This window comes from Hippopotamus amphibius, chromosome 15 (assembly GCF_030028045.1).
Source record: "Hippopotamus amphibius kiboko isolate mHipAmp2 chromosome 15, mHipAmp2.hap2, whole genome shotgun sequence".
Lineage (NCBI taxonomy): Eukaryota > Metazoa > Chordata > Mammalia > Artiodactyla > Hippopotamidae > Hippopotamus > Hippopotamus amphibius.
The window spans coordinates 21077139-21364558 of NC_080200.1; the positions used below are offsets into that span (position 1 = coordinate 21077139).

The 287420-nt window shown below is 43.5% G+C and overlaps 6 protein-coding genes, 2 long non-coding RNA genes, 11 other non-coding genes and 4 pseudogenes across 28 annotated transcripts; 9 read left to right on the forward strand and 14 right to left on the reverse strand.

The window, feature by feature from the left end:
- Positions 1-7969: 7969 nt before the first annotated feature.
- On the forward strand, positions 7970-15175 carry LOC130836341 (EP300-interacting inhibitor of differentiation 1-like; annotated as a pseudogene).
- A 2047-nt stretch (positions 15176-17222) lies between these two features.
- TRNAL-AAG (transfer RNA leucine (anticodon AAG)) lies at positions 17223-17304 on the forward strand. The gene has a single exon. It is a non-coding gene; the product is annotated as a tRNA-Leu (tRNA).
- Positions 17305-17664: 360 nt separating this feature from the next.
- On the reverse strand, positions 17665-17737 carry TRNAV-AAC (transfer RNA valine (anticodon AAC)). The gene has a single exon. It is a non-coding gene; the product is annotated as a tRNA-Val (tRNA).
- Positions 17738-18036: 299 nt separating this feature from the next.
- On the reverse strand, positions 18037-18108 carry TRNAP-UGG (transfer RNA proline (anticodon UGG)). Its single transcript has one exon. It is a non-coding gene; the product is annotated as a tRNA-Pro (tRNA).
- A 2454-nt stretch (positions 18109-20562) lies between these two features.
- Positions 20563-20635, reverse strand: TRNAT-UGU (transfer RNA threonine (anticodon UGU)). Its single transcript has one exon. It is a non-coding gene; the product is annotated as a tRNA-Thr (tRNA).
- Positions 20636-22826: 2191 nt separating this feature from the next.
- On the reverse strand, positions 22827-33437 carry TRIM7 (tripartite motif containing 7). 2 transcript variants are annotated; one of them, XM_057709083.1, is made up of 7 exons: positions 32553-33432; positions 31581-31676; positions 27798-28028; positions 26943-26965; positions 26541-26656; positions 26022-26057; positions 22827-24458 (listed from the first exon to the last, which is right to left on the reverse strand). In XM_057709083.1, the coding sequence occupies exons 1-7, from the start codon at positions 33057-33059 to the stop codon at positions 23947-23949; spliced, it is 1521 nt and encodes a 506-aa protein (XP_057565066.1). In that variant the 5' UTR covers positions 33060-33432; the 3' UTR covers positions 22827-23946. The 2 variants fall into 2 exon arrangements, with proteins under 2 accessions (XP_057565066.1, XP_057565067.1); XM_057709084.1 differs by having other exon boundaries at positions 24088-24396; positions 32553-33437.
- Positions 33438-35634: 2197 nt separating this feature from the next.
- Positions 35635-35706, forward strand: TRNAA-UGC (transfer RNA alanine (anticodon UGC)). Its single transcript has one exon. It is a non-coding gene; the product is annotated as a tRNA-Ala (tRNA).
- Positions 35707-36176: 470 nt separating this feature from the next.
- TRNAK-CUU (transfer RNA lysine (anticodon CUU)) lies at positions 36177-36249 on the forward strand. Its single transcript has one exon. It is a non-coding gene; the product is annotated as a tRNA-Lys (tRNA).
- Positions 36250-44562: 8313 nt separating this feature from the next.
- Positions 44563-44635, reverse strand: TRNAV-AAC (transfer RNA valine (anticodon AAC)). Its single transcript has one exon. It is a non-coding gene; the product is annotated as a tRNA-Val (tRNA).
- Positions 44636-47632: 2997 nt separating this feature from the next.
- On the reverse strand, positions 47633-47705 carry TRNAK-CUU (transfer RNA lysine (anticodon CUU)). Its single transcript has one exon. It is a non-coding gene; the product is annotated as a tRNA-Lys (tRNA).
- Positions 47706-48104: 399 nt separating this feature from the next.
- On the reverse strand, positions 48105-48177 carry TRNAV-CAC (transfer RNA valine (anticodon CAC)). Its single transcript has one exon. It is a non-coding gene; the product is annotated as a tRNA-Val (tRNA).
- A 1667-nt stretch (positions 48178-49844) lies between these two features.
- Positions 49845-59838, forward strand: TRIM41 (tripartite motif containing 41). 4 transcript variants are annotated; one of them, XM_057709072.1, is made up of 6 exons: positions 49845-51081; positions 54853-54948; positions 56685-56948; positions 57508-57530; positions 57626-57855; positions 58253-59838. In XM_057709072.1, exons 1-6 carry the CDS (start codon positions 50272-50274, stop codon positions 58855-58857), a joined length of 2028 nt encoding a protein of 675 aa, XP_057565055.1. In that variant the 5' UTR covers positions 49845-50271; the 3' UTR covers positions 58858-59838. The 4 variants fall into 4 exon arrangements, with proteins under 4 accessions (XP_057565055.1, XP_057565057.1, XP_057565056.1 ...); XM_057709074.1 differs by having other exon boundaries at positions 57728-57855; XM_057709073.1 differs by having other exon boundaries at positions 56718-56948.
- A 629-nt stretch (positions 59839-60467) lies between these two features.
- On the reverse strand, positions 60468-64891 carry RACK1 (receptor for activated C kinase 1). The gene is made up of 8 exons (XM_057709102.1): positions 64737-64891; positions 63599-63770; positions 62922-63069; positions 62588-62683; positions 62187-62297; positions 61614-61754; positions 60982-61092; positions 60468-60585 (listed from the first exon to the last, which is right to left on the reverse strand). Exons 1-8 carry the CDS (start codon positions 64843-64845, stop codon positions 60520-60522), a joined length of 954 nt encoding a protein of 317 aa, XP_057565085.1. The 5' UTR covers positions 64846-64891; the 3' UTR covers positions 60468-60519.
- Positions 63232-63310, reverse strand: LOC130837608 (small nucleolar RNA SNORD96 family). Its single transcript, XR_009049374.1, has one exon. It is a non-coding gene; the product is annotated as a small nucleolar RNA SNORD96 family (small nucleolar RNA).
- Positions 64433-64500, reverse strand: LOC130837612 (small nucleolar RNA SNORD95). The gene has a single exon (XR_009049377.1). It is a non-coding gene; the product is annotated as a small nucleolar RNA SNORD95 (small nucleolar RNA).
- A 354-nt stretch (positions 64892-65245) lies between the features above and the next one.
- On the forward strand, positions 65246-145336 carry LOC130836685 (uncharacterized). Its single transcript, XR_009049211.1, has 4 exons — positions 65246-65339; positions 84267-84412; positions 89317-89496; positions 144279-145336. It is a non-coding gene; the product is annotated as an uncharacterized LOC130836685 (long non-coding RNA).
- On the reverse strand, positions 65325-78381 carry TRIM52 (tripartite motif containing 52). Of its 2 annotated transcripts, none has more exons than XM_057709107.1 (2): positions 77132-77927; positions 65325-72555 (listed from the first exon to the last, which is right to left on the reverse strand). In XM_057709107.1, exons 1-2 carry the CDS (start codon positions 77813-77815, stop codon positions 72322-72324), a joined length of 918 nt encoding a protein of 305 aa, XP_057565090.1. In that variant the 5' UTR covers positions 77816-77927; the 3' UTR covers positions 65325-72321. The 2 variants fall into 2 exon arrangements, with proteins under 2 accessions (XP_057565090.1, XP_057565091.1); XM_057709108.1 differs by lacking the exon at positions 65325-72555 and adding an exon at positions 72575-74315 and having other exon boundaries at positions 77132-78381.
- Positions 85395-101752, reverse strand: LOC130836672 (H-2 class I histocompatibility antigen, Q10 alpha chain-like). 4 transcript variants are annotated; one of them, XM_057709096.1, is made up of 8 exons: positions 101534-101752; positions 97627-97734; positions 91779-92039; positions 90643-90918; positions 88210-88485; positions 87998-88096; positions 87646-87678; positions 85395-87399 (listed from the first exon to the last, which is right to left on the reverse strand). In XM_057709096.1, exons 1-8 carry the CDS (start codon positions 101712-101714, stop codon positions 87335-87337), a joined length of 1299 nt encoding a protein of 432 aa, XP_057565079.1. In that variant the 5' UTR covers positions 101715-101752; the 3' UTR covers positions 85395-87334. The 4 variants fall into 4 exon arrangements, with proteins under 4 accessions (XP_057565079.1, XP_057565081.1, XP_057565080.1 ...); XM_057709098.1 differs by lacking the exon at positions 97627-97734; XM_057709097.1 differs by lacking the exon at positions 87998-88096.
- A 20159-nt stretch (positions 145337-165495) lies between the features above and the next one.
- LOC130836674 (interferon-gamma-inducible GTPase 10-like) lies at positions 165496-191318 on the forward strand (annotated as a pseudogene).
- Positions 191319-226343: 35025 nt separating this feature from the next.
- LOC130836342 (H-2 class I histocompatibility antigen, Q8 alpha chain-like) lies at positions 226344-240498 on the forward strand (annotated as a pseudogene).
- A 31-nt stretch (positions 240499-240529) lies between these two features.
- Positions 240530-242865, forward strand: LOC130836686 (uncharacterized). 2 transcript variants are annotated; one of them, XR_009049213.1, is made up of 2 exons: positions 240530-240706; positions 240858-242865. It is a non-coding gene; the product is annotated as an uncharacterized LOC130836686 (long non-coding RNA). The 2 variants fall into 2 exon arrangements; XR_009049212.1 differs by having other exon boundaries at positions 240577-240611.
- A 16398-nt stretch (positions 242866-259263) lies between these two features.
- On the reverse strand, positions 259264-260202 carry LOC130836343 (putative vomeronasal receptor-like protein 4). Its single transcript, XM_057708395.1, has one exon. It carries the CDS (start codon positions 260200-260202, stop codon positions 259264-259266), a length of 939 nt encoding a protein of 312 aa, XP_057564378.1.
- Positions 260203-282286: 22084 nt separating this feature from the next.
- Positions 282287-283312, reverse strand: LOC130836344 (olfactory receptor 2L8-like; annotated as a pseudogene).
- Positions 283313-287420: the final 4108 nt, after the last annotated feature.

The following is a 287420-nucleotide window of genomic DNA, read 5'->3' on the forward strand; positions in this document are numbered from 1 at the left end:
GACTTTTCCTGTTTTGGTTAATTTTATGTGTCAACTTGACCAAGCCATTGGGTGCCCAGATATTTGGTCAAACACTAGTCTGTTTGTGTTTCCACAAAGGTCTTTTTGGTTGAAATTAGCATTTCGATTGGTAAACAGATTGCCCTTCACCATGTGGGTGAGCCTCATCTAATCAGTTGAGCGTGAATAGAACAAAAAGACTGACCTTCCCCCAAGTAAGAGAGAAAGCTCTAGCAGACAGCCTTCAGACTTCATCTGCAACACCAACTCTTCCTGGCTGAAGGCCTTTGAATAAGAACATCAGATTTCCCTGAGCCTCCAGCCTGTTGGCCTACCCTGCAAATTGGTTCTGTTTCTCTGGAGAACCCTAACTAATACAGGCAAACTGCCCAGGGTATCTAAGCAGAGGAATCCAAGAGGCAGAAAGGAGGGGTTTTCCAGGTACTGAGAACCGCAAACAAAGAGATCTGGATGAAGGAAAGACTTTGCCTTGTTTTAGGAGGTGCAGGCCTCTACCCTGAAAGCTGGAGTAGAGAGTAAGAGGTGGTATCAGAGTGCAGGCAGGGGCTTGAAGACCATAGTTCAACCTCCTTCCTGAGTAGAAGATGGAATCATTAAAGGATTTACAACAGAAGGCACCAGGACTCATACACGTTCTAAAAAGATCACTTCATGGAGATGTAGAACACAAATTGTAGGAAACACTTATGGACAAACAGCCAGGTTTCTATGATAAACTGCCAGAAAAGAAAGAGAAAAAGAGAAAGAGAGGGGAAAATAAAACTACATGAAGATACAGGAGACAAATTAACCAACTGCAATGTATCTTTTCATTCCTGATTAACAAAAAAAAATTTTAACAAATGGGATAATGTTCCCATGTGACTGTTGATATTAAGAAATAATTCTTAGGGGCTCCCTAGGTGGCACAATGGTTAAGAATCCATCTGCCAATGCAGGGGACATGGGTTCGATCTCTGCTCCAGGAAGATCCCACATGTCGCGGAGCAACTAAGCCCATGCGCCACAACTATTGAGGCTGCGCTCTGGAGCCTGTGAGCCACAACTATTGAGCCCATGTGCTGCAACTACTGAAGCCCACGCGCCTAAAGCCCATGCTCCACAACAAGAGAAGCCATGGCAATGAGGAGCCCGCGCACCATAATGAAGAGTAGCCCCCACTCACCACAACCAAAGAAAGCCCACGCACAGCAAAAAAAGACCCAACACAGACAATTAAATAAATAAATAAATAAATAAATTCTTGGTATTCTTTGTAGGGAACTCCCACAGGCTTGTTGATGGATGGACAGAGTGTGGAGGCAGAAGGAAAGAAAGACACCAATGCTGACCCATAGATGATGCCAAATACTGACAAGGTTAGACTGCCAAGGTCAAGAATAAGTTTAGGGTATGAAAGGCATGATTGAGAGCCCTCTGGGATATCCAAGTGGAAATGTTCAGCAGACAGTTATTCTATAGATGATCGGTAGATATGGGAGTCTAGAACCCAAAAGGGCCCAACCAGGAAAATCAATTGGACTTAACAGTAGATGTATGGTACTTAACAGCCACTGCAATTGAAAAGAGCCTGTGGACTGAAATAAAAAACAAAATACACAATGTAAGGACAGTGAGTTTCAGTATCATTCGGGGACTTTATTGAGGACTATAGCTCAGAAGACTGCTTCTCAGATAGCGCTGAGGAACTGCTCCGAAGCGGCAGAGGAGGAGCCAGGATATATATAAACTTTTTTCTGGGAAATACAAGTGGTCAAGCATACATCTTGATATAAGATTACTGCTAATCACACACACACACACACAAAACATATCTCAAGTTGATGATTTTAGTGCGTATCAATGTATGGGAAGATGCAAGAAACTGGGATCACTGAAATTCTTCCTTAGACCTGCATCTTAACTCTCTAGGGGCCTGTATATTCAAAACTCAGAATGCTTCATCCTGTTTTTCATCCTGAATTCGTTTCAAGGTGTGCTGAAGGTCAATGACTGCAATGGCTGACTTGATCCTTGTAGAACTGGACAACGTGCTTTGTTTTATAAGTCCAAGGAAGGTGTGTAGCAGACCAAGCCCTGAAGTATGTCAGCATTCCAAGCAGACTGAGAATCAGAGGGGAATAAAGACTGCAGAAAAATCAAGAGGAAGCCAAACTAGAGAGCTTCATGGGTCAGCGGTCAGCTGTGCAAAATGCTGCCAAGAGGCCAAGAAAGGTGAAATCTGAGAAGTGCCCACAAACCTAGCAACCTGGAACTGTTAACAACTTTGACAAGAGCAATTTTGATGGAGCAACAGAGACACAAGCTAGACCAGAATGATAAGGAGACGGAGATATGTGTTCCTTCCCCCCCGAGGTAGAAAAAAGGTGACTACCCAAAGCATGTAAGGCTCAAGTGAGATAGAAAATCCTGAATATGATTGTATGTGATGAGAATGGGGTTCTGAAAAGGGAGAATGGTGCAGGAGGGAGGCACCCAGCATCCTCTGGGAAGCCTGATTATCACCCTAGACCAAGCCAGGCCCCTCACACAGAATCAGAGAACCTTATATTTTGGCCTTCTTACCACTCTCATAACTCAGTAATTGCTTAGAAGCCCAGGAGCAAGTTTGACTTGTTCCCAACTCTATGCTGAACATCTGGCATGGAGCCTGGACCATCACATATATTCCACTAATATCTGCTATATGAATAAACCAAAGAGGTAAAACTTTGTTGGGGCGGGGGGCGGGGGGGGTGGGTGGCCGGTCTTCCCTGGTAGCACAGTGGTTAAGAATCCGCCTGCCAATGCAGGGGACACGGGTTCAATCCCTGGTCTGGGAAAATGTGCCACAACTACAGATCCTGCACTCTAGAGCCTGCAAGCCACAACTAATGAGCCCACGCGCCACAACTACTGAAGCCCATGTGCCTAGAGTTGGTGCTCCACAACAAGAGAAGCTACTGCAACAAGAAGCCTGTGCGCCTCAAGGAAGATTAGCCCCCACTCTCTGCAACTACAGAAAGCCTATGCGCAGCAACGAAGACCCAACACAGTCAATAAATAAAAATAAATAAATAGATAAATAAATAATGACTAATAAAACAAACAAAGCTTTGTTGTGGGGGAACCTGGGAATCAGGGCAAAATCAACTAAAGTCATGATGTCAACAGCCCAAAGTCTGGAAAGTCTGGATTTCAACAGCCACTTTCTGGACTTTATTTCTGCAGCCCGCCCACCTGTAGGTCCTGAACTTGAGATTCTACTTCTGACACTCCTGCCCCCTTCCAACTGCACCTCTGGAAAGGCCTCGGCCAAGGAGGCTCAGTTTTATTGAGCCTTTATCCCAAGCAAACTTGGTCCCCCATCTTGGATGAATACCAGCATCCTTGCCTAGCTTTCCCACCTAGGCAGGTCGAGACTTTTGCCAGGTTCAGGCCCAGGTCCAGGCTGGTGCTCAGGGTCCTGGCCCCACATCCAGGACCTTCTGCCCACTGATGGCCACCACGGAGGAAAGGTGGCCAACACATTCCTGGCTCCTTGGGACACAGAAGAAATGCAGGCCTAGCAGCTGGGCTTCCACCTTGGAACCTCCCACATGGCACCCACTCCTCAGGCCCCAACACCAGGGCCCCCAAATCTCAGGCACTTGCAAGCTTGGATGCCACCTCTGGGTGGGGTGCATCCTTTTGGGGCACCAGCTCACTGGCCCCAGCTGGGAGGTGAAGGAGCAGAGTGCCATGCAGAAGCAGAGGACCCATTCTGACAAGGTCTGCCTCTGGCAGAGGTGGTAGAGGCAGTTCTTTCTGGGACTGACATTTAGCAGTAAACAAATGACTGACATGCACTCGGGCCTCACACTGCCAGGGCCCACACACCCCAGTGAACTTCTACTGAAGCTTGGATAATTAGGGCCAGTGATGGCGGAATTATCGTGCCTCCAGGTGATCCGCCCTGGATTTCTTTTATCTCACTCAGGCAACACATCTTGATTGCATCTGGGTGCTGAGCAACAACAGGACCCACGCTGCTCCCACCAGGAGTGTGGGGATGGGGGTCACCACTGTCCATCTCCAAGTGCTGCATGATTGATGTGGGCAGCCCTCCCCTCCTGGCCCAGGAAGATCAGAGGTCAAGGTCAAGGGAATGCTGCAAGAGTGAGGTCAGGATAGCCCTCTCTGCACCTTGTTCCCCGTCCCCAGGAACAGATGAAAATATCCAAGGAATTGACCTTGGGCTTTCTCACTTTGCCTTTCTCTTTTTTCCCAATGATTCAGGGCTGTTTCAGATTCCAGACTTTTTTAGAGAGTAGCTGGGGGCAGCTCAACTTACTGAAGACGATGAGGTGGTCTCAGACACAAGGAAGTCCCAGTGTCACACCTGGGCTCTGCACTGCCACGGCCCAGGAGCCACTGATCTGCCTCTGCCCAGAGGCCAGATTCAGTGACCCAGATGAGCAGGGACTTGGTGGAAGAAAGTGAGCAGGAAGGAGAGAACAAGGAATGGCAACCACTGGTGCAAGGCCAGTTGTTGCTTGGAGAAGAATGGTGCCAATAGTTAATCCAAAGCGTGTCAGGTGAGGCAGCAAGGAGACAGCAGGAGGCCAGCAGGATGTGAATCCTGTGTGTACTTGGAGAGATGAGCAGGGAGCCTTGAATTTAGGAACATGCATTGCCTGAATGGAAACTGGGAGTGGATGGGGGAGGGAGGACAGCATCCTGGTGAGAGCTTGGGCAGCTCCAACAAAGAGATGTGTCCCTGGAGAAGGAAGGGAGCTTGGAGGTGGGCTCCATAGATCTGGTGAGAACAGGGGGACCATAACAAGCAACTCTGAAATTAAAAAAAAAAAAAAAAAGACATAGGAGAGTATTCACACCTTGGTGGAAAAAATAATGCATTTAATCCTGCCTTACACTTTCCCACCACTCTACAGACAACTTGTTAACAGGTAGAAGTGCCCAGCCCTGGATATCCACAGAAGATCAGTAAAAACTACTGAGAGATTGTGGGATGCCGCCAAAGCAATGCTTAGAGGGAAATTTATACCATTGAATGCATATATTAGGAAAGAAACTCTAAAAATCAATAATCCAAGTTTACACCTTAGGGAAATAGAAACAGAAGAGCAGATGAAATCCAAAGCAAGAAGAAAATAAATAATACAAATTAGAGGGAAAATCGATGAATTTTAAAACAGGAAACTAATAGAGAAAACCAACAAAACCAAGAGCTGGTTCTTAGAAAAGATCAGTAAAATTGATAAGCCTCTAACCAGGCTAACTAAGAAAAAAGATTGAGAGGAAACAAATTACTAACATTGGAAATGAAAGAGGGGCCATCACTACAGATTCCATGAAAATTTAAAGGATAATAAAGGAATATTATGAACAATTATATGCCCACAAATATGATAGCCTATATGAAAAGGACCAATTTTTTGAAACACACAGTTTGCCAAAACTCACATAAGAAGATACAGACAATATGAGCTGGACTATATCTATTAAAGAAATGGAATCAATAAGTTATAACCTTCTAAAACAGGACAAGGCCCTGATAAGCTCACTGGTGAATTCTAGCAAATATTTAAGGAAGAAATAATACCAATTCTCTAATCTTTAAGAGGATAGAAGCAGAATCCTAACTCATTTTGTGAGGATAGCATTACCCTAATACCAAAACCAAAGACATTACAAGAAAAGAAAACTACAGATCAATATTACATAGATGTGAAAATGCTCACCAAAATATTAGCGTGATATTGTGATTCATAATCAGAAATATATATTCGGTCTTCGTTACATTCCTGGCACAGAGCGCCTCAAACCCTTGGAATTTGTAGTGAGGTTAATGGGCCCAGAGTCTGTCCTTCAGAGTGAAGTAAGCCAGAAAGAGAAAAACAAATACCATATGCTAACGCATATATATGGAATCTAAAAAGAAAACGGTACTGATGAACCCAGTGGCAGGGCAAGGATAAAGACACAGAATTGAGGACATGGGGTGGGAGGGGGGTGGGAAGGGGAAGCTGGGATGAAGTGAGAGAGTAGCACTGACATATATACACTACCAAATGTAAAATAGATGGTTAGTGGGAAGCTGCTGCATAGCACAGGGAGATCAACTCAATGATGGGTGATGACTTAGAGGGCTGGGATAGGGAAGGTGGGAAGGAGTCACGAGAGGGAGGGGATATGGGGATATATGTATAAATACAGCTGATTCACTTTGTTGTACAGCAGAAACTGGCACAGAATTGTAAAGCAATTATACTCCAATAAAGAGGTAGAAAAAAAAAGAAAGAAAGAAAAAATAAATACATATTTGGTCTTCGTCGCATTCCTGGCACAGAGCTCCTAAAACCCTTGAAATTTCCTAAGCGGTGACAGCAGTAAAGGTGTCTTTTGTTATGTTAATGAGGTGACTTTTGGAAATCATGTAAGGATGGGGCCTGGTTTCCAGGAGGATCAACTATGTGATTGGAGGGTTGGAACTTTCCATCCCACCTTCCCACCTCGGAGAGGGGAGAGAGGTTGGAGATTGAGTTCAATCATCAATGGTAAGTGATTTAATCAATCGTGCCTGTGAAATGAAGCCTCCATAAAAAACTGAAAGGACTGGGTTCAGAGAGCTTCTGGGTTGATGAACAGGTGAAGATTTGGGGAGGGTGGCGTGCTCAAAGAGGGCATGGAAGCTCCATATCCTTTCCCCATATTTTGCCCTGTGCACCTCTTTCACCTGGCTGATTCATATGCTTTGACATCTCTTGTACTAAACCATTTATCTAGAGTGTAAACTGGGACTTCCCTGGTGGCACAGTGGTTAAGAATCCACTTGCCAGTGCAGGGGACACGGGTTTGATCCCTGATCTGGGAAGATAAGTCTGTGTGCCACAACTACTGAAGCCCGTGCATCTAAAGCCCGTGCTCCACAACAAGAGAAGCCACAGCACTGAGAAGCCCGGGCACCACAATGAAGACCCAACGTAGCCAAAAATAAAAAACAAATTAATTAAAAAAAAAAACAGTCATTCAGAAGTATAAGTAACAACTTGAACTTTCGATTGATATCTGAAGTAGGGATGCTCTTTTGGGACTGAGCCCATAACCTGTGGTATGTGATGCTGTTTCCAGGTAAACAGTGTCAAGATTGAGTTGAATTGCACGGCACGCAGCCAGCGTTGGAGAATTGCTTGGTGTGGAGAAAAAACTTCATTCCTTCAACAACATTGGAATTGGTGCCAAAATATTACCATTGCATCGGGAATTAGGATTTCAACACATGAATTTATGTATTTGGGGGACACAAACATTCAGCCCATAGCAGCCATGCAGCCTAGCACTGCCCCTCTTCCCCAGTGCCAGAGATGACTCAGGATCACCCATAAGGCCCTTCAAGGCCACAGTTAGAGGGTGGCTTGGTTTAAGGCTGTGCTGTCTTGAGATTCTTTTTTTTGTATATAAATTTAGTTATTTGTTTATTGGCTGTGTTGGGTCTTCATTGCTGCACACGGGCTTTCTCTAGTTGCGGCGAGCAGGGGCTATTCTTTGTTATGGTGTGCGGACTCCTCATTGCAGAGGCTTCTCTTGTTGCAGAGCACAGGCTCTAGGCGCGTGGGCTTCAGTAGTTGCAGCACATGGGCTCAACAGTTGTGGCTCACAGGCTCTAAAGCACAGGCTCAATAGTTGTGGAGCACAGGCTTAGTTGCTCTGCGGCATGTGGGATCTTCCTGGAGCAGGGATCGAACCCGTGTCCTTAACCACTGCGCCACCTAGGAAGCCCGGCAGGCAGATTCTTAAACACTATGCCTCCTCAGAAGTCCTGTCTTGAGATCCTTTATGATTTGATCTTTGAAGTCCGGTGGGAAAATGAAGCACTCCTGTGAACAGAGAAGACCTGTGCTTTATGTGTCCCCTATTCCTTGCCACCCATTTGTACAGCATCGGCAATGCCCTGTGGGTCCACGATATGTGGGAACTCAGCAAGACTCAAAGTGAGTACAAGGTAAGCTGTTACCTTGGGACTGAGTAACAGGGGCAAGGAAAGGGAAAGATAGGGAGACCCATTGTTACTTTTCCCTTCAGTCCTTTTTCACTTGTCAGTAAGCAGAAGGTAGAGCATGTCAGTAGAATGTATATCATGCACATATTTTTATTTCAAGAAGTGAAATATCAATGAAAACAGTTGAGTCAAAAAAAAAAACAATTTGAGTTAGTTTTCTGCAGCATTTCCACTATTATAGTAGGAATGAAGTACCTATGCATATATGAGCTACAAAATGAGAATTGTGGGATTTGGGTGATTCCGTACTTTTGAGCAAAATGCTCTTACATCTGCATTTAAAACTGGCATTGCACAACACAAAGATGAATAGAAAACTCATGCTAATAACTTAGATTATTTTTATTTTCCTTCAATTAGAATAGTATTGAAATGCAAAAAAAAAAAAATGACAAGTCATGATAAAGACCACAGAAGAGAGGAAAAGCTTTGTATTTATACCTTTAGCTTTAGTGTTTTAACTTTCCTGCTGTTTTGAACAAGGGTCCCTACATTTTTATTTTGCTCTGGGCCCTGCAAATCATGTAGCAGGCCCTATCCTTGAACATGTAACCTTCACTTCCCCATTCTTCTCAGAACATGCACCTCCAGCAAACCACCACCCCCCTCCCTGGTCTTCCTGCCACAGGACAGCTCAGGGATAGGAATGCACCTGGGTGCAGAGTCCTAAGTGCTGCTCCTGCTGCACTCTGACTTTCCCATGTTCCTGGAAACTTGTCCTTCTCCCTTTGAAGCTTTCTATTTTTCCCCCTCCATTTAAGGAATATTCACTTGTCTCTCAGTCTTAAAGTGTGTCTTCCCCAGGAGTCCCTGAGTTCCCTGAAGCCAGCAATCTTTGTACCCCTAAGATGTAGAGCAGGGCCTGGGACAGAAGCAGGTCACAAAAATGTACGAATGAATTGAGTAAATGAATGAATGAAAGTAAATGTGTGGGTTGTAATAATCCTCATTCCTTCAACAAGCAAACCCTGACCAGCCCACATGCTTGACTGGGAACACTTCTTGCAAAAATAGACCAAATTCTGGCCCTAACCAATCCCAGATAGCCATCCAGTTTCCACCAGCCTCTCCCCAGCAGTGCCCTAGGGGAGGCCACCAGCACCTCTTTCATACCTCACAAGTGTGAGGTTCTCCCTGACCACTCTGGTTTCCGGGCCCTCCTGGTTCTCTGAAAGTCATTGTTCTTTTATCAAAGGGGGCCTTGGTCCCACCTCTCTTGCACTATTTCCAAGAGTCTCAACCCTTTTGGGGCCATGAATCCCTTGGGAAGTCAGGTGAACATTATGGACCTTTTCTCAGAATATTGTTTTCATATGTACAAAATACATGACATTTCAAAAGAACCTAATTCTACTGAAGTAGTTACCAAATATATTTTTAAATCAATTTGCAATATAGAAATATATGTGCTGCTTTATAAACACACTTAATAACAAGATCCAGAAACATTTTTAATAATTACCATAATTTTTAAATATTTAGGCACATAAATGATAATTTAAATTATTAACAACTATGATATGATATGAAAACATTTGTCTTTTCTATTGGCAATGAAGTCACAAGTCCTGTTAATCCTACTGGGATCTGTTGCCTGCCTTAAGAAGGGAAGAAAAGGGGCTTCCTAGGTGGTGCAGTGGTTAAGAATCTGCCTGCCAGTGCAGGGGACACAGGTTCAGATCCCTGCCCCAGGAAGATACCACAGGCCACGGAGCAACTAAGCCCATGCGCCACAAATACTGAGCCCGAGCCCGTGAGCCACAACTATTGAGCCTGTTTCCTGCAACTATTGAAGCCCGCGCACCTAGAGCCTGTGCTCCACAACAGGAGAAGCCACCATAATTAGGAGCCAGCGCACCATAATGAAGACTAGCCCCCACTTGCCAGTGTGCAGCAACAAAGACAACGCAGCCAATAAATAAAATAAATCAGAAGAAAATGGGAAGGAAAGACTCTATTTCAGATAGTGATTTAAAAAAATACGGATTTTGTTATTTTTTCCCATCCAGGTTCACAGATCGCCCCCTCGACTGTTATTAACGGCCCCTAAGGTAAGAGAACTCCCTGCCTGTTACCTGGGTGAATCCTTCACTTCCAAAGTTGCAACCATAGCCTGTCGGCAGTAGAGGGCGCCAACAGCAAAGCGCTCCTTCTGCCTGTGGGGAATAGAATCAGGTAGAACCGGCAGAATTAGGTTAGTCTGCAAGCTTTGACTGAAGAGTTTCTATGATTGTAAATGTTATTACCAGTAAAACTAAGAATGCTTTTATCCAAACGATTGGCTGTATTTTACGAAATATGTGCACTGAGATAGGAAATTACCCACAAAGTTTGGAAGGAATCTGTCCATACATCTACCCCATCTCTGTCCATGCAAGAGGGTTTGTCATGCCAGGTCACTGCTCACCTATTACTTTCTGGTTTCCTCTTGTTGCCTAGCACCCATCACGAGTGTCAACTGTGGTTTTGTTTTTTGTTTGTTTGTTTTTTGGTTTTGTTTTTATTTCTCATTGCAAATTCTGGGCTTTGTCCACACATCCCTTGGAGCTTGGTTAATGGAGTAAGCACAGAAGAAATGGACCTTTCTGACATTACAGCAAGAGGGGTTATGTGGGTCCTGAGAGAGAGATGGTGGCGGCAGTAGTGTCATGTGGAGCTGCCCTGTGGGCATGTGGGTTGAAGAGCCAGGAGCACGCTGGCACCGTTTCCTGAGAGGGGAGACGTGCAGATGTACCTGGTTGGGGAAATGAAGAGGTGGAGCTGGAGTTTGTGCACCTGAGAGACTGAGTGGAAATTAAAGCAGAAGCCAGGAGAGAGATCTGGGTTGAAGATAAAATCAAGAGGTATTGACCGTATTTGCAACCATGACAGTGGATGAAGTCACTTAGGGAAAGAGTGGACTGAGAAGAGCAGAGGGCCCATGTCCTGAAGAATTTCAACATTTGCAATAGATGGAGGAAGAGGACGAAAGTCAGACACTGAGGCTCAGGTGGTGGGAGGAAACGAGATGCAGCATCATATTTCAAGTCAAGTTCAAGTTTTGATTCTTCAGCAAACTGAGAAAGACGGCAACTGAAAACTGCTCATGGGGAATTCCCTGGCAGTGCAGTGGTTAGGACTCGGAGCTTTCACTGCCAGCCCAAGTTCAATCATTGGCAGTCAGTATCTGCATTTCCTTCCCCCAAGTAACAGGATTTCTAACTTCTATCATCATGGACTAGTTTTGCCCATGCTTGAATGTCATACATATGGAATCAATAAAATACAAATTCTTTTACTTCTGGCTTATTTTGTTCAGTATTAAGGTCAGTGAAATCCATTCATGTTGTTGTTTGTAGCTGTAAGCCTGTCTTAGTCTGTTCAGGCTGCTGTAACAAAATACCACAGACTGGGTGGCTTATAAACAGCAGAAATTTATTTCTCACAGTTCTGGAGGCTGGAAGTCTGAGATCAGAGTGTTAGTATAGTCGGGTTCTGGTGAGGGCCCTCTTTCAGACTGCAGACTGACAAATTCTCTGTGTTTTCACAAGGTGGAAGGGGCAAGGGAGCTTTCTTGAGCCTCTTTCATAAGGGGACTAATCCCATTCATGGCCATCACATTGAGTGTTAGGATTCCAATGTGTGAATTTTAGGGGGGCACAAAATTCAGACCATATCATCATCATTGTTGTAATTATTCCATATATGACTATGTAAGATTTTATTTCTCTAGTATAAAGATGGTGGACATTTGAACATTTTCCAGATCTGAGTTATAAGTAAAGATGCTAAGAACATTTCTGCACATAACTGTTGTCATTTCTGCACTTCTGTCTGTGGAATTGCTCTGTGACAGGGCAAGGTATACTTTTAGTAAGTCTAAGACTTGGTGCACCTGACATCTGTCTTGCCCTTATATAAACATGAGTGTGGAGAATGGAAATGGGGGTGGGGGAGGAGTAGAGGGAAGCAGTTTGAGACATTCTTTAGCAGATTTTAAGCTCTGACACACAAATAGATAGGAGGTTCTTTAAGGTATCTGGTAGGCCAGGTCGAAGATTCCTGTTTTTGCAAAACTCTCCATGATTATCAAGGTGTTTTGTCTTTACTTCAAATTCTTTTCATCCCCTTAACAGAGTCTTTCACAGAGAAGTTTTTAATTGGCTGAGGTCCAACTTATCAATTCTTCTTCTTCTTTTTTTTTTTTTTGTTTTGGTTTCAAACCTAAGAACTCTTCACCTAGCTCTAGGTTTTAAAGATTTCTTCTATTTTTTTCTAAAAGTTCTATAGTTTCACATTTTACATTTGTCTGTGATCTCTTTTGAATTAATGTTTGTATGAACCAGGAGGTTTGGGTTGAGGTTCATCCTTTTGCCTAGGAACATACATCGTTTTGCCTAGGATGCTCCAGCAACATTTTTTGAAAAGGCTATCCTTTCTCAGAGAAATTGAATTGCTTTAGCCCCTTTGTCAATGTAGTGTATAAAGAAGTAGATATATAATATTGTACATGAAACATATAATGTTATAAACCAATGTTACCTCAAAAAAAAAAAAAGGCTGACAAGCTAGAACATTTGGACCTGTAGACTTGATCACAGAGTGGATTTGGGGACGCTCTTCTGCCCTTGTTTTTTTTTTTAAAAAAAAAAAAAGGCAAGCAACAAAAAGGATAGCAACAACAACAACAAAAATTAGTTGGGGAGAAAATATTTGCAAATGACACATTCAACAAAGGAGGAAGCTGGACTAAATAAAGAACTATCAAAACAATATTTTTTAAAATTGCCCCCATTAACAGAATTAAGGGGGGAAAATCACATGATCATCTCAATTGATGCAGCAAAAGTATTTGACAAAATTTAGTACCCTTTCATGATAAAAACATTCAACAAACTAGGATTAAAAGTAAACAGGTGGTACAGTGTTTAAGAATCTGCCTAGAAATAGAGACACAGATGTAGAGAAAAAACATATGGACACCACGTGGGGAAAGCGAGGAAGGTTGGTGGGGGGAATGAATTGGGAGATTGGGATACCAAATTGTACACTCTAGATATATGCAGTTTATTGTAAAAAATAAAAAAATAAAAAATTTAAAAAAAAAAAAGAAAAAAAGAATCTGCCTGTCACATGCTGAGGAGCTAAGTCCATGTGCCACAACTACTGAGCCTGTGCTCTAGAGCCCACGAGCCACAACTGCTGAAGCCTGTGCGCCTAGAGCCCATGCTCCACAACAAGAGAAGCCACCGCAATGAGAGGCCTGTGCACCGCAAGGAAGAGTAGCCCCCAATTGCCACAACTAGAGAAAGCCCAAAGGCAGCAGTGAAGACCCAATGCAGCCAAAAAAAAAAGAACGGTAAACAGGTGAACAGTTAAGCAAACTGTGGTACATTTATACCATCAATACTACTCAGCAATTTAAAAAAATGAACTATTGACACAAACGGAATGGATCCCAAGGGAATTATGTAGCATAAAAAAGCCAGTCTCTAGAGGCTACATACTGTCTTATTCCATTTATATAGCATTCTTGAAGTAATAAAATTAGAGACAGAGAATAGATTAGTGGTTGCCAGGGGTTAGGGATGAGAAACAGGAGAAATTAGAGGGGGTGTATGTGGCTATAAAAGGGTAGCCCAAGGGAGCCTTGTGGTGATGGAACAGTTCTGTATCTTGACCGTGACACTCATATGAAAGCTATTCATGTGATAAAATTGCTATATAGAGAACTGGAGAAATCTGAATAAACTCTATGGGTTGTACCAATATCAATTTCCAGTTTTGTTCCTGTACTATACTTATGCAAGATGTCATCACTGGGGAGAGCAGGCAAAGGCTACATGAGACCTCCCTGTACCTTTCTTTGCAACTTTATGTGAATCTATAATTATTTCAAAATGTTTTCTTTATTTTTCTCTCTCTCTTTCTTTTTTTCTTTCTTTTTTATTTTCTTAGAGCCCAGATTCCATATTGACATTCTAAGAAGTTAATGTTCTAATGTGTAAGAGCCCTGCTAATGTCAGAGGCTATGGTCAGTTCATGATTCTGTGTGGTTTTACAGACACATTTTCTAAGCCACACTGAGGACTTCACTGTGGAGCAGTGGAAGGCCCTGTTATTAAGATGACGGAGTGAAAAAGGAAGGTCCTGTTATTAAAACACGAAATACTCAGCTGAGGCCATCTCTGCAGGCCCATGAGGCCTGAAAGACACACATATTGGTTGAAAAGCAGACAGCTATACACAGTTATAAAAATCACGCTACAATCTTTACATTAAGATTTAACATAAGCACCCGGAGTAAAGCCACCTAATGCGATGGTAATCCCAGTGTATTCCACTCTAGTATTGGTTACCCTGCTCTCTTCAAAGCTCCCAGTCAAAGTCAGGGCCCTAGGGACAGAAATCAGGCTACTTACGTCTTCTAGAATTTGAGCCAACCATTCAAATGAGGTTTTGGAAGATTCAATGGCATAAAATTCTAAGTTTCAAAAAACATGATTCAAGCCGTAGCTCCGATCTTTCTAAAAACGCCTTTTGGAAGGTTGAGCCTCTTGCACAGTGTTGAAAATGTACGAGTCGTCCCAGCTCTGCAAATAGAGCAAGAACGCGCGGATGGACCTGATGCCTGGCAAGAGTGACCTTCCACAGATGGAGGTAGGCAGGAGCCATCCCCTAACCGCACACCGGAGCCCCCCACAGCTCAACCAGGCAGGCCCAATGCAGGGAGGAGGAGGCCCAACCAATGGCGGAGCCACAGGGAAACAGAGGCCTTGCTAACCAGCCCAGCTCTGGGGCAGTAGCCAGGCCAGATCGCCAGCCCTTGGCTTCGAGAAGACGGTGGGGGAGAGAGGGGACTACGAGGAAGGCTAGGAATTTGATGACTGAGAAGATCGACTACGACGATCTGGAAGAGGAGCTGCTGAGTGGTGCAGGCTACAGAGTTTCATCAGCCTTTCAAAAAGCCAACAAGACGTTTCTGAGAACCTCCAGAGCAGAGAAGCAGCTCTGGATGGCAGGTTTCAGATGCATTATGAGATGACCTCGTTTCATCAGATGGCTTTTATCGAAGAGCTTTTTTCACTTATGGTTGTCAATCGTTTGACCGAGGAACTCGGCTGTGATTCGTAAAGAGCAGTTAAATGATGCTGTTAAGAGGAGGAAACTACTTGGGAGAGATCCAGCATTCCACCGTCTCTCGGGTTCATTCCAAATAGTTCCGTGCCAATGAAAAACTTGACGTTAAAAAAAAATTTATGTATTTATTTATTTTTGCAGAGTAGAATAGGGCAGGGACAGCACAGTTATGAAAAAGGAAGAAAATTGTTAAAGAAAAAGGGTCTTAGTACTGTTGAATCCTGTTTTCAAGAAGGTCCTAAAACACCTGTGGCTTTGACTTTGTTATTGATCCAGATTGTTTTGGATTCTTGCATTGGGGAAAATATCTTTCATATGCAAGGGATGGTTTTGCAAGAATAAGTCGTGACCAAGACAGACTACCAGCCAAGAGCCCACTGTATTAGTTGTAGGACAAAGAGTAATTTGTGCACCCAGTTAAAGACACAAGATTTTTTGAGTTATTTCGACTGAAAGTTTTTTTGTTTGTTTGTGTTTTTGGTTTTTTTTTTTCCCTACCACCAGGCTTGCGGTATCTTTTTTCCCACCAGGGATTGAACCCAGGCCTTCAGCAGTGATACGGCAGAGTCCTAACCACTGGACTGCCAGGGAACTCCCTGGTCTGAAAGTATATAGAGAAAACTGAATATTCCATTTTGTGATTTATCCAAGCTGTGGTTATCAAAGGCTAAATTTTTAATGTAAGATAAATGACTATTCTTCAGTATCCCCAAAAGGATAATCAAGCCCCAAAAGAAATATGTATCCTGTGCACTATATCTTAAAATGTGTTTCCAGGAGCATCTGAGATTTTGCTTGTACCTGTATCTTAATTATTTAGAAAGCTACTGTGATCTATAATTCAAGAAAATACCCTGTCTTGACCATTTTAAAAGTCAAATTTAAGACTTCCTTAATGAATTTCAAATTTTAGACATTAAAATGTACGTGAAAGCACAAGAAAACTATTTCTAACATCCTTATACGCTAGAGAAATTGTTTTACTAGATTTCTGTTTTTCACTGAACTTTACAGGTAAAAGACTGTTTCAACTTCATAATGTAAGAAATGTTAAGTGAAAATTGTCAAGTAAAAAGAAAGCCCTACATCTAAAAGAGACTTAATAAACATTCGTGTCCATCAACCCTTAAAGGTTTTACGCCTGCCCAGAAATCCACCTCAGTATCTGAAGTTTCCCTCTGTCTCCACTAATTAAGCTTGTTATTGGTTATGCACCGGCATTCAAGATTTTTTTTTTTAAGCACAGTTCGAGTCTGTATCTATAGCAAGCTCACAAGTAAAGATATAGACTCACTGATGCAGGTAAAAAATCAACAGAAAACCAAACTGGAGATTAGTTCACCAAATATTGATGGTTATCTCTGAGTTTGGGACTTGCGGGTGAATTTTTTTCTATATATTTTCCTTGGATTTGCCATTTTTTAAGAAGTGGGTTCTTATAGTGGAGGTGGGTGTCCCGTTCAGTTTGCGATCAAGCGTGTTTTGTCAAGACCCCACACCTCCAGCTGAAACATTTGTTTCAAGGGTGGAAACATCAGGCAACAGAATTGCATGGGTGGAGGCTTCTGAGATCCTGCCAAGGCGGTCACTAATGAGCCACTTCTGAATGTGTCTGTGTCAATGCAAAAAAAAAAAAGGTTATGAGCTAAACAAAAAAGAATTGGGAGGAAGTAGTGCAGGGTTTCCCCCTCCGTTTTTTAATTTGTAAAAAAAAAATAAGCTCACAGTTAAACAAAACAAAACAATTGATAGTGTAGAAGGCTTCCCCTGCGTCCACTCCCACTCCCCAAAAGTGAACTGCCGGAGTGACTTCTTAAGTGTCCTTCCCAAAACTATTCTGTGCGTCTGTGCTTCGCGAAACCTTTGTCAGAGCGCTCGCAGAGCTCAGATTCCACGTCGGTGGCTCTGGCCGATCTAATTCTGCTAGTTGGAGCGTGGTTCTGCGCTGACCTGTAGAGTCACCCAAACACTAGATTTTCCGCAGAACCCTGCTGATGTCATCTAAATTGAAAAATAGCACCTAAAACGCTGCAGCCGGCCGGGTAGCGTGGCCGAGCGGTCTAAGGCGCTGGATTAAGGCTCCAGTCTCTTCGGGGGCGTGGGTTCGAATCCCACCGCTGCCAACAGGCGTTGTGTTTTTCTTTCCCACCTCATTTTTCACAAAAAGGATTATGCAAACTGGACGCTCAACCACGGCCCTGCCTTTACTCGGAGCATGCAACTGAGTTTACCAGCCTGCTGCGAGATATCCCAGCTCGGTGGGCGCCGAAGTACCAGACTGCAAGTGGGGTGGGTTAAGGTCACTACAGGGGGCCCAAGAATGAGTGGAGGAACCCAGCGTTGTAGATGCTGGTTCTGTCTTCCCTGGAAAACCGCACGTCTCTGCAACCAGGTAGAGGTGATGATGGGATGTCCTGAGCTGCAACCAAATTTTACCCCAAAGTAATAAAATCCAAAAAGTGGGAATCAAAAACAGCCCTTTTTGTTTCCGCCCGGTTTCGAACCAGGGACTTTTCGCGTGTTAGGCGAACGTGATAACCACTACACTACGGAAACCTCCGAGAAACCCTTCTTCGTAGTACTATTGATTGTTAGGGAAACGGCTCAATAGGCATCGTATATATACAATTCTATGGTGGTGAAAAAATGATCTCACGATCCAGATCGTTGGAAACACTCGCTAGAGACTCAGCACGCAACCTCTCACTGGCAACCTCCGGTTTGAGGCTGCTCACCTCACTCTTCTACCTAAACTTCTTTCCCATTTCGGAACTTTTCGTGATACCCACTGCCCTTTCAGGACCAAAACTGTCTACATAACAAGAAATTTTCAGAAGGTCGATGAAAAAAAACTCGGGCTCGTCCGGGATTTGAACCCGGGACCTCTCGCACCCAAAGCGAGAATCATACCCCTAGACCAACGAGCCGCCGCATGTAAAGCGGGCTCGATCAATCCTTGATATGATACTATACGGTGTCGTTTACTCGCTGAGAAATTCAACTTTTATTTTTGGCCTAATGGCAGCATTCTCCGGATCTCTGAGTCTCTCACGCACAACCTATCCCTATTCGACCGTCTCCGCGCCCGCTGTTAACTCTCAGCGGCAGATAGTTCGCTTAGCATAAATGCTCGGTATCCCGTGGCCCCTCTGAGAGCTCTTGGAATCCGATTGAGCGCCTCATTGCCAAGGCTACTCGGGCAGCAGGAAGGGGGCATCCTTCCACTCTAGGGACTCCTCCTCTACCAGAGGAGCCCAAATAAGGCGCCAAGTCCGGAGGCCCAGGGGCAGGGCCCAGAAGCCGGGAGAGCCGGAGGGCTCCTGGAGAGAACTGGGAGCCGGGCTTGGAGGGGACGCGGAATGGCCTTGCTCCTTGAAACTTGGGCAAGTCCCTTCCTAAGGAGTGCCCGGTGAGGGGGCGGGAGCTTTTCTTTATCGTTTTATGAACATGTTAAAAACAGCACATACTTATTTGCAAAATATTGAGAAATTGTCGGGATGTGAGAAAAAAGTATCAATGAGATGACCAGGAACCCCGCTCCGCACAGGGTGACCCACCAAGCTAGCTGTTGCGCAGCCCCCGAGGCCGGCATCAGTGCGCACACGCGGCGCCTGGGCCGCGCGTGGCCTGGCTATCTGTCCTACCTGCTTTCTCCCGGGATCGCCCCAGAACAGGCACCGGCCCAGTGAACCAGAGGCCCGGGCTGTGCGGGCACTTTCCTCCTCCAATTCCACGGGGTAATTTAATAGTAAAAAGCAGTGATTCTGATCTGCCTTAAAAATTCACGAAAATCCACCCAGGGTTGATTCAAAAGTTTATTTTTGTGCCACCAGCAGAGAAATTACCTACACAGATGGCTGTTACAAAACAGCGTGGGAGACGCATGGTTGTTAACCTATTGCGAGGGGAGAAAGTACTATTTTTTCCATTGCCACTCTCCGAGATCTCGCTCAGCCCTCTGAGCTGACCTCTCCACTCGCTGCTCCTCCTCTCGGCCTCTTCCTTGCACACCATGATGCTAACGCACCCCACCCCCACCTGCTTTTCTTTCCCTCCTCCCGTGCGCACTCAGCGTTAGGTGGGCTGTCTGCTTACGGCGGCGGTGTGCCCTTGGCCTCCCGGTCACTACCGCCTCCGTGTTGTAAGCATTCGCTTCTCTTCTCTATGGAATTATATAAAGAAAGGTGCTAACAAATGTACACATTCGTGACACCTGGACCTAACGACTATAACTTTGTCACATTCGCTTCCAATTTTTTTAAACAACTATTTAGTTTTCCTTTTAACAAACAAGCAGTAATACATGCTGACCTTCTGTCTGACTTATTTATGCTGTTAACGGAAATCAAGTGTACAAAATGAGCCTAAATCCTCAGTGAACAAGGGGGCCCTGCCCAATGGGCAGAACGAGGCCCGCTGCAGATCTCGGGCGCCCGCCCTCCGTGGCCTTCGCGGGGATAACCCATCCGGGGGGCCTTGGCAGCAGCAGAGGCGTGACTATGCCCCCCGCGCCATCTGAGACCGCTGGAGCCCTCTCTCCAGCAGATGGGGACCCTCAGAAAAGCCCTGAGAGAGTCTCCATCCCACGTGAGGCCTAGCTCGGATCAGGGTTCGATAATAGATCTCTGGCCGGGGACACAAGAGGAGAGAAAACTGCTCGCGGGAACCTGGGTAGACGCCCAAGAGGGGTGAATGAGGTGGGTGGGGTGCGTGGCAGAGGAGGGACCCGCTTCCCTCCCTCGCACAAGCCAGCTCCCATCCAAAGAGCCAGGCTTCGCATCAAAACCCGAACAGACTCGCCCCACACGGGCACGCTGCGGCACTTGCGCATCCCGGACTTCCGGGATTCTTCAGCCCCTATGTGACTGCCCTACTGGAAGGCCACCTCATTAAAGAAGCCAGATTGCGGGGACCAATGGCAGGCTACGCGGGGTGTTAAACATAGCCCCACTCTCGACTAAAATAGTAGATTCCCAGGGGACGGAAGCGGGGGCGGGGGCATTCACAGGTGATGCCCCACGCAACGAAGAAGAAAGAATTAGACACCAGGGCAAGCCCCTGGCCCGAGTGGAGCGACTGAAGGGGAATGGAAAGAGCCGCCGTGAACGCGCGAAGAGGGTGTGCGGAAGGAAGCGAGAGAGGGGTCGCGGGGGAGAAGGCGCGCGGGGCCAGCGGAACCTGTGATCGCAAGGCTACGGACGCAGAGGGTCTGGATCTTCGAGAGAGAAGGAGACGAGAGGGAGGGACCGACAGGTGGCAGGCACTTACGGGGCAAAAAGACACAGCTCCGCTAAGTGTCTGGCCTTTTGGAATGGCGGAAATTCGTGTTGGGGTGTGCATTTTCAGCTCTTCAGAGTAGAGGGGTGGAAAAAAAGTGAGAAAGGCCCCAGCGAGATTTGAACTCGCGACCCCTGGTTTACAAGACCAGTGCTCTAACCCCTGAGCTATGGAGCCAACTGCGAAGCTACACTCTGCGCACGAGCAGTTGACACCACTTTGGTCTCCGCGCAGCCGCACACACCCACCAGCAGGAGTTAAGTGATGAAAGGAGGGGCCCACGTCCGCTCCGCCAATGAGCGCCCAACTCGGCTGCCGCCGCCTCAGCTGCAACAACAGTGTCGGTAAAGCGAGCAGAGCTGCAAACCCCGGGAGAGAGCCCGGGGGAGAGAGGGCGGCAGTGCACACTCTGGGGAGCGGAAGCTGTGAGGGAGCTGGTGAGGGCGGGGCGCGCTGCGGGAGGGGCGGGGCCACAGTGGACGGAATCCGAGGGGTGCCGCGCGGGTCTTCCGCCTGGCTTGGGGGTCTGGGGGCGGTGACTTGTTGAGCAGAGAGGTCAGCTGCTTATTGTGTATGAGGTCGGGGCTCTGAGAGGAGGGCTAGAGGAAGGGTGTCAGCATGCCTGTCCTGAGAGAAATCCAAGTGTGGGCTGAGTGGGTAATCAGGAGGGAGAGGCTGGTAGAGAAAGTTGGGAAAATCAGGTCTGTGTGTGATGGACTGGATCGGGACAGAAGTCCCTAGCCCCTACCGCAACTTAAGGCAAATTAGGAAAAGTCAACCCTTAGGGGCCCGTCTTGGATTCTGGGGGAGCTGGTTCCATCAGGGCCCTCAAAAGGTCCCACGGGGCAAAGGGAAGATGTTGAGAGCCCAGGTGAGGGACGGGAACCCTAGCCCGGAAATGGTCAGAAAGTGCCGCTGTAGCTGGTGGAACATGGGCTGATGGCCCAACCTGCCCTGTGGTCCCTGCAAGGCCAAATGACTTAGGTCACTGGGTGGCCAGGCCAGAGGAAGTTCCTTAGGTGTCCTCCTGTCTGGATGCTGAGGAGTGAGTGGTATGAGGGTCTGGTTTCAACGATGTGGGTTTTCATGTCTCAGCAGTTTACAAGGATCTAACACCAATGAATTGGTGGAGTCAAAAGGAACCCCAGTTAGGCCAGGCATTGCTCGCAGAGGCCCAGACATCTCAGAGATCTTATGATCGTCAAAGGATGGGAGAGGAAAATGCACACACAGGCATACTCTCACACCAGCATTTTGACATCCTAAGTCACTGCACCCACCTAGTGACCAAGAGAGAACATCTCTTGCATAGTCCACGTGTAATTTTTTATGTAACTGTTGTTACATCTTTTCAGATATGTATATATCTACATTTACTGCAAACTCTGATAGACACACAATCACATTCACAAACACAAAAGCTGAAAATATAAACACAGACAGACACTCCTGCAGTGCCCAGACCTGAACCAACAGGCATCTTCACCAGTCACCCTACCTGCTGTGACCTGTAATGTGTTGCAATACTTCAGCACAATTGCTAGATGATATAAAGGGTAATTGTGATACTCAATCCAAAAGCCATACAAACCCTGATAACATTAGGGCTTGATGATAACATTAGGCAATTTAATTAATAAGTGAATGTTAGAAATGGATTTTCCTTGTGGAAATCAGTTGCGTTCAAATACATTGATTAGCTATAGTGTTCTAGAGCTACTATCCATGTATGAACATAACATAGGATTCACCCTCTGGGATGCTGCTATAGGCTGGACTCTTAAATGGTCCTGTCCCCAGCCCACAGGACACTGGATTCTGATTGCCTAATGCTGTGTCTCTAGATTGCCTCTTGAAAAGTGTCATGCTCGCCCGACAAGGATGTCTCTCTTACCGTCCCTTGTATGTAAAGTGTACTTAAAGCATCTTAGGACAGAGCATGGAAACTTCAAGATGCTTGCAGATCAGAATGTTTGTCACTGTCCCTGCATGCTAACATGCCTATCTAAACAATGTGCGCAGGACAGAATTAGGTCTGAGACTGGCTTTCCTCTAGCTGGGTAGGTAGGTAGTGGGGGAAGGAAACCTTTGGCCTTCACCTAAATATGGGATGGCTAATATTTTACAACTGCAAATAATAGGGTGTGGCCATGATGACCTTTGTCTGTTTGCACCTAAACCCTATACATATGCTCATAAATGCCCTCTCCAAAGTCCACATGGCCCCAGCCCCCCATTCCTGAGATCTGAGATATAAACACACATGCAAACATTCCTCACACACATAAACACACATGCTCACCCTGTCTTGCAGAAACCTTTGCTCATAATTGTGCTCTTGCATTCAAACTGGAGGAGTTAAGAATGAACCAAGCCACTCTAGAAATGAGCTCACAGTCTGTATTTCCATCTCCCCATCCCCCATTCCTGGAGCAGACTAAGCAGGGAACAGCCCACTTCCACTCTCCCAGAAGCCCAGCCATACAGAAGCTGGGGAACAACTAGCCAAGGGAATAACAACCGCCAGGGTACAGGCTGAGCAGTCCTTGGCATCAGGGTCTTCTCCTATTGGCATACATTTTGGAAGCTCCAGGAAGTGTCTGTCTGGAGCATGCCTGTGCTCTGTGCATTTCCATGCTGGTGTTGGTTGCTTCTGCAAAATTATAATTGCTGCCTTGCGTTTCAAAATTCCAGAATCTTTGGTCTTCTTACCCAAGGGAGATTGTACTTTGGCACTTGAAACGGCTTTAGGCAAATGTGAGAACATGGGGCTGTCAAGGATGCATTGTACATATACTCTGTCATCAGGCTAAGCCATTGGAATGTAGCAATGCCTATATACTGTTATCCTGAGCTTTCCCCTCATGTATAGATCAAGGGTCTCCTTCCAGTTCTGGCCCAGACTCTCCTCTGAGCTGGGAGTACAGTGCTCCTCCCTGAGTAGATGACTTCATCAGGCCAGCTAGATCCAGGTCTCTGAAGGCAGAGCTGGCAGCTGACAAGGCAAAGCAGAAGGGATCATGAACTTGATTGGCCTGGCAGGAACCTGCCCCCTTGCAACTGAGGATGGCACAGGACCAGAGCTTGATATTGTTCCACAGAACCAGAGGCCCTGCTGAGTTGGGGCAGTGATAGGAAGCACTTCTGATGGAGCTGGGCTCCTTTCCTCACCCACCTCCACATCCTCACAGCTCAGGCCAAATCCACACGCAGACAACAGGGAGGAGACAGGCCAGGAAGGTCCAAAGCATCTCTTCCCGTGCTCAACTGACCTCAGAGCCCTTTTCCCCAATAGCCCATTCTCATGTCTTTGATGTTGTAGTCTGCAGAAGCCCCTCTAAGGCAGCCTGGAGCAGGAGTCTGGAGGGCATACCCAAAGTGACCAGAAGGCTCCATCCGAGGGCAACATCCCTTCCCATGGGCAACCAGGACTAGAAAGAGTTCACCCTTGACTGATTCACCCCCTATGGGAGGCCGGGCAGTGCCCTTCAAGGCCAGATTCGCAAGTAGGTGCCCGTGGAGCAGACAGAGAAAAGGGGGAACACGCGTTCTTGGAAGTTGACACGGAAGGTGTAGATGTGGCGCATGTCCTCTGTAGCATAGAAGGACACGGCCCCCACCTCCAGGTCCAGGGCGACCCGCACGCGGGACAGGTGCCCACAGCTGAGGGGCGTCCGTTCAGGGCTGGTCACCGCCCAGTACTGCCCGCTGTTGAGCTGCAGCGCCCAGACGCCCTCCTCGGGGATGAAGGGCGTGAGGCCCTTGCGGCGCACGCTCTCACGGGCCACGCCGAAGGCCCAGCCGTCCTTGGAGCCCACTTCCACCTCCCAGTGGTGCCTTCCGGAGGAGAAACCGCAGGACGCCAGAACTCGCGTGTTGGTGTCGAAACGGCGCGGGTGGCTGGGCAGGTCCTGGGCCCGCTGTCCAAGGCGCACACTCTTAAGATCCAGAGAGAGGATGAGACGGGGGTTGGCTGTGTCGGGGTCCAAGGTCAGCTCCACTGCGGGGTTTGGGGAGGGGGGGAAACAGGGAGAGACGTCCCATGCCGGGTCCTTGCGCGTCTCCCCTCGCCCCACCGCCCCCTCATTAAGTACGTGTTGAAATCACACAAATGCAATTTATGGACTTGATTTGGATCTCAGTTCAAACAGATCGACAAATCCAATTTAAAAGACAATTGGGGCTGTAGCGCAGAGATTGGCGTAACACTGTAAATCAGTTATACTTCAATAAAAAAATAAAAAATAAAAAAATGCAATTGGGGGATTCTGGACACTAGACAGTGGAAAGAATCATTAATTTTTTAGTTATGATGATGGTTTTGTGTTTATGTTTTTTTAAGAGTCTATCTCTTTAGAGACAACATACTGAGATACTTATGGAAATGAGAGTTATCTGTAATTTGCTTCAAAATAATCCAGTGGGAAGAAGTGTGTAGGGGTGTTTATGAAAAATACTAGCTAGCCATGAGTTGATAATCGCTGAAGGTGTATGATGAGTACATAATACTCATTATGCTTTTCTCTCTACTTTAGTGTATGTTTGAAATTTTCCATAATAAAAAGTTAAAATATGCACACTTTTTGTAAGTACTACTATGTTTCAGGTCTGTTCTAGGCCCTGAGAATCCCACAGTGGAGTATCCCTGCCCTCCAGCAGCTTCCTTTCTATGAGGAGAAAAAGGAGAGACAATAAATGATAGAGGGGTCAGGAGAGCAGGCTGTAATTTCAACTAGAGGGGCAAGGAAAGGCCTTACTGAAAAGGTGCATTTGAGCACAGACATCAAGGAGATGAGGAAGTCAGATATGCAGCTGTCTGGCAGAAGGGTATTCCAGGTCCTGGCATGGCCAGTGCAGTGCAAAGGCCCTGAGGTAGCTGTGTGCTTGGTGCTTTCCAGGAGCAGCAAGGACAGTGTGTGGTTGCATGGAGTGAAGCAGGGGAAGAGTGTACAGTGAGGCCAGATCCTGTGGGGCCTTGAAGACCACTGCAAAGACTCCAGCCCTTAGTGAGTGACAGGGGCAGGGCTGTCACAGGGTTCTGAGCAGAGGAGGACATAGTCTGACTCAGTTGGTTCAGGTTCTTCCCAAGTAAGATCTGATTTAGGTCAGTCATCAGCATCAGGAATATGTGCCCTCCCCTCCCCACTTCCCTTCCCCTTGGGGTTAGATTCCACCCATCCCAGAGCCCTGCAGGAGTGATAACCACCTCCCTTCCTGTCTTCGGTCTCCTCCTGCTTCCCCTGACCCCTGCACACATCCCCTGTCCCCAGGAGAGGTCTCCATCTGTCTGAGAGTGGGGACAGGGAGGAAAGGCTTGTCCTGGTGACTGACAAGCATGCCCTGATCTATGTATCTCAAGGTGCAGGGCACTCCTGCTCTAGAACAACCCATAGCCTATAGGCCTGCAGGCCCCACTGTGGCCTGAAGAAGAAAGGACAGCAGGTGGCAAAGTTGCTGAGGTGGATGGGCAGAAGGAATCAACGATGTACAGAGCCCAGAGAGACAGTCACTGGATCTCTACATGGCCAAATGACGGTACTCACTGTCACAACCACCATCATACCTTTTTCCTCTTTCTCCAGCTCTCCCCGAAGATCCTCTGACAAGGAGAAACAAAGCATATTGTGCATGAATGACAAGGAGGATTTCCATTTGGCAATGACAGTGACACCACCTCTTGACATTTATAGCCCCACTGGTTCAGTCACTCCCTAGATACCCTAGAGTTGATGGGCAAGTGCAAGGCCAAGTATGGGGGTGGGGAGGGGGCTGTATTCTGGCTCTACCTCTCCCACTTCCCCCTTTTTTGTCTGGCGCCATCCTGAGCTGAACTCTCCCTCCTCATCCTTCTTTCTGCCCCCAGTGCCCATCTACTCCATCTGTCCCCAGGGGAAGCTTCAAGGGAGGTGGGGGTTCTGAATAAAGTAGCCACGTCTGCCTCCCTGCACCAATCTGGCCTTGACACACCCTAGTTCCTGTTTTCTCACACAGCTTCTAGAAAGGCATATCCTCAGGACCCCAAACCACCAGAAACCCACCACCACCACCACCACAAGGCCCAGCCCCACACACAGGCCCTTACCTTTGAACTTCTTGAGCAGCCCCTTTAAGACAAAGGTCTTGAGAGAAACATTCCAGACTTTATTCTTCATTTCAGAAGAGACTGTGGTTGGCTTGGGGGCAGGCACATTGCTGCACCTGCAGGACAAGGACCCTGAAGAAGGCCCACAAAGACTGTCCCACTCCCACTGGGCTTGACAATTAGGATGGTGAGGGCCTCTGGGTGCGGAGAGGTGAAAAGGAGAGCCTCGCCCTGTGCCAAATACCCATGGCCAAGCAGAGGATGTTTGCCTCAGCAGCTACCCAGGTAAGGCAGTGGGAGAATCGGGAGGTGACAGGTCAGGGGTGGAGAATGAAGAGAGGAAGGTAAGTGGAGAAGAAGAGCCAGCTTAAAGAGATCCAAGATATTGTTAAGTCCACTCACCTGCTTAGTGTGTTTTTGAATTCCTGGAAAGAAAGATGAAAGAAAACCAAATCAGCATTCACCTTTGAGAAAATAAAACTGGCCCCTTGCCCTCCTTCCAGAGGAGTAAGCAACGAGCAGGTGTATCATCCCCTACTGCCTGCATGGACCCCAGGTGGCAACAGCTCCCCAATGCTCCCATTCATTACAGAATCGTCACTGGAGCCAAGTGCTAGGACCCAACGTTGCCCTGGCTTTCAACATCAGCCAAGACAAGTGACCCCTTATGCAACAACTGGTCACTCAGACCAGTGCCTTTTAAAATAACCATTCTTTTTTTTTTTTTTTTTTTGGCGTCATGGCTTATGTTATCTTAGCTCCCCAACCATGGATGGAACACAGGCCCCCGGCAGTGGAAGCACAGAATCCTAACCACTGGACCACCAGGGAATTCCCTTAAATGACCATTCCTGATCCATTTGTGACTTGTGAAGTTTATTTAGTGGATTGAGACTATTTATTTTAGAAGGAAATAAGGCAGAATACAAAATGTCAAAGTCCATCACATGTAGTACACGTGTTATTTTCTGAGACTTTTGTCACAATGTATATAATAGAATACATTGTAAGATATATAACTGTGGATCATGGTCAGGAAAGTTTTTATCACATCCCGCTGGAGCTCTAACCCCAGGAAAATCAGTGCTCCTCTCTCTAGTCCCCTTTGGCTCCAGACTGTATGATTCTACTGAACACACAGGATCTGATTCTGTTCGTGCTGCCATTCTCGTTTCCTCATTTGAAAAGTGGGAGGGATAAACTCATGCCTCCTGCCTTAGGATAAATGATTCATACCCCTGACCAAGCCAGACTTACCTGGAGAAAATCAAGATCAGGCTTGCAAGCTGTCTCCTGGATCTGGCTGCTGAGCTTGGAGAGATGGGCAATCTCACCCCCAAGCTGGGCCAGGTTCTCATTCTGTTTCTGTGTCACCTCCCGGGACAGCTCCTCTAGGCGGCCCAGGAGCCGGCCCTCCTGCTCCACCAGGAAGGCCCGCAGAGCCTGGAACTCCGCGCCTACCTTCTCTCGCTCGGCTGCCATCTGCTTCTGTCCCAGGAGAGGAGAAATTGAAGAGGGGAGGGGATCTGGGTGTATCGAAACATGGCATTTGGACTGCAGCCTCTGAGCCATCCCACAGGATGCAGTTTCATCCCTCTCACTGCTCAGGGGTCAGGGACTCATGCACACATGCCCACTGTGCACACGCTTTAGTTTAAATATCCCAATTCTGAGTACACAGCAGCCTCAACACGTGCTTTCCCTTCCCCTGTCACAGTTGTGCCCATGTGTCTCTTTAGACCTGGGCTCTCCCACCAACCTAGGGTAACTTCAAACTTACCCTAGAACCACCCAGGGCAGCAGTTTCCTCATTCAAAAAGGGGGAGGGATAAATTAGTGCCTCCTGCCATCACTGTAAGGGTACAACTGAGGCCCGCAAACGCATTTATTTTGTGTTAAAAACAAGACAACAGGTCCCAAATGGAGTCGCTTATGCTAAGCCCCACATCACCAAACCAAAACCTAATTAAAATTTGGCCTTCCTGTAAATGTTATCTTAAACCAGCCTATGAGGAACGGCCTGGTCAGTATTTGTTCAGTAACCTGCCTGATAAACCCCGGCCATCCCCTACAGGGAAAGCAACTATGCAATAGCCAACCCACTTTTCTGTGTGTGTGAGCAAGTTTATGATCTTTATTCTGCTGAAATTAGAGCATCTAAACACATTACGGTTTCAAGTTATTGTAGAGTTGGAAAACATCTTTGATAGCACACAGTGAGATCTTAAACATAAAGCCATATAACTCTTCTCACTTCTGTTTAGTTCAACATTTTCAGCCATAATTTAAAATATAATTTACAAGGCAATTTTAAGGTGTGGCTTTGAAGCAAAACCTCTGTGGGGTGGTGGGGGGGTGCTGGTGAAAATTCATCTTAAGACATAGAAACTTAAAGTAAATCAACGATGTCACTGGCTGTCAGACAAACAAGCCAACAAAGTGTCCTAATTCATTGTTAGGCTGCAAGGGTGAGGCAAGTATCTATATGCAGAGATGATGGCAGGCCTCACATTTAAAGAAGCATATTCACAGCATTAAAAACATGTACTAATAGGATATCAAAACTGCAAGATTAGAAGTAAATTTAAAACACTTCTACTTTTACAGCACTTCTGATGTTTAAATTCTCTCTTTAATCAGAGACCCAAACCACTTTGGGATCATAAATCATGCTGATGGAGCAAACAGTCTAAAGCCCTTAGTAATGCTGGCTTGGGCTCTGCAGGCAGAAAAGACAACTCCTACTCGGAATATGTGTCAGTTCCAGCCAAGAAAAATGCTGTCCTATCCAGGGTGGAAGAGGTCCAGTGCAATCCATCTACTACCAAGTAACTGGTTTCCTTCAAGGGTGATGTTGTTATCAGGCCTCTGCATTGGTTCTGTTGCTGCCAGACTGAACATCAGGCAGCAGCAGTTGCTAGATCATTCTTGGTGAGTGGGAACCCCTGCTGTTGCGCCGATGAAAAGGGTTCCTAACTATCAAAACAACTCTTATACTCATAAGCCAACCCACTTTTTTTGGGTGGTACAACTTCCTTGTTCCTGCTTCCTCTGCCTACAAAATCTCTTGCCCTTTATAGCTCTTCAGAACTTCTGTCTTTCTATAAGATGGGATGCTGGCCAATTTATGAATCATTGAATAAAGCCAATAAGAGCTTTAAATTTTATTCATTTGAATTTTCTTCTTTAACACTTGTCACCCCTCCAACTTTCACTTTTCACTTTACTTCTTTTTAAAGAGCACCTTTTCTGTTTAGCAATTGTAAAGGCAACACATGCTCTTAATACAAAACCTGGAAATGCAGAAAAAGTAGAGAGAAGGAAGGGAAATCAATGCCAGTGATCAGAGGTAACAGTACACCCACAACAACCTAAGTGAGAATATGCTGTGTGCGAGATTTATATTCTATTCTTTCCTTTACCACTACCCACAGGATTTTCACCTCTGTGTTTTCAGATACAGGCTCTTGCTCCTGATCCTCTTGATACTTTATGTGAACACAGGGGGAGGGACTCGGCATGATATAACAAGTGAGGCCTCTCGTGGCCAGTGAGAAGGATTCCATCCCTCCAGGACAAGCTCAAATGTCAAAGTTCCTCTTCCCTGAAAACGCTAGGGGAGGAAGGGGTGGCTGGAAGAGGAGACTGTAAGTGGGTTTGAAGTCAGGAGACCTGGGTTCAGGTCATTGCTCCCCAATATTCAGGATGTTGGACAAGCAGGCAGCAGCAGCACAGGGCACTTTACAGGCATTAACTCCCTCAATGCCAACAACCACCCAGTGATATGGGTACACTCTCATCCCGATTTACAAATGAGGGGACCGAGACAGAGAGGTGCATTTCCACTTCTCTGTGGTAAGTGGGAAGTCAGGATTCTAATCCAGGGAGTCTGATCCCAGAGTCCAAGCTTCTTGCAATTATAGCATATGGTCTCCCAAGGAAATAACACAAGTGGGACAATATTTGCCAAAATACTCTAAATCAGGGTTTCCAACTTCAGCGCTATTGACATTTGGGGCAAATAATTATTTGTTGCAGAGGGCGCCCCTGCCCCAGTGTTGACAAACAAAAATATCTCCAGACATTGCCAGAAAAGAAGGCCTAAGATGTGCACAGGATACAGTTATACCAGATGCAGTTCAGGATCAGGAAAGGACCCTGAGGCGTCTGTACACAGTGTCCTCCCCTTCACCCCACCCTTCCTTCCCTTAAGAATAGGGAGGTCCTCAGGTCCCTCTCCCTCTATTTTCCAACTCCAGAACTAAAGCGCCCTGCCCTAACAGGCCCTGGTGGATCCTTTCATTTCTCTTAACACCTAGTTTTTGAGCTAGGAACTGAATTTTCAAGATAGAAAATGACAGTGACCCACATTTACCCACCTTAACCAAATGAAGCCCATTTCACTTTCCTGTTCCACTTCAAGGAAGACAAAATGTCACCCCAAGCACTGGACAGGGGGACGCTCGCACAATCAGCTGCTGAAAACCCATGTCCCCAAACATCCTGGCCTCTGCTGGGTGAGCAGCAGCTTTGCCATCCCCTCCCCCACCCCCAACCCCAACCCCTCACCTCAAGCCTCGATTTCAAAATCTGAAAAACTCTAAAAATGAAAAAAAGTTTTTTTTCAAAACTCCTTTGGTGGTAAAATGAGCCCTAGACTGACAGAAAGCTCCCACTTAGTATGAATATTCATGTTTCTCTACAGAAATATTAATGTGTTCAACAGCAAGATGCTCCACAGACCCTAATTAGGGTGTTACGTAATATTAGGGGGAGTATACATCCTGATTCACTGGGACAGTTCCAGTTTAAGCCAGCTGTTGGAAAATAATTATTTTAGCCCTCCCTCTCACTCTCAAAAGTTCTGGTGATATAATAAATTACGTGGGCACTCTATATAATATGCATCCCATTATATTTCTAAAATCCACCTCTGCTGTTCCACAGGCATGCACTCCAAAGCCATACACACCCAGCCAGGGTGGGGGTTGGCCCTCTGCTGTCACCCAGGGGAGCCAACCTGGGGGTTGCCATGCTCACCAGGAGCTCCTTGCTCTCCTTCTCTTCAGTGGAACGAAATGCCTCGTAGTCCTCCAGATCCTTCTTCAAGATCTTCAGCCTAGACTCCAGGAGTTCCTGCAGGAGGGTGAGAAGGAAGACATTGTGGCGAGAGGATTCTGGAAAGCCCCACATGTGCCTTCTTGAAGCCACCCAGGAGAAAGGGAAGGCCCTGTTCATTGAGGAGGAAGAGGAGGTGAGGTTGAAGCCATCTCTGGACGTGGGGATGGATACAGCCCGCACAGGCTGCACATAAGGGTCCAGGGCCACTGCAGGGTGACTCCAAAGCCCCAGGGTCTCCCGTCCTCAAGACCATTTGTGCACAGTCCCGGCTGAAATGCAAGTCCCTCAGCAGCCCAACCTGCCTAGTCCTCTCCTCTGCTCTCATCACCACCATCAGAAAGCCCTCTGGGTGGGATAGCTGAAGCACAGCAAGGGCAAAAGACTGGGGACTGTGCGGAGGCCTCCGAGCACACCCTAGCAAATTGGCAGGAAAGGGAGGTGCGCAGAAGGCTCTTGGCGCTCTACTCAACCCTGGAGCCACCCACCCCCTTACCCCGACCTCTTGGGAAGGTCGTCCCACTAGGCCACAGGAGGTGAGAACATCGAACAGAGCTACGCCCAGGGAAAGGGCTGAGAGTGGAGGTAGCGAATGTGTGGGTGTGACGGAGACACCCCTAGAAGCCAGGGACCGACAGAAAGAAAATCTCCAGATCTGTGGGGATCTTGCAGGCGGTCCAGTAGGGGCCCAAGGAGAAACGCGAGAGGGTTGGGAGGGTGGTATTGGTGGTGTGGGGGTGACGGAAGGAGAGCTGTGGTCAGTCCCGAAGTCAATGCCGGGCAGCATGGGATAAGGGAAAAGAAACGGGCGCAGCTGGGCTTTCCTGCGTGCGCGGCAGTGCCGAACGGGGACTGGGGGTCCCGGGGCCCCGCGGGGGTGGGGACGATGCTCACCTTGGCCTCCTGCACTGCCTCGTCCAGCGGCAACACGGCGTGGGCGCGGTGCTCGCGCGCGCGGTCGCACACCACGCAAATGGCACGTCCATCGTCCTGGCAGTAGAGCTTGAGCGGTTCGCCATGCTGCGCGCACCCGGCCACCACAGGCTCTGGAGGCCCGCGCTCCCCCGGCGCACCCGCCGGCAGGCTGAAGCGCCGCAGCAGCGTGGCTACCGCGGCCAGCTGCCGGTTGGGCCGCAGGTGGCCCGGGCGCGCGGGCTCGCGACACTGCGGGCAGGGCAGCGAGCAGGGCAGCGTGTGGGTCGCGGCGGTGGCCCCGGCGCCGGGGCGCTCCCAGCAGCGCGCGATGCAGGCGCGGCAGAAGCTGTGGCCGCACTCGACGGACACGGGCTCGCGGAAGAGCTCCAGGCAGATGGAGCAGGTCGCCTCGCCCTGCAGCTCTGCGGCCAGCGCCAGCGCCTCGGCCCCGGCGCCCGGGCCAGCCCGCGGCCCCACCGCCGCCATGAGCACCCTCAGCGCGCCCAAGTCGGGCGGCGCAGGGGAGGCCACCGGACCCTACAGTCCGCGGCTCCCAGCGCAGCGGCCGGGGCGCGTCTCCGAGCGCGCACTGAAGGAAGAAGGGCGGGGCTGACGCCGGCTGGCAGGGACTTGAGCTGCGGGTACGCCAGGCCGGGAAACACGAGAGGAGGGGGGGCGTTGATAGCTGACCCGGCAGCACAGGGCGAGGGGATCTAAGTGCCGGCCAGTGCCCTGCGATCCCGCTCTGGCCCCTTCAATAACCCGCCTTGGCCCGCGGCCTCCTGGGATCCGCGGCGCCCTCGCTCCGCCCTCTTCCTCCTCTCAGCCCCGACGCGATCCTATCGAGGCCGCCCCAGCCTGACCCAGTCGGCCATGGGAAACGGGCCGGGACAGGTGGAAGCACACGCCCACCTGGGCGCCACTCCCAGTGGCCTCCAGAGACCCACCCGGCGCAGCCGGAGGGCCTGGCGCCCGACCACGGTGTCAGGTTCCCAGAGCACAGGTTCGTCCCCGCCCTGCGCTGAGCTAAATTTAGAGTCTGGAACCTGGCTCTTGCCCCCCACCCCCAAGCGTGGCCTTGTATCCACTTTTGTAGCTACCTTTCCCGCGATACCGCCCGTTTATTCTTTTTTTTTTTTTTTTTTCTTCCAAGAAAGTAATACAATCAGTTCCCCCACTTTATTCGGTGTTATCCCTTCCAACAAACAAACAAACAAACCCCCCCCCCCAATCCTCCATTGTCTCTCTAGCTCATTTCTACACCCCCTCAACCCCACCTCATCCAGAGCTGCCAATATTATTTGCTCACACCTCCTCTCTTCTCACTCCCTCTGGAGGGCACCTGGGGCAGATTTTCTTCCTCAACCTCCTGAGAAACCGCTCTTGTCAAGGTCACCAGTGACCACAGCTATCCTAACGCAAAGCTGAAAGCAGGCCGCATCTCAGGCCTTACCTCGCCTCTCCTCTGATGCTTCCTCCTTCCCGACACCCTTTCTCAGCGCTTTCTAGGATACTGTACTCTCTGGCTCTCCTCCCACCTCCATGGTCTCCTACCCACTTCTTGGCCACCACGGTGGTTTCCTCCTCGCCTCCCTGCCCTTGCTCAGTCCTTGGTCTTCTGTCTATACTCACTTCCTTGTGATCTCTTCCACTTTCTTGCTTGAAAGACCTTCTCCCTGCTCCGCAGTACAAATCCCCAGCCCACCTCTTCTAGGATGCCTGGCTCCCGCATCCAACTCGCTGGACAACAACTCCACACACAGGGTTCTAAGGGAGAGTCACACACTCACCGTGTCCACAACGCACTTCTGCTCTGCTCCTCCACCTACTCCTCTCATAGCCTTCCCCATCCCATCTCATTTAACAGCAATTCCATCCCTGCAGGTGCTCAGGCCCAAACAGGTGAGTCCTCTGAGTCTCCCCAAGACAGGGGAAATGCGCAGGCCCCACCCCCAGTCCTCAGCATCTTCTCACTCACCCCCTCCACACATCATCTCCTATAATTTGATGATCACAAGAGTTTTCTCCCCTTCTGTCCTGCTCTTGCCCTGCCTTCATCCAGCTGTGAAAACAGAAAGGGCTCTCCTTTGCTCAAATCCTCCCATGGCTCCCATCTCTCAGAGTAAAAGTCGACGTCTTCACAATCGTCTAAAGGCCCTACACATTCTTCTTCTTCATCCCCTGCGCACAACTTCTCCACCCTCATCTCCTATCACCCTCCCCTGCCACTTGGACCTCCTTACTATTCCTGCAATAACATGTCAGAAAGATCCTACCTCAGGGCCTTTAAACTGGCTGCTACCTTTACTTGAACATCTCTTTTCCCAAATACCTGTATGGTTCACGTCCCGTGTCCTTCAAGCCTTTTTTTCAAATGCCACTTCCTCAGAATCACACATTACTACATTCTCTCCCTCAGCCCTGGCTCTGTGTTCTCTGTAGCACTCTACCTCCTCTGGAATACGAGCTGAAGATGTAATGGACTATGTCAGTTTTGTTCACGGCTGAACCTCCAGTTTTCTAGTGCAGTCCTCGGTACACAGTAGAGCTCGCTAAATTTTCTTGGGTTGAATTTATTTAAATGTGGCTCAAATTCAGATATACGGAGCGGTTAACAGTGAAAAATCTGCCCATCGGCTACGCCCCAGTCCCCTTCCAATCCCAAGCAATCGATTTTGCAATTCTGAATTACTTTATACAAACTTTACATATTTTACCACACTCCCTCCTCTTTTTGTTTAACAAACGTAGCATCCCGCACCCAGTCTTACTTTTCTTTTTTTCGGCTCACAGTTCATTTTCTGGGCATCGTGCCTGATGACTTTCCCTTCTTTTTCCACCGCTGCCTCCAAGTGTTTATCCCGGTCCTGTGCTCCCCCCGGGAGTCCCTCGATCGAGGTCCGCTCGCCCAGAGTCAGTAGAGGAAGGTGAAACAGCTCCCGGCGCTGGCCGCCAAGCTTTGCAGCCTTTGGATTGTCGCGACTGGAGAATACCATCCATTCATCCTCGCCCTTCGCCAATACACCACTAAAGGAACGTGGAGAAAAGAGGGCAGAGGGATGGGGATGTAGCTCAGTGGTAGAGCGCATGCTTTGCATGTATGAGGCCCCGGGTTCGATCCCCGGCATCTCCATCGCAGAGCCCGTGTGATTCTTTTGCTTTCATTCAACTTTCGAAATGCAGGGTGTTGGCAGAACCCTAGGAAAAACCGCAAAGCGTAGAGTTTGCACAGGTTGCAGGAGTCAGCGGCGGCCCTCACCCACTTCAAACCCAAGTCCCGAGCTCTGTATTTCAATTTCAGACTGAAAAATCGCAGGATGAGCTCGTCGAAGGTATGAGGATGCGCACTTTCTCTCTCCTATGCGCCTTGCGTTTCTCAGGAATGGAAAAGGGCTAGGTCGCTGGCAGAAAAGGGCAAACAGAAAACGGACGGAAGTGGGAGGGACGGTCAGTCAAGCACGATGTAGAGTTTGAGTTTCTAGGGCTGCCAAGAATCTTGTCTTTAGTGGCTCGATCTTGTCCCAACTAAATCCAATTTAAAACCTGGACCCAGAATATAAATCCTACCTTGAAGTAAGAGTTGTTGAAACGTGAAGGGGACACGCCCGGCTAGCTCAGTCGGTAGAGCATGAGACTCTTAATCTCAGGGTCGTGGGTTCGAGCCCCACGTTGGGCGGAAGGTGCATTTTGTCCTCCCTAAGGACTTTGCCGGCCCGCTTTCGATAAAGATAAGGAAATCCGTTGTATAATAATCTAAGGGGCACCTTTTTTTTTTTTTTAATAGGTCAAATTTTGTTTTAATCATTTTTCCCAGTGCTCATTTGCATTTTTTTTTGCAATTCTAATCAGTGAAGTGGTTTTTTTTTTAATTTTATTTATTTATTTATTATTTTTGAGGGGGTACACAAGTTCAATCATCTGTCTACGGGGCATTTTGTTGTAAGCTGTTGCTCATTGTTTAATCTCTCCTTTACCTACTAAGAAAGTGGGTTTAAAAAAAAATTTTTAAGACATATATAATGAAATTTACCATTTTCACCATTTAAAAAAATTGAAGTATACTTGATATACAATGTTGTATTAGTTTCTAGTGTACAGCAGAAATTTATAGTCTTTCCATTATGGTTTATTACAAGATACTGAATATAGTTCCCTGTGCTACACGGTAGGAACTTGTTGTTCATTTCCACCATTTTAAAGTGCACACCTCTGTGGCTTTAAACACATTCGCATTGTTGGGTAACCATCACCAGCATTCCTCTCCAGAAATTTTTCATATTCCCCAACTGCAACTCTGTACCCAGTGAACATTAACTCCCTCTCTATCTTTCTCCCAGCCTCTGGCAATCACCATTGTACTCTCTATCTCTATGAATTTGACTACTCCAGGGACCTCATATAAGATGAATCATTCAATATTTGTCCTTTTTTGATTGCCTTATTTCACTTAGCATAACGTCTTCAAGGTTCTTCCATGTTGTAGCATGTGTCCCAATCCTTTCCTTTTAAGGCTAAATAATATTCCATTGTATGTATATATCACATTTTGTTTATCCATTTCTCTCTCCATAGACACTTGGCTCCCTTCCACATTTTGGCAATTGTGAATAATGCTGCTATGAAGATGGGTGTACTAATAGTACATCTGGTCGAATTCCTGCTTTCATTTCTTTTGGGTATATATCTAGAAGTGGATTTGCTGATCATATGGTTTTTCTATGTTTAATTTTTTGTGGAACCGCCATACCATTTTCCACAGAGGCTGCGCCACAAAATGAGTTTTTAAAACATCTTTTGAGTAGGTAATAAACTGTACAGTTCAAAAATTGGACAATCTATACAAATATGCAGTGAAAAGAATCTAACATCCAACCTCCCTTCTGAGGTAACAAGTTTTGTATCTATGTACATTTTCTTCCAGAGTTTTTAATGCAAATATATTTTTATTTTCCCCTATTTTACACAAAAATATAATTACAGCTCTATTATATTTTAATGATCTTTCCATCTCAAGAAATAGAAATTCTCCTCAGTCTTTTTGCAGCTGCGTAATATTCCACTGTAGATGAATCCTACTTTAACAGATCAGCTATTGATGGATATTTATAGTTTCCAATCTCTTGCTATTACAATCAATGCTGCAGTTAATAAGCATGTAGTGTTGTCATTTTGCACTTTTGAACTTACATCTGCAAGGCAAATTCCCAGAAGTTAGATTCCTGGGTCAAGGTATATATGAAATTGTAATTTTACAGAAATAGACAAATCACCAGCCTATGGATCCTAGAGGATAATATTACCTCCCACTAGTCATGAATAAGATTGACTGTTGCTCCGCTGCCTTGGTGGCATTGGGCACATTTAACAACAAACCTAACATGTGATTGTCCCTACTCCCTTAAAATTGCCAGAGTCCCTCACTGCCTGTTCTGTAAGATAATAACCATTGTAGAGCCTGCAGAGTACCACCTAGCAGGGAGAGAGACCTTCCTTTTGCCTCTCACAGGTGCATACTTGGACAAAAGATTTTGAAGATCACATTGTCACTCTAACTTATGATTCCTAATCCAATTCTATAGGACAACATTATTTTTTCTCTTTTCAGGCCTGTTTCTGTGAGAGGCCATCATGTTTTCTTCACTCGCAAAGCCATGACATCACTGGAAAGGTCTGCTCAGTTACTTTTACCCGGCAAATTTTCTCCCTTGCACAGGAAGACTCCAACCAGATATAAGAAATTAAATTTGTATATGATTTTCTATAAGGTCTTGGTGTCATATGGGGCATATATAAATTATTAGACCATGAGTGTAGTTAGTGAAGTGGTCAAAAATAATGCTTATATATAATTTACATGTAAATTATTAATCAACAATCCACTTGAATATTCTTATCTAAAAATCTCATTTGAAACAAAAGATTATCTCCAGGTTTAATATATTCATGGCTATATTGTAACTAGTCTAGAAATACTCCTGTATCATCTTTTTCTTTAACAGCCACTGGTTTCCCTTTACTAAACTTGAGAAAATCATTCTTCTATGATCTGGGTAGCATCAGGAGAGACAGTTCAATCATTATCAAATGCTCACCCCATTATTTCATTGCTGTTTATGTCACATCACATTGGTTTAAGGGTGAAAGTCCCCCCAGGAAAAAGGCAGTTCTCAGTCACATGCTGGTGTCATGGGGAACGTGAATTTGGGGGTAAGGAGGAAGACAAAATGTCAACCAGAGCAAGCTAATTCTGGAGGACTACCTGCAAAAGGAAGAGGGGCCAAAAAAGATGACCCAGAATGACCTGCTCCTTTATTCTGTGTCAGGACCAACTGAATTAAAATCACTGGCTATTTTGGGAAACTCTCTCTGCTGTCATTTGAGATATTCAGTGTCTAAGGGCAAGGGGGAGGCTTTTGAACAGGGAAAATAATACACACATCTTTTGTGATTAATATTCAGTGTATTACAGTTGCAAGTATTAAAGTCTAGTTTTTCTCAAGGTTTTAAATTCAGTTTACAAATATTGTTGTTTTTCTTGTAAAGCTAGAAATTTTTGAAACAACCAGAACAATCCCTTTCAGTGGTTCTTTCATGAGTTAAGGCTACCAAAAGGCATCCTGAGCATCTAAGCCACTGTTGATATCTCTTAGATGTTTTAAATGACAATTACAGACTTTATCTGAACCTTCAATTCATGGTGAGGTGAGGAGGGTACCGATTAGGTCACACAGATGGAATCTAGAGCTGGTATTTATTGTTTATTTGACATTTTCTGGATGAACCTATGCCTTCATTCATTTGTTCTTAAAATCTTTCATTTTGTTAAAACCTCTGCTATGTTCTTCATTTGCCTGGGGTCCTCAGAGACATAAGATCCCGTATCCTCCACTCATTTTTCTAACCACCTGCAAACTAAACTGGCAAATGGTATGGATGGGGTCATCAGAATGAAGAGCCAAGGAGGTATAGATGCAGTTCTTTAGCCTCCAAGCCCCTGATCTTTGTCCTTGAATCCACCAAGTTTACTCCTACTTCAGGGTCTTTAAACTCTCTGCTCCCTCTCCGGAAGGCCTCTTCTCCAAGATATTTGGAAGCCTGGTTCTTTCTTATCTTCCTGACTCAGTTCATTGTCACCTCTTCTGATGCACCTTTCCTGTCCCATCTCTCTAATACTGTCCTCTGCCTGCCACTCTATCAGATCACCCTCATTAATTTTCTCACAGCTCTTATCACTCTCCGAGATTATTTTCCTATCTTTTATTTGTTTTTTTAATTGACTATCAGAAGGTAAACATCAGGAGGGCAGGGACCTGGCCTGTCTTTTTCATTGCAATGTAAATTAATAAGTGAATGAAGTTTCCTTTCAATAGTGGTACACTATGGGCTTCCTAGGTGGTGCAGTGGATTAAGAATCCACCTGCCAACGCAGAGGACACGGGTTTGATTCCCTGCTCTAGAAAGATCCCACATGCCGTGGAGCAACTAAGCCCATGCGCCAAAAAAAAAAAACATAGTGGCACACCATAGCCTTGTTGCAAGGGTGCAAAGGAGTCAATGTATGTCCAGCACCTAGAACAGTTTCTAGTCCATGGTAAGGACCCAATGCATGGGATTTGTAGCTGTTAATATTATTTCCTAACCCTGAAGTTTTACACAGTAACAGAACAACAAGAGGGAAAGGGAGATGATCAATAGAGTGATTATTGAAGGCGATTCCATGAGATCTATGAGGATTGTGAAGAAAAGAGCCAATGGGGTGGAAAGTGGTAGATGTAGAAATAAAACAAATGGTGGAAGAGAGAAAAGTGTTGAAGCTGACTAATGAGTACTTGGGGTTTCCTAATACCATTCTGTCTACTTTAAATTTTCTAATAGAAGTTTAAAATATAAAAGCAAAAAGTAGTACAGTTACTTTTTGAGTGAGAGATGTAGATAAATAGATAAATAATTCTGTAATGTTGATTTTTTTTTTTTGTAAATTTATTTATTTATTGGCTGCATTGGGTCTTCGTTGCTGCACACAGGCTTTCCCTAGTTGCAAGGGGCGGGGGTCACTCTTCATTGTGGTGAGAGGGATCCTCACTACGGTGGCCTCTCCGTGTTGCGGACCACAGGTACCACAGACTCTAGGTGCATGGGCTTCAGTAGTTGCGGCCACATGGGCTCAATAGCTGTGGCACATGGGCCTAGTTGCTCCGCCTGGCATGTGGGATCTTGGGATCTTCCTGGAGCAGGGATCAAACCCTTGTGCCCTGCATTGGCAGGTGGATTCTTAACCACTGAGCCAGCTAGGGAGTCCTGATGTTGACATTTATTTGACCAAAAAAATAAAAATAAATAAAGATCTAGCAAAGCTATAATTAAATAGAGCTTTCAGTGTAAGCTTAGATCCTTTAAAGAATTTCCCTAGGGCACCTCAGAAGTGGGGGAGCCAGGGATCTTTGACCCCATGCACTGTCCTGGCACCCAGATTTGGTTCTTTTACTCTTCACTTAAAAAAGAAAAAAAGGGCTTCCTAGGTGGCGCAGTGGTTAAGAATCCGCCTGCCAATGCAGAGGTCACGGGTTCGATCCCAGCTCCAGGAAGATCCCACATGCCACGGAGCAACTAAGCCCGTATGCCAAAAAAAAAAAAAAAAATCAAGCTCCCTGAACATTATCCTGCATCCAGGAAAAACTATAGATAGGTCTGAAGTGTGAGTTTCTACCAGGAAACAAGGATGCCTTCAAATTGTCAGGGCACATAAATCACAGCAAGATCTTTTTTGATCCACCTGCTAGAGTAATGGAAATAAAAACAAAAATAAACAAATAGGACCTAATGAAACTTCAAAGCTTCTGCACAGCAAAGGAAAGTATAAGCAAGACGAAAAGACAACCCTCAGAATGGGAGAAAATATTTGCAAATGAATCAACAAACAAAGGATTAATCTCCAAAATATATAAACAGTTCATCCAGTTCAATATCAAAAAAAAACAAACAACTAAATCAAAAAGTGGGTAGGAGACCTAAATAGGCATTTCTCCAAAGAAGACATATGGATGGCCAAGAGGCACATGAAAAGCTGCTCAACATCACTAATTATTAGAGACATGCAAATCAAAACTACAGTGAAGTATCACCTCACACCCGTTAGAAAGGGAATCATCAGAAAATCTACAAACAGTGAATGCTGGAGAGGGTGTGGAGAAAAGGGAACGCTCTTGCACTGTTGCTGGGAATGTAAATTGATACAGACACTATGGAGAACAGTATGGAGGTTCCTTGCAAAACTAAAAATAGAACTACCATATGACCCAGCAATCCCACTACTGGGCATATACCCAGAGAACACCATAATTCTAAAAGACACATGCACTCCGATGTTCATTGCAGCACTATTTACAATAGCCAGGACATGGAAGCAACCTAAATGTCCATCAACAGATGAATGGATAAAGAGGATGTGGTACATATATACAATGGAATATTACTCAGCTGTAAAAAGGAATGAAACTGGGACATTTGTAGAGACGTGGATGGACCTAGAGACTGTCATACAGAGTGAAGTGAGTCAGAAAGAGAAAAACAAATATCGTATATTAACACATATATGCAGAATATAGAAAAATGGTACAAATCAACCAGTTTGCAAGGCAGAAATAAAGACACAGATGTAGAGAACAAACATATGGACACCAAGCGGTGAAAGGGGTGGGGTGGGGAGAATTAACTGGGCAATTGGGATTGCCATATATACATTATTAATAAGAAAAAAAGTCAAATTGTACACTTTAAAAAAAATTGTCAGGGCAATGGAGAAAGGACAAAGGGGCCATTTGAAAGGGGCTTCTACAGACAAGCAGCTACAATTTAAGTATCAAAAAGAGAATAATTTTAGCATTAATTGAAACAAGATGAATCTAGGAAAGCTGTCAAGCCCTATTGATTCACGTGAGACAGCTTCTTGTGGCACTTATTGCCCAGCCCAGCTGTTTCTTTGGTGTTAATTGTGTTGCACTGGATTTGTTTACTGTCTTCCCAAGGAAGTCAGATGACAACTCTTATGTTAGCTGAGGCATAAACCAAAATCCCACCCCACTGGCTCTTTTCTTCATAATCCTCATAGATTTCATGGACTAGCCTTCTATAGTCACTCTATTGATCATCTCCCTTTCCCTCTGGTTATTCTGTTATTGTGTAAAACTTCACAGTTAGGAAATAACATTAATAGCTACAAATCTCATGAATTGAGAAGAGTGATAGGACTGATTGATGGTCCTGGCCTCCCAGAGTCCTGGGTGGGCTTGGAGGGGGTGCAAGAGATGCTCTGTCAGTCCAGAGCCTGGGATGCAGGGACTGCATTGACTCATTTCAAATCAGTCAGTAAAACATGAGGGAAAAAAAGAGAAATTGGGTCAGCAAGGGAAGCTCTGGGAGAATTTTTTTCAACTGGAGTCCAACATTCTTCACTCTTCTAGGGCTCTGAGTTGCATGGCTGGGCCCTGGCCTTCTTGGTTGGTTTACATCTGTAAACCCAGGTAAGGCATACCGATAAGTATCAAAGAGCAATGATAAAGAGATGAGCCCTATATTGATTGTGTGTGTGTGTGGGTGGGTGGGTGTGTAAGTTATGTGAATGCAAGTGGCCAAACGAGAATGCTTTGTCTGCATTTAAGATGTGTGAAACTTTAGGGAATTCCCTAGCAGTCCAATGGTTAGGACTCTGTGCTTTCACTGCCAGGGCCAGGATTGGATTCCTGGTCTGGGAACAAAGATCCCACAAGCTGCGCGAAGCGGCCGAATAAATAAAAATTAACAAAAATTAAAAAAAAGATGTGTGAAACTTTAAAGAGAATTTGATTTACCACTTTTATGTTTTCTCTACTTGACTTTCAAGTTTGACAGAAGTCCTGGGAAAGAAGTTGCTTCTTGCAAGTGTAAGTTGGTGTACCGTCGGGTTGTATGAAAGTGTGAACCCCATTTTCCTGGCGTAGAAGCAGGCTGCACTGCAAAAGTCCACACAGTGCGCTTCTCTACTGGCATCCCTCCGGCCGAGAACTCTGGATAGGGGACTCCAAGCACCGCTGGTCTGCTTCTCTGAAGCCTTTGCTACCTTTTCCCCTTCATCTCTGGAGCCCGTTTCCCAACACACCTTCGCACAGGCCCGAAGCAGATGCGCAGCAAATGAGGATCAGTGAAGAAGGCTGCTGACCGAGACACTTCTGGAGGGACTGATGGCTCTTTTTACTGTTCTGCACTGCCGCTGAGGACGGGTTGATGGGGAGGTGCAGGCTGGGAGCGAAACCAGTCAGGGTAGAAAAACTCGGACTCGCTCACGGCGGTGTCTGTAAGGTGGAGGTTGTCGCGACAGCCATCAGCCGAGTGGGAGCCAGTCACCAGAAGATCACTGGCAGAAACAGGTGTTTTTCCGGCTGTGCTAACGTGAATTTCTCTCGGTGCCCTGTCTCTTTCCCTCTTCTCAGTCCTTTAGTTCCGTCTACTATTTCCTCTACCCCACATTTCCTCACCTTATGTGATGTGTCTGTGCCTCAGTGGCCTCACCTACAGTAGAGGGAGACACCTACAACAGGACCAGACACAGTCAACAGGATGTGATAGATGATGTGGTTATCACTACTATCTTTCCTGTGCACACTTCACTGCCTTTCACTATACGTTTCCAACGCACTCCTTCTTGTACTTTCATATTTCATTTGTCTTTGAGAGGCATTTCTGCCTTTTGCCACCTTTAAATATTCTAGGATTTTAATTTCTGTGAAGGCTGACTCTAATGACATAGATCATCTTGTTTTGCACTACAGACCTAGAGATCTGGAATACACTAGCTTGAAGGTAATAGATTGGAAAAGATAAGGAGCATGGCTAAAACTGTAAAAGGTACGTGTAATTTTATGCACATACCTTCTGCGACAAATGACAGAAGTTGACAAATTAACCGGAAGAATCTATTTTAGCCATAGCTGAGGAATCGAAAAAAAACCAACTGTGTTTCCGCCCGGTTTCGAACCGGGGACCTTTCGCGTGTTAGGCGAACGTGATAACCACTACACTACGGAAACCCACAGTAAACGGTCTCTCTGCACATCTTATAAGACTTATGGTCGTGGTCACCACTCTGGCCCCACCCCCTCGCCCCGCCTCTCCCGCCCTCCCCCACCCCCCCGCTGGCTCAGAGGCCCCGGAACGATTCCGCCCTAGAATATGCGTCTCTTGGTGGCCTCCGGTAACAGTGTTTGTCAGATTGTGGAGAGCAACCCATTAGTGGGTTGTGAAATCGGTCCAGTGCAGCAATTTAAAAAAAAAAGTGTGAATGAAAGCAGCTGGCCTCGCTGGAGGGAAAGTAAAATGTGGCTTGAGACTGACTGGATAATCCTCTCCGTTATCTCTCTGTCTTCTAGGGAGACAGCTGCTGGGTTTAAATTTTCACACAATTTGTGCTCTATTGACAATTACGAGCTAGGGAATTCAAATATAATCAAAATATATGAGATTAGAATATATTTCCGTCAAAATGTAAATTAAATACGAACAAGCAACAATGAAATTAATCTTACATATGCTTTCAAAATAATTATATATTTCTTAGACATTATACAAAATTAGTAAGAATAAAGGGGAGATTGAAATTAGTGAATATCAAATTTTAAGTCCGTGTTATTTACATAAAGCTGAAAAAATTTATTAAAATTTGAAAACAGTGCTATCCTTTAAGTATTTTATAAAAATAAAACTCACCAATCCTAGCATTCAATGTCCAGAATTGGGATGAGGTTTCACATATGTTATATGTAGATCTCCATGTATGCAAATTTAAGAGTAGTATCGATGGTTTAATATTGCAAAGTGTTTTTCTGTTGCCGACGCTTGTTCCCAAAGACCTAGGTAACCAGAAATTGGAACAGAGGCTGAGTCCTATTGAGTAGGGATCCTTAATGTGTCTGTGACGGAAGCCCCTCTCCCCCAGAGAACAGGGCAGGAGGCCCTCTTGTCCGAGTCTAGTTCAAGGTTACCAACGGGCCTGCAAGTGACCCAATCCATGGACGCTTTACCATTTGCCCTTCCTAGACTATAATTTGATTCTACCCACTTGTCCTCCCTTTTTGCACATCTCGACTCCCTTGGCTTCAATGGAAGCTTCGCTGCTGGCTTTCCTCCTATTCTGACTCCTCCTCCATGTACCTGAGGCCATCTCCCTGAAGTCAGATCCCAGGTCACAGCTTGACCCACCCTCTAACCCTGCATCTGTGACTCCAGCTAAGAGCACTCTCCCCAAGCTTCAGTTCCACCTGTCTTGAACACGTCCTTTTCGACGTCTCCCAACTTGTCCAAGACTGAACTCATTACTCCTCTCTCCTCTCTTCCCCACTACCCACAATCTTCAGTATCCGATCTCGGTTATTAAACCATCTAAAGCGTAAATCCAGGAGACCCCTCTCCTGCCCTGAGTACAAAGCATACACTCAGCTCCTTCAACTGCTTCTCCGGCTGGCTGCTGCCCTGCCCCTGGCGCCAGCAGCCTCTTTTCTGGACCATGGCTGTGTCTTTCTAGCCCCTCTCCCTGAAGCAGTCTCGCTCTCCTCACACCTCCTGCTCATCATTCCTGAAAGAATCCAAGACGTAAATCAGAGCGAGTCCTTCTGCCTCTGCAGCCTTTATCACCACTCGAGAAAAAAACCAGAGATCCTATCATGCGTTTGCCCAACATCTGAACTGTTGAAAGCCAAGAGCAAGGTGGGTCACTCACCAGCAGAGGGATTCCAAACCAGACCTGGCCCGAAGTACAGCGATGGAATGGGAGGAGAGGAGAGAAAAGCAGGAATTGTAGCAAAAAGCTCAGGCGGGAGTGCCCATGGCTTGTTGGGAGACGGAGAAGAAAATTGTTCATTTCGGCTTTCTCTTAATGAAAAAGCCAGAATTTTAGGAATGTTTTCCAGTCCCAGTGAAGGTGGTGAAAAAGAACCTTGAAACCACTTTGCAAACGAATCCGCAAGCATCTGTGTAAGACGAAATGCCAAAGTTCAAACTGTTCGAACACGGGCTTGTTTAGACCCGTAGGTTGCAAGGAGAGACTATAATAAAAGTGACTCCCGAGGGACGCGTGAGGTAGGACTGTACTGGCAACTCTGCCTGTTTTACCAACTCTGCCCAATTCCTGTCCACACTGCCCTCAGAGGGTATCATGCTAAACCCTCCCTAACTCTCTCTTTTGATACACCTCTGAGACTGAAGGTGGTACTACCCTTCGCTTAGCAAGTTTAATAAACCAGCTTTATATAATCAACAGACGTGTCTCGTGGTCTGGTATGTATGTGGGGAGACTTCTACGCACGGAAAATAGACAATGGGCTGAATTTGCGGGACTAAGGAACAATAAATGGAAAAGAATGAATTCAAGTGAAGTTAAGGAAGAATTTCGTGACAAGAACCGGTGAACTGAAGATGTTTATGTTAGGGTGTTCCGAAAAAGGACATTTTAACATCCCTTTATGTGTGGGGGGAATGTGGAGGCTGGAATGTGTGGGGCAACATATCACAAAAGATCGACTCAATACCGGGCATAAAGAGAACATGCTGAACCTAAGGGTCTCGGACACCGAAACAGGTCGAAGGCAGTGAGAGCTCGGAATGCTAACCTCTAAATCACCTGGTAAGGTGGTCGCTAATCAGTGGGCCTTGGGGGTCCTACCGCAGCTTCCGGAGGCCACTCTGTACCCTCCCTCCCAGCGCAGCTTGCCCAGGACACCCCGGCGGGTCGTCTCGTAAATAGAGGGCGCCCTATACGTGTTGACCGTTCGTAGCTGGATTTCAGCAAGCGGAGCAGTGGTCTGAGGAGCAGGCCCTGAGGAATTTGTCTGCTGGATTTGTCTGCTGGCACTCACCATTCACTCTCGCCTTCAGTAAGCGATTGGCCTTAGGGCTGGGAGCAGTCCATCTTTCGCCAGCTACGGGCTATCACCTTCGGTGATACCGACGCTGAATGCGTCTTGGTCTGGAGAATATCTTGCTGCCCTTGCATCAAAACCACTTTTATTATGCTGGTGGCCAAAAAGACGGGACGCCCAACGTGGGGCTCGAACCCACGACCCTGAGATTAAGAGTCTCATGCTCTACCGACTGAGCTAGCCGGGCAACAAGTAATGAGATATTTGCTTTCCCAGGAGACCAAGATCTGTAAGCAAGGATGCGGGCCTACTGCCATGCAACCGCAAAAGTATTATGGAACGCCTACTGTGCGCCTGGCTCGGCCCTAGTCCCTAGGGCCCAGGGATCCGAACTCTACGCGCCCTCGACATGGGAGAGGTGGCCGTGCAGGTTTCCGAGGGGAAGAGCAAAGAGATTAGATGAGGTACCGAAACCTGAATTTACACTGGAGCACTTATGGAGAGTCCAGCATGTTATGGTACTGCTTCACTGTCTGTTTCCGAGAAACATAAATACAGTAAACACACACAGGTACTTCATGTGATAGCCTCCACTCCAGGACGCGGGATAGGCTGTGACTAGAGCTGAAAAGCACACCAAAAGTCTTGTTTCCGCCCGGTTTCGAACCGGGGACCTTTCGCGTGTGAGGCGAACGTGATAACCACTACACTACGGAAACACCCACAATACAAACTTTACTGATTATAACCCTGAAGCTAGACGTGGCCGCGACTGGTAGGGCTGAGGACTACAATTCCAGGCAGACAAGGAGCTCCCTTCAGGGAGAGCTGAACTGTGTTCACGTCTTGTGGCCCCACTCTTCTGCCACAGTAGCGCTCGCAGCCCCCGCCATCACCTAGTACAGTTCATGCACTGGGATTCGTGGTTTTGGCGCGGTCGGACCACCACTTTAGAAAGCATGCGTCCATTTGGAGTTTCCTGAAGAGGCGGGAAGCTTCTCGAGATCAGGGTCAATTCTGCGTTCCCAGCCCTGGCATCCTGCAGCGTCCGGCATTCATTGGGGATTCTGTACATGGATAACGGTCCTATAAATTTCCCCGCAGGTTTTTTTTTTTTAACTTTTAATTAAGAGAGATATCTTTTAAAAAAAGCATCAAGTATTATTTCTATTGCACAAATAATCTATTTGGCAGAGACGCTCTGGATACCACAGCAGCATCTTTACTGATACCGTTCCACATCCCGGCTAGGATTCTCTCAAGTAAAATCAATACCGCAAACCCAGTTCGAGTCCCTGCTCTTAGACTGCGACTCCATGAAGACAGACCTCCAGGTACTTTGGGTGGGGCACGCGTGATGCACAGCTCAAAAAGTGTTGAATGCACATAGCACTTGGGAAAAAAACTTTTTTTTTCCTGTAAGGCATTACATTGACTTGGTACAAAATTGGAAAGATACAGAACAACATTTACGGAAAAGTGTCCTTTCTATCCTGGATCCTCAGCCTTCCCAGAGAAACTAGCATTCTTCCAGAGACAGACGACGATGATAACAATGGGTAGCTAAACCTTACCATGTGCTAAGTAACATTCTAATAGCTTCGCACATTAATTTCACTAAACCCTGAAATAGGAACTACAGCCCTTACTTTAGGAGTAAACACAGGACTATAAAGCTATTATATACATTTAACATCTCATCCCCCCCATTTTTTTTTTACATATATTCTCTTTTCACTTAAGAATACTGTACGTTTTGAAGAGGGTTCCCTTTTTATATCTGAAGTGTTTCACTGTGTGAATGCGCATGTGATGATTTGCAACCGTTCCTTTTCTGATGGCAGTTGGGAAAGTTCATCTTAAACGATGTGATAGTGGCCGATGGCAGTTTCCAAAGTGGGTGTGGAAAGGCCAACTACAGACGGGAGGAGGGGAGGGTCTCCGGTGCCACCTTCACCACACTTCTACAGGCCCCGCCCCCTAGTCCGTCTCCGAGGGACGCTCAGAATCCTCAAACAACAAAGTCCTCTGCCTAGAAGGGCCGGAAGTACTTCAGGGCGCTCACCGACACCCGCCCCTCCGCTTCCGGCGTCGGCGGTGGGGAGTCCCTGTTGCGGTTCTCCGTGTCCGGTCGGTAGGATGGCGCCGCGCCGATGCGGTCATAGCACCGAGACCAGACGGGCGCCAAGCCCTTCCACAGTCCCCCGAAGCTTATCCCCAGTGGCGGGCGATGGGGGAGGCCGGGCTTTCTGTTTCGTCTGCGTTCCCCGCTCCCTCGCATCAGAGAGGCGTGCGCCTCCGTCCTTCTAGGTCTCCCGCCCTGTTCCCGAGTGTCTGCTAGAGCGTTCCCTCACCGTTTCCTGTCACCCAGGGGACCGGGGCGGGGAGGGGTGGTGGAGGGAGGGAAAGGGCCGTTGCGTGACCGTGGAGGGAACTCGCGAGCTTGGGTGGCTCCCAGGACCGGAAGTGTTGGGGGAAGGCCGGAAGTGAGGGGGCGGAGCCAGGAAGTGAGGAGGGGCGGGGGTTTATGAGGAGGCCAAGGGAGCGTTGGGGCAGATTTGCACTCAGGGCCACCTGAGGTACTTGGCGGTAACGCTGAGCTGTGTCCCCTCCCCTCTCAGGGACACGGTTGTCGTCTGGGAGAAAGGAACTCTGTGTGGAGGGGTGGGTTGTCCGGAGGACGTTTCTCTGGCTGCGCTTGAGGCAAGGTGTGGAGAGGCAGGGCTGGGGGTGGGGCCGGGTCGTCAGGGAGTCTGAGAGGGAAGACCCCCCGCCCCCCACAGCCCATCTACCCCGGCTGACTGGACACTAAGATGGCTGCCGTTGCTATGGCACCCAACCCTGTGCAGACCCTTCAGGAGGAGGCGGTGTGCGCCATCTGCCTCGATTACTTCACGGACCCCGTGTCCATCGGCTGCGGGCACAACTTCTGCCGAGTGTGTGTAACCCAGTTGTGGGGAGGGGAGGATGAAGAGGACAGGGACGAGTTAGACCGGGAGGAAGAGGAGGAGGACGGAGAGGAGGAGGAAGTGGAGGCTGTGGGGGCCGGTGGGGGGTGGGACACCCCCATGCGGGATGAAGACTATGAGGGCGACATGGAGGAGGAGGTCGAGGAGGAAGAGGAGGGTGTGTTCTGGACCAGTGGCATGGGCGGGTCCAACTGGGACAACATGGACTACGTGTGGGAGGAGGAGGATGAGGAGGAAGACCTGGACTACTACTTGGGGGACATGGAGGAGGACCTGAGAGAGGAGGATGAGGAGGACGAGGAGGAAGTGCTGGAGGAGGACGAGGAAGAGGAGCTAGATCCCGTCACCCCCCTGCCCCCTCCTCCAGTCCCTCGGAGGTGCTTCACTTGCCCCCAGTGCCGCAAAAGCTTTCCCAGGCGGAGCTTCCGCCCCAACCTGCAGCTGGCCAACATGGTCCAGGTGATTCGCCAAATGCACCCAACCCCTGGTCGAGGGAGCCGTGGGCACGAGCAGGGCATTTGTCCCAAACACCAAGAAGCCCTGAAGCTCTTCTGCGAGGTGGATGAAGAGGCCATCTGTGTGGTGTGCCGAGAATCCAGGAGCCACAAACAGCACAGCGTGGTGCCATTGGAGGAGGTGGTGCAGGAGTACAAGGTGAGAGAAGTAGAAGATGGGAGTTTAGTGGGGTTGGAGAGGAAGTAAGAGGAGCTGGGAAAAGGAAACATGTCTTCCCCCCTCAAAGAACCTCATGTACTGTTGAGCTGATTCTCCTTACTTAAGCAGTTACTGGCACCAAGATGGGTTAGAGTGAGAAGGATCCTCGACACCGACAAAGTAGACACAGTGAAGAAGACCAGGGAAGACTGGCTTCTTCAAAGGAAATCTGGCAAAACTGGTGATGCCATATTACTGGGCTTTGTCTCCTGGGGAAAGCCACTGCTGTTTTAGACTTCCACTGTCCCTAAATTATAAGAATGCAAGTGACAAGCCCCTGGGGCTTTACCACCAGTCTCATTTAATTCTGGGTGACTCTTAAATCTATCCTGGACTAAAACCCTAGAAATGGAAAGAACTTGGGCCTCAAATAAGAAAGGGCTCTGAGGAGTAGAAGTGTTGTATTGACTGCTACTATCAGACCCATATGTTTGCACTTTCTTTCTAATGGGTTCCCCACCCACTCCAAGATATGGCTTGGTTCTCTCTTTGGGGAGTTTTGTTGATCTGCATCATTCTGGTGTACTGGCCAGGACTTCTTACCTTTCTTAGGAATTCAGAAAAAATGGAGAGGCTTTTAAGTCAGAAGACCTGGCTCTTAGTCTCTAAATGTCTTTGAACTTTAATTTCTCCAGGATTAAAAGTTAATATTTACTGAACACTTACTATGTACCCCGGCACTGTACTAAGCACTTTTCATGGACTGTCTCATTTAAAGCTCAAAACAACCCTGCAAGTTTGATATGGTTTGCATTCCTGTTTTACAGATTGGAAAACAGAATCAGAGAGATTTAAGGAATATACACAGGGCCACACAGCTACTAGTAACTGATGGACTTGGTTATGACACTGACCCCCTCCCCAGCCTATAGTGTTAACAACGTCACCACCGTTTGGATGTCTGTTGTTTGTTTGACTTTCCTGCCATGTGACTTTTCTTGGAGTCTGATTCTAGTTTAGTTAATATCTTGCTTCCTATTTCTGATCCTGAATGTTTTTGAACACAGGTAAAGGAGATTTGTGTGTGAGACAGCTAGTAGACATAACATTATTTAGTGAAGGCCCAGATAGGTTTGTAGTAGTGGAACCAGGAGAAGAGAATAGCTGCTTCTATGTAGTCTGCACAGAGCTTTTTTGTTTTATGACTTGTGTTTTCACACCTTCTCCTGATTCCTACAGTCACCTCATTTAGGTATTATTACCATTACCCCAGTTTTAGAGTAAGATGTCTAGAGCTTCTTAGCTATGAGTGGTTACATACAGCTAAGACAAACCTACACCCTCAATGACAAGTAACTATTCCTTCCACACAACGATTGTCAGACCTGGCTGATTGTCCCAATTATTAGTGGAAGTACAGTGGGCCTTTCTATTAGAGATTCTGAATCAGTGACAGGGTGAATATCTTTAGAAAGCCCAAGCTAGTATGGGAATCACTAAACTGGTAATACCTCCTGCCTTTTAGGCCCTGCATTATTAGGGGAGATTGTGAGCTCCTTTTGTCCTTCCTTTTTTGTGTCTCCTCAGTTTCTAGTTAACTGTACTCATCATACAATGTGCAGTCACTTTGTTAACTGGATCCCTAGGTAGACTATCTATGGGCATTCCACCGCTTCTCCACCCTCCCCTTGTAGGACTCTTCTGAAGAGCTTCTGAAACTAGATTTTAATTTGTGTTAGCCATAGCTATTGAAGGTCAGCCCAGCAGAGCTGTGCAATTTGGAGAGGCTACATAGACACAAGTACATTAATCTGATCAGGAAATGTAAATACATAAGTTTTATTATGTTGAACTAATTTGGGTGATTCCCTTTTTAACTTACAGGGTATTTTACAGGCAAGTAGTTTCTTTTCAGATATGTACACTAACTAGCACTAGCTTGGCACAGTGTTGTTTTGTAGAAATATTTCTTTATTGAATAGGTAATAATGCACAAATGATGTATAAATAAAGCTTCAAAGAAGTTAAAGTTTCTTGAAACTGTGTCTTAAATGGTACTCTATTTGAATTTTTTGTCAACAGTTTAGGAAAAATATTAAATGAGAAATTTAAGCATCATAAATTCTGAATGAAGAGAGTTGAAATTATTGACCCTACTGAAGAAAAGTAGAAAGTAATAGCAAAAGGCAAAATTTTGTATAGTTCATGCTATCTTTATGTTATGGATTGATTGTAATTTTATTATGATTTTTTTCTTCAACTGCTTAGCCTGTGCAACAACTACTTTTTGTGCTCTGGGTCAATAATCTCTTTAGATCAAGGGTCATTATCAGGCTGTTATTGGCAGCTTAGGCCTGGGTAGGGAATTCTAGATAACATTTAGTACTGATCTTTTGCTCCATGCCAGACACTGTGCTAAGCATAGTGTCCGTGAGATAGATTCCGTTACTCCCAGTTCCTTTTTTAAGATGAGGAAACTGGAAGCATGGCTTGCCTCAGGTCACCTGGCTGCATTCAGGTTCAGATTGGAGGCTAGGCTTGAGCTCTTCTATGCTGTATTACCCTTCAAGGAGAAGGAGGGAGAAAGGCAGAAGAAGTAGAAGGCATGAAAAAGGAAAGAGCACAAAAGTCGGGCTTATCTCATCCATTCTAGTCTGACAGTCCATTAAAGCAAAAGATTCTGCAAATGATTAGAACACAGAGCTCAAGTGCATATTTGCTGCGAGAGTTAAAACTTCAGGAAGACAGGGTGTTTGTTTTCCATTCAGCAAGTAACTGAGTGGGAGAGAAAGCTGATGGACAGAGAGGAGCATAGAAATTACAATAAGTAAAGTGGGGTGCCTGCTCCCATAAGCCTGTGTGTCCTGGGGGCAGCACACTTGTAAATGATTACAGTGCAGGGAAGTGTTGTAAAGGTGTATTCGTGTTCCTTGGAATCATCGAGGAAGTTGGGGGTGGGGAGCATCAGGGACATGGTCAAGTAGTTGGGCTAAGTGTGGAAGGGCAGTCCCAGGCAAAGGGAACAGCGTGGATACAGGTATGGAATTATGCTCAGGAAAAGACAAGGAGTTTTATGTGACTAAAACTAAGAGTCTGTGTTGAGGGGTGTAGGAGGGGAAGTGTAGGAGGAGAGGCTAGAAATGAAGGAGCAATGAGAGCCTCATATTTTGCAAGTCATGAAGAACTGTTGAAAGATTTTTAGCACTGCCATAAAATCATAAAAGTATTTAGAGATGAAAATTATGAGGAAAATTGTTTATGAGGGGGAAGGGACCACAGGTAGGAACAGGAACATTCACATGGAAAGACTTTTGTGTGGTGAGGGCCTCAAGCCAGATTCACTCCAACGCTGAGTGTGGGGCTGTGTAGTCATCAGGACCCCACCTTTATTTTTAATTTTTATTTTATTTTTTTACTTTTCGGCTGCACTGCGTGGTATGCGGGATCTTAGTTCCCCAACCAGGGATCGAACCCATGCCCCCTGCAGTGGAAGCCTGGAGTCTTAACTGCTGGACTGCCAGGGAAGTCCCAGGATCCTACCTTCAGAGCACACCCAGGGCTTTGTACATGAGTGCAGGTGGAGGGTTGGAGGCCTTTGTCATCATCTGAAGAGAAGAAAGGGGATGAAGGGAGTGTGATGTTCATTTGATACCTGTGATGAGGCATCAGGCTTTGAGCCCCAACCCAAAATGGGAGAATGGGGGATGTGGGCCCTGAGGGCAGGTGCCTCTCCCATCCCAGGCTGCTGATCTTTTTTTCTTGTTTCTTTAGGCCAAACTGCAGGGGCATGTGGAACCGCTGAGGAAGCACTTGGAGGCTGTGCAGAAGATGAAGGCCAAGGAGGAGAGGCGGGTGACAGAGTTGAAGGTGAGTGAATGTCCTTGACAGGGCTGACTGGCTCTGTAGTCAGAGTAGGGAAGATGGGCTCTTGCAAGGGGTGACTAGATCCTCAGAAGAAGGGCAGCTGAGGCCTGGGGAAGAGGTAGACACCTTTCCATGGTTGTGAGGAGAGAGGGGCCTTAGTGGATCAAGAGGCTTGTTTATTCCTAGGTTCCAAAATGGAGTGAAACAGGTTTAGCTTGGAGAGGGTTGGTGTCTGGCCCAAGGCTGCAGAGCAGGTTTACCACCCCAGACACCTAACCCTAGAGCTGCTGCCCTGTACTGTTGTGCTCACCCTGCCAGATAGCACAGAGGGCAGGAGAGGACAAGGCAGAATTCACATACGAGCTATCAGAGAAGCTCCAGGTTCCAGGATAGATGGCAGGTGGTGGGCAAAGCAGCTGCGAACATAACGGGGAGGAATGTTAGCATTGCAGAGACCTAATATCTTCTAGTGCAGTGTTTCTCACTCAGCCTTTTTTCATTATTGCTCACCCCTTCCCAAGGATCCTACCTCTTTTAGATACTTTACCCCTAATTCCCACCCTTTACCCCTGCCTCTTTTTGTAAGGCCGGTAGGCACTGGAATGGCTTAGCACTGAGCTTTAGAGAGCAAGCTAGGGCATCCCTCCTGTCTGACCTCTTCCCCCATCCCTCCAATGTCTGCCACCCAGGTAGGGTGGCGGAGCCTTGCCACTTCTCAGACCCTATGCTCAATCATTGCCACCTACACATTAGGGACTCTGTTGCCGGCAACTGCTAGGCACTGAGTGGTGGAACCTGAGTCTGGGAGTTGGGGAGTTATCTTGCTTCTAGCCAGCTGCCCAAGTTGAGACTTTGGGGCTCCTGGAGTGCAGAGGTGTCAGGATCTGAGTTTCACTGGGACAGAGAGTGAAACTATTTCCTTTATCCACTTGGCCAGCCAGGAATTCCCTCCCCACTCTGGCCTGTTACTCTTTTTCCTAAGAATGTCTCCAGCTTATATCTGGGCAAAAAGTATGCCCATCATCCATGATTGCCAGCCCAGGCAAATGGGGTGGGAATGGGTAGAGGTTTTCTCTTATTATATGTCAAAGTTATCTACATAATAATATCCTTGATTTTGACTCTTGGCCCATAAAGGGTAAAATATTATCTGACCCTTTACAGAAAAAGTTTGCTGACTCCTGATCTAGAAGGATTGGGTGACTTTCCCAGGGTCATTAGTGGTATAGCCAGGATCCTAATTTCATATCTTGATTCCTGAATTTTTTATTCATTTCAAAAACCTCTTACCAAGCACCTACTCTGTGGTTGGCACTGTGCCAGGGCCTGAGGACCCTGTGGCAACAGAACTTACGGAGCAGTGGGTGAAGAGAATGTTAAGAAATACGCCAATGTAAATATAATATTTCAAATTGACGTATATGCCACAAGGAGATGCAGTGATACTTATGGGGGCGGTCCTGATTTAGATCTGGAAGAGAGATATGACTCCTCTCAGGAATATTTAAGCTTAGACCTGAAGAACGAGTCAAGTTAGGTAGCCAAGGTGGAGATAAGTGTTGCAGGTAGTGGTTGGTGAGTTTGGGAGCAGTGTGTCAGGAGCATGGAAGTGGTGCCTGCTAAAGCCAGGAGATGGGTAAGGGGACAGGGGCCTTTTTCCATCAGATTGTAGGGCTCCTTTGCCTTGGATTGAGGGGCAACAGTTGCAAAATTGGAGGTTTATGTTTCTGTGTGTTGAGGTGGTATCCACCATCCCCTTTGCATCATCCCAGAGCCAGATGAAGTCAGAACTGGCAGCTGTGGCCTCAGAATTTGGGCGGCTGACACGGTTTCTGGCCGAAGAGCAGGCAGGGCTAGAGCGGCGCCTCCGAGAGATGCACGAAGCTCAGCTGGGGCGCGCGGGAGCAGTGGCCAGCCGCCTCTCCGAGCAGGCTGCCCAGCTGAGCCGCCTGCTGTCTGAGGCCCAAGAGCGGAGCCAGCAGGGGGGCCTGCGGCTGCTCCAGGTGAGCAATGGCCCCTTCCCTGTCCACACCCCAGAACCCTGTGTCTGCTCTGTCAGGCAGTGCTTACCAAACACCTGTCCAGAGCTGCCTCTCTTCTCATTGGGAGGAACCCACAATGATTTAGCCCAAAGACCAAAAGGTTTTTTGAGGCTGGAGACAGAGTATTTGATGTTGAATGTGGTATGTGTGTGATGATTATACCTAGTAAAAAGAAGGAAGATTCAGTTGTAGAAGGAGGGTTTTAAGAGTTGAGGAAAGAATTTTTGACAGTGACATCCTGAAAAATATGACCAAGTCATACTGTGAAAATTCTTTTGCTGGGTTGAAAATTCTGTTGGGCTCACAGCAGGATGAGTTAAATTAGGCATACTGAGGAATGGGGTGATTGAGATGGATGCATGTTTATTGAGGGCCTTGTGTGTGCTTCTTCTCATTCCCTATTCAAGTTCAGTTCTTTCTCTGGCTGGAATCACATGGGGAGAAGGGAGCCATCCCCGTGCAGCTGACTCTCTCTTTGTCTCTTTCTCCCTCTCCCTCTTTTTGTTTCTGTTATTCCCAGGACATCAAGGAGACTTTCAATAGGTGTGTTCCCACCCTTTATCCTTTGTGACCCAGTGGCATCTGGTTCCCCATCCCTGCCTCTCTTGGATATCCCGCTCCTCTCCTTCCTTCCCCAGGACCCGAGCTTCTGCCTCCTGGACCCTCTCCTTCCCCTCAGCTTCTGCTTTTCCCTCTGGGAATATTATGGTCCCACCCCCTGCCCGGTCCCCTTCCTCCAGGTGTGAAGAGGTACAGCTGCAACCCCCAGAGGTCTGGTCCCCTGACCCGTGTCAACCCCATAGCCATGACTTCCTGACAGATGCCATCGTGAGGAAAATGAGCCGGATGTTCTGTCAGGCTGCCCGAGGTAGGGAGGTCACCTGTTCGACCTTCCTTTGCCTTTTCCTTCACAGGCCTGAGATTGGGTTCTGAGGGAAATTGGGCCTTGGGGGAATAGTGGGTGCTGAGATGGGGCAGGATACAGACAGGCCAACTGGGGCTTCAAGAGTAGCTTTAGTCCTAGCCCAGGTAGGTGTTGGGGAATAAGAGCCAGGGCCAGGGGGAGAACCTGTCTAGTGTCTTGAAAATAGATTGGGGAAAGAAGTGGAGCCCCTAGGAACTTGAGCCTGGACTCTAGGTTGGGGTTGGGAGCTAAGGACAGCTGGATGGTGGGGAGGGCAGCAGGAAAGGCCAGACCTTGGAGTTAGCTGCTGATGGGGAACAGTCGTTCCAGCCCTGGCGTATTTGTCCTCCCTCCTCCCAAGTGGACCTGACGCTGGACCCTGACACGGCTCACCCGGCCCTGATGCTGTCCCCCGACCGCCGGGGGGTCCGCCTGGCAGAGCGGCGGCAGGAGGTTGCTGACCATTCCAAGCGCTTCTCGGCAGACTGCTGTGTGCTGGGGGCCCAGGGCTTCCGCTCTGGCCGGCACTACTGGGAGGTAGAGGTGGGCGGGCGGCGGGGCTGGGCGGTGGGCGCTGCCCGTGAATCGACCCATCATAAGGAGAAGGTGGGCTCTGGGGGGTCCACTGTGGGCAGCGGGGATGCCAGCTCCTCCTCTCGCCATCACCATCGCCGCCGCCGGCTCCACCTGCCCCAGCAGCCCCTGCTCCAGCGGGAAGTGTGGTGTGTGGGCACCAATGGCAAACGCTACCAGGCACAGAGCTCAACGGAGCAGACACTGCTGAGCCCAAGTGAGAAACCGCGGCGCTTTGGCGTGTACCTGGACTATGAGGCTGGGCGCCTGGGCTTCTACAATGCGGAGACTCTGGCTCACGTGCACACCTTTTCAGCTGCTTTCCTGGGCGAGCGTGTCTTCCCTTTCTTCCGGGTGCTCTCCAAGGGCACCCGCATCAAGCTCTGCCCTTGACTAGCCTGCCACCCGCAGGGGCCCCTCTGGTTAGCACTGGGGGGGCGGGTGGTGGTGGATGGTGGCCCATAAGTTTGGGGGCTCAGAGGCTCCTCTATTTGTTACTGCGTTGCTTCGTGCTCCTCCTTGACCCCAGGCCCCTGCTTCTCCCTCTAGGAGCCTAATGAGCTCTCCTAGCCTCCAGCCTCAGCCTTCTCTCACCTACTGTCCAGCAGGTCTGCATGGGTCCCTGATGAAAACAGCTGCCTGGTCTTCCCACCCTCTGTCTGCCCAGGGATCTGAGTTTTTGAGTAGGGGATGAGGGGAGACTGTAATCTCATTACTAAACTTCCCTTTCCCCAAACCTGTTCAACTTTCATTTCAGTTCTGAGGCTGGAAGATTTGGGCAAGACAGCCCTTATTCCAATTCCAATTTTCTGATGCAAATTTTAGCTAAGGGATTTGGAAGCTTTTGGGGGGAGGCAGGCTGGGAAATGGGTAGAGCTGGATAATGAAGTCTACTCTCTGGGGGAAGTAGGAAGGAGTATAATTTTCCTTCCATCCCCAATTTCTACCTCCATAGACTGGCCAGAAGTTAGAGATATGGAGTGGACATGATTGAAACTACATACATCACCCAATAAATTATTCTCTCCCTCTTCCTTTTATCAGCACTTAATCTAGGAGCCAAGCTCCCACCCCACCCCACTGGTCTTTTCACTGCCAGGTTCCTTTCCCTTTTGTCAGTTTCCAGCCTCTTTTCATGTGCGTAGTTCCCTCCATTTGGTTGAGCCCTGGCGGGAGCCTGGGGACAGGGATTTAAATCCCTGCAAGGAGAGCCTTGGGCAGAATCTATTTTTCTAGTAACCCTTTGCCTTCTGTCACTTGTCAACTTTTGTCCTCTGCTTTAGTGGCTGAGGTCAATTTATGCTCCTGGGGGAAAGAGAAAACAGACTGTGTTGTGGAAATAAAGTCTATTTGCTGCTTTTGTGGAGTCCACTCCTTTAGAAAAGTATAAAGTAGATGCCACAGAATGGCTAATTGCACCTTCCCTATTTGTTTCTGCAGACCAAGGTATAAATCCTTACCCTCCTGCATTTGAATACCCTGCCTAATTTGTTATTGGCAGGCCCCCCCAGAAGACCTACTTGAAGAACATCTGCCACTTCTTTTCCATCACTGCTCTGAGACTTTATGCCACATCATGGCTCTCAAGCCTGATTCAGGCATACTACATTTCCAAAGTTTTTATGTCATTATATCTAGTTAAAGTCCCAATAAGTTGATGTTAAAAGTCAAAAGTCTCATTGCCATTGTGAGCTGGAGGGTTTGTTACATAGGAGACCTCAATATGCTGCATATTTGTCATTTAGCTGCCACTTGAGGGAAAGCCATCTCTAGGATTATATTTATGAACACCTCCAGACCATCCAACACTATTTTAAATCTTCAATTATGGAAGGAGTGAAAAGGAGTCACTACGCATCAGCTATTTTGGTTTAGAGTTGCCTTGCCTTAAAGGATTAAAACAAAAATACAAAACCTTATTAAGCGAGGCCCCAATCCAGTGTAGGCTGCAAAAACCTGATGAGTTTCAGGAAGTTTTAAGAGAAAGACACTCACACTATAAAAGTCAGAAAACCAGTTTTTTTTTTTTAAATTTTTTAAAGCTCTGTCATGTTTCTAGCGGGTGCCTATGGTCACCTGCCACACTCGCACCAGGTTGTCCGTGTAGCCAGCAAACAGTGTCTGCAAGGGAGAAATGACAGGTAAGTCAGAGCCATGGAATTCTAGTCTCACTAGTATAACAAAGATGGCCCTTCTAAGATCCCCACTCTAACTACCATTCAACAGTGACTATATTCCTAGAGGAAGCAACAGCTGGCAGTAAGGAGTCATAGGTTTGTAAACTGGTCAAGTTAATCAAGGTCTTAACTGAAGACAGATAACCACTGCCACTTGTATCACAATCTTCCTACTGACACATGAAAATGTGTGTGTGTTCACTGGCACAGCTAACCAGGTCCTGTCAATCAACCTGGCAATTATTTTACTTATGCCAAAGACATTGGTTTTGTACCTGGCTGATAAGTAGAAAGCGAGAAAAGTTTAAAAGCTGAATCACCTGAGGACAGACCCACTTACCTGGCCATCAGCAGACCAGGCCAGAGAGGTACACTGGGGCGGCTCTGCCTTGCTGCTGGTACTGATAACTTCTTGCTTCAGCTCATCTACAATGATTTTGCCCTCCAAGTCCTGGGGAAGGGGGAAAACAAGGGTAAGGACACTATTAGCACTTTAATGCCACTGATGGTTTAAAAAAAAAAAACGGGAGAGGTCCCCTCTCAAAAGCCTCTTTAATCTGTAAGTCTCAACAGAATGATTTCTTGCCCCCTTGGGAACACTCGGCAATGCCTAGAGGCATTTTTGTTTGCCGCAGGTATCTTGTGGGGCGTAGCGGCCTGGGATGCTGTTAAACATCCTAAAATGCACAAGCCTGCCTCTTCCAACAATGGATTACCTGGACCAAAGTGTCGACTGCGCTGAGGTTGAATAAACTGCTACAATTGGTCTTTTCTGTTTTTAGTAGGCCAAGATCTCCCACCACCACAAATCCCAGTCCCAAGTTTTAACTCATTGTTCTCAGGTATCCACTGACAGTGTGATGGTTCAGGAGTAAGTTCAAATCCCAGCAGTGAGACGACATATTGGGAAATCACAGCACTGCCAGGGTTTGCAGAGCAAGGTATTGGGCCTTGATTGTAGCCCACACTCACCCAGATCTTGATGCTAGGGCCTGTGGCAGCACAGAGCCAGTAGCGGTTGGGACTAAAGCACAGGGCATTGATGATGTCCCCACCATCCAGCGTGTAAAGGTGCTTGCCTTCATTGAGGTCCCACAACATGGCCTGACCATCCTGGGCAGACACGGAACATAAGTCAGGGCAAAGTGAGTTCTTCCAGATGTTAATCCCACCCATCCTAAGATTCTGCCTTAATTCTTAATGGCCTATCACAGTACCACAACTTCCCAAAAGCTAATTTCTCAATTACCAACACTTATCTCTGTATGCTTTTCCTTTAATAATACTTGACACCTCAACAAACCTATCAAGTCTGACAACTTCAAAATGCATCACGATAAGCTCCAAAAACACAGGATTGTAATCTCATCAACAGCTTTAAGAAACCAGCCTCACAGAAGACAATCTCTTTTAAAGAACATGCCTTATCTATGTCATTTTCAGAATGCCCTTAAGAAACATTTATTCTTGGATTCCTATCTCATTCTCTTAAGTATTCTAAGACACTGTCCCCCTTTGAGCAGGAGACCCTTGGCCTCTGAATACCTTGCCTCCAGAAGCACAGAGGGATCCATCTGGAGAGACGGTCACAGTGTTCAGGTAGCCTGTGTGGCCGATGTGATTAGTCTTCAGCTTACAATTTGCCAAGTTCCATACCTAAAATTGTGGGTCACAGGTGAAGAATCTGGATCCACCAGGGTCAAGTGAGCTCAGGTCAAATAAAAGGCATGGCACCACACTTTGTCACCACCTTACAATGGACTCTGAGTTCTCAATTAGCTACTTCATACCAAATATCAAAAATTAATGGCCTGTACTGAGAAAATATCAAGAGGAAAATGGTCAACTGAGGGACAAAGTTTTCAAAATTAAAGTTATGACCAACTAGGAGGCACTGAGAACACATTCTGGTTGGTAAAGGCCTTACACCCTGGCTGAAAACTCACCTTGACCAGCTTGTCCCAGCCACAGGAAACAATAATGGGATTGCTGCTGTTGGGCGAGAAGCGGACGCAAGACACCCACTCTGAGTGGCTCTCATCCTGCAAAGGATGGAAAGGAAATAAGGGAGAAACTGCCTTGTCCCATGAAACTCTAGACCCCCACCCCTCCCCTCAGTTATGTGGCATATATGCTAACAGCCTTGTATTCACACCTCCAGAACCCAAACCTTTAAGACTGACAGAAGCCTTTTAGGTTTCAGATGAGGCTTGAAATCACCATATAAAGGAACCATTAAGAAAAGTGGGAGAAAATGTTCAACATGTCCCTTCACTTTACCTGGACAGTATATTTGCAAACACCCAGAGTATTCCATAGCTTGATGGTTTTATCCCGTGAGCCAGAGACAATCTGCCGGTTGTCAGAAGAGAAGGCCACACTCAACACATCCTTGGTATGGCCTACAAATCGGCGTGTGGTGGTGCCCCTGAAAGAGAAGACTTGGTTACTCTCTACACAGATTTTGCAAACATTCTCCCCAGTCAGACTGTTTCCCTGCCTGGTTCATCTCCCAATGGAGCTGCATCACTCAAACAATCCTGGACATGGTTTTGTTAACAGCAGGCCCTTGACTGAGAATATGCCAGAGAATCCCTTCAGAATTGCAGGACATGTCCTCACTCCCATGTGGGGATTGGCCGACAATGTCATCTGTCATCACCAGGATCCTCAGTTATGCCCAATAATCCAAAGACTGAGCTCCCAACATAAAGCATGTTCAAACTGTTGCCTATTCCCAAGTGCAATATCTGATAAAACTGCTCAACCAGACCACTCCTCAGCAATTCTGTGTAACTAATTAAAAGCAACAAGGAGGGAGGCCAAACAACCACAACTATCTTCTCCAGGTACGCTATCCTCACAATAAACCCAATCATCCCTGGGAAACCACTTCCAGATAGTATCTACGTCATTTCTACCCAGCTTTCCCCCAGTGCCCCAGAGCAGCTACTTGCGTGGTGAGATCCCAGAGGCGAAGGGTTCCATCCCAGGAGCCTGAGAGGGCAAACTGGCCATCTGAGGAGATGACCACGTCGCTAACAAAGTGGGAGTGACCCCGGAGAGCACGCTGTGGGATACCGTAGTTGGTCTCATCTCTGGTCAGCTTCCACATAATGATGGTCTTGTCTAAGGACAGGTAAAACAGAACAGGAAACCCAGTGAGCAATCTCACAGCCCCACCATCTGACCTACTGGATAATGCCTCAAGGTGACTGGTGGGCTCACAAGATAAATTAAGGACTTCTAAGGGATAGGGGAACTACAGGCCATGAGAGCAGTTACTAGCCAAGTCCAGGTGTCTCAAGAGTAAAGCAGAGCTAAGTGGTACCCTGATAATTTAACTCAGGTGTGCCGAACTTTACCAGGTTATGGATGCCCCTTTCGGAGATCCAGACCAATTTATTTGTCTGAGATCTAATGCATGAACACAGCACACTAGGTGTGGGAAGACTAGCTGTGGGCCTCCAGAGCCTACTGCTGAGAGTTGCAAGAAGTGTTGGAATTAGAAGTCACTTCATGCACTACAGGATTGGATGCTATCGCTGAAACGTGTTCCACTCAACAAGCTTTCCTAGTAAGTGCCAGACAGGATACTAGCCTCAGATAACCTATTTTTAAATAGCGTGGGCGCAAACGCAAGGCACGATAAGTTTCCAAACGCAGCCAGGTACACAGTGAATAAGAAAAACCGAGAGCAGAATGGGCAGACTCAGGCTAGCCATCAGTCTGGAGTCACGAGGTTTTCTTTGGAGTCCCCCCCACTTCCCACCGAGCAGAGAGCAGGGCGGCAGCTCAGAAACAGCCTCTGGATTTCAGCATGGCCACTCAGATGGCATGTTGCGATCATCACCGCGCCGCCCGACCCGTAGGCTCCTGGGCACACAGCCACACACGCGGGTTGATGGGCCATATATTAAAAAAGCCCCCAACCGTGCAACCCTCCCGGCAGCAATCTGTGTTTCGGAGTCTGCAAAGTGGGAAAACCTAGGCACGGGTCAACTCGCATCCCACCTCACGACCCACGGGCCCAGCCATGCGACGCGCGCAACGTCCCCTACCCCTCAATCCTCTACCCCGCACCCCTGCCTGTACCTCGAGAAGCGGACAGTATCATGTCCGGGAACTGGGGAGTGGTAGCGATCTGGGTCACCCAGCCGTTGTGGCCCTTGAGGGTGCCACGAAGGGTCATCTGTTCGGTCATGGTGGCGGCGGGTGCGGGTGTCGCCGCAGCGACGAGGATGGAACTGGATAGCTCAAAGAGACGACTCACACACCCGCTCCCGCCGCTGCCCTGAGGAGGAAAAGGACAAGCGCCCCCACGCCGGAACCGGAAATACCCGCCCTCTCGAGCAAAATGGCACCCTCCCACAATTCACTTCTGCTTAATTTGGCCGCGCCGTGCAGTGCGCAGGAGGAGGTAAAATAATAAGACCTCATGGTCACCTCCGTCGTGCAACATAATTTGGCAGCACCGTACAAATACATTCCGAAACCAACACGCCCGAATATTTAAAAAAGGATCCTCATGGTTGGGGCATGATATGTAACAAGCGGAAGAGAGGAAGTGCCCGCCCCATACCCGTAAGGATCGCCTAGCATCTTCATTGCCCGTACGTGGCACGGCGCAAAGCCCGCCTTTTCCGCTTCGTAGCTTGGAGGGCAACGCAGAGGGAGCGTAATTTTGTGGGCGCAACTGTGAGTAACGGTGGGCAATGTGAAAAATACGGTATTAAATTTTAAAGATAAACTGTGCTAAGGTGAACTAGTAAACCCTAACAGATTTCCATGCGCGGGGGACAACCCTTCTCTCAAGAGGTTTAAGCTCTGGTGGTTGTTGAGGAAGTCCATGCCCGGAAAGACTTAGTCCACCCAGAACTAAGGCTGGCATAGGTTAGGGAGCGGAAAACCGGGGATGAAGGAAAAATCAGTCTGTGAGCTGCTGGACAGTTACCCCGCTCCCGCCTGGGCAGGAGCGCGGAGAGCTCTGGCAGAAACTGAAAGGCCCCAAGAGGAAGGACCTACGGGGTTCTGACTTTTCGGGGCTCGGGCCAAATCAGTTAACAGAAAGGTCCGTGGGTCTGGGGCTCCAGGCGTGCCCAAGTATTTCTTTTTTTGTTTCTAACATGTATTAAGTTTATTTTCTCATCTGTGAAATGAGATTGGGAATAATAATTCCTACCTCACATGGTGTGGAGAGTAAATGATTTAAGATAGGTAAAACGCCCAGAAAAATGTCTGGCAGAGTAAATGCACGCAACTTAGTGAGCACCTCTTCGGTACCAGACCCTATTTTAGGTCTTGGGGAGACAGCTATGAACAGGATAAAACGTATCAGTTTGTTTTTGTTTTTTGAGTTTACATCCGATGCAAATTGGAATGGGGAGAAGCGAGCTCGAGGGGGAGATTTTAACAAAGGCAGGACTGTAGGAGAGAGCCCTATGGATTTGTGGGGGGGATAATGTTCCAATCGGAGGGAAGAGTCAGTGCAAAAGTCCTGAGCTGGAGCGTTGGAGACCCTGGGGACCAAAAAATGAGATGGAGTTCGGGGCAGTTGACAGAGGGCCTCGCAGCCTGGGGGAAGAACGTTGGAAAGCCATGCTAGGCCTTCTAGCAGGCCTTCTACAAGGAAGGAAGGCGATGGACAATGGCAAAGCTGCTGTGGGCTATGGCCTCTCAGGTGTGCGAAGAAGGCCAGAATCTGTTCCTTGAGAGCAGCTACTCTCCTGGTGCCTTGCAGACCCCTGCCTTCCTCCACAGCCACGTTGGGCTCTTCAGGCACAGTGTTGGCTGTGCTCCTCTTAGCTTAACTACTATCCTCCAAGGATCCCAGGTTTGTACATCACCTGGCTCCCTGGCGCCCCCAGCTGGCTGTCCTGTCTCTTTTCCAACACTGACCTCTACCCCCCACCCCCACCCAAGTGTTTTGTTTCTCCTGTGGTTGTTTGTGGGAGACCCTTGCATATACCCACCCCAGTATCCAGTTCGCTGCCCACGACTTGGACCATGCCTGCGCCTCCTGGGCACTCAGCACAGTGGAGAGATGAGTGATTCTCCGGTCACCTTGGTGTGGAATGTGAGATGTGTTGCACAAAATCTCTCTGTCCTCAAGAACACTGGCTCCTCCTTCTCCTACCTCCACTCTCCAAAGACACCATCACTCAATCACATTATTTTACATTTTTTTCTCCTGGGGAAACCTCACTCAGCTCTCTGTTTCTTGAACTTTGCCCAGGGTGCCCCTGTGGAACCCACATCCCTGACGTAGGGTGCCAGGAGACCAGGTTAAAAGGAGACTGCCAAGTCCCTCATGCTGGCTCAAAGATGCGACCTTTCTGTACACTAGGCTCTTCTCCAGAAGCCTCCCAGATAAGCCCTGCCTTCCTGGGTTCCCAAGCTCACCTCTGCCTGCCTCCGGGCCAAGACCCATAAAGGTAACTTTCCCAACCCACAGGCTTATCCCCACATTTGTCTCTGCTCTTGAGATTCTGACAGTGCCTCTCCTATGGGGCCAAGGTGGGGATTTGGGTTTTGCCTGGAACCCACCAGGACTAAGCTGGCGATGCCAGTGGAGGAGAGAGAGAAATGGGATGTAGTGGACTTCTCCATCGATCAGAGATCCTGCAGGATTCAGGTTTTCCACTTCCTCCAACCACCACCCAGCCTCTCCTCTCTTGGAGGGTAGACTGGCAGGCCACAATGCCACTGAAGGACAGTCTTGAGCCGAAGGCCTTACCCCAACCCTGGGGATGCTGGGGACCTCTTCACTGGTAGCTCTGGTAGGGGTGGGGGTGGAGTGGTGTTTCCCACCCAGCCCCAGCAGCAGTTGAGCCCCATCCATGTCCTCTTCCCTCAAGGGTGCTCTGTGGCTCCCTGCTAGGCATATGAGCCCTCACTTGGCCACAGTTAGGGGTCCACCTGGACTCCTCACTCCTCTCGAGTAGGAATCTGTAGGTTAACTGTTGGTTAGCAGAGAACCTGGCCCCTTCCAGCAGAGTGATGTCCCTCAACTGGTGGATAGTTTGAGAATCAGCTGCATCTTTCACAGCAAAGCCTAACTACCGCAGCCAGATTGGGCCGGCCTCCAGGCCTCTTTCTTCTCACCCAGGGCATCTTTTCTCCAACCTCAGGGAGGTGGAAGCCTGCTAGAGGCTCTCACCTGACCTTTGGAGAAGACTCAGCTCTCCTCCAAGCCATCTTCCCACTTCTCCAGGCCACCCACGCCCTGGAGGCAGAACTGGTCCTGGTCCCAAGTTTAGTGTTGTCTCACCCACTTATTGTCTGAGTCCCTGGGCTGCCCCATCTTTCCCCTGTCTCTGCGGACACTACCTCCATTCCACACAAGGTAACAATCCCACACAAGAAATTGGAGAGGCTCTTCTAAGGAAGTCTGTCTCACCATTCCTTTTCTGAAGGGAGCCCCCAGGACCCACACAGCTAGAAAGAGCCCCTCAGGCTTCTTGCCAGAGGCCCATGACCTCTAGAAGCAGAGGCCTCCATTCCCCTCCTGCCAGCATTCAAGAGGTGAGCGAGGTCTTCCCTTGAATGCTGAGGTGAGGGCTTTTGTATGTGGTGGGTGAGGGACAGAGGGGAAAGTGTGTGGCCAGGACCAGAGGGCCTGCTGACTGTCAGCCCTGGGCAGTTGGCTTCCCTTTGTTTTCCTGTCCTTCTGCAGATTCAGTGTGGTTGGCTCTGGCACGCCCCATACTCTGATGCCGTGACTGCATTGGCCCTGCTTTGCTCCTCCAACTCATCAGTTCTCTCCCACACAGAACACACATTGTTCTTCTGCCTGGAAGGCCCACCATGTCACCTCCTTTTCTTAGTTAAATCTAAGCTTCCTTCAGGTGTCAGCTCTGGTTGCCACATCTGGGAAGCCCTCTGTGACCCTCAGATGTAGGTCAGGCTCCTTTATTTTATGATGTCATGGTGGTGCAGTGTGTGGGTCTCATTTCAATTCCACCAGCCTCTCCTGTGAGTACCCTAAGGACATGAACTAGGCTGTTTCTGCTTACATGTTGCATTCCCAGCGCCTTGTAGAAGGTTTGACATGTGGAAGATTCTAATCTTGGTGGCTAGTCTCATAGGCTGAGTAGTTAGAGGGAAGTAGGAGGGTGTTCCAGGCATAGGGGCCAGTTTAGGGGAGAAGGTGTGCAAGTGGTTTGCAGGCGCAAGTTTGGGAGTGATGGTTTCAAGAGGGAAGGTATAATGAAGCTCAAGGTGGGCAGGGAACCCTAGTGATTTTGTCCTGAAGCCCAGGACAGTCTCTTTAGGATTATCTCATCCCTCTCCTGCCTAGCCTTGATTTTACTGAAAGGCATTTGTTGTCAAAGTGAAGGCTAGGTTGGAGGAGTAAGACTAGAAACAAGTAGAGTTCAGAAGCTGGACAGGAGGGTCTCCTACAGGATCATGAGAGTCTTACAAAGGAAGGAACAGAGGACTTACCAAAGGCCATAATATCAGTGAGGGGTTGAACATCTCTTCCGATCCATCTCTACCCTGCTTCATTCACTCCAGGGTTTAGAGTCGGGTTCTGTATGCAGAAGCTATTTAATGATTGAGGCCTAAAGATTTAAAGTTCAAAAAGGCTGGAGACAAGGAAACGTGAGACTATAATGATAGGTTCTGTTCCATTCTTCCTAGTGAGAGGTGGAGATGTGGCATTAAATCAATGCTGGGAACAGATCTTAGAAATCATATGCCATTTTCTAATGTCTCTTGGAAAAGATTCCTTGTCCATCTTAGGCAGAAATCTGAGGTCTAACAGTCGCCCAGAAAGCTGCTAAGGCATTTTATTAGGTCTTCCCTGAGAGATGGACTGTGGGATTCCCCAGGCCCTGGGTGCTTTAGCAGATGTGCAGAGTCAGAGGCTGTGAAAATGGGCATGATCTGGCAGGTGGCTGTATTCCAGGTAGGACTATAAGAAATGCCAACAGAAGGCAAGCTTCTTGCCTTGTTAAAGGATTTAAAGGAGCTGTAGGTGGTAGGGAGAAACAAAAGGTGACCCAGGGTGCCTGCTGTCAGCTTTTTACCAGGAAGAGGATTTCATGTGAACCAGGGTTAAGAGATTATGTTGAAATGGAACGTTGAGGCTAGCTAGCTTACTACAAGATATGAGGGCTGAGGAGACAGCCCTCAGCCCTCATAACACTTTCCTGCTCACACTTGGGTTAAAGAGCCAGAGCCTGCTTAGAAATTCCATCTTTGCTATAGAGGGAGAGCAGGGATTTTAGGAAATGGCAGACAAAAAGGGGGTGTGACCTTCAGGAATCCTCTTGCAGGCCACCTGGATCCCCCTTATCTTTGCAGGGACCCTGCCTGATGCCAGGTGGAATTGTCTACCAGAAGGCTCTGACCAACTCTAGATCTGAATCCTTTAGGATGCGGAAAAAGCAAGGAAGGCCTAAGCATGAACCTCAGCTAGTGAGATATGGAGGAATGAGCCTCCCTGTTGTTTAGGCTGTTTCTAATTCAAATCCCTGAGGTATCCATTTTCTCCCTTCTTTGGAAAGGGGGAGAGTTGGGGAGAAGAGTAGCAGGTCTCCTGGTAACAGAAGCCTTGTGGCATTTCCTCCTATACTTCCCTCATGCGCAGATGAGCCCAAGATTCTCATACTGTACCTCTGAGGATTCTGTTTTGTGGGCAAACACTATCATTAAGAGTTAAATTTATTACTACCTTTAGCTCTCACAATCTCCTCTTCAGCCCTGTTATTCTTAGAACCTCTCACTTTGTCTTCTTTTATGAACACTGCCTGCACAAACTGCTTTCCCTTCCAGGACTCCAAGACTGCCTCACCACCTTCTGTCACAATTTAGTGTGAAACGAGAAAGGGAAGAACCTACTTATCTGTTTTAATACTAGGTTCTGCCCCTCATCCCATTTTCAAAAAGTCAGGGCACCAAATAAAACCTTATTTATACTTATACCCCTCCTGTTTTGAGGTTCTAGCCCCAGCTCTTTTTGGAAAGGGGGGTAATAGTTTGTTTTTCACCTACTTTTCATTAGAGTTCTCCCCTGTCACATCTCCCACATGTGATCCACATGGATCACAAGTATAACTGGCTTAAGGCCATTTTGGTCAGATTTAAAAAAACAAAAACAAAGAAAAGGAAGTTGTCTTACTTCTCCTTTTCATCTTCCCTGTGGACTTTACTACTCCTGAGGGTCCTTGGGAGGACCAGAATTCAACCTGCCTTTTTTGTGCAGAACTGTATAGTTCAACATGATTTGATAGCCATTAGCCATATATAAGTATTTAAAATTAAAACTAAATACAATGGAAAATACAGTTCCTGAGTTGCACTAGCCACATTTCAAGAGCTCAAAAGTCCTATGTCGCCAGGGGTAACTGTACTATATTGCATAGCACAGATTTAGAACACTTCCATCATTGCACAAAGTCCTTTTAGAGCTGGTATAGAGGGCTAGTGTCCCTGTCTCCCCCTTTTTGTATTCCCATTTTATCAGTCAATAAATATTTGTGATCACTTCACTGTTACAGCATAGCTTTCAAAGGCAGTAAGGGATTAGGGGTGGCAAACAGCATAGAATCTATAGGTCTTATAAAGCAAGGGTCCCTGAGCCCCGGCCCTCGGCCTATTAGGAAGTGGGCTGTCCGGCAGGAGGTGAGAAGTGGGCGAATGTGCGAAGCTTCATCTGCTGCTCCCCATCGATCTTATTACCGCCTGAACCATATTCCCCACGCCACCCCCTGTGGAAAAACTGTCTTTTCATGAAACCGGTCCCTGGTGCTAAAAAGGTTGGGGACCACTGCTATAAAGGTTTCAGGAGGCATGGCATAGGGGCCAGAGGTTGATGGTCAATGGCAGAGGAGCCTTAGGTTTTAAGAAGGTGCTTTAAGGGCTGATGCTATATAAATATATCAGTCTAAGGTCACTCCCACTCTGACAGGAACAGAGAGGCTCTGGTCTTATGTGTAAGTTGTGGATAATACTTAAAAAAACAAAACAAACAACTGTTGTGTGGCCCTGTTGAAACTAAGGAATAGCTGAAATGATTGCCTTTTCTTACTCATTATTTCTAGATCTTAATTTCATATACTGCTTTATCTTAGTCTTTGATGGCAGTGATATAGGCAGCTCTAATGTTTAAAAAAGGCCTCTTGACCCTGCCACCTGTATGCCAAGACCTGGGAGAAGCAGGGGGTCATATCAATTAATCCACTGATGCTAAGGCGACATTTAATAAAATTCCAGCTAGGTGAGGCTATTCTTCCACTGAAGACTTTTGAACACCTGTGCCAGGCACTGGCTATAGGGCCTAAGTGAGGCTAGTAACGGCATGTCTGTAGATATGACCACTTTTCCCTGAAACTAGGCAAGAGATTCTCAACCAGGGATGCTTTTGCACCCCCGCCCAAGACATTTGGCAAGATCTGGAGACATTTGGGGTTGTCAAAACTGGTGGGGAGTGCTACATACTTCTAGTGGGTAGAGTCCATGGATGCTACTAAGCATCCTTGAATGCACAGGACATCCCCCATCCCCCAGAGCAAAGAATTATCTCACTCAAAATGTCAAGAGTGCTGAGGTTGAGAAACCCTGGTCTAGACCACAACTTGGATCAGTTCTTTGTGCCAAGACTAATCATGAGCTCCAGGGTCAGAAGGGTAGTAAGTGAGGCTAGCAAGTATCTATAAGTTGGGAAAGAAAAAAATTAGGAATCAGTGGAACAGTGGCTTCCATAAAGATGAAGGGCAGGTATTACTGGAGTGTGTTTAACTGCTCTAGAATGTTTAACTGCACTAGCTAAGGTCACGGCGCAATTGGAGTTGAGGGTTTCAGATACGTAGCACGTCTGTGTGTGGATGAGGTCCAGGGTATAGCCACAGGAGTAGAGAGGAGCAAGTTTAAACAGTCTGACTTGTGATACAGCAGCCAACAGCTGAACCTAGTAGGGAAGACATTCAATAAACAGATGAGCATATGGTAGATATGGATATATATATCAGTTTTTCTCAATGTTTTTGTAACCCACACCTTTACTTTGCATATACCTTAACATCTCAAATTCTCCCTCCTTCAGTGTTATTTAAAATATCAAAATTTAAAGTTTCATAACTAAAATTAATCAAAACAATGGTAATTTTAGGAGGCAAAAATTTATTCAGATGATGTAATAACCATGTCACTGTTTAGCCTTAACTTTTCTTTCCTGGATGGGGTAGAAGATAAAATAAAACACAAGCTGCTTTGACAACGCTCTTGTAGTGTTTTCTCCCACAGTTATACCAAAAAAAAAAAAGCTTTTGATATAAAGAGAAAATGGTATAACAAATGGATTAACGTCTGAAAGTTTCTAGTCAAAACAATCAGACTTTGAGTTCCACAAACTCCTGAAGTTCTTCCAGTGAAGACTGAACATCAGTGTGAAACATTCTTCCCAAAAGCTACTGCAGGTAGATTTCAAGAGCAAGGTCAAGAACACATCACCCAAAATAGTTTTAGATTTTCTTTCTTTTTTTTCCCTGGAAATAACATTCATGTGTCTGGTTCTCAAAAGATTGGTCAAGAAAATTAAGACCATTTTTTTTTAGCATGAGTTTGCTATCTGTAGCTAGATTTTTGGCAAGTGCTTAAGGTATTTCATAAGGAGCAGTGATGTTGGTGTTTGCCCCTTGACATTTCAGGGTCAACGTATTTTAAGCTTCAGTGTGTTAAATTCTGCTTGAAGTTTTAATTTGTGAAGTTTTAAAGTACAGATTCTTTATCATTGGTGTCCCCAAATCATTTGTTCTGTCCGTAAATTCAGCTGAACTAAGTTCTTTGACAACCAAGGAACCTCAGTATGTGACCGAAAACACTCTGAACAGCATTCAGATCTTTGAAAACTAAGGCAAACTGGGTTCAAATGTACTATTTTTCACAACAGTTATGCTGACAGCCAGGCTTAAGATTTCCAGTAGATTATGGGCAGACTGATGGAAGTCGATGCTTGTGATTGCTGCAGTACATCTTGAATGCCAGTTTTCTTCTATTTTTGACAAAGACCCAGATCTAAAACATGCCATTGCTATAGCACCACCAACATATACTCCTATAATTTTTTTCTTCCAACTAAGTTCATTTCATACAACTTCAAAAATATTGTCTTTAGTGCTAGGCTTAGTGAAAAAAGCACATCCACAGTTTTTAAAGCCTTATTCTGAACAGAAGCAAAGCACAATTTTCTTCTTCAGTAGATTAATCTCAATGAATAGGAAAGAAGGATGAGCTGTTTATTTTTTTTTAAAAACCTGACGTTTGATATGCTTAGTCACTGAATTCAGAGTTCAGATGCAGAAGTCGATGAAGAAATTCCGGAATTCCTCAATTTCCTCTCAAAGTTGTGGCAGCACTCGGAGTGCAAGGTTTCACAAGTTTCTCCATTTTTTTCTCCTTTGCAGTTAAAAGGGCTATTTAATATTAACTTTCATGGCCTTTGAAGATTCCTTTTAATATTGTAATACTGTCCAATCTTAAAACGGCAGAGAATTGTGCTTTGCAGAATACTCCACTGTTTTCAGTGGCATAACTTTAATAGTGTTTGGCCTGTGTCACTGCCCAACACTTTCAGATAACTCAACTGAAGAAGCTGACCCTATCTTCTGCATCATACATGAATATGTACTTGATAAAAGCCTCAAAAAATTTTCTGGCTGCCATCTTTAGCTACCTCAAAGGAGAAAACAGAAAAACAAGGAGTACTGATGATGGAAGCATCTGGTCCCTCTTGCAGAGTGATGAATGATTTTATCAACGGTGGATGGGTAGCAGGGCAATACAGGCATCCAGTTATGGCTGGGCCTCAACAAGTGAAATTTCTGTTCATTTTCTTTTTATACACCTGTCTGTCGCCTAAAACTTGACCCCATTTAATGGTGCCTTTGGTTAATCTAAATGATATTACTTTCATAATCCTCTGATTCTAGCTTTAAGAGTCAAGATGAACTCTAACTCATGGGATGGACAAAATGGAAGATTAAATAAGTAAGCTTTTCAGAGCTAAAACGTATTTTCTTATACAAAATTAAACTTTAAGGAATAGCAGTTTAAATGGGACCATATCCACAACAAACATCTCTGGGTTTCCAATTAGTTATACACCTCATTGATTATAGGCCTTACTCTGAATGCTCTTGCTCGTCTTTGTATTCCCACCAGCCAAGGAGTTCTTTCCAACTTATTTCTTATATTATGAAAAATTAAGTATTTTTTCTTTTTAACATTACAATACTGTGATTTTATAAATGATAACTCTCCCCATACCCTGCAATGCTGATATAATGTGTGAAGGGAGGGGGAGAGAATGCCTTTCTTTCCTATTCCTGAACATCACTGACCTATTCCTTGAGTCTATGAGTAACAACTCCCTGCTTATAACCCCTAAAACTAAAAAAGCTTGATCACCTGCAAAGTAGATTAAAATTTTGTTGAATTAGTAGCTAAGAGAGAATTTAATGTAACCAGAACTGTGTGGTAGCTAATATATAGCATATTAAATAAACCATTATACAAAAATAGTAACTATTATTGTGAGAGTTTTGTATAGTAAAATTCTAAATCATGCTATAAACTCTAAAGAATGAAAAAATATGTCAGTTACTATCACTTTACACACAGCCTACACAATTTTTATGTCTTCAATGTAGTTCCTATGTTTGGTAACACCATCAACTTAAGTTCTGGTGTATGTTTGAAAATAAAATAAAATTTTATTTTATTTTCAATATAATATTTTGAAAAGGATTATCTCCAATTTGTTTAACTTGGTTTTGCTGTTTATACTTACTAATGTGCTTTATAAGTAACTTCTGAGGTTTCAAATGAGCATTAGCTGGCCTCCCCTGAAGAGATGACCTCTTTTCTCTTGTCTAAATTGTCTTTCAATTAAAATTTTGGTTTCAAAAATCCTTTGGTTTCAAAATCCTTTTTAGAAAATCCTAGCAGAAGAATGAAAGGTTATCTCCTTTCGTCAGCTTCAATATACTAAAATCAAAAAATACAGGACATAGTTTCTTCTATAGGCAAACTTAATTAACTGGGAGGAAAGCATGGTACTAGGGTTTATCCTTAAATCATATTAATATGATGGAATTAGCAGGGGTTTGTAGTGAAGATCTGTGTCTTAACTGTGCACTTAACAGTAGTTACTGTGAAACGGGGGTAGTGATAATACCTAATAATATAATGCCTGTAGAGCAGTGTTCTGTTTGTGTTTTGACTGCAACCCAGAGTAAGCAATCCATTTTGAGATGAAGTGTACACCTATGTGCATATAATTTAAAAGTTTCATAAAACAGTACTTACCCTTACTATGTTCCCATGCACTCTGATATTTTCTCCTCTGTTTCATTTAAAAATAATGCTGGGCATGACCCATTTATTTTAAGACCCACTAACTGGTCAAAACCCACGGTTTGAAAATCACTGCTGTAGGGTAATATGAGGAAATACATTTTATAAACTGTAAAGCACTACTGAAACGTGAGCAGCTGCTATTGATTATAAGACTTTTATGAACCTGAAGACAATCAATTCCTTCCTTGGGTACTGCTAGGCTTTTAAACAGTATCCATGCTGTCACTGAGACAATTCTCTAATACTTAGATCAGGCCTAGAAAGCAAGGTATTAACCAAATCAGAACCCAAAGAAATTAAAGGAAACTAGAGGAAAGTCAAATTAAAGAAACATCTGCTCAGTGCTTTATAGCTTATAAAATAGTTTCACATATATGATCTCTGTTAATCCTAACAAGCCTAGGGGAAAAGTAAAGCTAAGAGGCTGAGATTTGCCCAAGATTAGACAGTAAGTTGCAGAGCCAGGTCATCTGATTCTAAATCCTTAACTTCTTCCACTGTGATAAAATACCAGGTAAGGAAAGTGATCAGGACATGAGGTATATTCTGATCCATCAAAGATGTTTATGTTCTCTGCCTTTCTCTACAGGAAAAATGGGCCCTACTGAAGGTGGGGAAGCAACCCCAGACTTTGGTGTGTCCAGTTGATCTTATTAGTCCAGGAATCACACCTGGCCTTTTGGTCTAACCAATATTAGTCCTCCGTTTTGACACTGCTTGTGCTGATGTCCTAAATGTCTATTATCTACAAGTACTGTGGCTTTCCATTCCTATGTATTAAGGGTCCTGGAGTCTTGGTCAGGTATAGATTCAGGACTCACATCAGAGGGAAATTTAAGTACTGGGGGTGGGGGAGGTGTTCTGTCACTTATACCCCCTTATACTTGGGTAGACTGAAAGGGAGTAACAACAGTGGTCAGCTCCCAGTTACTCTCTTTGTCTTTACTCAGTTTGCTCTGCGGAAGCCAGTCAGCCTCAGCCAGTGTCTCCTTCGGCCACATATGCCCATCTCCCTCCACCCTGTGCCCCATCCCTCACAAAAAAGAGAGGCTCAACTATCAAGTATCCAGCTCCCCTGATTTTTCCTCCGCTCCCTTAAAATCCCCACATTCCCTCCTGCTGCTCACCTTGTACTCATGTACCGCTTCATCCAATGGCACCACACTGTGCAGTTTGTGGCTCCTGGATTCTCGACATACCACACAGATGGCCTCTTTGTCCACCTCACAGAAGAGTTTCAGAGCCTTTTGATGTTTGGAGCAGATCCCCTGATCATTCCCCCGACTCCCTCGATTAGGAGTGGGGCACATCTGGCTGATTATCTGGACCATGTTGGCCAGCTGCAAGTTGGGACGAAAGCTGCGACGCGTAAAGCTCTTTCGGCATTGGGGGCAGGTGAACTGCTGAGGAGGAGGCAGGTGAGTGTCAGGATACAGCTCATCGTCGTCCTCATCGTATTCTTCCACTATCTCTTCTTCCGGGTAGACGTCAATTCTCAGGTCGTGTCTCAAGCCTCCCAGGTAATAGTCCGTATCTTCCTCCTCTTCCTCCTCCTGGTCCCACACATAATCCATGTTGTCCCAATCCCTTACGTCACCGTCCCAGATTTCATCATCCTCTTGGTCCTGGAAAAACAACTCGTCAGCATTCCCCTGATATAAAACCTCTCGAATGGAATTGTCCCGTCCACCGATGGCCCCCACTGCCTCGTCGTCCTCCTGCCATTCATCTTCCTCTTCTTCCCCGTCTTCCTCATCTTTGCCCCACAGCTGCGTCACACACCCTCGGCAGAAATTATGCCCGCAACTCATGGACACGGGATCCTTGAAGTAATCAAGGCAGATGGGACACACCGCTTCCTCCTGAAGTGTCTGCAAGGGGTTGAGAGTAGTGGCAGGGCCAGCCCTCTTAACGCGATGCCAGATGGTGTGGATGTGTCCCCTCAGAGCTGAGGAGCGGGGGACGCACCTGCAGGCCTGCCGCCAAGCTACGCTGGTGTCCTCCACCCTGCTCTCCCTCCTGGGGCCCTCAGAGAAGACTTGCTCCCCTCTCTCATACTCTCCCCAGCTTTAGCCGCGAGAGCCCCAAGCCCGAACTCACAGCCGCCCTCGGAAGGCAGTGGGGGCAGAACCAGGCTGCGGCCCCCACTCCCCTCCCAGACCCAGCGTGCAAACTCAGGTCCCTCCGGTTTGCCTGACGCGGCGGCGCCCTCCTAAGCAGCCAGCACTCTCCTCCCTGCCCCTCAGCGACCTAAAAGGATGTAGGCGCGCTAACCCACACTCGGGAGAGGGCGGGCTAGGCGGGCGGAGGGCCACGTCTCTATGGTGCCCCCGGAAACACTTTCCCTGCCGCCCATCCAGCCGCCCCAGATTAAAAAAAAAAACGACCTAGTCAGAACCGACGGAGGAGGCGAGAGAATCGACTTAAGCCACCGAGCGCTCCAACCATCAGACCCAGAGGGTCCAGCAGCCGCTCAGGAAAGCCGTCCCGATCAACCCAAAAAGATCGGGAGCGCAGGGGCTGACCTCTGGTGCTCTCGTGAACTTCCGGCCCTTCTACCCATTGGCCTTTGTGGTAGGGAGGACTCCGCCTAACGGGCTGTAGCGCTGGGGGGCGTGGCCTGTAGGAACCAGGCGAGACTGAGCTGCTGTGCAGTTGGGTGGCTGTGAGATCAAAGAATTTCTCGTGAAGACTTGGGTGCTTCCAACTTTCCTCCTGTGAAGGATAATTGGCACTTGCCATTGGCATTTGCCATCCATCTCTATAAAGATTAAATCATGTGCTGCTGAAGCTGATTTTTAACAGGCACTGAATGGTGTTCAGGGTGGAGAGCTGAAACAGGCACTCTGTCCTCTGCGAAAAACTGGCAGGACAAGTCCTTAGGTAGTCAGATATTTTCAGGAGCCAACTTTATGAGTCCAATTCTTATACCTCATCATATCTAGAAGAACAGTAAAATCCTTCGTGGTGACAACTGTTCCTCATGACTAGCAGTAACCAGCACCAGACTAGCAGAAACCTTCTGTAAACAATACGTGCCTGATTGCATGTTTTTCCCTTTTGCCAAAACCATGTCTGTACTGATCTTCCCCCCTACCTCTTTGGAATGGTTTCTCAGAGCTATCTGGGATGCTGTCTCCCGGGCTGCAGTCCTCATTTTGCCCCAAATAAAACTTGAAACTCTCACGTTGTGCATTTTCTTTAAGTCAACACTCCTCAGATTGTTTCGCCTGTGTCTTGCTGCCTGCCCTCAGGCGCCTCAGACTCAGCATGCCCTACACTGACTTTGTGAGTCTTTTCACCTCCATCTATAATACTTCCATTCATCATCCACTCACCATGCATTTATGCATCCACGCACCCAAGTAACCATTCATTTTTCATCCATCCCTCTATCTCTTCATCCATCTATCATATGCATGCATAACCCATCCATCCACTTTCATCTATCCATGTTATAGGAACAACAACAACAAAATGAGTTAGGCATGATCGTTCCTTCAAAGGGTTTAGAGTTATAGACGTGGTTATTTTTCACCCAAGGTTTACAAGGTTTGCTTTTTCTTTTTTAACTTGACCTTCAATAGGAAGCACATTGCACATATCGATCCAATACAGACTTGCATATGACAGAAAATTGGGGGAAATTGTTCTTTCCCTTAAGGCATTCAAATCACTCTGATATGTTCTGTTTTACTTCAATAAGCTGTTCAAGACCCACTGGAGTCACTGCACCCATCAATAATTGGTCACTTTGGAGAGTAGCGTAGACATATATACAATACCAACTGTAAAAGAGATAGCTAGTGGGAAGTTGCTGTATAACAAAGGGAGATCAACTCAATGATGGGTGATGCCTTAGAGGGCCAGGACAGGGAGGGAGGGAGGGAGTCACAGGAAGGAGGGGATATAGGGATATATGTATAAATACAGATGATTCACTTTGGTGTACCTCAAAAACTGGTACAAGAGTGTAAAGCAATTATATTGCAATAAAGAGCTTAAAAAAAAAACCTAAAAAAATAAAAATAAAAAAATTGGTCACTTCAGTTTGAGGCACTCCACCTGCCTGAATGGAAACATCAATGAACCCTGGATCCCTTCCTTTCCCTCTCTGGGCCCGAGCTTGAACTGTAAGTCCCACAGAACAAGAATGTTCTATTCAACATTGTATACACAGCTCCTCAATCATAGTGTTGAACATACAGTAAGTACTCCCTACATATCTGCTGAGTAAATAAATGAAACAAGAAATTGCTACCGTCAAGTTCTGCTGATAATTTTATCTCCTCAAATCAAGGACTTCTCCATCTCTGTTCCTTCCAGCCTACATCTGACCCCAACAACTTCCAAATGGACAAAAATTTTCCTGAATGGTCACTTGCCCTCATTTCAGTTCATCTTTCAGCCACCAGTACCATTCACCTGAAATGAAAGTCTGACACATGCCAAGCTTTTGCCTCTATGTTTGGGGCATGTTGTTTACTCACCCAGAAGGCTTTCATCTCACCGCTTCACCTGGATATAATTGCTAATTAACCTTCAGGTTTCTGCCCAAGCATAATCTCCTGAAGGAGATATCTTCTCCTGAGGCTGGCACCAGGCTGTGTTCAGACCCCAACTTTGTCACGGACGGTCTGTATGACTTTGGATTAGTTTCTTAACATCCCTATGCTGCAGTTTCCCCATCTGCAACATAAACAGGATAGTAGCACACATGTCATGGGTTGTTGTGAAGTTGGATTAGTTGTAAAATGGTTGGAACAGTGCCCACTGGAGTTATCTTTGTATCCCCATCACCTGCCACTATATTCCTTTCCTGTAGTAGATAAGCCTTAGAAGAAACTCTCCCTTATCTCCTATTCTCTCCCACTCTGAGTAGGGTCAAGTGATTGGAACCCTGAGGGGAAAAATAATCTACCAAGTGTCATCCTAGTTTGCTTTTCTTCCCCTCTTGGCCACAGCGCTCAGGATCTTAGTTCCCTGAACAGGGATCAAACCCATGCCCCCTGCAGTAGAGGGGCAGAGTCCTAACCACTGGACTGCCAGGAAATTCCCTGTCATGCTGGTGGTTCTGAGAGCCTTTTGTCTGGAGAGGGAGGGAGTTGAAACCCAGGTCTGACCTGCCTAAGGTGGGACACTATGGGTGGTGTTTATTTGTTAGAAAACAAATAACTAAACACCCATATACAATCCAGAACCCATCTTGGGGGTCATGACTGACCCCAAGAAGCCACAGGGGAAAATGTGAGTAACAAGCACTGGAACTGAGCTTCAGGGCTTGAATACTTCCCCATCTCTGAATTCAGGTCCCCCCCTGCATATGGAAGGGAGTGGGCAAAGAGCTGGGGAGCAGACCAAGGGAAGAGAGGGCTGCTTATAAAAGCAAGTTCCCAATTGCCCCAGGGAGCAGAGCCCAGGTGGGAGGGGGAGCTGGAGAAAGAGCAAGGGGGAATGAGTGGAAGAAGATGGTGAGAGAAGGCTAGGGGGATCATCCTGAAGGAACTGTTGAGACTTAAAAGGGACATATAGTGGATACCCACTCTCAAGACTATCTCGCTGAATGAAGACCGGTAAAGTTCAATACCTATTTTATCTTCCTTTTCCTCTAAATCACCTCTCCTCGAATCCAAGTGGCATCTGGGAGAGGAGCTTTGTTTAGATTCCCTCACGTTGTTGTGAAACTTAGCTGATATTTTCCAGGGTATACAGGAGGCTTGGTTTTAAGCCCTCTTGCAACCTTCACACACCAGCAACTAGGCACACTGTCCTATTCACAGAAGACTGCTAGCCTTCTCCTGAACTCAGCTGGGAGCTGTGGGTTGCTGGAGGAGACCATTTGGCACACACAGGGCCTCAGGTGTCGTCCTCCCAGGGGCACTGGGAGAACAGCAACTGTGGAGGACACTCAGGCACCAGGGCTCAGCAATGGCGGGGTTGCCGGTGCATTTTTTTCAGGACCCTGATTTCAGAAAATTTACCCATGGAAACTCACATCAGCTTTTTTAGGCTGAACACCCCACACAGCTGCAGGTGATGAAATTCCAGTTTATGATGAGGAGGCAAGCACTTGTCACACAGACACTGGGGACCACGTATCAGAGGCACCAGAGAGGCCGTCTAGCGTGGGCTTGGTCACGCTGGGGTTGGCAGATTTGGCCCTGGGTTTCCTTTTGTAAGGCTCAAGAGTGAAGAACAATTTTTAAATTTTAAAGGGGTTGTAAAAAAAAAAAAAAAAAAGAAAACAAAGGTGAATATTCGTACAGTGACTGTATGTGGCCAGAAAAGTCCAAAATATTTACTATCTGACACTTTACAGGAAACGTTTACTGACCGCTGGGCTAGGAGGCTGGAATGGAGGACCTCCAGAATGCCTTCTGATGTTACAATTCTGGCTTGTTTCTCCCCTCTGGGTTCAAGACTCAGGCTCATCCCCCACACCGTAGCACTCTCTCCTCCTCCCAGTCAGATTCCAGAGGTCCTGGCTGGACAGAGTATGACCAGTGGATCAGCCTTGCTTTTCCTTAACTCAGGTCCAGTTTCTTCTCTGCCCCCGCTGCAGTGCAGATAGCTCTGGCTTCCTGGGCCTCTTCCCTGTCCTGGCTCTGACACTATGGAGCAAAGGGGCCTGGAGGGGCCTGGCTGAGGGTCAGGCCTCTGGCATAGACAGGTGCCAGGCTGACTCCCTGCTCCCTGGCTGTTTGCCTTGAGGTGAGGTTGTGTGGTTCCATTTGTACTGTGCGGCAGTACAGGGCAAGGAGAGGCTAGAGAGACACAGGTGAGATAGCCTATGCCCTCAGTTATTCCTTTTCTTCCACTCTGGTCTGTGAACTTTTCCAGGAAGTTAGAGGAGGAAAAAAGGACCAGCTGAGGGCTGGGTCTTCCTGTTGGTAAATCCCCATCTGGCCAGGCCCTGGCTGCCTGGATACGCCCTGCATTATTCATCATGGTACCCAGGGCAGGGATGTCCAGGTCTCTGAGATTCTGGAAGGCCTCGGGGGAGGGCAGCCGTGGCGGGAACGGTGAGGGTAACTGGCGGAGTGAGGCTGCATTGAGAATGGCTTGTACGAAAGCCTTGCCACTGGTGAACGTGGATTCTAATGTTATTCCTTGAACACCCGTGATTCATTATTACTCACCACTGGATTCCTTCATTCATTTGACACGTCATCACAAAGCACCAGGCCACGCTGAGCAGGCAGAGAATTCTGCTCTGAAGGTAGTGGAGCCCCAGAAGCTGTGGTTTGGGACAGGACTCCTGAGTGAGTGGTTAGCATGTGAGATTTGTGCAAATGGGGGTGGAGGATATCAGGGTGGCCTGAGGACTAGAGGTCTGGACTCAACCCACAGCGTGAGCGAGGGGTGGGTCTGCAGGTAGAGACCCCACACTTCTGAGCCACAGCCAGCCCGGTCTGGCTGACAGAGGGAAGCAGTTCCCAGGAGAGGTCTGCGGCAGTGCCCTCAGGACCCTGCTGGGTAGGAAGGCTGTGCCCGCAGGTCTATGATTTGACCTTGCAAAGCTGCCATCCTACCACTGCCAGATTCGCATGCCCTTCTTCTGCTTCCAAGGGCACTCAGAGCCCTCCTTACTTGCTTGCCTTCCTGTCTCTGTCCTCTCCTGAGGTTGCGGTGGCTGCTGGGGGCACGGAGGGGAACACTTAGATGAACTCTCTCTGCGTTTGCCTCCTGTCCCCTCACAAGTGTCTCTCCTGGCAGGGGTGCCTGCGGAAGGAACCCAGGAGAGAGGCAGGCATCTGGGCTGGTCCAGTTGGGCCCAGAGCCCCGGACTTTCATTGAAACCACTGACCGGCTGCTACTAAGCAGGGAAACAAAAATGGGGGTGGAGCAAAGCCTGGGCTAGGGGAAACTGCCAGGCTTTCTGGCCTGTTCATCCCTCTGTGGAATCAGACTCAGGACCCCCAGGGTTCACCTCCTACCTGGTTGTGGGGTACTAGTGGAATTATGTTCCTTTGCTTCAGTTTCTGCAGGTGCACCAGACTTAGACCAATATGTGTTGGGGTGGGGGGTGGGAGGTGAGAGAGTGATGCTCACAGCCTGGACAGGAAGGACTCTAACGTGAGAGGCCTCAAGACCTCAGCAGAGGGAAGCAGCATGATGGGGGTGGGGGTGGTTAGTGAGAGTGTGGAATTATCAGGGGTTCATAGAGATGTTTGAGGATCCCTTTAGGTCTAAAATGTATTGTTGTATTTTATATATATATATATATTTTTCCCCCCTAAAATGTTTTTTATGGTTCTATAGGCAAAACACTGAACTAGCCTCTAAGGGAAATATGACTAAAACAAAATAAAGTTGAAGCCGCCCAGTTGCCAAGGATCTCGTAATCCAGCTATGGAGCAGACGCTTCTGAACGTCAGGACGGGGTGCCGTTGGCAGCATAGAGGCTGGTAGGTTCTGCCTGGGGTGTGAAGTTGAGGAGGGGGCTGCTCCAGCAAGGAAGGGTTACCAGGACTCAGGAAAGGGGAGGAAGGCCCCCCAGGCCAGGGTAGGCAGTGTAATGGCTGTCTCCCCACCTCAGGCATTTCTATCTACCAGCCCTCCGGTCCCAGAGCTCCAGGTTTTCGTGCAGATGTTATATTCTTCTGAGAAGTTGGGAGGCTGACTGCACAGAAGGTGGGGAAAGCCATCAGGAAAAGGCAGTTTGCTGATGGATATCCAGGACAGACGTAGACATAAATCGGTCCAGAAGTTTCTAAACCAAGTAGCCAATGAGGCTAATGGAAGAGCAGACTGTAGCCTTTGGGTGGCAGTGCCTGGGGCCCTGCTGCTGTCCTGTAGGGGCTGTTATGGGACCGTGCCTATCCATGGCTTCTCTGGCCCTCTTCCTCATCTGGAGAGATGGTCCTATAATCCCACTGCCCTAGAGGTATTCAGGGTCTTGGACACAGAGAAACACAGAGCTGGACAGGAACTTCCAGCCAATTCCACCCAGGGTTCATACTTATAGAAGCTAGACCCTCTATCCAATGCTCCCTGAATATACAACCCCCTTGCATCAAAGGAGCCATGCAGATTGCCAGTCTAAGGTCTACACGTGGCTGGACAGGACCAAAGCTGGGGGTGGAGTGGGTCTGGGGAGGAGCCTGAAGCCTTGGGGGTATGTGTGGGGTACAGAAAGGTGACACAGCTGTACCAATTCAGAGAGAATGACTGGCTAGAAGCCTTCTCCAATCTGCTTCTCCCCAAACACACTCTGCTTCCACCCCTTCCCCAGGGATGGAGAATATTCCCCTTCTGCTCAGGAGGCCCTAAGTGCCTCCAGGGCTGAGGGAGCCTTGACGGTCCACCTGGGCACTTGTGCCTCCCATCGGTCGGGGCCAGACCCACCCTGTGCCCTAACTTGTCTCACCATATAGTCAGACAACTCAAAATATAAAACATGTTTATTTCCACAAAACCTTATTAATACAGGTCCACAATCCCTTACCCGAAACCCTTAGAGCCAGATGTATTTCAGAATTTTGAATTCTTTGGGCTTTAGAAAGGTACCAAGGTGTGGAGGCTGAATATTACGTAGCACTACTGAAGGGGTCTGGGATGACACCCCATAATCCCCCACATCAGCATTTCTGTGGAAAATTGCGAAAAGGCACACTACGGGAAGTAAACAAAGAGTATGAATAACCTCACTTCACTCTGGGGCTGATTTTGTTTGTTTGTTTTTTGCTTTTCTCCTGCCCCTCTCCCACGACAGGCTTTCATGACAGTTAGGAAGCAACTTCTGGCTTTTAGAGTTGGTTTTTTTTTTTTGGATTTCAGAATTGCAGATAAGGGATTGCAGACCTGTACTTACTCGCCCATTTACAGAACAGCATGAGTTATGGAGGCTTTTGGTGCAGTGGTGAGGTGCCCAGGCTGCAGCCAGACTGCCTGGCCTCACATCCCAGCCCTGCCATGAACCAGCTGTGGGACCTTGAGCCTCAGTTTCCTCACCTGTAGCACAGGAGTATGAATTTCCCTGCACAGGTGTGCTTTGAAGATTAAACAGCTTATACAGTAAAGTGCTTAGAACCATGCTTAGGATGTGGTTCGCACAGCATATACAGAACATGAGAACATCACTGAGAAAGACAGACATTTAAGACACGTGTTCAGTACAGTCTGATAATTACGAGCTCACGGCTGAGGTCTTGCAGGTCACCGGGGCAGGCTGAATCTTTTTCTAGTATCACAATTGTTCACATCCTTGGGCTCAGAGCCTCCCAGGGCTGCAGACACGGAGGTTTCAAAAGTCTGCACAGGAAGCTCTGTCACACCTTGGGGTCAGCTGAAGGGGAGGCAGAGGGTGCCCTGGGAGGGGTCTGGCCCCGTGTTCTTTATGACGGTGGAGCGCTCCCTCTCTCTGCCAGGGCTCTGGAGTCCCAGCCCCTAGCACATCAAATGGCTCCACTGAAAATGCAAAGGTGAGGTTGGGCCTTCTCCAGACATATCCTTCACAAGCATTTCCACAGGACACAGTGAAAAGGGGTCTTTCCCTTATTGTAAAGGTAACACGTGCTTATTGTAAAAATTCAAACCATTCAAAAGGACAGGAAATAATGGAAAATGAGGCCTGTGTTGTTTCTCATCCTCCAGCTGCCCGGGACCAACGAACAGGGCCCCAGGCACCTGTCTCTCTCAGCTTCTCCTCATATACACAAGGTACCCACACACCACCATACACTCACCCTCACACACATCCCGTATATCCTCTCACCCTCACACTTACACACCCACACACCCTCACCCTCACATACACACGCACCCACCCTTACCACCTCCCCTACGCCCTCACAGCCCCGACACGCTAATCTTTACAAAAGGGGGTTATACACACATAGAAGGACACACTTGTAAGGAGGCAGGCATCCAGCCATCTCTTCCCGATGCTGGCGGACGCACGCAGGACGCTGCCCCTGTAACTCTGCCTGTTGTTCTGCCTCTTCCCTGCCTGCCCAGACCCTTGGTCTTCACGTCGGGGACGTGGGAATGAGAACAACATCGCCAAACTCACAGGGCGCCTGAGAGGCTCCGGTGGGATTTACACTTAACATGAAATCGTTTTGCAAACTGCCAAGTGTAAAAGGAGTTGAGGAATTACTACTGCCCTCCTCCCCACCCCCAAAACAGGAAATAATTACACCTTTAAAAGCACTTCAGGAAGATGGCAAAGCCATCTTAGTGGCACAGACTGCTTATAACAAGGCTGATGGGGGTGAGGAGGGCTCAGTTTGGGGGCAGGGTGGGCCCTGCACAGTCAGATTTCATACCAGCCAGCCAGTGCAAACACCTCACAAAACATCTCCTTGATCTGTGATGGTGAACTTCTGTCAGCAGATGGACTGAGCAGGCCCTGCTCTTGCTGCGCTCTGGGAATCATGGGGGTCCTCTCCACCTGCAGGGAGAAAGAAGGGAGGTGACCCCAGCCGGGTCCCCAGCCCTCCCCCAAACCTGGGTGGTGGCTCCCTGCGGTGCTCCCTACCCCCTCCGCCCGGCTGCAGGGTGGTGGGATGGGGCAGGAGGCTGAGGCCGGGGAAAGCACCCACCCCATGTCCCGCCCCCATCCTGAGTCTAAGGCATCTCGGCCATGCTTAGGAACACCTGGGGCTTCCTCTCCCCATCCGGTCCATCCCACAATTACCTGGGGCTTGCGTGTAAGATTTCTTTTTCCTGGCTGTGGAGAAAAAGAACATAAGAGATGAGGTGGGTGGTGGGTCCCCACATTCCCCCTCCCCCTCTGGGCCCTTTCCAAAGTCAGGCCCAGTGTTCTCCCCTGACTGTGGGATGCACAGGGTCCTCAGGATGGTGTGCAGCTGTGGGGTGGGTGCGCCTGGGCTTTTCCATGGCGGGGAGGACAGGGGCAGGACCTCAGCAGTACCTGCTGCTCCCCAGGAGGGAACAGCTCTAGCCACAGGGATAGGAACACAGCATTCTTCCCTAGAGGACTGGACCAGCCAGAGGGCCTCTCACTCCTTTGTTTCTTTCCCACCTACCTTGAAGGTACTTGGTTAAGATCACAGCACCACCAACCACCAGCAAAACCAGGATGGGAGAGAGAACCTTGGCAATAAGTCCATGATAAGAGGGCGATTCTAAGAAAGATGGAAAAAAGGGGGCCCCCCCCAGACCATGAGAATGTTTCCAGGTCCCCTGAGACCCTCTCCTGCCCCTCCACACCCCCTCCCAGCCAAGCCCAGCTCCTCACCCCAGGACACGATGAGCGTGTGGTTCAGGCTGGAGTGCTGCACATGGCAGGTGTACTGGGTCTCCTCCCCAGCTGGCACCTGCACGGCCATCCACGTCTGATAGGTGCCGTCCCCACTGGGGCGTGTCTCCACATACAGAGGCTTTCGAGTCAGCTTCTTCTCGCCCAGCCACCAGCTCAGTGAGATGTCTTGTGGGTAGAAGCCCAGGGCCCAGCACCTCAGGGTGGTGCCCCCGTCCTCGGCCGAGTGCTTTGTCACCCGCACTGTGGGGGGCTCTGCAGGGAGAGGTGGAGGGAGGAAGGCTGGTGAGTGGCTGCTCTCTTCCCATCCCTCACGCTTAATCCTGGGCCCCTCCAGCATCTTCCAGGCTGGAGGACAAGGAAATGGGGACAGGGTCTCTCTCCAGGGGAGGCACCCAATTCCTGCTGTAGGCAGGGACGACCCATTGCCAACCATTCCAAAGGGGTACTGTCCTGGCTATTGCCATGAGGGGGAGATGAATTCCTGCCCCCAACCTCCAAGGAGGGTCCTGGGCCGGTCTGTTGGGTCCTAGACTGACACTCCCCCTTCTTCCTGCAGAGACCCTAGGGCTCTCTCAGAGACTTTACATACATCCTCCACGACCTCCTGCATACAGCAGGTGCCTAACAAGAGGTTGTTAAAGGAGGGCAAGAAGGATGACCCTTCTGTCACCCTGTAATGAGACTGGTTAGGAGTGTGGGCTCTGCAGCTGGGCCGCCTGGAAGCCCAGCCTGACTCCTGCCCACAGCCCCCTGCCGGCGCTTAGGGCCCGCCTTCACCATTCCTTCCTCTCAGAGCTGCGGTTCCAAATGACAGAATTCAGGGGTGACGGTTCATTTTCTGTATCGACTTCACTGGGCCACGGGATGCCCAAGCGTTCGGGCAAACGTCTCTCTGGGTGTGTGAGGGTGTTTCTGGGTGGGACACACATTTGAAGCAGTGGACTCAGTACAGCAGACTGCCTTCTGCCACGTGGGTGGGCCCATTCCCTGAGCTGAAGATGTGAACAGGACAAGGAGGCTGAGTAACGGGGAGCTCCTCCAGCCTGACTGCTGAGCTGGACACTGGTCTTTTCCTGCCCTCAGACTCAAATGGAAACAATGACTATTCTTGGGTCTCGAACCTTCCAGCATTCAGACTGGACTACACCACTGGTTCTCCCGGGTCTCAGGCCTTTGGTCTCAGACTGGAAGTGCAACATCGGCTCTCCTGGGTCTCCAGCTTGCCGACTGCAGATCTTGGAACTTCTCAGCCTCCACAGTCACGTGAGCCAATTCCTTAGAACACATCTCTCTCTTTCTCTCCCTGTGCATCCTGTTGGTTCTGTTTCTGTGGAGACTCCTGACAAATCTACCAGGTGAAGGACATAGGACGACACCTGGTGCTGAAGAGTAGTTCCACACTACTTATTTAATGCACACCACTATGGTGCTTTGGGGAGGGAGCAGCTATTATTACCATCCTCATTATAGTGATGAGGAAACTGAGGCACAGAGAGGGCAAGTAACTTGCCCAAGGTCACACAGCCAGCAAATCCTGGAGCTGGGATGCATATCTAGAGGCTAGGCTCCAGTGCCTGAGCTCTGAACCACCACGCTCTGATCTTATAATCACACCTTCTGCTTCTTGTGTTATCTGTCCTGTCCTCCCTTTGAGGATTAGCCTCCCCATTACCCCAGCTGATCCACATAGCACCATTCAGTTGCCAGACACCCATGATGTGCTGGGTTCTATGATTAGTCCCACCCCCTGGCAGCCTCCCTGACCACCACAGCCCATGAGGCTTTCACCCTTGGCATCCCAAGCGCCCACCTTCCCCCAGTGTCTATCCCAGCCCTTGTGTCTCCAGCCCTGCTGACTGGGGTCAGGAGAAGTTTGCGATGCACCTGGAGTCTGGGGAACAGGTTTAGCATGAGGGGTGTGAGGGAGGAGAGGGGCAAAGGGCTTCAGCTTCGCTGGCAGTCCCCAGTGGTCCAGGGAATGCTGAGGGATGCCATCCCCTGGGGCCTGGGGTCTGTTTCTCAAGGAGCAGAGCCACAGGATGTTAAACCCCAAAAGGACTTTATAAGCATCTAGTTTAACCCACTCGCTCTGTAGATGAAGAAAATGAGGCCTAGAGTAAGGGGGTTTATTCCCCAAGACCACACTGGGACAGGGGAGACTCCAGAACTCCCCACTCCACCTCACTTGGGGTGAAGGCCTGAGGTCTGGGCTTTCTTCTTTTTCTGTAGGAAAAAGCTGTTGGCTACCTGACCATCTTTCTGGGTCCCAGTGGGCTTGTCTGAGCCAGGGGGACACAGCCTGGGGACAGAGCCTGCTTCCTCACCCCCCAAAGGCTTCTCTGTCACCTAGGATGGTTCTTGAGAATGGGAGCATGGGGCCAATCTTCAATGCCACAGGCTGGGCCTTACCTCTCTGGCTGAATCTCTGGCCTCCCAGCTCCAGGTATCTGTGCAGGGAGCTGAGGCAGAGGCCTTCCAGGTAGGCCTTGTCGTACTCAGCGTAGCAGCGCTCTGTCTCCCACCAGCGCTTGGTCCGCACGGCCACGGGCTCAGCGGACACCCAGCTCAGAGTTTCCAGGTCGAGGGACAGGTGGTCCTGCCCGTCGAAGCCAAACTGCCAAAAGCCGTTGGAGCGGCCGTCTTCCCGGACCTCACAGCCGAACATGCGCTGTGCACTGTGCACACCTGTGTGTGTAGGTGAGAAGGTGGCCGTTAGTGGGGGCTGAAGGGCTGAGTCCCTGAGAGCCATGGAGAAGCCCACCACCCGCAGGCACCTCCAAAGAGTGGGGAGACAGAATGTCAGCATTTTGAAAAGTTCTCCCAAGTCATTTTCATACACAGCCTGGGCTGAGTAACCTGCTGGGCCTCTCATGTGGGACAGACACTCGAGTTCATAATTAGACACCCCCTTATTTCGTATCCCACACTACTTATGTGTGTAAAATGTCCTCAATGGTAAGACTACAAAACACCATACCTCTCCTGGGGGCCCTGGCCTGATGCACAGCCCTTCCCAGTCTCAGTCTTTTATATCTACTGAGCTCTCTGGGGACCTGAGGCTTTTAGTCTGGTCACTTGGGTGTCCGGCACAGAGCATGGGGGTGTCATGTGAACACACTGTGCTCCATAAGCACTTTATTCAGAATTTGCAGCAGCCTTGGTGGTGGGTGTGAGCTCGCTGTTGCTGAGACAGGGAAGCTGAGATGGCATCTGAGGACCTGGGGTGGGGGGCGTGATTTGAGGGTGGTGGGTGAGGCAAGGAAAAGACTCTCCCAGTCCGCTGCAGTCCAGGACCCTGGGGAACCGAGGGGAAGGCATCATGGGCCCTCAGCTCCTGTGGATGCTTTGCTGCACTGGCCTGCGGGCTGGCTGCCGAAGCCACGACTGGTTCTGAGGCCCTGAGGCCCCTGCTCGGCTGTGGGGGAAGGAGACTGAGAAGAGCCAAGTATCAGAAGCTTGCCGCACACCCCCTGACAGGCACGGCTGCCTGGAGGGTCAGTGTGCAGAGTATGAAGGAAGGAGAACGGGGAGTCTGCCCAACGCACCGCCGCTGTGGTTGTGGTAGCCCATCACTGTCCACAGCTCCACCTCCTGCACCGCCGCCCAGAACCTCTGCTTCTCGGTCTCCACCTCCCAGTACTGGGCATCCAGTGGCGTCATCCACGGGGCCTGGGGCTCGGCCCTGTCCACACGTGAGTCGTATCGGATGAAGGGCTGGTCGTCCACGTAGCCAACAGCCAGAAACCTAGGGAGGCTCGGGCCTGGCTCTGATAGGGCCAGGTAGTAGTAGTGGAGAGAGTGCGTCCCTGTGGAAACACAAACTGGTCTCAGGCTCACGTGGGACGCCAGGGTCTGCACCCGGGGTCAGCGTGCTGGGTGGGGTCTGCAGTGGAAACGAACCCAGAGAATTTGTTATCAGCAAGAGCAAGAACTGGGAATTTCAGTGGAAAAAATAAGGGCATCCAAAGGGTTTAAATATAGATAGAATCGGTCAAACACTGAGACCAAAGTTCACGCACTAAGGCTTACAGACTTTATTCCCAGAAAGCGTCTCAGCTCCTCACTCAGGGCCTACTTGCTCATACTCATCTCTAATGTGTGATTGTCTGGTTTCCCCCTTCGCAATGAAAAAGGGTGTGATTTTTTAAGGGTTGGTTGTTTGGAAGCTTAATTTATGTGGAATTATTCATTGCCCAGACATGCCCGAGAAAGGCTGGCCATCATTCTTAGTTTGAGCCATTGCTGCCAAGTGGGTGGCATCTTGACTCTGTTCCTCACTCCCTCCTGCTCCCACAGCAGAATTACTAGTCTATCTCTTTTCACTTTGAGTCCAAATGCTGCCTCTCTACTATGTCTCCAAAAGCATCAACTCGTCAATTTAACTTGGTGCCAGAGATGAAACCTACTTAGCAGCCAGTCCTGACTCCACCTATTAAAACAGATGCTGTATCTTAAAAAACTCAGTCCACATTTCTCAGGGATATCCCTGGCATACTCTCTTACCTAATTTTTAAAAAAACTTTTTGCTCAGAAGCCTGATGTCCCTCAGAGGGGTCTCAATAGTGTCCTGTGATCCCTGTGAAACTGTGGACACCATGAGGGTGGGCAAGACATCTGACTGTGTCACTGCTGTTTCCCTGGGACCTAGCAGCACAGCTGGCACACAGTGAGCACTTACTTCTGGCATTTGTTTAATTGGACAAAAAACAAGAACATGAATGGCGGGATTTCCCTGGCGGCGCAGTGATTAAGAATCCGCCTGCCAACGTGCAGGACATGGGTTTGATCCCTGGTCAGGGAAGATCCCAGGGACCGCAGAGCAACTAAGCCTGTGTGTCACAACTTCTGAGCCCACATGTTGCAACTACTGAAGCCCGTGTGCCTGGGGAGAAGCCACTGCAATGAGAAACCCGCACACTGCAATGAAGAGTAGCCCCCACTTGTCACAACTAGAGAAAGCCTGCGTGCAGCAAATACCCCACGCAGCACCCCCCCAAAAAAAGGAAAAAGAACATGAATGGCAGTGATAATAATCACAGCTGCCATTCATTTTTGCAGTGACCACTGTGTGCCTGCACTGATTTAACTGTTCCTCATTCACTGTCTCAGTTGATCCTTACAATAAACGTAAGATGTCAGTGTGATTGGCCCCATTTTACAGATAAGCGAACCAAGGCCTGGGGACTGCAGTGGGGTGGGGGTGGGGGAGGCAAGTGTAGCACTCGAAGGCATGCCTTAAAAAGAGGGCAGTGCAATTCTCTCCCCAGGGCTTGCTGCTTTTCTCTAAGCTGAGGAAAGAGGTGTTTTCTTCTCACAGCTGGAGAAACTTCCTCATGGGAGGAAAGAGGGGTCAATGTTAAGACTGTTTGATGAAGGGTTAACATTGGGTCTGGGCTGGTGTGGGCCTCTAGGGAAATGACTGGAGTCTCTCTCACGGTGCTGCTTCCTTGCACACCATTGAGTTAAGATCAGTGTGGGGTACTCCTGGGCTGGCAGCTGTGAACGGGCACAAAGGCGCTGGGGAGAACAGAGGCTACGGTTTCTCTGTGTCAAGGTGACCCACCCCTCCTTGGCTCTGATCTGCAGCAGCTCTACCTGCCCTGGAAGTGAGGGAGGGCAAAGATCCTGTGTGTTTGGGTAGCTGCTGGCCTCCAGGGTGGTGAGGAAGCCATGCAAGCTGGGCTTCCTGTCCTGCCTCCCTCTCCACAGCTCAGGAAGCATAGTGTGGTAGCCTGGGTAATGGCCCCCAAAGATATCCCTGGAACTTTGAATGTTACCTTACATGGTAACAGTTTTGCAAATTAAATTAAGGATCTTAGATGGAGAGATTATCCTGGCTTGTCTAGGCAGGACCTAACTGTGTCCTTAGAAAAGGGAGGCAGAGGGAGAGTCCATGACTGTCCTAGGAGAAGGTTATGTAAAGATGGAGCAGAGGAAGACGCAGGAAGGCATCATGTGCCAAACAAAACAGCTCTAGAAGCTGGAAAAGGCAAGAAAACAGATTCTGCCTTACAGCCTCTTAAGGGAGCTGGCCCTGCCAACACCTTGATTTCAGCCCAGTGAAACCCAGTTTGGACTTCTGACTTCCAGAACTGTAAGAGAATAAATGTGTAGCCTTAAGCCACCAAGTTGTGGTCATCTGTTACAGCAGCTACAGGAAACAAATACACATAGTATCAGACTAAAGCCCATTAGGTCCTGTGAGTTTGGTGGCCAGTTAAAACCTGAAGGACATAGCTGCTGTTGCCCTGAGACAGAGAGAGAGCGAGAGGGAGTGAGGGAGGGAGTGCACGCATGCAAGTGAGTGTGCACAGTTTGGGAGCAAGGACATCCCCTGAAAGCTGTGCTGAGGCTCAGGGGACACAGAAGTGGGGGCCCAGGGACCCTGGTGTACCCACCACCTAAGCAAAGAGGCCGCAAAAGGGCTGATGTTCTCTTCCCCAGGTTGGAAAATGTGGGAAAAAGCAAGTGATTCTGAGGTCAGGCCTAGTGCAACACACCAGGGAAAGGGAGCAACATACACCTGGTTGTTCTGTTAGGACAGATGCACGATCCTGCTTCCTATGTAATGTTACTATTTATTAATGTCAGCTGCTTTAGTGGCCAGTTATTTTTGGTTTAAATGAAGGGAAGTCTTCCCTGGTGGTGCAGTGGTTAAGAATCCTCCTGCCAGCACAGGGGACACGGGTTTGATCCCTGGTCCAGGAAGGTCCCAAGTGCCACAACTACTGAGCCCGCATGCTGCAACTACTGAAGCCTGCACACCTAGAGCCCATGCTCCACAATAGAAGCCACTTCAATGAGAAGCCCACACACCGCAATGAAGACTTGCCCCTGCTCACTGCAATTAGAGAAAGCCTGCGTGCAGCAACACAGACCCCAAGCAGCCAAAACAATAAATAAATTTCTTTAAATGTATATAGTTCTCATTCCCTAAGGATGCTTCAGTTATTTCAACTGATTCCTCTGTCTTCATAAAGTTCTACAGATGTAAAAACTAAAAATAAAAGCCTCCTGATTATTCATAGCACTGACACTACAGCCCAGCCCACTCTAAGGCACACAACGTCTTCCAGGGGGAAAATATGAAACTATCAGAAACAAGTCAGAATATCACAAACACTTTCAGTCATCTGTATAAATTGTAAAACATGTTATTATTTTACTTATTCCCTGTTTCAAATTTTCATAGATAGAAAATTAAAGCCTTTTACTACCATAGCCAAAAAAAAAAAAAAATGAAGGGAAGTCTACCTATCTATCTATTTAAATTTACAAAACACTTTTAAAGCACTTAGGTCACCCTCATAATAACTTATCAGGCAGGTACTATTGTACCTATCCATGACAGATGGGGAAACTGAGCCACAGAGAGGCAAAGCCACCTGCAAAGCTCTCACCAGTAGTGAAAAACAGGGCCAGACTGCACACCCTGATTCTCAAGGTGACCCTTGGCTTGCATCCATCCTTTAGTGAACACACTTCTGGGTGACATTGCGTGGCTGGGGACACATGAGAAGGCCCCTCCCCATGGCATCTGTCCACTCTCTGCCCTCCCAAGACACCATCCTGGCAGCGATTTAAGATGGCTCAGCTCTGCTCATCCTGGTCATACGGCCCAGCAGGGCCTACTCTGCTGCCCACTTAGTGAGTACTTTCTGAGCACCTACCATTTGGCTCTGTCCGAGGCCTTGGGGATGCTGGGATAACCCAAAGAGCCCCAAGTGCCTGCTCTCAGGAAGCTTACATGAATGTATGGTAGGCTGGATAGTGATAGGTGTGGAGGGAAAAAAATAAAGCAGAGATAATACAAAATGTTAGGGGAGGAGTTGAAAATTTTAGATAGAATGGGCAGGGAAGGCCTCCCCCAAAAGGAAATTCTTAAAGACTTTAGGGAACCAGCCATGTAAAGATCTGGGAGATAGCCTTCCAGGTCTGCGGAAGGGAAAGTCAGTACAAAGGTCCTGAGGCAGGAGTGTGCTTGGGGTGTTCTGAGGCTGCTGCAAGAATGCAGGGGAAAAATAAAATGGTGGTGTGATTCAGTGTAGTAGATGTAGGGGTGAAAGAAGGGGCTGAATTCCGAATCCTTCCCAGGCTTGTCCAGATGGTGTCTGGAATGGCCTGGATATAGCCCTCTGGCCTAGCCCTCCCTGCCGTGAGGGCTCTGGTTCCTGGCATCTGTTCTGCCCTGGACTGCTTCACCATGGCCTACATCCTGGCATCTGGTACCCATCCTGGGAGTCGGGGACCTGTTTTTAGGGCAAGTTCATGACTGTGGCCCCCTCGGCTGACTTCCAGGTACTGCCTCCCATGTACCCAGGGAGAGACCTCTCATCCCTTCCTCCCTGAAAATCCCACTGCTCTCTGCTCTGCCTCCCAGATGGTCTTGAGAGCCCAGCCTGCTCTCTGCAGGGACTCACAGCCTGCCTGTTCAGTCTCAGCTGGGAGTAGACTCCCACTTGCTACCTGGACCCAGGAGGGATAATCATGCCTTGGGCTGCAGCCCCGATGGAGGCCAAGGAAGTGGAAGAGGCCATCTCCTGGCTTTGGAGGTGATACCACCTGCCACGCTGGGGTGAGTGCCAGGCACTACGGGACCATGGTGAAAGGAAGTGGGGCCCACATGGCAGGCGACCAGGGGGATCTGCTCCTGCTGCGACATGGCCACAGGAAGTTGCCACTTGCCCACTGTTGCTTCAGGGCCTGTCTGTATCACCAGCTTCTCACCCCCTGGCCCCCTCCACTGCCACTTCCTAGTCACGGGGCCAGGTGGCCAGCCTCCAACAAGGAGCAGTCCTGCCTCCCTTTAAGCCCAGTGTCCTTCTTCCTCTGACTGTGCTGGTGGAGGGAGGAGCCCAGCCCCTTCCCCACCCTGCCCAGGAGACTTTTTTGCATCTGCCCTACCCCCTCTATAATCCATGTAGCACTGCCAGTCCCTAGCTGCGTGGCCTTGAGGAAGTTATCTCACAGCTCCAGGCCTTGGTTTCCTCATCTGTAAGTGGGCACAATGAACTGACCTGCTCCCCAGTGCTAGAGCATTCAGTGAGATAACAAACATAAGGAAGGTGTACAGGCAAGGAGACATCATCTCAGTCTTCATCCTTTCCTATTCTAAAAGGGGAGAGGGCATGGCAAGGAGAGAGCTGGAGTCAGGGGTGGGGGTTGGGCTGTGGGGAAAGATGCCTGAGTGAGGGGCCAGCTCTGTGGAGGCCAGGCCTCAGCCCCTGCGACACCCTCCAGAGGCTCTGGCCTCTGGGTCCCCTACCCTGGCAGCGTCCCCCCACCCCAAGACAGTCTACCACATTTCCAGACTGCGGACATGGCCTCCTGCAGGCTGGGGGCTCCCGGCCTCCACCATCCCACCCCTTGTTCAGCAGGCAGACAGGGTCTTACCTCTAGGCCATGGCGTCTCCTCCAACTTCAGGTGTGCCAGTTCTGCCATCACCTCCTTTGCCCTGGCAGCCGGGCCATCAGCCACCAAGGGCAGCCCCCAGGGACTCTCTGCAAGGGGGGAATGGAAAAGGGAAGTATGGATCTCAAGGCATAAACATCTACACATCCTCGTGTTCACTGGGAGAGATGCTATGGAATGACAGTGAGAGGCACGTTGGAAGGGAAGAGCGCTGTGGGCCTTGCCCCGGGTGTGACTGGAAACTACCCCAGCGTGCAGGCACAAAGGCAACAGGGCTGATTTCTTGGTCTCGGTGCCAGGCGTGGTTCCCGAGCTTTACAAGTATTGATTCGTGGTGTTTTCACTGCATTCCTGTGAGGCAGGTCTTGATTGTTCCCGCTTAGAGAGGAGGGAAACCAGGACTTTGCGAGAGGGTCTCCATCTGGCTGCCCAACACCGCCCAGCAGCTTTGACCATCCTGCCATTGACATGGATGTAGTTGGTTTGGGGGTAAAGGAGGGCTGGACACTGGCAGGCATTGAAGCCTCCCAGGTGTTGCTCATGTGCTGCCAGGAGAGCCCATCCATTCCTGGCTCTGCCCTGCCCACCTGCTCAGCTGTGTCAGCCCTGACCTCTCCCCTTCAATATCACTCATTTCACAAACATCTGTTGGGCACCTACTACAAGCCAGGCACTGCGCCAGGTGGGGGGGGGGGGTGTGGGGACAGAGAGACAGGCAGAGCCCCAGGGAGCCCAGGTCTGGCAGGGTGGGGGACAATAGAGCAATTAAACAAGCAGGTCCAGTAAGGCCAGTGGGGGCTGACAAGCATTTGGGTGCAAGAGGTACCAGGTGTCAGGAACATCCTGGGGCAGGAGGGTGTTGAAGTCTGGGGTCTTATAGGCGAAAACTTGGAGGAGACCTCACCAGCTGTGAGTTACCAGGCAGTACGTGGTGAGGAGGGAAGAAAATTCTGGGCTAGTGCGTCTAATGTAGTTCCAGAACCTGCTGCATCAGCCTCACCTGGATGGGGAAATGCACATTCTTGGTCTCCAGCCCAGCCCTACTGAGTCTGAAGCTCTGGGGGTGGGGCCGAGCTTTCTGTAGTTCAACAAGCCCTCTGAGTGATTCTAAAGTTTGAGAAGTGCTCTAGGCAAAAGCACTAGCACATGGGAATGCGTGGAGTGAAAAAGTGTGGTGTGTTCAGGAAAACCAAGGTCAAGAGATGAGTCTGGGGAGGAAAGAAAGAGCTAGATTGCCTCTTTGTGCCTCAGTTTCCCCTTGAGGCCAAACTGCTGCAGGTCCAAAGGGCTAAGTTCAAGGGCAAGGTCTGGGCCAGAGAAAGGGTGTGGCTGTGGTCAGCATGGAGGGGACCCTGAACCCCTGGCTTAGATGAACCTGCGATGGAGTGCAGGAAAGGGGAGGCAGAGTAACAAGGGCCTGCAGAGTCACTGTCAGAGGAGGCCAGAAAGGGGGAGAGGGAGACCAGAAGCAGTCTCAGTGGTCATGACCCTTGAAGTTCTACAGGACTGGCCTCTGCAGTCCCTCCCTTAGCCTGTCCTTGATGCTGTTCCTGTCTCAGTACCAGCCAGGTGCCTGGGCCAGATACCCAAGAGTACATCCCTTATGCTGCTCTCACCCTCACCCCCTCAGGCCCTAATGCCAGCTTTGCTGTAGTAACCAGCTTTGTAATCATTTACGCTATTTAATCTGTCTCTCACAGTCTTGATCCCAAGGGTCACTGATTAATTCTGCCTTCTCCTCTCACCTGGCCGGGACTCCCTGCCTCAGCTTTTGCCTGAGGCAGCATGGGCTCCAGAGCCAGCCTGCTGGAATCCAAATCCTAACCAGCCATCAGACTCTGTGAGATCCTGGGTAGCCATTTAACCTCTCTGAGCCTCAGTTTCCCTATCTTTACCACGGGGATAATAACTGAATCCTAGTCATAGGGTGCTGTGAGGCGTAGAACTCCCTGCTGCATGACTCATGATATCTGCCCCTTGAAAGCCACTTCCTCATTCCTCACCTCCTGCAGGGAAAGCTTGGCATCCAGGAGTGTTTGTGAGGGGCCTGCCTGAGATGCCTGGCTACCTCCCCTCCATGTGCACACACCCAGGGTCACCCTGCATTCCTTCCCTCCTCTTTGGCTTGCGGACCTGTCCCCCTGGGCCAGCCTTGACCATTCCCCTCTCAAGGCTACAGGGTCTATGCACACACACCCATGACCATCCCTGCCATGCAGAACTGGAATCGCCTATGTGCCCCTGTTTCACCCCGGGGGAGAGCTGTAAACAGAAGGGTCCTCAGGGGCTGTATGAACCTGAGAACCAGCACTGGTTACAGTCTTGGTCCAGAGACACAGTGTAACCAGTCTCCGTTTTCAGGTTCAGAGCCCCACTCCCTGGGGTCCCTGTTCCAGGGACACTGGCCAAACTCTTTCCCGTCCCTGGCTCCATTCTCTCCACTGATCTCCTGCCCAGACATCCAAGCTGACTCTCTTTCAAGTGTTTCCCATGGGGAGCTGTGGGCTGAATCCTCCTGTAGGTACATCCTATTGTGTTCAGGAGCCTCAACTTGGAGGGAAAAAATAACCTCTTTATTTCACTAACCTCTAGGTGAAGTTTGGCCTTTCTCCATGCTGAATGGAAGCAGCAAAGCTCAGCAGGATTAGCAGAACCTGCGCTTTGACCCCGATAAAAGCCCCAGATGTTTTCGAATCACTAGACAGTTGTTGCAGACACCTGGAAATATGCTTTATCCTCACTTCTTCCAAATTCTGGGAATTGTTGCTTTTGCTTTCTTTAATGTGTTAACTTAGAAGCACATATATTACATAGCACAAATTTATATTTCTAGTTAAAAATTTTAATAGCTTTATAAAAACATAATTGGGTTCCTTTGGAATCCTATGTATTTCATTTCACGCATTAAAAACATTCTGAGACAGGGTCCAAGCACAAAAAAGGTTCACTACGATTCTGGATCCTAGTGCTGCCACCTAGCGTCATCTCTGAGCCCTATTTTAAATCTGTAAATTGTAAATTTCAGATAGTCTGAGAGCCGGAATGGCTTCTTGTACCTGAAGTCCTTAGTACAGAGCCTGGAATAAAGGACAGCAGCTATTATCACTGCCATAATGGGGGACTCTCCCCACCTGTGCTAATAAACTTCCAGGCATCTGTGCAGTCAGGGTGGGCGGTGCCCCGTGGGGGCGGTCGGGAATCCAGGGGGAGGTCCGGCCCTGCCTTTCTGCATGCAGAACGATAATTGGGAAAGGATGGAAATTCCCCGCCAGTTCAGAAAAATCCTGTTGCCCCGCCATCACCCGCCACCTCAACAAGGGGCTGCCCGGGCAACCCGAGAGAACCGCGCCAAGGAGCCAGGGAGACTATAGCGATGGGCCGGTGCCTCGCGGAGCTGCCAGGCAGAGACTGTGCAGGCCGCGCTCAGATTCCTGCCGGCACCGAGCGTCCCTAGGGCCTTCCTGGAGGACCCAGCCCTGGGAGCCGAGTGCGAGCGGCATCCTCCAGAGGGGCCCAGGGACCCCCAGGAAGCTGTGGCGTCGGCTCGGTCCCGGGCGAGGGAGGGTTTACCGCCAGCCCCCGCGCCCCGCCAGCCCCCGCGGGGTCCCCACCCTCCCGGGCTCATTCCGATCAGCGGGCTGCAACGGGAAGCGGCGAACAGGGGTCCGGCCTAGCCCGGGGCTCAGTGACCCCCGCGATCCTGGGTCAGCTCTGCAATTCACTATCCGTCCCCGCACCCTCAAAGCCGGAATGGCCTCCGCATTTTTGGTGGACCTCTCTCTAGCCTCCCCACAGGCGCTCGGCTGCGGGACGATTGGGGTTCTGCGCCTGCTCTCCCTCCTTGACTCCCCACCCCCCCAGCCCCACTCCCAGCCTCCGCCTGGATACCTGCCGCGCTCTCCGGCACCAGTCCCAACAGAAGCAGCAGCAGCAGCAGTGGTGATGGCGGCGGCGACCGCCAGTCCCGCACACTCCCGGGCCTCTGCGGCTGCCTGGTCGCCGGTCTCACGCGCCGCCCCAGGGCGCGGGTCCCCGGGGCGTCCATCTCCAGCTGTGGGGCCAGCGGCATGGTGCCGACGCCGGACGCCGGCCGAGCGCAGGACGCGTCCCTCGCCGGGTCCCAGGCGGACGAGCGCTCCGCGCCCCCGGGGCCGCCACAGCTGCGACCCCGCCGTAGCTGCGACCCCGCCCGGGCTCAGGTTCAGGCTCTGGCCCGGCTCCGGCTGCGGCTCCACCGCACGCACCCCTGGGGCCCTCCCGCAGCTCCTCGATGGCCCCCTCTGCTGGACCTTGGATGGAAAACAGGAAAGAAAACCCATCCTTTGCTAATTGTGCGATACAGCATCTGTGCTGCTTTACTGCTTCACGACACGGCACCAGGCGGTGAAGCTCACGTTACAGCCGTTTGGAAAGGCGGGCGGTGTCTGAGACAACTGTCATCTGATTCGAAAATACCTGTGGTTTGTGTTGAAGACCGAGGCTCCGGTCCTGCTAACTCCGCTGAGCTTTGCTCCCTCCTCTCATCACGGGAAGAATGGCTAAATTTCAGCGAGAAGTTAGTGAAAGTAAAAGTTATTTTCCCCATCGGGGTTCACTGACCCTCCGTAAATTCTGACCAGGGACTCCCATGTTCAGGATAACAGTTTTCAGCTGGACCTTTTCTGATATTTGAAAATTCGGAGGAAGGGCTTTGGTGATCCTGACTGGGGTGAGTGAGGGGAGGAATTGACATTTCAGAGGGCGGGGCCAGAAGGGCAGCCCTGTCCTGTCTGGTGACCACCACACTCATGGTGTCCTGCCAGGCGACCAGGAGAGGAGAAGGCAGGTTGTAATGAGTCTAGAACACAACGTTTGTTGAGTTTTAATATCGTCAAAAGGGCACATGGAGTGGAAAGAATAGAGGAAGATGGGCATCAGAAAATCTAGTTAATCAAATAAAAATAAGTATTTAAAGAAAAAAGCCTACAAAATTAATGTCTACATTATGATATGATTTTTTTTCCCACACGTGTTTTTGAACAGTGGAAGGGCGGAATCCCAACCACTGAACCGGGGGAATTCCCAATGATATTATATTCACACAGGTTGTGACATATGTGCAGATATTAGCATTGCAAAAATCAAGGAGAAAGTTATTTTTCTAGGTAAGCCAGGTTTATGTGGGGGGCCAAATCAAATAAAGCAACACAGTTAGTTTTGGTTTGTTTCAAGGTGTAAAGCAGGGCAAACAACTGGCCCTGGTTTTAGTACTGAGGGTTCTGCACCTCAGAAACTCCCTCAGTCCTGTGCAAACCAAGACAGTTGGCTATGGGACATTATGGGCCGACTCATGAGGAAGCAGGCAAGTGTCATTTTTGCTTCCATAGTACATACCGAATCTTTCAGGAAGGTAGCTGTGCTGCAGATGGAAGGGAGGTGGTACTTTGTGTTGTGGGGTACTTTACTGAGAGAGGCTCACTTTCCATATTGCTGTGTCACCCCCAGGGATGCACCAGATTGCCCACACTGCAAACTCATTCCGTCTGCATTTGTAGCTTTGATATTTACAGAAATTTTTCTGTTATGTGCCTATTTCATCATTATGGTTTTTTTTTTTGCCTCACGGTGTGGTTTGTGGGATCTTAGTTCCCTGACAACCAGGGATTGAGCCCACACTAAAAGCACAGAGTACTAACCTCTGGACTGCCAGGGAATTCCCGCATCATTATGTTTTGTAGATAGTCAAGCTAAACATTTAAATATTGAAAAACATGCTATTATTTTACATATTATAATTTAATTATTAATACTTTTTTGTTACAATTAGGGCATTATATTGATTCAATTTTTAATTCTATGGGTATATAGATTAAATCATCTTTGCATTTCTCTTCAGAAAGAAAAGCCTGTAACAAAATCTTTGTAATAAGGAGGCCTCTTCTGATGGGGCTCTGATATACACAAACACCCACCAGAGGTAAAACTCTCACAAGGCCATCCTCACCCAGCACCCCCATGGGAAGGGCTTTCTGAGAGGTCTGGGGACCCATCCAGGGACCCTGCTGTTGTCCTCGCTGCTTGCCCTGGGACAGGCAGTGTCTCTAGAGCTGCTCCTGAACCACTTCTACTTGCCTGGTTACATGGTCTTGGCCCAGACACACACTGGCCCATTCCCCTGGTGTCCCTGTTCCAGGGACCTTGGCCAAACTCTTCCCTGTCCCTGGCTCTATTCTCTCCACTGATCTCCTGCCCAGACATCCAGGGTGATTCCCCTTCAAATGCTTCCCATGGGGAGCTGAGGACTGAATCCTCCTGTAGGTGCCTCTGAGATGCTTGTAATCCCTGATCCCTTCCTCTGGGACAGCTCACCTTTCAGGGCTGAGGGCCAAGCAATGGAGCAAAATTCCAGGTACACTCCTAGAAGGATGGGAGGCTCACCATCAAAGTCAAGTTGTTAAAATCAGTTACCTTCTAGCTCAAGCAGTAAGCTGAAGACAAGTCAGTTAATAAGATAATCAACAACTCTGAAATCAGCAGTGTTAGCATGGACAACATTCATTACTTCCATGGAGTGAGACTGGGCCAGGATTTCTATGGCCAGGACTTCCACAGGCTTTTGCAGTATATATTGGCCCCTGCAGAGAGAACCCAGGAAACCTGGATCTCAGAGGACCTCATTTGATTGTATCAAACCCTTGTTGAAGGAATAAAGGACCACTTAAAAGCTGAGATGGAAAGCTGAATTTATTATGCGCTTACACATGGAGAGCTTATGAGTCTTTCTAAGCAAAGCTGAAGTGACTTCATGTAGGTTTGGGGGAAGCACAGTGCTCAGAGTTTGGGGGTTTTAAGAGCTGAGAGTGTTACTTTCATCTTGAGTGCTGGCTGATGTGCATCTGTGGCTGATTAGCTGACTTTCAGAACTGGGGTCACAGGGGCGAATTGTTACTGATCCAGTGATGACATAGGTTGAAAACAGGTTCTGATGCTTTCCTGTTACAATGGCTACATGGTAAGAGCCATGTGAGAGCTTTAAAATTCTCACCCTTCACAACCTTTGGGTAAGCTTCATCTACCAATAAGAGGCTGCCTGACCAAGGTCTTTACTGCTCTGGCCTGAGAGCTTTGAGGGGAGGAGGAAGGAAGGAAGATGATACACAGCTCTCCTCCCCTGGGGGAGTGCTGGCTACCATCATTTAAGAGCAGGGAGGAACCACAAAGTGCTCTCAACTAGAGCCCTTGCCCTCTCTCACACATCCCCCACCTTCCAAGGTCTGTTTAGCTCACCTTTAGAGAGAGATGAGGCAAGAGAAGAAATACTAAATGTTGGGCAGGTCTACAGTCTGAAGGGACACTGGAGTATGTGTGGGGGTAGAAGGAGAGAGGAGTGGAAGTGGATGAGGGCTCCCAGCCAGTGAGGATGTGAAGCTAAAGTGACTGTGGTCCTGGCAACCTTATCCTGAGAAACCTGCTTTATGACAGCAAACCCATGAAGGGGGTGCTAATGGAGGGGAAGAGGGCTGCAGGTGGGATGTGGGGTGCTGGAGCTTCCTGCCAGAGGGTCTTTCCATCCACACCTTGGACCAGGAGGCGCCGCATGGGGTACCAAGCTTTGATTAGGTCTTTGATCCCTTCCAGGAAGAGAGGGGGGCATTCCCTGTCCCTGTGCCCCTCCTGGTTTCTGGGGGCAAACCCCGAGCAGGGGATGTTTGCACCCCAGGGCTTCTGCTGTGGGAACCCAGAGCACCTGGGTTTTCACACTCACCAGCACCCTCGCCTTGGAGCCCCAGACTTCTCTCTCTATGAGGTGAGGACCCCCACACACACCTGCTTGAACTCGGTGTGTTGTACTGCTGGTAAAATGACTCTTGTGTACATCTGATCTTTGAAGTTCTGGAAATTCACTAACCACAGAAGTAAACTGTAATCTACCAAGAGTTTAGCCAAGAGTTTTGCTTAGAAAATGTTACAAAAGACAAGGAAATGAAGGAAGGCTGATTGGCTGAGATGACTCACATTTGAGAGTGCAGGGTGCACAGCAGGCGTTCCATCGTTTGGAGTTTTTTCTTTTATTGGATTATAGCTGCTTTACAATGTTGTGTTAGCTTCTGTTGTACAACAAAGTGAATCAGCTATATGTATACATACATCCCCTCCCTCTTGGACCGCCCTCCCACCCCCCCTTACAAGTCCCAGGAGAAGACCTGAGTTAAGGCTGCTCTCTACTACCTGCCTCTGGCAACAGGATGGGAAATGCCGGAGGGTCTGGGACTCACATTGGAGGAGGCAGGTTGAAAGAGGCAGCATAGAGCCCAGCTGGGTTGGCAAAGTGTCCCATGTTTCTCTTCTTCCAGTCAAGGAGGTGTTTTGTAAACAAAAACATCTAGTTCATAAGTGAGACAAGGAGGTGCATTTGCACCTCCAGGGCAGGTCCTGGCAGCACCTCTCAGCTTGCTCTCCAGTCCACTGAGTTCTAGTCATCCAGAGACACAGCGTCATTTTGAAAGGAGACACAAGAAAAGTTCCTCACAGCCCCTCTTGAACACGCACACTGGCATTCAGGTAAACTCACATGTGTGCCCATACACCCAAGGGGGCAGGAGGTGCCCCAGAGAGCCCCTGTGTTCTGCTACGTCCGTTGACAACAATGATGTCACTCTACCAGTGAACAGTGTTTCACATCTTACTGAAGACTTTCAAAATTTCATGTGGTTTTTGTACCAGTGTGGAGGTGCATGCAATTTACCCCCGTCTTCCAAACGAAGAGATACAGATGTAGACAAGTGCCACCAGCTGTGGAATTAAGACTCGAGTGCCATATGCTCTTGCTCAAAGTTAACTTTTTCAAAATTAATTAATTTTCAGCCCTTCCTGTAGGAGGACAGCCTCTGCCCTAGGAGATGGTAAGGCCCTGGGGTGGGCACTGGGATGTCCTCAGCCTTGTATCCCCACGTGGAAGTGCTTCCACATTTGCTGAATGAGCTTTTGATATTATGGATGCATAGTCTCTAACCACTGGAGAAGCAGTGGGCCACACAGCTCGGCCATTGGCTCTACTGGGTGCTGCTTAAACACTGATGGCCACAACCCTGCTGTGATACCGGGTGGGACCATGGTCACGGTGAGCTGCTGGGATGAGAGGCCGGAGGGACAGGTACCTGAATGACCCACAGGCTTGCTCTGGTCCTTTAAGGACCTCTTCAGGAGGTAGACACACTTGTGCTCTGGCTCAGACTTTGCTTTTCAATGGCCACATTGCCTCCCTGGTGCACTCAGTGATGAGGGCGACATGATGGCAGCCATCAGTTTCTAAGTGATGTAGTTCTCCACACCAGAGCAAACTGGCAAATCCCATGGATGCTGCCATCAGCCGGGACCTTGAATCTGGCCATGAGCTGGAGCATGTGGACCCCTGGAAGGCCCCAGCCTCATCAAGGGTGCTCTGGGGTGGGAGGTAGGGTGGGGTGTGAGAACCCAGGGGCCAGGCAGGCTGCCTCACACAACTGGTTTTCTGCTCAAAGCCTGAGGACCCTTTCAGGTACAAATGAACTCGTTTACAAAACAGAAGTAGAGGCACAATGTAGAAAATAAACTTGTGGTTACGAGGGGATATGGGGCAGGGGAGGGATAAATTGGGAGATTAGGACTGACACGTACACACTACTATATATAAAATAGATAACTAATAAGGACCTGCTGCATAGCACAGGGAATTCCACTCAATACTCTGTAATGGCCTATATGGGAAAATAATCTAATAAAAAAAAAGAGTGAATATATGTATATGTATAACTAATTCACTTTGCTGTACACCTGAAACTAATGATGGGAAAAGATTTGAAGTTTATAACTTTATGCTAGCTCTGTTTCTCTAAAGACTGCTTGCTGTGCCCCGATAAGAACAAGATGACCTAGTTATCAACTGTAACCTTAAGATGTTCTGATAAGTATGGAATGCCCTCCTCCTGCTCATGCAAGTTTCTGTTTGGAAACCCCCTCCCCCCTTCTTGTGTGTAACCCATAGCAACTCCAGCTCTCTGTAACTGCCCTAATCCATAGTAATTATGTAACCAATCAGTTTGTGCCAAACTCAACTAGAGCCTTGTTTAAACCAACCAAACAGTCTGTGCCAATTATAGCTATATGCCTTAACCTATATGAGGAAAAGATTTCCCTGAAACTGGGCCCCAGAATTTTGGAGCGTGAGCTCATCTGGGTCCGCTGGCTCAATAAACCCGAGTTCTCCAACCCTCTGAGTGTGGTACTTGGTCTCTCATGAGATCAGTTTTCTGCAACACTAACACAACATTGTAAATCAACTATACTCCAATAAAAATTAAAAAACCAAAACACAAAACCCCAAAATAATGATGCATATTCAAACGCATTGTTACTATTAAAATTTAATTATTAATGAGAATATTTACTGTGTGAAAAGATTTTATGTATATTTAATATATAAAATGTTAAAATGTGAAAAAAAAAGGCCTGAGGATCCTTTCAAAACATGCGGTTTGTATTTGTGATTTTCAGTGACTTTGAATGTGTATACCTGGAAGCCCTCTTGTAAGAGGGAAAAGCTAAATTGGACTCCATGTTGGATCTGTTTATTTTACATTAACCTTTGTATTCTATTGCTTTTGCTACAAGTTTAGAATGTTCCTTTATGGCCTGAAATGTACAGGATAGCCCATTCTCAAGCCTCTGACCTTTAAAAGAATAACACTTTTCCATTCATTAAAGTTGCAGAACAAAGAATAGCATTTGCCTTGCTGGAGTTTTACAGGAACATCCTGACCTGACCTACATGGACAGTTGTAAGAACAAAGGATTCTGGCTCAAAGAAGTTTGCAATAAGCAACAACACCCCCTTCTCTTTTCAGTATAAAAGAAGCCTGAATTCTAACTCAGGAAAGATATTTTTTTTTTCCCCAATTAGAAGAAAAGTTTGAAATTTATTTACAAATTATTTCCAGGGTAATTTTTCTTTTTTTTTTTTTTAAGTTCTTTATTGGAATATAATTGCTTTACACTGTTGTGCCAGTTTTTGCTGTACACCAAAGTGAATCAGCTGTATTTATATATATATCCCCATATCCTCTCCCTCCCGAGACTCCCTCCCACCCTCCCTATCCCTGCCCTCTAAGTCATCACCCATCACCGAGCTGATCTCCCTATGTTACGCAGCAACTTCTCACCAGCTATCTATTTTACTTTTGGTAGTGTATATACGTCAATGCTACTCTCTCACTTTGTCCCAGCTTCCCCTTGCCCCACCCCCCCAACCCTGTGTCCTCAAGTCCGTTTTCTACATCTGCATCTTTATTCTTGCCCTGTCACTGGGTTCATCAGTACCGTTTTTTTAGATTCCGTATATATGAGTTAGCATACGGTATTTGTTTTTCTCTTTCTGGCTTACTTTGCTCTGTGTGATAGACTCTAGGTCCATCCACCTCACTACAAATAACTCAATTTCATTCCTTTTTATGGCTAATATTCCATTGCATATATGTGCCACATCTTCTTTATCCATTCATCTGTTGATGGGCATTTAGGTTGCTTCCATGTTCTGGCTATTGTAAATAGTGCTGCAATGAACATTGTGGTGCATATTTCTTTTTGGATTATGGTTTTCTTTGGGTGTATACCCAGTAGTGGGATTGCTGGGTCATATGGTAGTTACATTTTTAGTCTTTTAAGGAACCTCCAAACTGTTTTCCATAGTGGCTGTACCAATTTACATTCCCACCAACAGTGCAGGAGGGTTCCCTTTCTCTGCATTTATTGTTTCTAGATTTTTTGATGATGGCCAATTTGACTGGTGTGAGGTGATAACTCATTGTGGCTTTGACTTGCATTTCTCTGATGATTAGTGATGTTGAGCATCTTTTCATGTGTTTGTTGGCCATCTGTATGTCTTCTTTGGAGAAATGTCTATTTAGGTCTTCCGTCCATTTGTGGATTGGGTTATTTGCTTTTTTGGTATTAAGCTGCATGAGCTGCTTGTATATTTTGGAGATTAATCCTTTGTCAGTTGGTTTGCTGGCAAATATTTTCTCCCATTCTGCAGGTTGTCTTCTTGTCTTGTTTATGGTTTCTTTTGCTGTGCAAAAGATTTTAAGTTTTTAAGTTTTAAGTTTCATTAGGTCCCATTTGTTTATTCTTGATTTTATTTCCATTATTCTAGGAGGTGGATCAAAAAGGATCTTGCTTTGATGTATGTCATAGAGTGATCTGCCTCTGTTTTCCTCTAGGAGTTTTATAGTGTCTGGCCTTACATTTAGGTCTTTAATCCATTTTGAGTTTATTTTTGTGTATGATATTAGGAAGTGTTCTAATTGCATTCTTTTACATGTTGCTGTCCAATTTTCCCAGCACCACTTATTGAAGAGGCTGTCTTTTTTCCATTGTATATTTGTGCCTCCTTTGTCAAAGATAAGGTGCCCATATGTGCATGGGTTTATCTCTGGGTTCTCTATTCTGTTCCATTGATGTATATTTCTGTTTTTGTGCCAGTACCATACTGTCTTGATCACTGTGGCCTTGTAGAATAGTTTGAAGTCAGGAAGCCTGATTCCACCAACTCCGTCTTTCCTTCTCAAGATTGCTTTGGCTATTTGGGGTGTTTTGCATTTCCATACAAGTTATAAGATTTCTTGCTCTAGTTCTGTGAAAAATGCCATTGGTAATTTGTTAGGGATTGTGTTAAATCTGTAAATTGCTTTGGGTCGGATAGTCATTTTCACAATGTTGATTCTTCCAATCCAAGAACATGGTATGTCTCTCCATCTGTTTGTATCATCTTTAATTAAGATTTTTTTTGACCGACACTAGTCTGCCATCTTCTCGGCCTGCCAGCTTTCCAAATAAAGTCATATTCATTTCCTCATCACCTCATCTCTAACTCATTGGCTTGTCATGCAGCGAGCAGAGCGAGCTTGGACTCAGTAACAGTCTGAGTCTATTTTATGATTCTCCCCTCTGCATAGAGCTTTTATGTGAATTGCCCATTTTTCAGGGCTGCTTCCCCTACCCCAGACTTGACAGCTTATGCCTCCCCAGGGTACTGTTGCTGTAATAATGGCTACTCTATGCACCAAGGCCGAATAGAAATACAGAGACAGAGATTTTGGAGGAAGAGAGAGATGGCTTTATTTTTCTGCCAAGCAGAAGGGCAGACACAGCAGGCTAGCGCCTCAAGAACTGTGCCCTACCTCTTCCCCACCCCTGCTCCTTGGGAGTTGGGGGAAGATTTTTTATGTGGGGCTTGTAGGGCTTGCAGTCTGGGTAAATGATAAGGATCCAGATGGTGACAGTCTTACATTCTTTTTTCAAAACAGTCATAGCTGGCATCAGTCCCCCCCCACCCCCCCATGGTAATTGGGGTCTGGCAGTCTGATTGTCTGTTTGCCTCCAGTTTATTGGCTGGAGACCTTCTTTCTGAAATTCAAAGAAAAAAACAAAAACCTACAGAGATGATTTGTATGGAATGCAGGTGCCGGGACATAATAAAGTTAGGGAGTGAGAGGCAGGATGTAACTCACACAGAGTTAAAGGTGATAGGTGCTAATTTACATAGTATCAGGGAGTGATGTTAGCCTTGTGAAGTACAAGTCTAGTTACTACAGATCAGTGACAGTTAAACAAGGAATGATCAACTTTTTCAGGCCAGGTTATGTTTCTCCTCTAGCCTGTTCGCTGTTTTCTTTGTTATCCTTGCCCTCAGGAGAAAAAAGAATGATCCCTTGTATTTGCATTGCAACAGTACTGGCATTGGCCAGCCAAGTAGGGGCTGCCTTGCTCTCCCCTGACCTGCTGGATGAGGTGAGAGGCCCTGGACCTCAGTCCTGGGGCCTCTGTAGGGGGATGCTGTGCTGCCTCCTGAATCACTCACCTTGGCTCTCACTGAGGTAGCCCATCATGGTGTGCAGGTACTCTTAAAACCAGTGCTGCCAGCCCTGCATCCAGGTCACTTTTACTTCTATAAGGCTCCCTCCTGTCTTGGAGCCATGGCATCAAGGACTCCACTTTCTGAAGCTCACTGTCAGATTAAGTGACTATTTGGTCCTCCAGGCACGTGAAGGTTATGTATCCAGGGATGTTGGGCTGAGTCTCTGATACCATATGTGCAAGAACAACAGAGAGTGGGACCCTGGGAAGGGCAGAAGGTCCCATCTCTAGGTCATGAGTGATCTGAATTGTCCTGACCTCATTCGTTCGAGCCCTTTGCGTGATCCCCACTTTAGAGTTGAGGCCACAGAGGCACAGAGAGGTTAGGCTTCTGCTCATGATCACAGAGCTGGGAAGCAGTAGAGCTGGGTTGGAAGCCAGGCCATGAAGGTTCCAGAGCACATAGAGGGCCCCTGCAAATCTGAAGGGAAACCAGTGATTTTGCCACCACACTCCCTCAGGGGCTCCGAAGCCCTGGGATCCAGCCCTGAGTTGTAACAGCCCTGGCTAGCTGTGTCACTTGGACAATGGTCTCTGCAATGGAAGTGCCAAATCTCTTCTTTTTGAGGCAGGTGGGTGGGCAGTGGCTTGGGTGAAGAGCTGCCTGGGGACTGGAAGAGGTGGGTATACCCAGGGCTGCACAAGGGGATACGTGTCACCAGCAGCAGAACTGGGCCCTGGGGCTTCCCTAGGAACTAGGAGTCCTGGGGAATCACACGGGGCTCCTTATCCCTCTATATCTTGCTGTGCCTAAAATCTGGTAAGAAGGAAAGGAGACAGGGAGGGGAACAGACGCCACACCAGGAGGGTTTGGACAAAGGGAAGCAGAGGACAGGGGCCTATCCAGGTTCCTTCCTCTAGAGATGGCCCCGTCTCTGAGGCCACCATCTAGTTTTGAGCTAATTTCAGCTGCTCAATCCTCCATCCCCCAGTGTGGGCAGTGCGGTCAACCCTCAGGGGATGATGAAATAGAGGCAGCCCAAGAAACCTAACTGGTGTGAGTTATACCTGGGAGGAGAAGGAGGGTCAGGGTATAGCCAGGCTCCTTTAGGAATGGCATTCTAGGGGCAGATCTGTTGCAGGAAGGAGGATCTCTTCGAGAACCCAAGAGTGGGCTCTTATCTAAAACTTGGAAATGAATTGTCTGAGGAGACACATGCACAGACAAAGCAAAAGACTTTATTGGGACGGGGCACCTAGGTGGAGAACAGCAGGGTAAGGGAACCCAGGAGAACTGCTCTGCCACGTGGCTCACAGTCTTGGGTTTTATGGTAATGGGGTTAGTTTTTGGGTTGTCTCTGGACAATCAACTTGCTTGGCCCATATTTGGTTTGACTCGGGGTCCTTCCTGATGGCACCCATCTCTCAGCCAAGATGGATTCTGGTGGGAAGGATTCTGGGAGGTTGGTAGGACATATGGACTGGTGTCTTCTCTCTTCTTTTGGCCCCTCCCAAATTCCCCCATTTAGTTTTCAGTGGTAGCCCGGTGTTCCTTACAGGGACGTCTTGTTGCGAGACAACTCATGCAAGTGGTTCTCATTGTGCCTGGCCAAGGTGGGAGGTTTCAGTCAACAGTTCCTTAAAAGACCCTTCATCACTAGGAAAGAGCCTTTTCCCCACAGGGGTGTCCTTGAGACCTAGGAACAGGTGTTGTTAGAGTGGTGGCATTTTGGAGAGACCCCCAGAGACTAGCTCTGGCCAGAGGAGCCTGGAGTCCAGGATGGAGTAGGGGAGGTACAATTCTGGTTCACAAAAGACCTCTTTTCTCCGCTGGGCCTTCCTGGATCTTCTGTCATGTCTTCCAGGTGGTGTAAATGAGAGAAAAGCAGGAAAAGCAGCACCCTCCTTGCTTCTGTTGTTAAGAGTCTGCTTCTAGCTGGTCTCTGCTTTGAGCTGTAGGTGCAACAGGGGTAGCAGCTGCTATAGGGACTGCAGCAAGTATGTAAGCAAGAGCTTTCTAACTGTTAGAGCAGGCAGATAGCTAGATATGAGCAGAGAAAGGCGGGTCATGGACCAGGTGGCAGGAAGCCATACCTCTTGTGAATAACGGGGGTTCTTGGGAAGACAAAGGAAAGCAGAAACTTCTGAACAGATAGGAAACCATACACCTTGTGGTGACAGGGGTCCTAGAGGCAGACAAAGAAAAGCAGCAAAAGGTGGGAATCTCTGGAGTCAGAACAGAACCTTCTGCTCGTTATGCCCTTATTAAAATAAAATTAGCTTTGCAGGTAAGAAGTTCCCATCATGCACTGACACATGACACTTCCGATCAAGACCAAATAAGAACAAAAATCCCTCCTCCCCTTGGGAATGTGGAGTTGGGATGAAAATCAGGAAATATCAGTACAACCCCAATCCCCTCCCTCCTCAATGAATATTCCACCCAAACATTTTTACACCCCATAGAACCAGTTTGCTAAAGGAACTCAGGGCAGCTACTCACATGAGCCTGCCTGCTCTCCCTTCTGAGAGTGTACCATCACTTAATAAATCCTCACATTGCTTTCTTGGCCTCTGTATCTCGTCTCTGAATTCTTTCTCCGATGAGACAAGAACCTACTCTCTGGTAATATAAGTGGCACGATGTTACATACACAAACACAAGGTTGGATTTACCATCCTCTAGTTCAGCCTTATTGCTACTGATAGAAGGGACGCTGTGGAATGTGGGTGACTGCAATAATAACAGTACGAACAACTGCCTGAGATGACCAATGTGACTGCAAGGACTATTTTGCTACATTAATACACTGTGTATGGAAATTGCTCTAGCTAATGAGGAGAGAGACTGAGACTGAGATACTTCCCAGAGAGCTGGGCAGACCACATGCCCACCTGATCCCACTGCACCAGACCATCACTGACCCACAGGTTCCATTGTAGTATTAATGGACAAAATGCTGGGTCATCTGAGAGGAAACTGGGCCACCCTCACTTCTCAACCCTGTGCTGAGGCCAGGCCCGGGGCCTGCCCTACTGGGTGCAGGGCCCCCGGGGGCTGCGGAACAAATTCAAAGCTGGTGGGGCAGAGGATGCAGACACCACTTTCTTAAGAGGGTTGACTGCATCCTTTGAGCAGCGGAAGCACTGGAGGCAGAAGAATAATGACTTACTACAACTTGAAATCGAAATCACTTGTGTAGTTGTGTTACCGAGCCCAAGCTTGTTCTGCTTGCTGCATGGCCAATAAATCAGGAGAAGAGTTGTTGGAACAAGGAATAACAATTTTAATTGGAAAGCTAGCAGACCAAGAAGAAGGCAGGCTAGCATCTCAAAAACCATCTTACCTTAGTCCAAATTCAGGCTCCGTTTATATGTAAGAAGGGAAGGAGGAGGGGCCCACAGTGGCACCAACCAATGGCTGAGAAGGGCCACTAACGTCCCTGGTTGACAGCTGCTCACTAAGGTCACTTGCTTGGGGGAGGGGCCCACTGCGGTGCCAACCAATGGCTGAGCAGGGCTGCTATAACTCCTGCCTGCCTCGCAGCTATTACATCCCGAGTAGAAGTGTGCGACACCAGAAAGCGGCCAGGTCTGAAGACGTACTGGGCTACTCCAGCAGCATTGTCCTCCAGCTCTCCTGGAGCGAGGTGAGCAAGTGATGGAGACTGCGGTGGCCATGTGGAGGCGGTTGATGTGCCCGTTACTAGAATCACTGTCTGAAGCCAGTGGCAGGCACTGTGGGCTCAGCCTGCTGCTGGCTTCATCAGTCAGTTCATGACCAATGAGGTGGCCCGAGAGCTGGTGTCCCTGGAGAGGAGCTCCCGCCTGCCCACTTGTGCAGTGGGCAGAGGCAGGCATGGGGCCAGTGTGGTGGGCTAGGCCCAGCCTGCACATGGAGAGGAGTGGCAGAGCGGCCCCTGGCCCAATCGCAGGTGGGCTGGCACCAGAGAGGGAGGAAGGAAAGGCCCACTGCGCTTTGAGTTTGGGCTGGGGAGGCTGCTATTACAGTTGACCTAGGCCTGCCTTCCTAAAAACGACACTTGCTTGTCAAAAGCATTTGCATTTAGAAGCATTTCCAGAACACATTAAAGTAGAAAGAAGAATATAATGACCTCTCCTTACACCCATCATCACCCAGGTTGCATAACTACCACATTTGCTTCATCTTGATGCTAAAACCTCAACCTCTGTGCACCAGTGCCAAATCAAATCTCTGAGACAGAGTTTTGGGTGAAGTAGAAAAGAATAGCTTTATTGCTTTGCCAGGCAAAGGGGGACACAGCAGGCTCGTGACCCTTAAAACTGTGTGTTCCAACCCAGGAGGATTTGGTGAGGAGTTCTTATAGCAATAGCTCAAGAGCAGGGTTGCTGATAAGATTAGGGTGTGTGCAGACCTGCACTCCTCTAAACAAGCTTCTGTGGTTCTTGAGTTTATCAAACTGTGACCTTCTCTCTGGAGTGAAGAATGCTTCATCAAGTAGTTAACATCTGCCAGTTGGTGGGGGTTTTAGGTTGGCAGCAGAGTGTAAAGATATTGTTATGTATATCCCTGGAAGAGAAGCAGGACCCTGTCCCAAGGCTGCACTGTTGTTCCTTGACTGCTCCTCTGTTATCTCCACATCCCCTCCCTTCTCTTGATTAGCAACTGTTTGAACCTGCCCTTGAAACTCAGGGAAGGTCGTGGAGGCTGAATGGAGCCTATTTCCTACAAACAAAAAACGGGGAACACAGAAAGGCTTTTGTGTCCAGGAGCTCCTCAGGTTCCTGCTTGCTTTCAGGACTTTGTCACATTCAACAAAATTAACAGTTGTCCTTCACATTGCTTAATGCCAGTTGCGTAATTAAATTTCCATAATGGACATAAATATGTCTTTTTTTGTTGTTAAAACATTTATTTATAAATTTATTTTTTAAAATTTATACAATTTTCAAAGGTTACACTCCATGTACAGTTACTACAAAATACTGGCTATATTCCCTGTGGTGTATGATACATCCTTGCAGCCCATCTTATACCCAGTATTTTGTATCTCCCATAAAGATGTCTTTTAGAGCTAGTTTTTCGAATCAGGATATAAATAAGGCCCACTCAGACCATTTCTGTCTGTACCCCCATACTGAAACCAAGCAGGGTCCTGTGGGGCCCTCCTGGGCACAAAAGCCTTTCCTGGTCCCCCATTTCTTATTTGCAGAATAAAGACTTCAGACTCCTAGACCTTTCCTGAGTTCCAAAGGGCAGATTCAAACAGATACGAATCAAGGAAATAAGGAATGCCTGAACAAAGGAGGAACCGTCAAGAAACTATAGGGTAGCTATTAAAGCAGGATCCTGGTTCCTCCTCATGGAATATGTACATAACAGTATCTGAGTTCTTCTGTAGGAACTAAGGCCCCCACCCAGGTGGAGGATGGTAACTTCAGGCTGAGCAGAAGATTCCTGGAGCACCACCCTGTTACCTCACCACCAACCAATCAGAAGAAACACACCCTGCAGCCCTCACCCCAAATTTTACCTATAAAAACTTCTCCCCTGAAACCGTTAGGGAGTTCAGGGATTTTTAGAGCACGCGCCAACTATTCTCCTTGCATGGCCATGCAATAAACCTTTCTCTGCTCCAAATTCTGATTTCAATTTGTTCTCACTGTGCATTGGGCACATGAACTTGTGTTTGGTAACAGTACAGGGATTCCTTCTCATGGTATTTTCTGTGAGAAATAAGCCCACTTGTCTGATCACCAAAGAAAGGACATGGAAGCCTGGAGTACAGCAAAGTGAGACTTTAACATCAGTCTTGCAAGAGTGGGTGTCTAACAGGCACACCCCAGGTGATTATAGCAGGCATTTTATCCCCTAGTTTGCAAATCTCTCCCCTGGTTCCTTACTGGCTGGGTACTATAGGGTTCACATGCTTTCCCTTACGTTGCCTACCAATGAGGTTTCAGTATGTACTTTGCTACTATTTGATTGGAGGGCTTAGACGTCCTCCAAGACGATGTGACTGTGACGACGTGACTGTTACCACCCCTCCCTTTGTTCTGTTACTTTTGGTGCAAACTTTTTGCCTGTTACTTTCTGGTATGAGTCTTTGGTCATGTTCGCAAACTTTACTTCATTTTTTTGGAAATGAATCAACAGACATCTGCTATATCTCACATTTTCTTCTCTTGGAAATGAGCTCTAGAGTCTACTTTTGCTTTCTGTTTCCTAATAATCATTGTAATTGAAAGGGAGTGCATTTGCTTGCTATTTACTCAGTTGCTGTTTACAACTTACACGGGACAACATTCTTGTCCCTGGAAATGCTGAGGATAGAACTTGGGATGTCTCCCTTGTTGACTGTGTTGACTGAAAAAATACACACAACTTAAAAGTTGAGAGTTATATTTTATCTGGCAGAAATTTTTAGGACTTAAGCTCAGGAGACAGCATCTCAAGTAACCCTGAGAGAACTGCTCCGAGGAGATGGGGGGGGGGGGTGGAGCCAGGTTATATAGAAGTTTTGCAACAAAGGGCAGGTAGTCTGAATGTCAAAAGATTATTATAAATTAAAGGAAACCAGATATCCCAAGTGAAGGCATTTGGCACTTTTCTGTGTATTCTTTTCTATGTATGTATGGGAAGATGCAAGATTCTGGGCTCAATGAAATCATTCCTTTGACATATGTGTCAGCTATCTGGGGCCAATATCCTGTGTTTTCACATCCTGAGCTTCCTTGGGTCTCACCATGGGGAGTGGCTGCAGTGTGATGGCAGCTAGATGGCTGGTATTCTTCCCTTCCTGAATTCCCTGAGGGCTCACCATCTGTGGTGACTGCATTTGCTGATGTCTGTGACAGCCTTTGTTTACTGATATGGCAGGAAATATTCTGTTTCTCAGATCCTCCTTTTGGTTAGGAATTCAACCAATATTTGGGAGAGATTTCATGACCAATTTTTGTCCTATGGTGCTAAGAGGCTCATCCCAGATCAGGAGAAATGTCCTGTTGATATGTCACTCCAGGTGCTAATTTTTGGATTAGGCCCTATGGAAAATTAAAGATTCTCTGGATCCTCTGTCTAACCTATTACGATTCAAGAGATATTTCCCTTGTTGTATCTTCCCATTCCTAGAATCACACTATTACAATTATTCTGTTATAAATATGATCTACTTCTTCAAGATATTTAGCCATCATTAATTTGGCAAGGGGTCTGGTTACATATTGCATAATATAAGAGACAACAATCTATGAAATAGACAACTTACAAGTAACACAGCTAGTAACGTTAATAAAGTTACAAGTAGGATTTTAAGCCATGAGCTTCCAGAGCCAAACTATCTTCCCAAAAGATCACTAAGGCTAGGAAGTGGGTCATCTAACGCAGCAATGTGATTTTTCACGTGAGTTATTAACTGTGTTACATTGGAGGATTCATCTGGTATGCAAACACAACATTTAGTTTGAATTATAGTACAGGTGCCTCCTTGAGATGCTGTAAGGATATCAAGGGCCATATGATTTTGTAACACAGCCTTCCTCATCATAGAGACCTCAGAATTTAGTAGGCTAATAGCCTGGTTACTATTGTTTAAGGCCTTTGGAGTGAATTCTGTTACATGTGGGATGTTACATCTTCCAATCTTACGGAAGGCATGAAAATAGCTGCTAAGTGATCATACCAGTGAAGTACACTCTTGGTCCATCGGGCTCGTATTGATGGTAAACTTGCTGGAGTTGCATCTAAATTTGTACGTAAGTGGTCTTGAGCCCAAGGGAATCCTAAAGTACACCTTCCTAGCCATCCGGTGCCGAGACCAGCTCGGCGACTCGAGGCGAGTGACGGGTGCCGCAAGCTTGAAGAAGACACAGACACAGACTGAAGAGAAAAGTGGGACCGGGGGGCTCAAGACCTCTCGGATCAAGAGCCTCGTTGATTAATCCCACGTTGCTTTTATTGAGTTTTCGGCATAGTCTAAGGGTCTGACACTCCCAGGTTAATCCCATAAACAATCAAAGGCCTCACATGACTGGGGGCAATGATCTTTGTTTGCCTCCTGGGTCCTGATTTGAGCTGGGTGTGGAGAGCAAAGCAGCCCTGGGGGAAGGAGACCTCTCTCAGAAGGATTAAGGGTCTGTGCCCCACCCGTGTTGGCCCCTCTGTGACTGTGCCTGTCTTAGGTTGTTCCTCCCTTGAGGAATCTTACCCGTCTTTGGCTAACCAGTCATCCTCCAGGGCCAAACACGGTGATATTAGGAAGGCTCTATGCATCACCCCTGTTGGCCCCTCTGCGGCTGTGCCTGTCTTAGGTTGTTCCTCCTCTGAGGAATCTTACCCGTCTTTGGCTAACCAGCCATCCCTCAGGACCAAACAGGGTGATATTAGTCTCCATGCCCTGCACCCTCAGCTCCTCCACTGCTCAAGCAGGACATTCTGAATCCCATCGCTCGGGCCACATACTTCAACATTTTCAATGTTTCAAAAAGGTTCCAGAATGTCTTCCCACAATCCGGGCAGAAGCCAGGGCCATAGATTGGGCCCACAAAGCCACTGAGTCCCATTAGGTGCCACCCAGTGTATTTCTGGTCGCTTGACCCAAGTTGGTTCATACCAACCACTGTCTTTAAGGGAAATGATACACTGGCATTTTTCATAAGACACCCAGCCTAATTTTCTAGTGTTATGAGACTGATTATCTTTAGTATAATTTAATTGTTCCCAGCATAGGTGGGCCTTTAAATTTAGATGATGATAGCCTGGTGTTAGCCATATAAATCCACTCCATGACTGGGGAAGGGTCCCTCCTAATAGTCAAGAGTTTACATTTTTTGATTGAAATTTGACTTGTTCTGATTGAGCTTGAGTAACCTCAAAGGAAAATTCATATTTATGGCCAGGGTTGGAATAAGTATGTTTGATTGACCAAGTGAAGGGGTCTCATCTAGTAATATCAGTAGTGGCTCAGACAGAACTATAATTTATTTCTTCTAAAATAAACTTTCTAAGGGGCATCCAGTTAGACCCTTGGAAGGGAGAAACCCACCATGGTAAACCAGAAGTACCAGATGCAGGCAATTGATTGCAAACCCAACAATTGGATTGATATCTAAAATTTGCAAAAGATTGTGCCCATGATAGAAAAACATTTGCTTTGCATGCAAGAGTCCAAGAAACCAAGAAAACATTATGAATAATCATACACGCCAGGTCCAGCATCTTGGGAGAGCTGTCTACTTCTGATGTTGTCTTCTTCTTGTCCTGGTGTTGGTGTTTTTTTCTTATTAGGGTGTCGCTTTAAGGTGAGTTTGAGGTCAGCAGATCTCTCTATAGACCAGTCTGGTGCAGGGGCCCTTTTTAGGTGGGAAATATGAATCCAAGAGTCAATTCCCTTCAGTTTTGCTGCACGTGAGCTAGTTAAAAGAACGTGATAAGGGCCCTTCCATCTAGATTGGAGGGAGTCTTTTAAATGATGTCTCTTTCAGTATACATAATCTCCTGGTTGTAAGTCATGGGGCATCTGGTCTTCATTTGAGGATAGATTACTGTGATAAGCCTCAGAAACAAGCTTAGAAGGTCCTGCTAATAATTTAATTATACCTTTGCAATAATGCAATATAGCTCCCTTTAGTAAATATAGGTTCATATAATCCTTCATCCAATCTCATTGGTCTCCCCGTAATAATCTTGAAGGGAGACAAATGATGTTTGCCAAGAGGAGTGGATCTGAGGTCGAGTAGAACCAATGGAAGGGCCTTAGGCCAGGGTATGGAATAAGCATCTGTAATTTTAGCCAATTGAGTTTTAATTGTTCCATTTGTTCTTTCTACTAACCCAGAAGACTGGGGATGAGGCGCACAACGGAAATGTTGCATAATCAGCCAAAATTTACAAATTTCCTTTACAACGTGTCCAGTAAAATGAGTTCCTCTTTCACTATGTAGTTCTGAGGGGATTCCCCAGATGGGACTCACTCTCTATAAACGCAACATCCCTACTGATTGTGCTGTGCCCCTTCTGCATGGGGATGCCTCAACCCAGTATGAAAACATACAGATCATAACAAGAGCATATTGATAACCTCGAGATGGAGGCATCTGTATAAAATCAATCTGCCATATTTTACAAGGACTTGCAGGTGATGGAAAACTTTGCTGACCACTATGTAATGGCTTTCCTGGGTTATATTTTGGACACGTATTGCATCCTGCATAGACCTTCTGAGCTATGATAAAGGAAGGTTTCCCCAAATATTGTTTACCCCACAGCACCATCTTATCTGGGTTCCAATGAGTTAGCCATGAATATATTGTAAAACAGGATATTGAGCTCCAAACAGAAGAATAGGCTTCCCGTTTGGGGCTATCCACAGCTCTCTGTTGGAGGTGAATCTTTTTCTTTGGTGCTGTTCTCTCAAACCTTAACAACATGTAAGTAAGGTTACTGGGAGGTTGAAAGGGAGAGACAGTAGTTAGTTGGTCGCTGATAATTTGCGAGCCTGCTGCCTTGGCCAGGTGATCAGCTAAAGAGTTTTCTTTTGTCTCTGTATTGTCAGCCTTTGAATGACCTGACACCTTAATAACAGCAATTGCACTTGGTAGCAGAATTGTATCTAATAGCTCAGCTACTTATTTTCTGTTTTTGATAGGCTGTCCTGAGGATGTTAGAAATGATCTTTGTTTCCAGAGCATACCAAAATCTTGTGTCACTCCAAAAGCATAGCTGCTGTCTGTGTAAATAACAGCAGATTTTCCTTTTGCCAACTGACAGACTCTTGTTAGTGCTGTTAATTCAACCTGTTGGGTGGAAGAGACATTAGGCAAGGGACCATTTTCAAGGAGAGACACTGGAGAAACAACAGCATAACCAGCCTGGTACTTTTCATGAGGTAAATATGAACCATCAGTGAATGATATAAAATCAGGATTATCCATTGGGCTTTCTTGAAGGTCAATCTTAGGAGATAAAAGATTGTCACTTAAAACAAATACAATTGTGCTTTTCATTATCTGATTTTTCTGGGAGCAAGTTTGTTATGACTGTGGGGACTTATGTTTGGTGAGAGCAAGACAATCGCCTAAAAGTTAATCAACTTGTACAACAATGCTGTGTGTGATGAGAGTTTAGTAAGGCTTCCACAGAGTGAAGAACAAAGACAGTGAGAGGGTGACAAACAACTATCTCCTCTGTGGTTTGACATATCATAGCTGTTTCAGTGATAGCTGGGAGACAAGGAGGAAGGCCCTTGACTACGTATCTAGCTGCTGGCTGTAATATCCTAGCTGCCGTGCTATTGGGTTAATACACCTAGTGCAGTAGGTGTATTCATGGACAAAGAGGAAAAAGGGTAAATCATAATTTGTTTTCTTTTTAACATAAATTTATTTATTCATTTATGGCTGTATTGGGCCTTTGTTGCTCTGCATGGCCCTTCTCTAGTTGCTGCGAGCGCGGGCTACTCTTCATTGGGGTGTATGGGCTTCTCAGTGCAGTGGCTTCTCTTGTTGTGGAGCACAGGTTCCAGGTGCGCAGCCTTCAGTAGTTGTGGCACATGGGCTCAATAGTTGTGGCTTGCAGGCTCTAGAGCACAGACTCAGTAGTTGTGGTGCATGGACTTAGTTGCTCCATGACATGTGGGATCTTCCCGGGCCAGGGATGGAACCCATGTCTCCTGCATTGGCTGGTGGATTCTTAACCACTGCACCATCAGAGAAGTCCTGAGTAAATCATAATTTGGATGCCCTAAGGCTAGGGCCTTTGGCAGGAGGCCCTTTAGGGTCTCCATGGCTTTAGAATGCTCTGTTTCCCAGCAAAGATGTTCAGTTTGGTCTTGTTTAAATAAATCATATAATGGTTGAACTACTAAAGAAAAATTCAGAATCCAGTTCCTGCAGTAGCCTGCAAGGCCTAAAAATCCTCTTAGTTGCCTTTTTTGTTCTTGGGGTAAAGAAGACCAAAATGCCCTTTACTCTGTCTAGATCAATTAAAAGCCCATCCTTGGATATCATATGTCCTAAATACTTTACATTAGCTTTACAAAATTGTGATTTATCTTTGGACACTTAATGTCCTTTTGAAGCTAAATTCTCAAGCAAGTATATGGTGTCTTGCTGCCCATTTATTAAGGAATTTGAACACAATAGCAAGTCATCTGCATATGTATCAAGACTATGAGGAAAAAGTAGATCATCTAAATCTGCTTTTAATATCTGAGAAAAGTAAGTGGGGCTTTCAGTGTAGCCCTGTGGCATCACAGTCCATGTATATTGTCATTCATTCCAAGTGAAGGCAAAAAGATACTGATCATCAGGGTGTGTAGGGATACTAAAGAATGCACTGCAGAGATCTATCCCAGAAAAGAAGTCACTAATTTTAGGGATATGGGACAGTAAAGTGTGGGGGTTAGGTACCACAGAATGACAAGGAATAATAATAGCACTGATAGATCTCAAATCTTGTATGAATCTCCAACCTTTGCCATTAGGTCTTCTCACTGGCCGAATGGGAGTGTTCCAAGGGCTAGTGCAAGGCACGGTGAGCCTTTTCTTAATGTAGGCTGATAGTGACCTCCGAGAGACAGCAGTGAGCCGTCCTGAAGAGAGATCTTAGTGCCCTGCCCAGGAATTGGACCTGGGTAGCCTGGATGAAAACAAGGAATCCTAGCCACAAGACCACCAAGGGCCAGAGGCTAGAAGCAAAGTGGCCCTAGCTTTTTCCCCCATTTGAAATAAAAAATTTTTCAAGGAGGCAAAAACTGTAAAAACAGGTAAAACGTTTATTATTAGAGACACAGCACAACGTATGGGACAGCACAAAGAGAAGCAGTTTGTTTATTTATGTCAGAAGCAGGGCAGAAATACACACCCAGAGAGGAGTGCAGACGTCCTGAATGAGGAGCACAGCAAAGAGGTGATTTAAATCATTTATATAGGACAGTCCTTCTGGGTCTTTGTTTACCTTTGACCAATTATCTTGTTTCTTTTTTCACTCCTGACTGGTCCCAGGACCCTCCCTAAGACGCGTGTACGACTTTTTGCTATGATGGGTCCCACTGTAGAGGCCTGTGGGTGCATGTCCACACTTATTATGGGGTGGGGGGCCCCTCTCTTTTTGACCCCCAAGGAGCCTTTCTGCACATGTGCAGACAGGGAAGTTTCCCTTGACCTCAGGACTGGGCACCTTATCTCTTTACTTCAGCAGAGCTCAGCTTCTGCCACTAGCTTTGTCCTTGCAGTGTCTGGGTGAGAACAAAGCTTCAATTTTACTCCACTTGACAAATACTGGCTGTCCAGCCCAGGAGTCCATCTCTCTCCTACCTAATAGCAAGGGTTTTATTCTCTCTATAGCTTCCTGCCTCAATGGATATTGACGAATATTGGGTGAGTGTTTATTTGGGTCTATGGTTAATTTGATAGGTGACGCAGAATGTATTCTCCCTATGTCAGTAGGATCAAGTGCCCATAGCTCTTTAGCCTAGCAATTTTTCCTGTTCTGCATCACCTTTATCATGGGCCACAAACATTATATAATGAAAGAAATCTGATTGATCTTTTAGGACTAAAATCTTTTCTCCCTTAGGAGTAAAAGAAATCTGGGCTTCATAAGTTTTTAACAAATCTCTACCTATCAGGTGAATTAGGGGCACTTTCTCCTAGGAGATAGGAATGTCTTCCTTTAAGTTCTCCTAAGTAAAATTCTAAAGGTAATGATTTAAAAGCCTTAGCAGGCGCATTGGAAATCCCCACCATTTGTACTGAAGTATTACTGTGAGGGAGGGAGCCTTTGATTTTGATAGGGTTTAAAACTGAAAAGATGGCTCCTGTATCTACTAGGGCTTTAATTGTTTCTCCTTGTGTATTCATTTCCATTTCCCCAAGGGCGCTAGAAAGGAGAAGGGGGAAGTCTCCCCATGTTCCCTTGGAGAAGCCCTATTCTTGTTTAACTTGAAATTCTGGTCTGAAATCTAGTCTGTTCTCGGCAAATTTTTTTCCCAATCTTTTCGGGTGACCCAGTTGATTACAGTAAAAGCAAATACTAGATTTCTTTGTCAGTCATGGATTGAACCGAGGCATGTTAACTACTGACTGACCTTGATTATTTAATTGGCACAATTGAAGGTTCATAATTTTTGTACAGGTCACTTTTTCTTTCTCTTTAATGGTTTTGAAAAGCTGGTCAGCCGACATGACAAGGGCATTTGTACATAATGCAGACCAACCTAAATCATGTCTTTTAATTAGAGTAGCCAATTCCTCATCCAAACCTTCTAAAACGGCAGAGTTGAGTAAAGGATCATTTTGGTGGTTAGAGAATGATTCAGGTGTCATGACTGAATATTGTTTAAAAGTTTTCTTGAACCTCTCATAGTAATCTGGAATTGATTCAACTGGTCTTTGTTTACACTGCTGAATCTTTGACCAACCTACTTCTTGTGGGAAAAGCTCTGGAATAAACTTGAGCTAATTCCTTGTAATTATCTTGATCCTGCTGGCTATGTAAATCAAAATACATTAAAGGGTCTTTCCATCCTGCTTTCTCTATCCATTACTTTGCTTTACTTTCAGAAACTAATAGCTGTATTAATTGATATAGATCTGAAAACCTAGGCTCATAAGTTTGAATTGTTAGCTCAAATTCCTTAGCAAATCCCAGTGGATCTTAACCAGAGCTTGGGAAATTCCTTAGCTAGAGCTCTAAGTTCTGTTTGGGTCCAGGGTGTATATGTAAGCACTGAGGATGGTTCATCTCTTCCTGTAATAGGTTTCTCCTTGAAGGGAGCTATGATTACTTCTGATTATTTTGACTTCATTTACTGGAGGAGGGTAAGCAACAGGAGGTAGGATTGATGGAAGAGAGAGAGAGAGATAGCCTCTGGGTTAGGCAGCTCAGATAAAGGAGGATATAAAGGAGGAGCAGAGGGAGAGACAGGGTTAATGCTAGTGGCCTTTTAAAATTCTGATATAATTTCAAGTAACCTTTTGTTGGTTTCCTGCAAAGAAGTTACTTTATCACTTCCTCTTTAGAAGTTTCTAAATACCAATTCAAATACACATTCCATTCAGTCTGTTTGATCTTATGGCTGGCTTTTTCTAGCTTGTTATGCAAAAAATATCAGTTTTGGAATGTCAGAAGAACCTCAATTTAGCCATTTTAGGTTGAGATCTCCTTTAGCATAATTTACCCAATCAAGTAGGTATTTGCAAGTATAATCTCCATATGTATTGTACGTGAATCTGGCTGGGCTGCTAGTTGGAGGCTGGCAATCTGTCATTCCTTTTTCTTTTGTTTTGAAAGTTTTGTTTCACATTCTGAGATCAGTTTGTTGAAATAAAATTATTAGTGATGATCGTGTGGTGGGCCACGGTGCTGCTTGAGAGCTTAACTCCTCTAGGTTTTGCCCCAGGGCTGCTTTAGCCCCCTCTTACGTGTCTTGGGTTCTCTCAGTGGCTTATAAGACCACAGGTGCTCAGAGGGCGGAACAGTCAGTTCTTATGTATGTCCCCAGTTGAGCAGGTTGTTAATTAAATGAGTGGGTTTCCCTGTAGGGACAGCTGCACAGCATGAGATCTTGCTTCCACCACTCCTGCAAGTTTCTCAGTCACTTGAGAAAGCCATTGCTGGCCAGGAGGAAAGAGTCCCTTCTTCAGAGCTCAGAAGCTCTCATAACATTTTGGTTTTTCATTTTGACAAACTCTATTAAGTTAGCCAATTCAAGGATAAAGGACAGGCCGGTCTTCCCCTAATAACTCAGTCTCACCTGACTCAGTGTTTAGCTGAGCAAAGTTATGCCAGTCTTTAAACTGAGGATAACCACTCAGTATCCCAAGTGAGTCTTCCCAGTGCCTTTTACACCGAGGATAGCCCACTCAAGCAAAATCTTCTCAGTGCCTTTCACTGATGATAACTCACTCATTGCCTAAACTGAGCAAAATCTTCCCAGCCCTTCAACTGAGGATAACCCAGGTGGCTCTTCTTGAAACTAAGTTTTAAGCATAACCTATTCCCCAGCCAAATAAAACTTAGGATTATCAACCAATAACAGGAGATCCTAAAATCAGGAGAATCTTGCCCAAATTTGTCTGGACTCACAAGGAGGCAGATGGGTGCAAGAGTCCTCTACTCTTACTAAGCCTCTGGATGCTTGTAGAGTTCAGGGAAAGGAGAGGAATCTGCTCTGGTCCCTTCATGGTCACCAAAACTTTCCACTGAAAAAATACACACAACCTAAAAGTGTAAAGTTGTGTTTTATTTGGTGGAAATTTTTAGGACTTAAGCCCAGGAGGCAGCATCTCAAGTAACCCCGAGAGAACTGATCCGAATAGGTCAGGGGGGTGGGGGGGTGGGGGGAGCCAGGTTATATAGAAGTTTTGCAACAAAGAGCAGGTAGTCTGAACATCAAAAGATTATTATAAATTAAAGAAAACCAGATATCCCAAGTTAAGGAATTTAGCACTTTTCTAGGTAAGGGAAGATGCAAGAGTCTGGGCTCACTGAAATCGTTCCTTTGCTATGCACTTCAGCTATCTGGGGCCAGTATTCTCTGCTTTCTCTTCCTGAGTCTCCTCAGGGCTCACCATGTGGAGTGATAGCTGCAGCGTGATAGCTGCTAGATGGCAGGTATTCTTCCCTTCCTGAGTTCCCTCAGGGTTCCCCAACTCACCATCTGTGGTGGCTGCATTTGTTGATGATTGTGACATCCTTTATTTATTGATATGGTAGGAAATACTCTATTTCTCAACTGAAAGAAATTGCACAGTCTAAAAGTTGAGAATTACATTTTAATTAGTGGCCTTATTGAGGATAATAGCCTGGAAACAGCCTCTCAGGTATCTCTGAGGGAGAAACTGTTCCAAAGTGGTAAGGGAGGAGTCAGGATAAATAGGGATTTTTTGCAGGAAGAAAAATGTGTAATCATACATCAAAAGATTACTGCTAATCACAAAAAACCCCAGACATTTCAAGTTAGTGATTTTAGTGCTTTCCTATTGTCCACTAAAAAAAAAAGCACAATGTGAGAATTGTGAGTTAAGTTTTATTTGGGGCAAAATGAGGAGTATAGCCCAGGAGACAGTCTCTCAGATAGCTCTGAGAAACTGCTCAAAAGTATTATATATGATTTATTTATTATTAATTTTATTTATTTATTTATTTTTTTTTGGGGGGTACACCATGTTCAATCATCTGTTTTTATACACATATCCCTGTATTCCCTCCCTCCCTCGACTCCCCCCCACCCTCCCTCAAGTCCCCCCCACCCTCCCCGTCCCAGTCCTCTAGGGCATCTTGCATCCTCGAGTTGAACTCCCTTTGTTATACAACAACTTTATATACGATTTTAGTGAAGGGGGTATGTACAGGCAAGCACACATTTTGGCAGAGGCTTGCTTCTAGTCATGAGGAGCAGATGTCACCATTAATGATCTTAGTACTTTTCTAGACATGAGGAGATGCAATAACTGGGCTCATAAAATGTTCTCCTGGGAATTCCCTGGTTGGGGAACTAAGATCCCCCAAGCCATGTGGCATGGCTAAAAAGAGGAAAAAATAAAAATAAAAAAGGAAAAAAATCTTCTCCTGATAATACTATCTATAGGCCTGTTCTGCCAGTTTTTCCCAGAACACAGAGTGCCTCACTCCTGAACTCCTTTCAGGGTGTGTTGAAGGTCAGTAGCTGCAGAGGCTAGTGACTTAATCTTGTAGAGGCAGATGGCAAGTGCCAATTTTTATTTGGCACTATGTACTGGAAGGAGATGATGCAAGAGTTTGGGCATTACTTTGATATGCATCTTAATTATCTACAACCAGTATCCTGTTTTTCTCCATCCTGAATTCCACTCAGGGTGTAGCTGCAGTGGCTGATGGCTTTAAGGCCCCAACATCCTTTGTTTACTGAAATCGCAGGTGGCACTCTTTGTCCACACCCTCATATATGAAGAAGAGGGTATTGATTCAGACCAGGTCTCCCAAGTTCGGTGGCTCCAGCACATTTAGGAACCCTCTGAGATTGTGTGAAATGTTGAGTGTGTGTTTCTTTGGGTTGATGGTAGCTGTGGGCTGGGAATGTTGCTTAAAGATTTTAAAAAATTCTTTAATAAAGTCCATTTGACCAAGGAAAGGTAAGTGACAAGGGGCTTAGAAGGGCACTCACCGAAATCCTTTCAAATGAAACAATTCTGAGATTCCACTGCCAAAGGAGAGAAGAAAAAAGAGAGGACAAAAGTGGGAGAAGAAGCAGGTAAGGACAGAGAGACAAAGACTGAGCAGAGAGAGAAAGAGAGTTATGGGGAAGGCAGGTTCTGTGACAGAGCCCCTCAAGATGGGCAGAGGTGAAAACCCATTCTTAATATCAAGCCCCTTGCACCCTGCCTACGTTTTCAGTCCAAACCCAAGTGGAGACCTCAGTGGGTAAAAACCAGCCCCAGGACCGAGGTCTGGGCACGATCATTCAGGATTGGCCCAGTTGGAACCACACTGTCCAAAGAAGACAAAAGCCAAACTGATCATGCATCATCAGTTACCAGGCAGATTACTCCTATTAACTTTGCATTAGTGAAGTGTAAACACCTCACCAGTTTTCGTATTGGGTGGGTCCTAACAGTTTGGAAAAAAGACAGTGTAATTCAGGTTTGTTAATTTACTTATTTACATGAATACTCATTAGGTCAGCGGGCCAGTTTGTCTGCCAAGTAAGTGAGCAAGAAATTAACTATTACATATTTAAAGCCATTACACATTTTTGCTCTGATACAACAGTCTGACACCTCAGCTGTCACAGAACTTAGCTTCTACTCCTGACATACACTTGATTCTGGAGTATTTGTTTTTATTCTTTATGTGAGAAAAAAATACCTATAATACTGGAAATGGAATAGGAATGGAGAAATGGGGGGCAGTTATCCAGACATACAGGGAAGCACAGGGAAGCATGGATTCTCCCCAATCCATCTTCACCTCTTCACTCCTTCTGTCATTTCTTCCTCTACCCACAGCTCTGATCATTTCTGGTTTGAGAAGGACAGCAGCACAGTGCCAGGAACAGCCTAGACAGGAGGTTGGGTGGTGGTTCTGGAGAGGGGAGGGACAGTGAGCCTGGTCTCTCCAGGTGCTTGCCTGCCCTGTGCTGCAACCCCAGATGCCCCCCTCTTCTGCTTTCTTCTCTTGCCCTTCCTCTCACTCTCCACCCCAGGCTGTAGAGAGGCTTCCACAGGCCTGGTATGTCACCAGGCAGGGATATCTCAGCTCCTTCCCAGGGATGGCCTCCACTGATGTTCACTTCTGTGAGTCTCATGTCTGGAGGCTCCTCCTAGGCCATGTCCCAGTGTGCTCTGCATCTTGGGTCAACTCTTCCCTGTCCAGTAGTCATCCAAGCACTGATTTCCTGAGGAAAACTTGGGCAAAGAATGTCACCTGCCATTTCAGTAAACAAAGAATGTTGCAGCTGCCAAGTCATCAGCCTCTGCAGCCAATCTGGATGGTGCACACAGAGGGGAACGAAGGATGAAGATAAACAGGATACTGGGCCTAGATGGCTAAGGTATATATCAAAGGATTAATTTAGTCAGTCCAGACCCTTGCATCTTCCCATACTTAGAAAAGAGCTAAATTCGTTAACCTGAGATATCTGATTTTCCTTAATTAGCAGTAATCTTTTCATGTTCAGACTGCCTGTTTTGTTCCCCCACCCCACCCCAAACTTCTATATATATCCTGGCTCCTTCCTTACCTCTTCAGAATAGTCCCTCAGAAATAAGAGGCTGTATCCCAGGCTGAAAACCTCAGTAATGCCCCAAATAAAATATAATTCTCAACTTAGGTTGTGCATATTTTTTTTAGTTGACAGAAGTAGGTGAGAGCTCAGCACCTGAAAATGGTTTCTTTTGCACCTCAGTGAGAGTGCATGTGTATGTGGGGGTGGTCACCTGTGCTGATAAGGAACTGGATCTGGCTCAGTGGAAATGGGGTTAGGGTGAGGCAGAGACTGAAGGGGCTGTACCCCGGAGCCCTATCCACACTCCCATGAGCTGGAAAATTAGGGGCTTGATTAGGAGAAACCTCTTCTAGAGACAGACTCTGTTTTCTGATTTCTGGCCCCAATTAAGCTGGGGCCATACACACCAGGTTAAAGGAAGAGCAGGGAATCAGGGCTGGCTGCTCAAATATACCTGTGCATTTGCAATGTGGTACACATCCAACATCATTCATTGCAGCTTCACCGTAGATGAAACATATGCAAAGTCCATCCATGGTGACTGGCTATGTATGTGATGATACATCCATATATGTAGAATATTATGCAGCGTGAAGGAATGAGAATGCTCTCTATGTACTGATATGGAAAGATCTGTACAAAAGATTGTTTAGTGAAAATGGATGTCTATTATTGCTACTTCTTCCAGAGGAAAGTAAGAATTCACATTATTTCCTTGTATATGCATAAGGAAACTATAGAAATTATATCTACAAGAAATTAAGATGACATGTAAAGAAGACATGTAAAATATAAATAAATAAGTAAATAAATAAATACAAATTTAAAAAAGATGTGAAAGACTTACATAAAGAAGATATTCACAGGTCAGACCTTCACTATTGTAGCTGTTAGTTCTTCTCAATCATTCTGTGGGTTCAATTCAATCTCAATCAAAGCCCCAGAAGGATGGATGGGTGGATGGATGGATAGATTTATTTATTATTTAAAATTTATAAATAGAGGTGAAATTCACATAGCTTAAAAATTGCCATGTTTAATGACTGATCTGGTGGCATTCAGTACATTCACAGTGTTGTACAATCTGTGTGTAATTCCAAATATTTTATGGGCAATGAAAATTTTAAAATTTTCCAAAACATTTTCAGCACCTGTAAACGAAACCCTGTACTCATTAAGCAGTCGCTCCTAATTCCTGCCCCCCACCCCCCCTCCCCGACACTGGTCACCACCTATGTTGGCTTCCTATGGCTTCTGTAACAGAGTACCACAACTTGGTCAGCTTATAAAAGCAGAAATTGATCCTCTCACAGTCCTGAAGTCCAAGAGTCTAAAATCAATGTGTTGGCAGGGCCCTGATCCTTCTAAGGCTCTAGGGGAGAATTGTTTTGTCAACAGAAGAAAAATGCACGAACTAAAAGTTGAGAGTTATGTTTTATTCAGCGAACAAAACTGAGGGCTTATTCTTCCTTTGACATGCACCTCAGCTATCTGGGGCCAGTATCCTGTGCTTTCTCATCTGGAGTCTCCTCAAGATGCATCCCTGGGGGTGGCTGCAGTGTGATGGCAGGTTTCTAGCTAAACCGAAATTCAATAGTCCTATGTTATCAAACTTTAGGGTTTAATTTTTCATGCCTTCAAAAGCTTGTATGAGGTATTCAACAAGCCCAGATTTTGCTCTGGGTGCACAAGTTAAACCCAGAGCAAAATCACTACTATTATTTTTATTAGCCCCTGAATATTAGTTCCCAGTTTTTACCTTATTGTGTGGCTCACGTAACCCTATTTGTTTCTTTAGTATGTTTAGTTAATATTTCCTGAGGGGCATATCTATATGCTTTGTCTTATAATACCACGCATGGGAAGTATTTCCCAGTAAAACATGTCTACTCCACAATATAATTAAGCAAAAGAGTTGTAACCATCTTATATAAAGCCCATTTAAATATACCAATTTTTATACAATTTCATTTCAATTCTATCAACTTTAATACCTGTAAATTTAGTTTCCATTAGAACTCAATCAACACGTCTTGTTCTTAGAAGGAGTCCTAGAAGCTTTTCTTATTTTCATGTTAGTCAACCTAATTAACGTTAATTACTTTAAGACCCATCGAGGTGAAGTGGAAACCATTATAAGGCTTCCCAAACTGGTTTTTCTTGTTTGATTTAAATTAAGGGAGTTCTGGGGCTTCCCTGGGAGCACAATGGTTAAGACTCTGCCTGCCAATGCAGGGAACACAGGTGCGATCCCGGGTCTGGGAAGATCCTGCATGCCATGGAGCAGCTAAGCTCGTGAGCCACAACTAATGAACCTGTCCTCCACAACTACTGAAGCCCATGCGCCTAGAGCCCAAGCTCCACAACAAGAGAAGCCACAGCAATAAGAAGCCCGAGCAACACAACAAAGAGTAGCCCCTGCTCTCCGCAACTAGAGAAAGCCCACACGCAGCAATGAAGACCCAACAAAGCCAATAAATTAATTAAAAAATAAATTAAGGGAGTTCTTAGATTAACCATTATGTATATATTTAATACATCATATATATTATTACATTTATATTTTCTACCTTTTAATTTGATTTTTTAGAGGTATGAATAAAGCTGTTTATAATGAGAGTTCTCTAAAAATTTACCAATGTTCTCCAATACAGAGTTGCTCCAATTCAAAGAATTCATCATCTGGCCATTAATGAGAAATATATATTCATAGTGATTCAAATCAATAAGATGCAAGAGACTTTTCCATAAGACAGTGGAGAGGATGCAACCTAAATAAAATCCAGAAAGTTTACTCCCCCAAATAGTATGGCAGAGGTCAAGTTTTCAAAACACACATATATACAAATAGACACATGCACATGCAGAATGCATTAAGAAGATGTGGTAGGACATTCACATTTCAAAGACACAAGAAGTTACATGCAAGTTCCCCCTAGCAGGCCACTGTTAAAAGTCAGAATTTTGAAAATATGTTTTGATTAAGCTGGTTTTTTTTAACTTAATTGAATACACAATAAGAGTCTCCTTGTTTTCAGGATGAGATTTCCTTTAATTTTCCTTTAATTTTCAATTAAGTAGATACTTGGAAATATGAACTCCCAATGTACATGAATCTGGCTGGAGTGTTAATTGGAGGTTGGTTTTCTGATGCCCCTCGTTTTTGTTTGAGAGAATCTATTTCCCATTTTAAAGTTGAATTTGTTGGGGATAAAATGTACTAGTGCACTTTAATCCTGACAAATTCTTGCTATGGTAGCCAATTTGAGGAATGATGTCAGGTGAACCTCTTACCTAACCATTCAGCCCAGACCACTCAGTATCCTTTTAACTGAGCAACTCCCAGTGTTTTGTCAACTGTGCTCCTCTAATATATTTTGACTGGGGGGGTCACTCCCAATATCTTTCAACTGGGAAGCCAAGTACCTGTTAGACAGACGCTGCCAAATAAAACTCAGGATCATCAATCAGGAGAGACTCACCCAGATTTGTCTGGATTCTCCAAGGAGGTGGATGGGCACAAGAGGTCTCTGCTGGTACCAAGGCTCTGGTTCCTCATAGAGTTCATGCAAAGGAGAGAAGTCTGCTCTGGGTCCCTTCATATGGTCCCCAAATGTGTTAACTTGGAAAAAAATGCACAACCTAAAAGTCGACAGTTATGCTTTATTTACCAGACAAAACTGAGGACATAAGTCTGAGAAGCAGCCTTTCAGGTATTTCTAAGGGATTGCTCTGAAGAGGTAAGGGAGGAGCCAGGATATACATGCATTTTTGCAACAAAGACCAGGTAGTTGGAACATCAAGAGATTACTGTTAAAGTAAACTAGCTGTCCCAAGTAAATGAATTTAGTGCCTTTGTAGATGGGAAGATGCAAGAGTCTGGGCTCACTGAAATCATTCCTTTGATATGCACCTCACTTATCTGGGGCAAAGTATCCTTTGCTTTCTCATCCTGAGTCTCCTCATAATGCATCATTGCAGGTGGCTGCAGTGTGATGGCTTGATGGCTGCAACATCCTTTGTTTAGTTACGTGGCAGGCAACATTTTTTCATTGACATTTTCTTGCCTCTTCCAGCTTCTGGTAGCCACAGGCATTCCTTGATTTGTGATAGCCCCACTTTCTTCTTTTTTTTCTTTCTATTTTCATTTTAGCCTCACTCCCATCTCTGCATACCTCCTTCCTCAGGTGGCTTCCTTCCCTTTGTGTCTCTTCTTCACTTCTTCTTCTTTTGTATTGTAATTTCTAGAGGAACAAACCTCTGATATGTATTTTCTTTTTTAAAAAATATTTATTTATTTATTTATTTGGCTGCACTGGGTCTTAGTTGTATCACATGCAATCTTCGTTGCGGTGTGCGGGGTTATCATTGAAGTGTGCAGGATCTTTAGTTGTGGCATGTGGGATCTTTAGTTGAGGCATGTGGGCTTTTAGTTGTGGCATGTGGGATGTAGTTCCCTGACCAGGGATTGAACCCAGGCCCTGTGCAATGGGAGCAAGGAGTCTAAACCACTGGACCACCAGGGAAGTTCCTCTTCTTCCTTTCTTTCTTTCTTTTTTTTTTTTAGTATTTGTAAAAAATTTATTTATTTATTTATTTATTTATTGGCTGCGTTAGTCTTCGTTGCTGCACATGGGCTTTCTCTACTTGTGGTGAGTGGGGTCTACTTTTCATTGTGGTGCGCAGGCTCCTCATTGTGGTGGCTTCTCTTGTTGCAGAGCACAGGCTCTAGGTGTGCAGGCTTCAGTAGTTGCAACACACGGGCTCAATAGTTGTGGCACACAGGCTTAGTTGCTCCGCGGCATGTGGGATCTTCCTGGGGCAGGGATTGAACTGTGTCCCCTGCATTGGCAGGTGGATTCTTAACCACTGTGCCACCTAGGAAGTCCCCTCTTCTTCTCTTCTTAAGGACACTAGTCATTGAATTAGAGCCTACCTGAATTCAGTACATCTGCAAAGACTGTATCTCCACATAAGGTCATATTCATGGACATTGGAGGTTAGAATTTCAGCATATCTTTTTGGGGATGCAATTCAACCCATAATGCCACCAATCTGCATTCTGTCTCTGTAGATTGACCTGTTCTGAATGTGAGATTTGGTTTTTCAGTGCAGGTTGCCATGCTAATAAAATTCACATGGATGTGCAAAAAGCCCAGAATAGGCAGGACAATTCTTGGGTTTCCAAGCCTGGGTTCTCTGTCTACCTTCTAGGAATCAAGAACCCACTCCATTTTGCCAGCTGCATATGGGTGAAGAAGAGGACCTGGGAGAGGAGAAGTGCAAGGAGGTCAAAGCCCATGGAACCTCTCCAAGGGCCAGGGAGGGTGCCTTCCTGTGTAGGTAGGTTGCAGACCTGGAGGACAGGATGGCAACTGAGATTATGGGAAGAGCTGCAGAGGTGTGACTGAAAACAGATTCTAGGGCTATGGAATGGGAGGAGACACAGCCAGTCTGCTGCTGTTCATTGTGCTGTTTGTCATCCTGGGGTCCCTATTTCCAGAGCCAGGAGGCCCTTATTATATGGCAGGATGATTCTGCCAGGTCTGCCTCTTCCCTCTCCCTCCTGCCCCTCCTCCTTCTGCAAAGCAGTCACCTAGATTGCAGGGATTGGGGGCCAGCTGGGAGAGGCCTGTATGGAGAGATTTGGAGCAATTACTTGTTGACTTCCTTACTGAACAAATTCACAGTCAGGGTGGCGGGGCCCGCACTCTAAAGGAGCCTGACTTGCTTCTCATGATCCAGTTTCCCACGGAGCTGAGAGACTGTCCAAAGTCCTGTGAATCGAGGATCTACATCTATCAGACCAGATCCCTGGGCAGACCTGCAGTAACAGTGTTTCCTTTTTATTGTTCACATACTTTAAATGCATGTTATTTTGTGTTTTGACTTAAAGAAGTTTTCAAACAAATAGAAGCATAAATACCTTGTACACAGTAAGTGCTTTTAAAAAACTCAGCTATGCTTATGGACTTTTCTCCCTGAGGGTAGATATGGGCAAACAACTGTAATAGAGAGTTCCTTCACTTTCCCCTGGCTTCTGCTTGCTGGACTTGTGTCAACCCGGTTTCCGAAGAAAACAGAGCCTGAGGCAACCATTTGCTGGCACTTTGACATAAACCTTCAGTGAGGGCTTCCACCTTTTTATCTTCTATCAGCAGATGACTAGAAACACCCCTTGAGTATTTCACCCCTACAAGGGTGGTTCTCAAACTTGGGTTTGTAGAGGAACCCCACAGAGGGCAAGGGCTCCTCAACACTGTTTGCTGGGCCCACCCCCACATCTCTGATTCAGGAGGTCTGCAGTGGGACCTAAAATTTGCATTTCTAACAAGTCCTCAGGGGATGGACACTGATGCTGCTGGTTGGGGACAATGCTCTGAGAATCACTGTAGCACCCTCCCACCCATCCTACATTCGACCACAGCAAACTGTCACCTGCTCTGCAAAGCTTTGGGCCCCTCCAGCTTCGAGGCCCCAGCACCTTGATAAAGTCTTATCTGTGATTCCCTCCTGCCAGCGACGTGAATAAATGCAGCGTTTCCTTTCTCTGGTTGGTAGTTTTACTTTGGAAACTAAAATGTGGAGAGTCCAAGTCAAAATCTTGTGCAGTGATTGGGCCTGTGAGCAGCTGGCCACCTCGGTGCAGAGCTGTTTATGAGGAAATGCAAATGTTTCTGTTTTGTGTCTTTTAGAAGCTTGTGGGCACAAGCGAGGAGTAGGTCTCATGCTTCCTAGGAGTGGGAAGGAGAGGGGGACTTTGGTGTGGTGGCTGGATATAATGCAAGCCTCTCACAGCCCCTGTCTCCTCCTGTCCTGCTGACTCCCAGCACTTGGGGGACGGGGTGAGTTGGTGACCACGGGGGAAAGACAAGTGATCCTGCCCAAGGCCCCTTCTTCTGGGTTTTGGACCGTTGGCACAAAGGCCACCGCTGCTGGTCTCCTGTGTGATCCTCCTTCCTTTCCTCTTCCTCTTGGTCCTGTGGGGCCTCATGCTCTCCATGTTCCCAACCTCCCACTTAGCCAGAGCACAGACTTTCTCAGGGGGTTCTTGTTGCTCCAAAAAGGATGCCGACCATCCAAGGGTGCAGAGGCCACATGCAGTTAGTGCCTCGGTGGGGACCAGAACTGCAGTTCTTGTCTCCTTGTCACATTCCTGACCCTTTGTTTCCCTCCACAGGGGCTCCTCCCTCAACACCCACTTATCCCATATGTTAACCCTGGGAAATCTCCAGGGAGGAAACTGTGAGTAAGAGATAAAGGACGAATCAAGGAGAGGAAGAGCTGAGGATGTGGGAGATGTGAGATCAGAGGAGCACTTTATAGTCCAAATCTGCCCTTGCCTTGGAAGGGGCCTAGGGTAACAGAGTGGGTGGTCAGTGGGAATGTCCATTCTGAGAATGCTGAAGGAAAGGCCATGTGCCCAGGCTCTTGGTTTCAAGTCTGTTCTGCACGGAAGTTGACAATCCCACTGGCCACCTCACAGAGAAGTCTTCCCAGCTCATAGTAGGGGTTTGGATGCAGCCATCACTAGGCTTCACAGCCCCAGAGAACCTTCTTCCTTTTCAACTTTTAAGCTGATCTTTTTTCTCCCTTTTACGACTGTTACTGAATTAGGACATATGGGCCAACCCCTGCCCTCCTTCACTTGGGCCATAGACCAGCTGAGGCCTCCCGTCTCAGCAGTGAATGTACTTTTTCCATTTGAGTTTGCACAGCCAAAAGCAAAACCAAAGCTGAGATTGAAGTAGCACAAGATTTATTTAATAACCAGAGAATGGAACATTGGGAAGTTAGCTCACAAATCAGCTTCTCGCCTTAGTGGCAAAGGGGGGATTTGCTCTTAAGGAGTAGGGCCAATGAGGGGAGGGGTGAGACTAATGATAGAGAAGCATAGGAATTGGTTTTCTGGCAAAAAGGCAGGGCTTTCCTGGAAATGGAGTGCTACCCCTTTTCTGTTCTTTTTTTAGTCTGTGACTTGGAGGTCAGATTTATCATCATATTGGTTTCAGCTGGTTCTATCTGGTTTTCTTTCTCTCTTCCTATAGCTTGTTTGTGTCCAGACACTATGACTTAAAGATATATGTTCCTTCTTGTTCAACAGAGGTATTGGTGGGTTTTTAGCAAGGATCTGTGGCAACTCTGGTAACAAAATCAATTAACTTTTTTTGGGCTGAATTGGCACTGCTGTCCAGATCATGGGAAAGCATTTGTTTTGCGCACAGCACACCCGTTGTTTTTAAAACTAGCTCACTAGTGAATCAAGTCCCATTCCCGTCCCATCCCTTCATTCTGCCCCTCTCCCACACAATGGCACTTGTCTCCTTTGATACAAATTGTTCAATTCATTTGTATCTTTGAAAATTGTGTGCTGTGTTTTTATTTTAAATTTACACAACTAGTGCTATTCTTTGGAGCAGTTTCTTTCTTACTTTTTCCTCACAGCAGTGTGTCCAATTTGCCATGTGGACAGACAACTACATGATAACCCACTGCAGGTTCTTGTTGCTTCCTACGCACATCTCATCCCTCACCCATCACCTGGGCTGCCTCCCAGTCTCTGCTACCAACTCAGCAGCAATGCACATCTTGGGCCATGTTCCTGCCTGTGCCTGTTTGAGAATTTTTGGCACTGACGACTTTGCCTGATTGCTTTCTGGAAAGGCTGTCCCACCTGCCCATGGGCCAGCAGAATGAAGTTCTTGCTTTTCTCTATCTCCCCCCAACACTTGACCCTCCTCTGCGTTCTCATCTTTGACAGGCATGGACGGGTGTCCCACTTTTCCCTTAGTTTTCATTCTTGCTAAGAACACTTGATTTTGAGCCTCCTTTCACTTATCTGTGTGCTGTTCCAGTTTCTCTTTCTATGAATTGCCTTTTCACAGTCTTCATTTTTCCCTAGTGCTCCCTGTCCATTTCTTCTCAGGTTGTAGAAGTTGTCAATGATATATTCTGGCCATTGACAGTCGTTGTAAATGTATTGTTCTATCTGTCCTTTTCTGTTGTGTATGTGGTGGCCACCACTGAAGAGAAAACTTCAGTTTTGATGTCATCAAAGCTAACAATTTGCTTCTTAGGTTTTGCTTTAGGATTTTTTTGGATAAAATCCATCTATTCTTTTATAAGACTTTTTATTTTGAGATACTTGTAGATTCACATACATTTTTTATTTATTGTAGTAAAATATGTGTAACGTCATATGGACCATCTTTTTAAAAATTGAGGTATAATTGACTGACAATATTATATTACTTTCAGGTGTACAACAAAACGATTCAGTATTTTTATACATTGTAAAATTCTTACCATGATAAGTCTATTTACCTTCTTTCATCATACAAAGTTATTACGACTGAATATATTCCCTATGCTTTACGTTACACCCCTGTGACTTATTTATTTTAAAGGTGAAAGTTGTATCTCTTAATTTCCCTCACCCATTTCACTTGTTCCTCTAACCCCCTCACTCTTGCAACTATGAGTCTGTTCTCTGTATCTATGTGGCTGTTTTTCTTTTGTTATGTGTATTCATTTGTTTTGTTTTTTAGATTCCACATATAAGTGGAATCATATGGTATTTGGTTTCTCTCTCTAACTTATTTTCACTTTGCATAATATCCTTTAGTCCATTCATGTTGTCACAAATGGCAAGATTTCACTACATTTTTTATATCACATATTTTTTTATCCGTTCACCTATCAGTGGATACTTAGTGTGCTTCCATATTTTGGTGAATGTAAATAATGCTGCAATAAACATAGCAGTGCATATATCTTTTCAAATTACTGTTTTCATTTTCTTTGGAAAAATACCCAGAAGTAGAATTGCTGGATGTGGTAGTTCTATATTTAATATTTTGAGGAACTTCCAAACTGTTTTGCATAGTGGCTGCACCAATTTGCATTTTGACCCACAGTATACAAGGGTTCCCTTTTCTCCACATCCTCACCAGTACTTTTTATTTGTCGTGTTTTAGATAAGAGCCATTCTGACAGGTATGACGTACTATCTCATTGTGGTTTTGATTGGCATTTCCCTGATGACTACTGATGTGGAGTATGTTTTCATTGGCCATTTGTATGTCTTCTTTGGAAAATGTCTATTTAGGTCCTCTGCCCATTTTTAATTGGATTGTTTGTTTTTTTTGATGTTGAGGTGCATATTTTGGATATTAACCTTTTATCAGATATCTGGTTTGCTAATATTTTATCCCATTCAGTAGGCTGCCTTTTTGTTTGGTTGATAGTTTCCTTCACTGTGCCACAGCATTTTAGTTTGATGTAGTCCCATTTGTTAATTTTTTTCTTTTGTTTCCCTTCTGTGAAAAAACATATCCCCCTCAAATTTCTGTGATCAATGCCAAAGAGCTTACTGCCTATGTTTTCTTCTAGAATTTTTATGGTTTCAGGTCTTACATTTAAATCTTTAATACATTTTGAGTTTATTTCTGTATGTGATGTGAGAAAGTAGTTCAGTCTGATTCTTTTGTGTATAGTTGTCCAGATTTCCAAACATCATTGATTGAAGAGACTTTTCCCCATTGTACATTCTTGCCTCCTTTGTCATAGATTAATTGATGATATAAACATAGGTTCATTTCTGGGCTTTGTATTCTTTTCCATTGATCTATGTATCTGTTGTGACAGTACACTGCTGTTTTGATTACTGTAGCTGTATAGTATAGTTTGAAATCAAAGAATGTGATATCTCCAGGTTTGTTCTTTTCTCTCAAAGGTGTTTTGTCTATTTTGGGTCTTTGTGCTTCCATATGAATTTTAGAATTATTGGTCCTAGTTCTGTGAGAAATGACATAGGTATTTTGATAGGGATTGCTTTGAATCTGCAGATTACCTTGAGGAGTATAGTTATTTTAACAATAATTGTTTGGCCAATCCATGAGCATGGTGTATCTTCCCATTTGTTTGTGTTGTCTTCAATTTCTTTCATCAATGTCTTAAAGTTTTCCAAGTATATGTCTTTTACCACCTTGGCTTTATTTATTCCTAGCAGATATAAATGGGATTGTTTTCTTAATTTCTCATTTGGATAGTTTGTTGTTAGTGTATAGGACAGAACAGATTTCTGAATATTAATTTTGTATCCTGCTACTTGATTGAATTCATTTATAAGTTCTTATAGATTTTTGGTGATGTCTTTGGGATTTTCTGTATATAATATCATGTCATCTCAAAACACTGACAGTTTTACTTCTTCCTTTCCAATTTGTATTCCTTTTTGTTTGATTACTGTAGCTAGGACTTCCAATACTAAGCTACATAAAAGTGACAATTGTGGGTATCTTTGTTTTGCTTCTGATCTTAGAGGAATTGCTTTCAGCTTTTCCCCATTGAGTATGATATTGGCTGTAGGTTCATCATATGCAGCTTTTATTATGTTGTAGTGTGTTCCATCCATATTCTCTTTGTTGAGAATTTTTATCATAAATGGATGTTGACTTCTGTCAAAAGTTTTTTCTGCATTTATTGAGAACATGTGATATTTACTCTTCAGTTTGATAGTGATGGGTTGATTTTCAGATAATGAACCATGCTTGCATTTCTGGGATAAATCCCAATTTATTATCGTGTATGATTCTTTTAACATATTATTGAATTCAGTGTGCTAATATTTTGTTGAGGATTTTTGCATCTATGTTCATCAGTTATTTTGGCCTGTACCTTTCTTTTTTCGCAGAGTCTTTGTCTCATTTTGGTATTAGGGTCACGCTGGTCTCGTAGAATAAGTTTGGAAGCATTCCTTCATGTTCAATTTTTTTGGGAACAGTTTGAGAAGGGTAGGTATTAACTCTTCTTTAAATGTTTGGTAGAATTCACACATGAAGCTGCATGGTTCTGGACTTTTGTTTGTTGGGAGTTTTTTGATTACTGATTCAGTTTCAATACTATTAATCAATCTGTTTATATTTTCTATTTCTCCTGATACATTTTTGGGAGATTGCACATTTCTAGGGTTTTATCCATTGCTTCTGGGTTGTTCATTTTATTGGTGTATAATTGTTCATAGTAATAGCTGATTCTTTGTATCTCTGTGATGTCCTTTTCTTATTGTGTGGGCCCATCCCCGTCCAGAAGTTGATTGATAATTTCCCCCTGCCATTCACTGCCTGTTGCACATCCGTCTGGATGAAGTGATTAGGAAGAGCTCTCTGCTGACCCCTGGGGCTTCCCATATTCTCTGATTACTGGTTTTCCACTGAATGTGGGCAGGAGGGAAAGAGGAGAGATTTTGGGGGGGGGGGGTGATAGGAAGAAGAATTTCTATTATATAGTGTACTATACATTAATGGAGTAACTTATGCATGCTTTCTTATTGGGTTGTAAGACTCTTTGGAGGCTGTACTGTGATTACTCCTTTCCCAGATAGAACACCAGTCTCTGAGGGGCCTGTCAGTGTTGGAGCTGGGTACCACGGTTGTGAGATGATAAAAAATATATATTGTTCTCCTGGCACAGAACTCCTGAAATCCTTGTAACTTCCTAAGTGATAAGAACACTAGGAGCAACCCTTGTTCTAATATTTGTCTTCGACCCCAATCCTGACACAGAACTCCTGTATACTTTGGAATTTTCTGGGTGATAGCAGTGTGTTTTCTTCCATTTAGGCCACTCTGGGTGGGCTCCTTGATGTCTGGATGGGGGCTGGTCACCAGAAAGACAAAACCATGATTAGAAGATTGGAATGTTCAGACCCATCCCCCAGAGAGGGGAGAGGGGTTGGAAATAGACTTAATATTGATTATGCCCACATTATGAAACCTTCATAAAAATCCCCAAATTATATGGTTCAGAGAGCTTTCAGGTCAGTAAACACATCCAAACTGTAGAGCTCCTGCTAGGAATCTGCACATCATCTCGACCCTACAACACCAGCCTTCTCCCTGCCTTGGCCACCTGCAGCTGTGGGTGATGGCAGCTGAAGAGCTTCCAGGGTTCTAATGTGGAAACCTCCCAGGCTACGTTCCTGCCAAGGACACTCTTCTCTCATGTTACCCTAGTTGCTCTGTTTCCTCTTTCAACTTCTCTGACCTCATGTCCTGTTCATGTTTACGTTACAGAGGCTTGCAGAATAACATAAGCTTGGAAGGCAACCAGAAGAAACATCAGATGGGCACGACATGAGGGACCATCTGGAATGACCTCTATTGACTGTGGATATGTGCAGACATCAAACATTTATGGAGCACCTACTGTGTGCCAGACATTGAGCACAGCAAATTGCCACTATGGTAACTGCAGTGAGATCAGCCCTGGACAGAGTATAGCTGTGCCATAGAGAGATGGTCTCACTTCTTAGCATAGAATTCCAGATCCCCTTTCATTATTTTCCCTAGGGAGATTTTAAGTGAGTCTTTATGATTGATCCCACATTTTCTCAAATGAAAGTCACTGAGGTTAAGGTTGAGGTTGTCCAGGGCTAGGAGTATGGAAATATCTGGGGTCCTTGCTTTGGGCAGGTGGGTCAGGACTGCTTACAGCAACTCCACCATCAGGCCAGCTGCCAAGGCCATCTTTTCTGTGAAAAACGTCTTTCTCAATGACAGCTTTACTGTAACTTACCATAGTATCAAGAAGTAATTTTGCAAACAGGAGATTTTTCTAAATAAAGGCCGATAGGAAGGCATCCCCCAGTGACTGAGCCAAGACTCTTAATATATTTCAACAGTTTTCCCACTAAGAACTCATCATCCTTCTCAACAATGTTTGCCTTGGATTTCTCCACTGACATAATGTTTGCCTTGAATTTCTCCACTGACACTTGGAAACCAATGGCCGTGATTTCCAGGGATGTGTCATCTAGCCCAAAGTAAGTCCCATAGAGGGTTAAGTCTCTTTCAGTGTCTCCACATTATTTTCACTGGTCAAGCTCACAAAAGGGATGGTGGCCAATGCTTCAGTGTTCAGGGCCTCCAGCCAGATCTTCTGCTTCAGAGAATCCCTCTTTTTGTCAGTGGGAGCTTCAGTAATACGGGGTAGGCATTGCATGAAGATGTGCTGCATGTTGGCTGGGAGCTCCCATGGTAGAGTGGTCTCCAGATTTGGGAAATTATAGTCAGACATATGAATAATGAAGACTAAGAAGGCCTGAGGGTCCCTCACACCGGCCTCCAGAAGTTTTTCCAGAGAGTTTTCTCAAATCTTTTATAGGATTCTCCCCTTATCAAAGGTTTACACTTCTGTTCACTGTCTAAATTGTTATCAACATTGTTTCAAACAAAATAGAAATTCTTCCTCATTTTTTTGTAATTACTGTGGCCAGTTGTGTGTCATTTTCCTTGAAGTGTGTAGCAGAGGTGATAATAAAGTCTCTGTCATACCCCTCAACCTCTCTGTGTGGCCCTGGTCATGCTCTGTATCGTCCAGGATCTGTGAGTAATAAATTTTGTTTTCTTAAATGTCCCTGATGCTTGTTGCTTAGGTGCATCTTGAAATCATAATAAAAACCCCAAGGGCCAGTCCAGCCACAGCATTAACTCTGATTGGGGAACTGTCTGTAGGGGCTCACCACAAGTAGTAAGAGCTCAGGTGAATGCCCCAGGCATTCCTAGCTGATAACAGGACTGTAGCTAGGCTGAGACCAACACAAAGGAATAGGTTCAAGTCCCAGGAAGTATTGCCTCACCTCCTGTTGGATGCTTGGTATAAAAATACATTTTCAGGTCTTGGCACTTACAATAAACAATTTCACTAGACTTCTTGCCTGATGACCTGGGTACCCAGCAAGTATTTGACACATTTCTATTTCAGGAATAAAGCACAATATATTTTTTGTACATCCATAACTTACTGGTGACAGATAAATTAACTTTACGTCCTAAAATCTGTCACCTGAAGTGCTAAACACAGGTCATTCACACTTGTGTGGAAAGAGAGTAGGGGCTGGGGCAGAATATGACTGCTCTAGGGGGTGTGCTGGAGATCAACACAACTCTACATTTTTTCAGACTATTTCTGTGAGCACGTCTGACCCAACCATGGACTTTGCACCTGCCTTCCAAGGGCAGACTCTCCTGTGCACCCCACCTTGGTTTGTAGAAAAGCTTTAGCCTCCACACTCCCTTGTTTATAGACCCTACTCATGTTATAGCTTTGGTTTACCCTCTCTGAACAGAGGTCAAGTGTCCTTGAGAAAGGAGAGTAGGCCTTTATTGAGGGAGTCCAGGGAGCAAGTTCAACTAAAGAGGACAGTTGTGCTTGAAGAAGAACCAGACCCTGTGGGTGGAACTTCTAAGGTCTTCTGAATGAGACCAGCAGTAAAAGATACATTTCACATAGGAACCAAGGACATGCTCAACACACATCTACATATACACTCACGACTGAGTTCTCACGGCATGATTTATCTTTTTTTTTTTTTTTTAATTCTTTTTTTTTTTTTTTTTTTTTTGGCACACGGGCTTAGTTGCTCCGCGGCATGTGGGATCTTCCTGGAGCTGGGATCGAACCTGTGACCTCTGCATTGGCAGGCGGATTCTTAACCACTGCGCCACCTAGGAAGCCCACGGCATGATTTATCTTTGCTCCACTCTCATCTGTTCTATTATAATTGGCTAACTTTTCAAAATTAATTTTTATTGGAGTATAGCTGCTTTACAATGTTGTGTTAGTTTCTGCTGTACAGCAAAATGAATCAACTATATGTATACATATATCCCCTCTTTTTTGGATTTCCTTCCCATTTAGGTCACCACAGAGCGTTGAGTAGCATTCCTAGTGCTCTAGAGTAGGTTCTCATTAGTTATCTATTTTATATATATTATCAATAGTGTATATATGTCAATCCCAGTCTCCCAATTCATTCCACCCCCACTTTCCCCTTGGTAGCCATACTTTTGTTCTCTATATCTGTGTCTCTATTTCTGCATTGCAAATAAGATCAACTATACAATTTTTCTAGATTCCACATATATGTGTTAATATATGATATTCGTTTTTCTCTTTCTGACTTACATCACTCTGTATGACAGTCTCTATGTCCATCCACATCTCTGCAAATGTTCCTTTTTATGGCTGATTAATTTTCCATTGTGTATATGTACCACATCTTTATCTATTTCTCTGTTGATGGACATTTAGGTTGCTTCCATGTCCTGGCTATTATAAATAGTGCTGCAATGAACACTGGGGTGCATGTATCTTTTTGAATTATGGTTTTTTTCAGGATATATGCCCAGTATTGGGATTGCTGGGTCACATGGTAGTTCTACTTTTAGTTTTTTAAGGAACCTCCATACTATTCTCCACAGTGGCTCTATCAATATACATTCCTACCAACAGTGCAAGAGGGTTCCCTTTTCTCAAAACCCTCTCCAGCATTTATTGTTTGTAGATTTCTTGATATTGGCCATTCTGACCAGTGTGAGGTGATACCTCATTGTAGTTTTGATTTACATATTTTTAATAATTAGTGATGTTGAGCATCTTTTCATGTGCCTCTTGGCCATTCATATGTCTTCTCTGGAGAAAAGACTATTTAAATCTTAAGCCCATTTATGGATTGTGTGGTTTTTTTGATGTTGAGCTGCATGAGCTGCTTGTATATTTTGGAGATTAATCCTTTGTCAGTTGTTTTGTTGGTAAATATTTTCTCCCATTCTGAGGTTGACTTCTTGTATTGTTTATGTTTTGTTTGTTTGTTTGTTTTTCTGTGCAAAAACTTTTGTTTCATTAGGTCCCATTTGTTTATTTTTTATTGTATTTCCATTATTCTAGGAGGTGGGTCAAAAAGGATCTTGCTTTGATTTATGTCATAGAGTGTTCTGCCTATGTTTTTCTCTAAGAGTTTTATAGTGACCGGCCTTAGATTTAGATCTTTAATCCATTTTGAGTTTATTTTTGTGTATGGTGTTAGGAAGTGTTCTAATTTCATTCTTTTACATGTAGCTCTCCAATTTTCCCAGCACCACTTATTAAAGAGGCTATCTTTTCTCCATTGTATATTCTTGCCTCCTTTGTCAAAGATAAGGTGCACATATGTGCGTGGATTTATCTCTGAGCTCTCAATTGTGTTCCATTGATCTATATTTCTGTTTTTGTGCCAGTACCATACTGTCTTGATCAATGTAGACTTGTAGTATAGTCTGAAGTCAGGGCATCTGATTCCTCCAGCTGTGTCTTTCCTTCTCAAGATTGCTTTGGCTATTCGAGGTCTTTTATGTTTTCATACAAATTATAAAATATCTTGTTCTAGTTCTGTGGAAAATGCTGTTGGTAATTTGATAGGGATTGCATTGAATCTGTAGATTGCTTTGGGTAGTATAGTCATTTTCACAATGTTGATTCTTCCTATGCAAGAACATGGTATGTCCCTCCATCTGTTTGTATCATCTTTGAATTCTTTCTTCAGTGTCCTATAGTTTTCCGCATACAAGTGTTTTGACTCCTTAGGTAGGTTTATTCCTAGGTATTTTATTCTATTTATTGCAACGGTTAAATGGGAGTGTTTCCTTAATTTCTCTTTCTGCTCTTTCATTGTTAGTGTATAGGAATGCAAGAGATTTCTGTGCATTAATTTTGTATCCTGCTACTTCTCTAAATTCATCGATTAGTGCTAGTAGTTTTCTGGTAGCATCTTTAGGATTTTCTATGTATAATATTTTGTAATCTACAATTAATGACAATTTTACTTCTTCTTTTGCAATTTGGTTCCTTTTATTTCTTTTTCTTCTCTGATTGCCATGGCTAAAATTCCAAAACTATGTTGAATAATTGAGAGTGGGCACCCTTGTCTTTTTCTTATGCTTAGAGGGAATGCTTTCATTTTTTTCACCATTGAGAATGATGTTAGCTGTTGGTTTCTCATATATGGCTTTTATTATGTTGAGGTAACTTCCTTCTATGCCCACTTTCTGGAGAGTTTTTATCATAAATGGATGTTGAACTTTGTCAAAGGCTTTTTCTGCATCTATTGAGATGATCATATGGTTTTTATCCTTTGATTTGTTAATATGATGTATCACATTGATTTATTTGTGTATATTGAAGAATCCTTGCATTCCAGGGATAAATGCCATTTGATCATGGTGTATGATCTTTTTAATGTGCTGTTGGATTCTGTTTGCTAGTATTTTGTTGAGGATTTTTGCATCTATGTTCATCAGTGATATTGACTTATAACTTTCTTTTTTTTGTGACATCTTTGCCTGATTTTTGTATCAGGGTGATGGTGGCCTCATAGAATGAGTTTGGGAGTATTACTCCTTCTGCTATATTTTGGAAGAGTTTGAGAAGGATAGGTGTCAGCTCTTCTCTAAATGTTTGATAGAATTTGCCCATGAAGCCATGTGGCCCTGGGCTTTTGTTTGTTGGGAGATTTTTAATCACAGTCTCAATTTCAGTGCTTGTGATTGGTCTGTTCATATTTTCTATTTCTTTCTGGTTCAGTCTTGGAAGATTGTACTTTTCTAAGAATTTTTCCATTTCTTTCAGGTTATCCAATTTATTGGCATATAACTATGTTGTAGTAGTCTCTCATGATCTTTTGCATTTCTGCTGTGTCAGTTGTTACTTCTTTTTCATTTCTAATTCTGTTGATTTGTGTCTTCTCGCCTTTTTTCCTGATGTGTCTGGCTAATGGTTTATCATTTTGTTTATCTTCTCAAAGAACCAGCTTTTAGTTTCATTGATCTTTGCTATTGTTTCTTTCATTTCTTTTTCATTTATTTCTGATCTGATCTTTATGATTTCTTCCCTTCTGCTCACTTTGGGTTTTCTTTTGTTCTTCTTTCTCTAATTGTTTTAAGTGTAAGTACACACTCAACACACACACACACAGACACAAGCACATTTCTGAAAAAGAGATTTTACCACACAATTTGCCTTCTCACCACTTTATTCTATTTGAACTCATACTTTAAAAAAACACACCAGTTATAAATGAATAAACAGATTTCACAACTTTAGATAAGCAGAATGAAGACCCGTCATTAGTGGATTTGTTATGCTTGTTTCTACATAGCTCATGACATGCCTGATCATCCTGAGTCCCAACCACAGGGACCCATAGAGAAGTGTGACTCACCATGCATCAGAAGTGGAATCTGACGTGTCAAGGACTTTCCTGAGCCCAGAATCCAAGGTGGATCAAGCCCCCAGTTTGTCCCCCTTTTCGGTCATCATCATGAGAGGCTGAGGGAAAAGCAACATGCTGATTTATTGCATGACAAGCCTCCACATCATCAGTGGGTATGGCGCTGAACAGGGCACACCTGGGAAGACGGTGTTTCAAAAGCTCCCACCTCACTAACATCATCTGTAAAGGGAAGAGTTGGTGCCCTGCAATAGTGATAGTTTCTCCATTGCTGATACACACTGGAATTGAGGGGAACTGAGAAGTCCTTTTAGACATCTCACCCCCGGAACCCCAACCAAGGTCCCTATTCCATGGGAAGTGCACTCTGGGGAACTAATTGATTCTCACAATTCCAGGATGTCTCACAAATTACTGGTGGTTCCTTCTTGAGCTTACACGCTAAAAGCATATGTGTGGCACATCCTGCCCTCCTCCTACACATGAGGTCTCTATCGGGAGATCCCCAGTGCCAGGAACATGGGAGTGAGAGGCACACTGCCTCCACACTGGAGGGCTGGGTGGGTTTTGAGCGGCAAAGCATTTGTGTGCTGATGTGGTCCCTGAAGAATGTCAGAGAAAGGTCCTGCTGTGAAAACTCACTGAAGAGAATAAGTCGGATGCCAAGCTCTCCTGTCCTGGTGTCAGACTCTACCTTTCATATCCTTACAGTAGCACAGTTTTCACGCAAGTTCCATCTTAAGGGCCCTGTCACTTACACGCTCCATGGAAGCAGAGGGTGATGGTGATCAGACAGATGTCAGTGGCCCTCCTGGCATGTCAACCCTCCCTGGGGAATAAGTCTTCCCCTTAGGCAGAGGCAATTCCTTCTGGGACCATTCCCAATGGAATCAGTTCAGGTTGCTCCGGAAGGAAGGAAGGAATTTGTGGAGAGTTGGGGTTGTCTTAGGAAGAGCTGAGGGAGAAGGTGGGAAGGGGAGCTGGGAAGGAAAGTTGAATGTCCTGGGGTTTTCTCCTTCAGCGGCCCCTTAGGGTCCCGGCAGCTTTCAACTAGACTACTTCTAGATCTGAATGCTGGCAGGGCCCCGGATCCAGCGGGGAGGCCGACTTGGAGGGCAGGTTTCAGTTTTATTCCTGGAAATGACTCCAGTTGTCCAGGAGGGGGCGCGCCAGGTTCACTTTCCCCGCTGCAAAACATCAGTGTCAGGTTCAGGGTGCAGAAGCCAAGCATAGAGTTAGATGTCCTGGGTCAGGCCCTGCTGCCTCTGGCTTGTGTAAAAGCAATTATAAGTACATTAAGTATAAAAACAGATGATTGAACTTGGTGTACCCCCAAAAAAATAAAAAAAATAAATAAATAAAAAAACCTTTCTGCATGTGAAAAAAAAAAAAAGTACATTAAGTAAAAAAGATGTAAAATATAACATCTATAACATAAAATGTGGGGTAAGAGAGTACAAATGTAGTGTGTTTAGAATGTCTTTGAACTCAAGCAACTATCAACTAAACTATGTAACTATAACTATAATTATATATAAAACTATATGTATATATATATAGAGAGAGAGAGAGAGAGAGAGACAGAGACAGAGCGACAGAGAGAGAGAGACAGACTGAGAGAGAGAGATACAAAGAGAAAGAGACAGAGATAGATAGCTAGATAGAGATAGATGATAGATAGATAGATACCTCACGATAACCACAAAACATAAATCTGCAATAGAGACAAAAATAAAGAGAAAGCAATAAAACCATAACACTAAAGAAAATTACCAAACCACAAGGGAAAAGGCTAAAAGAAGAGGAAAGGAACAGAGAAAAAGTACAAAAACACACACAAAATTTTTAATGGCAATAAGTTCATGTCTATCAATAATCAATTTAAATGTAAATGGACTAAATATTCCAGCCAAAGGATATGGTGTCCGAATGGATAACCAAGCATCCATATGCTGCTACAAGGCTCATATCAGATCTTAAACACACACAGACAAATTGAAAAGATGCAAAAGTTATTCCATAAAAGTGGAAGTGAAAAGAAAGCTGGGTTGGCAATACTCATATCAGACAAAGTAGACATTAAAACTCAGAATGGAACAAAAGAAAAAGAAGGGCAGTAAATAATGATAAACTGGTTAATCCAAGAAAAAGATACAAAATTTGTAAAAGTGTATGCACCAACCATAGGAGCACTTAAATATATTGTAGAAAGAAAATATTAACAGGCATAAAGGGAGAAACTGACAGTAATACAATGATAGTAGTGGACTTTAATACCTCACAGATCTTCCAGACAGTTTATTAGTTAGGAAACACAGGCCTTAAAAGACAACATATTCCAGATTGACTTTATAGATACATATAGAATATACCATCCAGAAACTGCAGAATGAAAAATAAAAACTGCAGAATACACATTCTTTTCAAGATTATTCCCTAAGATAGGTCATATTTTCGATCACAAAACACGTCTCAATAAATTTAAGAAACTTGAAGTCATATCAAGCATTTTTTATGACCACAATGGTATGTAACTAGATATCAATTAAAAAAGAAAGCTGGAAGAAATGTAAACACATGGATCCTAAACAACATGCTACTAGACAACAAACAGGTCAATGAAGAAATCAAAGGGGATATCCACAAATGCTTTGGGACAAATGAAAATGGAACACAACTTTCTAAAATCTGTGGGATGCAGCAAAAGCAGTTCTAGGAGGGAAGTTCATAGCCACACAGACCTACTTTAGGAAACAAGAAAAGTCACAAATAAACAATCTATCTTTCCACTTAAACAAACTAGTAAAAGAAAAGCAAGCAAAGCCCAGAGTTAGTAGAAGGAAGGAAATAATGAAGATCAGAGAAGAAATAAAAGAAATAGAGACCAAAAAAAAAAAAAAAAAAAAAAGGATGATCAATGAAACTAAAAACTAGTTCTTGGAAAAAAACAAAATTGATGAAACTTTATCCAGACTCATCAAGGAAAAGAGAGGGGCAAAATAAATTAAATTCAGAAATAAAAGAGAAGTTACAAAGTTTCTGTAGACATACAAACTATTACAAAAGTATACTACAAACAATCAAAGCCAACAAATTACACAAACTAGAAGGAAAGAGTAACTTTCTAGAAACATGTCATCATCCACAACTGAATCAGGAAGGAAATAAAACACAAATAGACTGAATATTAGTAATGAAATTAAATCAGTGATCCAAAAACTCACAGCAAACAAATGTCCAGGACCAAACAGCGTCACAAGGGATTTCTACAAAACATTTAATGAAAAGTTAATGCTGGTGCTTCTCAAACTATTCCAGGAACTCAAAATAAAAGGAATGCTTACCAATTCATTTTACAGGGCTAGCATCACCATGATACCAAAGCCAGAAAAAACATCACACAAAAAAAGGAAACTGCAGGCCAATATCCCTGATGAACATAAATGCAGGAATCCTCAACTAGCAAACAAAACTCAACAACATATTAAAAGATCATTCTTTTAATATGTAGGACCTTCAAGAAGGCAGAGGATTAAGACATGGAAATCACCATCCTCTCCACAAATACATTGAAACTACATCTACATGTGGAACAACTCCTACAGAACACCTACTGAGCACTGGCTAAAGACCTTTACACAACAGTGTAAAGCAATTATACTCCAATAAAATTCTGAAAAAAAAAAAAAAAATGGGTAAACTTAGCTTTGTCTAGAAATCAATGTTTCAGTATTATATGTTACAAATTTTCTAGGCATTCAATGAATTCTCATGAATTTAATTTAGCAAAACTCTAAAGTTTCAAGTAACTAAAAATCTGGAGAGACTGGAACTGAGCAGGACCCTACTGGGCCTTTCTGGAACAGATCCACCCCCTCCCCCCTCCACCCCATCCTCTGCCTGCCTTGTGTCTGTAGAAAAACTTTTGCCTCCTAGGCCTTCCCTGAGTTCCTAAGAATATATTTAATTAGAGAGGTAAGAAAAGGCAGAAAGAAAGGAAAACAGTCAAGCAAGACAAAATATAATAATAGTTTAGTCATTAAACAAAGTCAAAGAGCTTTAGTTGCTCCTCAAGGGGTACAGATAATATTCTGAGTGGTGCCCTTTGTTTGAGCTGTTTTTTAGTTAACTGCATGATGCCCACAAGCAATCTAGACCTCAGATTGGTTGGAAGCAGAAGGCTGATGATGTTGACTCCAAATTACCTCGCCACCAATCAATCAGTAGAATGTCCGTGAGCTGATTACATACCTAACAATCCCTCTCTCTACCCTGTCTTTAAAACCTTTCCCTGAATGCCATTGGGGAGTTCAGGTTTTTGAGTACTAGCTTCCTGGACTTCTTGCCTGGTGCCCTGTGATAAATGCTGCACTCTCCTTCACCACAACCCAGTGACAGTAGATTGGCTTTACTTGATGCATTTAAATGGACCCAAGTTTGGTTTGGTTAAAAAGACTCTTTTTAAGTAGGCATTCCTAAAACATAACTATTTCCAAAGAGTTCACCCCAAAACTCTTATTTTAATTTTTCATCATATCAAGTTATTTTTCTTTTTTTATATATATTTTAATCTTTATTGGAATATAATTGCTTTACAGTATTGTGTCAGTTTCTGCTGCACAACAAAGTGAATCAGCCATGTGTATGCATATATCCCCATATCCCCTCCCTCTTGAGCCTCCCTTCCATCCTCCCTGTCCCACTCCTTTAGGTCTTCACAAAGCATCAATCTGATCTCCCTGTGCTCTGTAGTAGCTTCCCACTAGCCATCTATTTTACATTTGGCAGTGTGTTTATGTCAATGCTACTCTCTCACTACATCCCATTTCCCCTCTCCCTGGTGTCCTCAAGTCCGTTCTCTATGTCTGCATCTCTATTCCTACCTTGCCACTAGGTTCATCAGTACCATTTTTCTAGATTCCATATATATATGTTAGCATTTGGTATTTGTTTTTCTCTTTCTGATTTACTTCACTCTGTATGACAGACTCTAGGTCCATCCACCTCACTATGAATAGCTCAATTTCATTCCTTTATATGGCTGAGTAATATTCCATTGTATATATGTGCCACATCTTTATCCATTCATCTGTAGATGGGCATTTAGTTTGCTTCATGTCCTGGCTATTGTAAATAATGCTGCAGTGAACACTGTGGCACATGTATCTTTTTGAATTATGGTTTTGTCCAGGTATATGCCTAGTAGTGGGATTTCTGGGTCATATGGTAGTTCTATTTTTAGTTTTTTAAGGAACCTCCATACTGTTCTCCATAGTGGCTTTATCAATTTACATTCCCACCAACAGTGCAGGAGAGTTCCCTTTTCCCCACACCCTCTCCAGAATTTATTTTTTCTAGGTTTTTTGATGATGGACATTCTGACTGGCATGAGGTGATATCTCATTGTGGTTTTGATTTGCATTTCTCTAATGATTAGTGATGTTTAGCATTTCTTCATATGTCTGTTGGCCATCTGTATGTCTTCTGGAGGAATCAGGCTCCCTGATTTCAGGCTATACTACAAAGCTACAGTAATCAAAAACAGAAATATACATCAATGGTACAGGATAGAAACCCCAGAGGTAAACCCACACACATGTGGTCACCTAATATATGACAAAGGAGGCAAGAACATACAATGGAGAAAAGACAGCCTCTTCAATAAGTAGTGCTGGGAAAACTGGACAGCTACATGTAAAAGAATGAAACTAGAACTCTACCTAACACCATACACACAGATAAACTCAAAATGGATTAAAGACCTAAATATAAGACTGGACACTGTAAAACTCTTAGAGGAAAATATAGGCAGAACACTCTATGACATAAATCATAGCAAGATCCTTCTTGACCCACCTCACAGAATAATGGAAATAAAAACAAAAATAAACAAATGGGACCTAATGAAACTTAAAAGCTTTTGCACAGCAAAGGAAACCACGAATAAGACAAGAAGACAACCCTCAGAATGTGAGAAAATATTTGTAAATGAAACAACTGACAAAGGATTAATCTTCAAAACACACAAGCAGCTCATGCAGCTCAATATCAAAAAAAAAACAAATAACCCAATCCAAAAATGGGTGGAAGACCTAAATACACATTTCCCCAAGGTAGACATACAGATGACCAAGTTATTTTTCTTGCTGACAAATTTGCAACAAAAATAATACGAACTTATTTGTTAGTAAACCTAGGTACAATTAAAGTATTATATTTGACACTGATGACTCTAAAGATGTGTCTGTATTAATTAAAACTACAATCTTAAACTTGCTTTTATTTATTAAAAATTAGTCCTAGGCATGTGGTTCTTCAAAAATTTGGTTTAGTTTCTGTTGTATATAAAATATTTTATTTATAAGCACTTACTTTCCTAGAAGACAATTAAATAAAGCCCATTTGCAAGTTAATTTTTACATTAAGTCAGACAGAACCAGAGACCTCATAACTTCATTTAAAAATTTAGTCATGAACCAGGTATTTCAGTATAAAACTTATTAGTTTATAAATAATTGTTGCAATAAGTTGTTTACTCACTCAAGTTTAAAAGGATTCTTTTTTTCTAAGTTTTGAGTTCAACTAATTTAGCCAAGGTCATAATCTCAGGACAGAGCCAGTTAGGAGTTTCTCCTACAGAGGTGGCAGCTGCAGGTGTCCAAGGAACAATTCCACTCAGGTCCCAGACTGCATGAAGTTCAGAGCAGAGAAGGAGAAGTCATGAACTTGGTTCTCTTATTTTACTATTTATTTTACTATTTATTTTACTACTGAGGTCTTTAATTGGCTGTTTGGCTGTGTTTATCTGTATGCACAGCTAGCTTTCAAGTTCATTTGTGAGTTTTCATCTTTGCCTTCCAGTTGTTTCTACCTGGAATGCCAGTCTGTCTTGTGTCAACAATGATTTCTCAGTCTTTTCCCATCATAGCATTGATCGTCTCTACAAGTCAGACAGAATATTTCTCTGATGTCCCTAAATTATGGAAGGAGGGAAAGATTCATGACTGGCTGCAGAGAAAAGAATATATGCAACATCAATTTGGAAAGAACCGAGATTTTTTTTCTTTTTAGAAATCTTTAGTTTTTACAGAATATAATAATTACCTACACGCTCAACAATCTTCCCAAGAAATAGAACATCTTCAATAACTATACTTACCTGCGTATTCCTATTTACTCCATGTTCTGTCACCAGCCTTTTGGTAACAACTTCTTGAAGTATGTGTTTAGGATTCCTTCCTTTCATTTCTTGTTATCTTACTGACATATTCACGCCTTTGCAATCTTTTGTTGAATTCTCCTGAAGCTTTATTTAACAGCATTACGCTGGTCCTTAATTTTAAACCTCGAACCAGCTGAACACCAGCAGACGGCCTCGGACACCGGATGGGACTGCGGGGAGCCCGACATAGCCGGTAGGGAGGCATCTACGAGGGCTCAAAGAGGGTGAAGCGGCGGAGCTGTGGCAGACGGGAGGGAGTGAGAAACATACGGAGGGTCCGCAGCGCAGCTCAGCGTTCCCGGACCCAGACGTCGATCCGCGGCTGAACGGAGGGTCCAGGAGTGGGAGCGTGGGAACCAGAGAGCTGGTTCAGGGTGAGAAACATTGTTGCCGGTAGGGTGACGGACCGAGAGGACAGGAGGGAGGAGGCCCGCGGAGAGGAGTGCCCGTTCCTGAGAGCTGCCCGGCCATGATGGCGGCTGGAGGCTGCAGGCTCACTGGCGGCTGGGAGGAGCCACGCGCATAACCTCTCTCTCTCTTTCCGCGCCTCTGCAACAGGCAGTGGAGAGACGCCCTGCAGGCCACCTAAGGCGCTCAGGGATAACAAGTACCCTCAGGCACTTGGGTGGGGCTCGATTAAAACCCCTTGCAACGCCAGCAGCAGGGAGGCTGCCGAGAGAAAAAAAAAAAAAAAAGAAAAGAAAAAAACCCCCGAGAGAGGCCCAACTCTAAGACTTTCTGTTTACGCCTGAGCCACCGGCGCCCTCTGCAACAGGCACCTCCAAGCCTGACTGAGACATCAGTGCGCCACTGCTCACTCCCTCCCAGGAGAAGGAGCCACTATTGTACCCTCTCCCTCCCCACACACCGACGCTTACAGACGAACAACAAAGGAACCTCTGCTGGTCACAGAATAACGCAAAAAAACCCAAGGACAAGCAACCCCAAAAGTTTGGACAACCATGAGGAAACAAAGAAACACCATGCAGGCAAAGGAGCAGGAAAAAAACCCACAAGACCAAATAAATGAGGAGGAAATAGGAAAAATGCCTGAAAAGGAATTTAGAGTAATGATAGTAAAAATGATACAAAATCTCGATAACAAAATAGAGAAAGTACAAGAAACAGTTCATAAGAACTCAGAAAAACAAACAGCAATGGATAACAAAATAACTGAAATTAAAAATACTCTAGATGCTATAACCAGCAGAATGACTGAGGCAGAAGAACGAATAAGTGAGTTGGAAGATAGAATGGGGGAAATAACTGCCACAGAGCAGGAAAAAGAAAAAATAATAAAAAGATTAGAAGACAGTCTCAGAGACCTCACTGATAACATTAAGCGTACCAACATTCAAATTATAGGCATCCCAGAAGAAGAAGAAAACAAGAAAGGGTCTGAGAAAATATTTGAAGAGGTTATAGTGGAAAACTTCCCCAACATGGGAAAGGAAATAATTCACCAAGTCCAAGAAGCACAGAGAGTCCCATACAGAATAAACCCAAGGAGAAATACACCAAGACACATATTAATCAAACTAACGACAACTAAACACAAAGAAAAAATATTAAAAGCAGCAAGAGAAAAGCAACAAACAACATATAAGGGAAAACCCATCAGGATAACAGCTGACCTTTCCACAGAAACTCTGCAGGCCAGAAGGGAATGGCAGGATATCCTGAAAGTCCTGAAAGAGAGAAACCTACAGCCAAGAATACTCTACCCAGCAAGAATCTCATTCAGATTTGAGGGAGAAATCAAAAGCTTTCCAGACAAGCAAAAGTTAAGAGAATTCAGCACCACCAAACCAGCCTTACAACAAGTGCTAAAGGAACTTCTCTAAGTAGGAAACACAAGAAAAGGAAAACACCTACAAATACAAACTCAAAACAATTAAGAAAATAGTAATTGGAACACACATGTCAATAATCACCTTAAATGTAAATGGATTAAATGCTCCAACCAAAAGACACAGACTGGCTGAATGGATACAAAACCAAGACCCTTCTATATGCTGCCTACAAGAAACCCACTTCAGACCAAGGGATACATATAGACTGAAAGTAAAGGGATGGAAAAAGATATTCCATGCAAATGGAAGTCAAAAGAAAGCTGGAGTAGCAATACTCATATCAGACAAATTAGACTTGAAAGTAAAGACTATTGCAAGAGACAAGGAAGGGCACTACATAATGATCAAGGGATCCATCCAAGAAGAACATATCACAATGGTAAATATCTATGCCCCCAATATAGGAGCACCTCAATACATAAGGCAAATGCTAACAGCTATAAAAGGGGACATCGACAGGAACACAATAATAGTGGGAGACTTGAACACCCCACTTACATCAATGGACAGATCATCCAAACAGAAAATAAATAAAGACACACAAGCTTTAAATGACACATTAGACCATCTCGACTTCATTGATATTTATAGGACATTCCATCCAAAAACAACAGAATACACGTTCTTCTCAAGTGCACACGGAACATTTTCCAGGATAGATCACATCTTGGGTCACAAATCAAACCTCAGCAAATTCAAGAAAATTGAAATCATATCAAGCATCTTCTCAGACCACAACGCCATGAGACTAGATATCAATTACAGGAAAAAAACTGCAAAAAAGACAAACACATGGAGGCTAAACAATTCACTCTTAAACAACCAAGGAATCACTAAAGAAATCAAAGAGGAAATCAAAAAATATCTAGAAACAAATGACAACGAAAACACAACAACCCAAAACCTATGGGATGCAGCAAAAGCAGTTCTAAGGGGGAAGTTTATAGCAATACAGTCCTACCTTAAGAAACAAGAAAATGATTGAATAAACAACCTAACCTTACACCTAAAACAACTAGAGAAAGAAGAACAAAGAAACCCTAAAGTGAGCAGAAGGAAAGAAATCATAAAGATCAGAGCAGAAATAAATGAAAAAGAAAGGAAAGAAACCATAAGAAAAATAAATAAAACTAAAAGCTGGTTCTTTGAGAAGATTAACAAAATTGATAAACCATTAGCCAGACTCATCAAGAAAAAAAGGGAGAAGATGCAAATCAACAGAATTAGAAATGAAAAAGGAGAAGTAACAACGGACACCTCAGAAATACAAAAGATCATGAGAGACTACTACAAGCAACAATATGCCAATAAATTCAATAACCTGGAAGAAATGGATACATTCTTAGAAAAATACAATCTTCCAAGACTGAACCAGGAAGAAATAGAAACCATGAACAGACCAATCACAAGTACGGAAATTGAGGCAGTGATTAAAAATCTCCCAACACACAAAAGCCCAGGACCAGATGGGTTCACGGGCGAATTCTATCAAACATTTCGAGAAGAGTTAACACCTATCCTTCTCAAACTCTTCCAAAATATTGCAGAAGGCGGAGCACTCCCAAACTCATTCTACGAGGCTACCATCACCCTGATACCAAAACCAGGCAAAGATGTCACAAAAAAAGAAAACTACAGACCAATATCACTGATGAATATAGATGCAAAAATCCTCAACAAAATACTAGCTAACAGACTGCAACAGCACATTAAAAAAATCATACACCATGATCAAGTGGGGTTTATCCCTGGGATGCAAGGATTCTTCAATATACGCAAATCAATCAATGTGATACATCATATCAACAAATTGAAGGATAAAAACCATATGATCATTTCAATAGATGCAGAAAAAGCTTTTGACAAAGTTCAACATCCATTTATGATCAAAGCTCTCCAGAAAATGGGCATAGAAGGAAATTACCTCAACATAATAAAAGCCATATATGCAAAACCAAAAGCCAACATTGTTCTCAATGGAGAAAAACTGGAAGAATTCCCCCTAAAAACAGGAACAAGAAAAGGGTGTCCACTCTCACCACTATTATTCAACATAGTTTTGGAAGTGTTAGCCACAGCAATCAGAGAAGAAAAAGAAATCAAAGGAATCCAAATTGGAAAAGAAGAAGTAAAATTATCACTCTTTGCAGATGACATGATATTATATATAGAAAACCCTCAAGACTCTACCAGAAAACTGCTAGCACTCATTGATGAGTTTAGTAAAGTAGCAGGATACAAAATTAATGCACAGAAATCTCTTGCATTCCTATACACTAACAACGGAAGAGCAGAAAGAGAAATTAAGGAAACTCTCCCATTCACCATTGCAACAAAAAGAATCAAATACCTAGGAATAAACCTGCCTAAGGAGGCAAAAGATCTGTATGCAGAAAACTTTAAGACATTGATGAAAGAAATCAAAGACGACACAAACAGATGGAGGGACATACCATGTTCCTGGATTGGAAGAATCAACATCGTGAAAATGTCTGTACTACCCAAAGCAATTTACAGATTCAATGCAATCCCGATCAAATTACCAATGGCATTTTTCACAGAACTAGAGCAAGAAATCTTATGATTTGTATGGAAACGCAAAAGACCCCGAATAGCCAAAGCAATCTTGAGAAGGAAAAATGGAGTTGGTGGAATCAGGCTTCCTGACTTCAAACTATACTACAAGGCCATAGTGATCAAGACAGTATGGTACTGGCACAAAAATAGAAAGGAAGATCAATGGAATAGAATACAGAACTCAGAAGTAAGCCCAAACACATATGGGCACCTTATCTTTGACAAAGGAGGCAAGAATATACAATGGAAAAAAGACAGCCTCTTCCATAAGTGGTGCTGGGAGAACTGGGCAGCAACATGCAAAAGAATGAAATTAGAACACTTCCTAACACCATACACAAAAATAAACTCCAAATGGATTAAAGACCTACATGTAAGGCCAGACACTATCAAACTCCTAGAGGAAAACATAGGCAGAACACTCTATGACATCCATCAAAGCGCCATCCTTTTTGACCCACCTCCTAGAATCATGGAAATAAAATCAAGAATAAATGAATGGGACCTCATGAAACTTAAAAGCTTTTGCACAGCAAAAGAAACCATAAACAAGACTAAAAGGCAACCCTCAGAGTGGGAAAAAATAATTGCCTATGAAACAACGGACAAAGGATTAACCTCCAAAATATACAAGCAGCTCATGAAGCTTAATACCAAAAAAGCAAATAACCCAATCCACAAATGGGCAGAAGACCTAAATAGACATTTCTCCAAAGAAGACATGCAGATGGCCAACAAACACATGAAAAGATGCTCCACATCACTAATCATCAGAGAAATGCAAGTCAAAGCCACAATGAGGTATCACCTCACACCTGTCAGAATGGCCATCATCACAAAGTCTGGAAACAACAAATGTTGGAGAGGGTGTGGAGAAAAGGGAACTCTCCTGCACTGTTGGTGGGACTGTAAATTGGTACAGCCACTATGGAAAACAATTTGGAGGTTCCTTAAAAAACTACAAATAGAACTACCATATGATCCAGTAATCCCACTACTGGGCATATACCCAAAGAAAACCATAATCCCAAAAGAAACTTGTACCATAATGTTTATTGCAGCACTATTTACAATAGCCAGGACATGGAAGCAACCTAAATGCCCATCAACAAATGAATGGATACAGAAGATGTGGCATATATATACAATGGAATATTACTCAGCTATAAAAAGGGATGAGATGGAGCTATATGTAATCAGGTGGATAGAACTACAGTCTGTCATACAGAGTGAAATAAGTCAGAAAGAGAAGGACAAATATTGTATGCTAACTCACATATACGGAATCTAAAAATGGTACTGTTGGACTCAGTGACCTGAACAAGGATGCAGATACAGAGAATGGACTGGAGAACTCGAGGTATGGGAGGGGGCGGGGGGTGAAGGGGAAACTGAGACGAAGCGAGAGAGTAACACAGACATATATATACTACCAACTGTAAAATAGTCAGTGGGAAGTTGTTGTATAACAAAGGGAGTCCAACTCGAGGATGGAAGATGCCTTTGAGGACTGGGGCGGGGAGGGTGGGGGGGGCTTGGGGGGGGAGTCAAGGAAGGGAGGGAAGATGGGGATATGTGTATAAAAACAGTTGATTGAACCTGGTGTACCCCCCCAAAAAATAAAAAAAAAAAAAAAAAAAAATTTTAAACCTCGACATTATGCCATGAATACTTATTTATCTACCTATAACTATGGCTCATTCTTTTCAGTGCTGTAGAGCTCAATTTATTTATCTGTTCTCTGTCAATAACTGTCTTCTCCTTTTTCACAATGATGAAGACTGCTGTTAGGAACACACTTCTACACGTCTCCTGGACATTTGTGCACGGTGACTCCTAGGTACCATTTTCGGAGTGGAAATGCTGGGTCCCAAGGTGCATGAATACACAATTTTATAAAATTAAACATTGTTTTTTCAAGGTGATTGTATTTTTTAAAATTTCATTATTTTTTAATTGATCAAAGGTGTTTTTTCAAAGTGATTGTATTTTTTAAAATTTCATTGTTTTTTAATTGATCAAAGTGATTGTGTTGATTTACATTCCCAGCAGCAATATTTCAGAGATCCTATTGATCCACATTCTCACCAATACTTGACTTTGTCCAACTTTTATTTTTCTAACTGTATTGATGTACGATGTCATCTCATTGCGCCCAGATTTGCATTTTCCTCATTGCTAAGGAGGCTGATAAACCTTCTCTTTGCTTATTGGCCAGACATGCTTTGCTTATTGGCCAGACATGCTTTTGTTTTTGTTTTTCCTAAGAAAGTTCTGTTTGTCTTCTGCCCACTTCCACACTAGATTGTCTCCCATCTCCTTAGTGATTTCTAAAATTTTAAAGATACATTCTTCACCCTGATCCTAAATTGACAGCATGTGTGCAAATATTTTCTCCAGGCTTTTGGAGTTTTTGTTTTTGTTTTCTGTCACTAAGCATTTCTTTTCATGAACAGAATCTTTTCATTTTAATATAGTCAAAGGCACCCCATTTGTCAGTGTTTTCTGTACAGTTGTTATCTGGGTATCTCATTTAATAAAATTTTCTGTACCCAAAGATCTACTCTATTTTCTTCTAGAGTTTTCCATTTGAAATTTAGGCCTTTCCTCCTTCTGGAGTTCATTATCAAAAATGATATAGGTAGGGAATCAGTGTCATTTTTCCATATGGATAACTAGTTTTCCAACTCCATCAACTAGACAGTGCCTTGTTTACTCAGTGACATACCATGTACTTCTCCCATCCAACAGAATTCCACACATGCCTGAGTCTAATACAGGCTTCTGTGCTGTGTTCTGTGGGTCAGTTTGTTTGTCCCTGGGCCAGCACCCAAGTACAGCATTAAAGTATATTTTGTTTATTTTTATAATGTATAAAATATGCATGAATGTGTGCCATATATGGTGCGGCAAACCCTCCCATTTCTTTTTCTTCTAAAGAAAATTTCCCCTTAATCTTCCACATAAATTTAAGAATCCAGGTTCCTTCCTGCCTCTCTGTGTCCCCCTGCTTGTGGTTTTGCTTTGCGTCCCCAGAGCCCATGTGGTAATGTGATTCACTGGTCAGATGTGACCCTATGACCTGCCAGTGGTCCATACTCAGGGTTGACAATGTGGAAGTCGGGTATAGGGCCCCTAATGAATAAAGAGAAGAAGGACAGAGAAAAGTTAGAGAGCTGCTTCTCCCTCATTCACTGGAAGCTTTGAAAAGTTGCTCACAGCCTTCCTCCTTTCCTGTTCTCTGTGCTCCCCTGGGTGTCGTGGCTAGGTGACCTCCCAGGGGTTCTTGGGGACCTGCCTTTCCTGACCCCTAGTGCCTGTCTGCCCTCTCCCTACTCACTGAGCCTCCTGAGGTCACAGTTTTGTATTTTATTTACTGGGAAATGTTTGTGCTGTAGCGAAAGATGTAAACATGGTTTCTCTGGTTTCATTTTCATTTCTGGAAATGTTAGTTTCAAACTCCATCTTTTCTTCCTGAGGGAGGGGCTCAAGTCAGAGGCTATTGAACTTCCTGCTGCCTCCCGTTCTGGGCCTCGTTTCCCAGGCAGGGCAGAGGCTCACCAGTCCTTGTTCTCTATTGTGTCTGCCTTTCTCCGGGCGAGGACAGTTCTCTGGTGTTCCTGTGCTGGGGGCTGCAGGAGCATTCCACCAGACTCTGCATTTTCCACTGTTTTAGTGGAAACCTTCAGGTCTGAGCTCTGACCAGGAATGTCTTTTCTCTCTTGAGCTGGTGAGTGAGCAATGTTTTTGCACTTGCAGCAATGGGATGCAGGCTTTTTGTTTGGAGGCCTGAGGGGCAGGGCTGGCTGGTAGAGAGCTGTGGTTTGGTGCAGAAGGCCTGGTCATCCTTCTCAGGTGGTTAAGAGAGTGATGGAAGGCTGAGAACTGCCCAGAGCTAGGGAAATAGCAGTGGGAATGAGAGGAGTGACTGGATTCTGGATAAATTTGGTCAGGTTGCAGGATTGGAGATGTGACAGGTCAGAGAAAGAAGATTATGTGGACAGCCCCATGTGCAAATGACGGGTGGCATTGACACTACCTGGCAGGGAGAAGACTATGGGAGGAGGGGGATGGGGCCTTGAGTTAGGTTTGACTTTGTTCAGTTACTAAAGATCATCCTAGAAATACAGGTGGGAGATGTTGTATAAACAATGGGCTATTTGCATTTAATGTCAGTAGAGAAGCCTGGGGTAGAGATTTAAATTTGGGAATTGCCAGCAATTAGTTGGTGCTGGATGACCTGGGACAGGTTAAAATAACCTAAAGAATAGATGTATGTGGAGCAGGGTCAGGACTGAGCCTGTTGTAAAGGAGGAAATAATTTTCCTCTACCCTTGTACATTCTTACGGCTGGTTTCAGAATTAAAATGACATGATGCAGGTTAATAGAAGAAGAAAAATTTCACTTTGTGCATGTAGGGGGTCCATGATATGAGGCACACCTGCACTCAGGCAATTGAGGCTTCTATGATATTCAGATTTCAGGAGAGGGGTAGGAGTCAAAGGACTTCAAAGTGGGAAATTAATTTACAGGAAGATGGAATAACAAACGTTTGGTGATCAAATGTTAGCCATGCCATGCAGAAACATGGGGGAAAAGAGAGCACTTTGATTAAACAGGCCTTGCTAAGTTTCCCCAAGTCTAAAATATCTAGCTCATATTCTTTATAGGTATCTTTGGTGATAGCTCTTCTTCCTGGAATAGGCCTGTTATCTAAGTTCTTTTAGGCAGTTTAGAGGGAGGTCAAAGCTCTTACTGAATCTTCTCATTCTTAAAAATAAGCAGCCAAAAATAATCCTATGCCGAGGAGACACATTTGGGGGCAGCAGATTTTGCTCCCCTGTGCTATGGACACCCCAATTTTAGATCACACTGTGAGGGAAGGCGCACACAGAGCAAGGAGTGGTCAGCCACATCCACTTCCTGCTTTAGTTTAACGAGATGGGGTTGGGGAGGAAAAACTTCCTCTCTACCCTTATAGGTTTTTGAGGCTTGTCTACAAATTAAAATGACATGAGACAGATTAACAGGAGAAAAACCAAATTTAATTACTGTATCTAGGTAAGGGAGCTCTAGAAGAATATGAGGCCCAGAGGCAGTCAGGCAACCAAGACTTATGTAGTCATTCTGAGCAAAGGAGGTGGGGCTCGGGGTCTAGGACTTCAGAGGGGAGGAAGATAATGCGCAGGGTAATGGAAGAGGAAATGTTTGGTAAACAAGTATTTGCCTTTCCATGTAGAGAATATGAGACCCAGAGAGGAATGTAAACAAGCAGACCTTTGTAAATTTTCCAGTTGACCATGCCCAGCTCAGATTGCTTTTAGTTCCCTCTGGTGACAGCTCCCTTTTTGGAACAAGCTCCCGCATCTAAATGCTTTTAAGCAGTTACAGGGAAGGTAAAAAGGAAAGCTTCCCTCATCTTCTGTTTCTTAAAAATAACCAACCTAAAATTATCCTCATAGATAGAGAAATATTTTGGGTTGGCAATTTTTCTCCCCTACACTGGTCATTCATCTGATTTTTCTTTCACCTTTGAAACAGAATGTCTTCTCATTGCTCAAGTATCCTTCCTGTTACCACGTGGAGCTAAATCGGACTCCATGTTAGATCTGTTTCTTTGATTTTAACCTTTGCTTTTGTTATTGTAATCATACATGATGGCCTGCCCCAGGGAACACTGCCCCTCTGCCTGAATATGGAACTAAAGTGCCTCTGTTCAGCCCACCGCTGACAATCTGCCCCGCCCACCTGAGTGAATGGCTGAAATTAACATATCCCCTCACTGAGGCTGGTTATTCCCCGAGATCTTTTGTAAGACAGATGGCCCTTTAACTTTACTTCCTCACAGCCCCTCCCTCTCTGGTTCTATAAAACAAACTAGCATCCAGACCCCAAGAAGATGGCTTTTTGAGGCGACATTAGTATGCCACCTTCTCAGTCTGCTGGCTTTCTGAATAAAGCGGTATTCCTTGCCTCAGCACCTCGTCTCCCATGCATTGACCTGCCGTGTGGCAAGCAGAGAGAGGTTAGACTTGGTAACATTCCCTTTTATGGCTTAAAGGTCACATTTAAAATACATTCAAAATACCCTCTCTCCAGGCTGAGGTCTCTGCTGCTAAGTGTAACAGAGCATCAGAATGGGACTTATTTTCTCTTTCTCCCTATTGGCTGATATGTGGCAATAATTTCTGCTCCATTTCAAGGTAAACCACCACATCGATATTTCAAATCAGATGGCCACAAATTAGTCAGACCATTGTCAAAGCTCTCACCTGTATAGAAGGTACTGTTACCGTAATAAGGGCTACTCTGTATTATTTCCTAATAGAAATACGGAGACAGAGATTTTGGAGGAAGAGAGAGAGAGCTTTATTTTTCTTTGCCAGGCAAAGGGAAGACACAGCAGGCTAGTGCCTCAAGAACTGTGCCCCCCATCCTTGGGAGTTGGGGAAGATTTTATACATGGGGCTCGCAGTCTGGGGTATGTGATAAGGATCAAGGTGGTGGAGGTCTTGCATTCTTTTTCCTTTGCATTATTCTTTTTTTTCCCTTTGCAACATTTCAAAACAGTTATAGCTGGTGTCAGGCCACCGGGTGACTGGGGTCTGGCTGTTTGTTGATTGTCTGTTTGTCTATGGTTTGTCAGCTGGGGACCTTCTTTCTGAAATGCAAAACAAACTATAGGAAAGATTTTGTTACAATCGTATGGGATGCAGCTTCCAAGTTGTAATTAAGGTTAGTGAGTGAGCCTGCAGGATGTTACTCACACAGAGTTAAGTATCAGGGATTTAGCTCTGTGAAGTAAAAATCTAGTTACTACAGATTAGTGACAGCTAAAGTAAAACAAGGAACGATTAACTCTTTCAGGCCAGGTTATCTTTCTCCTCTAGCCTGTTTGACGTTCTCTTTGTTTTCCTTGCTCTCAAGAGGAAAAAGAACAATCACATCTATTTGCATTGCAACAGTACAAAAAAGTTGGGCTGAGGGAATTTGTGAAGGGATATTTTGATGGAGATGTTAGGCTGCTGGAGTCCCCAAGAGAAAAAAGTGGAGGGTAATGCCTGCTTCTTGCCTCAAACTCAGACTGAGGATTTTAGCAGGAGCTTTGGGAGAGTAGCTAGAGGACAGGGAAGTGGATTTGTCCCAAGCCTGAGAAACCTAAGTGTGAAAATTGGGTTAGCAAGATGTGGCAGGCAAGCCCAAGAAGGAGGTGGGCAGAGAGTATGTTGGGGTTAAGGGGTGATGTGTGGTCCGTACATCTGATCTAGGCCACATGCAGGAGAGAGTGTGTGTGAGGTCATCTCAGGGCCCTTCTCAAAGGGCTGTTCGCAGGAGCGACCAGTCTGGAGCATGGAGCTGAAGAGAGAACTGTGGGATGTGCACGCAAACCTATCAGTCAGTGGGCATGTGATCTTGTAATCCTTGGGGCTGGAGGAGATGTGGGGGAACTGAGTATATGGAAATAGGAGGTTCCCTAAGGCTGAACATCTCACCTCTCTTTAGGGTTCCCAAGGGGAGACAGTGTTTGTAAAGGGCTTCAGCCCTAGATTGGCTAGTTTCACTTCTAGGGAAATGATAGGAATGCCCGTTTTCAAATTATCTTGGCTTCTGTGACTCTAAAGCATACCATAAAAATCTCTCTCCCCTTTCCCCTATCTTATTCCTCTCCCCATTACAGATGACCATAGTCTTTTCAATTTAATATGGGTCCCCACATTTCATTTTGAATATATTTTTTAATGTATATGAATGTATATATGTATCCATGAAAACTATATAGTAATGCTTTATGTTTATCCCTTTAATTGTCCACAATAAGTATTGAGCTGTGTTATAATAAAAATATATGTTTAGTCATCGTCCAAAATTCCTGGAAGGAGCTCCTAAAAGCCTTGAAATTTCCTCAGTGATAGGAATGTCTTTTGTAAGATAATGAGATTATTGGGGTGGGGAGCCCACAGAGCATCAGGGTGGGGGCTGGTGGCCAGAAAGACTAAGCCAGAGTTAGAGGGTTGGCAGTTTCAGCCCTTTCCCACCCTTCCTCCCTCCAAACTCCAGGGAGGGAAGGAGGGCTGGAGATTGAGTTCAATCATCAATCATCAATGACTTAATCAACCATGCCTACACAGCAAAACATTAAAACCCCTAATGAAGTCAGTTTCTGTCTTCCTAAACTCAATATTATTTGGAGCATAGGTCTACTTTATTTTTTCTCACACAGCAGTCCGTCAAATGTATATCTCATTATTTATTAATTATATATGGTATTATGTGGGGTACAGGCAAAGCTACTGTAAAAGAGGGACTCAAACATGGTGATGGAGCACCAGGGAAACCTTTCCCTCCCTCTGAGGACAGTGCAGAGGTGAGCAGACTGCACAGCTGGGTCAGGTAGGGCCCAGGCCCTCCCCATCTTCACAATCTACCATCACCATGCCCTTGTCCCCATCTACGTGTTTGTCTTTGGTGGAACAATCTAGTGGTTGGCCCTTCTCTGAGTATCACCTCAAGCTTGGCCCACATTTCACTTGGCTTTCTCACTCCTCTGCCTCTTCCCTGTAAAGCAAGCTCTATGAAATCCAGGATTTCCATTCCTGGAGCTCCAGGGCCAGGACAGTGCTTGGCACAGAGCAGACACTCAAAAGGAATTTTTTTTAAAATAAATTTGTTTATTTACTTATTTATTTTATTGGCTGTGTTGGGTCTTTTTTGCTGTGTGTGGGCTTTCTTTTTAGTTGCGGTGAGCAGGGGCTACTTGTTCGTTGTGGTGCGTGGGCTCCTCATTGCCGTGGCTTCTCTTGTTGTGGAGCACAGGCTCTAGGTGCATGGGCTTCAGTAGTTGCAGCACATGGGCTCAATAGTTGTGGCTCATGGGCTGTAAAGCACAGGCTCAATAGTTGTGGCGCACAGGCTTAGTTGCTCTGCGGCATGTGGGATCTTCCTGGAGCAGGGATCGAACCCGTGTCCCCTGCATTGGCAGGTGGATTCTCAACCGCTGCACCACCTAGGAAGCCCATTCAATAATAATTTGATTAAAGAATAAAGGAAAGAATAAAGAATGGTTTTGCTTAGAGAATAAAGGGAGGATTTGCTCCTAGAAATAAAGTAAGAAAGAATTCGATAGTTCACATGCTATTTTCATTCCCCCATGAATACTTTGACTTTATTGAAACCCCTTTTGTAAGCAAGTGATAGTTTCTGAAGATATGAACTTGATATTACTGGTACTATATTTTCACAAGTCACAAAGCCTTCACATCAGAGGGGAGGCTAGGCTAGGTTTTAGGCACTGGAGTAGAATGGGATACGATTATCCTTAAACACTGTTACTCTCTGTTTAAGCAATTAAACTGAAGCCACACAGAGTCTCAAGTGAATGCCTGTGGTTTGCCGTCAGTCTGAATGTGAGCCATGGATACAGGACTTTTTAGTAAGCTCAGGGCCATTCACAGCACCAGTGTCACCTTTGCCACCACTTAAGAGCCAAGAATCCATTTGGTTCTTCTTGAAATAGTAGGTTTGGCCAACATCTAAGAGTGTGTTTATAGAATAGCAGGCGGATGCATCAATTCAAAGTAAATTTTACAATAAGTAGACAGAAACTGAAATGTAGAAAAATTTCTAATTTCACAGCACTGCTGGATGATTGCTTCTAGATGAAGTTTAAGGCAAGTGTCCACTCCTTCCCAACTGCTCTTCATGCTGGCTTCCCCTTCTCCTTCAGCCTCTGGGAAACTGGGACTAGAACACCCAGCTGAACCTTGCCAGCTGGGGTTTCCTTTCTCAGGGTCCACCAGGCAAAATCCTCTAGGCTGAGCTTTGCCATAGACATCCTTTTATGGCCACAATCTACAGAGGTTGCTGCCCCTGCAGAGAGCTGCCTGCCTCCTTCAGCCACTTTTTTCAAACAAGCCCTGAGAAGGCTCAGTATCACCCAAGGGCCCCCCCAGGAGAGCTGTCCTGCAGGCTGTGCTCCATGTCCTCGTGATCACATGCCATCACCAACTTCCCTCAAATGTATCTAAAGATAGCACGTTTTCCCCCTGAAGTGTTTTCCCTTCTCCTGTGAGCCTGACAAAATGGACATTTTATTTTTCTTTATTTACTTCATTTTTTAATGAAATATAATTGACATATACCATTATATTCGTTTCAGGTGTCCAACATAACGATTTTATATTTGCGTATATTGCAAAATGACCACCACAATAAGACTAGTTAGGGACTTCCCTGGCAGTCCAGTGGTTAAGACTCCATGCTTCCACAGGAGGGGGCATGGGTTACATCCCTGGTCCGGTAACTAAGATCGTGTATGCTTCGGGGTGTGGCCAAAAAAAAAAAAAAAAAAAAAAAAACTAGTTAACATCTGTCACCATACATAGTTACAATTTTGTTTTCTTGTGATGAGGACTTTTAAGATCTACTTTCTTAGCAACTTCCAAACGCAAAATGCAGTATTATTAACTATAGTCACCATGCTGTATATTACATTCCCATTATTTATTTTATTACTGGAAGTGTGTGTTGTTTGACCCCTTCCTCCCATTTCACCCACCACCTACCTCTAGCAACCACAAATCTCTTATCTATATCTATGAGATTTTGGTATTTTTTTTTAAGATGTCCCAAAAAAGTGACACCATACCGTATTTTTCTTTGTCTGACTTATTTGACTAGGCATCATCCTGTCAAGCTGTGTCCATGCTGTCACAAATGGCAAAATTCCATCCTTTTCTGGCTAAATAATATTCGATGCATATATATCCATGTATATAATAAAATGTGATATATATTTATCATATTTTATTTATTCATTCATCCATCAATGGACACTTAGGTTGTTTCCATATCTTGGCTACTGTAAATAATGCTGCTATGAACATGACGGTGCCTATATCGTTTCAAGTTCATGCTTTCACTTTCTTACGATAAATACCCAGAAGTGGAATTGCTGGATGGTACTTCCATTTTTAACTTTTTGAGGAGCCTCTATACTGTTTTTCATAATGGCTGCACTGATATACATTCCCACCAATAATGTGCAAGTTTTCCCTTTCTCCACCATCATCAGATGAGACCATCAGAAAACAGCCTGGCATGCATGTGGCCCCCAAATTCCCTTCTTTCCCAACCTTACTCATGGTATTCCTCTGGTCTACCCTCTCTGAACAGGTGTCAAGGGCCCCTGAGGAAGGGGAGCAGGTTCAACTACAGAGGGGCAGTGGTGCTTGGAAGACGAGTCAAACCCTGTGGGCAGTTCTTCCAAAGTCTTATGAATTAGTCCAGAATTTGCCATCTCTCAACTTTATTCAATTCCAGTGGGTAACTTAAAAAAAAAAAAGCAACAAACTTGTTATAACCCACCAAATAGATTTCACAACTCTAGACAAGAAGAATGAAGACCACTTATTAGTGGATTTCCCATGCTGGCTTCTATATAGCTCCCAATATGCCCAATTATCCTAAGTCCTAACCAGAGGGATCCATGGAGAAATGCGGCTCACCTTGCACCAGAAGTGGAATCCAAGGCATCAAGGACTTTTGTGACCTCAGAATCCAATGACATCAAGCCCCAAGTTTGTTCCCTATTTGGTCCTTATTACAAAAGGCTGATGGAAAAGCAACATGCTCGTTTATTCCAGGAAAGTATCATAAACCTCTGCATCATCAAAGGGCATGGTACTGAACAGGGCACACCTGGGAAGATGGTGTTTGAAAAGCTCCCACCTCACTAATATCATCTGTAAAGGGAAGAGTTGGTGCCCTGCAATAGAGACGGTTTCTCCATTGCTGATACACAATTAAACTGAGTGGGACTGAACAGTCCCATTAGACATCTCATCCTTGAAAGCCCACCTAAGGTCCCTATGCCATGGGAGGTCCACCCTGGGGAACTAGTGGACTCACAATACGGGATGCCCCAGAAATGGCCAGTGGCTCCTTCTCCAGCTTAGACTCTAAGAGCATAAGAGTGGCACATCCTGCCCTCCTCCTACACATGGGGTCTACATCAGAATACCCCGAATGCCAGGGACATGGAGATGAGAGGCACGCTGCCTCCACACTGGAGGGCTGGGTGGGTTTGGAGCAGCAAAGCATTTGTGTGCTGATGTGGTTCCTGAAGAATGTCAGAGAGGGGTCCTGCTGTGAAAATTCACTTGAAATAAGTAAGCCAGATGACAAGTTCTCCCATCCTGGTGTCAGGCTCTACCTTTTATATCCTTACAGTAGCACAGTTTTCAAGCAAGTTGCATCTTCAGAGCCTTGTCACTTACAAGCTCCATGGAAGCAGAGGGTGATGGTGATCAGATAGATGTCAGTGGCCCTCCTGGCATGTCACCCCTCCCAGGGGAATTGGCTCTCCTTAGACAATTCCTTCTGGGACCATCCAAGCTCAGGGTACTCCAGAAGGAAGGAATGGAATTGTGGAGGGTTGGGGTTTTTCTAGGAAGAACTGAGGGAAAGGAGGGAAGAAGGGCTGAGAAAGACAGTTGGATGTCCTGGAATTTCCCCCTTCAGTGGCCCCTTGGGGCCACTGGTGCTCTCAGCTGGGTTATTTCTAGATCTGAATGCTGGCAGGGCCCCAGCTCAAGGGGGAGGGGGACTCAGAGAGCAGAAATTTCAGTTTTATTCCTGGAAATGACTCCAGTTGTCCAGGGAAGGGAGTGCCAATTTCCTTTCTCCATTCCAGAGTGGAGAGGGCACTCGCCTTAGCCAGACTCTAAGGCATCAGTGTCAGGTCAGCGCACAGAGGCCAAGCACAGAGCTGGGGCATCCTGGGTCTGGCCTTGCCACTTCCCTCCAGAGCCACGTCCTTGGACACCGGCCCTCAGCTCAGTCCTATGTCCACATTCAGCCTCATCGCCACCCAAATCCCACCCCTTCCTGAGGCTGGTCCCTCAGATGGGTGAAGACACTGTCTGCAGAGCTGCTTCCTGGTATTCCCCAGCTCACTTAGCACTTGGGTTCGCTTGCTACCACCAGCTTAGCTTGGAGTGCATATACTCCATCCACCACGGACCTCCCTGCCAACTCCCAGCTCTGACCCCTCGCTGCTGTCAACGTACCTGCTGGGGGCCTGGGACCCAGCACTGCTCACCGCTGACCATGTGACCCTGAGCAGCAGCTTAACATCCTAGTGATTGTCATGTGCTCACTCTCATGTGAGATCAGAAAGAAAAGCTCCCCACGTCTTCTATGGTCAGGAGAGAGGCCCCCGAGAGAGGACTGTGCAACTGTGACCGAGTTAGAAATTTTTCAAGGCTTACACTGTTTCCAAGATTTGGGCAGAGGTTGCAAACGTCAATAATAAGATAGGAAACTCTTATGCTTCTAAGAGATTGTGAATTCGCTTTAGCCACCATCGATTCCTTTTATGAGTCAGAGGACAACTGACAGGTTGAGGAGAGGGGAAGGCACTTTAGTGAACTTGTTGCAAGGGTTGTGGCCAACAGTGAGGGCTGGATGTTCTCTTCTGGGTAAGAGGATATCAGGAGATAAGAGGCTGGGGCTACCCACCTGTGCCCAACCCTAAGGAGGAGGTAGGAGGCCTGCTGGGCTGGGCTGTTCCTGAGATCCCAATGGGGATGTCAGCGTGAGCTTACCGTGGTCTCTCCTACATGAGGAACAATTACCGCACCAGAGGCTGTCATCAGGATGGTACCTGTTCCACCTGTGGCTTTCCTACCCTTTATTGTTCCCCTCAGCCAGCTCCCATCTTTGTAACAGGGACATTGGGAGGAAGAAAGAGGGAGAAGCTGACTCTTTTCCTGCCCCTGTCGCAGTTGTCTCAGTTAGAGGAGGGACTGAGCCAGGGCAGAGGAGATTTCAACTTTGTAAGAGTCCGCAGATTGTTTATGAGACCACGTGGATGTTTGCTTCCCTCACTGGGACCAGGAAACAGGATATTTCCTGAGCCATTCCTCCCCTCCTCCAACCAGGAAATGTGTGCTTTGCCTCTGTGTATTTCAGAGACCATATTGATGTCCAGGAATACCTGCCCTGTCCCAAAGGTATGATGCCCTAAGGAGGCCAAGATATTAGAGGCCTAGTCTTGTCAGTCACTCACAGAACAGCACCCAGTTGCAATCGAAAAGCTTAGCAAACATTTGCAGGGTAAAGGAAGGACCACACCCATTTTCAACTTCAGCAGCTGCTTTTATAGTTAAGCCACTTGCAGAGGGTTTTTCCGGAGGAATTTAGCCTGAATCCTGCTGGCCCACACCCCAGGCTGAGGGCTTTAGGCAAGGAATTTAATGCCTGTCCTCCTTCCCTTTTCTCCTGTTCTCTGCTTTGCTTTCCCGGATCTCCAGGCCTAGTCTGGCCTCAGACACAGGCCTGACACAGCCTCTTGGTCAGCTCTCCAGCCTGCCCAGTTTCTGGTGGTGAAATGGTGACCATGCAAGCATCACATGCAGTCTGCCAGAAGGTGGGGGAACATGAGAGGAGGAGCTCAACCAAAAAGGGCTGAATTTGGCTGCCTGCCTGAACCTTCTGGGGATTTCCTTTGAGCCCAGTTCCAAACCATTTCAAGCATTTAGTAGACAGATTAGCCTTGAACGCAGAACCCAAACCTAGAAAAGTTTTGCAAAGTGTGGCCCTACAGTGCAATCAGCACGCAACTTTTGTGTGTCTCTTGTGGACTCTGCCCAGATTCTACTTCAGGTTCCTACTCTGTTCGAGGAGAAGGCACCTTTCCAGAGGCTCACAGACCTCTGATGGGGCCTGTTAGGAGTTTCTCCTGCAAATGCAGAAGCTGTGCTTGTGTCCAAGGAACAATTCCATTTGGTAGGTACACAGTAGTGATCCTGACAAGTTGTGTCACCTTTTGTCCTGAGGAAGGTTCATGTCATCTCAGTGGACTTAGGGCTAGAAAATCTGACTATGGACAGTGAGGTGTGCATTGAGGGGCAACACAACCCGGCCCACTGAGTAGTGGGGACTCCAGACCAGAGCCTGTCAAATGGGGCACCAGACTCAGAGTGACCCTCTCAATGAGGATCAACCCAGTCCTGGGGATCCCTGGGTGGTGTTTTTAACTAATACTGATGTCTTTGTCTATATGTGTTCATCTGTATCCACAGCTAGCTGTCAAGTTCATTGGTGAGCTTTCATCTTTGCCTTGCAGTTCTTTCTATCTGTAATGCCAGTCTCTCTTGTCCCCATCTCCTCCCTTAATGATTTCTCAGTCTTTTTCCATCATAGCATTGATTGTCTCTACATGTCAGACAGAGTATTTCTCTGATGTCCCTAAACTACAGAAGAAGGAAAGGATTCATGACTGACTACAGAGAAAAGAATATATACAACACCAATTTGGGAAGAATGAGATATTTTCCTTTCTAAATTCCTTTATTTGGGACTTCCCTGGTGGCAAATTGGTTAAGAATCCACCTGCTAAGGCAGGGGAACAGGTTCGATCCCTAGTCCAGGAAGATCCCACATGCTGCAGAGCAAATAAGCCTGTGTGCCACAACTACTGAGCCTACGCTTTAGGGTCTGTGTGCTGCAACTACTGAGCCCACATGTCACAACTACTGAAGCCCGTGCACCTAGAGCCTGTGCTCTGAAATGAGAGAATCCACTGCAATAAGAAGCCTGCAACCACAAAGAAGAGTAGCACCCGATTGCCACAACTAGAGAAAGCCCGCGTGCAGCAACGAAGACCCAATGCAGCCAAAACTAACTAAATAATAAATCTTAAAAAGAAATACTTTATTTACTTATATAATACAATGATCACCTACACACTGAACAATCATCCCAAGAAATAGAACATCTTCAATAACTATACTTTCCTATGTGTTCCTATTCATGCTCTGTTACCAGCCCTTGGTATGAAGTATGTGTTCACGATTCCTTTCTTTCATTTGTTTGCATCATTTACATATGCATGCTTGAACAATGTTTTGTTGTATTTTCTTAAAGATTTATTTAAAGAGTAATTCCTTTTTTCCTACTATTTTCTACTAATTCTCCTAAATTCTATTTATTTTAAACTCAGCATTGTGTTTATTTACCTATGTATAACAATGGATCAAGGCCGTAGAGCTCAACTTATTTATCCATTTTCTGTCAATGGCTATCCTCTCCTTTCAAACAATAATGAAGACTGCTGTTAGAAACATATTTTACATGTCCCCTGTACATTTTTGCACAGTGACTCCTAGGTACCATCTTAGGAGTAGAAATGCTGGGTCCCAAGGTGAATGAATGTACAATTTTATAAAATTTATCCATAATCTTTTCATAGTGATTATAATGATTTTACATTCCCAGCAGCTATATTTCAGAGATGCTTTTTTAAAGAAGTTTTATTGAGATATAATTGACATACAATAAACTGCATATATTTAAAGCATGCAATTTGATATATATTTTTCTTATTAGTAATGTATATATGGCAATCCCAATCTCCCAGTTCACCCCATCCCAACCCCCCCTTCCCCTATTTGTGTCCATATGTTTGTTCTCTACATCTGTGTCTCTGTTTCTGCCTTGCAAACTGGTTGATCTGTACCATTTTCCTATATTCCGCATATATGAGTTAATATACGATATTTTTTCTCTCTCTTTTTTTTAAGCTCTTCATTGGAATATAATTGCTTTACACTCTTGTGCCAGTATTTGAGGTACACCAGAGTGAATGAGCTGTATTTATACATATACCCCCATATACACTCCCTCCCATGACTCCCTCCCACCCTCCCTATCCCAGCCCTCTAAGTCGTCACCCACCTCCCTATCCCATCCCTCTAAGTTGATGTCGCTGTTTTATGCACCAGTTTCCTACTAGTTATCTGTTTTATATTTGGTAGTGTATATATGTCAATGCTATTCTCTCGCTTCGTGCCAGCTTCCCCTTCACTCCCAACACTGTGTCCTCAAGTCTGTTCTCTACAACTGCATCTTTATTCTTGCCCTATCACTGGGTTCTTCAGTACCATTTTTTTAGATTCCATATATATGAGTTAGCATATGGTATTTGTTTTTCTCTTTCTGGCTTACTTCACTCTCTATGACAGTCTGTAGGACAGTATGACAGTCCATCCACCTCACTACAAATAACTCAATTTCATTCCTTATCATAGCTTAGTAATATTCCATTGTGTATATGTGCCATATCTTCTTTATCCATTCATCTGTTGATGAGCATTTAGGTTGCTTCCATGTCCTGGCTATTGTAAATAGTGCTGCAATGAACATTGTGGTGTATGTTTATTTTTGGGTTATGGTATTCTCTGTGTATATGCCTAGTAGTGGGATTGCTGGATCATATGGTAGTTCTATTTTTAGTATTTTAAGGAAACTCCATATTGTTTTCCATAGTGGCTGTACCAATTTACATTCCCACCAACAGTGTAGGAGGGTTTCCCTTTCTCCATACCCTCTCCAGCATTTATTGTTTCTAGATTTTCTGATGATGGCCATTCTGACTGGTGTGAGGTGATACCTCATTGTGGCTTTGACTTGCATTTCTCTAATGATTTGCTTTGGCCATTCGGTGTCTTTTGTATTTCCATACAAATCATAAAGTTTCTTGTTCTAGTTCTGTGAAAAATTCCATTGGTAATTTGATAGGGATTGTATTGAATCTGTAAATTGCTTTGGGTAGTATAGTCATTTTCACAATGTTGATTCTTCCAATCCAAGAGCATGGTATGTCCCTCCATCTGTTTGTATCATCTTTGATTTCTTTCATCAGTGTCTTATACTTTTCTGCATACAGGTCTTTTGCCTCCTTAGGCAAGTTTATTCCTTGGTATCTTATTCTTTTTTTTACAATGGTAGATGGGAGTGTTTCCTTAATTTCACTTTCTGCTCTTTCGTTGTTAGTGTATAGGAATGCCAGAGATTTCTGTGAATTAATTTTGTATCCTGCTATCTTTTCTCCATTGTATGTTCTTGCCTCCTTTGTCAAAGATAAGGTGCCTGTGAATCCACCTGGCCCTGAGCTTTTGTTTGTTGGGAGATTTTTAATCACCATCTCAATTTCAGTGCTTGTGATTGGTCTGTTCATATTTTCTATTTCTTCCTGGTTCAGTCTTGGAAGATTGTACTTATCTAAGAATTTATCCATTTCTTTCAGGTTATTCAATTTATTGGCATATAACTATGTTGTAGTAGTCTCTCATGATCTTTTGCATTTCTGCTGTGTCAGTTGTTACTTCTTTTTCATTTCTAATTCTGTTGATTTGTGTCTTCTTGCCTTTTTTCCTGATGTGTCTGGCTAATGGTTTATCATTTTGTTTATCTTCTCAAAGAACCAGCTTTTAGTTTCATTGATCTTCGCTATTGTTTCCTTCATTTCTTTTTCATTTATGTCTGATCTGATCTTTATGATTTCTTTCCTTCTGCTCACTTTGGGGTTTTTTTTGTTCTTCTTTCTCTAATTGTTTTAGATGTAAGGTTAGGTTATTTATTCAAGATTCTTCTTGCTTCTTGTGGTGGGATTGTATTGCTATAAACTTCCCTCTTAGAACTGTTTTTGCTGCATCCTATAGGTTTTGGGTTGTTGTGTTTTCATTGTCATTTGTTTCTAGATATTTTTTGATTTCTTCTTGAATTTCTTCAGTGATTTCTTGGTTGTTTAATAACATATTGTTTAGCCTCTATGTGTTCACATTTTTTACAGTTTTTTTCCTGTAATTGATATCTAGTCTCATGGCATTGTGATCAGAGAAAATGCTTGATATAGTTTCAGTTTTCTTGAAATTACCGAGGCTTGATTTGTGACTCAAGATGTGATCTATCCTGGAGAAAGTTCTGTGTGCACTTGAGGAGAAAGTGTATTCTGTCATTTTTGGATGGAATGTCCTATAAATATCAATTAAGTTGAGATGGTCTAATGTGTCATTTAAAGCTTGTGTTTCATTATTTATTTTCTGTTTGGATGATTTTTCCATTGGTGTAAGTGGGGTGTGAAAGTCTCCTACAATTATTGTGTTACTGTCGATTTCCCCTTTTATGGCTGTTCGCACCTGCCTTATGTATTGAGGTGCTCCTATGTTGGGTGCATAGATATTTACAATTGCTATAGCTTCTTCTTGGATGGATCCCTTGAACATTATGTAGTGTCCTTCCTTGTCTCTTGTAATAGTCTTTACTTTAAAGTGTAATTTGTCTGATATGAGTATTGCTACTCCAGCTCTCTTTTGACTTCAATTTGCATGGAATATCTTTTTCCATCCCCTTCCTTTCAGTCTGTATGTATCCCTAGGTCTGAAGTGGGTTTCTTGTAGACAGCATATACAAGGGTCTTGTTTTTGTATCCATTCAGCCAGTCTGTGTTTTTTGGTTGGAGAATTTAATCCATTTACATTTAACGTAATTATTGACGTGTATGTTCCTATTACCGTTTTCTTAATTGTTTTGGCTTTGTTTTTGTAGGTCTTTTCCTTCTTCTGTGTTTCATGCCTAGAAAAGTTCCTTTAGCAATTGTTGTAAGTCTGGTTTGGTGGTGCTGAATTTTCTTCACTTTTGCTTGTTTGTAAAGCTTTTGATTTCTCCATCAGATCTGAATGAGTCTTGCTGGGTAGAGTATTCTTGGCTGTAGGTTTTTCTCTTTCAAGACTTTCAGTATATCTTGCCACTCCCTTCTGGTCCACAGAGTTTCTGCAGAAAGATCAGGTGTTATCTTTATGGGTTTTCCCTTATATGTTATTTGTTGCTTTTCTCTTGCTGCTTTTAATTTTTTTCTTTGTGTTTAATTTTCATTAGTTTGATTAATATTTGCCTCAGGGACTTCCTTGGTGGTGCAGTGGTTAAGAATCCGCCTGCCAGTGCAGGGGACACGTATTTAATCCCTGCTTCAGGAAGATCCCACATGCCGTGGAGCAACTAAGCCCATATGCCACAACTGTTGAGCCTTCACTCTGGAGCCTCTGAACCACAATGTAAAGAAAAAAAAAGTGCCTTGGTGTATTTCTCCTTGGGTTTTTTCTGTATTTGACTGTGCTTCTTGGACTTAATTTTCTCCTTTCCCGTGTTGGGGAAGTTTTCCATTCTAACCTCTTCAAATATTTTCTAAGACCCTTTCTTTTTTCATCTTCTTCTGGGATGCCTAAGATTCGGATGTTGGTGCACTTGTTGTTGTCACCAGGGTCTCTGAGACTGACTTCCATTCTCTTTGTTCTTTTTTCTTTTTTCTGCTCTGTGGCAGTTATTTCCACCATTCTATCTTCCAACTCACTTACTCTTTCTTCTGCCTCAGTTATTCTGCTGTTTATACCATCTAGAATATTTTTAATTTCAGTTTTTGTGTTGTTCATTACTGTTTGTTTGCTCTTTCGTTCTTCTGAGTCCTTATTAACTGTTTCTTATATTTTCTCTATTTTGTTTTTGACATTTTGGATCATTTTTACTACCATTACTCTGAATTCTTTTTCTGGCAATTTTCCTATTTCCTCTTCATTTATTTGGTCTTGTGGGTTTTTACCTTGCTCCTTTGCCTGCAAGGTGTTTCTTTGTTTTTTCATTTTGTCTAATTTATAGTATTTGCTGTTTCCTTTCTCTATGCTGCCTAGTAGTAGTTTCTCTTATTTATGCTCTCTGCCTCCTGTGATGGGGTTGGTCCAGTATTTTGAGTAGGTTTCCTGGTGGGAGGGTCTGGTGCCTGCTTTCTGGTGTGTGGATCTGAATCTTTTCTCTCTGATGAGCAGGGCTGTGTTGGGTTGTGTGTTTTAGGGTATCTGTGAGATTAATATGGCTTTAGGTAGCCTGTGTGCTGTTGGGTGGGTTTGTGTTCCTGTCTTGTTTGTAGTTTGGTGTGAGGTGTCCAGCACTTGCAGTTTTGCAGACAGTCAGGCAAAGCCGGGTCCTAGACTCTGACAGAGGCCTCCATGAGAGTTCTCTGCAGTTAATCTTCCCTGTGGTTGAGGACTCTCTAGTAGTCTAGTATCCTGGACTTGGTGCTCCCTCCCCAGATCTTCCAACTTGACTTCTGGTCGAGGAATCCAGACTCCAGATGTTGCTTGTCATAATTATGTTAGGATCTTTGCAGTCCTTTCTGGTGTCCAAGGTCTTCTGCTCGTGTTCAGCTGGTTTTCTGTGGGACTTATTGCATCTTTTGATGTATTCCTAATGCATCTGTGGAGAGGAATGCATTCCACATCCTTCTACTTTGCCACCATCTTTTTCCCCTTCAGGATGCAGGCCGTGGTGCTCTGCCAGCCCTCATGCCACTGAGAAGCAGGTATGCCTGAGTCCAGGGCAGTCCTGGTGATAGGCTCTGTCTTTCTCTTTCTGACTTACTTCACTCTGTATGACTGTGTTTAGGTCCATGCATGTCTCTACAAATGTCCCAATTTTATTTCTTTTTATGGTGAGTAATATTCCACTGTATACATATGCCACATCTTCTTTATCCATTCAACTGTTGATGGATGTTTAGGCTGCTTCCATGACCTGGCTATTGTAAACAGTGCTGCAATGAACATTGGGGTGTATGTGTCTTTTTGAATTATGGTGTTCTCTGGGTATATGCCCAGTAGTGGGATTGCTGAGTAATATGGTAATTCCATTTTTAGTTTTTTAAGGAACCTCCATACTGTTCTCCATAGTGGCTGTATCAATTTACATTCCCACCAACAGTGCAAGAGGGTTTCCTTTTCTCCACATCCTTTTCAGCATTTACTGTTTGTAGATTTTCTGATGATGCCCATTCTAATCACTGTGAGGTGATACCTCATTGTAGTTTTGATTTGCATTTCTCTAATAATTAGTGATGTTGAGCAGCTTCTCATGTGCTTCTTGGCCATCTGTATGTCTTCTTTGGAGAAATGCCTGTCTAGGTCTTCTCTCCATTTTGGGGGTTGGGTTGTTTGTTTTTTTGATATCAAGATGCATGAACTGTTTGTATATTTTGGAGATTAATACTTTGTCAATTTGTTTGCAAATATTTTCTCCCATTCTGAGGGTTGTCTTTTTGTCTTGTTTATAGTTTCCTTTGCTGTGGAAAAGCTTTTAAATTTTATTAGGTCCCACTTATTTATTTTTGTTTTTATTTCTGTTACTGTAGGAGGTGAGTCAAAAAAGATCTTGCTGTGATTTATGTGAAAGAGTGTTCTTCCTATGTTTTCCTCTAGGAGTTTTATAGTGTCTGGCCTTACATTTAGGTCTTTAATCCATTTTGAGTTTATTTTTGTGTATGGTGTTAGGGAGTGTTCTAATTTCATTCTTTTACATGTCACTCTCTAGTTTTTCCAGCACCACTTATTGAAGAGGCTGCCTTTTCTCCATTGTACATCCTTGCCTCCTTTGGCATAGATTAGTTGACCATAGTTTATCTCTGGGCTTTCTATCCTGTTCCATTGATGTATATTTCTGTTTTTCTGCCAGTACCATATTGTCTTGATTACTGTAGCTTTGTAGTATAGTCTGAAGTCAGGGTGTCTGATTCCTCCAGCTCCATTTTTTCCCCTCAGATTGCTTTGGCTATTCAGGGTCTTTCATGTCTCCATACAAATTTTAGGGTTTTTTGTTCTAGTTCTGTAAAAAAATGCCATTGGTAATTTGGTAAATATTGCATTAAATCTGTAGATTGCTTTGGGTAGTATAGGCATTTTCACAATGTTGATTCTTCCAATCCAAGAACATGGTATATCTCTCCATCTGTTTGTGTCATCTTTGATTTCTTTCATCAGTGTCGTATAGTTTTCTGAGTACAGGTCTTTTACCTCCTTAGTTACATTTATTTCTAGGTATTTTATTCTATTTGTTGCAATGGTGAATGGGATTGTTTCCTTAATTTCTCTTTCTGATCTTTTGTTGTTAGTGTACAGGGATGCAAGTTTCAGAGATTCTATTGATCCACATTCTCCCTAATATTCGATATTGTCCAACTTAAAATTTTTTCCCATTGAATTGATGTACAGTGTCATCTCATTATGTACAGTTTTGAATTTGCCTCATTAGTAAGTAGGATATTAAGCTTTCTGTGTGCTTATTGGCCATGCCCATTTTTTGTTTGTTTGTTTGTTTGTTTCTGAGAAAGATCTGTTCATTTTTCCCCCACTTCCATGCTGGATTGTTTTGCTTATTAGTAATCTCTAGCATTTTAAAAATACCATCTTTGTATTGATTTTTAGTTTATGACATTTGTGCCAATATCTTCTCCATACTTCCAGAGAACTTTTTACTTCCCTTAAGAATTTAATTTCATGAACAGAAGTTTTCATTTTAATGTAGTTTAAGGCACCCCATCTGTCAATTTTTTTAATACAGTTTTCATCTTGGTGTGTTGTTTAAAGAAGTTTTTCTGTACCCTAAATCTGCTATATTTTCTAATAGAGTTTGCCATTTGAAGTTCATATCTTTACTCTCCTTCTAGATTTGATTATCAAAAATGATATCGGTAGGGAATCAGTAACATTCTCCATATGGATAACTAATTTGTCCAGCTCCATTTTGTAAATAGTGCCTTCTTTACTCACTGGCATGCCATGTATTTATTGGGCTGGCCAAAAAGTGCCTTTGGTTTTTAAGTAAAAATAAAAGACACATATTTCATTTTTACAAAAACTTTATTGAACCATGTATTCACCATTTTGTTCCACTACCTTCTGCTGTTTTTCAGGCAACTTCATAATTCCATCTTCCCAAAACTTTGTATCTTTTTGAGCAAAGCACTGTTCCAGGTGCCTTTTGCAATCTTCCAGGGAATTGAATTTTTTTCCATTAAGAGAATTTCATAGAGACCTAAATAAACAGAAACCTGAAGGTGCAATGTCTGGTGAATAAGCCAGATAAATCAGAAAGTCCCAGCTGAACTGTAACAGTTTCTGCCTGCTCATCAAAGAAACATGCAGTCTTGCATTATCCTGATGGAAGATTATGGGTTTTTTGTTGATTAATTCTGGATGCTTTTCATCAAGTGCTGCTCTCAGTTGGTCTAATTGAGAGCAGTATTGTTGGAATTAATCATTTGATTTTCTGGAAGGATCTCACAATAGAGGTCTCCCTTCCTATCCCACCATATACACAACATCACCTCCTTTGGATGAAGACCAGTCTTTGGTGTGGTTGGTGTTGGTTCATTTCACTCGCCCCATGATAGCTTCCATTTCACATTATTGTATGGAATCCACTTTTCATTGCCCATTACAAGTTGTTTTAAAAACGGAATGTTTTTATTATGTTTAAGGAGAGAATCACATATGGGAATACAGTTGAGAAGATTTTTTTTTGCTTAAATTGTGTGGAACCCAAACATCAAAGCAATTCATATAACCAAGCTGGTGCAAATGATTTTCAGTGTTTGATTTGGATATTTTGAGTATTTGGGTATTTCAGGTATCTCCCACTTGGTATAAGGTTGATTGTTCTCAGTTAATGTCTTGATTTGATTGCGATCAAATTCAACTGGTCTCTCTCTATCTGACCATGGAGCATCACTCAGTGAGAAATCTCCAGCACAAAACCTCGTAAACCACTTTTGACATGTTCAATCAGTTACAGCAGCTTCTCCATAACTGAACATATATATACATATATTTTTTTGCATTTCAGTTGTTTTTACCTTTTCTGAAATAATAAAGCATAATATGCCAAAATGTTGCTTTTTTCTTCCATCTTCAATATTAAAATGGCTACACAAAAATTCACCAATTATGACAAGTTTTTTTTTTTTAATGCATGCTGATATGACAGCTGTCACATACAATCTAACAAAATTGTTTCAAATGAAGTTAAAGACAACTAAGTGCTACTAGAGGCATCTTATGGAAAAAGACAAATGAAACTTTTGGCCAACTCATATGCCTCCCTTTGAACATAATTCCACACATGCCTGAGTCCAATACGGGGATCAGTGTTGTGTTCTGTGGGTCAATTGGTTTATACCTATGCCAGCACCTAATTACAGCATTAAGTATACTTTATTTATTTTTATAATGTATAAAATATACCATACACAGTATGGCAGGTCCTCCCATTTCCTCCTTGAAATGTGAGTTCTCAAATATCAACCAGATCTTCCTGAGGAAAAAGCTCAAGTTAGAAGGTACTGTACTTCCTGACGCCTTCGCCTTCTGGGCCTCGTTACTCAAGCAACAGAAGCTTGTTAATCCTTGCTCTTTACAGTGAGCACAGGAGAACACTGTCTGCATTTCCTGGTGAGAACAGTTCTCCTTTGCAGTCCCAGCATTAACTGCTCTTTTAGTGGAAACATTTGTACCTGATCTCTGTCATAGAAAGTCTCTTTTCTCTCTGGAGCTGATGAGTAAGCATGCTTTATACCTGCAGTGGCCAATGCTGATTTTGTGCTTGGTGGGGCTGAGGACAGGGCTGGCTGGTGGAGAGCTGGAATTCCATCCAGCAGTTCATGCCAACTTCTTTGGAGAACAGACAACCCTTGTGCCTGAAGATGCCATTTCTTTCCTTCTTCTTTTTTTTTTTTTTTTTGAGAAAGTTGTAAGAAAACTTGGAACAACAGAATGTTTACTTGTTTCTCCTATGGTAAACTATGTGATGTTTAATGCACACTCAAGAGTTTTCTTATTCTAGCTTTTCATTACTATAGAGATATTTAAATCTCTTTGAGTTCTGGTAATTAATAGCAATGCAAAATAATTCTTTTCTTTGCCATTTCCTTAGTCCATGCAGGCTATAACCCAATACCACAGGCTGGGTGACTTATGAAGAAAAATCTATTTCTCATACTTTTGGAGGTTGAAAAACCAAGATCAAGGCACCTGTAGATTAGGTGTTTGATGAAAGCACATTTCCTAGATGAATATCTTTTCCCTGTAAGCTCACATGGCAGAAAGGTTAAGCTAGCTCTCTGAGCCCTCTCTCATGAGGCCACTAGTCCATTCATGATGTCTCTGCTTGCGTGATGTAGGCACATTCCAATTTATTAGTAAGTCCACTTACTAATAAAATCACTTTGAGTGTCACATTTCATCTATGAATTTATGGGGACACATTTAGTCCATAGCGTATAGAAATAAAATCTGTCTGTTGATGTTCAATAGACTTCCCACCCTCTTCTTAGAAGACAGCACTCTTGTCTCACTTTGACATTCATTTCAATATTCTTGAGCTATAAATGTCTCTTCTTTGGTATTCTCTATTCAACTATCAGTCACATCTGCTCACTTCCTCCATCAGTGATCAGTTAAATAAAGTCCTTAACATGTATTCATTTCATATTTTTTGAGAGTCATGATTTTACTTTTTTAAAAAAAATTGTCCTTGCATCACATGTAGGATGAAGGTGGAGGGCATTCAGCACACTCCTACTGGAGTAAGCCCACTGGTAATCCCTGAGACAACTTTATATGTATAAATATTTTTAAAATCACAATTTCTTTTTTTTTAAATGAATTTATTTATTTATTTATTTATTGGCTGTGTTGGGTCTTTGTTGTTGCACATGGGCTTTCTCTAGTTGCGGCAAGTAGGGGGCTACTCTTTGTTGTGGTGTGCAGACTTCTCATTGTGGTGGCTTCTCTTGGTTCAGAGCACAGGCTCTAGGCATGTGGGCTTCAGTAGTTGCAGCACTCAGGCTCAGTAGTTGTGGCTCACAGGCTCTACAGTGCAGGCTCAGTAGTTGTGGCACACGGGCTTAGTTGCTTCGCGGCATGTGGGATCTTCCTGGACCAGGGCTCGAACCTGTGTCCTCTGCATTGGCAGGTGGATTCTTAACCACTGTGCCACCAGGGAAGTCCCCTGAATGACAGTTTCTTGGTATAACTTTCCTCATTCACAGTGAATGATAAGGGGTTCCATCAATATCATATTAATAATTTCTTTCAATTACCTTGGCTTAATCTGATACCATGTTTCAAAATTGTGCTGAATTGAATAGGGAAAATTAGAGCTCTTATTTTCTTCCTCTGCAACTTCCTGTCACATGTTTTAAGTTCCACCCAAGTTGGTCCATGAAGTGAGGTAAATAGACATTAAGCTGCCATGGGGTAACTATTACCACAATGACTATGTACTTGGTTGTCCCCTTCATGGCACATATATCCTGGTGGGCAGGCCACTTGGTGGGCTTGTCTCTGCCTTCTGCATCTTCCACAAGGCAAGTCCTGTTCTGACTTGCTGCAGGGTATTGGAAGTGGGGTCTTTCTGGAAGTCTTCTGTGCTCACTAACGTGCTGGCCTAAGTGATTCTTCCTGTATAACGGAAAGGTGCTGGGCTCTGTATTCAGTTTTCAGGAAAATACAGACTGTCTCTATTAATTTATCCATTTCTGTGTAATAAATTACCACAAACTTAGTGGCTTAAGACAACATGGGTTTATTCTGTTATAGTTTTGGAGGTGAGCAGTCAAAATGAATCTTAAGGGGCTACAATCAAAGTGTCAGCAGGACTGGTTCCTTCTGGAAGCTCCAGGAGATAATCCATTTTCTTGTCTTCTCCAGCCTCCAGAGAGTGCCTGGCATTCCTTGCCTTGTTGTACTCCTCCATCTACAACCTCTGCTCCTATTATCCTGTCTTCTTTTCTGCATTTGGCCGTGCCTTCCTCTTACAGGGATGCCTGTGATTATATTCAACCCATGTGGACAAACCAAGATAATCTTTCCATCTGAAGATCATTAACTTAACCACACCTGCAAACTGGTTTTTGCTATGTGAGGTAACAAATTCACATGTTCTGGGGTTCAGGATGCGAACATCTTAGGGGCCATTATTCTGTCTCTACTTTGTCCTGACTCCTGAGACATAAAAATCATCAGCTTAGAAAAGAGGTAGTCTTTTCTGTAGCAATGGAAACAAAAGTCATCAGGAAAAATAAAATAACTGTAGTAACATGAGTAAATGTGAGATATGGGAATGATCTGTTGAGACCAGTGTGTTTCCTCAGCTGACCCTACAGTTGTTCTGCTGCTTCACTCACCTTATCTCCTTATTCTCTTTCCTTTTCCACAGATCATCCACAGTTAACTCACATGGGTTGGTTCACCTCATATTTCCTGTCAGGAAAGAATTTTGAGCACCTGGCCAGAAAATTTGTCCCTCAATACTCCACATTGATCAGTGAGGCAGAGGGGATCCTCTCTCAGGAAACCGTTGAACGTATTTAAACAGCTTTTCAAGATGGGCAGCTAAAATGTGTGGTTGATGAGTTTCAGGAAGCACTTCAAAAATCTAAGAATGCTCCCCTTGGTGTGGCTGTGATTGGGCAATCTGGGTCTGGGAAGTCCAGTTTCATCAATGCCCTGCTAGGTCTTGGTCCTGAAGAGGAGGGGTCTGCTCATGTTGGAGTTGTGCCAACCACCATGAAGAAAACCCTTTAACAACATCCAAAATATCCCAATGTGACCTTCTGGGACCTGCCTGGAATTGGGACTCCCAATTCCCTTCCAGATCCTTATCTAGAAATCATGGGAGATGATGTGTATGACATTTTCATCATTTCTTCCTCGAGGTTCAGCTCAAATGATGCTCTGCTGATCAAGAAAATCAAGGAGAAGGAGAAGAATTTCTACTTTCTTAAGACAATGGTGGATGTTGAATTACATAGTGAAGAGAAAAGCAAGCCCAGATCCTTCAAAAAGGAGCAAGTCCTTCACCAGATCTGAGACAACTACCCGGCTATTCTCAGCAACATTGGAATATCTGAGCCACGTGTCTTCCTGGTCTCCAACTTTCACTCAGATGAGCTTGATTTCCCAGGACTGCAGGAGACACTGCTGCAGGATCTTCTTGCTCACAAGCGCTACACCTTTGTGCTCCAGTTGTCCAATTTGTCTGATGCTTTCATTGAGGTGAAGAGAGTTATCCTCAAGGAGAAGATCTGGCTGAATGCCCTGAAATCAGCTGCTTTGGCCATCATCCCATTTATGTCCTTCTTCAGTGGCTTTGATCTGCCTAAACAGGAGAATTGCTTGAAACTTTATCAAAGCTATTTTGGTTTGGAGGAACAGTCAGTCAAAGAGATTGCCCAGAAGCTGGGCACATCTGTGCAAGAGATCAAGAGCTCTACAAAGTCTTTGGATTTCTGGTTATTTGTGAAGAATGACAGTATAGCAGCAAAGGCCATGAAATGTGCTGAATCCTTCTGCTCAGTGCAGGGAGGACTCCGATCTTCTATCTTCCAATTTTTGAAAGTCTACCCTCTACGTTTGAAATTCATCAATACAATGGCTGATGATGCTAAAATTCTCTTGCGTAAGACTTTAGAGATGTGAAGTTTAAGAGGATAAGGTGGAGATGTGTGGAGTTGCTTAACTGAATAAAAATGGGCCTCAGGTCTTGTGTTCTCTGGGTTGGGGCAGGATCCTCTTCTAGCCACCACCAAGGCCAACACTACCCTAAAGTAAAAAGATTATCTCACTGTTGGAAGAAGACCAAGGCTCCACATTGATGCTACACTGCTAAGTAAAGGGGATTTGGCCATAGCCTCTTTTCTGTACTCTCTGAGCTATTTTGCTCTAATCATGACAGAAATGCGCCATATACCTTTCATTAATCTCCTGGTATATAAAGTAATTTACATTTACATGTTTTAATCTGATAATAAACATTTGGTAATAATTAGGATAACTGTTATATTGGCTTTTTATGAATTATGATCCCCAGTCATCATCTCAATACCCTCCTTACCAAGATAAGGGAAAATACACAACTATGGGAATATGGCCATGTGAATAGTTGATGATGTGTGTGGGGAACCACAGCAGGGAGAAGAAGAGAGGATTAGAGAAATGGTTTAGGATGTAATATGTCTAGATACCTTTAGGGGTTAGAGGGAGGGAAACTAAGTCAGTGTTTATTTCTAGGACTTTTTCAACACTGGATGGATTAAGAGACCAGTGAACAGGGCACAATGAGGGACAGGAGATTTGAGAAAGTGAAGTTGAATTAGGAAGGAAAGAAAAGATTAACTGAACTGGAATAAGTGGGAGAATAGAGTGTTTTTTTTTACTCACTCAAAATTTTACATCAAACATCTTAAACAGATGCACACATCTATAGTACCTGTCTCAAGTCTTGGGGATTCTCCTTCCTGCAGTTAAAGTTTCCTTCCCTTCTTCCCTAAATCACTGGTATAGGGTGGATGCTATATGGTGTAAGAGATGTACATGGCCAAGGCCTTCCCTCAGATCCCCATACTCGGAAGCCTCTCTCAGGGCATGGAGGATATTGAAATGTGGAGGAGGGCATGAGTGGCCCACAATCACCCTACTCTTCCCTGTTCCCCCACTGCTCAGGAGAGGACTCCTGTAGGGCAGAAGCAGTCAGTGGGGAAGAAAGCAGATCACCATGTGTACTGCCTCATATTCAGCAGATGTGTGAAATGTTGAAAGGGAAGGAGCTCTTGACTTTCTGTTATGGACAGATTGCATTAAAAATTTTTGTTCCGCAGAGGTAGCCAGAATTGCGACTCGCACAAGGTTCCCCCTTCTCCAGAAATTATGACTTTCCACATTCCCTGAGATTTTCACTCCATTTCAGTAGCCTTCCATCCAAATAGCAAAGGGCCAATCAAATGGATCTTGTGTGGGTCCCAGTGGAAACACCCTTGCTACAAAACAAGAGTGATCCAATATTTACATCTATGGTTTTTGTTTTCAAAGCTTCCTTCTTCCCAAAGGGGACAGGCAGGGTTAATGTGTCTTTCTCTTTGGGGAGAAAGAACTTAGAGTAGGAAAATAGAGAATCTGTTCTGGTGCCCTGGTTTTATCAACATCGTCCAAGTGTGAACAGGAGGGTTCATGTACCTAGGAGAACATTCAGGAAGTGCCTGAATGACTCCCCTGGCAGGGAAAAGTGGGGAAATGGGAGGAGGCTGTGAAGAAGAAGGGGGGCCTCAGGATCTGGTAGGAGGGGTAAGAACTGCAAGATGTCTCTAAACTGAGACCTGTTAGCCCAGCACATCAATATGTGTGAGCATCAGGCTCTTATAAGGGCAGTTTCTAAAGCGCAGCCAGACTGTCAGCAGAAGCTTCAGAAGCTCCTGTAGGTGGTACTGTGATGGTTGACCACCACTTTAGGCATTGGGTGAGCCTCTCTCATTCAGCAGCCCGCCACTCATAGCTTGAAACACCACCTCACTCTGCTATACACTTCCTTGGTCCCCATGTGTCTTACCTTGTGAGCACAAAAGAATTGGTGACCACTAGAGAATTGGTGTTAGTGAGAAAGGGAAGCCCGCCCTTTTCCCTCATCCCTGCCCCTTAGTGCTACTGATTGAAGGCATCTTGCTGTCTTCTTACCAGCTGGATCAGTGGTAAGTTCCTGTCCTGTCTTCTGTCCAAAATCAGTGGTTAGTAGATGCAAATTGGTTCTCAGCCCTGGGACATTTTTGGGAAGGATGTTGTGAACAGTACATCTCCTTGGATACCTGACACTAAAGCAGAGATGCAAAATGTGCATATATGTTGGAAGAGTGTCCCCAGTAAAGGGAAGAGCAAATATAAAGTTGTGAAAATGCGAGGAACTTGCCATGTCCTCTGAGTAGATAGTAGGCCCCGGGGGTGGAGTAGTGACCAATTGAAGAGTGCTAGGATATGAAGGCTTAGAAGTAATCAGGGAACAGGAATGTAGCACACTGGGGGACATGGTCTTTTCTTTAGAATTTATTCTAGGTATGGTGGAAATACTAAAGGTGTTAGTCATGACCTAATTTAGGCTTGGCAAATAGATGAGAGTGGAGGCTGGAGAGGTAGGTCTAAAGCACCTAAAGGAGATTATTCAGTCCTTTTTCAGGAGATGGTGGTGGCTTGGACAAGAACAAGAGAGAGTGCATGAGAAGAAACTGGTTTCGGGATAAGTTTTGATGACAGACATGCTGGGTTAGTTGACTATGTAGATACAAATGTTAGAGGGAGGCTGTACGAATTACCTAATGATTTATTCTGAGCAATTAAGTGAGAGGTACCATTCAAGGAGATGATGAAGTCTCTCGGAGACTATCCCTGGAGGTAGGGGTAGGGTGGGGGAATCAAGATCTAAGAAAAGGCCTGCTAGACTTGAGGTGTCTGTTGGAACTCTGAGTGTAGATGTCAGGTGGACAGGTGGAGGTTTGCATGCAAGGATCATCAGAAAGCATGGTTGTGCTGCTTTCTAGCTGTCTGACCTTTGGCAAATCACTGAGAAACACTTCCCTTTACCTTAAAAATGGGGATCAACTTACCCACTCAAGGACCTTTTGGGGAATACAAGTCCTGGCATGATTTAATATTTACATTAAAGGGGTATGGTGCAGTGAAAATGCTCAATGGAGTGACAGGATTTATTAGGAGGTAAACCCCAGGTAGATTAACTTGGGAGAGAGAAATTTATCATTATAAACCTGTCTCCAGGGAACAAACAAGGAGGGTAATGTAGGCAAACTGGTAAGGTAATCACCATCCTTCCCCCTGAATCTGGGGCTCCATTAGGTTCCCTTGACTCCTCCCTTTTATTGACTACTTTTTTCCTGTCTACGAGTTAATTTATTTTTTCTCATATTGATACTTGTTGCAGCAACATTTGTTGAAAAGGCATTCCTTTTTCCATTGAATAGTGTCTTAGCAACTTGCTCAAAAATTATGTGATTATTTTTGGGTTAATTTCTGTCTTCTCTATTTTATTCCATTGTTCTGTAGGTCTATCCTTTCTTCAATACCCCAGTGTCCTGATTGTGGAAATTTTCTAATGATTTGGGAACAGGATAAGTTTATGGTGTGAGCCTTCAAACTTTATTCTTTTTTTTCAAATTGTTTAGTCTATTCTGTTCCTCTTGTCTTTCCTGAATAAATGTAGAATTAGCCTGTTACTACCTTTGAAAAAAGCTTGCCGAGATTTTGATCGGGATTTTTTTCAATCTATAGATCAAACTGAGGGAAACTGACACCAGCATATTATTGAGGCCATCAATCCATGAACATGTCTTGACATGTATTTGAATCTTCTTTTATTTTTTTCATCAGTGTTGTGTAGTTTTCAATGTATATCCCTTGCATATATTGTACTGTTTTTATCTAAGTATTTTATTTAGTGCTATTATAAATGATATTTTTTCTTTTTTTTAAATAAATTTCAATTGTTCTTTGCTGGAATATAGGAATATTTTGTATACTGAACTTATATTTTGTGACATTTCCACTCACTTATGAGTTCTAGTAGATTTTTGTGGATTTGTTGGGATTTTTTAATGCAGAATATTACACCCCATGAACAGAGACACTCCTATTTTTTCCTTTCGAACAAGTATATCTTTCTTTTTCTTGTCTTATTGCACTGACTAGGACATCAATGTTATGTGTTGGGAGAGGTGAGAGTGCTGAGAGAGGGTATTTTTGTCTTGCTCCTTACCTTAGGGGAAAGTATTCATCTTTCATCATATATAATATAATGGTTATAACCATTAATATAAAAGGTTTTTATTAGGCTAAGAAAATTCTCCTCTTAGTTTCTGTAGATTTCTATCATGAACAAATGGTAAATACTATTGAAAGATTTTTACACATCCATTGAGATGATCATATGGTTTTACTTATTTATTCTGCTAATCTGGTGATACTACAATGATTGATTTTTCCATTGTTCAAACAACTTTGCTTCCCTGAAGTGAATCTCACTTGGTTGTGATGCATAGTTCTTTCTATATATTGCTGAAATTGTGTAAGTAAGCTTTTATTCAGTATTTTTGCATATATATGTTACTATTTATGATTTTCTTTTGTAATTGTGTTTCCCTTTCTTTGTCAGTCTTTGCTATCAGAGTGCACTGGCCTCATGAAATGAATTGGAAAGTCTGTCTTCCTTTTCTGGAAGAGCTTTGTAAAATTAGAATGTTTTCTTCCTTACATGTTTGGTAGGATTCACCAGTGAAGCATTTTCTTTCTAATTTATGGTGAATTTTAATAACAAATCAAATTTCTTTAATAGATGCAGAATTCTTACATTCCATGTTTTTCTTGTGTGTTTAGGTAGTTTGTGTCTCTCAAGGAATAAGTCCATTTCTCCTAAGTTGTGGAATTTATGAGGGTACAGTTCTTAGTATTCTCTTATTACCCTTTTAATGGCCATGGGATCAACATTGATGTCCCCTGTTTCATTCGTTATTGGTAATTTTTGTCTTCTATCTTTGTTTTTGGCCAGTCTGAAGAGAGGTTTATCAATTTTATTGATCTTTCCAGAAGAAACAAATAAAAGAGTTGAAAATGGTTGTGTCTGGGAGTTGGAATCTAGTGTGAGGCAGGTACTACTCTATCTGGTCATAAGCCTTTTAGAACCATTTGATTTTTAAACATTGCATATGTATTACTTCAACAAAAATAAGTTAAGACTACATATTTTAAAAAATTTTGTTGATCTTTCCAAACAATTGACTTTTCGTTCCATTTTTTTCTTTGTTTTGTTTTTTACTTCTCTGATTTCTGCTATAATGTTTATTATTCCCATTCTCTGCTTGCTTTCATTTAAAGTTACTCTTCTCTCTCTTATTCTTACATTCTTAGGTGTACAATGTACTGATTTGATATATTTATTTTGCAATGTGATTGCCATTGTAGCATTAACACTTCTATCACATCACACAATTATCATTTCTTCTAGTAGTGAGAACAATTAAGATCTAATCTCTCAGCAAGTATAATGTTTATAAAACAGCTCTGTGTTTATAATCACTTACTGTGTATTATATTTCCAACTTATTTATTTACTAGTTGTAAATATTATGTACCTTAAAACAACATGTCTTCCATTCCTCCACTCCTCAACCCCTGGTAACCACCATTTCACTTTCTGTCTTTTTGAGTTTGGTGTTTTTAGAATTAACATACATGACATATGATGTGGTATTTGTCTTTTTCTGTCTTTCACTTAGCCTCCTGTCCTTGAATTTCATCCATGTTGTTGCAAATGGTGGAATTTCCCTTTTCCTCATGGCTGAAGTGGATTCCATTGTCCATACATATCATATCTTCCTCATTCATCTGTTAATAAACACTTCTTCAATTGTTTCAGTATGTTGGCTAGTGAATATAGTGAAGCAATAAACACAGGAGTGCATATATTTCTTCAATAACCAGTTTTCATTTCTTTCAAATATATACCCAGAAGTATGATTGCCAGATTATAGAGCATTTCTATTTTTAATATTTTCAGGAACCTCTACTGTTTTCTATAGTGGCTGCACCAATTTACATTCCCACTAATGGTGCAGAGGGGTTCCCTTTTCTCCATGTCCTCGCCAACACTTTTTATTTGTTGTCTCTTTGGTAATAGCCATTCTGAAAGATGTGAGGTGATATTGTAGTTTTGGCTTGCATTTCCTGATGATTAATGATGTGAAGCATCTTTTTTAGTGTCTGTTGGCCATTTGCATTTATTTTTTGGCAAAATGTCTATTTAGGTCCTCTGCTCATTTTTAAAATCAGGTTTTTTTTTAGGTCGAGTTTTATGAGTTCTTTGTATATTTTGGATATTAACCCCTTATCATATATATAATTTGCAAATACCTTCTCCCATTCAGTAAACTGCCTTTTTTTGTTGATATTTCCTTCACTGTACAAAACTTTTTAGTTTGATGGTGTCCTAAATGTTTACTCCACTTTCATTTCCCTTGCCTGAGGAGACAGATAAAAAAAATTGCTGAGACTGATGTCAACCAGTTTTCTTCTAGGAGTTTTATTACTTCAGTACTTAATAATTAATTCATTTTGAGTTTATTTTTATTTTTTTCTTTAAGAACTTTTATTGAGATACAATTACATACAATAAACTGCATATATTTAAAGTGTACAATTTGATAATTTTTTTCTTATAAGTAATGTATATATGGCAATCCCAATCTCCTAATTCATTTCCCCCCAACATTTTGAATTTATTTTTGCATGTGTTGTAAGAAAATAATTGTTTAATTTTTTTTGCATGTAGCTGTCCAATTTTCCCAACACCATTCTTGAAGAGGCTGTCTTATCCCCACTGTATATTCTTGTCTGCTTTGTCATAGATTAAATGACTGTAGGAGCATGGATTTATTTCTTGGCTCTGTATTCTGTTCCATTGATCTATGTGTCTGTTTCTGTGCTACTACCAGACTGCTTTGATTACTGTTGCTTTGTAGTATAGTTTGAAACTAGGGAGTGTGACACCTGCAGCTTGGTTCTTCTTTCTCAAAATTGCTTTGGATATTTGGGGTCTTTTTTGTTTCCATACAAATTTTTTTAAGCTCTTTATTGGAATATAATTGCTTTACATTGTTGTGCCAGTTTTTGCTGTACAACAAAGTGAATCAGCTGTATTTATATATATATCTCCATATCCCCTCCCTCTCACAACTCCTTCCCACCCTCCCTATCCCAGCCCTCTAAGTCATCACCCATCATCAAGTTGATCTCCCTGTGCTATGTGGCAGCTTCTGACTAGCTATCTATTTTACATTTGGTAGTGTATATATGTCAATGCTACTCTCTCACTTCCTCCTGGCTTCCCCTTTGCCCCTCCCCACCCCCTGCCCTCTGTCCTCAAGTGCATTCTCTACATCTGCATCTGTATTCTTGCCTGTCACTGGGTCCATATGTACCATTTTTTTTTTTTTAAGATTCCATATATATGAGTTAGCATACATATTTTAGAATTATTTTTCTAGTTCTGTGAAAAATGTCATTGGGTATTTGATAGGGATTGCACTGAATCTGCAGGTTGCTTTAGGTAGTATAGATATTTTAACAATATCGATTCTACCAATCCCTGATCATGTCATAACTTTCCATTTATTTGTGTTGTCTTTAACTTTTTTCATCCAAGTCTTTTAGCTTTCAGAGGACATGTCCTTCACCTCCTTGGTTACATTTATTTCTAGGTATTTCATTTTTTTTTTTTTTTGATGAACGTATAGATGGGGTTTTCTTCATTTCTCTGGTAGATTGTTGTTAGTGAATAAAAATGCAACAGTTTTCTGTATATTAATTTTGCATTCTTTATTTTTACTGAATTCATTTATTAGTTCCAATAGTTTTTTGTAGAGTCTTTAGGGTTTTTTTAAAATTAATTAATTAATTAATTAATTTTATTGGCTGTAATGGGTCTTTTTTGTTGTGCATGGGCTTTCTTTTTAGTTGCAGTGAGTGAGGGCTACTCTTCGTTGTGGTGTGCTGGCTCCTCATTGCCATGGCTTCTCTTGTTGCAGAGCATGGGCTCTAGGCATGTGAGTTTCAGTAGTTGCAGCACATGGGCTCAATAGTTGTGACTCATGGGCTTAGTTGCTCTGCGGAATGTAGGATCTTCCTGGAGCAGGGATCAAACCCGTGTCCCCTGCATTGGCAGACAGATTCTCAACAGCTGCACCACCTAGGAAGCCCTAGGGTTTTATATATATATATAAATAGTTTATATATATATAGTATCATGTTATCTGACAATAGTGAAAGTTTTGTTTCTTCCTTTCCAGTTTGAATTCCTTCTATTTGTTTTTACTGTGTGATTGCTATGGCTGTAACTTACAATATTTTGAATAAAAGTGGTGAGAGTGGGCATTCTTGTCTTATTCCTGATTATGGAGGAAAAGCTTTCCTCTTTTCACCATTGAGTATTATGTTGGCTATGGGTGTGTCATATATGGCCTTTACTATGTTGAGACATGTTCCCTCTGTATTCACTTTATGGCAAATTTTTATTATAAATGCATATTGAATTTCTCAAATGCTTTTTCTGCATCTATTGAGATTATTGTGATGATTTTTAATCTTTGTTTTGTTAATGTGATGTAACACATTGATTGATTTGTAGATATTGAACCATCCTTGCATCCCTGGAATTAATCCCACTCGATCATTGTGTATTATCTTATAATGTGTTGTTAAGTTTTGTTTGATAATATTTGTTGAGGATTTTTGCATTTGTGTTCATCAGGGATATTGGCCTGTAATACCTTTTTGTGTGTGGTGTTTTTGTCTGGTTTTGGTATCGGGGTGATGTTGGCTCTGTAGAATGAGTTGGTAAGCACTTCTTCCTCTTCAAGTTTTTGAAATAGTTTGAGAAAAACCGGTATTATCTTTTCTTTAAATGTTTAGTAGAATTCCCTTGTGAAGCTGTTTGGTCCTGGATGTTTGTTTGCTGGGAGTTTTTGGATCACTGCTTTAATTTAATTACTAATAATCAATCTATTCATGTTTTCATTTCTTTCCTGGTTCAGTTTTGCAAGATGGCATGTTTCTAGATAGTTACCCTTTTCTTCTAGTTTGTGTAATTTATTGACATATAATTGTGTGTAGTACACTTTTATAATAGTAAGTATTTCTACTGTAAGTTTGTAACTTCTCCTCTTTTATTTCTGAATTTATTTAGTTTGACTGTCTCTTTTCCTGATGAGTCTGGATAAAGGTTTATCAATTTTGTTTATCTTTTTGAAGAACTAGTTCTTAGTTTCACTGATCTTATATTTTGGTCTCTTTTTTATTGCAGTATAGTTGCTTTACAATGTTGTGTTAGTTTCTGCTGTACAATGAAGTGAATCAGCTATATATATATATATATATATATATATATATATATATGTATATATATATCCCCTTTTATTTCTGCTTTTATCTTCATTATTTACTTCCTTCTACTAACTTTGGGCTTTGCTTGTTTTTCTTTTCCTAGTTGTTTTTAGGTGTAAATTTGGATTGTTTATTGGAGGCTTTTCTTGTTTCCTAAGGTAGGCCTGTATTGCTATGAACTTCCTATATTTATTTATTTACTTATTTATTTATTCATTTATTTATTTAACTCTTTATTGGAATATAATTGCTTTACACTGTTGGGCCAGATTTGCTGTACAACAAAGTTAATCAGCTGTATTTATACATATATCTCCATATCCCCTCCCTCCCATGACCCCTTCCCACCCTCCCTATCCCAGCCCTCTAAGTCATCACCCATCATCAAGTTGATCTGCCTGTGCTATGCAGCAGCTTCCCACTAGCTGTCTATTTTACATTTGGTAGTGTATATATGGCAATGCTACTCTCTCACTTTATCCCAGCTTTCCCTTTACCCCCCCCACCCTGTGTCTTCAATTACGTTCTCTACATCTGCATCTTTATTCTTGCCCTGTCACTGAGTTCATCTGTACCATTTTTTTTTTTTTTTTTTTTAGACTCCATATATATGAGTTAGCATATGAATTTGTTTTTCTCTTTCTGGCTTACTTTGCTCTGTATGACAGACTCTAGGTCTATCCACCTCATTACAAATAACTCAATTTCATTCCTTCTTATGGATGAGTAATATTCCATTGTATATATATGCCACATCTTCTTTACCCATTCATCTGCTGATGGACATTTAGGTTGCTTCTGTGTCCTGGATATTGAAAATAGTGTTACAATGAACATTGTGGTACATTGAACTTCCCTTTTAAAACTGCTTTTGCTGCATCCTACAGATTTTAGAAAGTTGTGTTTTATTTTCACTTGTCTCAAGGTATTTTTGGATATCCTCTTTGATTTCTTCATTGACCTGTTTCTTGTTTAGTAGCATGTTGTTTAGGATCCACATGTTTGTATTTTGTTCATCTTTTTTTGTAGTTGATTTCTAGTTCCATGCTGTTGTGGTTAGAAAAAAAAGTTTGATATGATTTCAGTTTTCTTAAATTTATTGAGACTTGTTTTGTGACCTAAAATGTGATCTATCCTGGGGAATGATTGTTCTGCATTTGAAAAGAATGTGCATTCTGCATTTTTTGGATGAAATGTTCTTTATATATCTCTAAAGTCAACCCAGTCTATTTTGTCTTTTAAGGCCTGTGTTTCCTTATTGATATTCAATCTGGATGATCAGTCCATTGATGCAAATGGGGTGTTAAAAGTCCACTATTATCATTGTATTACTGTCAATTTCTCCCTTTATGCCTGTTAATACTTTCTTCCTATATTTAATGCTCCTAAGATCAGTACATACATTTTTACAAGTTTTATATCCACTTCTTGACACTTTTATCATTATTTAATGCCCTCTTTTTCTTTTGTTACATTCATAGTTTTAATATCTATTTTGTCTGATAGGACTATTGCTATGCCAGTTTTCTTTTAACTTTCATTTAATTGGAATATCTTTTTGCATCTTTAACTTTGTGTGTGTTTAAGATCTGACATGACGCTTTCAGCAGCATGTAGATGGGTCTTGTTTGTTTATCCATTCTTCCACCATGTTTTGGCCTGGAACATTTAGTCCATTTTTTTTATGCCATACCAGGTGGCTTATGGGATCTTAGTTCCTCAGCCAGGGTTTGAACTCTGGCTCTCATAAGTGAAAGCATGGAATCTTAACCACTGGATCAACAGGGAATTCCCTATTCTATTTATATTTAAAGTGATTATGGATAGATATGAGCTTATTGCCATTAAAAAAAATTTTGTGATTATTTTAGTAGTTTTTTGCTGTTCCTTTCCTCTTCTTTTAGTGTTTTCCCTTGTGATTTGGTAATTTTCTTTTAATGTTATGGTTTGATTGTTTCTCTTTATTTTTTTGTGTCTCTATTGTAGGTCTTTGGTTTGTGGTTACAATGAGGTTCATATATATCAATTTCTCTCTCTCAAAATATATGTGTGTGTATAAAAATATATACACATATTTATATAGTTATAGTTACATGTATCAGTTTACTTTAGCTAATAGTTGCTTGAGTTCAAAGACATTCTAAAAGTGCTACATTTTTACTCTCTTATCCTACTTTTTTATGTTATAAATGTTATAGTTTACATTTTTTTACTTAATGTAGTTATAGTGGCTTTTACACTTTTGTCTTTGAACCTTTGCACTAGCTTTTTAAGTGCCTGATCCACTGACTTTACTATATATATATTCTTTTATCAATGAGATTTTTTTCTTTCATACATTTTCATATATCTACTTATTACCTTTTCTTTTCCACTTAAAGAAGACACTTTAACATATCTGGTAAAGCCTGGTAAGTGGTGATAAACTCCTCTAGTTTTGCTCTTGTGGGAAACACTATCTTTCTTTCAAGTCTCAATGATAACCTTGTTGAATAGAGTATTCTTCATTGTAAATTTTTTCCTTTCAGCCCTTTAATACATCATACTTCTACCTTTGGCCTGATTCTTGCTGAAAAATCAGCTGATAGCCTCATCAGTTTTTTTCTTGCATGTGACTAATTGTGTTTCTCTGGCTACCTTTAAAATTCTCCTTTTAACTTTTGTCATTTTAATTATGATGTGTCTTGGTGTAGATCTCTTTGGGTTCATCATGTTTGGGACTCTCTGTGCTTCTTGTACCTGGGTATCCTCCCCACATTAGGGAAGTTTTCAGATATTATTTCTACAAATAAATTGTCTTCCAGTTTCTCTCTCTCTTCTCTTTCTGGGATTTCTATAATGCATTTGTTGATATTCTTGACATTCTCTCAGAGGTACCTTAAACTATTCCTCAAATTTTTAGTTGTTTTTTTTTTTTTCTGTTCTGATTGGGGATTTTCTACTATTCTGTCTTCCAAGTAGCTTATGCATTCTACTGTATCATCCAATCTGTTGTTTTTGCTGTGTATTTTTCACTTCAGTTATTGTACTCTTCGGCTCTGATTGGTTCTAATTCTGTTGAAGTTCTCACTGTGTTCTTGTATTTTCTCCTGAGTTCAGTGAGCATCTTTATGATCATTACTGAAACCCTTTATTAGGTAAATTACCTATCTCCATTTCATTAGATTTGGGGGGGGGGCAGCATTATCTTGTTCTTTTGTTTGGAACATATTCTTCTGCCTCCACACTTTGACTTTCTGTGTTTGTTTCTATGAACTTGCTAAAACTAGTTTCCTCTTCTAGTCTTAAAGGCATGGCCTTGTGTAGGAGCACTCCATATGTAGGCTACATGTTCCTGAGTTTCATCAGGCTGGATGAAGCTGGAATAGGCACAAGCCAGTGGTTCCTGGGATGTGCAAGACATGAGCTCCATTTGTAGTACAACTGTTTCTGGAGTGGTTATGAGTGGGGAGGGTTGGTCACCAAGGCCACCTTGGTGGGATAGATGTAGCTGGAGCTGGTGCAGGCTGGAGGGACTTTCTCAAGGTGTTCTGGACTGAGCCAGGGCTGCCTTGGTGGATGTTGTATCCGGAGTGGGCACAAGTCAGATTTTTCATGGGGTGTACTGAGCTGGGTCAGGGCCACATTCACAGAATGGCTGGAGTTAGAGTGGTACTAGCTGAGGTTTTTCACAGGTCATATTGGGCCAGCCTGGTGAGGGAGAAACTTGGTGGGATGGCTGTGGTTGAGTGAGTACAGGCCAGACTTTTCTCAGAGTGCACTGGGCTGGGCTGAGGTTGCCTTGGTAACATGTCTGGAGCTAGAGTGAGCATGAATGGTAGAGGTCCCTGGGCATGCCAGGCCAGCTGCAGTGTTCTTGATGGGGTGACTGATGCAGAAGAAGGCACGGGCTGGGAGGCATGCTGGTGTAGCCTTGTCAGGGTGGCTGGAGCACCAAGTGATTTTCAAACTACTGCCTTTGTGCTGGGACTTGGAGTGAGTTGGTTTGTGCACAAGCCCTTTAAGAGCAAAATCCTGGTTTCCTACAGCTCTCTGGCTTTTCTGGGTGAAAGCCCTGCTGGCTTTCAAAGCCAGGAATTTTGGAGGCTCCACTTCTGGGCCAGGCCCTGAGGGCTGTTAATACATGATACAAACTTCGTAGTTTGTGATATCCTCTCCTGCTTGTGGGTCACTGCACCAGGGGTGTGGGTCCTGACTAGAATGTGTCTCTGTCCTTCCTACCTGTCTCAATGTGTTTCTTCTTTCAATCCTTAATTGTAGATAGTTGCTCCACCAATCTTCAAGTCATTCTCAGAGATAGTTGTTATATATGTATTTGTAGTTTTGGTGTGTCCATGGGAGGAGATAAACTCAGGATATTTCTAGTCTGCCATTCTGATCCCACCCATATATGATGCCTTTTTATTTTGTTAATTATTTCTTTTGCAGGGCAGAAGCTTCTTATTTTCATGCAGTTCTATTCATTGATATTTTTACATTCTTTTTAGTTTTGGTGTCATATTTAAAAAAATCACTGCCAATGTCGAAAATCTTTCCCCCATGTTTTCTTTTAGGTATTTTAGGTATCAAGTTTTATGTTTAAGTCTTTAATCTATGTTGAGTCAAATTTTATGAGTGGTGCAAGATAAAAATCCAATTTTATTTTTCTGCATGTTTTCCCCACATCATTTGTTGAAGAGACTATCCTTTCCCCCTTGGGTGTTCTTTTCTCTCTTGTCAAATATTAGTTGCCTGCTCTTTATTGGGATTTAATTCTGAGGGCTGTATTCAGTTTTAGTGGTCTTTGGGTCTATTTTTATGTCAGTACTATGCTGTTTTAATTACTATAGCTTTGAAATCAGGAAGTGTGATGCCTCTGTTTTTTTCCTTCTTTCTCATGATTGCTTTGGCTATTTGGGGTCTTTGTGGCTTCATACACATTTAGCATTCTTTTTTCTATTTGTATGATAAATGTCATTGAGGCCTTTGGTTTTAGATAGTTGAGGTCATCAGGAAAGCAAGTGATGAGGACCAGTTGGTAAGAAGGTGGAGGCATGGCAGCAGAGAAAGATGGAAGGAAGCATGAGGACAAGGAAGTTCCCAGAAGCTTGCTTTCTTTCCAGCCACCCATTCCTGGTTCTGATCCATGTATCCCTTATGACCATGTCCAGAGCTTTTCTAGTGGCTTCTTATTTCCAGTCAGCCTTAAGTCAGTGAGTTTTTCAACTTGATCTTTCTCAGCTGCTCCTGGCTCAAGCTGGCTTGGATCCTGGGGCTTAGATGCATCAAATAAGGCCCTGGGATGTGATTTTTAACCCTCCTTGGTGCTGAGGCCTCAAGCTGCATTCAGGCCAGGCTTCTTTTCTTGGGTTTCTGGGAGGGCAAAGCCTGGAGAAGGCTACCAGGAGATCCCAGACCTAAGTGAAAGAAGCATCTGGAAATAATGCACAGGGATTGTTGAGGGGAGAAAGAGGAAGAGGACAAAGCAAACAGAAAAGTGATAGTGATTGAATTGGATCTTTAGATGGTTTGGGGCAGCATGGCCATTTTAACAATATTAGCTCTTCCAATTCATGAACACAGATATTTTTCTATTTGTTTGTATCTTCTTTGGTTTCTTTTAACAAAGTCTTATAGTTTTCATTGTACAGAACCTTTCACGTTCTTGTTTTTCTAGGTATTTGTTTTTGATACTATTGTGAATATGGTAGCTTTTTAAATTTTCTTCTTCTGATGTTTCATTGTCATTGTATAGAAATGCAGCTGATTTCTGTGTATTGATTTTATGTGCTCCAATTTGACTGAATTCATTGATTAGATCCTATGGTTTTTTTCATTGAGTCTTTGAGATTTTCAATATATAAGATTATGTCATCTGCAAATAAAGACAATTTTTCTTCTTTCTTTCTAATTTGAAAACCTTTTATTTCTTTGCCTTGCCTGATTGCTATAGCTAGCACCTCCTTCTAATATTATTTTGAATAACAGTGGTGAACCTGGGCACCTTTGCCTTGTTCCTAACCTTAGAGGAAAAGCTTTCAATTTTTCAGTTTTATAATGAGGTGGATAGAACTACAATCTGTCATACATAGTGAAGTAAGTCAGAAAGAAAAGGACAAATATTGTATGCTAACTCACATATACGGAATCTAAAAATGGTACTGATGAACTCAGTGACAAGAACAAGGAAGCAGATACAGAGAATGGACTGGAGAACTCGAGGTATGGGAGGGGGCGGGGGTGAAGGGGAAACTGAGAAGAAGCGAGAGAGTAGCACAGACATATATATACTACCAACTGTAAAATAGTCAGTGGGAAGGTGTTGTATAACAAAGGGAGTCCAACTCGAGGATGGAAGATGCCTTAGAGGACTGGGGCAGGGAGGGTGGGGGGGACTCGAGGGGGGGCGTCAAGGAAGGGAGGGAATATGGGGATATGTGTATAAAAACAGTTGATTGAACCTGGTGTACCCCCCAAAAAAAATAATAAAAAAAAAATTATACTCCATTGAGTATATTAGCACTGGATTTACCATATATGGTATTTATTATATTGATATATGTTCCTTCTACATCTAATATGTTGAGGGGTTTTGTCATGAAAAAAATGTATTTTTCTCAAATACTTATCTACATCTATTGAGGTGATCCTATAATTTTTATCTTTCATTCCACTAATGTGATGTATCACATTTATTCATTTAGGTGTGTTGAGTCATCCTTGCATCCTGGGGGTAAATTTCACTTGGTCATGTAGTATAATCCTGTTAATGAATTTTTAAATTTGGTTTGTTAGTATTTTGTTGAGAATTTTTCACCTGTGTTAATCAGGATAATGGTCTACAGTTTTCCATTCTTTTAGAGTTCTTATCAGGCTTTGGTGTCAGGATAATGCTGGCTTTATAAATTGAGCTTGAAAGTGTTCCCTTCTCTTCAGTGTTTTGGAAGAGTCTGAGAAGGATTGGCATTAGTTTTTTAAATGTTTGGTAGAGTTTTCCAGTAAAGCCATCTGGTCCTGGTGGTTTCTGTGTTAGGGGTTTCTGGATGTTCTATAGATGTCTGTTAGTTCCATTTATTCCACTGTATGGTTTAAGTGCATTTTTTCCATTTTGATTTTCTGTCTGGATGATCTATCCATTTTTGAAAGTGAAATATTGAAGTCCCCTACTATTATTGTGTTGTCTATTTCTGCCTTCATATCTGTTAGTTTTTGCTTAATATATTTAGATGCATCAATGTTGGATGTGTATATATTTATTTATTTGTCTTTCTCTGTTTGTCTTACTTCACTTAGTATGAAAATCTCTAGATTCATCCATGTTGCTGCAAATGACATTAATTTGTTCTTTTTTAGGGCTGAGTAATATTCCATTGTATATATGTACCACATATTCTTTATCCATTCCTCTGTTGTCCTGGCTATTGTAAATAGTGCTCTAGTGAACACTGGAGTGCATGTATCTTTATTGTTGGTTTTCTAAGGAACCTCCATACTGTTCTCCATAGTGAATGTACCAATTTACATTTCTACCAACAGTGTAACAGGATTCTCTTTTCTCCACACCCTCTTTAGCATTTACTGTTTGTAGATTTTTTTTTGAGTAATGAGAATGTTCTGAAATTGATTTTTTTCAAAAATAAATTTGTTTTATTAGTTATCTATTTTATACGTATTAGCATATATATTGTAGATATTTTTGTTGATGGCCATTCTGACTGGAGTGAGGTGATACCTCGTAGTTTTCATTTGCATTTCTCTAATAATTATCAAAGTTGGGCATCTTTTTATGTAACTTTTGACCATCTGTGTGTCTTCTTTGAAGAAATGTCTATTTATTCCTTCTGCCCATTTTTTGATTTTTTTTGTTTCTTTGATATTAAGCTGCTTGAACTGTTTGTATATGTTGGAGATTCACCCCTTGTCTATCATATCATTTGCAAATATTTTCTCCCATTCTGTAACTTGTCTTTCAGTTTTCTTTATGGTTTCCTTTTCTGTACAAAACTTATAAGTCTATTTATTTATTTTAAAATTTTATTGAAGCATAGTTAATTTACAATGTTGTGATGTTGTGTTAGTTTCAGGTGTACAGCTAATTGAATCAGTTATGCATATATACATATCTCCACTCTTTTTTTAGATTCTCTTCCCATGTAGGTCATCACAGAGTATTGAGTAGAGTTTCCTGTACTATACAGTTGTTCCTTATTGTTTATTTTGCATATAGTAGTGTGTATATGTCAATCCCAATTTCCTAATTAATCCCTCTCCCCCTTTCCCCCTTGGTAACCACAAGTTTTATTTTTTCTACATCTGTGACTGTATTTCTGTTTTGTGAATAAATTCATTTGTACCATTATTATTTTTTTTTTTAGATTGCTCATATAAGAAATATCATATGGCATTTGTCTTTCTCTGACTTCACTCAGAATGACAATCTCTAGGTCCATCCATGTTGCTGCAAATGACATTATTTCATTCTTTTTATGGCTGAGTAATATTCCATTGTATATATGTACCACATCTTCTTTATCCATTCCTCTGTTGATGGACATTTAGGTTGCTTCCATGTCCTGGCTATTGTAAATAGTGCTGCAATGAACATTGGGGTGCATGTATCTTTTTAAATTTTGGTTTTCTCTGGCTATATTTCCAGGAATGGGATCATTGGATCACATGGTAGCTCTTTTTTTAGTTTTCTGAGGAACCTCCATACTGTTCTCCACAGTGGATGTAACAGCTTACCCTTCTGCCAACAGTGTAGGAGGGTTCCCTTTTCTCCACACCCTCTTTAGCATCTAATGTTCATAGATATTTTTGATAATGGCCATTCTGACTGGTGTGAGGTGATATCTCACCAGTTTTCATTTGCTTTTCTCTAATAATTAGTGATGTTGAGCATCTTTTCAGATGATCTTTGACTATCTGTATGTATTTTTTAGAGAAATGTCTATTTAGATCTTCTGCCCATTTTTTGATTGGGTTGTTTGTTTTTTTCATATTGAGCTGCATGAGCTGTTTGTATATTTTGGAAATTGATCCTTTGTCAGTCACTTCATTTGCAAACATTTTCTCCTATTCTGAGGGTTGCTTTTTCATTTTGTTTATGGGTTCCTTTGCTGTTCAAAAGCTTTTAAGTTTAATTAGATTCCATTTGTTTATTTTTATTTTTATTAGTCTAGGAAGTGGATTAAAAAGATCTTGCTGTGATTTATGTCAGAGAGTGCCTATGTTTTCCTGAGAGTTCTATAGTATTTGGCCATACATTTAGGTCTTTAATCCATTTTGAATTTATTTTTTTGTATGGTGTTAGAGAGTATCCTAATTTCATTCTCTTACATGTGTCTGTCCAGTTTTCCCAGCAACACTTATTGAGGAGACTGACTTTTCTCTATTGTATGAGAGTGAGTCAAAAATTATCCACACTCTGGCTATAGAATTTACAGAAGTTTTAATATAACTGGAGTATGGATAATTTTTGACTCATCATCATATATTCTTTCCTCCTTTGTCATGGATTAGTTGACCATATATGAATGGGTTTACCTCTGGGCTTTCTATCCTATTCCATTGATCTCTATTTCTTTTTTTTGTGCCAGTATCATACTCTTTTTATTACTGTAGCTTAGTAGTATAGCCCTTAAATGTAATTACATCCTATGTTATTCTGTTTTTATTTCCAGTATTCTAGGAGATGGATACAAAAAGATATTCCTGTGGCTTATGTCAAAGAGTGTTCTGCCTATGTTTTCCTCTAGTAGTTTTATAGTATTTGATCTTACATTTAAGTCTGTAATCCATTTTGAATTTATTTTTGAGTATGATGTTAGGGAATGTTCTAATTTCATTCTTTTACACGTAGCTGTCCAGTTTCCCCAGCACCATTTATTGAAGAGACTGTCTTTTCTCTATTGTATAATCTTGCCTTCTATTTCATAGATTAATCGGCCATAGAAAGGTGGGTTTTCTATACTGTTTCATTGATTTATATTTCTATTTTTTGTGCCAGTATCATACTGTTTTGATTACTGTAGCTTTGTAGTATAGTCTGAGTCTGGAAGGGTTATGCCTCCAGCTTTGTTCTTTTTCCTCACTATTGTTTTGGCAATTCTGGGTCTTTTGTGGTTGTGTATAAATTAAAAAAAAATTTTTTTTGTTCTACTTCTGTGAACAATTCCATTGGTAATTTGGTAAGTTGATAGGGATTGTATTGAATCTGTAGATTGCCTTGGGTAATATAAACATTTTGACAATATTGATTCTTCTAATCCAAGGACACAGTGTAATTTTCCATCTGTTTGTGTCATCTTTGATTTCTTCCATCAGAATCTTATAGTTTTTGGAGTGCAATTCTCTTACCTCCTTAGGTAGGTTTATTCCTGAGTGTTTTTTGTTTGTTTGTTTGTTTGTTTGATGTGGTGGTAAATGGGATTGTTTCCTTAATTTTTATTTCTGGTTTTTTGTTGTTGGTGTGTAGAAATGGAACTGATTTCTGTGTATTAACTTTGTTTCCTGCACTTTCCTGAATTTATTGAAGAGTTCTAGTAGTTTTCTGGTATTGTCTTTAGAATATTCTGTGTATAGTACCATGTCATCTGCAAACAGTGACAGTTTTCCTTCTTCTTTTCCAATTTTGATTCTTTTTATTTCTTTTTCCTCTCTGACTTGGGCCCTCTCCCTTTTTTCTTGATTGGTCTGGCTAAAGGTTTATCAATTTTGTTTATCTTTTCAAAGAATGAGCTTTTAGTTTCATTGATCTTTTCTCTTGTTTTCTTAGTCTCTGTTTCATTTATATTTCATTTATTTCTGCTCTGATCTGTATGATTTCTTTCCTTCTACTAACTATGGGATTTGTTTGTTCTTCCTTCTCTAGTTGCTTTAGGTGAAATTTTAGGTTCTTTATTTGAGATTTTTCTTTTCTGCTGAGGTATGCTTATATCACTGTAAATTTCACTCTTAGAATTGCTTTTGCTGTGTCTCATAGATTTTGGATTCTTGTGTTTTCATTTTCCTTTGTCTCCTGGTTTTTAAAATTTCCTCTTTGATTTCTTCATTGGTCCATTGATTGCTTAGTAGCATACTGTTTACCCTCCACATGTTTGTGGTTTTTGCAATATTTTTCTTGTAGTTGATTTCTAGCCTCATAGCATTGTTGTTGGAAAAGATTCTTGAAATAATTTCAGTTTCCTTAAGGTTAACAAGTCTTGTTTGTGGCCCAGTATGTGATCTATCCTGCAGAATGTTCAATATACATTTAAAAAGAGTGTGTATTTCTGCTTTCAGATGGAATGCTCTATAAATATCAATTAAATCCATCTGGTCTATCTTTAGTGTTATGCTTGGATTCCTTTTCCTTTATTGTGTGTATATCTATTATAGATTTTTGTTTTGCAGTTATCTTAAGATTTTTGTATAGAAGTCTATTTTTATATGTGCTTATTTTGTTTCTGATCTCTTAATTTCAAAATGCATTTTATATACCCTGTATTTGTACTCTCCTCCACTTATGATTACTGTTTTTAATTTTATATTTTCCATCTAATTGTTTTATATGTAGATGTTTTAGATTTAACCCATGACTGCTTTTTGTGGATACAAATGATTTTACTACCTTTGTTTTTTAACCTCCCTACTAGCTTTGTGTGTGATGATTCTTTACCTTTATTGTATGTTTTCTTTTATGAAGGAATTTTCCATTTTGTACTTTTCTTGTTTCTAGTGGCCTTTTTTCCCAATCTAGATAAATTCATTTAGTGTTTGTTGTAAAGCTGGTTTGATAGCTCTAAATTCTTTTAGCTTTTGCTTTTCTGTAAATCTTTTGATTTTTCCATCAAATCCGAATGAGAGCCTTGCTGGGTAGAGTATTCTTGATTGTAGGTTTTTGTCTTTCATCACTTTAAGTACATTGTGCCATTCCCTTCTGGCCTAGAGAGTTTCTGCTGAAAAATCAGCTGATACTCTTTTGGAGTTCCCTTGTGCATGTTGCTTTTCCTTTGTTGCTTTCAATACTCTTCCTTTATCTTCACTTTTTGTCATTTTGATTACAATGTGTCATGACGTATTCCTCTGTGAGTTAATCCTGTATGGGAATCTCTGCACATCCTGGACTTTGGCAATTGTTTCATTTCCCATGTTAGGGAAGTTTTCAGTTATTGTCTCTTCAAATATTTTCTCAGATCCTTTATTGCTCTCTTCTTCTGCTGGGACCCCTATATAGCAAATATTAGAGTGCTTGATATTGTCCCAGATGCACCTTAAAGTGTCCTCATTTCTTTTCATTTTTTTTTCTCTTTTCTGTTTGGCAGCAGTGATTTCTACTCCTTTGTCTTCTAGCTCACTGATCTGTTATTCTGCCTCATTTTGTCTACTATTGATTCTTTCTAGTTTATTTTTCATTTAAGTTATTGTATTCTTCACCTCTGGTTGTTCTTTATATTTTCTAATTTTTTGCTAAAAATTTCTAATTTCTTCCTCTGTGTATCCATTCTCCTTCTTAGTTCTTTTCCTGGGTTTTGTCTTGTACCTTTATCTGAAACATATTCCTCTGTCACCTCATTTTCTCTAAATTGCTATTTATATTTTTAATGCATGTAGTATGTTGGTTACATTTCTCAACATTGGAGAAGTGGCCTTCTGTATGAGACATCCTTCGTGTTCCAGTAGTGCACTCCCTTCTAGTCACCCAAAGGCCATGGGCCAGCTGGTCCCAGGTAGTGCCTAGCCTGCATTTGTAGACTCTTTAGGCTGTAGTACTGTAGTTTTCTTGCTTCTAGTGTCTGTCACATGGTGGGTGAGACTGGAGGCTTGTGTAGGCTTCCTGGTGTGAGGGGCCAGTGCCTGCCCCCTGGTGGGTGGAGCTGGGTCTTGGTCTTCTGGTGGGCAGGGCCGTGTCTGGGGACTTGCCCAGAGGTGACCGTAGTCTTAGGAAGTCTTTTGTCAACCTATCTCCTGATAAGTTGGGCTGTGTCCCCACCCAGTTTGTTGTTTGGCCTGAGGTATCTCAACACTGGGGCCTATTGGCTGTTGGGTAGAGCCAGGTCTTTTTGCCAAAAACATCAGCCTGCAGGGGAGCAACTGCTTAATGAGTACAGGGTTTCCTTTACAGGTGCTGAAAATGTTTTGGAAAATTTTAAAATTTTAATTGCCAATAAAATATTTGGAATTACATAGACATTGTACAACATTGTGAATGTACTGAATGCCAGCAAACTTGTTGTTTAAAATGGCAATTTTTAAGCTATGTGAATTTCACCTCTATTTAGAAATTTCACATAAATCTATCCATCCATACACCCATCCATCCTTCTGGGGCTTTGACTGAGATTGAATTGAATCCACAGAATGATTGAGAAGAACTAACAGCTACAATAGTGAAGGTCTGACCTGTGAATGTCTTCTTTATGTAAATCTTTCACATCTTTTAAAATTTATTTCTTTATTTTTTATTTACACATCTTCTTTACATGAGAGCTTAATTTCTTGTAGAAACATTTTCTATAGTTTCCTTATTCATATACAAGGAAATAATGTGAATTCTTACTTTTCTCTGGAAGAAGTAGCATAATAGACATCCGTTTTCACTAAACAATCTTTTGTAGAGATCTTTCCATGTCAGTACATAGAGAGCATTCTCATTCTCTCACACTGCATAATATTCTACATATACGGATGTATCATCACATACGTAGCCAGTCACCATGGATGGACTTTGCGTATGTTTCATCTATGGTGAAGCTGCAGTGAGTGATGTTGGATGTGTATGACTTTGCAAATGCACAGGTATATTTGAGCAGCCAGCTCTGACTCCCCACTCTTCCTTTAACCTGGTGTGTATGGCCCCAGCTTAATTGGGGCCAGAAATCAGAAAACAGAGTCTGTCTCTAGAAGAGGTTTCTCTTAATCAAGCCCCTAATTTTCCAGCTCATGGGAGTGTGGATAGGGCTCCAGGGTACAGCCCCTTCAGTCACTGCCTCACCCTAACCCCATTTCCACTGGGCCAGATCCAGTTCCTTATTAGCACAGGTGAGCACCTCCACATACACATGCACACTCACTGAGGTGCAAAAGAAATTATTTTCAGGTGCTGAACTCTTACCTACTTCTGTCAACTAAAAAAAAATACACAACCTAAAAGCTGAGAATTATGAGTATGTTTTATTTGGGGCATTACTGAGATTTTCAGCCTGGGATACAGCCTTTCAGCTCCAAGGGACTATTCTGAAGAGATAAGGGAGGATCCAGGATATATAGGAGTTTTTGGAAAAAACAAAACAAAACAAAACAGATAGTCTGAACATCAAAAGATTACTGCTAATTAAGGAATGTCGGACATCTCAAGTTAATGAACTTAGCTCTTTTCTAAGTATGGGAAGATGCAAGGGTCTGAGTGTCTGCGCTGATTGAATTATTCCTTTGATATGAACCTTAGCCATCTAGACCCAGAGTCCTGTTTATCTTCATGCTTCATTCCCCTTGGTGTGAACCATCCAGATTGGCTGCAGAGGCTGATGATTTGGCAGCTGCAACATTCTTTGTTTACTGAAATGGCAGGTGACATTCTTTGCCCAAGTTTTCCTCAGGAAATCAGTGCTTGGATGACTACTGGACAGGGAAGAGTTGACCCAAGATGCAGAGCACACTGGGACATGGCCTAGGAGGAGCCTCCAGACATGAGACTCACAGAAGTGAACATCAGTGGAGGCCATCCCTGGGAAGGAACTGAGATATCCCTGCCTGGTGACACATCAGGCCTGTGGAGGCCTCTCTACAGCCTGGGGTGGAGAGTGAGAGGAAGGGCAAGAGAAGAAAGCAGAAGAGGGGGGCATCTGTGGGTTGCAGCACAGGGCAGGCAAGCACCTGGAGAGACCAGGCTTACTGTCCCTCCCCTCTCCAGAACCACCACCCAACCTCCTGTCTAGGCTGTTCCTGGCACTGTGCTGCTGTCCTTCTCAAACCAAATGATCCAAGCTGTGGATAAAGGAAGAAATGACAGAAGGAGTGAAGAGGTGAAGATGGATTGGGGATAATCCATGCTTCTCTGTGCTTCCCTGTATGTCTGGGTAACTGCCCCCCATTTCTCCATTCCTATTCCATTTCCAGTATTATAGGTATTTTTTCTCACATAAAGGATAAAAACAAATACTCCAGAATCAAGTGTATGTCAGGAGAAGAAGTTAAGTTCTGTGACAGTTGAGGTGTCAGACTGTTGTATCAGAGCAAAAATGTGTAATGGCTTTAAATGTGTAATAGTTCATTTCTTGCTCACTTACTTGGCAGACAAACTGGCCAGCTGACCTAATGAGTATTCATGTAAATAAGTAAATTAACAAACTTGAGTTACACTGTCTTTTTTTCTAAACTGTTAGGACCAACCCAACAGGAAAACTGGTGATGTGTTTACACTTCACTAACACAAAGTTAATAGGAGTAATCTGCCTGGTAACTGATGATGCATGATCAGTTTGGCTTTTGTCTTCTTTGGACAGTGTGGTTCCAACTGGGCCAATCCTGAATGATCATGCCCAGACCTCGGTCCTGGGGCTGGTTTTTACCCACTGAGGTCTCCACTTGGGTTTGGACTGAAAACGCAGGCAGGGTGCAAGGGGCTTGATATTAAGAGCAGGTTTTCACCTCTTCCCATCTTGAGGGGCTCTGTCCTGGAACCTGCCTTCCCCACAACTCTCTCTCTCACTTGGCTCAGTCTTTGTCTCTCTATCCTTACCTGCCTTCTTCTCCCACTTTTGTCCTCTCCTTTTTCTTCTCTCCTTTGGCAGTGGAGTCTCAGAATTGTTCCATTTGAAAGGATTTGGGTGAGTGCCCTTCTAAGCCACTTGCCACTTACCTTTCCTTGGTCAAATAGAATTTATTAAAGAATTTTATTAAATCTTTAAGCAACATCCCCAGCCCACAGCTACCACCAACCCAAAGAAACACACACTCAACTTTTCACACAATCTCAGAGGGTTCCTAAATTTGCTTGAGCTACAGAGTTCAGGATTCCTGGTCTAAATAAATATCCTCTTCTTTTCACATGAGGGTGTGGACAAAGAGTGCCACCTGCGATTTCAGTAAACAAAGGATGTTGGGGCCTTAAAGCCATCAGCTACTGCAGGTACACCCTGAGTGAATTCAGGATGGAGAAAAACAGGATACTGGTCCTAGAAAATTAAGATACATATCAAAGGAATGCCCAAATTCTAGCATCATCTCCTTCTAGTACATAGTGTTAACTAAAAATTGGCACTTGCCATCTGCTTCTACAAGATTAAGTCATTAGCCTCTGCAGCTACTGACCTTCAACACACCCTGAAAGGAGTTCAGGGTGGAGATCAGGAGTGAGGCACTCTCTGTTCTGGGAAAAACTGGCAGAACAGGGCTTTAAATAGAGATATTTTCAGGAGAAGATATTTTTCCTTTTTTTTTCTTTTTTCTTCTTTTTTTTTGTCATGCCACATGACTAGGGGGATCTTAGTTCCCCAACCAGGGAATTCCCAGGAGATTTTATGAACTCAATTATTGTATCTCCTTATATCCAGAAAAGCACTAAAATCACTAATGGTGACATGTGCTCCTCATGACTAGAAGCCAGCCTCTGCCAAAATGTGTGCTTGCCTGTATGTACCCTGCTTCACTTAAATCATATATAATACTTTTGGAGCAGTTTCTCAGAGCTATCTGAAACACTGTCTCCTGGGTTATACTCCTCATTTTGCCCCAAATAAAACTTAACTCACAATTCTCACATTGTGTACATTTTTTTTTCTATGGACAACGGAAAAGCACTAAAATCACTAACTTGAAATGTCTGTTTTTCTTTTTTGTGTGTGTGTGGTTAGCAGTAATCTTTTGATGTATGACTACATACTTTTTTTTTTTTTCCAGCAAAAACTCCTATATATCCTGGCTCCTCACTTACCTCTTTGGAACAGTTTCTCCCTCAGAGATACCTGGGAGGCTGTTTCCAGGCTATCATCCTCAATAAGGCCACTGAGTAAAATATAATTCTCAGCTTTTAGGTTGCGCAATTTTTTTCAGATGAGAAATAGAATATTTCCTGCCATATCAGTAAACAAAGGATGTCACAGTCATCAATAAATGCAGCCACCGTGGATGGTGAACTGGTGAGCCCTGAGGAAACTCAGAATGTTAAAACACAGGATGCTGGCCCCAGATAGCTGAGGTGCATATCAAAGGAATGATTTCATTGAACCCAAACCCTTGCATCTTCCCATACATAGAAAAGTGTGGAATTCCTTAACTTTGGATATCTGGGTTTCTTTAATTTACAATAATCTTTTGGTGTTCAGACTCCCTGCCCTTTGTTGCAAAACTTCTATATAACTTCCCCCACCCCCCCTCCCCCGACCTCCTCAGAGCAGTTCTCTCAGGTTTACTTGAGATGCTGCCTCCCAGGCTTAAATCCTAAAAATTCCCACCAAAGAGAACATAACTGTAAATTTTTAGATTGCATGTATTTTTTCAGTCAACAGTTTTGGTGACCACGAAGGGACAATATCAGATTTCTTTACTTTCCCTGAAGTCTACAAGGATCCAGAGCCTTGGTACCAGCAGAGGCCTCTTGTGCCCATCCACCTCCTCAGTTATTCCAGATGAATTTGGGTGAGTCTCTCCTGGTTCTGCGATTTCCCATTATTGATTGACAATCCTAAGTTTTATTTGGTGGGGGAATATGTTATCCTTGAAACTTAATTTCAAGAAGAGGTAACTAGGATATCCTCAGTTGAAGGACTGGGGAGATTTTGCTTATTTTAGGCACTGAGTGGGTTATCCTTAATGAAAGGCACTGGGAAGATTTGCTCAGTTTAGGCACTGAGCAAGTTATCCTCAGCATAAAAGGCATTGGGAAGACTTAGTTTGGATACTGAATGGTTATCCTGAGTTTAAAGACTGGGATAACTTGCTCAGTTAAACACTAAGTAAGGTGGTACTGAGTTATTAGGGGGAAGACTGGACTGTCATTTTTCCTTGAATTCCCTTCCTTAGTAGAGTTTGTCAAAATAAAAAAACAAAATGTTATGAGAACTTCTGAGCTCCAAAGAAGAGACTCTCTCTTCCTGGCCAGCAATGACTTTCTCAGAGGACTGAGAAACTTGCAGGAGGGGTGGAAGCAAGATCTCATGTTGTGCAGCTGTCTCTACAGGGAAAACCACTCATTTAATTAACAACCTGCTCAACCAAGGATGCATATAAGAACTGATCATTCCACAATCTCAGCACCTGTGGTGGTCTTACACACCACTCAGAGAACCCAAGACACGTAAGGGGGAGATAAAACAACTCTGGGGCAAGACCTAGAGGAGTTAAGCTCTCAAGCAGCACAGTGGCCCACCACACAATAATCAATAACAGTTTTATTTCAACAAACCATCCTCAGAATGGAAAACAAAGCTTTCAAAACAAAAGAAAAAGGAACAACAGATTGCCAGCCCCCAACTAAAACCCCAGCCAGGTTCATGTACAATACATATGGAGATACTTGCAAATACTTACTTGATTGGGGAAATTATACTAAAGGAGATCTCAACCAATAATGGCTAAATTGAGGTCCTTTTGACATTCCAAAACTTATTTTTTTGTTCTTTTTTTTTTTTTTTTTTTGCATATGAAGCTAGAAAAGGTAGCCATAAGATCAAACAGACTGAATGGAATGCTTGCTTATATTAATTGGTATACAGAAGTTTCTAAAGAGGAAATAATGTACACAAAAATAAACTCAAAATGGATCAAAGACCTAAATGTAAAGCCTGGCACTATGAAATTCTTAGAGGAAAATATAGGCAGAACAGTCTATGACATAAATGACAGCAATATCTTTCTTGACCCAAGTCTTAGATTAAAGGAAATAAAAACAAAAATAAACAGATGGAACCTAATGAAACTTAAAACCTTTTGCACAGCAAAGGACACCATAAATATGATGAAGAGACAACCCTCGGAATGGGAGAAAATATTTGCCAATGAAATGACTGACAAAGGATTAATCTCCAAAATATATAAGCAGCTTAGGAAGCTCAATATAAAAAAACAAACAACCCCACCCAAAAATGGGTTGAGGATTTAAACAGACTTTTCTCCAAAGACATACAGAAGGCCAACAAACACATGAAAAGATGCTCAACATCACTAATCATTAGAGAAATGCAAATCAAAGCCACAATGAGGTATCACCTCACACCAGTCAGATTGGCCATCATCAAAAAAATCTAGGAACAATAAATGCTGGAGAAAAGGGAACCCTCCTGCACTGTTGGTGGGAATGTAAAGTGATACAGCCACTATGGAAAACAGTATGGAGGTTCCTCAAAAAACTAAAAATAGAACTACCATATGACCAGCAATCCCACCACTGGGCATAAACCTGGAGAAAACCATAATTAAAAAAGACACATGTACCACAATTTTCATTGCAGCATTATTTACAATAGCTAGGACATGGAAGCAACCTAAATGTCCATAGACAGATGAATGGATAAAGAAGACATGGCACATATATACAATGGAGTATTACTCAGCAATAAAAAGGAATGAAATTGAGTTATTTGTAGTGAGGTGGATGGACCTAGAGCCTGTCATACAAAGCGAAGTAAGTCAGAAAGAGAAAAACAAATACTGTATGCTAATATATATGTATGGAATCTTAAAAAATTGTATTGATGAACTCTGTGGCAGAGGAAGAATAAAGACACAGATGCAGAGAACAGAATTGAGGACATGGGGATGTGGGGAAGGAGAAGCTGGAACAAAGTGAAAGAGTAGTACTGACATTTATATACTACCAAATGTAAAATAGATAGCTAGTGGGAAGCAACTGCCTAACACAGGGAGGTCAACTTGATGATTGCTGATGACCTAGAGGGGTAGGATAGGGAGGGTGGGAAGGAGGCTTGTGAGGAAGTCTCGGGGTGGGGGGGGGGATATGGGGATATATGTGTAAATACAGCTGATTTGCTATGTTCTACAGAGGAAACTGGCACAACATTGTAAAGCTATTATACTCCAATAAAGATCAAGATAAAAAAAATGAAGAAATTATAAAGTAAATTCTTTGCAGGAAACCAACAAAAGGTTGCTTGAAATGATATTGGAATTTTTAGAAGCCACTAGCATTAACTGTGTCTCTCCTTCTGCTCCTCCTTTATAACCTCCTTTAACCAAACTGACTAACCCAGAGGCTATCTTGTTGTGGGATTTTTACAGAGTGAAGCAAGACACTGAGGATACATGCAGGAAGCAGCATTTATTCATGCCGGCACAGGCTCAGCAGATTCATATCCAAAGGCTGAGCCCCAAGGACAGAGGGGCCCCCCCTTATATACTTTCATTAAACTCCTATACATTGGAATGTTTTGTGCCTCCCAAAGAAGGTAACAAGCAAAGGAGGACACAACCTGATTGGATACTTCCCCTTCTATGCCTCTGGACTGTTGCTAAGTTACAGAGTTAGGCAGGAGTTACACAGTAACAGATTTATGCAGGAACCATGTAAGAGGGGCTTCAGAGTTAACGGGCACATAAAGATAAAGGCAGGATCCAACTGCATTCTTTTCTAGATGAGTTATGGTCTCTGGGCCCTAGTGTTACATTGTTTTGGGGGAGCTCCCAACACAAGGTTAGTGAATTTCCAGAACTTCAAAGATCAGATGTACACAAGGGTCATTTTACCAGCAGTACAACACACCGAGGCAAGGCGGTTCAAGCAGGTGTGTGTGGGGGTCCTCACCTCATAGAGAGAGAAGTCTGGGGCTCCAAGGGGAGGGTGCTGGTGAGTGTGAAAACCCAGGTGCTCTGGGTTCCCACAGCAGAAGCCCTGGGGTGCAAATATCCCCTGCTCGGGGTTTGCCCCCAGAAACCAGGAGGGGCACAGGGACAGGGAATGCCCCCCTCTCTTCCTGGAAGGGATCAAAGACCTAATCAAAGCTTGGTACCCCATGCGGCACCTCCTGGCCCAAGGTGTGGATGGAAAGACCCTCTGGCAGGAAGCTCCAGCACCCCACATCCCACCTGCAGCCCTCTTCCCCTCCATTAGCACCCCCTTCATGGGTTTGCTGTCATAAAGCAGGTTTCTCAGGATAAGGTTGCCAGGACCACAGTCACTTTAGCTTCACATCCTCCCTGGCTGGGAGCCCTCATCCACTTCCACTCCTCTCTCCTTCTACCCCCACACATACTCCAGTGTCCTTTCAGACTGTAGACCTGCCCAACATTTAGTATTTCTTCTCTTGCCTCATCTCTCTCTAAAGGTGAGCTAAACAGACCTTGGAAGGTGGGGGATGTGTGAGAGAGGGCAAGGGCTCTAGTTGAGAGCACTTTGTGGTTCCTTCCTGCTCTTAAATGATGGTAGCCAGCACTCCCCCAGGGGAGGAGAGCTGTGTATCATCTTCCTTCCTTCCTCCTCCCCTCAAAGCTCTCAGGCCAGAGCAGTAAAGACCTTGGCCAGGGAGCCTTTTATTGGTAGATGAAGCTTACCCAAAGGTTGTGAAGGGTGAGAATTTTAAAGCTCTCACAAGGTCTTTACCATGTAACCATTGTAAAAGGAAAGCACCAGAACCTGTTTTCAACTTGTGTCATCACCGATCAGTAACAATTCACCCTTGTGACCCCAGTTCTGAAAGTCAGCTAATCAGCCACAGATGCACATCAGCCAGCACTCAAGCTGAAAGTAACACTCTCAGCTCTTAAAACCCCCAAACTCTGAGCACTGTGCTTCCCCCAAACCTACATGAAGTCACTTCAGCTTTGCTTAGAAAGACTCTTATGAGCTCTCCATGTGTAAGCGCATAATAAATTCAGCTTTCCATCTCAGCTTTTAAGTGGTCCTTTATTCCTTCAACAAGGGTTTGATACAATCAAATGAGGTCCTCTGAGATCCAGGTTTCCTGGGTTCTCTCTGCAGAGGCCAATATATATTGCAAAAGCCTGTGGAAGTCCTGGCCATAGAAATCCTGGCCCAGTCTCACTCCATGGAAGTAATGAATGTTGTCCATGCTAACACTGCTGGTTTCAGAGTTGTTGATTATCTTATTAACTGACTTGTCTTCAGCTTACTGCTTGAGGTAGAAGGTAACTGATTTTAACAACTTGACTTTGATGGTGAGCCTCCCATCCTTCTAGGAGTGTACCTGGAATTTTGCTCCATTGCTTGGCCCTCAGCCCTGAAAGGTGAGCTGTCCCAGAGGAAGGGATCAGGGATTACAAGCATCTCAGAGGCACCTACAGGAGGATTCAGTCCTCAGCTCCCCATGGGAAGCATTTGAAGGGGAATCACCCTGGATGTCTGGGCAGGAGATCAGTGGAGAGAATAGAGCCAGGGACAGGGAGGAGTTTGGCCAAGGTCCCTGGAACAGGGACACCAGGGTAATGGGTCAGTGTGTGTCTGGGCCAAGACCATGTAACCAGGCAAGTAGAAGTGGTTCAGGAGCAGCTCTAGAGACACTGCCTATCCCAGGGCAAGCAGCGAGGACAAGAGCAGAGTCCTTGGATGGGTCCCCAGACCTCTCAGAAAGCCCTTCCCATGGGGGTGCTGGGTGAGGTTGGCCTCTTGGGGTCTTTCTCTTCCTCTCTCAGAGCCAGTCTCCCATTCTCTACTCAGACCCAAAGACAGCTCTCAGGACACCCTTTGTAAACTCCCATTAGACACTGGCCACTCCCACCCATTGTCCCCTCTAAATCTCTATCACAGCACTTAAAGTGCCTTGTAGCCCTTATGGGCTCAAAAGTGGAGTGGTTACGAGCATGGTATCTGGAGGGAGACTGCCTCGGTTCAAATCGGCTTATTACCAGCTGCCTCTCTTAACCTCTATCTGCCTCATTTTTCCCATCTGTGAAATGGAGATACTGATGGTCCTGTAACCGAGCAGGACCCTGTGAGGACTTCCCAGAGCAGGACTCCATGCCCCACCCATGTCCTCCACCTGCCTTTTGTCTGTAGAAAAACTTTAGTCAAAGAATGAGTTTAATCAGAGATAACACAGAAAGAAAGGAAAACAGTGGAGCAAGACAAAGTAATAATTCCTTAGCCATTAAACAAAGTCAAGGACCTTTAGTTCCTTCTCGAGGGCTATAGATACTATTCTGATCCATGTCCTTTGAGCTGTTTTGCAGATACTGAAACCCCCACCAGGTGGAAGAAGTTAACTGTATGCTGCCCACAAGCATGTAGACCACAGACCAGCTGGAATCAGAAGGTTGATGATGTTGACTCTCGATTACCTCACCACCAACCAGTAAGAAGAATGTCCACAAGCTGATCACATAACCCACAATCCCCCTCTCTCACCCTGTCTTTAAAAACCTTCCCCTGAAAGCCTGCGGGGAATCCGGATCAGTTAAGTGCTAGCTTCCCTGGACTCCTTGCTTGGCTCCCTGCAATAAATGCTGCACTTTCCTTCAGCACAACTCTGTGCCAAGTAGATTGGCTTTACTGCGTGTGGGCAAGTGGACCCAAGTTTGCTTTGGTAACAGTTCTACCTCTGAGGGTTATTTTTTTTTTTTAAGATCTTTATTGGAATATAATTGCTTTACATTTTTGTGCCAGTTTTTGAGGTACACCAAAGTGAATCAGCTGTATTTATGCATCTATCCCTATGTCCCCTCCATCCCGCAACTCCCTCCCACCTTCCCTATCCCAGCCCTCTAAGTCATCACCCATCATCGAGTTGATCTCCCTGTGTTATGCAGCAACTTCCCACTAGCTATCTATTTTACATTTGGTAGTGTATATATGTCAATGTTACTCTCTCATTTCATCCCAGCTTCCCCTTTGCCCCCCTACCCTCCACCCCATGTCCTCAAGTCCATTCCTCAGAAGGTTACTGAGTGGACTGAATGGCAGCTATAAGTAAAGGGTTTAGTCCTGTCTGGCCCATCCTTGATTATCTAAGTGTTGGTATTGGCTGTTTACTAGAATAATTAATGTAAATCTACCTCTTCCAGACTGTGGACTTTTAACTGGCAGTGACCTTACCTGTTTTCTGCCTATGTCAAGTGCCTGATGTGGTACCTGATACAGACACCACCACCCAGTTGAATGAATGGTTGGTTCTGACTGCTTATACCTTTAAGTGATCCTACAGTGCCTTGAGGCCAGCATTCAGATTCCTTAGCCCTGCACTAAAGGCTCTCTGTGGTTAGGCCTCAACAATCTGCCCAGCTATGTGGACTTCCCTTTCCCCATCAGCTCCCTCTGCTCCCCACACACCTCTCTACCTGCCCTGAGGTATACCCGCATTTCCCTGCCCAGAACTGCTTTTCATCCTACACCTTCATCTTCCTTCCCCTCTTCATCAAGACTTAGGTCAACTGTTACCACCTCCCTTGCCTGGCCACTCTTCCATTTCAGGGTCTAAGTTTTACCTCTGGTGGGTGCTTGTGTATGTCAGAGCCCCATCAGAAGAGCCCTCCTGATTACAAAGATTTTGTTACAGGCTTTTCTTTCTGAAGAGAAATGCAAAGATAATTTAATCTATATACCCACAGAATGAAAAACTGAAATCAATATAATGCCCTAAGTGTAAGAAAAAAGTATTAAAAATTAAATTAGAATATGTAAAATAATAGCATGTGTTTCAATATTTAAATGTTTAGCTTGACTACCACAAAACATAATGATGAGGGAATTCCCTGGAATTCGCTAAGCACTGGACAGTGGTTAGGACTCCGTGCTTTCACTGCTGGTCATCAGGGAACTAAGATCCCACAAACCACACCGTGAGGCAAAAAAAAAAAAAAAAACAAAAACCCAAAATGATGAAATAGGCACATAACAGAAAAATTTCTGTAAATATCAAAGCTACAAATGCAGACGGAATGAGTTTGCAGTGTGGGCAATCTGGTGCATCCCTGGGGGTGACACAGCAATATGGAAAGTGAGCCTCTCTCAGTAAAGTACCCCACAACACAAAGTACCACCTCCCTTTCATCTGCAGCACAGCTACCTTCCTGAAAGATTCAGCATGTACTATGGAAGTAAAAATGACACTTGCCTGCTTCCTCATGAGTCGGCCCATAATGTCCCATAGCCAACTGTCTTGGTTTGCACAGGACTGAGGGAGTTTCTGGGGTGCAGAACCCTCAGTACTAAAACCAGGGCCAGTTGTTTGCCCTACTTTACACCTTGAAACAAACCAAAACTAACTGTGTTGCTTTATTTGATTCGGCCCTGCACATAAACCTGGCTTACCTAGAAAAATAACTTTCTCGATTTTTGCAATGCTAATATCTGCAGATATGTCACAACCTGTGTGAATATAATAATATCATTGGGAATTCCCCCGCGGTCCAGTGGTTGGGACTCCGCCCTTCCACTGCTGAAGATGCGTGTGGAAAAAAAAAATCATAACATGTAGACATTAATTTTGTAGATTTTTCTTTGAATATTTATTTTTACTTGATTAACTAGATTTTCTGATGCCCATCTTCCTCTATTCTTTCCACTCCATGTGCCCTTTTGACGATATTAAAACTCAACAAACGTTGTGTTCTAGGCTCATTACAACCTGCCTTCTCCTCTCCTGGTCGCCTGGCAGGACACCATGAGTGTGGTGGTCACCAGACAGGACAGGGCTGCCCTTCTGGCCCCGCCCTCTGAAATGTCAATTCCTCCCCTCACTCACCCCAGTCAGGATCACCAAAGCCCTTCCTCCGAATTTTCAAATATCAGAAAAGGTCCAGCTGAAAACTGTTATCCTGAACATGGGAGTCCCTGGTCAGAATTTACGGAGGGTCAGTGAACCCCGATGGGGAAAATAACTTTTACTTTCACTAACTTCTAGCTGAAATTTAGCCATTCTTCCCGTGATGAGAGGAGGGAGCAAAGCTCAGCGGAGTTAGCAGGACCGGAGCCTCGGTCTCCAACACAAACCACAGGTATTTTCGAATCAGATGACAGTTGTCTCAGACACCGCCCGCCTTTCCAAACGGCTGTAACGTGAGCTTCACTGCCTGGTGCCCTGTCGTGAAGCAGTAAAGCAGCACAGATGCTGTATCGCACAATTAGCAAAGGATGGGTTTTCTTTCCTGTTTTCCATCCAAGGCCCAGCAGAGGGGGCCATCGAGGAGCTGCGGGAGGGCCCCAGGGGTGCGTGCGGTGGAGCCGCAGCCGGAGCCGGGCCAGAGCCTGAACCTGAGCCCGGGCGGGGTCGCAGGTGCGGCGGCCCCGGGGGCGCGGAGCGCTCGTCCGCCTGGGACCCGGCGAGGGACGCGTCCTGCGCTCGGCCGGCGTCCGGCGTCGGCACCATGCCGCTGGCCCCACAGCTGGAGATGGACGCCCCGGGGACCCGCGCCCTGGGGCGGCGCGTGAGACCGGCGACCAGGCGGCCGCAGAGGCCCGGGAGTGTGCGGGACTGGCGGTCGCCGCCGCCACCACCGCTGCTGCTGCTGCTTCTGTTGGGACTGGTGCCGGAGAGCGCGGCAGGTATCCAGGCGGAGGCTGGGGGTGGGGCTGGGGGGGGGTGGGGAGTCAGGGAATCAGGGAGGGAGAGCCGACGCGGATCCCCAATCGTCCCGCAGCCGAGCGCCTGTGGGGAGGCTAGGAAGAGGTCCACCAAGAATGCGGAGGCCATTCCGGGTTTGGGAGTGCGTGAATTGCAGAGCTGACCCAGGATCGCGTGGGTCACTGAGCCCCGGCCTAGGCAGGACCCCTGTTCGCCGCTTCCCGTTGCAGCCCGCTGATCGGAGTGAGCCCGGGAGGGTGGGGACCCCGCGGGGGCTGGCGATAAACCCTTCCTAGCCCGGGACCGAGCCGACGCCACAGCTTCCTGGGGGTCCCTGGGCCCCTCTGGAGGATGCCGCTCGCACTCGGCTCCCAGGGCTGGGTCCTCCAGGAAGGCCCTAGGGACGCTCGGTGCTGGCAGGAATCTGAGCGCGGCCTGCACAGTCTCTGCCTGCCAGCTCCGCGAGGCACCGGCCCATCGCTATAGTCTCCCTGGCTCCTTGGCGCGGTTCTCTCGGGTTGCCCGGGCAGCCCCTTGTTGAGGTGGCGGGTGATGGCGGGGCAACAGGATTTTTCTGAACTGGCGAGGAATTTCCATCCTTTCCCAATTATCGTTCTGCATGCAGAAAGGCAGGGCCGGACCTCCCCCTGGATTCCCGACCGCCCCCACGGAGCACCGCCCACCCTGACTGCATAGATGCCTGAAAGTTTATTAGCACAGGTGGGGAGAGTCCCCCATTATGGCAGTGATAATAGCTGCTGTCCTTTATTCCATGCTCTGTACTAAGGGCTTCAGGTACAAGAAGCCATTCCGGCTCTCAGAATATCTGAAATTTACAATTTACAGATTTAAAATAGGGCCCAGAGCGGACGCTAGGTGGCAGCACTGGTATCCAGAATCGGAGTTCTTGATCGTTTTTTGTGCTTGGCTCCAGTCTCAGAATGTTTTTAATACGTAAAATGAAATACATAGGATTCCGAAGGAACCCAATTAAGTTTTTATAAAGCTACTAAAAATTTTAACTAGAAATATAAATTTGTGCTATGTAATATATGTGCTTCTAAGTTAACACATTAAAGAAAGCATTAGATAGCAACAATTCCCAGAATTTGGAAGAAGTGAGGGTAAAGCATATTTCCAGGTGTCTGCAACAACTGTCTAGTGATTCGAAAACATCTGGGGCTTTTATCGGGGACCAAAGAACAGGTTCTGCTAATCCTGCTGAGCTTTGCTGCCTCCATTCAGCATGGGAGCAAGGCCAAACTTCGCCTAGATGTTAGTGAAATAAAGAGGTTATTTTTTCCCTCCAAGTTGAGGCTCCTAAATGCAATAGGATGCACCTATAGGAGGATTCAGCCCACAGCTCCCCATGGGAAACACTTGAAAGAGAGTCAGCTTGGATGTCTGGGCAGGAGATCAGTGGAGAGAATGGAGCCAGGGACGGGAAAGAGTTTGGCCAGTGTCCCTGGAACAGGGACCCCAGGGAGTGGGGCTCTGAACCTGAAAACAGGGACTGGTTACACTGTGTCTCTGGACCAAGACTGTAACCAGTGCTGGTTCTCAGGTTCATACAGCCCCTGAGGACCCTTCTGTTTACAGCTCTCCCCCGGGGTGAAACAGGGGCACATAGGCGATTCCAGTTCTGCATGGCAGGGATGGTCATGGGTGTGTGTGCATAGACCCTGTAGCCTTGAGAGGGGAATGGTCAAGGCTGGCCCAGGGGGACAGGTCTGCAAGCCAAAGAGGAGGGAAGGAATGCAGGGTGACCCTGGGTGTGTGCACATGGAGGGGAGGTAGCCAGGCATCTCAGGCAGGCCCCTCACAAACACTCCTGGATGCCAAGCTTTCCCTGCAGGAGGTGAGGAATGAGGAAGTGGCTTTCAAGGGGCAGATATCATGAGTCATGCAGCAGGGAGTTCTACACCTCACAGCACCCTATGACTAGGATTCAGTTATTATCCCCATGGTAAAGATAGGGAAACTGAGGCTTAGAGAGGCTAAACGGCTACCCAGCGTCTCACAGAGTCTGATGGCTGGTTAGGATTTGCATTCCAGCAGGCTGGTTGAAGCAAAAGCTGAGGCAGGGAGTCCTGGCCCGGTGAGAGGAGAAGGCAGAACTAATCAGTGACCCTTGGGATTAAGACTATGAGAGACAGATTAAGTAGCGATAAATGATTACAAAGCTGGTTATTACAGCAAAGCTGGCATTTGGGACTGAGGCAGTGGGGGTGAGAGCAGTGTAAGGGGTGTACTCTTGGGTATCTGGCCTGGCCACCCAGCTGACACTGAGACAGGAGCAGCATTAAGGACAGGCTAGGGGAGGCACTGCAGAGGCCAGTCCTATAGAACTTCAAGGGCCATGACTACTGAGACTGCTTCTGGTCTCCCTCTCCCCCTTTCTGGCCTCCTCTGACAGTGACTCTGCAGGCCCTTGTTACTCTGCCTCCCCTTTCCTGCACTGCATTGCAGGTTCATCTAAGTCAGGGGTTCAGGGTCCCCTCCATGCTGACCACAGCCACACCCTTTCTCTGGCCCAGACCTTGCCCTTGAACTCCACCCCTTAAGACCTGCCCCAATTTGGCCTCAAGGGCAAACTGAGGCACAAAGAGGCAATCTAGCTCTTTCTTTCCTCCCCAGACTCATCTCTTGACCTTGGTTTTCCTGAACACACCACATTTTTTCACTCCAGGCATTCCCATGTGCTAGTGCTTTTGCCTAGAGCACTTCTCAAACTTTAGAGTCAACCAGAGGGCTTGTTTAACTACAGAAAGCTCGGCCCCACCCCCAGAGCTTCAGACTCAGTAGGGCTGGGCTGGGGACCAAGAATGTGCATTTCCCCATCCAAGTGAGGCTGATGCAGCAGGTTCTGGAACTACATTAGACGCACTAGGCCAGAATTTTCTTCCCTCCTCACCACCTACTGCCTGGTAACTCTCCAAGTTTTGGCCTACAAGACCCCAGACCTCAGCACCCTCCTGCCCCAAGGATGCTCCTGGCACCTGGTACCTCTTGCACCCCAACACTTGCCAGCCCCCACTGGCCTTACTGGACCTGCTTGTTTAATTGCTCTACTGTCCCCCTCCCTGCCAGACCTGGGCTCCCTGGGGCTCTGCCTGTCTCTCTGTCCCCACACACACCCCCACCTGGCGCAGTGCCTGGCTTGTAGTTGGTGCGCAATAGATGTTTGTGAAATGAGTGATATTGAAGGGGAAAGGTCAGGGCTGACACAGCTGAGCAGGTGGGCAGGGCAGAGCCAGGAGTGGATGGGCTCTCCCAACAGCATATGAGCAACACCTGGGAGGTTTCAACACCTGCCAGTGTCCAGCCCTCCTTTATCCCCAAACCATCTACATCCATGTCAGTGGCAGGATGGTCAAAGCTGCTGGGCGGTGTTGGGCAGCCAGATGGAGACCCTCTAGCAAAGCCCAGTCCTGGTTTCCCTCCTCTGTAAGTGGGAACAATCAAGACCTGCCTCACAGGAATTCAGTGAAAACACCGCGAATCAATACTTGTAAAGCTCGGGAACCACGCCTGGCACCGAGGCCAAGAAATCAGCTCTGTTGCCTTTGTGCCTGCACGCTGGGGGAGTTTCCAGTCACTCCCGGGGCAAGGCCCACAGCCCTCTTCCCTTCCAACGTGCCTCTCACTGTCATTGCATAGCATCTTTCCCAGTGAACACGAGGATGTGTAGATGTTTATGCCTTGAGATCCATACTTCCCTTTTCCATTCCCCCCTTGCAGAGAGTCCCTGGGGTCTGCCCTTGGTGGCTGATGGCCCGGCTGCCAGGGCAAAGGAGGTGATGGCAGAACTGGCACACCTGAAGTTGGAGGAGACGCCATGGCCTAGAGGTAAGACCCTGCCTGCCTGCTGAACAAGGGGTGGGATGGTGGAGGCCGGGAGCCCCCAGCCTGCAGGAGGCCATGTCCGCAGTCTAGAAATGTGGTAGACTGTCTTGGGGTGGGGGGACACTGCCAGGGTAGGGGACCCAGAGGCCAGAGCCTCTGGAGGGTGTCGCAGGGGCTGAGGCCTGGCCTCCACAGAGCTGGCCCCTCACTCAGGCATCTTTCTCCACAGCCCAACCGCCACCCCTGACTCCAGCTCTCTCCTTGCCATGCCCTCTCCCCTTTTAGAATAGGAAAGGATGAAGACTGAGATGATGTCTCCTTGCCTGTACACCTTCCTTATGTTTGTTATCTCACTGAATGCTCTAGCACTGGGGAGCAGGTCAGTTCATTGTGCCCACTTACAGATGAGGAAACCAAGGCCTGGAGCTGTGAGATAACTTCCTCAAGGCCACACAGCTAGGGACTGGCAGTGCTACATGGATTATAGAGGGGGTAGGGCAGATGCAAAAAAGTCTCCTGGGCAGGGTGGGGAAGGGGCTGGGCTCCTCCCTCCACCAGCACAGTCAGAGGAAGAAGGACACTGGGCTTAAAGGGAGGCAGGACTGCTCCTTGTTGGAGGCTGGCCACCTGGCCCCGTGACTAGGAAGTGGCAGTGGAGGGGGCCGGGGGTGGGAAGCTGGTGATACAGACAGGCCCTGAAGCAGCAGTGGGCAAGTGGCAACTTCCTGTGGCCACGTCGCAGCAGGAACAGATCCCCCTGGTCGCCTGCCATGTGGGCCCCACTTCCTTTCACCATGGTCCCGTAGTGCCTGGCACTCACCCCAGCGTGGCAGGTGGTATCACCTCCAAAGCCAGGAGATGGCCTCTTCCACTTCCTTGGCCTCCGTCGGGGCTGCAGCCCAAGGCATGATTATCCCTCCTGGGTCCAGGTAGCAAGTGGGAGTCTACTCCCAGCTGAGACTGAACAGGCAGGCTGTGAGTCCCTGCAGAGAGCAGGGTGGGCTCTCAAGACCATCTGGGAGGCAGAGCAGAGAGCAGTGGGATTTTCAGGGAGGAAGGGATGAGAGGTCTCTCCCTGGGTACGTGGGAGGCAGTACCTGGAAGTCAGCCGAGGGGGCCACAATCATGAACTTGCCCTAAAAACAGGTCCCCGACTCCCAGGATGGGTACCAGATGCCAGGACGTAGGCCACGGTGAAGTAGTCCAGGGCAGAGCAGATGCCAGGAACCAGAGCCCTCATGGCAGGGAGGGCTAGGCCAGAGGGCTATATCCAGGCCATTCCAGACACCATCTGGACAAGCCTGGGAAGGATTCGGAATTCAGCCCCTTCTTTCACTCCTACATCTACTACACTGAATCACACCACCATTTTATTTTTCCCCTGCATTCTTGCAGCAGCCTCAGAACACCCCAAGCACACTCCTGCCTCAGGACCTTTGCACTGACTTTCCCTTCTGCAGACCTGGAAGGCTATCTCCCAGATCTTTACATGGCTGGTTCCCTAAAGTCTTTAAGAATTTCCTTTTGGGGGAGGCCTTCCCTGCCCATTCTATCTAAAATTTTTAACTCTTCCCCTAACATTTTGTATTATCTCTGCTTTATTTTTTTCCCTCAGCACGTATCACCATCCAGCCTACCATACATTCATGTAAGCTTCCTGAGAACAGGCATTTGGGGCTCTTTGGGTTATCCCAGCATCCCCAAGGCCTCGGACAGAGCCAAATGGTAGGTGCTCAGAAAGTACTCACTGAGTGGGGTGGAAGAGTGGGCCCTGCTGGGCCATATGACCTAGCCTGCCAGGATGAGCAGAGCTGAGCCATCTTAAATCGCTGCCAGGATGGTGTCTTGGGAGGGCAGAGAGTGGACAGATGCCATGGGGAGGGGCCTTCTCATGTGTCCCCAGCCACACAGTGTCACCCAAAAGTGTGTTCACTAAAGGACGGGTGCAAGCCAAGGGTCACCTTGAGAATCTGGGTGTGCAATCTGGCCCTGCCTTTCACTGCTGGTGTGAGCTCTGCAGGTGGCTTTGCCTCTCTGTGGCTCAGTTTCCCCATCTGTCATGGATAGGTACAATAGTACGTGCCTGATAAGTTGTTACGAGGGTGACCTGGCCAACATCTTATAAAGTGCACAAGACACCTAAGTGCTTGAAAAGTGTTTTGTAAATTTAAACATATACATATAAAAGCAGCTGACATTAACAAATAGTAACATTACATAGTAAGCAAGATCCTGCATCTGTCCTAACAGAACAACCAGGTGTTTGTTGCTCCCTTTCCCTGGTGTATTGCACTAGGCCTGATCTTGAGATTGCTTGCTTTTTCCTGCATTTTCCAACCTGGGGAAAAACACACCAGCCGCTTTGCAGCCTCTTTGCTTAGGTGGTGGGAACACCAGAGTCCCTGGCCCCCCCACTTCTGTGTCCCTTGAGCCTCAGCACAGCTTTAAGGGGATGTCCTTGCTCCCAGACTGTGCACACTCACTTGCATGCGCGCACTCCTTCCCTCCATCTCTCTTTCTCTCTCTCTGTCTCAGGGCAACAGCAGCTATGTCCTTCAGGTTTTAACTGGCCACCAAACTCACAGGACCTAATGGGCTTTAGTCTAATACTATGTGTATTTGTTTCCTGTAGCTGCTGTAACAGATGACCACAACTTGGTGGCTTAAGTCTATGCATTTATTCTCTTACAGTTCTGGAAGTCAGAAGTCCAAACTGGGTTTCACTGGGCTGAAATCAAGGTGTTGGCAGGGCCAGCTCCCTTAAGAGGCTGTAAGGCAGAATCTGTTTCCTTGCCTTTTCCAGCTTCTAGAGCTGTTTTGCTTGGCACATGGTGCCTTCTTGCATCTTCCTCTGCTCCATCTTCACATCACCTTCTCCTAGGACAGTCATGGACTCTCCCTCTGCCTCCCTTTTCTAAGGACGCAGTTAGGTCCTGCCTAGACAAGCCAGGATAATCTCTCCATCTAAGATCCTTAATTTAATCTGCAAAACTCTGTTACCATATAAGGTAACATTCAAAGTTCCAGGGATGTCTTGGGAGGCCATTACCCAGGCTACCACACTATGCTTCCTGAGCTGTGGAGAGGGAGGCAGGACAGGAAGCCCAGCTTGCATGGCTTCCTCACCACCGTGGAGGCCAGCAGCTACCCAAACACACAGGATCTTTGCCCTCCCTCACTTCCAGGGCAGGTAGAGCTGCTGCAGATCAGAGCCAAGGAGGGGTGGGTCACCTTGACACAGAGAAACCGTAGCCTCTGTTCTCCCCAGCGCCTTTGTGCCCGTTCACAGCTGCCAGCCCAGGAGTACCCCACACTGATCTTAACTCAGTGGTGTGCAAGGAAGCAGCACCGTGAGAGAGACTCCAGTCATTTCCCTAGAGGCCCACACCAGCCCAGACCCAATGTTAACCCTTCATCAAACAGTCTTAACATTGACCCCTCTTTCCTCCCATGAGAAGTTTCTTCAGCTGTGAGAAGAAAACACCTCTTTCCTCAGCTTAGAAAAAGGCAGCAAGCCCCGGGGGGAGAATTGCACTGCCCTCTTTCTAGTGCATGCCTTTGAGTGCTATACTTGCCCCGCACCCCATCCCTGGGCCTTGGTTTCCTTATCTCTAAGATGGGGCCAGTCACACTGACCTCTTATGTTTATTGTAAGGATCAACTGAGACACTAAATAAGGAACAGTTAAACCAGTGCAGGCACACAGTGGTCCCTCCAGAAATGGCAGCTGACATCTATGATTATTGTCACTGCCATTCATGTTTTTTTTGTTTGTTTCTTTGTTTTGGCTGATTTGGGTCTTTGTTGCTATGTGAAGGCTATCTCTAGTTGTGGCGAGCAGGGGTCTACTCTTGGTTGCAGTGCGTGGGCTTCTTGTTGTGGTGGTTTCTCTTGTTGCAGAGCACAGGCCTTAGGCACGTGTGCTTCAGTAGTTGCAGCCACGCAGGCTCAGTAGTTGTGGCACGCGGGCTCAAGAGTGCAGGCTCAGTAGTTTGTGGTGCACAGGCTTAGTTGCTCCATGGCATGTGGGATCTTCCTGGACCTGGGATTGAACCCGTGTACCCTGCATTGGCAGGCAGATTCTTAACCACTGCACCACCAGGGAAGTCCCACCATTCATGTTCTTGTTTTTTGTCCAATTCAACAAATGCCAGCAGTAAGTGCTCACTGTGTGCCAGCTGTGCTGCTAGGCCCCAGGGAAACAGTGGTGACACAGTCAGATGTCTTGCCCACCCTCATGGAGTCCACATTTTCACAGGGAGCACAGGACAGTATTGAGACCCCTCTGAGGGACATCAGGCTGAAATCAGGAGGACTTCCTGGAGGAAGGGACACCTCACTGCAATCTGAGGCATGAGAGGACTGACTAGGAGAAAACAGAGAGGGGAGTGCCAGGGCAGAAGAAACAGCAGGTACAGAGGGCATGCGCAGAGTTTGGTGTGACCTAAAGCAACAAGGAGGCAGTAAAAAAAAGAGCTGTGAGTGTGGAGATGTGTTGCACTGCTTCTTTCACATTTGAATGTTCAACTGTTAAGCACCTAATGTGTGTCAGAAGCTCTTCTAGGTGCTGAGGAAACAGAACAATGCATACAGGAATCCCTGCCCTGGGGAGCTGACGTTGCAGAGGAGAGAGAGACCATTGACAAGACGAACAAAGTGCATCTTCTCTAGGAGGTGCAGTGCTCTGGAGAGGCATAACCCAGAGAAAGGAGTGTTGGGGGTTAAAAACTTCTGAGCAAAAAGTTTTTTTAAAAATTAGGTAAGGCGACTTCCCCGGCAGGCCAGTGGTTAAGACTGTGGCTTCCATTGCAGGAGGCGAGGATTCAGTCCCCGGGTGGGGAATGAAGATCCCAGATGCCGGGGGTGCGGCCAAAAACTTAAAAAATAAAAACAAAAACAAACAAAAATTAGATAAGAGAGTATGCCAGTGATATCCCTGAGAAAGGTGGACTGAGTTTTTTAAGATACAGCATCCGTTTTAATAGGTGGAGTCAGGACTGGCTGCTAAGTAGGTTTCATCTCCAGCACCAAGTTAAACTGACGAGTTGGTGCTTTTGGAGACGTAGTGGAGAGGCAGCATTAGGACTCAAAGTGGAAAGAGATAGACTAGTAATTCTGCTGTGGGAGCAGGAGGGAGTGAGGAACAGAGTCAAGATGCCACCCGCTTGGCAGCAATGGCTCAAACTAAGAATGATGGCCAGCCTTTCTCGGACATGTCTGGGCAATGAATAATTCCACATAAATTAAGCTTCCAAACAACCAACCCTTAAAAAATCTCACCCTTTTTCATTGCAAAGGGGGAAACCAGCCAATCACACTTATTAGAGATGAGTATAAAGCATGAGCAAGTAGGCCCTGAGTGAGGAGCTGAGACGTTTTCTGGGAATAAAGTCTGTAAGCCTTAGTGCGTGAACTTCGGTCTCAGTGTTTGACCGATTCTATCTATATTTAAACCCTTTGGATGCCCTTATTTTTTCCACTGAAATTCCCAGTTCTTGCTCTTGCTGATAACAAATTCTCTGGGTACGTTTCCACTGCAGACCCCACCCAGCACGCTGACCCCGGGTACAGACCCTGGCGTCCCACGTGAGCCTGAGACCAGTTTGTGTTTCCACAGGGACGCACTCTCTCCACTACTACTACCTGGCCCTATCAGAGCCAGGCCCGAGCCTCCCTAGGTTTCTGGCTGTTGGCTACATGGACGACTAGCCCTTCATCCGATACGACTCACGTGTGGACAGGGCCGAGCCCCAGGCCCCGTGGATGACGCCACTGGATGCCCAGTACTGGGAGGTGGAGACCGAGAAGCAGAGGTTCTGGGCGGCGGTGCAGGAGGTGGAGCTGTGGACAGTGATGGGCTACCACAACCACAGCGGCGGTGCGTTGGGCAGACTCCCCGTTCTCCTTCCTTCATGCTCTGCACACTGACCCTCCAGGCAGCCGTGCCTGTCAGGGGGTGTGCGGCAAGCTTCTGATACTTGGCTCTTCTCAGTCTCCTTCCCCCACAGCCGAGCAGGGGCCTCAGGGCCTCAGAACCAGTCGTGGCTTCGGCAGCCAGCCCGCAGGCCAGTGCAGCAAAGCATCCACAGGAGCTGAGGGCCCATGATGCCTTCCCCTCGGTTCCCCAGGGTCCTGGACCGCAGCGGACTGGGAGAGTCTTTTCCTTGCCTCACCCACCACCCTCAAATCATGCCCCCCACCCCAGGTCCTCAGATGCCATCTCAGCTTCCCTGTCTCAGCAACAGCGAGCTCACACCCACCACCAAGGCTGCTGCAGATTCTGAATAAAGTGCTTATGGAGCACAGTGTGTTCACACGACACCCCCATGCTCTGTGCCGGACACCCAAGTGACCAGACTAAAAGCCTCAGGTCCCCAGAGAGCTCAGTAGATATAAAAGACTGAGACTGGGAAGGGCTGTGCATCAGGCCAGGGCCCCCAGGAGAGGTATGGTGTTTTGTAGTCTTACCATTGAGGACATTTTACACACATAAGTAGTGTGGGATACGAAATAAGGGGGTGTCTAATTATGAACTCGAGTGTTCATCCCACATGAGAGGCCCAGCAGGTTTCTCAGCCCAGGCTGTTCGTGAAAATTACTTGGGGGATTTTTTTTGAAATGCTGACACCCTGTCCCTCCATCCTTTGGAGGCCCCTCTGGGTGGTGGGCTTCTCCCCAGCTCTCAGGGACTTGACCCACCTGGCCCCCACTAACCAAAGCCTTCTCACCTATACACACAGGCATGCGTAGTGCTCGGAGTGTATTCAGCTGTGAGATTCAGAAGGTGGCCATACCAACGGTTTCTGGCAGTTTGGCTCCGCTGGGCGAGACCACCTGTCTCTGGACCTGGAAACTCTGAGCTGGGTGGCCATACAGACCAACAGCTATGGGAGACAGAGTGCTGCTATGCTGAGGACAACAAGACCTACCTGGAAGGGCCCTGCCTCACCTCCCTGTGCGGATACCTGGAGCTGGGAGGCCAGAGATTCAGCCAGAGAGGTAAGGCCCAGCCTGTGGCATTGAAGATTGGCCCCATGCTCCCATTCTCAAGAACCATCCTAGGTGACAGAGAAGCCTTTGGGGGGTGAGGAAGCAGGCTCTGTCCCCAGGCTGTGTCCCCCTGACTTAGACAAGCCCACTGGGACCCAGAAAGATGGTCAGGTAGCCAACAGCTTTTTCCTGCAGAAAAAGAAGAAAGCCCAGACCTCAGGGCTTCACCCCAAGTGAGGTGGAGTGGGGAGTTCTGGAGTCTCCCCTGTCCCAGTGTGGTCTTGGGGAATAAACCCCCTTACTCTGGGCCTCATTTTCTTCATCTACAGAGCAAGTGGGTTAAACTAGATGCTCATAAAGTCCTTTTGGGGTTTAACATCCTGTGGCTCTGCTCCTTGAGAAACAGACCCCAGGCCCCAGGGGATGGCATCCCTCACCATTCCCTGGACCACTGGGGACTGCCAGGGAAGCTGAAGCCCTTTGCCCCTCTCCTCCCTCACACCCCTCATGCTAAACCTGCTCCCCAGACTCCAGGTGCATCGCAAACTTCTCCTGACCCCAGTCAGCAGGGCTGGAGACACAAGGGCTGGGATGGACACTAGGGGAAGGTGGGCGCTTGGGCTGCCAAGGGTGAAAGCCTCATGGGCTGTGGTGGTCAGGGAGGCTGCCAGGGGGTGGGACTAATCAGAGAACCCAGCACACCATGGGTGTCTGGCACTTGAGTGGTGGGATGCGAATCAGCTGGGGTAATGGAGAGGCTATTCCTCAGAGGGAGGACAGGACAGATAACACAAGAAGCAGAAGGTGTGATTATAAGATCAGAGTGTGGTGGTTCAGAGCTCAGGTACTGGAGCCTAGCCTCTAGATATATATCCCAGCTCCAGGATTTGCTGGCTGTGTGACCTTGGGCAAGTTACTTGCCCTCTCTGTGCCTCAGTTTCCTCATCACTATAATGAGGATGGTAATAATAGCTGCTCCCTCCCCAAAGCACCATAGTGGTGTGCATTAAATAAGTAGTGTGGAACTACTCTTCAACACCAGGTGTTGTCCTATGTCCTTCACCTGGTAGATCAGTCAGGATTCTCCACAGAAACAGAACCAACAGGATGCACAGGGAGAGAAAGAGAGAGATGTGTTCTGAGGAATTGGCTCACGTGACTGTGGAGGCTGAGGAGTTCCAAGATCTGCAGTCGGCAAGCTGGAGACCCAGGAGAGCCGATGTTGCACTTCCAGTCTGAGACCAAGGCTTTGCCTGAGACCCGGGAGAACCAGTGGTGTAGTCCAGTCTGAATGCTGGAAGGTTCGAGACCCAAGAAGAGTCATTGTTTCCGTTTAAGTCTGAGGGCAGGAAAAGACCAGTGTCCAGCTCAGCAGTCAGGCTGGAGGAGGTCCCTGTTACTCAGCCTCCTTGTCCTGTTCACATCTTCAGCTCAGGGAATGGGCCCACCCACGTGACAGAAGGCAGTCTGCTGTACTGAGTCCGTGCTTCAAATGTGCGTCCCACACAGAAACACCCTCGCACACCCAGAAAGACGTTTGCCCGAACGCTTGGGCACCCCGTGGCCCAGTGAAGTCGATACAGAAAAGGAACCATCACCCCTGAATTCTGTCATTTGGAACCGCAGCTCTGAGAGGAAGGAATGGTGAAGGCGGGCCCTAAGCGCCGGCAGGGGGCTGTGGGCAGGAGTCAGGCTGGGCTTCCAGGCGGCCCAGCTGCAGAGCCCACACTCCTAACCAGTCTCATTACAGGGTGACAGAAGGGTCATCCTTCTTGCCCTCCTTTAACAACCTCTTGTTAGGCACCTGCTGTATGCAGGAAGTCGTGGAGGATGTATGTAAAGTCTCTGAGAGAGCCCTAGGGTCTCTGCAGGAAGAAGGGGGAGTGTCAGTCTAGGACCCAACAGACCGGCCCAGGACCCTCCTTGGAGGTTGGGGGCAGGAATTCATCTCCCCCTCATGGCAATACCCAGGACAGTACCCCTTTGGAATGGTTGGCAATGGGTCGTCCCTGCCTACAACAGGAATTGGGTGCCTCCCCTGGAGAGAGACCCTGACCCCATTTCCTTGTCCTCCAGCCTGGAAGATGCTGGAGGGGCCCAGGATGAAGCGTGAGGGATGGGAAAAGAGCAGCCACTCACCAGCCTTCCTCCCTCCACCTCTCCCTGGAGAACCCTCCACAGTGCGGGTGACAAAGCACTCGGCTGAGGACGGGGGCACCACCCTGAGGTGCTGGGCCCTGGGCTTCTACCCACAAGACATCTCACTGAGCTGGTGGCTGGGCGAGAAGCAGCTGGCCCGAAAGCCTGGGTATGTGGAGACATGTCCCAGTGGGTACAGCACCTATCAGACGTGGATGGCTGTGCAGGTGCCAGCCGGGGAGGAGACCCAGTACACCTGCCACGTGCAGCACTCCAGCCTGAACCACACGCTCATCGTGTCCTGGGGTGAGGAGCTGGGCTTGGCTGGGAGGGGGTGTGGAGGGGCAGGAGAGGGTCTCAGGGGACCTGGAAACATTCTCATGGTCTGGGGGGGGGCCCCCTTTTTTCCATCTTTCTTGGAATCGCCCTCTCATCCTGGACTTATTGCCAAGGTTCTCTCTCCCATCCTGGTCTTGCTGGTGGTTGGTGGTGCTGTGATCTTAACCAAGTACCTTCAAGGTAGGGGGGTAAGAAACAAAAGAGTGAGAGGCCCTTTGGCTGGTCCAGTCCTCTAGGGAAGAATGCTGTGTTCCCATCCCTGCGGCTAGAACTGTTCCCTCCTGGGGAGCAGCAAGTACTGCTGAGGTCCTGCCCCCTGTCCCCACCTCCCCCATGGAAAAGCCCAAACGCGCCCACCCCACAGCTACACACCACCCTGAGGACCCTGTGCATCCCACAGTCAGGGGAGAACACTGGGCCTGACTTTGGAAAGGGCCCAGAGGGGGAGGGGGAATGTGGGGACCCACCACCCACCTCAGCTCTTATGTTCTTTTTCTCCACAGCCAGGGAAAAGAAATCTTACACGCAAGCCCCAGGTGATTATGGGATGGACCGGATGGGGAGAGGAAGCCCCAGGTGTTCCTAAGCATGGCCGAGATGCCTTAGACTCAGGATGGGGGCGGGACATGGGGTGGGTGCTTTCCCCGGCCTCAGCCTCCTGCCCCATCCCACCACCCTGCAGCCGGGCGGAGGGGGTAGGGAGCACCGCAGGGAGCCACCACCCAGGTTTGGGGGAGGGCTGGGGACCCGGCTGGGGTCACCTCCCTTCTTTCTCCCTGCAGGTGGAGAGGACCCCCATGATTCCCAGAGCGCAGCAAGAGCAGGGCCTGCTCAGTCCATCTGCTGACAGAAGTTCACCATCACAGATCAAGGAGATGTTTTGTGAGGTGTTTGCACTGGCTGGCTGGTATGAAATCTGACTGTGCAGGGCCCACCCTGCCCCCAAACGGAGCCCTCCTCACCCCCATCAGCCTTGTTACAAGAGGTCTGTGCCACTAAGATGGCTTTGCCATCTTCCTGAAGTGCTTTTAAAGGTGTAATTATTTCCTGTTTTGGGGGTGGGGAGGAGGGCAGTAGTAATTCCTCAACTCCTTTTACACTTGGCAGTTTGCAAAACAATTTCATGTTAAGTGTAAATCCCACCGGAGCCTCTCAGGCGCCCTGTGAGTTTGGCGATGTTGTTCTCATTCCCACGTCCCCGACGTGAAGACCAAGGGTCTGGGCAGGCAGGGAAGAGGCAGAACAACAGGCAGAGTTACAGGGGCAGCGTCCTGCGTGCGTCCGCCAGCATCGGGAAGAGACGGCTGGATGCCTGCCTCCTTACAAGTGTGTCCTTCTATGTGTGTATAACCCCCTTTTGTAAAGATTAGCGTGTCGGGGCTGTGAGGGCGTAGGGGAGGTGGTAAGGGTGGGTGCGTGTGTATGTGAGGGTGAGGGTGTGTGGGTGTGTAAGTGTGAGGGTGAGAGGATATACGGGGTGTGTGTGAGGGTGAGTGTATGGTGGTGTGTGGGTACCTTGCGTATATGAGGAGAAGCTGAGAGAGACAGGTGCCTGGGGCCCTGTTCGTTGGTCCCGGGCAGCTGGAGGATGAGAAACAACACAGGCCTCGTTTTCCATTATTTCCTGTCCTTTTGAATGGTTTGAATTTTTACAATAAGCACGTGTTACCTTTACAATAAGGGAAAGACCCCTTTTCACTGTGTCCTGTGGAAATGCTTGTGAAGGATATGTCTGGAGAAGGCCCAGCCTCACCTTTGCATTTTCAGTGGAGCCATTTGATGTGCTAGGGGCTGGGACTCCAGAGCCCTGGCAGAGAGAGGGAGCGCTCCACCGTCATAAAGAACACGGGGCCAGACCCCTCCCAGGGCACCCTCTGCCTCCCCTTCAGCTGACCCCAAGGTGTGACAGAGCCTCCTGTGCAGACTTTTGAAACCTCCGTGTCTGCAGCCCTGGGAGGCTCTGAGCCCAAGGATGTGAACAATTGTGATACTAGAAAAAGATTCAGCCTGCCCCGGTGACCTGCAAGACCTCAGCCGTGAGCTCGTAATTATCAGACTGTACTGAACACGTGTCTTAAATGTCTGTCTTTCTCAGTGATGTTCTCATGTTCTGTATATGCTGTGCGAACCACATCCTAAGCATGGTTCTAAGCACTTTACTGTATAAGCTGTTTAATCTTCAAAGCACACCTGTGCAGGGAAATTCATACTCCTGTGCTACAGGTGAGGAAACTGAGGCTCAAGGTCCCACAGCTGGTTCATGGCAGGGCTGGGATGTGAGGCCAGGCAGTCTGGCTGCAGCCTGGGCACCTCACCACTGCACCAAAAGCCTCCATAACTCATGCTGTTCTGTAAATGGGCGAGTAAGTACAGGTCTGCAATCCCTTATCTGCAATTCTGAAATCCAAAAAAAAAAACCAACTCTAAAAGCCAGAAGTTGCTTCCTAACTGTCATGAAAGCCTGTCATGGGAGAGGGGCAGGAGAAAAGCAAAAAACAAACAAACAAAATCAGCCCCAGAGTGAAGTGAGGTTATTCATACTCTTTGTTTACTTCCCGTAGTGTGCCTTTTCGCAATTTTCCACAGAAATGCTGATGTGGGGGATTATGGGGTGTCATCCCAGACCCCTTCAGTAGTGCTACGTAATATTCAGCCTCCACACCTTGGTACCTTTCTAAAGCCCAAAGAATTCAAAATTCTGAAATACATCTGGCTCTAAGGGTTTCGGGTAAGGGATTGTGGACCTGTATTAATAAGGTTTTGTGGAAATAAACATGTTTTATATTTTCAGTTGTCTGACTATATGGTGAGACAAGTTAGGGCACAGGGTGGGTCTGGCCCCGACCGATGGGAGGCACAAGTGCCCAGGTGGACCGTCAAGGCTCCCTCAGCCCTGGAGGCACTTAGGGCCTCCTGAGCAGAAGGGGAATATTCTCCATCCCTGGGGAAGGGGTGGAAACAGAGTGTGTTTGGGGAGAAGCAGATTGGAGGAGGCTTCTAGCCAGTCATTCTCTCTGAATTGGTACAGCTGTGTCACCTTTCTGTACCCCACACATACCCCCAAGGCTTCAGGCTCCTCCCCAGACCCACCCCACCCCACCCCACCCCAGCTTTGGTCCTGCCCAGCCATGTGTAGACCTTAGACTGGAAATCTGCATGGCTTCTTTGATGCAAGGGGGTTGTATATTCAGGGAGAATTGGATAGAGGGTCTAGCTTCTATAAGTGTGAGTCCTGGGAGGAATTGGCTGGAAGTTCCTGTCCAGCTCTGTGTTTCTCTGTGTCCAAGACCCTGAATACCTCTAGGGCAGTGGGATTATAGGACCATCTCTCCAGATGAGGAAGAGGGCCAGAGAAGCCATGGATAGGCACGGTCCCATAACAGCCCCTACAGGACAGCAGCAGGGCCCCAGGCACTGCCACCCAAAGGCTACAGTCAGTTTGCTCTTCCATTAGCCTCATTGGCTACTTGGTTTAGAAACTTCTGGACCGATTTATGTCTACGTCTGTCCTGGATATCCATCAGCAAACTGCCTTTTCCTGATGGCTTTCCCCACCTTCTGTGCAGTCAGCCTCCCAACTTCTCAGAAGAATATAACATCTGCACGAAAACCTGGAGCTCTGGGACCGGAGGACTGGTAGATAGAAATGCCTGAGGTGGGGAGACAGCCATTACACTGCCTACCCTGGCCTGGGGGGCCTTCCTCCCCTTTCCTGAGTCCTGGTAACCCTTCCCTGCTGGAGCAGCCCCCGCCTCAACTTCACACCCCAGGCAGAACCTACCAGCCTCTATGCTGCCAACGGCACCCCGTCCTGACGTTCAGAAGCGTCTGCTCCATAGCTGGATTACGAGATCCTTGGCAACTGGGCGGCTTCAACTTTATTTTGTTTTAATCATATTTCCCTTACAGTGTAGTTCAATGTTTTGCCCATAGAACCATAAAATAAATTTTAGGGGAAAAAAAGAAAAAATATATAAAAATAAAAAATAAAACAATACATTTTAGACCTAAAGGGATCCTCAAGCTTCTCTATGAGCCCCGATAATTCCACACTCTCACTAACCACCCCCACCCCCATCATGCTGCTTCCCTCTGCTGAGGTCTTGAGGCCTCTCACGTTAGAGTCCTTCCTGTCCAGGCTGTGAGCATCACTCTCTCACATCCCACCCCCACCCCAACACATATTGGTCTAAGTCTGGTGCACCAGCAGAAACTGAAGCAAAGGAACATAATTCCACTAGTACCCCACAACCAGGTAGGAGGTGAACCCAGGAGTCCTGAGTCTGATTCCACAGAGGGATGAACAGGCCAGAAAGCCTGGCAGTTTCCCCTAGCCCAGGCTTTGCTCCACCCCCATTTTTGTTTCCCTGCTTAGTAGCAGCCGGTCAGTGGTTTCAACCAAAGTCTGGGGCTCTGGGCCCAACTGGACCAGCCCAGATGCCTGCCTCTCTCCTGGGTTCCTTCCACAGGCACCCCTGCCAGGAGAGACACTTGTGAGGGGACAGGAGGCAAATGCAGAGAGAGTTCATCTAAGTGTTCCCCTCCGTGCCCCCAGCAGCCACTGCAACCTCAGGAGAGGACAGAGACAGGAAGGCAAGTAAGGAGGGCTCTGAGCGCCCTTGGAAGCAGAAAAAGGGCATGCGAATCTGGCAGTGGTAGGATGGCAGCTTTGCAAGGTCAAATCATAGACCTGCGGGCACAGCCTTCCTACCCAGCAGGGTCCTGAGGGCACTGCCGCAGACCTCTCCTGGGAACTGCTTCCCTCTGTCAGCCAGACCGGGCTGGCTGTGGCTCAGAAGTGTGGGGTCTCTACCTGCAGACCCACCCCTCGCTCACGCTGTGGGTTGAGTCCAGACCTCTAGGCCTCAGGCCACCCTGATATCCTCCACCCCCATTTGCACAAATCTCACATGCTAACCACTCACTCAGGAGTCCTGTCCCAAACCACAGCTTCTGGGGCTCCACTACCTTCAGAGCAGAATTCTCTGGCTGCTCAGTGTGGCCTGGTGCTTTGTGATGACGTGTCAAATGAATGAAGGAATCCAGTGGAGAGTAATAATGAATCACGGGTGTTCAAGGAATAACATTAGAATCCACGTTCACCCATGGCAAGGCTTTCGTACAAGCCATTCTCAATGCAGCCTCACTCCGCCAGTTACCCTCACTGTTCCCGCCACGCCTGCCCTCCCCCGAGGCCTTCCAGAATCTCAGAGACCTGGACATCCCTGCCCTGGGTACCATGATGAATAATGCAGGGCGTATCCAGGCAGCCAGGGCCTGGCCAGATGGGGATTTACCAACAGGAAGACCCAGCCCTCAGCTGGTCCTTTTTTCCTCCTCTAACTTCCTGGAAAAGTTCACAGACCAGGGTGGAAGAAAAGGAATAACTGAAGGCATAGGCTATCTCACCTGTGTCTCTCTAGCCTTTCCTTGCCCTGTACTGCCGCACAGTACAAATGGAACCACACAACCTCACCTCAAGGCAAACAGCCAGGGAGCAGGGAGTCAGCCTGGCACCTGTCTATGCCAGAGGCCTGACCCTCAGCCAGGCCCCTCCAGGCCCCTTTGCTCCACAGTGTCAGAGCCAGGACAGGGAAGAGGCCCAGGAAGAAAAATGCACCGGCAGGCCCCACCATTGCTGAGCCCTAGTGCCTGAGTGTCCTCCACGGCTGCTGTTCTCCCAGTGCCCCTGGGACGATGGCACCTGAGGCCCTGTGTGTGCCAAATGGTCTCCTCCAGCAACTCACAACTCCCAGTGAGTTCAGGAGAAGGCTAGCAGCCTTCTTGTGAATAGGACAGTGTGCCTAGTTGCTGGAGTGTGAAGGTTGCAAGAGGACTTAAAACCAAGCCTCCCTGGAAACTATCAGCTAAGTTTCACAACAACGTGAGGGAATCTAAACAAAGCCCCTCTCCCAGATGCCACTTGGATTCGAGGAGAGGTGATTTAGAGGAAAAGGAAGATAAAATAGGTATTGAACTTTACTGGTCTTCATTCACCGAGATATTCTTGAGAGTGGGTGTCCACTATATGTCCCTTTTAAGTCTCAACAGTTCCTTCAGGATGATCCCCCTAGCCTTCTCTCACCATCTTCTTCCACTCATTCCCCCTTGCTCTTTCTTCAGCTCTCCCTCCCACCTGGGCTCTGCTCCCTGGGGCAATTGGGAACTTGCTTTTATAAGCAGCCCTCTCTTCCCTTGGTCTGCTCCCCAGCTCTTTGCCCGCCCCCTTCCATACACAGGGGGGAATCTGAATTCAGAGATGGGGAAGTATTCAAGCCCTGAAGCTCAGTTCCAGTGCTTGTTACTCACATTTTCCCTTGTGGCTTCTCGGGGTCAGTCATGACATCCAAGATGGGTTCCGGATTACACACATATTTGCAAATGAAATAACTAACAAAGGATTAATCTGCAAAATATACAAACAACTCATGCAGCTCAATATCAAAAAACAAACAACCCCATCCAAAAATGGGCAGAAGACCTGAATAGACATTTCTGCAAAGAAGACATACAGATGGCCAACAAACACGTGAAAAGATGCTCAACATCACTAATCATTAGAGAAATGCAAATCAAAACCACAATGATGTATCACCTCACACAGGTCAGAATGGCCATCATCAAAAAATCAAGAAACAAATGCTGGAGAGACTGTGGAGAAAAGGAAATCCTCCTGCAGTGTTAATGGGAGTGTAAGTTGGTTCAACCACTGTGGAAAACAGTATGGAGGTTCCTTAAAAAACTAAAAATAGAACTACCGTATGACCCAGCAATCCCACTCCTGGGCATATACCCAAAGAAAACCATAATCTGAAAAGAAACATGTACCACAGTGTTCATTGCAGCACTGTTTACAATAGCCAGGACATGGAAACAACCTAAATGCCCATCAACAAATGAATGGATAAAGAAGATGTGGCACATATATACAATGGAATATTACTAAGCCACAAAAAGGAATGAAATTGAGTTATTTGTAGTGAGGTGGATGGACCTAGAGTCTGTCATACAGAGTGAAGTAAGTCAGAAAGAGGAAAACAAATACCGTATCCTAATGCATATATATGGAATCTAGAAAAATGGTACTGATGAACATAGTGGCGGAGTAGGAATAAAAATACAGTTGTAGAGAATGGACTAGAGCACATGGGGAGAAAGGAGAGGCTGAGACTTAGTGAGAGAGTAGCATTGACATATATACACTACCAAATGTAAAATAGATAGCTAGTGGGAAGGTGCTGCATACACAGAGAGATCAGCTTGGTGCTTTGTTATTACCTAGAGGGGTGGGATAGGGAGGGTGGGAGGGAGGCTCAAGAGGGAGGGGATTTGGGGATATATGTATAAATATAGCTGATTCACTTTGTTGTACAGCAGAAACTAACACAACACTGTAAATCAATCACACTTCAACAAAGATGCATTAAAAAAAAAGAATTAGAGCAGATATCAATAAAACTGAAAAGAGGAAATCAATGAAGAAAATCAACCAAAAAAAAAATTAACAGCCAACATCTCATCTATAATGATGGAGCCAGGGCTTCTCTGGTAGCACAGTGGTTAAGAATCCGCCTGCCAATGCAGGAGACATGGGTTTGAGCCCTGGTCTGGGAAGATCCCATATGCTGTGGAGTAACTAAGCCTGTGTGCCACAACTACTGAGCCTGCGCTCTAGAGCCTGCGAGCCACAACTAATGAACCCATGCACTGGAACTACTGAAGTCTGCGTGCCTAGAGCCTGTGCTCCACAATAAGAGAAGCCACTGCAATGAGAAGCCTGTGCACTGCAACAAAGAATGGCCCCCACTCTCCACAACTACAGAAAGCCCGCATGCAGCAACAAAGACCCAATGCAGCCAATAAGAAAAATAAATAAATAAATTTATAAAAAATAAATAAAATAAAACAATGGAGCTAGATTCATATGGGACTGCAAGTGACTCATAAGAGGCAAAACAATCCTGAAAAAGAACAATGCAAGAGGTAACACACTTTCCAATTTCAAAACTTACTAAAAACCATGGTATTCAAGGAGTATACCAGCATAAGTATAGACATATAAACAAATGGTATAAAATTGAGAGTCCATAAAAAGTAATAAATTTATGGAAAGTTGCGTTTTTTTAAAGGATGCCAGGACCATTCAATATAGAAAGAATAGTCTTAAAATGTGGTGCGAGGACAACTGGATATTCACATACAAAAGAATGAAGTTGGATCCACCTTACACAATATACAGAAATTAACTAAAAATGGAGCAAAATTCTAAATACAAGAGAAAAAACTAGAAAAACCTTAGGAACAAAACAGAAATAGATGTTCATAATCTCAGATTTGGCAATGGTTTCTTAGATATAACACTAAAAACAAAAGAACATAAGAAAAAATAGATCAACTTCATTAATTTTCCAAAATTTTGCACATCAAAAGACATCCTTTTTTTTTTAAGGTTGAGAAGTTTTTATTCTTTCCTCCTTCACCATTCATTTTATTTTTATTTTTAATTAATTTTTATTGGAGTATAGTTGATTTACAATGTTGTGAAAAGACATTTTCAAGAATGTGGAAAAATAATTTATAGAACAGGAGAAAATACATAGAAGTCATACATATGATTAAAGCCGTAGTATTCAGAAAATATAAAGGACTTTTACAAGTCAATAACAAAAAGACAAACTAATTTTTAAAGTGGGCAAGGAACAGAAATAGGTATTTCTAGAAATAAGCCATATTACTGAACAACAACACATGAAAACACATAAATAATTTTTCATTTGGAATTGCAAATCAAAATCACAATAAATTGCCAATTCATAGCAGGTAGGATGAACATAATTTTTTTAAAAGAAAATTACAAGTGTTGATGTGAATGTGGAGAAATTGGAATGCTTATAGATTGTTAAAGAGAATGTAAGTGGTTTAGACAGTGTCAACATGTTGACAGTACCTCAAATAAAATAGAATTACCATATGACCTAGCATTTGCTGCACTCCCAGGTAAATATGCCAAAGAAATGAAAACAGAGGCTCAAACAAATATTTATACACAAATGTTCATAACAGCACTAATTACAGTAGCCAAAGGGGAAAAAACAAAATGCCCATTATCTAAAACATGGGTAAACATTTTATGTATCTATCTATCTATCTATCTATCTATCTATCTATCTATCTATCTATCATCTATATTTTGAGCCATTATATATACGGTGACTGAAAATGCCAATAAATCACTGAAAAACAATAACATACATATTCAGGCAGTTCAACAAAATCCAAACATGATAATTGCAAAAAGATCCATAAGCACTACAAGCAAGTATATGCCAATAAAATGGACAACCTAAAAGAAATGGACAAATTTTTAGAAAGGTACAACATTCCAAGACTGAACCAGAAAGAAATAGAAAATATCAAGTGACCAATTACAAGTAGTGAAATTGAAACTGTGACTTAAAAACTTCCAACAAACAAAAATCCAAGACCAGATGTCTTCACAGGCAAATTCTACCAAATATTTAGAGAAGAGTTAACATCTATCCTTCTCAAACTATTCCAAAAAATTGCAGGGAAACAACACTCCCAAGCTTGTTCTATGAGGCTACCATCACTCTGATGTCAAAATCAAAGATAGCGCAAAAAAAGAAGATTATAAGCCACTATCACTGATGAACAAAGACACAAAAATACTCAACAAAATACTAGCAAACTGAATCCAACAACACATCAAAAAGATCATACTCCATGATCAAGTGTGATATATCCCAGTGTTGCAAAAAGCTTTTAATATATGCAAATTAATCAGTGTGATACACCACATCAACAAATTATAGAATAAAAGCCATATGATCATCTCAATAGATGCAGAAAAAGCTTTTGACAAAATTCAACATCCATTTATGATAAAAGCTCTCCAGAAAGTGGGCATAGAGAGAACCTACCTCAACATAACAAAGGGCATATGTGACAAACCCAAAGTAAACATTATTATCAGTTGTGAGAAACTGAAAGCATTTCCTCTGAGATCAGGAACAAGACAAGGATGTCCACTCTTGCCACTTTTATTCAATAGAGTTTTGTAAGTCCTAGCCAAGGAAATCAGAGAAGAAAGAGAAACAAAAGGAATCCAAATTGGAAAAGAAGTAAAACAGTCACTATTTGCAGATAACATGATACTGTACATAGAAAATCCTAAAGATGCGACCAGAAAACTACTAAAGGTCATCAATGAATTTGGTAAAGTTGCAGGATTTAAAATTAATACACAGAAATCTCTTGCAGTCCTCTACACTAACAATAAAAGATCAGAAAGAAAAATTAAAGAAACAATCCCATTTAGCATCTCATTAAAAAGAATAGAATACCTAGGAGCAAACTTACCTAAGGAGGCAAAAGACCAGTACTCAGAAATCTATAATATACTGTTGAAAGAAATCAAAGATGACACAACAGATGGAGAGATATTACCATATTCTTGGTTTGGAAGAATCAACATTTTCAAAATGACTATACTACCCAAAGTAATCTACAGATTCAATGCAATCCTTATCAAATTACCAATAACATTTTTCACAGAATTATAACAAAAACTTTCCAATTTGTATGGAAACAGAAAAGACCCCAAATAGCCAAAGCAATCTTGAGAAAGAAAAATAGAGCTGGAGGAATCAGGCTCCCTGACTTCAGACTATACTACAAAGCTACAGTAGTTAAAACACTATGATACTGGTACAAAAAACAGAAACATATATCTGAGGAACAGGATAGAAAGTCCAGAGATAAACCTACACACCTAAGGTCTTTTAATCTATGACAAAGGAGGCAAGAATATAGAATGGAGAAAGACAGCCTCTTCAATAAGTGGTGCTAGGAAAACTGGACAGCTACATCTAAAGAAATGAAATTAGAACACTTCCTAACATCATACACAAAAATAAACTCAAAATGGATTAAAGACCTAAATGTAAGATTGGATACTATAAACTCTTAGAGGAAAACATAGATATAACATACATATAAAACTCAGAGAAAAACACTCTCTGACATAAATTGCAGCAAGATCTTTCTTAATCCACCTCCTAGAAAATAAAAACAAAAATAAAAATAAACAAATGAGACCTAATGAAGCTTAAAAGCTTTTGCACAGCAAAGGAAACCATAAATGAAGTGAAAGGACAACCCACAGAATGAAAGAAAATATTTGCAAATGAAGCATTTGTCTAGGGATTAATTGCCAAAATATACAAAGAGCTCACACAGCTCAAACAAAACAAAACAAACAAACAAACAAAAACAATCAACAAATGGGTGGAAGATCTAAATGGACATTTCTCCAAAGAAGACATACAGATGGCCAAGAGGCACATGAAGAGATGCTAAACATCACTACTTAGAGCAATGCAAATCAAAACTAAAACAGTAGGAATGCATTTTTGTCTTAACTGATTTAAAATATTTTCTCCATTGCTTGGAATCGGCTATCAATGGAAAGCAAAACTTTGGGAGATACAATGGCTTTTCAATAGAAAGTTATGGTGGAGAGAGGAGCAAACACTTTGGTGTGGGTGGTCCCTTCTGACTAAATAAATAGTTTGAGAAAGGAAAATGACAAATTTAGAGCTTCAGGGTCTCAATTTAAAATACATATGTAGAATGACAGCCTATCTATCACCACTGGAAATAATATTTACTTCCTGTAGGTACAAAGAATAGGTTTATAGGGAAAGAAGCTCAAGTATGATACTGTTAGTAACTAAAATTACAATGCAAATTGAATTCACACCCTTGTCAAGGGACTTATATAAAATGTAGGCTACTGTTTAGAGAAGAATGAGGCTTTGAGTATTGAAATAAGAAAATCTGGGGGCAGTACAATTTTTAATTCCAGTTACAATTTGGAAACAAATTTACATACACTACTCTTGACAGTCAACAGAATCATTCATTCCCTCCCAGATTATTAGCTGCCATATGCCTGTAAATTCTATTATGACTTTATCCAATGCAGTTACATTGCAGGGGGTGCTTATTCTCCTTCCATAGGTCTAATTGTTTCCATTGACAATACCCAGGATGTGCCCCTACCTTTCCCTCGGGGAGATACATGAGCAGAAACTTGTGGAAGATATATGCGCAGAAATCCTTTCACATATTTGAAATTGTGTGAAAGGATGTTAGATGTAAGAAGGAGGAAAATGTGTTGCAGTAGACTGAGTATTGATCAGAACGCAGTCGCTAGCGAGTCCTGATACAGCCGTTGGCTTACAAAGGAGGAATCAACTCCAGCAGTTTGTTTGCTTGGTTGAAGAAAAATGTGTTTTCATTGTTAGCTGAAACTGAAATTCCATAATGGGTTTGTTGTACTGGAGGAAAATATTTCAGAGGCAAACTTTATTTCCCTTAATGAAAATAATTATGAAGAATACTTACTTATAGTTAAGATGACCATTCACCCAGGATCACTACAGCAGTGTTCATTTCACACATACTGTCTTGCTGTTTTCATTCATGTGTCCATCTCTTTGCAAATGTTTATTGAGTTTATTGAGTGTCTATAATGTTTGAGTGTCTATAATGACAGGTACTATTCTAAGAGTTTAAAGGTTACATTTCATTTATATTATAAGTGGTGCAGGGGTTCAACATTTTAATTAAAAATACTTTCACATACTACCTCTCTCTTTCTCTCTCTCTCTCTTTTTTTTTTAACAAAGTTTTAACATCAGAACTTTTCTCTTAGGGGAAGAAATACTTCAGGGCTTGACTTTCTGTACAACTTTTAACTGTAAAATACAGATTTATCTTATATGTATTCATGAAAATGGAAATCAAAGCTGCTAGTGCTTTTTATTTTAATTTTCCCATTAAGGGTATATGTCAACAGTCTTTTCCACTGGATCTCTCATTTAAATTATTGGTGAAATAATTGATTACTAGACATATTGTAAAACCAATAGATCTTGGTTATACAATAAAATGTCGATTCATTGGTAGTCTGAATTATTTCAAGTGTACCTTATTAACAGAAATATCAGTGGATTCAGCATAAAATTTTATAGTACTAAATGTCAGGCTAACTGTGAATTTTGTTCTGTATCTTAAGTAAATTTATGATAATATCCTCATGAGCTATCAACAAAATATATGTACTTTTGTGAACTATGGATTTTCTAATTAAATTTTACATGCAACATGATTTTTACATGAATGATACTTTGTTTAAACTATCAGATGTCAGTATTTTACTACAATTTTATTATAAAATGTACATTATCACTAAATGAACTTTGATTTTAAAAATCAAATTAGCTTTAGTTGTATATTATTTTTTACAAATAAAGATAGACTTGTATAAAGGCTAAAAAAAAAAAAAAAAAAAAAAAAAGTTACATCCGTGAAAAGAAAACCAGCAAATTATCCGTCATTGAAAGAATTACATTTTCAGCACAGTGTAAAAAGCAGATTGAAAATGTGAAAAATGACAAGAGATAACAAGAATATAATGAGAAAAAAATGTCAAATGTCTAACTGGAATTTCAGAAGGTAATGGAGTAAAAGGGAGAGGACAATGGTTAAAGTTGGTGACTTAATTCTATAAGACAATAAAATACATGAATCTCATATTCACAGACCTAAACAAATCTCAGGACAGATGAAGGAAAAGATAGTATATCTAAACAGCATATCATTTTTATGATGAAAAAAATGAAGACTAATACAGGAATAGAGAAGGCTCAATGTCTGGTGAAAAGAAGAGTTTTATTCTTGGCAGTGAATATCCAGAGTTGCTGTTCTCCTCGGCAGAACTGAGAAGCAGAGGTCAGTGGAAAGACGCATTAAAGCAATAAAAGTAACCATAAAAACGAACATTGTACAACCAGAGGAAATGTCTGTCAAAATGAGGACATAGTTATGTCCTCGCTAGAAATTTAAAATACACTTACTACATTCTCAGAAATAAATACTTTAAACATACATCTTAAATAAAGACACGGTGTGAAAAGATTTAAATTCACTTAAATAGTTTTACTGTGTACCACACGGGTCAACATAGCAATAATATAAAGGCCTTTTTCTTTATGGAAATAAATGTGAACTTAAAACATGTGGATTATTGCAAGATTCCTCAATTAAAGGAGTTCTTTAAAACATGCTGATTCTATTTTTTACATTCTTATAGTCAGTGTAATAATAATAATAATAATAATAATACTTTAAAAAAGCACAAAGCTTAGTAAGTTAGGATCCATTTCGCAATGTGGATTTTTTTTTTGTCCCAAGCTTTATTGGAGCATAATTTGACAAATAACTTTAAAGTATTCACTGTGGTGATCTGATATATGTACACACTGTGAAAGGATTCCCACCATCTAGTTAACACATCCATTACCTCACATAGTTTGTTGATTGATTGATTGATTGATGAGAGCATTTACGATATACTCTCTTAGCAGATTTCAACAATATATGCAGTATTATCAATAATCACCATATTTTACATTAAATTCTCAAACCTTATTCACCTCAGAACTGAATGTTTGTATCCTTTTACTGACTTCTCCCTATTTTTCCCATCCCCAGTTCTGGGCAACCACTTTTCTACTCTTTGTTCCTAAGAGTTTGACTTTATTTTTTAGATTCCACATCATCAAAATAATATCTTGTAGTACTTACTTTTTCCTGCCTGGCTTACCTCGCACAGAATAACGCTCTCAAGGGGCATCCATGTTGTCTCAGCAGGATTCCCTTATTTTTCATTATGTATTTATACCACATCTTCTTCATCCATGCATATAGTTTTATTCACATCGATTGCTTATGACCGCACAAAGATACAGAGCAACATTATCAAAGAGAAAAGGCCTATGGAGTGAAATCTGCTGGAGAACAGACACAACTTTCCAGGTCCTTTCCCTTGGTAGTCACACAAGACATGCTTAATTCCTTCAGCAATGAGTTGTGACAATATGTGTGAGACGCCAATCAGGAAGGATCATCAGAAAATTAGAACATCAGAGTTTTATTGGGGAGGAATCATGTAGGCAGCCTCTGCCTGGCACATACCACATTCCAGACTTCTAGAAGGATAGCAGCAGTTTAGTAGAAACAATGTCATAGGTCACAGGTTACTCATAGCCAGCAACAATTATCAGTTAATTGTAGAAACCCTCCTGAAAGTATATTCCCACGTGCCAGCCAAGGGCCACCTTTATAAGCAGACCTTTCAAAATGTAAGCAATTATACTTGCTTTGTCAACTACTTTGTGAACAATAATGCAACAGATAAATGATCTTAAAGAGTATTACATGACTGTATTAGACAGTTTGACTGGTTAAACAGACAAATGTACAGAATTTTTAACAAGTAAAAGGGATACACATTATTTTCAAATACTCATAAAAAATTCTTAAAACAGCAAGGTTTTAGGCTTCAAAACTACAGCAATAACCTAGGAAAAAAAAGAAATCCTATAGGTCATATTTTGTATCCACTATGCAATTAAAATAAGAACTATCAATTAAAGGATAAACAAAAAGAAATATATAATCACACCCAAAAGCCATTTAAAATCCTTCTAAATAACTTTTAGAGTAAATGGAAAATACAAACTGAGATTACTTTTAAGAAGTCAGAGAATTGCTAAAGTGGAATCATCATAAGAGTCAAAGGACCTGAATTTATGTAACTCTTTCTACCAATTATTAGCTTAATGTTCCGGAAAAAAACAAGACATGAAATCTGACCATTTTCTGTTGTTCATCATTGAAATGAAGGATTATCACTTCACAAATTTGTACAAAACCTAAAATTACTTTCCAGTATTAAAAAATGACCATGGTCTACAACTTACTACCATGTGGTACATTGCAGGGATGGGGTGTTCCCCATCAAGAAACATGAAATTTCTCATGAGACGCTGCTGTCTGTCACATAATATGTGTATAAACTGTTTTACTGATGTGTACTATTTGGATATTTGTGCTTTTGGGAAAAAATCTTCCAAAGCTGACAACTGAAAATCCTTAAGAAGTTTTAAGAATCCTTAAAATGTCCCATGGAGTTAAAAGGAAAATATGAGGACTTCTTAGGAACAAGTAAATCAAGAGATGAACCCAGAGGAGTAATAAAACTGAGAAGCCAACACTTCATCCAGATACTGGGCATTCACCCAGACCTCAGACATGTGTGGGTTGTCCATCCTGTCCCCACAGCAACTAAAATAAAAAGTAATATCCTGACTAGAGACATCTGTAGTATTAAGGTCTTCCAAATATGAGACAACATTAGAAATTATGAAGCAGAAAATACAATAGCTTCAAATATAAAGGGTCAGAAAAAATATTGAAATTAGGTTTAAAATGTTAAGATTAATCAAAAAGAATTTTAAAAAAGGAATAATTGAATATCAAATACTGGGGAAAGATCAAGAAACTGTATCTGACAATCCATACTTGGAAAAGTGAATAGAAATTAAACAACTAAACATATAATAAGTTAATTTTTAATTTATAGGTTAAACATTAAATTAGATCAAGTTGATGGGAAGATTACTGAACTGAAAGACTGAGCAGAAAAAATGTAATCAAAATGATATTTATGGAGTCAAAGCAATAGAGAATAAAGGCATAGCTAGAGACATTTGATGACTAGAAAGAGAAGGAAGAAAACACACCAACTTGGTTGACTAGATTTAAAGAACATGTAAAAAGAATGAGGGGCTTCCTAGGTGGCTCAGTGGTTAAGAATCTGCCTGCCAATGCAGGGTACCCGGGTTTGATCCCTGCTCCAGGAAGATCCCACATGCTGCAGAGCAACTAAGCCTGTGTGCCTATAAAAAAAAAAAAAAGAATGAAAAACAGCAAAATAATGATTTATAAATTTCAGAAATTAAAAATTAGACATGAATCCTTATATTCAGAAATGTACTGTCATAAAAGGGATAAAGATAAATGTCAAAATAAAGATAATAATTAAATAACAGAAAGAGAAGAAAAAACACTTAAAAAAATGGAGGTAACAATGTAACAGCAAATTCTCCACAATCTTAATAGAAGCCAGAATTCATAAAAACAAAATATCGAATTCAGAAAAAAATTATATTCATGTCAAAATTGAAAACAGCTAAAATATGTGTAATAAGGATGAAATAAAACATATTCAAAAGTAAAACTTGGAGGCTTGACTTCTGTGCTCAGGTTTCACATGTAAGGAGTTTGGAAGTCACAACTTCACCCTAACAACAAATTAAAAGCTGAACAGACTGAAAAATCAAGAACTCTTTTTGGATCTACCAGAGCAGGGAGGACATAGGGCAACTACTGCCCTTAATATGGGTGAGACTGACAGATGTATACAGGTCATCACAGCTTACTGGAGGAGAGATGCCAATGGAAAACCCCTGGGGGAATGTAGCTATAGTAAAGTGGTCTTCGAGGAAGAAGCAAAGGGAATACAATTGAATAAAAATAGTCTCTTTAACAGATGGTGTTAGAATAACTGAATATTCACAAACAAGCCAGAAATATAAGCAGACCTTATATTCTTTACAGAAATTATCTTGAGATGGATGGTAGACCAAAATGTAAAACAAAAAATGTAAATCTTCTGGAAAATAACATAGGAGAAAACCTAGGTGACCTTGAGTATGGTGATGCCTTTTTAGGTATAACACCATATACACGATCCATGAAAGAAATAATTGATAAGGTGGACTTGATTAAAACTGGAACCTTCTGTTTGTGGAAAAAAAAAAAAAAACTTGAAGGGAATGAGAATAAAAGCCAGACACTGTGAGAAAATATTTGCAAAAGACACATCTGACAAAGGACTTGTACCCAAAATATGCAAAGAACTCTTAAGACTCAACAGTAAGAAAACAAACAACCTGATAAAGAAACGGTCCAAGCAGATACCTCACTGAAGAAAAAATGCAGAGGGAAAATTAAGCATATGAAAAGATGCTCCACATCATTTGTCAGCATAAAAATGCAAATTAAAACAACTTTGAGATAGCACTGCATATCTAGTAAAATGTCCAAAGTTCAGAACAATGACATCAAATGCTGGTGAGGATGTGGAGCAACAGAAGCTTGCATTTATTGTTGATGGAAATGCAAAATAGTACAGCCACACCGAAAGACAGTTTGGTGTTTTCTTACAAAACTAAACAGACTCTTGCAGTATGATCCAGCAATTACTCCTTAATATTTACCCAAAGGAGTTCAAAAGTCATGTCTACACAGAAACTTGCACACAGATGTTTATAGTAGCTCTATTCATAATTGCCAAAACTTGGAAACAATCAAAATACCCTTCAGTAGGTGAATAGATCAATGAATTGTCAGAAAATGGAATATCATTCACCACTAAAAAGAAATAAGCTGTCAAGCCATGAAAAGACATGGAGGAAACTTAAATGCATATTAATAAATGAAAGAAGCCAACCTGATAGGGCTGCATGCTCTATGATTTCAAACTATATAACATTCTGTAAAAGGGAAACTATGGAGACAGATAAAAGTTGATTGGTTGCCAGGGGTAGGGTGGAGGGAGACATGAACAGGCAGAGCACAGAGAATTTTTAGGACAGTGAAAAAATTGTGTACAATACTTAAATGATGGATATATGCCATTATACAATTATCCAAATCTACTGAATGTACTACAAGAGTGAACCCTTAGATAAACTATGAACATAGGGTGATTATGATGTATCAATTCAGGCTTATTCTTGTTAAAACTGTATCATTTTATAGAGTGACGTTGATAATGGGAATAGGTGTGTATATATGTGAGTTGGGGGTATATGGCATATCTCCATAACTTCCTATCAGTTTTATTGTATACCTAAAGCTTCTCCTTAAAATAGTCTTAAAAAACCCCCAAAAAACAGAGACTTGATTTCCATAGGAGCTTCTAAAGAGTACACATCAAAAAGGACAGATTTTCTGTATAAAGATCTGAGAGTCAAATTAAAGGAGTAAAAATCTTGTAAGCATATGTGATATTCAGAACAAGGTGAGTATTGAATGAAAGGAACCACAAAGAAATTGACATCATAGATTTCAAATGGTGTTTAGATATAGGAATACGTGATTCCATGTTTTAAATAAATCAGATTGCAAATTCTGTGTTACTTGGATAGTTAAACTGATGACAGAAGAAATATTTTCAAGATAACTATTTCTTCAATAACTTGTTAAAAATTGATGATGCTTCTGCCACATATTTTTCACAATATTAATTACCCTTTTATCAGAAACAATTAGTACCAAAGGACTGACAGTGGCATAGAAATTGACTACAATCTTCTGGACACCCAGAATAATGGGGTCATACGACCAAACCAGAACTGAGACGAATGAGATGATAAAGTCCACCCAGTACATGAACACAAAGAAACTCACCAGCAGCAGGATGGTCTGGGTGGCTCTTTTCTCTGGAGAGACTTTTGAAGAGAGGCTGGTGCTGTGAAGGTACTTGAACCGCCTCTGATGCTTGAACAAGACAATCACCATGTATGCACTAGAAAGCAGCATAATGCCTACCAAGAAGACATCCCTGGATATTGTCAGAGTGAAAAACAAGCCCTTGATGATGTAGCTCATAGGAGAAAGTGAGCAGTGTTTACTGAGAACCAGCAGATTGGTCTGGTTCCCATTGGGAGAAGCTACTGTGTAGAAGATGAGATAACTACTGGAAGACAAACTGAGAAACCAAGAGAAGGAGAAAACATGGACAATGTAATCTGTGGGTTTGTGTTTAAACTTGGCTAGCCAGGAGGTGTGGGGGCTGATGGTGATGGCCTGGATCATGCTCAGAAGGCAGGTAGTGCAGATGGAGAGGCCCCGCATCACCCTGTTCACAAAGAAAAATGCTTTACATTTGAAGTCATTCAGATAATTCAGTGACTCAGAAAGATCTGGGGATACCAAAAACACTACAACGAGGAGCATTACCACGTGGACCAGGACCAGGTGACTGATTGTCAGTTCAGTGGGCTTAGGCTTGTGATTCTGAAGGAGTGTGAAGATGTGGAAGAGAAGAAGGAAGGTGTTGGTGAAGAGTCCAATGCCAACTTGGGAAATAAGGCAGTTTTTAATGACATAGGTAGAAAGGGTGTTCATCTCAATGAAGAGGAAAAATATTTTATTTGTCTGAAAAGATAATAGACCTCACATCATCAGTGTTATTTCTTTCTTAATTATATCCATCCTCTTCACCTTTTTCTCTTTTCACCTAATAATTTTTGATAAATCCTAAATATGACATATAAGTTCTTAAAAAGTCAGCCTCACTATTATCTTCCGTATCTAATGGATAAGATGCCCATTATCTATACTACTTAATACCAGGCCCTCCCTTTCTAGAAAGCATTTGTTTACTATTCTAATTTACTTAATTTAATATTTGTTACCTACAATAGTAGATATATAAAATTACTCAATGGTTTCTGTAGAACTGGACTGAAATAATGGGAAAAGAATCACCAAGACAAATGTGGGAAAAATATCTTCATTATATATTTTGGGAGCCTTTAATAGTCTGGCTTATTCTCTGTAACCAGTGCTTGGAAGCAATAATGAAGTCATTACAATAATTTTAAGCATTTCTCCTATTGAAAGGAGAAATGAACCCACTAAGGTTAATTATTTGAAAGATTTTTTAGTGGGACATGGCAATATTCCAACCCTGTATTAGTTTTCTATTACTACTGTAAGAATTTACCAAAAATGTAATGCTTTAAACAAAGCAAATATATTTATTACCTACAGTTTGGATGTCAGAAGTCTGAAAAGAATTCACTTGGCTAAATCAACGTGTCTATAGAGCAGTTTTCTTTTCCTGAAGGCTCTGGAGAAAATACATTTCCTTGCCTTTTCGGGATTCTAAAGCCCACTCGTATTCTTTGATATGTGGCCCCTTCTAACTTCAAAACCAGCAATGAATTGTTGAGTCATTCTTTTTTTATTTTTTTTATGGCCAGGCTACTTAAAGTAAGTGTATGTTTATTGTTGTGTCTTTCTCATAAGACATTATTCTGACACTTTTCACCCATTCCATGGCCTAAGAACACTTGTAATTATATTGGGCCCATCCAGATAATCCAAGACAATCTCCCTATCTTAAAATTAGGTTATTAGCAATTCTTAATTCCACCTATAAGCTTTTTAATATAACCTAATATAACCTTTTTAATATATATTGAGTATATATAATATATATTTAATATAATATAACATTTTAAATATATACTTTATGTGTAATATATATTTAATCTAATAATATACTGTAACTTTTTTAATATGACCTAATATATTCACAGTTTCTGGGTATTGGGACACAGGGACATTTAGGGGGACATTATTCTTCTTACTGCAAATCCTTTTAATGTTATGTCCTCTTTCCTCAAAATAGTCTTGACTTCATTCCAGATTAGTTTCCATCCCACAGATTCTTTATGTAAACTTTTTTCATCTCAGGGAGAACTTGTTAAAGTCAACCTCAGTTATTAACATGGTAAACATCATATTTCTCCATGTAATGACATTCATGAGGTTTCATTGAAAAGACTACATGTTGATTCTTTTCTTAAGACTTCACCTAATAAAAGGACATCTAATGACTTGAAAAATATTTATATTTCTAATGTAGAAAGTAATATTAAAATATTACTATAGTAAAAGTAATAGTAAAAATTATTTTCTTTAGCTCTTTATCAAGATATATTAAATATCAGAACCCATTACAAAAATTTTACTGAGAGGAGTTCCCTAGTGGTGCAGTGGTTAAGAATCCACCTTCCAATGCAGAGGACACAGGTTTGATCCCTGCTCCAGGAAGATCCCACATGCCATGGAGCAACTAAGCCCGTGTGCCACAACAACTGAGCCTGCTCTTTAGAGCCTGTGAGCCACAACTATTGAGCCCATGTGCTGCAACTATTGAAGCCCACCCACCTAGAGCCTGTACTCCACAACAAGAGAAGCCACCGTAATGAGAAGCCCGTGCACCACAATGAAGAGTAGCCCCTGCTCGCCGCAACTAGAGAAAACCCGTATGCAGCATCAAAGACTTAATGCAGCCAATAAATAAATAAATTAAATAATTAAAAAAAATACTTAATGGTCTCCACATTTTAAGGATCATAGTGTAGTACCAAGAAATGAATATTTGGAATGATATGCTATTGTATGTGTAATTATTTAGTGACTTCCTATAATAATTATTTTGTTAGTATTATACATAATAATTCACACACACAAAAAAGAGATTTTTTTAGGGCAAAAGCATAGATAAGAATGTAATACTTTCTACTCTCACCCTAAGATATATCTGGTTCACCCTCTCTAATTTATGTATCGCACTCTGAAAACATCACATACTGTCTAAGAGTTGATATTCTAGATGGTCATAGTGACCCTTTCTCCAACAAAGCTCTTGAGTTCATTGGTGCTGAAGCTGAACTGGAGATGAAAATAGTTCTCATGAACTGGGATGACCAGACAGCATACAGGATACCCAACTAAGTTTTAATTTCAATTAAAGAGTATTTTTCCTGTGTAAAGATTTCTCAGAACTGCAGGCAAATATTGCATATAAATATGCAAATATTGCATGCTTATACTAAAAAGTTATTTGTTACTCAAATAAAATTCAAACTTAATTGGGTGCCATGGATTTTTATTTCCTGTATCTGGTACCCTGTCTTGAAAGAGTCATGGAATTTTAATAACATGTGGGATTTTAATAACATGGTTCAGACCATGGGAAAAATGGATTAGAAAAAATCCATTGAGGTCACTTAGAGTTTAGTCAGAGTGTAGAGCATAACTGTGTTCTAATACATTAATGAATTCACATCTCAAAACTCACCAGGAGAGGTAAAATCAGGCACTTCAGGGCCTAAGTGTAGAGCTCTTAAACCCACTCAGGAGACAAATAATACAGATCACATTCGTCCTTTTTATATTGGATACATCTTAGGCTATTCTCAATATTCTAAGCCCCTAAATATGTACATAATTGTGAATATGATGAGAAAATAACACCGGTTTATCTAAACCAGGAATAAAATACTCATCTAAAGCTCCATGTACTTAGGTCTGAAGGAAAAGAGAAGAAATAATGAAAAGAGTAGGTCATGTCAAGAACCCAATTGCTATTTTGGGAGAGAACAAATATAATTGTTTTGAGAAAATGAAGTTTGGCAAATCTAGTTCCTCATCCTTATAATAATATCTAATTTTATGTTTGTTTTGCTTCATGAGTGACATAATTTCTGCAAAGATCTTTGTACTCTGCCCAGTTTAGATAAAATTATACAGACTACATCAGAAAATAACATCTTGGGATTTGCTTCATTATTATATAAATCAATATAATAATCGATATAGTATTTTATGTTCACCATCAACATTATCGTGCTATATACACAGCATTGTAAAATTTTTGACTGAATATCAGCAACATAAAGCCACTCCGAGAATTTCAGGTGATAAGATAGGGGAGCTGGCTGGTTCAGTGGCAGTAGTAAGAAACATGAGAAAAATCTCATGCAATTTCAGGAAAAGAAGACCCCCACCCCATAGAGCTCATTTTCATGGACTTTTGTGAAATGTGCAAATTCTCATGGAAAAGTTAGATAAGCAGACAATATCTTGATAACTGCAATGCATCAACTCTCCTTCAGGAATTAGCTTAATGCATACTGCAGCTGGAAGCGAAATGGTGCTTATATGAACATGCATAATCTCATGACACTGAATTATCAGATTTCCTAAGAAAAAGCACAGGCAGAAGATGTATCACTTTAGAAGTTGGAGACAGAAAAACATGGAGGGGCATTGACTGCAAGTTCTGAGCTGTGAATTTTGGGAAACCCTAAAAGTCCTGCCTGGCATTGTGTTTTTCTGATGACTACAAGAAGACATGAGCAAAACATGACTTTTTGGGGGGAAGTAGGTTGGTCTTTTACCATCATGTCCCTGAGCATCACACTAAACAGTAAACGAGGGTCATGGCAACTGTGTCAAATACTGAATTTGGAAGTTAATGGAGAATGTGTCCTCTGTGCTTCAGGTGTTCTGTTTGGGATCAGTCAAGGTTTGTGCTGTTGGATTTTGTTCCTCCTAAATGCTTGACATGTAAACTCTTCTAATGTAAATGTTTTTAAGACAAGCTCAAAGTTCTCTAATATTAGAGCTATAAATAGATTTTCTTCCTACTGATTATGTTTCTTGAGGTTTTGATGCCCTCCTGAGCCAGAAATGAGCAATTAATATCACAAGCATTCTGCTCCTTTTAGTTTTCAACAGTGTCCTGATTCCATCTTCATTCTCTTCCATTTTGAAGAAGGCAGACACCAGAAAATTTCATTCTTACTGAATGCAGACAAAGTTAAAATAAATCTTGTCATAATTCAACCACTAGATTAGAATTTACTTATTATTTTGTGTTCATATATTGGAATGAGGACATTACAATTTAGAACTTTCAGAGAAACAGCACGGATATTAACTTTGGAGATTATAAAAAGGGCATCATATTTCTGTCAAATATTCCAAGTTTTCTTTTCTATTCACTAGCCAAATTTAACTTAAATTAACATAGAAACTATTTTATAATTTTTGTTTAGAAAAAAAATACTGAAACTGAATTTATTTAAAGAAATTATTTGGACTCATGAAGAATACTACCAGTACTAGTTCATACAAATTAGTTGATAAATTGGCAAAGATTTGATATACAGCAGCAGGTGATATTTCCAGATAGATTTTTGTTTTCAATCAGAAAAAGATTTCCTCTATTACAGCCTAAAACAATGATTTGTATAGTCATGTGTTAAAGTCTCATTATTGTTAAATGTTAAAAATCTATATTGTATGACATCAAAATTTTAGCCTTGCAATATATGCCATATACTAAAGGATCCTCAAATTTAAAAGAACAAATAATTAGAAGTAAACCATCTTCTCTGGGTTCAGATTTTGTGTTGAGAAATTTAAATAACACTTAAGCACATACAGTTATATTTGATATAACATATTTAAATGAGAAAAATAAAATATGCCAATTCAAATATGACATAAAATTTTCAATTTCCCTCACAAATCCATAAATTTATGACTCCATAGGATTCACAAAATTGATATTTTCATCTGGAAACATCTACTGTATTTTGTTCTGATTCTCTAACATATAAGGCTGAAATTATGAAAAGAGAATTCTCCTATCACTTCATTAAGAAAATTCTGCCTCATCTCACAAGACACCTGAGTCTTGAGCACTCACTGTTAATGAAGCTGAAAAATAGAAACTCTCCAGGCTCGGTCATTGAAGTAAGTTCATGCATGTGACATGAGGCTCTCTAGATGTAATTATAAAGAAGGGATGCCATCAGTCTATCTCCCTCTAGAACCATAATTGTCATGCCATATGTAGAAACAGGATAGCCCTGGCCTTGGGACTATTAGAATGGGGAGCCCCAAAGGGGGCTTATCTCATTCCTGGAAAACAACAGAGTAGGAACAGCTGGGTTCCAAACTTTTCCATGTGTGAGCTCATTTTCCTAGGTCTTTTTGCCTGATGTCAACAAACAGAATTCAAACAATAACCTTAATTTCAAAATGAGTAAAATTCAATGTCAGATTTTCCATGAATCCTTACTGGTTCCAGTAACTCCTGGTGCCCTGCACACATGTTCCCTAGTATTGCCTAGTTTTCAGGGTCACACCTAGACTATAAGCAGCTTTGAGGGATTTAGGAAAGTGGTCCTTCAGCCACAGTTCTGTGCCAAGGCACCAGACATGAAAAGTAGAATGCAAGATGCTCTTTACCTCCCCATACCTATTTTATCAATTGTGTTTATTGAGAAAGGAAAGGACACCTCCATTTCAAGGAGAATTGAGATTTGGGATATACACTGTCCTTCCAAAGATATCTTACTTGAAGTATCAGACTCCTATGGTAGCATATTTTGTCACTACTGTTCCACAGTCTTCTCTATTTCTCATAGAGCTGTTTTATTCCAACTGTCAACATTAGGGCTCCCATTCCTTAGTAAATGCCAATTTTTCTTTGTTAGCGTGATACCTACCAACCACATTGTTGTTGTAACCAACCCTAAACTTAACCTTATTATGACTGTCACATATATGTTCCTCTTTCTTATATAACATTTGATTTTAAAGTGGTAAAATTAATCCTCTAACTCTAGGAATACTAACACAGTTCATAAACTCTCAGCCTGTTTGGGTTTAATATGATGTGCCTCTCACATTTCTTTTTGACCTCTAGCAAACCATTTATTTGGACACAGTCAGGAACACACATCCCACAAACTGAGGCAGTCTGGAATATACTTCTTCTTGATGTTTCCAATCTATCATTAGCTGTCATCTCTATAACACTGTTGCTCATTCCATGTGGCTTTCCTTAGTCTTTTTGCTCCCTTAGAAGTATTTAAAATTTTATGTTTAAACATTTTTGCCAAGTGTTCAAAGAAAAAAAAACTGTGAAGCAAGAATATTATACCCAGCACAGTTGTATATATAAGAAAGAAAAGAAAGACATTTCATGTGCCTGTTGGCCATCTGCATTTCCTCTTTAGAAAAATGTCTGTTCAATTTTTCTGCCTGTTTTTTAGTTGGGTTTTTTGTATTTTTGATGTTGACTTGCATGATCTGTTTATATATGTTGGATATTAATCTCTTATCAGTCATATCATTTGCAAATATTTTCTCCTGTTTAGTAGGCTGTCTTTTTGTTTTGTAATGATAAGATGCTCAACATCACTAATCATCAAGGAAATGCAAATCAAAACCACAATGAGATATCACCTCACACCAGTCAGAATGGTTATTATCAAAAAAGCACACAAATAACAAATATTGGTGAGGATGTAGAGAACATGAAACCATCCTATGCTGTTGGTGGGAATGTAATTTGGTGTAGCCACTGTGGGACACAGTATGGAGGTTTCTCAAAAAACTAAAAATAAAACTACCGTATGACCCAGAAATTCCATTCATGGGTATGTATCCAAAAAACCCCCAAAACACTAATTTAAAAAGATACATGCACCTCAATGTTTATAACAGCATTATTTACAATTGCCAAGAAATGGAAGCAACCTAAGGGTCCATCAACACATGAATGGATAAAGAAGAAATGCAGTATATAAATATAATGAATACTACAAAGCCATAAAAAAGAACGAAATTTTGCCCTTTGCAAAAACAGGGATGAACTTGGAGGGCATTATGCTAAGTGTAATAAGTCAGAGAAAGAAAAATACTGAATGATACCACTGATATGTGGAATTTTAAAAATACAAGAAATTAATGAATATAACAAAAAAAAAGGAGCAGAGAAACTAGTGGTTATCAGTATGAAGAGGGGAGGGACAATATAAGGGTGAGGAAGTGGGAGGTACAAATATTGGTGCAAGATAGGCTACAAGGATGTATTGTACAACACAGGGAATACAGCCAATATTTTGTAATAACTGTAAATGAAGTATAACCTTTAAACCTTGTATACAAATCTTAAAATATATGAAACAGAAAAACATTCCACATGAACAAAAATTGAGACAATTTATTTCTAGAAGACCTATTTTAGAAGAAATACTAAAGGAAGGTCTTCAGTTTAAATGCATATGACACTAGACAGTACTCTGAATATACATAAAAAGTATGAGTAAGGGTAACTTTGTAAATATAAAATATAGTTGTATTCATATTTCTTTTTTCTTATCTTAATGAATTTAAAAATTAATTGTATAAAATATGTACGTCATTGTTTTGTAGGGGCTACAAATATAGAGATGTGATATATTTTCCATAGCTATGGAATGAGTAGAATTAATGTCATATTGGGTTTAAGAAATGGCTCCAGATAATAACCTGAATCTCCAGAAACAAATGAAAGAAACATGAAATGGGAAATAGAAAGCTTAATATCATGAAATTATAAATATATACTTGCTCTACTTTCTTTTCTCAACTTCTTATAGATATCACAGTATATGAGTTTATATATACATATTATAATAACTATAATATTAATATGACAAAAAAGAAAAACATAAATAGAGCTATGCCAAAGTACCATTTCTATGTCTCAATAGAATTATGCTAACATAAATTTGTGGCAGGTTCTGATAAGTTAAAATGTATATGGTAAGCCCTAGAACAACCAATAAGGAAATAAAAGGGTCAGGAACACAAGTATGCTGCTTGTGGGAATGCATAATGGTGTAGTCACTGTGCAAAAGTTCTTTATTTTTGCTTTTGTTGTCTTTTCTTTCGATATAAAATCCAAAAAAACTCATTGCCAAAGTGGTTGTCAAGGGTCTTACTGCCTATGCTTTTTATTTATTATTCTTATTTAATTACTGTAGTTAAGGTTTCTGGTACTATGTTAAATGGAATTGGTAAAAATGACCATCCTTGATCTGATCCTGGTTTTAGAAGAAAATTTTTCAAGTTTTCACCATTAAGCATGATGCGAGCTATGGGCTTTTCATATATGGCCTTTATTATGTTGAGGTACTTTCCTTCTATTTCTAGTTTGTTTAGAGTTTTTCTTAAGATAACACATTGAATTTTATCAAACACTTTTTCTGCTATTTTTCACTCTACATTGATAGGATCAAAATTTATGCTTTATTCAGTTGATGTGGTCCATAATGTGATGGTTTTCTTATATTGAGCCATGTTTGCATCTGAGGGATAAATCCCATTTGGTCATGGTGTAGAATCATTTGTGCTGTTGGATTCCATTTTCTGGTGTTTCGTTGATGATTTTTGAATACATATTTATAAGGATATTGAACTATAGTTTTCTTTTCTTGTAGTGCTATTCTCTGGCTTATTTCAAGAGTAATTCTGGCATTATTATACGAGTATGTAAGTATTTCTGCCTATTTAATTTTGAGGAAGATTTTGCGAAGGATTGGTATCAATTCTGCTTTAAATGTTTGATAGAATTCCCCTCCTGGGCTTTCTTTTGTTGGGAGATTTTTATTAATGAATTTGTTGAAGATTTTGATTTCTTTATAACTTATTTTGTGTATGTTGTATGTTTCTAAGAGTAGTAGGATTTCTGCTTTCATAAATTAATTGCATTTTTAGACCTAAAACATTGATACTTAAATGCTTTTCTCTGATATTAGAAAACAAGGCATATCTTCTGTTTACTAAGTTCCAGAACTTATGAGATTTGTTATTAAAGAAGAACATAAAGTGAGTACAGACAACAAAACAAAATCAGAAAACAACATATGAATAAAATAAGAATTTCAACAAAGATAGAAACCATTAAAAAAAACAAAATAAAACAAAACCAGAAATTCTGAAGCAGAACACAATGACCTAACTGAAAAATTCCAGAGAACTTCAACATCAGACTTAATTAAACAGAAGAATAAATCATTTAGTTTAAATATATGTCATTTGAAATCAGTAAGAGAAACAAAAAGACAAAATAAAAAAGTGTGAGGAAAACTTAAGGGACGTATGGGACAAATCAAATAAAATGATACAAATTAACACCCAGATGTGTGAAGCCAAAAAAAAAAAAATCCTCAAATTGATTAAATAAAAAGATATCTTCATGGAGACACATTATATTCAAATTCTCAAAAGTCAAATAAAGAATTTTGAAATCAGTAAAACAAAAGTAACTTTTCATATATAAGGAAATTCTCATCAGTCTGTCAACAGATTTCTCAGAAGTAACTTAACAGATGAGGAGAGAGTGGGAAAATATATTCAAAGTGCTGAAGAAAAAAACCCAAATTTCCAAACAAGAATATTCTACCTGACAAAGTATCCTTCAGAAATAAAGGAGAGATAACAAAAGTACAAGACAAAGAAAACCTGTGTGAGTTCATTACCACTAGATATGCCTTATAAGAAATGCTAAAGGGAGTACTTCAACTTTAAAAAGGACAGTAATTAACAATATGAAAACATATGAAAGTATAAAACACACTTGTAAGTGTAAGTATATAGTCAAATTAGAAATGCACTAATACTGTAATGGTGGTGTGTAAATCACTTTTAACCCTTGTATAAAAGTTTTTTAAAGTTTTAAAAACATCTATAGCTACCATAATTTGTTAATAAATATACACTATATAAAGATGTAAATTGTGACATCAGTAATATAAAATATGGGGAGAGAAGTTAGTGTAGAGTTTTTGTATATGGTCAACATTAGGTTATTAGCTTAAAATACACTGTTAAACTATAAGGTGTTTTAAGTAAGACAGTAAACCAAAATAGAAATCTTACAATAGATACACACAAGGTAGATGAAAAGGAATCAAAGCAAACCACTACAAAAAGTCATCAAATCAATAAAGAAAACAGCAAGAGAAGAAAAAGGAAGAGAGGAACTATGTAACAGTCACAAAACAATTAACAAAATGGCAGTAGGAAGCCCTTACCTCTAAATAATTACTTTAAATGTAAATGAATTGAGTTATCCAATCAAAAGTCACAGACTAATTTACATGGTGCATCTTATGTGGGAAATGTCTGTGACTCTAGGTATCCAATCAACCTTGAGGAATGACAGCACAGCTAGTGTAATAACTTTTAAATATAACCATTGCTAATTTGGTGATTATCAGTTGCCATTAAGTGAATTGTAATATTGTGTTTTATTTTCTAGAAAAAAAGTCACAGATTGAATAAAAGAAAATCCAACAATATGCTGCCTTAAAGAGACTCAGTTTAGTTTTAAGAATACACATAGGCTGAAAATGAAGGAATGAAAAAATATATATTCCATAAACATGTTAACCAAAAGACTGGAAGAAACTATGCCTATATCAGACAAAACATAATTTAAATCAAACACTGTCACAAAAGACAATGAAAGTCACTACATATAATGCAGGAGTTGATTTATCAAAAGGATATAACAATTATAAATTTATATGTACACAACATTGGAACAACTAAATAAATAACTTTAATCCTTATCATGATTGCAATGTTTATAATCCATTTTCTTTATCAAACACCATCTGCTATTTAAGTGATACTTTTTGTACTATAAACCAATAAAAAGGCTGCATCTGTATGATTCCAACTGTATGACATTTTGGAAAAGATAAAACTACATAGAAAGTAAAAATATTTGTAGTTGCCAGAGATTTGGAAAAGAGAGAGATGAATTTTAGGACAATAGGAATATGCTGTATGATTCTAAAATGACAAATACAAGTCTCTATACATTTCTCCAGGCTCATAGAATATGCATCAACAAGCATGAACCATAACATAAACTCTGGACTTTAGATGATTATGATGTGTCAATGTAGGTTCATTCAATTTTTTTTAAAATTTTATTTATTTATTTATTATTTTTTTGGGGGGGGTACACCAAGTTCAATCAACTGTTTTTATACACATATCCCTGTATTCCCTCCCTTCCTTGACGCAACCCCCCTTGAGTCCCCACCACCCTCCCTGCCCCAGTCCTCTAAGGCATCTTCCATCCTTGGGTTCATTCAATTTTAACCAATGTACCACTCTGGTGGGGGATGTTAACTTGGAGGAGGCTACGCATGAATGAGAAATCTCTGTAGTTTCCTCTCAATTTTGTTATGAACCTAAAAATTCTCTAAAAAATTAAGGTCTTTTACAAATATAAAATTTGCTACATGAATGGGGAAAAAAGTGGTTTCTTCATCTCCATGACCTCCGAGCATATTCTAGGTCATCACCAACCACCCCAGAACTTCCTGGTTGTACAATTTATTTTGCTTTTCCCCTTTCATCACTTTAAATATATCCTTCCAGTCCCTGCTGGCTTGCAGCGTTTCTGCTGAAAAATCAGCTGATGACCTTACAGGCATTCCCTCATATGTTACTTGTTGCTTTTCCCTTGCTGCTTTTCATATTTTTTCTTTGAGGTTAATTTTTGCTAGTTTGATTAATATGTGTCTTTATGTGTTTGTCCTTGAGTTTATACTGTATGGGACTCTCTGCACTTCCTGGACTTGAGTGGCTATTTCCTTTCCCATGTTAGGGAAGTTTTTGACTATAATCTCTTCAAATAGTTTCTCAGACTCTTTCTCTTTCTCTTCTTCTTCTGGGACCTCTATAAGTCAAATGTTCATGCATTTAATGCTGTCCCAGACGTCTCTGAAACTATCTTCATTTCTTTTCATTTTTTTTCTTTATTCTGCTCTGCAGTAGTTATTTCAATCATTCTATCTTCCAGTTCACTTATTTGTTCTTCTGCTTCAGTTTTTCTGCTATTGATTCATTCCAGTGTATTTTTCATTGCAGTTATTGTGTTGTTCATCACTGTTTGTTTATCCTTTAGTTCTTTTAAGTCCTTGTTAAACATTTCTTGTATCTTCTAGATCCATGCCTCTATTCTATTTCTGACATTTTGGATCATCTTTACTATCATTAGTTTGAATTCCTTTTCAGGTAAGTTGCCTATTTCCTCTTCATTTATTTGGTGTTGTAGGTTTTTACCTTGCTCCTTCATCTGTGAGATATTTTTTGTCATCTCATTTTTTTTGATGGGTGAGGCTGTGTTCCTCTCTTACTGGTTGTTTGGCCTGAAGCACCTAGCACTGGAGTTTGCAGGAAGTTGGTTAGAGCTGGGTCTTAGTCCCAAGGTGGGGGCCTTCAGGAGACCTCACACCAACTAATATTCCCTGAGGTCTGAGGTTCTCTGTTAGTCCAGGAATTTGGACTTGGAACTCACCACAGGAGTTCAGGCCCAACCTCTGTTCTGGGAATCAAGATTTCACAAGCTGTGTAGCACAGGTAAAAAAAAAATACCAGAACAATAACAAAGAATAAAAAATAAAATAAAATTAGAAAAATAAAATATATATTATAAAAAGTAAAAATATAAATGAAACAACAAGGCAAAACAGAACCAAAACAGAATAGAAAAATGGGGGGAGCTGGAAAATGTCTTAGGGGCAGTGCTTTGGTGGGATTAACCTTAGGCACGGGTGGGGCCTAGGCTCAGCTGGAAAAGGGCTTTGGGGGCTTGTGGGTGGGCGGGGCTTAGGTTCAGCTCTGATGGAGTGGGCCCTGGAGGGTGGAAGTTCAGGCCCATGATCCTGGAAGCCTCACCAGGCCTGAGCAGTCAAGGGAGATGCTAGCCACATTCCCCTCTGATCCCCTGATCCCCCCAAATTGTCTCTCCATCTCCACTGATTCCCACACTATGGGTGGGCCCCTCTGATCATGGGAACTCCTCCCCTCTGCCAGCCACCCCTCAGGGTTGCCTGTCCCATCCTACCTCCACTTTTACTCTCCCCTCCTTCCCTCTACATCCTACCTGGTCATGTGGGGACTCTTCCCATCCCTTTAGGTGCTAGAGTTCCCCCATCAGCACCTGGTAGGTGCCCTAGTTGTGATGAGATGTGAGCCCTCTGTCCTCCTACTCTGCCATCTTGACTCCTCTTTGGTTGTATGATTTAAACAAAATCCCCCAACTAGGTAATCCTTAAAAGTCTATCAGCAGTTTCCTCATTAGAAACTGTAAAAGCAGGGAGAGAGTGGGATAATATATCTAAAATACTGAAAGAAAAATCTGTCAACTGAGAATACTATTCTCAGAAAAACTGTCCTTTAAACATAAAGAAGATATAAAGATCTTTCTAGATTAAAAAAAAAAACTATTAAGAGTATTTATTGCCACTAGGCCTGTCTTTAAAGAAGTGTTAAAGGGAGTTCTTCAAATTCAAACAAAAAGATGGGAAGCAGTAAAACAACAGGATATGTAAGTACAAAAAGCCATGTGTATAGTAAATATACAGACAAGCTCAGACACTGTATTACTGTAATGGTGCTAGGTAAACATGTATAACACAAGTATAAAAAAGAATTATAGGAATACCTAAGTATATAAAACCAATACTAACAGACATAAAGGGATAAATTGAAAACAATAATTAATAGTAGGATGATTTAACACCCTACTGATATCAATGGACAGACCTTCCAAACAAAATCAATCAGGCAACAGAGGTTCTAATTAACACAATAGAACAGTTGGACTTAATTGATATTTACAGGACACCACATCCAAAAAACAAACAAACAAACAAACAAACGCAGAATACACATTCTTAAAGTGCACATGGAATGTACTTTAAGCTAGAACACATATCAGATCACAAAATAAGCCTCAACAAGTTAAAGAGGATAATTATTTCAAACGTTTTTTCAGATCACAATGGTATGAAATTATAAATCAACCACAGTGAGAAAAAAATGGGAAAAGAATGAACACACACAGGCTAGACAACATCCTACTAAAAGAACAATGGGTGAATGATGAAATCAAAGAAGAAATCAGAAAACTCCTGGAGACAAACAATATTTGTCTTCATCTGTCTGTCTGACTTCACTCAGTATGACAATCTTTATATCCACCTATGTTACTCCAAATGGCTTTATTTTATTCTTTTTTATGGCTGAGTACTATTACGTTGTATATGTGTACCACATTTTCTTTATCTATTCATCTGTCAATGGATATTTAGGCCTTAATTTTTTTTGAAGTATAGTTGATTTACAATGTGTTATTTTCAGATGTACAGAAAAGTGAATCTGTTATACATATACAAATATCCACTCTTCTTGTCAAATTCTTTCCCCACATAGGCCATTACAGAGTAGTGAGTAGAATTCCCTGTGATATACAGTAGGTCCTTATTAGTTATCAGTTTCATATATAGCAGTGTGTACTTATCAATTCCAATCTTCCAGTATATCCCTCCCCCTCTTACCCCCAGTAACCATAAGTTTATTTTCTACATCTGTAACTCTGTTTCTGTTTTATGCAATGAACTATTAATCAGCCATAAAAAGGATGAAATATGGCCATTTGCAGCAACATGGGTGGACCTCAAGAATATTATACTTAGTGAAGTAAGTTAGACAAAGGCAAATACTATATGACATAACATGTAGAAACTAAAAAGTCATACAAATGAATGTGTATACAAAACAGGAACAGACTCACTGACATAAAAATCAAATTTACAGCTACCAAAGGGGTGAGGGAGGGGAGGAAGACAAATTAGGAGGATAATATTAACAGATAAAAACTACTATGCATAAAATAGATAGGTGACAAGGATTTACTGTATAGCACAGGAATTATATTCAGTATCTTGTAATAATCTATAATGAGATATAATCAGGAAAAAGCTGAATTACTATGTTGTACACCTGAAGCTAACATAATGGTATAAATCAATTCTACTTCAATTTTAAAAAAAGAACACAAATGAAGGCGAATTCTTGGAGGTAAGATATTTACAGATGTAAAGCGTAGTTCTATGTTTAAGCCCTAAGCCTACCATATGATCTTAGGAATTATGTCTGGCTATATTTTTTAAGTAAAGGTTCATAACATTCACAAAAAAAATAAAATAAAAGAGAATGAGAAAATATATAAAGGATAACAATAATCACCCAAAAAATGTTAAGATACACAATATAAAAAGAAGTAAACTCCAATATCAAAAACGTGAATTGTGTTGGGGGGGTTGGTAAAGTATCTAGCTTTTAAATGCTATTGAAGTTAAGGTATTATCAGCTTAAAGCAGACTTTTATAACTATAATAGCTTTAAAGTATGTCTCATAAGACCCCAAAGGAAAAAAAATTACAGTAGAAAACTGCCCCCCCAAAAAGAGAAAATAAAGCATATTACTACCAAAACATTATTAAACTGCTAAGAAAGATGGCAAGGAAAGAAGAGAAGAACTAGAGAACTACAAAGAATATGGAAAACTATTTTTAAAAAATGGAAACATTAAGTCCTTATCTATCAATATTTACTTTAAATGTAAATAGATAAATTCACCAATCAATAGATGTAGAGTAGCTGAATGGAAAACAAGAGGAAAACTCAGACCAAACAATGTTGTATGTAAAAGACTCCTCTTAGATTTATGAACACATAAATTTGAAAGTGAAAAGATGGAAAAAGATATCCCATTCAAATATCAACAAAACCAAAGGTCCAAGAGTGATGGCTATACTTATATCAGGCAAAATAGACATTAAGTCAAATTTTTTCACTATAGAAAAAGAAGTTTATTACACAATGTTCCACTTTTCATGATTTCATGTATAATATAATTGAGATCAAACAGTATTAACCTTTCTTATGTCTGGCTTATTTTACTTAGCATAATGTCCTCAATATTTATTCATGTTGTTGCAAGATGCAGGAATTACTTCTTTTTGTGTATGAATAATATTACATAGCCTATAAATACCACATTTTCCTTATTAATTTATCCATTTGTGGAGACAGATTGTTTCCATATCTTTCCCATTGTGAATAATGTTGAAATGAAGATGCGAGTGGATATATTTCTTTGGAGATACTGATTTCATTTCCTTTGGAGATATATATATATATACACAGAGATGTAAAACTGCTGGATCAGATGGTAGTTCTATTGTTTTCTTTTTAATTCATCTCTATTTGTTACAACTTTTGAAGCAGAAAGTGACTTGAGCACTACATTTCCATTCACAATACTTGTTCTGGGTTACTTTTCAAACAGCTTTACAACATGTCTAGGTGGTCTTATAGTTTTGCTACTCTAAACAATACTTTTCTTTGGAAAACAAGCCCTAGGGATAGTTATTCCTATCAAGTTGGTTCAGTTTATCATACTAATTTCTAGAGGCCTGGCACATTCAGTGGATAACTACAGGGGATGGAAGTTTTAAAAAGTTTATCCCAGAAGATGAAAGTTGATTTAATGAGTATTTTTCTTTTAAACATCATGCTATATATTTCAGAACATTTCAGTGATAAAATATTTGGTCTACAAAAGAATCCACATGATAGCTAAACACTTCAGACCACAAAGTCAACATACACCCTACAACTGATATTTCTATTTTAAACTTTTGAAACTTCTGTGTCTTTTCCATTACAGCTGTACCAATTTACATTTTCACCAACAGTGTACAATGGTTAGCTTTTCTCCACACTATCACCAATATTTGCCTTCTGTTAGTATTGAAGCCAATTATTTTGGGCTCTGTTACCAGGTGTGCATACATTTAAAATGTTCTACATCCCAGATGAATTATTTATATAATTTTGAAGCATTCCTCTTTGACTTTAGTAGTATTTTCTTCTTGCACTAATGACTTGTAATATTAGTGTAGTAATTCCAGCTCTCTTTGGATAGTATTTGCATAGGTTATATTTTTTCATCTTACATTTAATTTGTGTTATTAAATATTGTGTGTCCCTTGTGGAGATTATATACTTGGTTCTTTTGTTTTTATCCAGTTTGTCTGCTATTTGAAAATATTCACTATTTACACTTAATATAATTCTTGATATAGTGGGATGCACATCTGCTTGATTTCCTAATTATTTTATGCATCTCCTCCACATTTTAGTATGTCATCTTCATTTACGTTTTCATGTTTTAAATACCATTTACTACACAATGTTATTTTATTTTCTTTTAAAAAAATTCTAAACTATACTTAAATTTCTTTGTTGTTTCTCTTAAATGTGACTATTAATTTATTACAAGCTACTTAATATTAATACTACCTCAAATTCAGTAAATTACTAAAGCATTCACCCAATATTGCTCAATTTTTTCACTCTTTGTGCTAATGCTGTCATTTAGTACATTTTTATAATCTTAATAATTCAGATTTTACTCTATTAAATTATGTGTAACAAAATTTAACATTAGAACAGTTTTAAAGTGTACAACTTAGTGTCATCAAGTATATTCATGATATTTTGCAAATTAATATTTTGCCATTAATAATATACACAATATTAACTATCATCACTGTCTAACTCCAGAAATTTTTCATGGTCCTAAATGGAAACCTGTACCCATTTAGTAGTCATCCTTATTCTCCTCTCCCCTCAGCTGCTGAAAACCACAAATTTGCTTTCTGTTTCTATGGATGTACATATTCTGGACATTTCATATAAAGGAATCACATAATGCATGGGTATTTCATTTTGTTACGTTAAAATAATAATGATGCATGAAATATTCCCAAATGTACAGAAAGAGACATCCAGAAAGCCCAGAGAATATTAAACAAAATTAATTCAAGCAGATCAAACAAATACTAAGAAACATAAAGGGAGAAATTAACAATAATACAATAGTAGTAGGACATTAAAACACCACACGGACATCAATGGACAGATCATCCAGAAATAAAATCAGTAAGGTAGCAGAGGTCCTAAATAATACAATAGAGCATATGTACCTAATTGATATCTATAGGGCACAACATCCAAAGAGACCAGAATACATATTTTTTCCAAGTATATTCTCTAGGAGAGACTGCACAATAGGTCACAAAGCAAGTCTCAACACATTTAAGAGGATAGAAATTATTTCATCAGAATCTTTTCTGACAACAAGAATATGAAACAAGAAATCCAAAGAGAAAAATAGAAGAATGTGGAAACTAAACATGTTCCAAAAAAAAAAAAAAAAAAAAACAATGGGCCAATGATTAAGTTAAGGAGGAAATCAGAACATACCTTGAGACAAACAAAAATGAAAATAAAATCTTACAAATCTATGGGATGCAGTAAAATAAATTTTAAGAGGGACATTCATAGCAAACAGGCCTTCCTCGAGAAACAAGAAAACTCTCAAATAAACAACCTAACCTACCACTTACAAGAATAAGGAAAAAAAAAAAAAAAAAGCAGCAAGCAAAGTCCAAAGGCAGTAGAAGGAAGGCAAAATTCAGATCAGAGAGGAAATAATAAGAGATCAAAAAATAGAAAATGTCAATAGAACCAAGAGTTTGTGTTTTGAAAAAATAAACGAAATCAACAAACTGCTAGACAGGATCACCAAAAACAAAAGAGAGAGGACCCAAATAAGCAAAATAAGAAAAGAAAGAGGAAAAATAAAAATGAATGAAATTAAAACACTTCCTCACACCACATATAAACTCAAAATGATTTAAAGACCTAAATATAAGACGACATCGTAAAACTCCTAGATGAGAACATAGGCAAAAAAAAAAATTCTCAGATAAAAATCATAGCAATGTCTTCTTAGATCAGTCTCCCAAGGCAAAAGAAATAAAGCAAAAATAAACAAATGGGACCTAGTCATACTTAAAAGTTTGTGCACAGCAAGGGAATCAACCAACCAAACAAAAAGCCTATGGAATGGGCAAAAATATTTGCAAATGATGTGACTGTCAAGGGGTTAATTTCTAAAATATACAAACAGCTCATACAACTCAATATTGAAAAAACAAACAACTCAATCAAACAATGGGCAGAAGACCTAAACAGACATTTTCCCAAGGAAGACATACAGATGCCCAACAGGCACATGAAAAGTGCTCAACATTGCTAATTATTGGGGAAATTCAAATCAAAACCACAATGAAATATCACCTCACACTGGTCAGAATGGCCATCATCAAAAAGTCTACAAATAATGCTGGAAAGGGTGTGGAGAAAAAGAAACCCTCCTACACTGTTGGTGGGAATGTAAGTTGGTGCATCTACTATAGAAAAACAGTATGGAGTTTCCTTAGAAAACTAAAAATAGAGCTATCATGTGACCCAGCAATCCCACTCCTGGGTATATATCTGGCAAAAATGAAAACTCTAGTTTGAAAAGCACTGTTTACAACAGCCAAGACATGGCAACAACCAAAATGCCCATGAGCAGATGATTGGCTTAAGAAGTGGTGGTATATTGCTGAGTCATAAAATATAAAATATTGCCATTTGCAGCAACATGGATGGACCTAGAGAATATTATACTTAGTGAAATACATCAGACAGAGAAATATACATACTGTATGATATCACTTATGTATGGAATCTAAAAAATAATGCAAATGATTCTATAAACAAAACAGATACAGACTCATGAAAATAGAAAACTTATGGTTACCAAAGGGGAAAGAGAAGGGAAAAGGATACATTAGGAGTATGGGATTAACAGGTACAAACTACTATACATAAAATAAATAAGCAACAAAGATTTACTCTATAGCACAAGGAAATAGATTTAATATTATGTAATAACCTATAATGGAAAATAACCTAAAAAAGTGTATAAAACTGAATCACTTTGCTATACATGTGAAACTAACACAATATTGAAAATAAAGTAACTTCAATTGAAAAAAAAGTTTAAAAACCACACAAAATGTAAATCTTTAATGCTTTCACCATAACAACAAAATTATAAATATGTGAGGTGCATGATTTGTTGACTTACCATATTGAGGTAAACATTTTGCAATATATATGTGTATCAAATTATCATATTGTACACATTAAATACACACAATGTAATACATCAATTATATCTCAATAATGTTGGAAAAAAAGATTATTCAATACATTTACACACAAATGTCCACATATATAGCAACATTGGGGACATTGTTCATTTTACCATAATATAGATTTTTATTATTACATTCCCCCAAACTTTGTCTTCTTCCCCAAAAATTTCTTCTGGGGATCCTTCTAATTATCTAGTATAGTTTTTACTCATTCTTTATGGTAGCTGTGCATTTTCACATGACTTGGATGTACCACAATTTATTCAGCCATTATCACATCGGTTGCTGCCAGTCTTTGAGAAAATAATTCCACAAAAAACATGCAAGCACATATTTTAAGTATTGATATTTTTATTTCATTTATTTTGGAAAGTTCCTAAAAGGTGAATTCCTGAACAGAAACACAATTTAACTTTAATAAATTGGATTCCAAAAAAGCCATAACAGTGCACATTTATATCAGCAAAGCACATAAATGCCCTTTTCAACACATCATATCCACCGATAGATTTTAGAGTGCTTTTTGGCTTTTGATGAGCTGAAGATTGTTACATAATATATATCACAATTTAATTTTTTTTGCTTGTGGGGCATAACTGATCATTGTTAACAGATGTAATTTATTTTAATCATAAGGTTTCATTATGATTCAAATGGCCAAATATCAAGGATCATTTCCTTAGTCACAGAAAACTAAAGAAAATCTTTTCTACATCAAGAGAATCTTGACTTGGGCCTTATTACTGGCACTCGCAATTCCAACAAGACTTTATCCTCTTTTGTCATGTGAAATGTGGGATTGCCCTAGATGGCACTGTCATAATGTCAGAGAAGAGCTTTGCCTGGATGCCCTTCACAGCCCTTGATATCAGTAGCAGCTGGTCAGCCTTCCTGTTTGTATTCTATTTTCTAAGCCATATTGTCATCATCCATTCTGGCCTTAGATAGCAATCTAGGTTTGCATATGTCTCCACATGCAGTCATGGATCTCCTCTTGGGAGTCCAATGCAACACCTCTCTAATATTCACACAACCAACTGCAAAATGTTGTTAATCTCTATTGGTTACTTCAGCCTTACTCATAGTTCAATCTGTTTCATTTTTTGATGAATCTTACAATTACTTTACATAGATGACCAAACTCAAAAATACTCCAATTATTTTTATCTCTTTGCATCAAAGTTGACCTAAATATGCATTCATTAGAGATAAATGACTGTGCCTCATAAGAGCTTAAAATATCCCATAAGAGAAAAGACAGCTATGAATATGCACTGATTCCAGAGAGTCTTGGGAATATTTGGCATGGGCAGAGGATACCTTCTCTAAATAGGTGACAGGTAGGTGTAGCTTTTTGATACCCTTATTTCCACTTTCTGTTTTGAGTTACAAATGCACACACTGGAGAAAGATCTGAAGCTAGACCAAAAAAAGCTTCTATCCAAGACAGGCAGGGAGAATAGAGCCAACATATTGAGTTTTCTAGGGCATTTAAGAGAAAAAAAATTGTTGTTTTTATTGTCTACGATAAAACCAATTATTTTTTACATTATCAGTCACATATGTCTTTCACAGGAAATTGGTACTTCTAACAATGGAAATTAACAAGACCTGAAGCACCAATAAGACCAAATAAAGCTCAAGGACACTGAAAAAGTCTACATATTTCAGGCATAAAAAGAGAAGATTGGAACTTTGTGCTTATGACTGATTTGATGAATAGCAATTGAATTGATCCATTTTGGAAACAAATTATTAGAAACTGATTGAAAACACTCCTTATAAACTATTTATGATGGAATTAATATTGTCAATTGTATTCAACAATGTGGTCTGCCTATAGGCTACAGCAATGTACCTCATGCTGGAAAATGTGACTGTGATGCTCCTGGAGTCTTTGTTCTTGACCCTCTAGATAACTGTTTTCCACTTGATATTTATGTGTTCCATTTAGAGACCAGATGTTTCCTCTGGACCTTCTGAAAAGCCCCTAGCACATCTTTGTTTCTCAAGCTGTAGATGAGTGGATTCAGCATGGGTGTGAGGATAGTGCAAAATACAGACACAGCCTGCTCCTGATCAGGGGTATGAGAAGAACCAGGTGTCATGTACATATAAACACATGGTCCTAGATAAAAACTTACCACTGTAAGATGGGAGAAGCAGGTGGCCAAGGCTTTGTTCCTGCCTTGAGGGGATTTCATATGCAGGACAGTGAGGAAGATGACTGTGTACGAAGCCATAATAAATCCAAAAGGGATGATCATAAATGCAATACCCATCATAAAGACCACCATTTCATAGGTGGAAGTGTCTTTGCATGAGATCTTCATGATTGCTGGCATCTCACAGAAGAAATGGTGGATTTCTCTGGAGCCACAGATAGGCAGATTCATCGTATAGAATGTGTGAGCTGTGGAAGCTAAAATGCCCCCAGTCCAAGACACTATGACCATTTGCAGACAGACCCTGTGGTTTATAATGACTGCATACCTCAAGGAGTTACAAACAGCTACATATCGGTCATAGGCCATGAGGGTCAAGAGGATACATTCAGCACCTCCAAGAGTAAAAAAGAAAAATATCTGAGTTCCACAGGCAACACGAGTGATGTCCTTCCTTCCAGAGAAAAAGTTTACCATCATCTTTGGAACAGTGCTGCTGATGAGGGCCAGGTCTATGAGAGAAAGTTGGCTGAGCAGAAAGTACATTGGAGTGTGGAGACTCAAGTCCATCCATATCAGGAGGAGCAGGATGAAGTTCCCAATTACCGCAGTAAGGTAAATCAGGATGATAAGGTAGATAAGAATACTGACATACTTCATATTGGGGAAGAGTCCCGAGAGAATAAAATCTGTCGTTAATGTCTCATTTTCTTTCTCCATGGCAATGACTGATCTGGTTGAACCAAAAGAGGAAGGGGAACAAAAGTTAAATGAACTGCTTTAAAGTCTTTTAGACTATTTTTATTGGGGCTTCCTTGGTGGCACAGTGGTTAAGAATCCGCCTGCAAAGTCAGGGGACACGGGTTTGATCCCTGGACCAGGAAGATCCCACATGCCTCTGAGCAGCTAAGCCCATGTGCCACAACTACTGAGCTCATGTGCTGCAACTACTGAAGCCCTCTTGCCTAGAGCTCGTGTTCTGCAACAAGAGAAGCCAGTGCAATATGAAGCCTGCACACTGTCTGCGCATTGCAATGAAGAATAGCCACCCGCTCTCTGCAACTACAGAAAGACTGCGTGCAGCAACAAAGACCCAGCACAGCTAATCAATATAAATTAATAAATAAAATAAAATATTTTTATTGGTCAAATATTGCTGTGATAATGTGAGGTAAAAAAATAACTCCACAAAGTTTGATGGCTTATGATAATAATTATGTATTTTCTTGCTCCCGTGTCTGTGAGTCAGGTGGGGCATTTTGCTTTAGGCTGCCAGTCAAGTACAGATATATTCCACCATACATCTTTCATTCTGGGGCTTACTCTTCTTAAAGAAGATGGCAGAGGCCAAACAGGGGAAAACAAAATGACATGATTCCTCCTAAGACCTGAACTTAGAACTGGCTCTATTACTTTCTACCACATTCCCCTGACTAAAGCAAGTTGCACGTAGAAGCCCAACATCAGTGTGGTGGGGAAATAAACTCCACCCACAGTGAAACACAAAAGGATGAGGCATGAAGAGAGAACTGGAAACAATTAACATGAGCTATTATGTTTCTCAGATTCCTACCTCCACCATACTCAATTTCATGATCTTGATGCTGGGTTTTCAGATATTTCACAATTTAATTTTTAGTCTTTGATTTAATGTGTCCTGTTAGGCCTCAGTAAAAAAGATCTATGGGTTTCCTATGATCACAAACTATTTTCACTGTGGAGACTGCCTTGAGGTCATATGCAGCCATTTCTTATATCCATGACTAGATATGCAACGGGTAAACACATAAACTTTTTTTTGTAGCAATCCTCTACCTGTGGATCTGGTTACATATATCCATGGAAGAAACCATGGATAAATGTGAAATAGAGTGCAGCAAAACGAATCTGTTGTCCTTGTACTTGAATCTAGCAGGTCATTTTCTAAAACAACACACATCAGCCAAGAAATGAGCCAATACAGTCAGTGTAGTGTTTTCCTTTAGATTTATTCATAGAAATTTACATAAACCACATCAGGATAAATTCAGAAATAATAACTAAATCAGATTTCATAAGCTCTAAATGAGAAATAAGATTGCGCCTGCATTCAAGAGGGAGGATACTCCTCCCTAAAAGTTTATGGAAACGGAAATGGAGAATTGTCAGTTCTAAGCAGCTGGCAACAGGCTACAAGCAACTAAGCATGAAATGTCATTTTTATGACCATGTTGCTAGTTACTCAGATTATATTTAGGTGTTAAGAAAATGTCAATCTACAACAAATCTGTAGGGTAGGAAAATGCAGTTAAGGGGTGGGATAAGGGACAAATTGCAAGGAAAATTGTGATTGGGACATGAAAAGTTCATTAAGATTTCCCACTTTCCCAACCATCGCTACCAAGTGGTACCTCTGGTGGCAATAGTGGTGATGTGTATATTCCCACTGAAAAATGAAGATAACACTGAGGATTTACTCTTAATGCTGTTCCATTGATGTTTACTAGGTTTACTTACTTCTGGGACCCAATAATTATATTTTCCCATCAGCTGACTAATGGATGGAGGTTATGGAAGGCTCTCAGGAACAGTAGGACCAGGAGGTGAAAGCTGAAGAAAAAAATCAGATCCAAAAGGTGATTTAATTTAGTAAAAATGTTCTTAATGTTTGTCCTATATCCTTAAACTTGCACCAAGTTAATTGAAGTAAGTATTCCCCGCTGTTACTACAAAGAACTCTACTAAGGGGAAATATTACCTTGAAGAGAGGAAAACAGTAGATAGAATTATTGGAAGCCAGGCCAGTCTCTTCATCATTTTACCTGCACGTGTGTACCTATACACACTGGATTTTCCTCAACATACATGCTTCCCCAAAGTTGTGATGTTCCTGGTTACTTTCTGTGGAAGGCTTGGTGTTAGGAGACTGGAACATTTTGTTTTCCACCTGTGAGCAGTATTTCCGAGATCATATAGACAATTACACGTACACATGACAACAGCAAGTGCCCCAGAGGATCCTTGAGGCAAATAGCAAACCGCAGAGAGAGTGAGTCCCTAGATACCCATTACATGATTTGCTTTTCTCTATTGCATTGGATTTTCCTTAAAACAAGGCTCTATGGGGGGTGAGGGGTTTACCCTGTTTACCCGGGATTTTATTATCCTGGGTTGCTTAAATATGTCCCACATTTTGGCTTCTCACGGACCCTCATTTATTTGGGATGGATTTTCTGACATCAACAAGCAACTATGTTCTGGTAAACCATTATTGAATTTACCTGAAAGTGGTAAATTTTACTTTCCTCTGTTGCAGCCATGTGAAGAAGGGATATTTCTCTCCTGCAGATTCAAAAAGCATTGTCCCTGAGGACAAACATAGCCATTCATCATCATGAAAACTGGCCATCTTGGCTTTCAAATAATTTCTTTCCTGGTGGTTTTCCACAAGTAATATATAAATGTATTATCAGTGATAAAGCTTTTTAAAAATACACAGTTATAAGAGTGACTAGTGAAATCCATTTATTCTCCTATCTCTTCTCATACCCTCCCTGGAGGTAATTATTGCTAACAAACTGTTGTGCTTCTTTCAAAATAGATAAGAGGTTTCTCTACGTTTCATTTCTATCTTTTTAAAACCAATTTTTATTTAGAAATGATTTTAAATTTACAGAAAAGATGCAAGAATAATACAGAGAATTCCCATATACCAGCTTCCCTTAACGTCAATCATAATGTGTTTGTTAAAACTAAGAAATTAACATTGGTATATTTCTCTTAACTACACTCCAGGCTTCATTTGGATTTCACCAATTTTTCCACTAATGCTATTTTTTTACCCTTCTGGGATGTAACCCACAGTACCACGTATCCTTTAGTCATCATGCTCCCTCATCACCTCCTATCCGTGAGAGTTTCTGTCTTTCCATTTTTAAAGACTTTGAAACTTTAGAGAGTATTGGTCAGATATTATGAACAATATCCCTTGATTTGAGTTTCTCAGATGTTTTGCTGTGACGAGATTAGAGTTATGTATTTAGCGATGATTATCACATAGATGATATTATGTCTTATCAGGGGATACATGACATCAACATGAGTCATGTGTGGCTTGTTAAACTTCATCCCTTAGTTAAGGTAGTGTGAGCCAGCATTTTTCCATTTTAAAGCTACTATTTTTCCCCTTCTGTACTCTGTTTTTGGAAGTGAATCTTTTAAATCCAGTTCACACTTTGAGGGTAGGGGCTTAAGCTCCACCTTCAGGGAATGAGTATCCACATATTTATTATTTGGAATTCTGTAAGGAATTTTTATCCCTTCTTCCCCATTTGTTTGTTAAACCTTTTATTTTTATCAGTGTGCTCTCATATATATGTATACTAAACTTTGTGTTATAATCCAACATGTTATTTATTATTCACTGTGTAAATACCTAGAAGGAGAATTGTTGGTTTTTAGCAAGTCTGTGTGTAGCTAGATAAAAATTTTTGAAAATATCTTTGAAATTGCTGTACCATTTTGCATTCCCACACTAGCCAGCATTTGGTATTGTTGGTTATTTGAATTTTAGCTATTCTAACGGATATGTAGGGCTGTGCTATGTGATTTAAATTTCATTTGTATTACTCACATTGCTAACAGGTTTGATCATCTTTTGGTTGATTTTGGGTAAAGTTTCAGGTCAAATCTTTTATATATGTTCTAATTACTGATAATTCAGAGTTTATATATTTTAATTTTTAAAAATTTATTTATTTATTTATTTGGCTGTGCTGCACACTTACAGGATTTTAGTTCCCCAACCAGGGATTGAACCCGGGCCCTGGCAGTGAAAGCACTGAGTCCA

Excerpts from the sequence above, each read along its gene's own strand:
- TRIM7 (XM_057709083.1), bottom strand. The coding sequence starts at position 33,059 with ATGGCGGCGGTGGGGCCGCGGGCTGGCCCGGGCGCCGGGGCCGAGGCG. Across the intron at positions 26,966-27,797 it reads CTGATCTTGATTTTCTCCAG|GAATTCAAAAACACACTAAG; the intron begins GTAAGTCTGGCT and ends CTTTCTTTCCAG. Across the intron at positions 26,058-26,540 it reads GCTGCTCAAGAAGTTCAAAG|AGGATCTTCGGGGAGAGCTG; the intron begins GTAAGGGCCTGT and ends TCTCCTTGTCAG.
- TRIM41 (XM_057709072.1), top strand. The coding sequence starts at position 50,272 with ATGGCTGCCGTTGCTATGGCACCCAACCCTGTGCAGACCCTTCAGGAG. Across the intron at positions 51,082-54,852 it reads AGGTGGTGCAGGAGTACAAG|GCCAAACTGCAGGGGCATGT; the intron begins GTGAGAGAAGTA and ends TTGTTTCTTTAG. Across the intron at positions 54,949-56,684 it reads GGCGGGTGACAGAGTTGAAG|GTGGTATCCACCATCCCCTT; the intron begins GTGAGTGAATGT and ends CTGTGTGTTGAG.
- RACK1 (XM_057709102.1), bottom strand. The coding sequence starts at position 64,845 with ATGACCGAACAGATGACCCTTCGTGGCACCCTCAAGGGCCACAACGGC. Across the intron at positions 62,298-62,587 it reads GCTGGGACAAGCTGGTCAAG|GTATGGAACTTGGCAAATTG; the intron begins GTGAGTTTTCAG and ends CCACAATTTTAG. Across the intron at positions 60,586-60,981 it reads CCTGGTCTGCTGATGGCCAG|ACACTGTTTGCTGGCTACAC; the intron begins GTAAGTGGGTCT and ends TCTCCCTTGCAG.
- TRIM52 (XM_057709107.1), bottom strand. The coding sequence starts at position 77,815 with ATGAGTTGCGGGCATAATTTCTGCCGAGGGTGTGTGACGCAGCTGTGG. Across the intron at positions 72,556-77,131 it reads AAGCGGTACATGAGTACAAG|GTTCAGCTGTTGGCTGCTGT; the intron begins GTGAGCAGCAGG and ends CTTCCCTACTAG.
- LOC130836672 (XM_057709096.1), bottom strand. The coding sequence starts at position 101,714 with ATGCCGCTGGCCCCACAGCTGGAGATGGACGCCCCGGGGACCCGCGCC. Across the intron at positions 92,040-97,626 it reads GGAGACGCCATGGCCTAGAG|GGACGCACTCTCTCCACTAC; the intron begins GTAAGACCCTGT and ends GTGTTTCCACAG. Across the intron at positions 88,486-90,642 it reads CCAGAGATTCAGCCAGAGAG|AGCCCCCCACAGTGCGGGTG; the intron begins GTAAGGCCCAGC and ends CTCTCCCTGCAG.
- LOC130836343 (XM_057708395.1), bottom strand. The coding sequence starts at position 260,202 with ATGAACACCCTTTCTACCTATGTCATTAAAAACTGCCTTATTTCCCAA.